Source organism: Pezoporus wallicus, unplaced genomic scaffold, assembly GCF_028554395.1.
Source record: "Pezoporus wallicus isolate ANWC-B61680 ecotype Strahan unplaced genomic scaffold, APGP_CSIRO_Pwel_v1 contig_11009, whole genome shotgun sequence".
NCBI classification, from domain to species: Eukaryota; Metazoa; Chordata; class Aves; order Psittaciformes; family Psittacidae; genus Pezoporus; species Pezoporus wallicus.
The window spans coordinates 1-281,468 of NW_026637281.1; the positions used below are offsets into that span (position 1 = coordinate 1).

Genomic DNA, 281,468 nt, shown 5'->3' on the forward strand with positions numbered 1-281,468 from the left:
ATCCACCCCATTTACCCCATCCACCTCATACCCTATACCCTCTTATACACCCCATACACCCCATACCCCATATACCCCATACCCCCATATACCCCATACCCATACCCCACCCCCATATACCCCATATACCCCACACACCTCATACCCCATACACCCCATACACCCCATCCACCCCATTTACCCCATCCACCCCATATATCCCATATACCTCATCCACCCTATACCCCGTATACCCCATCCACCCCATATACCCCATCCACCCATACCCCATACCCCATACACCCTGTACACCCCATATCCTATACCCCATATACCCCATATACCCCATGCACCCCATGCACCCCATGCACCCCATGCACCCCATCCCCCTCCTCACCTCCCTCCCCCTGCCTCCGGCGCTGCCGTGGTCAGGCACTCATCCATGTGCCCATGGAACAGCCTCAGCACGTGCCCCCCGTCACGTACCCTATGGTCACCATCGGAGGGGGGGGGGTCACGTGATGTCGAGAGGCGTCCACCCATGGTTACATGTGTGTCATGTGTGTTACATGTGTGTGTTACATGTGTGTTACATGGGGTGTCACATGGAGTGTCACGTGTGTTACATGGGTGTCAAGTGTGTTACATGGAGTGTCATGTGTGTTACATGGGTGTCACGTGTGTTACATGGGGTGTCACGTGTGTTACATGGGGTGTCACGTGTGTTATATGGGTGTCACGTGTGTTACGTGGGGTGTCACGCGTGTTACATGGGGTGTCACGTGTGTTACATGGGGTGTCATGTGTGTTACATGGGATGGCACACACGTGTTACATGGGATGTCAAGTGTGTTACATGGGATGTCCTGTGTGTTACACGGGATGTCACACATGTGTTACATAGGATGGCACACACGTGTTACATGGGATGTCATGTGTGTTACATGAGATGTCACACATGTGATACAGGGGGTGGCACACATGTGATACATGGGATGGCACATATGTGTTACATGGGATGGCACACACATGTTAAATGGGATGTCAATTGTGTTACATGGGATGTCACGTGTTTTACACGGGATGTCACACATGTCATACATGGGCTGGCACACATGTACCCTGGCCCACACACACGCCTGTTCTTTGCGTGTCCTTTACACACGTGACCTTTGCGCACACACGTGGTCTTGGCCTGCTCTTTGAGTGGTCTTTACGTGCCCGTTGCGTGTTCCTTGCGTGTCCATTGCATGTTCTTTGTGTGTTCCTTGTGTGTTCTTTGTGTGTTCCTTGCATGTTCCTTGTGTGTTGCTTGCATGTTCTTTGCATGTTGGTTGCATGTTCCTTGCGTGTGTTCTTTGTGTGTTCGTTGCGTGTTCTTTGCACGTTCCTTGCATGTCGGTTGCGTGTTCGTGTGTTCCTTGCGTGTTGGTTGTGTGTTCTTTGTGTGTTCCTTGCGTATTCTTTGTGCGTTCCTTGCATGCCCATTGTGTGTTGGTTGCGTGTTCTTCGCGTGTGTTTGTTGCGTGTTGTGTGTTCCTTGCATGTCCGTTGTGTGTTGGTTGCGTGTTCTTCGTGTGTTTGTTTTGTGTTCTTTGTGTGTTCTTCACGTGTTCGTTGCGTGTTCGTTGCGTGTTCTTTGTGTGTTCCTTGCATGTCCATTGTGTGTTGGTTGCGTGTTCTTCGTGTGTTTGTTTCGTGTTCTTTGCGTGTTCTTCGCGTGTTCTTTGCGTGTTCTTTGCGTGTCGGTTGCGCACTCACCAGGTACCGCTCCGAGGAGACGCTCACCAGGATGAGGTCGTCCCCGACCCGAACCTTCTCCCCTCCGAGCGCTGCTTGGACGCGGGGTGCATCGTCCACCAGCACGGCTCCCCTGCGCCGCCACAGCGGGAAGGTCCCAAACCACCCAAAACCACCCAAAACTGCCCAAAAACGACCCAAAACCGACCCAAAACTGCCCAAAAATGACCCAAACTGACCCAAAACTGCCCAAAAATGACCCAAACTGAACCAAAACTGCCCCAAAACCACCCAAAACTGCCCAAAAACGACCCAAAAATGACCCAAAAATGACCCAAAACCACCCAAAACTGACCCAAGACTGACCCAAAACCACACAAAACAACCCAAAACTGCCCAAAAATGACCCAAACTGAACCAAAACTGCCCAAAACCACCCAAAACCGACCCAAAACGACCCAAAAATGACCCAAAAATGACCCAAAACCACCCAAAACTGACCCAAGACTGACCCAAAACCACCCAAAACCACCCAAAACTGCCCAAAAATGACCCAAAACTGACCCAAAACTGCCCAAAAATGACCCAAAACTGACCCAAAACTGCCAAAAACTGCCAAAAAGTGACCCAAAACCACCCCAAACTGACCCAAAATCACCCAAAACCGACCCAAAACTGCCCAAAACCACCCAAAACCCACCCAAAACCCGCCCAAAACATACCAAAAACACAGAAAACTGCCCAAAAATGACCCAAAACCGTTACAAAACCCTTAATGGAGATTATGAAACAAATACTGCACACAGCCAAAGTGAGAGGCAAGAGAGTGAGCAGAGTACACAGGCCAGGGTGGAGCCCAGCCAGGTTACCCATGCTCATCTTGCTCACCACAACCTCTTAAAGAACAGAAGTTGCTGGGATACAAGCCTCACTTCATCTGAAAAGCAGCAATTTCCAGCCTGCGCTCTGCCAGCAGCATTTATCCAGATCCAATGCCTGCCAGAAACAGCCAGTTTTCTCTGGGATGCTCTCATCTAAATATTAGCCTGGCCCACATGGATTCATATTTGATTAGCTCTCAACAGAAGCAGAAAAATTAGCATGGCAGAGTCCTGAAGCACAACCAAGCCATTAACTTGCCACCAACTCATTGGAATGTGTGTAATGAACCCTCATCAGGTCTCAAATCCCTCTCACAGTAAGCAGTCCTGCAGGCATCATTTGGATAGTTTGGAGAATCAGCACTATCAACTTCCTCTCCTGCTTGACAGACCCAGAATTGTGCAGTACCTCCAGTCCTCCTCCCAGGCAGGAGCCACTGATGGCAGCAACTATGGGCTTTGGAGACTGCTCAATTTTTTCTAGCATCTTCTGTCCTTCCTGAGAGAGCTGAGTCACTTCCTGAGCAGTCTTGCAAGCTTCAATCATGCTGCAGTGAGGCAGAAAGACTGATGAGAATTGGAAAGGCACTGTGAAAACAACAGTAAAATGAGAGTGCTTCAAGGAGTTTGTTCCTTTCTTCCCCACAAAGCTCCAGTGACTGACAGAGAGGCAAGAGCTATTTAGTCCTCCAGCCTTAGATTAACAGACAATACAGGAAGACTACTAAATTCAGTGGTTAAGCCACTGCATGCTGACGCTGGGCTGCGCCTGCAGGCACTGAATGAGTTTCCTTGTGTCAGAGCTTTGAAAGACTTTGGGGAAGAGGAGAAAGGGTCATAGGAAGTCTCAAAGCACTTGCAAGAAAGGGTGGAGGGGGAGAGCCCAGGATCACTTTTTAAAGGAGCAGATGGCCAGGGCTCTGATGCTGCACTCTGCCAATTGGAGGCTCCCTGTGCCAGTTATTCTCATGAAGGTCAGCAGTGCTTGCCAAGCTGGTGTAGTTCAGGAGGCTCCTAGCACTGAGACCCATCAGGCCCTTCTTAAACACAGCCTGTCCTTTTGATCTACTTACACGCACTGCTTCCTTCCCACTACATTATGTATCAAGTCTCTGCCCTGAATAAGGCCAGCCAAAAAGGTTTTAATGGGTGTCTCGCCAATCTCCCTACTTTCCTCAGAGGTTTCTGGCTTTTAATGACTTTAAACAACCATTTTCTCCTGCCCAATGTCAGGACTAGGAGCAATGGTGCTCCAGATCTCAGTGAGAGCACCAACACAGTTTGCCCCACACACTACCAAGGCTACCCAGGCTGAAATGCCTGGGAGGCTGCTCATGCCAAATCCTGCCCAATCAAGGGGCCATGCTGGCAGACTGCCAGGCACTCAAACCCAGCTTAAATGAAGTCCTGAATGTAAATTATCTGCTCTTACTGTGTCCCAGACCAAAGGACAATGCTCACACCAGAGCCAGCATGGGTTTCTTTGGCTGAACCACAAGCATGCAGGAAGGAGTGACCAAGTGTTACAGCTAAACGGGGTTTCATGACTTGCCATGTTCCTCTTTATAGCATCATAGAATGGTTTGGGTTGGAAGGGACCTTAAAGCTCATCCAGTCCCAAGCCTCTGCCACAGGAAGGGACACCTTCCACTAGATCAGGTTGCTCCAAGCCCCATCCAACCTGGCCTTGAACACTGCTGGGGATGGGGCAGCCACAGCACCTCTGGGCAACCTGTGCCAGGGCCTCATCACCCTCACAGGGAACAACTTCTTCCTAAGACCTCATCTCAATCTCCCCTCTGTCAGCTTAAAGCTGTTCCCCCTTGTCCTGTCCCTGCAGGCCCTTATCAAAAGCCCCTCTCCAGCCTTTTTGTCAGCCCCTTTAGGCATTGGAAGCTGCTTTAATGTCTCCCTAGAGCCGTCTCTTCTCCAGGCTGAACAAGCCCAGCTCTCTTGGCCTGTCTCCACAGCAGAGATGCTCCAGCCCTCAGAGCATCTTTGTGACATTCTTCTGGACTTGCTCCAACAGGTCTTAACTTCATTTGAGCAGGTTAGGCATCCTGTGAACGCAGATTTGAGACCTCACTTGTAGTATTGTGCACAGTTCTGGTGTCCTCAACATAAAAAGACATGGAACTGTTGGAACAAGTTCAGAGGAGGACCATGAGGATGATCAGGGGACTGGAGCACCTCCTGTATGAGGACAGGCTGAGAAAGTTGGGGCTTTTCAGCCTGGAAAAGAGAAGGCTGCGTGGAGACCTCATAGCAGCCTTCTATCTGAAGGGCGCCTATAAGGATGCTGGGGAGGGACCCTTCATTAGGGATTGTAGTGGCAGGACAAGGGGTAACGGGATAAAACTTAAACAGGGGAAGTTTAGATTGGATATAAGGAAGAAGTTCTTTACTGTAAGGGTGGCGAGGCACTGGAATGGGCTGCTCAAGGAAACTGTGAATGCTCCATCCCTGGTGGTGTTCAAGGCCAGGTTGGACGAAGCCTTGGGTGACATGGTTTAGTGTGAGGTGCCCCTGCCCATGGCAGAGGAGTTGGAACTTGATGATCTTAAGGTCCTTTCCAAACTCTCACTATTTTATGATTTTGTTTGCAGCCTCTGACTCACCCCTGGGGATACAACCGTGACAAACTGCTTGGCCTTCACAGTGCACCCAACCTGGATGCTGGACTTCAGAGAATGCTCCATCAGTGTAACTTCCAACACCCCAATACTTACGTAATATCTGCTCCAGCAATGAAAGAGCCTGGCTTTGAAGAGATGAGGACAGCACTTTTGACAGCTTCGTTGGCCCAGATCTCATTCATTACCTCATTAAACTCAGAGTTGAGTTGTTTGGAGAGAGTGTTCACCTGAAAACAGCAAATAAGCATTGTAAATAGGAGGACCAGATGATGGTGGAGTTTAGCCTCTGATTAAGTACTGGACTCAATTATTATATCGTCAGAAAACTTGTAAAGAAGACAGACCGACATTAAAAAAACAAAGCCAGTGGTAGCTCTGAGTGGGTCTTCCAAGCCAGTAGCAGCTGCAGTTCTATGGTGTTTCAGTATCTGCCTTTTGGGAAAAAGAAATAAAATGGACTAGACTACCCAGGAATTTGCCCAACAGCCAGTGCATTGCTTGGCACAATTATAACACTTCTGAGGTGCTTAAACTGAGCCTAGATTTGCTATAAAAATTAATTCACCCTGTGTCATAATACAGTGAGAAAAAAATCTTCCAAGATGAACCCTGCAGCAGATCACCAAGTAATCTGCTATTAAAAGTTCCTCCTTAACCTCTCCAACAGTGGGTTTGTGACCTCAAACACAGATTTTATGAGCTGTTTTTTCCTCTATACAACATACACTCTTTAACCATCTTGAATACAAGAACTTAATATGATTTTAATAAAATTTCACACTGGTTAGCTTAGCACACACAAAACATTTCCATGAGGCATTTTCAGACCTCTCATTAAACACTCCATTACTCATCTTCCTATTTCTGCTTTGCTCGTAACATTGAAAGGCTGCAGGTTAGGACAGCTCTTAGACTCAGATTAGACCTTTCAATGTCTTCTCTGTACCACTGCTATTCCTATTATTTCTACTGATATGCCCATCCACCACAGCCAGGTAAAACAGCACCTTTGAATTTGGTGTGTTGAAGCGTACAACAGCAACATCTCCTTTGATGTCATAGCTAACGTGGGTTCTATCTGGAAACAAACAGAAACATGTTATCAGCTTATGCTCAGCGGATTCCAAGAAAGCAAGCTAAATCACATAGGAAAACTTCATACTTACTCTGAAGAGCAGTGGAGGTGGAGATGTTACGGCAAGCATAACCTAAAGAAAAGAAGTTGCAGATATTAAAGGAATTCTCAGTAGTCTCTGCTTAACTCTCCTTTATTAATGCATCTTCCCATCTCCCCTCACCTACTGAGGGCAGCATTTTAGAGAATACAGAGTATGAGCCAGTTCCTTCTCTTACAGCTTGACCTGTGCCACCACCAGAGTTCAGCAGATCGCACACTACTGAAGTGACCTTTACAGCAGAGTCCATGCTGGCAATGCCAGACTGAGAGCAAAGAAAATAATCAAAGCTTTCTTCCCAAAGAGCTGATGAGAGGTAGCAGGTGGCACACAGGGGTGTTCTGCCTTTTGGATGCACGGTTCAACATTTCTTCACATGCTAAACCAGAGACCTTGCTACACTTCGGAGGGTTTCCAGCCTATGAGCTAACTTGTCTGCAAATCAAACACAACTGCTCTAGAATATTTCTGGAAAACCACGCCCTGGTGCCAGGGAATTGTGCCACCCAAAGTATTACCCCACAGAGCTCAGGGTGCACAGCTGGTGAGACACAAGAAGAGCGCACACTATTTATGCTCACCTTCCTCTCTCAACAAGATACTCAATCTGTGTCTATTAATTACACATGGAAGCCCCAAGACAAACTTGTTTCAAAGCACTCAAAATTCAGACCACAGTATGAACAAGGTCTGTCCACAAGAGAAAAGCCACTTTTCTCATAAATCCCAGACCTCCTTTTTGTGCTGAGAAACTGTATTTGGCCTGATGACCTCTCAGTACATGAATGAATCTCAGTTCCATTCAAGCGACCTTGATCTTGACTAAGAGGATCCTCTGACACAGATCCTAGGCTGAATCCCTATCAAAGCTCCGTAAAGTCTGAAATGTAGTAAAAGCATTACTTCTTGAGGACCACATGCACATCTATAAGTGGAATAGTGCCATTTAGCTTGGAGAGGTTTACTGCTTGATGCTGATAAAATATTCAGGAATGAAACATTTCCATTCCCAGCAGCAAGGAGGCAGAAAATCCAGTACAGGGAAAACAAGCTTAAAACCTCAGCCTGCACCTCACCAACAGGTGGTTCCCCCTTCCCACAGCCCTGTCACACAGGCTCAGGGACAGAGTTCTGCTGCACTTTGGCCTTCTTTCCACTTTGTCTCCAGTGCTGGCAGTAGGGATTGACCTTTGTTCTCCATTCCCTGAGCTCAGGATACACTGTGCAACGCTAGGGATGGAAATTCAGCGTCAGTCTGCTCTGGCAAACGGGGCTCTGTGTGCATGTGCATGTCATGTGCCCACCACACCATTTTATAAACAAAGAGTGAACTGGTTTCCACTCCAAAGCTGCTTTAAAGTATTTTTTGATGAGGACAATCTCCAGATTGCCATTGCTGTAGCCAACATTAATTTCCCTGAACTTTTTGAACATGGAAGTCAAGTACTCCTGAAAATAAGCACTGACATTCTTGTCCCACAAAACCAAGCGTGGTTTCTCGGCTGATAAATACTCCCCTGCAGAATATGATGCACTGTTAACAACAGTATTTTAACCCAATAAAAGCCACACAGCCCTACTACCTTGAAAAGGAAGGCAAGGACTGAACTATCTCGCTGAACTCCCTCACTTCACTCCCATATTGCTGCCCATGGCTAGGCACAGCCAGGAGAATCAGATCGAACAACTCTCAGCTGCAAGGCAAGTGACGTTTTCCTTCCTTCCCCTCAGTCAGGCACCTGCTAAGGCTGAGAGCAAGGTACTGATGGGGTAGTAAAAACTATACTGCATGCAAAGCAATGTCAATTCCAAACAAAAAGGGAATGGATTAACTTTTCTCTCTTTCTACCATCTAGCATGCTTTCCTCTTTCATATCAGTTTCCAAACAGACTGCTTCCATGAAAACCTTAAACCTTGAATTCACTTCAAGCAAAACAAAAGATATGAAGTAGGGAAAAAAAAAAACAAAACCAACATCAAGGGCACTACCGAACCAATCTCACTACATTTTAATATGAACTCTTTTGAGGTTCTGCCATCAGAGTAACAGCTGTTTAATACCTGAGTGAGGTTTCTTTAGCCTGACAGTATTTTGTTTTAGAGCCCAGAATACTTGTGGAAAACATCTTCCACATTTAAAACTAAAAGCACAGTTATTTGGTCACAGTCACAGTGCATCTGCTTCAGGCCTGGATTCATTCAGCAGCACAATGGTGACTTGCCAAGATTGGAGCCAGAAAGTCCTCCCTCCAAATGCCAAAGGAAGCAGCAGCAGGCCAGATGTATGCTTCTGCTATTCCACTGACAGTCACTCTAGAATTAAAAGCTTTGAATATTGATTCCATTTTCACTACTTCACTCACTCCAATTAAAAGACCATCTAAACATGGACACCAACACTTCAGACAGATGCTCCTGGGACTTGGCCAGGAACTTGGATGCAGCAGAGAATGGAAACCACCCCTTTTACACATTCCAGCCAGGACCTGTTTCTTCTCACTTTCTCTTTTCCCTGTTATTTCCTCAGCTGCTTCCCTTGGCACTTCCTGCCTTTCCACTCACCCAGATGTGGCATGCCACTTGAAGTGGGAACAGCATCCATGGTTCAGGAGAAAAGCCTTCCTGCAGTCCTGGACCAAGCCAAGTGTCAGCAGAGCAAACCAGCCGAAGCTCAGGATGACTGCCAGTGCTTCCAGCCTGTAACTGCGAGCCGACGGCACTAAGCGTCGAGCTGTGAGATGGGGAACTTTTAACAACCTGAGCTTCCCTATCCCCTGTGGGGACCTGCCAGCACACGGCATGTGGCTCAGCAGGTATAGCCAGCTCTGAGCTCACAGTCTTCTGCCTGCTTGCTGCCTTTTGCATACTCTTTGGCCTGCCTTGGTGAGGTTTGCATCCAGTTTAACACTTTGTTACAGCAGAGCAATGCTGCTAATTAGGGCAAGTACCAGTGTCTTCATCACAGCTCCCAGACTGTTTGTGATGAAGAATTTTGTTAGGTGTAACAAGGACTCCAATCAATAACAGCCTGGAGCTGCCACACTTCATAGAATCCTAGAATCCCAGGTTGGAAGGGACCTCAAGGATCAATTGGTTCAACTTCTCTAGGCAAAGCGTGACCTAGACTAGATGGCCCAGCACCCTGTCCAGCTGAACCTTAACAGTGTCTAACACTGGGGAGTCACCACTTCCCTGGGAGATTATTTCAATAGCTGGTTGTTCTCATGGTGAAAAGTTTTTCCCTTGTGTCCAGTTGGGATACCCCCAGGAGAATCTGTGCCTATCACCTGTGTCTTTTCCATGGGACTCCTTGTAAAAAAGAGTTTCTGTCTTCTTTGTACTGACCCTTTAAACACACTGAAACAGTTCTGCTTGTTAATCTATCGCAGCACTCTGGTCCTGGAGCAGCCAGCTCATGTACAAACTCGCTCCAACACTGCATGTAGGACAGGTACTAAGTTTAAACAAAACTGCCAGGTTTCAAAGCGCAGAAACAAGAACTGGTTCCCAATGGCTCTCAGCCTTGCCCTTCAGCCTTCTTAGGCGTAAACGGTGCCTTACAGCTTTGGAGGCTCTGCAAGAAAGCACTACGACCCAGCACTGCAAACAAGTGGAGTGCCTAAACCCTGCCCAGGTTGGCAGATCACAAAGGAGCATTAGCCAACAGCTGAGATGCCTGTACAGCAAAGTAACGCCAGATCCTGGCACGCATGGAGATGCTGATATGCCTGGAGGCATTCCATCCACACGGAGATCCCGGCTTCCCATAGATACACCTGTATGCCTGGAGGACAGCCCCAGGATCCAGACACCCAAGGACACGGGGACATTCTCCCCCCCAGGGCCATCGGGAACACGCACACATGGAGTCAAGGACGCTCTCTCCCTGGGGATCAGCTCATACACCGAGGATAATCCTGCCTCCCACCAAAGTAGGGTCACAGGGTCCCCCTCCCCAGGGCCATAGATGGATTCCCAAAACGTACCCATGTACAAGGACATGGGAACCATGGCCGGGCACACAAAGACAAGCCTGCCTTGGGGACCGGCATGGAAATATCTCCCCCGTGGGCGCACCCCACACCGCGGTGGGAAGTCGAGACGCGGAAGCACGGACACCCGCCCTGGGGAAACCTTGGAAGGGGATACGGCCATGCCAGGGATCCTCCGGCACGATTCACGGGCCGCGGGGACAACACCCTGGCGTGGGACACAGGCACACACAGGGAGAGCTCCGCGGCGGCAGCGCCCACCTCACACCTGCGGCGGAGACCGGAACGTCCCCCGCCCGTACCTCAGAGACCCGTCCCCGGTAACAGCCCATTTCTTGCAGCCGCCCCCCGCTGCCACAGAGGCCGCACCGGAGGTGACCCCCACCCCATGATACCCTGCCCTGCCCCGCGGCACCCCGCCACAGGCCCGTCCTCACGCGTGCCCCCGCACCGCCGCCCTCACGGAAAAGCACCCCACCCCGACAGACCGCGCCCACTGTCCCACCGCCGCGCCCGTCCCCCCGGCGCGGGAGGCGGCAGCACCGCCGCGGGGCCCCGTCTCACCCGCGGGCGGTGGGCGGCAGGAAGGGCTGTACTTGGCGGCCGCTGTGAAGCGCCCCAGGCTGCCGATAGCACGCACCGCGGCCGCCATCTTTCCTGCGCGCGAGGTCGAATGAGGGAGAGGCCGCTCGGGGGCTTGGCCGCGCCGTCCCCGCCCTGCCCGCGGCTGCCTGAGGAGCTGCCTGCACGCTCCGCCACCGCCGGCTGCCACCTTCCTCTCTTTTCTCCCCTCGTCCCGTGGTCGCGGACGTTTCTGTTATGTATCGAGCGGGAACGGCGGGAGGGAGAGCGCGGGTAGGGGCTGTGGGATGGGTGGGATTCCTCAGGCGGGTGGCTGGTGTGCTGCCCAGAGGGTGGGGCGAGCGCGGGGTCCTTAGTGAGTGGCGGCGCTGCGGGCGGTGGTGGTGGTGTCGGTAGTGCGGGAGGAGGTGAGCGGCTGTGGGGTGTGTGTGGTGTGAAGTGTGTCATGTGTCGGTGTGTGGCATCTTGTAGGGCTCTGTGTCCCCATCCCGGGTGGAGGGGGCCGTAGCTGTGCTATGTGTGAGGGACAGGTGCGTTTGTGTGGTTGTTACTGAGTTTCGGGGTGTCTGGTGGGTGAGTGGGGTGTTCGTGGCTGAGGAGTGGGTGCGTCGTGGGTCTGGGCTGTGCGTGGGGTGGACAGCCTTGGCCAGATCCGTTTGTGTGTGGGGGGCGCTTCGGGGTGCTGGGGAGCAGCTAGCTTCTGAGAGCGCGGGGGACAGCGTGGGGCGGGGGATGGCAGTGGGAGCGCTACGAGGAGAGCGGCTGTGAGGGAATGGGTCTGGTTTGGGAACCTGGAGAGGAGCAGTTCTGTTGGTTGAGCAGAGATTTGGGTTTGGTCAGCCTGGAGAAGAGAAGGCTCTAAGGAGACTTTACAGCAGCTTCCAGTGCCTAAAGGGGCTGACAAGAAAGCTGGAGAGGGGCTTTTGACAAGGGCCTGTAGGGACAGGACAAGGGGGAATGGCTTTAACCTGACAGAGGGGAGACTGAGATGGGATTTTAGGAAGAAGTTCTTCCCTGTGAGGGTGGTGAGGCCCTGGCACAGGCTGCCCAGAGAAGCTGTGGCTGCCCCATCCCTGGCAGTGTTCAAGGCCAGGTTGGATGGGGCTTGGAGTAACCTGGTCTAGTGGAAGGTGTCCCTGCCCGTGGCAGGGGTTGGAACTGGATGAGCTTTAAGGTCCTTTCTAACCCAAACCGTTCTCTGAAAATCTTCAGCCTGGTGTGGGGAAGAAGCCTGGCACATGTGGAGGAAGAGTGCTGTGGCAGAGAACTGATTCAGAGAAGAATGGCAGTGAGAAAGTCTGTTTTCTGGATCTCTGCTGCTGAACTTCAGATAAGGATCTTTTTATAGGGAAAGTTCTGTTTTGGAATGAGCTTTGCGAAAAGGCACCAACTCATTCTGCTTCCCGTGGGGATACACAACAGAAGTTACTGAGGTTAAAAGGAAGGGTAGTGGCATAATGTGCCAAGGAGAGCATGTTAGGAGAGTCACGCTGGCAGCGAGATTAGCTGGGCACTTGGACAATTTTCCAGTAGGGAAGAGGCGGAACAGTTACTGGGAGGGGAATTGAAAACTGTGCCGGCTGCTGTTCATACAGTGCTGGGTCACTGTGGAGGTGACTGTTTATTTACAGGAACATTTGCAGGCCACAGTCGTAAGCCAGGCTCTTTGTGAGTTCAGAAAGTGCAAAAGGAAGTAATTCTCCCTGCTGCTGCCCTCGGAGTGTCTTCTGTTTCTTCACTTTTTAGCTGTGTGTGAAGCAGGCAGATTGTTTGAAACTATTCCGAATAGACCAGATTGGACTAATACCAGCCTTTCTCCAGCCCTCTACATAGCAAAATGAGTTGCATGCTAACTTACACCATCAGGAACCTCCCTGCTTCCTCAGCATGGGCTGCCAGAGGCTGTAAGTATCTTTACATTTATTGAAAGCTTGACTTGGGAGGTCATACAGTTCTGGTTTAAGTGTTGGGTTTGAGACAGATGCTGTATCTGAATCTCTGTTTTGTTGTCATCATAGAGATGACTTTTTTCAAAGTAATTCAATGTTGCCGTATTTGTCAGTTCCCACGTTAGGTGTGGGAGGAACATCATGTTGTAATATGAACTGTCTTAGTTTTGTGAGCAAACTAAGAAATACCTCAGGGGTGTTTAGGTGCAGTTGTCTTACTATGACCTTATCATATGTTTCGAACAGTTCTGACAGAAACTAGAAACGTTTTTAACGTTTCAGGCTTGACAGACCCTATTTTTTTGTTTCTTGTTTTTCAGTTGTTCGATCACTCAGCTGTTCTTTGCCGTTACAAGCCACAGGTAAAGTTAAAGCACTAGGAATCTCAGTGGGTCTGTGTTAGAGGAGATAATTTTTAAAGCTGCCTCCTTTTTCAGGGCCTCATTCTATTTGAATCTCAGAAGTGCAGTGCAGACTGCCTTAAGACTCTGGGAGAACCAGGGGCCAACAAGAAAACTGGGGAGGTGCTTTGGCAAGGACGCGTAGCTGTGGGACAAGGGGGAATGGCTTTAAACTGACAGAGGGGAGATTTAGGTTAGAGGTTAGGCAGAAGTTCTTGGCTGTGAGGGTGGTGAGGCCCTGGCACAGGTTGCCCAGAGAAGCTGTGGCTGCCCCATCCCTGGCAGTGTTCAAGGCATGTTTGGATGGGGCTTGGAGCAACCTGGTCTAGTGGAAGGTGTCCCTGTCCATGGCAGGGAGGGTTGGAACTGGATGAGCTTGAAGGTCACTTCCTACCCAAACCATTCTGTGATTCTGTAAGTAGTCTGCATGCTCCACAAAAGCTGCAAATAAGTAAAATTGCAGGTAAACTGTTGTTTGCAGCAGAATACTCTCAGCCTCTGCGTACCCCTCACTCTCAGCAGCTGTGCCCAGTCCAGAGCTCAGCCCCATCATCACCTGACAGTTTGCTATTTCTAGAACTTAAACTGAGATGCTAAGCTCAGAATGTAAAAACCGTCTGGGCACAAGCAGATCGCTTACCCAGGGGGGAGAAGATTGTCCCTGACAAGGAGAAACTTGTGGAATTAGCTTTGAACTTCAGCAAGACCAGTAAGAGGCTCAGGTTTTGTCAGAGCTACTCAGCACACTCAGTTACAGGGGGTTTTAGCTGTGGCCCTTAGCTAGTGGCTGGGGTGATCCAGCATTCTGGGGTTCACTGGGGTGGAGTTGCTCAGGTGACATGCTGTAAGCTGCATGGGTTTTGGAAATAGGCCTAGACAGTAGCTCCCCATCATCTTCTTGGCTTTACACAAGAGCAGTGTCAGAGTTCCATCCTCACTTGTTTAAGCAAAGTATTTAGCTGCACTTAATTTGCTTTTATGTGTCTCCATCCTTTACCTGCTTGGAAAAGAAACTGCCCCCATGCTGCCATATACGATTGCTAAGATTTGCAGGCCTGATTGCATTAGGACATTCTCATTGAACTCCTTGTTAATCATCACTCCAGAGGAGTTCTGGCACTGGCCTGTTGAGCAACACTTTGTCGTGACATGCTTTACCTTGAACCTGAGGTGCTCGGACATGTTATGGAGAAGTAGCAAGTTACCCACAGCAACTATACACACTACTCTTGTTACTGCTTTCCTCTGAGAGTGAAAGCTAGTTGACGTCTTGAGCTGTGTTTTGATTTCCCTTGAATCATCTCGCCTTCTCACCTTTACCATGCAGCAAGAGCACACACATAGGTAGTTACTATGGAAGGTAGGTTCCTCTTTGCAGTTCTTGCTGCTCCCCAAGCAAGAGATCTTATTCAGACTTTGAATTTGGTCTGCGTCATTTGTACTGTAAGCTGTGCAACATTTTCAGAGGCACTGCTTCGTGCAATATTCTTGTCAGTGGTAGCAGAGACGGGGAGTTAGGTGCCTAGAGAGCAGTACCATTGTCTCAGTGTAGCTGCAGATGAGTCTGCTGATGAGGGATGTACCATCTTCTGATGGGGGATGTTCTTAAATCTTTTTTCACAGATCACATAATTAGCCAGAGACAAGATTACAGCCAGGTAACCTACCTATTCTGCTAATGGCTTATGCACCAAAAGAGACTAATTTCCCTAGTTTTGTAGTACTTTTTACAGGGTCTTAATTTAAGCTTGCTGGTATTCGTGTTAACATTGCTTTTCTCTTACCAGTCCAGCCTAAGAGTAAGAAGACCTTAGCCAAAACTGGTGTGAAGAGTATTGTTGTGGTGGAGGGTGTCCGTATTCCATTTTTGCAGTCTGGCACCACGTAAGTATGAAAATAAGAAGATAAATGCTGACTTGATTAATAGTATATTCTGTGAAAAGAGTTGGTTGACTTGTTCATTTTAATGTAGTTATTATGCCTAAAAGTACTGAGGTGGCAGTAAGTCAGGCTGCTACTGTTATTCCAGCTTAAGCTAATGAAAAAACATGATCTGAAGAAGATTGTCCGTGTGTATGAGTGAGTATTTATGCTGCATGTCTAGAGGAAGCTGTTGGTGAACCTATAGCAGATAAAGCAATGCATTTCACAGAATTGCAGGACATGTGCAGAGCACAGAGCCTGCTGTAGACTCTTCCTAGACTGTTATGCCACCAGATTCATAGCTGAATTAAGACCAGACCTGACTCTTAGGATGGAAAGAGTGTTTATTCTGTTACTGCTGTTTTTCAGTGGTTTTAGTACAGCAATTACCTGGTGGCCTATACACAGAGTCTTCACAATCTGGGGTATGAACTGTTTGATTGCAAGTGCAGTGGAGCATTTCTGGCATGTCACTAGCTCTTTGCTGCTGATGTGTGCTTACTGCAGTGAAGCAGACCTCTGGATTGGTTTCTGACACCCCTAAGTATGTCCTTCTCTAACTTCCAGGTATGCGGATCTTATGCCACATGACCTAGCAAGAGCAGCACTGCAGTAAGTAAATCAAATAGTAGAAGGGCCCAGAAAACTCGTTGGGGTCCCAGTGTTGGTACAGTAGCTTCAACAGATTTGAAAGCCAAGGCTCTAGCTTTATCTCTAAACAATACCATCCAGGCACTTCATTTTTCATGGTCCACCATGACCTTCATAGGTGGCTTAAGCAGTAGGGCTTACAACAGGCTTGTGCTAAAGTGTCTTGTTACAAAGAGGTTGCATTGTTCTCCTATTTGGCAAATTTTAGTTAATTTGAACTCTGTAGTTTTCTGAATACAGAGATCATAGCTACTGTCTGTTGAGGTGTACTTGGGAAAACCAACCTGAAAAAAACCCCCTACCATTTAGAGAAAACTAAATGGCAAAAAGAATAACAAGCAGATTCTATCATCTTGCCTGTCTCTTTCATTCTAGAGTGATTTGACAAAAGCTGTAGGCCATTAGCTGTGTGTTTGGTTGAGGAGCAAGGCAAAGTGCTGTTAAAAAGAATGCTTTACTGGGTGCATGGGAAAGGAGATTTCAAGGCCCAAGGAAAGAGCTGATTTGGTTGACAGTCACTGTGTTAGTCACACGAGAGGGCTGTGCCCTGGATGTTGATGGGGTTTTAGTGTGCTGCAGGAAAAAGGGGAATGACTTTAAACTGACCGAGGGGAGATATATATGAGCTCTTAGGCAGAAGTTCTTGGCTGTGAGGGTGGTGAGGCCCTGGCCCAGGTTGCCCAGAGAAGCTGTGGCTGCCCCATGCCCTGGCAGTGTTCAAGGCCAGGTTGGACTTCAGGGGCTTGGAGCAACCTGGTCTAGCGGAAGGTGTTCCTGCCCATGGCAGGGGGGGTTGGACTAGGTGATCTTTAAGGTCCCTTCCAACCCAAACCATTCTAGGATTCTAGGTTTCGGGTGCCTTTAGTTTCATCTTTCTTTGGTATTTTGTAGTGCATGAAACTACGTTTGAATCCCAGGAGCCTCAAATCGCTGCTGGCAGTGGGATTTGCTGTGCTGGCCTGTTTGTCGAGATCTTCTGTAAAATCATACAATATGTTTTCTAATACTTTTCACATTGCTTATTTTCTGTGCACCTTACTGAAGTTTTAGGTGTTTCTACATCGAAGTTAATTTGCTTTATTATCTCTTAAAGCCCTCTTCCTTTAATTTTGATGTCAGACTACCCCAAATTGGTGAAAATACTAACAATCATTTTAGGGAGGGGCAAGGGTGTAGTGTATTTGTTTTCATTAAATTCTGTAATCATTTGTAGTGATATTATTGCCATGATTACTTACAGTCTGTAGTCAGTTACATTTTTATTAAGTACAGATAAACACAGGATTTCCTTCTGACGTGGCTCCATTGTTGCATTGTTCTCCAGCTGAGCTGCTGGAAAGGGGATGTCTGAGGGCTGCAATGAGTTTATTGCTTACATGGTGCAAATACTGTTTGTTGTAATCTTCTTAGGGGGTTACTGAACCGGACCAGCGTCCCAAGGGATGTTGTGGATTACATTGTTTATGGCACAGTTATCCAGGAGGTGAAAACAAGTAATGTGGCCAGAGAGGTGGGTTATGTGCAGCATTTCCACTGTGAGTCTGATTGCTGCTGCTAGTATGAAGATGAAAAATGCTTGCAAAAAAGAAAATTCCAGTATTATTGTTCATTTAAATGTGATTTGAGACTTGTGCAGCTCTGTCTGTCATATAACTGTGGGATCCTGTCTCTTGCTGAAATCTGCCTTAGGTCAAAATGTATTTTAATGCTTGATTCTTCCCTGAAAGGGAAGGTTTTGTTAAGGACTGTTGGTCACTCAGCTCTTAATTACCAATGAGACTCAAATGCTGCCTTGCCTGAGGTACTTGGGAGGGCCAGAGTGTGCTGTGATAGATTGCTTTACTGTGGTATTTTGGTATTTATTTATTTTACTTGGCTGATCAGATGAGGCTCTTGAGTGATCTGGAAGGGAATAGCTTAGCTGCTCTTCTCTTTGGCAGTCAGAAAACAAAATTCACATATTATACACGCATATTACACTCCGCTGAAGTAATGTTACATGTGATTTTTCTGTAACCTCAAACCTCTGCTGTTGTTCTCTGCAACTGGACAAAACCATGATGTAACCTGGGCTGGAAGGAGGCCGTTGTGAAGCTCTCTAGTTCCATTTTAGCCTTGTATATGCAAATACTTGCTTTGGTCATGTGCCAGTCAGATGAGGCTGCGGTATAATTTTAACTTGGGAACAACTGTTGAACTTTAAACTAGTTGGCCACGTCTCAGCTGAGGCAGGTCTTGCTGGGAGCAGTTCCGCAGTGCGAGGCTGTGCCCTCAGCTGGGTCAAGCAAGACGCTGCATTCTGAACTGTAGGAAATGTTTTCTGTGCTGTGCAAAATGACTCACGGTGCCTTGTACTGAGGGGTCTAAAATCCTTTCACGTGTTGCCTTAAGCAAATAAGGTGAAGCAAAAATGATGTCAAGTAGCTGGAAAACTGGAATTGTGAGGTGTGAAACTGTGATTAGTTTGTCTCTTTATTAGTGGGGGGCAGCATCTGCATAATGCAATTGAGAGCCTGGGCAGCTGCCATCTCCTGTTCCCAGCGTCTGGGAAGGGAATGAGCGGCTGCAGGGACTGGCTGAATGAAACCTCAGTGTGCTTATTTTCAGCTTAGTCTGCAGAGGTGTGTTGCTGGGCAGGAGGTAGCTCTGACCTGTGGACCAAAAGGTGCAGGTTTTAACAGCCAATCTCTGTTGCTCGTAGGCTGCCTTGGGAGCCGGTTTCTCTGACAAAACTCCAGCCCATACAGTCACCATGGCTTGTATTTCTTCAAACCAGGCTATGACCACAGGTATGTTGGCTGGAAGAACAAGCTGTGGGTTTGAGGAGGAGCTCAGCAACTCCTCTATATCCTACATCTAACTTGCAGTGCTTAGGGTGTATAAGTAAGCATCTGAAGAATGCTTTTTTATTCAAAAAACAACATTCTATGAATCAGATGTCTGCTGTAGACCTGCCAACAGCTTGATACCTTTTGCATTCAGCAGTAGTCCCTCCTCAGTGACTGTGATAAGCTTGGGAGGCAAGGGCTGCATCTGGAAGTTCACCTTTCATCTTTGTCTTAGCCTAAACAGAGAAAAATTAATTGAGACCCGGTCTCAAAATGCTGGGTGTACTCTTCTCCCAACTGCTCTGTGTGACAGAGAGAAGTAGAAGCAGAGTTTCAAAAGTAGCACGATTCAGAAAATGCCTGTGCAGCCTGGTCAGTGACTGTGATGCAGAGTTGTATAACCTGGGCAAAGCCAGAGGCTGAAGGAAATAAAACGTAGTATCCAAGGCACTAATGGGTCAGTGTCACTTCTCCCTGCAGCTCTCACAGGCAGCTCTGTCTTGTTCTGCAGGCGTGGGTATGATTGCAGCTGGCCAGTGCGATGTTGTCGTAGCAGGGGGTGTGGAGTTAATGTCAGATGTTCCCATTCGGCACAGTAGGAAGATGAGGAAGACAATGCTGACTCTTAACCGAGCCAAGACCTTGGGCCAAAAGCTTGCCGTGATATCCAAAATTCGCCCTGACTACTTTGCTCCTGAGGTAATGTTTTTTTCAGGCATTAAGATACTCAGCTAAACTGTTTCTCAAGGAGGTGCAAAACAGGTTGGCTTAGGTAATTTATTTAGCCCCAACAGAGAGGATTTAAAAAGGGTAAGGTGGTTGCCTGTGGTTCACCTGTATTGGATCTTTGTCCTGTACTTCGGGTTAAACCTGCAGTTGATTAATGCATCTCATAGCATTCCTGTCTTTGTCTTCTTACATGTTGGTCTTCAGTAGTCCTACCATCTTTCAAAACCTCCTTCCTTCTGCAACTCCTAGACGAACTGTGCTGGGAAACTACAGAAGCAGAAGCTTTTCCCTGTAAATATAAAACTTTTACAGGGGTCCTAAAGGCTCAGAAGACCTTTATTAGATAGAGGTATAGAGGTAACGTGCTTAATATCAGCGAGGAATATCCTTAGTGTATTAATAAAACCCTTTGATTAATGCACCTTAAATATGCCTTTATGAATACTGTTCCTGGCCAAATCTTGCCAGGTACTTCATGTGTTTAGCTCCCATATTTGGGCACGGGAGTCTGATGGTTAATTAATGTCAGGACTCTGCTACAGAGGGAGCCACTCTTTTCTGTCTTAGAGGTCATGAGAGAGGTGAATTACATCATGGTGAAGATGGGAAGGGGAAGCACTTCCCTCCTTACCACAATAAAACTGCTTGTGTCTGGGCTGCCTTTAGCAGGAGCACGGGAAGCAGAGTGTACACACAGCAGAGATCCAAAGTCTGAGTAGATATAAAAACAGGCTTAAATGCATGCAGGGGTTTCTTGTGTGCTACTGGAAGAAACTGAAATCACCTGGTTTTGCTCAAGGAGGTATTTGACAAGGAGTTTTAAGATCTCAGGATGTGGTGTTTCACCTTAGCCCAAAAAGTCTGGTCCCTTCCCACCTGGTATTCTAGGATTCTATGATTAACCAACATTTGAACTCCATTGCCCAGGGATGGGTGTTTATGATGGCTAACTTAATTTTTCTGTTCTGTAGCTTCCAGCTGTGGCAGAGTTCTCCACCAGTGAGACCATGGGGCACTCTGCTGATCGTTTGGCTGCTGCCTTTGCCATATCCCGTTTGGAGCAGGATGAATATGCCCTCCGTTCACACACACTAGCTAAGAAAGCCCAGGATGGAGGGATGCTAGTGGATGTGGTACCCTTCAAAGTGCCAGGTAAAACTGCACATTTCATTGCTAGCATGCACTAATCCAATGAAGTAATACTTTATTTAGAAAAGGAGGGGAAGTACTGGGACCAGATTCATAATGCTCTGTGAATCCAGTATGGATTTTAACTCTCTGCTGTTTCTCCCAGGAAAACTACTGACATAGGAGCATGTTTCTAAACACACGTCTAAATATATAAACATATCCTTACGCATCTAAATTTTGTTGCAGCCACCTCCTATCCATGCTAATAGGGTGATAGAGCGTGGAAGATCAGGGTAGTGGGACCAAGAATCCCCCTGCTCTTCCAGTCAGGAGAGAGAACCCATCTTTATATGCTAAGCTATTAACAACAAATGGAAAACCCAGTAAAATCTTGGTCTGCTGAATCAGGGACGGGGTAGGGAGAGCTGAAACCAACTTCCTACCCAGTTGGTTCAACTTCCTCATATTAGGAAGAAGGTCCTTACTGTGAGGGTGGTGAGGCCCAGGCCCAGGTTGCCCAGAGAAGCTGTGGCTGCCCCATCCCTGGCAGTGTTCAATGCCAGGCTGGACAGGGCTTGGAGCAACCTGGTCTAGCGGAAGGTGTCACTGCTCATTGTAGGGGATTGGAACTGGATGAGCTTTAGGGTCTCTTCCAACCCAAACCTTCTGTGATTCTATCATACCTGCTCATTTGGGGCACTTTTGCACCATAATTAGTTTCCTAGAAAGATCTTACTTTTGTAGACTGTTGGTTATAATCTTTATACTAAAATTAGGAATTTATGGTAATACCATAAATGGATTGATGGAATTTCCTTTTTTTTTCCTTCTCCCAGTTGTCATAAAAAGCAGTTTTCTGAATTCTCCTGCCACAGACTCCCACTGATGTGCAAATTCATGTGTGTTGCTGACTTTCATAGTTGAAATAATGTTTCTTATTTTTCATCAACAGGCAAAGAAACAGTTACCAAAGATAATGGGATCCGTCCTTCCTCATTGGAGCAGATGGGCAAGCTGAAGCCGGCTTTTGTCAAGCCCTATGGAACCGTCACACCTGCCAACTCCTCCTTCCTGGTAATGCATGTTTTCATCACTGTGAGCCTGTGGGGAAAAGTCTCCAGGTTACCATCTGCTTCACACAGGCATGTAGATAAGTTGCTGTAACCTGTGGGAAAGAGTTTTTTCCTTTGGTGAACTTGGATTTTTTGTTTTTAAATGAGTAATGAGTAAACCCCAGAAGGTTTGGTCTGTCTTAACCTGTTTGCTTTCTGTAACTGCTTCATGAGGATTCATTATATTTTTGATGAATCAGTTTTCATGAGATAATTGTTTTTTTTTCAGTCATAGAGTGATTTGAGTTGGAAGAGACCTTAAAGCTCATCCAGTTCCAACCCCCTGTCACAGGCAGGGACACCTTCCACTAGACCAGGTTGCTCCAAGCCCTGTCCAACTTGGCCTTGAACACTGCGAGGGATAGGGCAGCCACAGCTTCTCTGGGCAACCTGTGCCAGGGCCTCACCACCCTCACAGGGAAGAACTTCCTCCTAAGATCTCATCTAAACCTCCCCTCTGTCAGGCTAAAGCCATTCCCCCTTGTCCTATCCTTACAGGTCCCCCTCCATGTTTCTTGTTAGCCAGTTTAGGCACTGGAAGCTGCTCTGAGGTCTCCCCGGATCCTTCTCCATTATGATGAACTCTCTTCCACATATGCTTCTTTTTCTCTCCTTAGCATTTTTAGAGGAAGGGTTTTTTAGGTGCTGAAGTCTAAGGTAGTTGTGATAGACAGGTGAGGCGTTTCTGAGCCCCAGTTCCTGAGACTCGGCAGAAGGTGGTTGCCACTGAAAGTCTCTAGCTGAGGTCTTAAGGTGACTATGTTGTTCCTCTCTGCAGCCCTATCAGATTTCTATGTGTTTAAAAGGCTGTTTCACAGTTTCTGATCAACACTTGAAGAAAGTAACTACTACTGGGGCCCTTTCAGCAGCAATGCTATTTACTCCTTAGTGGTTCTGGGGACTTGCATAAGCCTGGTGAGGCTGCAACCTTGGTGCAGGAGCAGCTGAAATGCTGTTGGTGTGCTCTTGCTGCCAGTCTGTAGGCAGCTGAGGCTCTTATCCCAGAAATTAATTTGGCCACTGCGTGCCAAAGCTGTGATGTTCACTTTTGCAACGTGGTGAGCCTGTGGCTTGTGTCATCCCGGAATTATACTCTGGGTTTGGGATGGAGCCAGGTGAACGGGTGGGTGGGATAACCAGCTTGTCCATAAGACTGGCAAGGGCTTCTAGGCACCTCTGTGTGGGTTTTGACTGTAAGGAAATGCTTCAGCACTGTGTGTGCTAATGTCGTGTTCCATCCACACACCCGTCTATCAGCTCACTTATGCAGACATGGGGGAAGTCCTGGAAGCCCTCGTAACATCAGGTCCTGTCCTGCCAACTGCTCTGCAGGAGGGCTGTCAGGCTGCCTTTGGGTGCAGAGTGTGCTAGTTCTTCAGGCAGAGACCTCACTCTTGTCTGCCTCTTTCAGACGGATGGTGCTTCAGCAGTTCTGCTTATGTCTGAGGAGAAGGCTCTGGCGCTGGGCTACAAACCAAAGGCCTACCTAAGGTAAAAAGCCTGCTCTGCATGGCCTCTGACGTCTGCTCTCGCTTCTGTCTCCTCCTCTTTCTGTTACTAATAGCATTTCTCCTGTGTAGGGACTTCGTGTATGTGTCCCAAGATCCAAAGGACCAGCTGCTACTGGGGTAGGTACTGATGCTCAGAAGCCCTAATAGTCTGTACTAGCCCAGCAGCCTTGACTTGTCATCACGTGTCTTCTTTTGTGAAGTGTCTCATGAGATGTTAATCTTCAGGCTGTCTTGCAGAGATGCCAGAGCTGGTGTGCTAGGTGTGACTTGGGAGGGGGAGGCAGCGAATGTGGGAGAGCAGCTGTGGCAGACATACCCACCCTGGTGTGCTGGGAGGCATCTCAGTGTGGTGTTACTAGCAGTTGTTACTTGGGGTTGTGTTTTGGTTAGACAAGCAGAGAATTGTACCATGGACCTAGGGAACGTAACGTGGGTTGCTGTGGAAAAAGGGGGCGATGATGTGATGAAATGTATTCATGTAAGACTTCTGTTTCTTAACTCCTCTTCAGTCCAACCTACGCTACTCCCAAAGTGCTGGAGAAGGCGGGTCTGACCATGGCTGATATTGATGTCTTTGAATTCCATGAAGCTTTTGCTGTAAGTACTGAGCCTAGAGCACTACCCATCCGATCACTGCTTGCGTCGGGCTGGGTATCGGTCAGCGGGTGCTGAGCAGTTGTATTCTCTTCCCTTGTTATTTCCCTTATCATTATTATTATTGGTGGCAGCAGTGGTGGTTTGTGTTATACCGTAGTTACTGGGCTGCTCTTATCTCAGCCTGTGGGAGTTACATTCTTTCGATTCTCCTCCCCATCCCTCTGGGAGCGGGGGCAGGAAGGAGGAGATGGGTGAGTGAGTGGCTGCGTGGTTCCGAGTTACCAGCTGGGCTTTTAAACCACAACAGTACAGCTGGTACAGCTGGAGCACTAAGGATACCTCCAGCTGTAAAAAGCTGTTCTGTAGACGTCTGCTTTCGTGTTGGTGAAAGCTCTTGATAAGACCGTCACTAAACGTACATAGGTGTAATTCTGCATTCATGTCTGAAGAGAAGTACTGTATATATTTTAAATATATAGCATTTTATGTGGACACAATTGATGCTAAGAGAGGCTTTTGTTGTTTAAAGTCACCAAAGGTATACAGATTCTTCTAAAATAATATATAAGCAAAAATAGTTGTAATTCCCCAGACCCTTGGATGAAAGAAACCACATCACCTGCTAATTGGATTGGGAATCTGTGTTACCATGGAGAGGTGGCTCATTTACTGGATGGCATCTTTCTCTAGCAAAGGTGGAGCTGACATTAACAGGCTGAGCCTGTATTTGGCTGTGTTAGTTTAGTGATCGTAGCAAGTCCTGGGATATCTCACGCTTGGTAAGCGCTGCCCGTAGGTTTTCTTCAGAGCCTGCCCGTTCTTGTTACTGTCACGCTCCCTCTCTTTCAGGGGCAGATCCTGGCTAACCTGAAGGCTATGGATTCAGACTGGTTTGCACAAAACTACATGGGCAGGAAGTCGAAGGTAAGACACAATCGGGACACTTCTATCTTCAGTTTAGTTTAACTTGAGGATTTATTGAGTCCCTTGTTGCAGGAGGGTGTGTGGTGCTGCAGAGCTCAGCTTTTGTAGTGTCCCTTCTTGCTTAGCAAATCCCGATGTGATCAGTTTCTCTGGGAGTGATGGCATTTCCATTGTCAGTGGGAGGTGGAGGTCTAAAGTCATAATAGAAATTATTGGAGATGGGAATTAAAGACAGTGGGAGGGGGCCAGTCCTCCTGCATGCTTTCTGAGAGTCTGGAGTATCTCTGCTGGGCCGCAGGTGAGGTGGCAAAGCCTTTAGCACAGCTTTGTCCTGTCTTCAGGCTCTTGTACATGGCAACAGACACTTTGTAGGGCAGCCTGGGCTGTCGGAGGTTTGGTGGTGTTAGGAGTAGGTCAGGCAGCCTCCATGCAGGCAGGTGATGGTGTGTGTCCTCACAGGTTGGAGCCCCTCCTCTGGAGAAGTTCAATACTTGGGGTGGTTCCCTGTCACTGGGCCATCCTTTCGCTGCCACTGGATGCCGGCTGGTCATGACTGCTGCTCACAGGTTGAAGAAGGAGGGAGGACAGTACGGCCTGGTTGCTGCCTGTGCAGCGGGAGGGCAGGTAATGATGCTTTGGGGTCAGGCACTGTTCCCTCTGGAGAGCTAGCCGCATTTCTGATCCTGGTGGTGCTGTGAAATCCTGTCTTGGCACACCAGGTGGCACTGGGTGTCCTTGACACCCTCTGGCTCTGTTCAGTGGGCTCCCTCTGCCTCATTCCTCTTTAGAGACTCTCCAGCCCAGCTCAGAATCATCAGTTGGGGTTTGTGAATGTCATTCTTCTCACTTTGGGAAGAAAGAACTTAACTAGAAAAATGGGGGTGAGACTCTACCTACAGCTTGTGGGCCTTTGGATGGGAGCCTGGTGCATGCTGCAGTGACTGGTGGCACTTCCACAGGGACCTGGCATAGCTGGTGCTCTGTATCCCGAGGTGCTGGTGTTCCTAGCCTGGCCCTTGGGACGGCCTGATGCATTGGCTGGGCGGTACTCCGGTTCCTTTCCCAGCCTGGAGCAGCTGTGCTGTCCCAAAGCCATCAAACTGCTGTTGGCAGAATCCTTTCAGTGAGCCAGTGCTGGATTTTCATCTCCCCTTTTATGTTAAGGTGTTCAGGAGATGGAATCTCCCATCGTGAGCATGTCTGTGATGGTTAGTCTTTTCTGTGACCATTCCTTGTCTTTCTCTCTCCTTCCAGGGCCATGCGATGTTAGTGGAGCTTTACCCTCAGTAGTGGGACAAGGGGCTGCTGAGTGGGTATTCATCCATCCTGTGCCTGGCAATGCCATTTCAATGCACTAATAAAACATCCTACAATCCTTCTCAGAAAGGGTTTTTGGTGGCCTTTATAAATAAATCCCTTCTAGCTACTCAGCTGGTAATTTTCAACTAATGAATGCACTCTAAGAAATATTCCACTTCCTGGAGAGTAAAAGTTAAGGTAGCTTTTAGCCTCTTGTGGCTCATTGTAACCTCTGTGATTCCTAATGCAGCTCTTCAGTAAGTGTGATTTCTCCCCCTGTGGAGAAGAGGGATGATTCCAAAGCCATGTAGGGAGGATTAAGTTTGGGAATAAGGAGAATGGAAGGTACTGGAGATCGGTGGGCTTAGGTGGAATTAATCTGGGGAGTAACGGCTGTTTTCAGGAATGGGTTCAGGCTGAGTTGGCTGGCCTGGTTTTGAAGGAGGAGGTTTGCTGCGTGATGTCCAGACAGCACTGGAATTAGCAAATCACTTCTGAACAAATGAGTGTTGCTGATGTTAACCACAATAAATCAGGAAATAAAATAGTCTGGCTTTTTAACTTCCTTCCCTCACCTGACACAGGTTGGGGCTGATTTCTGTGGGAGATGTGCTATGAGGTGACCGCTTTCCGAAATGGGAGATAGCGGCTCTGAACTCCGACCCAGTGAATCATAAGAAGAGACGCTTTTGAGCATGTTTTGGTGGCTTGCTTCTCATGATCTCACCCTGCCAGCATCTGACACGGTTGAGATTCAGCAGTGGGGGAGGCACACCCGAGATAAGGGACAGGCGTAACAGTGGGTGGTTCTGGCTTCTTCCTGGCTGGAAATCTCGTGCTGCAGTGGGAATCTTGTACTGGGAGGTGGCTATGGGAGCAAGTGGGAGCTGCGTGGATGGTGGGTAAAGGAGGCAATCAGGAACTGCCTGGTTGAAGTGTGAAGGGGCCTGTTCCCTTCTGTATGTGTCTTTCAAGATAACATAACCCCATGTAGCTGCTTGCTTTGCTGATGTGGACATTAGCCTATCTGCAGCAGTAGGTGCATGGGGGGTGATTGCCCTACTACCAGTCCGGGGCGGGGTGCTGCTGTGGCTGTGCTGGGGAAGTGCTGTGGATGGGGTTGCTTCAGGGAGCCAAGGCTTATGTGCTGTTTGGGCTGGGAGGTGAGCTGATACAGTGTGAAATGTTTCCACAGCTCAGGTGAATGCGTGTTGCTGTGTCCTGGGGCAGCCCAGGCAGCGCTGTGGCCCCATTTGGATGTTGTCTGTTCCAGAGTGGCTCATTTCCACAGTTCTCTTGGAGGATTTAATCCACCTCCGGGGCTGTGCTGTGGCCTGTTGCAGGCGGTGGCTGGGTTCCTGCATGTTCAGTGGGGCAGGGCTGCTGGCCTTCATGCTGTGACTCATCATCGAGGTTCATCCTGCTCCTCCGCCTGCGCTCCCAGTGTCTCTCCTGCCACCTCATCGTGCACCAGGACCCTCGCTGCCGCCACCATCCTCATCATAGGTGAAGCCGCTCTGGTGCGTCCGTCCTGTCTGTGCAGAGAAGGTGCTGGGGCAAATGGGGTGGATTGGCTGCAGAGAGCTGGGAGAGGGGACATGGAGAACACCTTTACAGCGCTCCTTCTCTGGCCCTTGGTACAGATGGAGCCCAGCTCTGCTCTTTTCCAACCAGGCAGGGGTCTGACCCTCTGTTCCCTGTGTTGGGGTGCCCCTCGCAGCCCAGGAGTGCTGCATGCTAGGCAGAACTGGGCTGCTGGGGCATGCAGGTCATGCTGAAGCAGGGTCAGGGCAAAGGTTTCTTTCGCTCTCCGTGTGTTTGGCACTGACCTGGGGTGGAGGTGCGAGGTGGAAGGTGGTGAGGAGGAAGGGGTAAGGAAGGGGAAGGGGCCCTGGCTGGCCTGGGGAAGCTGTGCCTTGCTAGTGTGTCCCCCTTGGGCTCGCAGTGTGAGTGAAAGGGGCAAGCCAGGGCTGATCTCACCTCCTGGGTGTGCCGGGCTCTGCATGCCCATGTGGCATGCGATGGGCTGTGGGGATTTGCCACAGTCCCTCACTGGAACCTGGATGAGCAGCCCCATTCTGCTGTGGGGCATGGAGCAGGTGGCATGGAAGAGGATGGTCACCCTCACCTGCATGCCCCTGGTGGATGCTGCACCACCTGCGGTGGTGCGCAGGGACCATGGGATAGGGTGCTTTGCCATGGTGGGGCACTGCGGGGGTATTTGGCTGGCAGGATTTGGGAGGCAAGTCACAGGCATCCTGTCTGATGAAGCCCTGTTTGCAGGAAGCCTGAGCTCCCCCTGTGCCCTGCCCGCTACCCTGCATGGACACTGGGGTGCAGGATGGGGCTGAGGCATCGCTGGAGGAGTGCCTGATGGCTGAGGTGAGCATGGGCAGGGGCTTGGGGGACAGGAGACACCCCAAAGATACCTGTGGCTGGGGTACCCCCACAGTGGAGGATGGGGGGTCCCCATGGGTGGAGGATGGGGATGCAGGTGCAGCCATCAGCATCAGTGCGGGGATGGGACTGAGGGTCACGTTCAGAGTGGGTAGAGGGGACTGTGGTATGGACACATGTGGAGAAACTTTTGACAAGGGCCTGTAGGGACAGGACAAAGGAGAGTGACCTTAAACTGGCAGTGGGGAGATTGAGATGAGCTCTTAGGCAGAAGTTCTTCCCTATGAGGATGGTGAGACCCTGGCACAGGTTGCCCAGAGAAGCTGTGGCTGCCCCATCCCTGGCAGTGTTCAAGGCCAGGTTGGACAGGGCTTGGAACAGCCTGGTCTAGTGGAAGGTGTCCCTGCCTGTGGCAGGGGTTGGAACTGGATGAGCTTTAAGGTCCTTTCCAACCCAAACCATTCTGTGATTCTATGGAGGAGGTAGCTTGACTCTGTAGTTCCCATGGGGGAGAGGCCAGAGGACGAGGGAACAAGGGAACATCCCAGCTCACCCTGTCCTCCCGCTGCAGGAGTCGGAGGAGAAGCAGCGCCCGGTGGCGCAGTGGACTGTGGCGGAGGCTGGTGCCTGGCTGGCTGCACACAGCGGGGCCAGGGAGCTGGTGGAGCTGGCACATGAGCACGACGTCTCGGGCCGGGTCCTGCTGCGGCTGACGGAGGGGACCCTGCGGCGCATGGGGGTGACCCCGCGGAGCCGGCGCTGGGAGCTGCTGCGGGAGCTGCTGCAACTGCGGCTGGAGCAGGAGGTCGAGGAGCTGCTGAGCATTGTTGGCCGTGAGCATCCCCACTCCATATGTGGGTTGGGGGGGAGCACTGGTTCCCTGGGTGGATGGTGGTCATTGTCACCTCTCCTCAGAGTGAAGACAATGTCGCTGCGGATGTCCTGGAGACTGCAGGAGGAGAGGTGATGCCATGGGAGGACAAAGCAGCAGCTGGGACTGAGCACTTGATGCAGGAGCGGTGCTGGAGGGAACCTTGAGGTGACTGTGTTCCCCCTGGAGAAGACCAAATCTGGCTGGAAGAGGTGGCCACCGGGCCCAGGGTGGCATGAGTTGAAGGGTGGCTGCCAGCTCCCATGGGGTCCTATCGGCTCTGGCATGCTGGGGGCACCCTACCAGCCCCCCCGGATCCTGCTGCAACCATGAGGCAGTCCGGCCCCAGGAGTGACCCTCCAGTCTGTCTGTCTGTCTGTGGTATAGAGCATAGGGGACAAGTTCCCAGGTTGCTGTGTAGGGGAAACCTGTCTCCTCGGTACCCTGGGGCTGGCAGGAGCAGGGCAGCAGTGCCCAGCCCAGAACTGGTCTCAATAAACACTGTCCTGGTAAGTACAGAGGGGTCCCCACTCTGAGGACTTAGAAAAGGTCTGAAAGCCCAAACCCACCCTGCCACAGCCCAGGACAGGGAGGCTGCAGCCTCCTCTGCCCTGGTATTTTCCTGGCCCTGAACTTCTGCACTGGTGCAAAGGGCTGGCTGTGAACTGCAGGGCAGGATCCATCCCCAGGACCCGATTCTCCAGGGAAGAAGACTGGGGCGAGCACTCCTTCCTCCCACACTACCCTGCTGTGGTCTCAGAAGTCTCATGTGGTCCAAGGGTCTGGCTGCATCCTGTGTGGACCCCTGTGGTCTGGCACCCTGGATCCTGGTACTGGCACTATCTATCCTTGCATCCTGTGCTGGAAAACGTGGTGGGAGCTGAGCGAGCAGCCCTGTTGAGCTGAGGGACAGGGCACAGTCTGGTCTCTGCTTATCTTAGTGCAACCCTTAGTGCAGGTTGAAAGTTTACTTTGTTTTTCACCCTGGCTTGTGAAATGGGCATTCTGTTTCCCGGGAATAAAATCCCTTCCTGGAAAGGGCTCAGACAGCCCACAAAATTGAATTGGCTCCTCAGGCTCATGTGTTTTCATACAAAAAGCCTCACTTCTCTCTTCCTGCAGGAACCAGCCACGGGGGGCTTCCAGCGCTCCTGGACCAGTGCCAGTGGGGCTGGAGCATATCCCACCGGGCAGCTGGAGGGATACAGAAAAGCACAGGCTACAGGCTGCCACCAGGGCCTGACCCACGCTTGGCCGAGCCTGGAGCAAGAGACTGCTCGCCTTAGGCAGCCCATAGGAGGGGTCCCACAGGGGCAGAGGAACTCCCTTCTGCTGCAGAGACCTCACCCGTGGGAGCCCATTGGGTGCCCCGAATGGCTGCGGTGCAAAACCAGCACAAAACACATGGAGTGGAAGGAATGCTGGCTAGTTGGGATCTTGGAATGATTTGGGTTGGAAGCTCATCTAAAAGCTCATCCAGTTCCAACCCCCTGCCATGGGCAGGGACACCTTCCACTAGGCCAGGTTCCTCCAGGCCCTGTCCCACCTGGCCTTGAACACTGCCAGGGATGGGGCAGCCACAGCTTCTCTGGGCAACCTGTTGCAGGGCCTCACCACCCTCACAGGGAAGAACTTCTTCCTAAGAGCTCATCTCAATCTCTCCTCTGTCAGTTTAAAGCCATTCCCCCTTGTCCTGTCCCTACAGGCCCTTCTCAAAAGCCCCTGTCCAGATTTCTTGTCGCCCCTTTTAGGCACTGGAAGCTGCTCTAGGGTCCAATTGCTCATGTTCTTCTCCTGGACCACTCTCACTTCAGCCTCCACCCATCCTGTTTTGCTCAGCTCCATCCGTGGCAGCAGCTGCCAAGTTTCACTTTTGTATTATTGTGAAAATGGCCTGATTTCCAGTAAATTGGGATGCTTCTTGCTATCTCCATTGTCAAGAAGGAAAGCATGTGACAAATTCGGGTTGTATAAGGGGAGGACTTTGGACAGGCTGACTCCAGTCTGGAGCTGCTGAGTGTCAGAGGCAGATGGTAGGACCTTGAGGGTTAAGCATTGGGGAGGGGTGGTGGGGTGAGGGGTGGTGAGGGATCAGCATAAAGTAGGGATCTTGTCTGTCTTCTGCTTCATATTTCATGGGTTTTACCATCTCCTGAGAGATGCCAGGGAAGGGAAAAAGGGCATTTAGGGTGAATGGTACCTGCTCTAAGCCTGGGATGCAGGAAACAGCCTTTGCTCGACGGCTTGTTTGAAGAAGCTCAGGGCACCCGTGTGGGCTGCAGGGGTTGAACTGGGAGGGTAGGGAGGAGGCAGGGCGGTGAGTGCAGGAGCCCGTGGGGTAGGAAGAGGGATCCGGGGCTATTCAGGGGTAGACTGATGCCTGCAGGGGAGCAAAGCCTGGCTTCAGGAACTGGCTGCAGGGCTGGATGGGGAGGGACCTGCTACCTGCTCTGGGGCCAGACCCCTTGCAGAGCCCCTTTCCTGCTGCGAGCTGGGAAACGTTCCCGCAGCCAGCGCTGATCTTGCCCACCCCGGACACGACCCAGTCCCACGATGGGCCAGGATGGGTGCGCTCGCCCTGAGCACAGCTTGCCGGGGCCAGGAGCTGGGTCGGCTGCGGAACGGGGCAGGCACCTACATCCTGCTGACATTCGCTTCTCTGCTCTGGAGACAGAGGGCTGGGCTGGGATGCGTCGGGGCCAGAGGAGAGGTGGAAGGCAGCCCTGCGGGCGCTCCTATAGCCTAGGAAGCTGAAACGGATAGTTTGAGGAACATTACTGATGATAACCTTTTCGGTGGCATGCGCTCTGTCAGCTCTAACAGGGGTGCAGAAGCAATGGGTGCTGGGGTGCAGTCCTTGGGCTGGTGGTGTGGGCAGCTTGGGCAGTGGCGCCTGCCTCCTGCCCCGCTCACTGGGGAGTGTGGCAGCACTGGGATAACTAATGTGGGGCAGTTGTGGGACACCCTGCCCTGTTCCCAAAGATAGGGGGAGAATTTTTCCTTCCCCGCCCCATGGAGTGATGGTGAGATTCACCTCTCCCAGCCCCTCCTACAGTCTAAACTTCACCACCCAAAGTGCTCTGGTCCCTGGCACAGCCTCTTAAAGGCACAAGCTCTTCCAGAGCCCGGCTCTCCTGGGACAGGGATGGGGAAAACACTCTTGAGGGGGCTGTTCCCATGAGGCAGAATGCAGGCAGTCCTACTGTAGGTCATGCTGCCAGCCTTACTGCTTCCCTTGTTTGCTTGCAAGGAAGAAAGCAATCCCAAGTTATTCCAGAAATACACTTAATAGTCCTCTTTCTGCACTAACACAAAAGCATGTGCCTTTTCCCTTTTTCTTGAAGTATGAAGCCATGCTGGGACTTCAAAGCCAGGTTAAGTGTTCAAGGCTAGGTTGGATGGGGCTTTGAGCAACCTGGTCTAGTGGAAGGTGTCCCTGCCCATGGCATGGGGTTGGAAACTGGATAAGCTTTAAGGTCCCTTCCAACCCAAACCATTCTAGGATTTGATGTTTTAAAGTGTGCTCACGTGCTGGTTGATGGTCCAGCTCTGCTGGAGTTAATGTCTGCTATTGTAGCTCTGCAATGCTGTTTTGGGCATCTGAGACTAAAATAGTGTTGGTAATGGGCCAACAAGCATGAAGCTGGGAGGGGATAGAGCCAGGATACGTGGCCTGAGTGGACTGAGCCGGACGGCACTGGGCTCAGCAGTCAAAGTTGGGGCAAAAATATGGCCACTGCCATGAAAATAATCAAAAGTACTTTTTGAAATATACTAGCAATAAAAGGAGAGCCAAGGAAAACCTTCGCCCTCTACTGGATGCTGAGGATGTGGAAAAGGCTGAGGTACTTGATACTGCCTTTGCCCCAGTCTTTAAGAGTCACACCAGCCATCTTCAGGTTCATCAAGGCAAAGTGCTGCGTCCTGTGTTTGGGCCACAACAACCCCATGGAACACTACAGGCTTGGGAAAGAGGGGCTGGAAAGCTGCTCGGCAGAAAAGAACCTCAGGGTGCTCACTGGCAGCTACTGAACATGAGCAGCTTGTGCCCAGGCAGCCAAGAAGGCCAACAGCATCCTGGCCTGTATCAGCAAGAGTGTGGCAGCAGGGCCAGGGCAGTGATCGTCCCCCTGTACTCAGCACTCGTGAGGCCGCACCTCAAATCCTGTGTTCAGTTCTGGGCCCCTCACTACAAGAAAGACATTGAGGGGCTGGAGCAGGTCCAGAGAAGGGCAATGGAGCTGGGGAAGGGTCTGGAAGTGCGATGGGGAATGGCTGATGGAACTGGGGGTGTTTAGTCTGGAGAAGAGAAAGCTCAAGGGGCACCTTATTGTTCTCTACAACTGCCTGAAAGGAGGTTGTAGTGAGGTGGGGGTAGATCTCCTCTCCCAAATAACAAGTGACAGGACAAGAGGAAAGAGCCTCAAACCGTGCCATGGGAGGTTTAGATTGAATATTAGGATCAATGTCTTCAGAGAGGGTGGTCAATGGAGGCATTGGAACAGACTGCCAAGGGAAATGGTGGAATCACCGTCACTCAGCAAAAAAAAAAATCAAAGAACGTGTCCAAAAAACGTGTAGATGGAGCCCTCAGGGATATGCTTTAGTGGTGGTCTTGGCAGTCTGGGGGTAATGGTTGGACTTGATGATCTTAAAGATATTTTCCAACCTAGTTGATCCTATGATGCTGTGATTCTCCTCTCCAGAAATCAGGAGTGAGTCCTGTACCTGGGCTGGGACAATCCTAGGCACAAACACAGGCTGGGCAGAGACTGGATTGAGAGCAGCCCTGAGGAGAAGGACTTGGGGGTGTTGGTCAATAAGAAGCTCCCCATGACCCAGCAGTGTGCGTTTGAGCCCAGAAACCAACCGTGACAGCCCAGGAGATCAGGGGTTCCCAGCTGGAAGAAGGATGCAGAAAAGGGAGAAGAGCACTCAGGAGGAAAGTACTTTCCATGATAAGAAGTCCTTTAAGGTAGATGTCTAGCCCTCTGGTGCATTCAGTGCACCAGGTCTGAGGCCTCATCAACACTGCAGGACAACTGTGCTTGACATACTGCAAATCCAGTCCGCTGCAGTGACCCTGACATGGGGACTGGTGAACATCTAGGAGTCGGCAATCGACACCACAGCAGCCCCAGACTGCCCAGGCCTGTGCTGCAGTGCACAGATCCCCCAGCCACAGGATAAGGTCAGCCAGCTTGTTGCAGTAGAGGAGCCTGTGGGCAGTTCCTACTTGGTATCAGTAACTGGGCCACCTGCATGTCCTATCCTTTACCCAGGAGTGAGAGAGCTCTCCTGGGAACATTCTTCCCATCTGACACCGGAATGAGGAATAAAGTTGTTTTCCTGTAAGAAAATCCTCTAATAGCTCAAATGATCAAACTGTGGAGCCCAGTTTATAGAGCAGCTTCCAGTGCCTAAAGGGGCTGACAAGAAAGCTGGAGAGGGGCTTCTGACAAAGACCTGTAGGGACAGGACAAGGGGGAATGGTTTTAACCTGACAGAGGGGAGATTGAGATGAGATCTTAGGCAGAAGTTCTTCCCTGTCAGGGTGGTGAAGCCCTGGCACAGGCTGCCCAGAGAAGCTGTGGCTGCCCCATCCCTGGCAGTGTTCAAGGCCAGGTTGGACTGGGCTTGGAGTAACCTGGTCTAGTGGAAGGTGTCCCTGCCCATGGCAGGGGTTGGAACTGGATGAGCTTTGAGGTCCTTTCCTACCCAAACCATTCCATGATTACATGAATCATGGATAGGCTTGGTTTTCCTTGCTGTGATGTCGTTATGGTGTACAGGCTTTAGAGTCCTATCCTGAGCCACCTTGTGCTGTATGCAGAAGAGCCTCTTAAAGCAGGAGATACTTTGCAAACTGTCCCTGGGCTAATGTACACAATGGGTATGTTGATTTATGTCCCAGTTGAAACCCCAGTGTGGTCCCCACCCCAAAAAGGCCCTGATGTGTCTTTGCTGGCTGGGCTGTCATTACAGGCGAAGGGGGATGCCTCCACTGCTTCCTCGAATGAGTCCTCTGCATTGATGGGTTGCCATCTCTTGACTCTGTTTTTTCTCCTTTAGGATTTTAGGTCTTTCCTTCCCAGTGTTTTTCCTCCTGAATTCTTGAGGTAGTTCCCATCTTCTTCTTAAACCCCAGCCTTGCCTAGCAGGCCTGCTGTGTGATGGTGTGCTGTCTCAGCTGAGCTGGGGAGCTTGGCTCTCTGTGTCCTCTGCAAAGTCAAGTGTCTGACCAAAGAGAATATCTGCTTGAGGTGAGATGAATCAGATCCTATACCCTCTTATAGGAGGCTGGGGCCTCTGACAACACACCTTACAAAGAGACTGTTTTATTCTTCCACAGCCATGGCCTCACAGGAGGACATACTAAAGGATGATGAAAAGGCAAATCTTGCAAAAAAACTACTGGCAGAAGCATGTGAGAAAGAAGGACTGGATGATAAACGATGGCTTCCCCAACTGTCAGAAATACTGGGAGTCAAGTCCAAGGAAGCCCTGAAACATATGCAATATGAAGACTACCTTAAGCTGGAGCCTAAAGTAAAGCACCCCTGGGAAAAAAAGGCTCTCCAAAAGCTCCTGGGAGTAGCAGTCAACAAAGAAGATGCAGAAAAGACTTTTGAGGAGGTGCAGAAGAAGCACTTGGAGACAGCAAAGCAGAGACAAGAAGCAGCCAAGCTACTCGTGAAGGAGCTGAAAGAAATGCACAACAGCCACAGCCACAGCAAGGATGCTATAAAAGCAAAAGAGGAGGCTCTGTGGCAAGCCATTGAGATTCCCAAAGAGTACTGGCCACCACCAGAGAAGTCACCGGTGGGTTTGCTGGAGAACATCCAGAAGCAGCTGGAGCAGCAGGAGTTGATAGTGAGCAAGGCTGAAATTGTCTCTGACATGGAGGTCCTGAGGCGGGCGTCAGGGGGACTGGCCCTGCAGGGCATCTACAAAACCAGCAGCTTTGAGGATGTGCTGGCAAAGCGAGACCAGCTCATCCAAGTTCCGGATGGATTCAGGCTTGCTGGTCCAGAGCAAGGGTCTCTGTTTGAGAGGAAGGAGTTCTCCTCCTCTGCAGCAGAAGCTGCTTTCACCAAGTCCATGGAGAGGCTGGGGTTCAGCATCACCATTTCTGCCAAAGCTGGGTTCTGGGGGTTTAATGTTGGCACTGACATAGATTACAGCAGCTCTTCTCAGTCGGAGGAGACCCACCAGTCCCACTCTGAGCAGAGCTACATTTGCACCACCAAGTACCACTACATCCCTCTGGCCTCCTGCTACTTCCAAAAGCATCAGCTTTGCCTAACAGATGTGGCCCTGCAGGAGCTGAAAGACATCGAGCGTCTTTTGAGCAGTGTTCCAGAAGAAGACAGGTCCAACATGCTGAAAAGCAGGTGTAAGAGCTTCTTCAGCACTTTTGGGTCCCACGTAAACCAGGGTCCCCTCCACTTTGGGGGGATATTCCGATGGAAGGCATCTGTAGCAGGATTCAGAGCTGAGCAGCGGGAAGAGATGAAGCAACAAGTATCTGAATCACTGAATGGCTATGTAAGTGCCACCTACAGCAGCTTCGGTATCAGCATGGGAGTGGATGTGGAAGGTACAAAATACAGCTCACATGCTACTTCTCGGGGAAGAGCTGGAAGGAGAGCCCACACAGGAGTTCAGCATGACGTGACCAACACAGGGGGCCCACCAGAGACAAATTTTCTTCCTCAGTGGAAATTGGGGCTTGTAACTAATAACACGACCTGGTGTGTTATTGACCGAGGCTTTCAATTGATCCCAGTGTGGGATATAATCCTGTCCAATCACAGAAGTGATTTTAAGTCCAGCTATCAAATGAGCAGCAGCCTCAGGGCTGCATACGAAGCATTAACGAATCACAGTGTCAGCATCATGTTTGGAGAGGAACTGGTCAGTGCAGTGGAAGAGGCCAGAGCTTTCATGGAGTGTGTGAAGGCCTGGGAGGTGACAGTAGATGAAGAGAAACTGTCCACGCTGCTAACATTCAAACAGAATCTGTATGAAAAAACCAAAACCCATAATGTCTGGATCAACATATGCCTGTCAGACAAAGGACTGCAGGAGTTCCTTGTGAATACTGTTATGTTTTTCAGGAAGTCACCTCCAGTAAACACCATGTGTATCAAGTCTCTATTGAAGTGCCTCCTGGATCCTTATGTCTATTCTGTCAAGGACTTCCCCAGGTCTTCCTTCATTATGCAATGGATCTTTGATAGGAAGCCCATGCTTCCTGAAACTCTCAGTGTTTCTGAGCTTGAAGATCTCACCGAGACACTGCTGCAAATGAAGGAGTACATCCAGGAAGTCACCTATGCACCAGAAACTGCAGCATCTGCCATTCATGAAGCAAAGGTAAAAGCCACCTTGACTATAAGCTCAACTGTTCATTCCTTACTCCAGGTTCTCCGGGGAAGGGCACAGAAAGACATAGAACTGTTAGTACTTCTAATTATGACCAGCACAGGATACCAGATGGAAGGGAACAATTTTCAGTACCTCCTTGGATGTCCAGAAATTAACTTCATGATAAATGAAATGCAAGAGGGACATAAGGAGTATCTGAGTCTGAAGGAACAAGATGTTTACAGAGCTCAGGCTTTCCTGGTGCTGACAGGTCTAAAGGTAACACCTGAATATAAAGAGGTGTCACCTGAGCAGAAGAATGAGCGTTTAACTTTCATGGAAGATCAAATGAAAAACTTATGGTCCACAGAGGTAAAAACTCTCTTTGAAAAGCACCGTGCACTCAAAGACTGGGAGATGCTGGAAAAGGACTTGGATTCCCTCATCAGTGGGCGCTTGGAGGACACATGTGACGATCTGAAGAAACACAGTATAATCAAAGACATGGAAGACACTTTTCAAAGGACAGAGCCTTCCAGTCAGTCCAAATCCAAATCAGAGAGCAGTGAAACTGAAGCAAATCAAGCCACTACAAATCAAGAATTCCTCCACTTACTTAAGCGCCTTGGACTGGAAAGTTACTATCCAAGGAAGATGGGGACAGAAGACTTCCACATCATATACAAGAAATCTTTACATGACAGCCACCCTAGCAACGACAATGAATTACCATTTTACTTCCTGCAAAAGCTATTAACTGTGGATTATCGGGTGAGGTACCTGACTTGCAGGGATGAGAGCAACCCACGACTTGCACCTATGCCAAAACCCACAGAGCAAGAGCATGAACCCATGGATTCCTTTGATGACTTTTTCACTGATTTGGAGGAAGAAGCCCCTGAATCTGCAACCAAAGACAGTTGTGTGCACCCCATGGACCTCCAGATGGCAATTTTTCATTGCGCTGATGATTTCATGAGACAGTACATTTCAACAAAGCTTGCTTTCTGCCAATTTGCACTACCTCTCCTGGTACCAAACCCGTGCACTTCAAAGATAGAGTTTCCCCTCTGGTCCCTCAGCCAGATAAAGAAGAGCTGGAAAGAGGCTGAGAAGCCAGGAAAGCAGGCCAGAACTAACAGTTACAAAAACAAATTCATTTATCAAGCAGAGACACCCATCGTGTCCTTCATACGGATTGGCAGTTCTCCTTCCTCTTCCAAGTCTCAGATCCTGAATGCTCTGCTGAGCAAACAAAAACATGACACTTTTTTCCACCGGCATTGCAAAGGCAGCACCAAAGACTGTGTGCTGATGAAAGGTGTTGTGGAGATCTCCTGGTACTGTCCCCGGGGCAGTGATGACGACAGCTTTGACTGTTGTGTTGCTTTCTGTAACCTGCACGGAGATGCAAGGGACCACGAAGAACAGCTACGGTTTCTACAGGAGATATCAGCTGTGAACGTGGTTCTTGTAGCCGAGTCTGATCAGAGTGACAAGAAAGGGATGAAAATTTTACGTGACCTGTGGCAGTCCCAGACGCCTTTGGTTTGTCTTTTCACTGAAAAAGAGAGCATTGCCACTGGCCGATCTAGCCAAAACAGAAGAATAGGTATCAAGAACAGAAACGAAGCAGAATTAATGGGCGAGCTGAAAAAAACCATTGGAGAACTTGTGGAAGGGTCTAACACACTTTTCAGCCTCGATTCCTGCCTGGACAAAGCTCACAAGCATGGATTCTTAGTCGATGAAGATACAGATGCATGTGTAACAGCCAAAGAAAAGGCAAAGGCATTGGTGAAGCTTCTGAAGGAAGAGAAGTTGTTTGAGATCAAATCCAAGCTGCTGCCTCTTCAAGGAAAACTGTGGTACATGTGGTGCAAAAAGGACAAAGAACTCACTCGCTTGCAGGAAAAGAGGAACCAGAGCATAGAGCATCATCGGAGCCAAACTGAATTGGAGAAGTCAGCAATAAGAAGAAAACAACTAGAACAAGCATTCCCTCTCAATCAGCTGATGAAATCAGTCCTTGGCTTTCTCCAGTCACAGCCAGCAGATACCAAGAAATACTTTCTGCACTGGATGAAGGTTTTCATGGATGATCTGTCTTCCAACCACCTTGACAAACTGAAGAAAGAATATCACCTGTTATGGTCTCAAATCATGGCAATAACGAAAAGCCATGACAAAACATATCTGAAACCTCAGTTGCTGAAGAATATAGATGACATCTCCAATGAAATCAACTATTCGTCCATTGGCCTTGAGCATATTTTGAGAGAGGTAGGGCAGATTTATGAAGCTCTGGAATCGATGAACTCAAAGGATGAACATTTTGTCAAACTACCTGAAATTGCAGCTGATCTGATGGTTTCAGGGTATCCTGTCGAGCTGATGGATGGTGATGCTTCTTACATACCATTACGATGGGTCAATGCAATCTTTGACAGATTAATTAATAAGCTAGGGGACAAAGAAGTATTTGTTCTCTCAGTGCTTGGCATCCAGAGCACAGGGAAGTCAACCCTGCTGAATGCCATGTTTGGTCTTCAGTTTAATGTCAGTGCAGGGCGATGCACCCGGGGAGCGTTTATGCAGCTAATTAAAGTAGATGAGAAGCTGCAACGAGATCTGGGCTTCAGTTACATGCTAGTTGTTGACACAGAGGGACTTCGTGCCATAGAGATGGCCAATAAACAGTCCCTTAACCATGACAATGAGCTGGCCACCTTTGTCATTGGCATTGGCAACATGACTCTGATCAACATCTTTGGAGAAAATCCGTCAGAAATGCAAGATGTCCTCCAGATTGCCGTCCAGGCTTTTCTGAGGATGAAGCAAGTAAAACTTTCCTCAAGCTGCCTGTTTGTACACCAAAACGTGGGAGAAATAACTGCCAAAGAACAAAACATGGAAGGAAGAAGGCGCCTCCAGGAAAAGCTGGATGAAATGACTGTGATAGCTGCCCAGCAAGAATTCTGTGATGCCTACTGCTTCAGTGACGTCATTTACTTCGATGTGAACACCCATATTCATTACTTTTCTCACCTGTGGGAAGGAAACCCCCCAATGGCACCACCCAACCCCACCTACAGCCAGAACGTCCAGGAATTAAAGAGCAAAATTCTCCAAGCTGCCAAGAAAAGACCACCGGGCAGTATTTTGAGGCTCTCAAGCTTGAAAGTTCGTATTAGTGATCTCTGGAATGCTTTGCTGAATGAAAACTTCATTTTCAGCTTCAAGAACTCAGTGGAGATTGCTGCGTACAAGAAGCTGGAAACTGCATTTGGCCAGTGGAGCTGGCGGATGAGGAGTCACGTCTTAGACTTGCAAATGAAACTGGACAATCAAATTCGGAATGGGGACATGCAGGAGGTCCCCAGAGAAAGCCTTGAAAATGTAGTGCAAAAGACAAGTGATGACATCATGAAAGAGATGGAAAAGTATTTCACTGAGGAGAAAGACCATGAGATACTGGCCCAGTGGAGAGTCATCACAGAACTGAAGCTGAATGAACTAAAGGAATCTCTCCTTCGTGAAACTAGAAAGAAGTGTGAGCATCTGATTGAACTAAAGAAGAACCAGTGTAAACTGGATGAAAAGAAGTCAGAATATGAAAGTGAGCTCTTGGAAAAGAGTAGGGAGATGGCTCTGTCTCTAAAAGGCCAGAGATTAACTGAAAGTGAACTCAGAGACAACTTTGATCGTCTCTGGAATACGTGGGTTGCTGTATTCTCTGCTGCACCCCCTCTGATACAGGTTGATATCGATAGGGAAATAGAAGAAGTCCTTCTAGATCACTTTAAGGAACCTAACTTACTAGCGCGGATAAGGAAATTTCCCCAAACCAAAGCATTTTCTGTTAACCTTGAAAAACACATCGCTAAGAAAAAACGTTGGTTTAACTTTGCTCGGAATTTTGATCATGCTGATATAAGCAACATAGAACACATTACAGATAACATCATAAGGTGTGTGACAAAGAACATTGATAAGAAGGAACAGGAGAAAAGGGATTATAGTCAAAGTTTTATTCATGAAATACTAAATGAAGTACAGAAGGGTATGAGCTCTGTCCCCAGAGATGCAAAATACAGTTTTAATACAGATTATGCAATAGATTTATCTCTGTATCTGTGCAGAATGGCAGCAAAAAGATTTAAAAGCATGCAGGAAACATTTAGAAAAGCAAATGATCCATGCACCTACCTGGTGAACAAGAGAGAAGATTTCTTCAAATATTTCCAGATGTCTTGGCAAGGGGCCACTTCTATCACAGCGTTTGCTGTTTTCCTGTGTGACAAGATTGCCTCGGCTCTTCGCCAGGCAATCTATGAGAGGACAGCTCTTACCATAGCTCAAGACATCAGGTCTAAGATGCCAGATTTCAGTGGCAATAGATCCTCTCTGGAAGTTTGCATACTGAAATACCTGGCAGAAAAAGAAAATTTTGAGTATTTCCAGGAGTATCTTAATTTCTCAGGAGACTTTATGAAGAGTTACATTGAGAGACGTGTTGAGATGTACTGTTTAGATAAGAACAGGAGGCTGGAGAAGTTTTTAGATGACTGCCTTACTCACCTCTATGGAAGCATTCTGTCAGCTGTTTTTCAATCAACCAAGATTGTCAAAGACAGAAGAGACAGAAATGACAAAATCTCTCTTTGGCTGGATGAATTTTGCACGGCACTTAGAGAAGTGCTAATCTTGCCCAGAAGCAACCTGAGGAGCATTGAGCGTCAGGAGATAAATGACATAGACTTCCTGAAAAATGCCATGACAGAAGCATTGGCTTCCATGAAGGACAGTCTCAAGGAAGAGTTTCCTCATTCTGATATGAGCATATTTGAAAAGCAGCCTCACGCAATCTTGGCTGAGCAATTTTCAGGATGCTGGAATAAGTGTCCTTTTTGCGGGGCTGTTTGCACAAACACTATGCCACATCACGATGGAGACCATCAGCTTGTCTTCCATCGTCCTCAAGTTTTGGCAGGTTACAGCTGGTATAAAACAGACAATCTGGTCATTGATATTTGTTCTAGTAGTATTGTGAGTAACAATTCATTCAGGATTGGTGAAAACACATGGATCCCCTACAAGAAATACCGTGATGCAGGACCTCCTTATTCCAATTGGCTAATTCTTCCTGATACATCAACGCAAGCGTACTGGAAATGGTTTGTGTGTCATTTCAGGACAGAGCTTGAAAACTTGCACAATGGGAAATTTCATGGCAAAGGAGAAATCCCTGCCTCATGGCAGAGAATTACAAAGCAGGAAGTGCTTGATGAACTGAACAAGCTTTAGGCCAGGTTGACATCACAGACTGTAGTGATAGGACAAGGCGCATTGGATTCAAACTTACACAGGGGAAGTTCAGGCTGGATATAAGGAAGAAGTTCTTTACTGTGAAGGCAGTGAGGCATTGGAACATGTTGACCAAAGAAATGGTAAATGGTCCACCCCTGGGAGTGTTCAAGACCAGGTTCGACAGAGCCTTGGAGGACATGGTCTACTGTGATGCATCCCTGCCCATGGCAAGGGGTTGAAACTAGATGATCTTATGGTCCTTTCCTACCCAAACCTTTCTAAGATTCTGTAATATGTAGGAAGAACTGCAACCGCTTTGCATTTTAGAAGAGCATAGTATAAGTAATTCCACAAACTATTGTTACAATATACAATATATAAAATACATATGCAGCCTCAAGCTACATGCATGATACCTAATTTTGCTGACAAAGTTGGGTGAAATAAGGCGTGCTACTCCTGCCTCAGAAATCCCCTTGCTTCATGATATTCAGAATCCTCTTCCTTTTTCACCACAGAAATTAACCTCTGCTTTGTCTATCAAAAATGAAAAACATTCCTGCAGCGAGTAATTACATGAACAAGGTTAAGACCGAGTGTCAGGTGAAGAGCAAAGGCAGCATTTGAAAGGACCAATTTTATCAGCTGCTATCAGAATAAAAGTGACACTGACAGAAGTAAGTTTTTCCTGCAGCAAGTGCTTGTCATGCTTAAAGAAAAGGCTGTGGGATCTGAAAGCAGCTCAATATTGGCTGCAAGCTTTGCTGGTTTACTTTTCAGTATTACCACTCCTTTATCGACCTCCTATTGATAAAATGAGCTAGTACTCAGGTTAGTAGCTGTTCTGTTTCTGACATTGTCAAGGCAGTTAACACCACATGTGTATTTAGGTAGTGGTTTAATTAAGTTTTAATCTGGTTAGTTTTAGAAAACTTTTAGTTATTTTAGAAAACTTAAGTTTTAATTTGGTTAGTGGTTTATTAAGCATACTTCATTTGTCAAGATGAGCCATTCTTGGCTGGGCCTGTTGAACTTTCCTCCACCTCTTAGTCACCTGTCCTGGGTTCAGCAGTAGCAGTCATGTTTCTCCTTCTTGGTTAGCTGGTGCAGTGCAGTGTTTTGACTTTCGGCCTGGGAACAGAGCTGACAGCGATGTTTTGGTTTGGCCAAGGACTTTGTGAGCCTCATGCTCTGCCAGGGAGGAGGTGAAGCCGGGAGGAAGCAGAGACAGGACACCTGACCCAAACTGACCAAAGAAGTATTCCATACCACAGCACGTCATGCCCAGGATGTAACTGGGAGTTAGCCGGAAGGGCTGGGAGACTGCAGGGTTGGAGGAGGTATGGGTCGGTGCTTGGTCGGGCTTGGGGGGGGCAAGTTATCGGTCGGCTGGTGGTGAGATGTTGTATTCTCTTCCCTTGTTATTTCCTTTATCATTATTATTATTGGTGGTAGCAGTAGTGATTTGTGTTATACCTTAGTTACTAAACTGTTCTTATCTCAACCCGTGGGAGTTGCATTCTTTTCGATTCTCCTCTCAGTCCCTCCGGGAGTAGGGGGAGGGAAAGAAGGGGGGGAGTGAGTGAACAAGTTACCTGACTGGGTTAAAACCACGACACCACCGCTAAGCAACCGCTCTTCTCTTTGCTTAGCTGCTGAGTGAAAATCTTTGTATAACCAATGTGGAGGATTACGTCTCTTTGCAGCTTCCTCAGCAGCCATCAGCAGTGTGTGACGTTAGTGTTCATGCTGTCAGGACAGGCTGGTGGCAATGGAACCATGATCTGGAGAACACGTAACCAGCCAGGACTGCACCACTGAGTTGGCTGGCAGTTTTTGCTGTGCAGCTCCTGCAAGGCCACTGGAAATCCAAGGACAAGGCCTCCTGGAACATTGGCTAAAGCGGTTATTCACTATAATCCCTTTTACTCTTTGCTAATAAACTAGTTGAGTTAGACTGGACTGATCTCTGCATCCTTTATTTTCAAGTTAGCTGCAGTTGTGTGTGACCTCAGTGTTTGTGCTGTGAAGACAAGGCAGGTGGCGACTGGGCGAAGGTCTGTGTGGATGGTGAATGTCTGCTCCTCAGGGTGAAGGACCTTCTTTAATGTCTCAAGGGATAATAAGAAGGGGAGGAAGCCATAAACAAGAACATTCAGTTAAACAAATCTGACCAACAGCTGGTGTGTTGAATGGCCTTAAACTGATAGAGGGGAGATTGAGATGAGATCTTAGAAAGAAATTGTTCCCTGCGCGGGTGGTGAGGCCCTGGCACAGGTTGCCCAGAGAAGCTGTGGCTGCCCCATCCCTGGCAGTGTTCAAGGTCAGGTTGGACAGGGCTTGGAGCAACCTGGTCTAGTGGAAGAAGATGTCCTGTGGCAGGGGGTTGGAACTGGATGAGCTTGAAGGTCATTTCCTACCCAAACCATGCTATGAGTCTGTGATTCTATGACCTCCTGCCCTAGAGAGCACCTTTGAACTAGCTCTGGCAATTAAGAAGCTGGCAGGGACAAGGGCTCTTATCCTATGTGCTCTTACCAGCAGCATCTAAAGGGGTTTGTAGGTCCCTTCCAACCCAAACCATTTTGTGATTTTAGGATTCTGTGAAGGAGCCTGTGGTGGGAGCCAAGCCTGGTCAGTCACACTAATGGATGAAAGGGAGCCCGAGAAGTTATTTCAGTGAGGTTATCAGAGCAGGTGCTGGTCAGTTGGAAACTAAAGTTAAAAAAGGCAACCAAACCCAAAATGCAGCCCTGACAAAATAGACATGGAGACAATGGCTTGGAAACATGTTGATGCGGGACTCACGGACAACGCAGAGATGATCAATGTGATCAAGCGATTGCCAAATTTTTTACAAAGCCTTAACTCCTTATATACTATTTCTTACATGCACTTACAGTGATTTGGCATATTATGATTGGATACATGTCTTGAAGACCCTTAGTGACTAACATATAATTGGTTAAGCACAGGTGTGAGAACTTGACCTCGAAAGCTTGCCAACAGTCCACAGTTCTCATAACTCAGTGAATTCCAGCTTCTTCTTATCTTGCTTGCTTAAGCTTCTTCGGGCCTCTCATGGCCTTGCTGTATCTTTCAGGATTATTCAGAGTTTATGTACCAGTTATCCTTTCTCCTGTGAGAACACTGCCTCCACAGAAAAAAGCCTCACCAGTGTGAGCGTGTGCTGCAAGGACAAAGCGAGTGGTGAGACCTGCGTGTGTGTGAGTGGATTTGACTCCAGCTCCTGGAGTCACATGGGTGTAGATGCCTCTGGTGTCAGCTGCTGGAGCAAGAGGGGTCTCAGTGCAATGACAGGAGTGAGTGAGGATCTTTATCCTACAGCTTCTGGTGTGGGAATGGCACGTGGCCTGAAAACCAACCACTGGTGTGAATGAGGTGAGTGAAGGGCTGAGCACTGGTGGGTGGAGCAGGACCACAGGTCACAGCCCAAACCGGCTGTGCATGTGAATTCACCAGCAAACTTCAAGCTGGAGTGGCTGGGAGAGTGGCCTTGGCCCAGGCTGTACCCAGGGGTTGCAGTGTTCATGTTGCCACATCACGTGTGCCAAAGCACTCTTTCAGGGCTTCTGTTCTCCCATGCATACTGTGTGTAGCTTGCAAGCTTTCGGCAGTCTTCATCTTTCAGGTGTCTGTGTGCCTGTAACCTCCAGCTTCTTCTCCAGTACAGGGAGGCAGCGCTCTACATGGAGGCCTGTGGGTGTCAGCATCTCTGCCAGTCCACCCTGGCCTGAATCTTCTTTGCAGGGATCACCTGGCATGTCCTTCCCTGTGGACACCGCTGTGGGAAGGAATGCAAGGACACAAGGATGCATGGTTTGTAACTAAGGTTCTCAGGATAACTGACTTGCTCAAAAGGAGTTGATAGGGGAGGCAAAAGACCTGATGATGAGATATGAATGGAAAGCTGTGCAGGAACTGACTGGTGGGGGTCTGTCACAGGGGCCAGAAAATGCAACTGACAGGACTAGGGTGACAGGCTGGAAGGCCAGGATGGGGCTGTAAATGGAGAGGCGGAGATTTTTGTGTACCAACATAGAATCACGGGATGGTTTGTGTTGGAAGGGACATTAAAGCTCATCCAGTACCAAACCCCTGCCACAGGCAGGGACACCTTCCACTAGACCAGGTTGCTCCAAGCCCCGTCCAACCTGGCCTTGAACATGGCATGGGGCAGCCAAAGCTTCCCTGGGCAGCCTGTGCAGGGCCTCACCACCCTTTGCTTTTGCTTTCTTTTCTCCCTTTCCTTGCTCTATTTTTCTTGTTCTTTCCCCCTGTGTGTAACCCCTCCCACCCCCACCCTGTGGCATCCCAAACATGTATTTCTTGTCCCACCTGTCCCTGGAGCTGGTGGGACACGGCCAGACTCCCTGTGGAACCCAGACATTCCCTTCACCCCAGTCCTGCCACCTACGCTCCTCCTGGGGTTCTGCTGATCCTGGCCTCAGCATGTACAGAGTCTGGGATGGTCCCAAGTCCCAGCTGCATTGGGAAGGTCATAGAACCATAGAATCTCAGACTGGCTTGGGTCAAAAGGGACCTTAAAGCTCATCCAGTTCCAACCCTCCCTGCCATGGGCTGGGACACCTTCCACTAGACCATGTTGCTCCAAGCCCAGGCCAACCTGGCCCTTTGAACCACTTTTCTCTTTCTTTAAAAGAAAACAAATTACAGATTCAGAGTCACTGGGGTTGGAAAAGAGCTTTAAGATCATCGAGTCCGACAGTAAACCCCGCACTGCCCGGGCCACCATGCCACTGTTCCCCTCAGCGGATGCTCAGCCACCGGGGGCCGCCCCTGCCCCTTCCCCTTCCCGAAGAGGGTTTCTTTGGAGGCCCCGTGCCTTCTCCCGGCCCGCGGACACGGGGGTGAGCAGCCCGCGGGAAAGCAGGCTGCCCCCCGGGAGAGGAGCCCGCCACGAGCCTGGCTCCTCCTCCTCTCCCTAACCCCTGCGGGCCCTCCCCGCGTCCTTGTTTCTTCTCCCAGGAAGCCGCTTACGGGAGCAGCCCGCAGATCTCAGCCCTCAGCCCGCGCTCCGCTTCCGAGCGCCACGCTCCTCCCGCTCTACAGGCGGCGCCCTCGCGCGGCGGGCGGGGCGCCGTGGCGTCACGGCCACGCCAGGTGGGCCGATGCGGCGGCGAGAGGCGGGCTACGGTGGCCGGCGGGGGTCAGGGCCAGGGCGGGCGTGGAACGGAGGACCGGTACTGGCACCTGGAGCAGGCGTGGGGGCCACCATGGAGTACGTGACCGCAGAGCAGCTGGCCGGCTTCAGCAAGTACAAGGTACGGGTGGGGCGCGGGTGTCGGGGGCCTGGCCGTGGGGCTGGGGGCTCCTCGGGGCCCTGCGCTGTGAGGGGATGTCCAGGCGGGTCCCCCTGGGAATGGCGGCATTTGGGCGGGGGCTGCAGTGGCACCTGGTGCCGGGGTGTGTGTGTGGTGCTGGGCGCTATGGGAGGGGGTGTCGTGGGGCTCGGGGTGCTGTGGGACACGGGAGCTGGGGAGAGGGGAGCTGCCGTGAGCACTTGTGGCTTGCGGGGAGGCGGGGGCGGCCGTAGGTCCTGGCCCCGTGCAGGGGGAGCCTCGGGGCCTGGTTCCGTGGGGGGAGCCAGCGGCAATGGGGTCGGGTCCCGGGTGCATGTGTGTGTTTATTAAAAGGGTGGTTGTATGAAACGTGTCCCCCCCCCACCCAGCCGCTGCCTCACTGTGGGGTGCGGTGAGGTCTGGGGCAGCGTGGTGGGTGCTCGGTTCCATGCAGGACCCCCACCCATCCCTCCCCATGCCCTTTTCCTGGGTGGGCCGTGTAGGGGGGCCCCAGTGCAATGCAGCATGATGAAATGCTTCTTCCCCTTAGCCCCCCCCCCCCCCCCCCCCAGCTCTTTCACGGTTGGGGGGGGCTCGGTGCATTAAGGACCAGTGTGTTGAAGGTGTGACAGTGTGAGACGTGGGACCCTCTCCTTGCTGGCGGGGACAGGGGACTGTCATGTGCTCTGCAGCGAGCCGAGGGGTGTCTGTGTGCAAACTGGGCACCCCCCAGCCTGTTTCCCAGTGGGGACGAGGATGCCACGTGCAGTGCTGCAGGGTACAACGTCCAGCACAGTGCAGTGTGAGCAGGTCTGTGCTTCAGGTGGGCACTCCCAGGCTGTTTGCCGCCTGGGGAGGACAGTCTGTGCCCAGCAGTGGGGACAGCAGAGTGTGGGGCAGTGGCAGTGTGACTTCGTGCCAGCTGTGCTCCCCTAGGCATGTTCCTGGAGTGGGGACACATCTTCATGTCCAAGTACAGCACAACATGACGTTACCAAGTGTGGTGTGAGCACATTCAGTGTGTGTGCCCCCCTCCCTGATCTGACCCTAGGAGTGAGGGGCATCACTGGGCACAGTGAGGGTGTGATTTTGAGTGGTACTGTGGCAGCTTGCTTGTCCTCCCTCCCCTTCCTTGCCCGTCAGCAGTGTGGTCGAGGCAGGCAGTTGTGGCATGTCATTACGCCGTCCTTTGCCAGGTTGCACTGTGGCCACCCCTGCCACAAAGGGGCTGCAGAGGAGGGGACTGTGGGTGCGTGTGGGATCCCATATTTAGCTTGAGACCATGTTGCTTCCTTGCTGTGGCTGCTATGTGTGTGGTCAGACCAACAAAAACATGTCAGATGTTATCCCTGTCTCTTTGCTTGAGCATGCCATGTGTGCAGTCTTTGAAGGAAGGCTCTGTAAGTGCTGATGGACTCTGTCATAGCAGTTTAAATCCCTACGGGCTGATTTGGGCCAAAGTATATGGTATCTTTAACACAGGGGAACATTGTGTTTATGCGGAGGGGAGGGTGTTTGTTGTATTTTTTCTTCTCCCAGACCAACAGTGAAGCTAAAAGGTTTTACCTCATCTTCTCCTTTGTTCTTGTTCTAGGATCCATCGCATTGGGTCATGTTGCAGTCATCCTTCCAGGGTGAATCACAGAGTGTCCTTTAAGCCTGGATAAGTCTGAGACATCTGGGGAGTGAAGCTGAAGCTCCTCCTGGAGCAGTCTGTGGGGGCAGGAGTGGTCAGGGCTTCCTCACAATCTCCTTTGGCAGGCTCATTGCTGATGAGGTGGAGATAAATGGACTTGGTAGAGCGAGTTTGACCAATGTGACAGGTTGCATGAGATTTCTTGTGGAAAGCTGAGCGTATGGGGATTTGTCAGTAAAATCTGTGTTTAGAAAGGCAGTGAAAGATGGCAGTTTTGTGTGGGTGCTAGAAAAAGTTAAGTAAAACACACTCGGGTTTGAGCCAGGCCTTGCAAAGTAACTAATTTTGCTCCTGCGAAGACAATGCTTTTGCTTAAACAGGGAGACTCTTGCACGTTAACCCTATTTCCAGCAGTGCGTAGAGGGGTTTGTGGTGTTGCTGCCTTCCTTCTCAGTACCGGTGTGGTGAGAATGGGGTCCCCACCCTCTACAGATAGTGCTAGCAGTTGAACTTGGGAGGGTGCAGCAACCTTTTCATTTGTTTAGCAGGCACCAAAGACCTGCTCCCAGGTCATGGCCTTTATGAAGGTGCTTCTGATGAAACACTGTTGCACTTAAATCTATGAACAGGACCTTGAATGCAGACCAGGGAGAGGAGAAAGGTCCTGTCTTGCACATGAAGTACAGTGTAGGCAGCACTGGCTGCTTGCTGGCACCAGTTATGCCCTGGTGTTGTGTTTACTGGCCTTGGTTTCGGATGGCATAGGGCTGAAATGTGTAAGGAGGTCTCCGATGCATGGTGGAGCTACCGCTCCAAGCCTGGCACAGCTGAATGGATGGGCAGAGGCCAAGAAAGCTGCATGTGTCCTGAGAGCAGGAGTGCAGTCTTACTGGCACAAGTAGCTTTGTTTGAGAGATTGTGGTTTTACTGAGTCAGCAGGGACTTTGATAAGAGCATGCAGGTTCATGCTTGGTGCTCAAAGAGCATCATTCTATCCTGTGCTGAGGGTTTGTCTTACATGCTCCCCAGGGCAGTGTGAGCACCTGCAGGTTAAAGTGCTTTGCTGGAGATGGCAATAAATATGGAAAAGAGGAGTCAGAGCTGGCATGTCAGACTGCCGTGAGGGCAGTGAAGCCCTGATCGGTCTGTGCAGTGCTGCCCTCCTGTGTGTGTTGTTTGCTTGGGGAGCTTTTTTTTTGTTTGCTATTTTAGCCTTGAGAAAAGGGCTCATCCAGGCCCAAATCTCTAATACTGGGTTGCATATTCCAGCCTTGCTTTAGGCATTGAGGCTTGTCACAGAATCAGCATCTTACAGAGAAGAACAACTTCCTAATATCTCATCTAAATCTCCCCTTTGTCAGTTCAAAGCCATTCCCTCATGTCTTGTCCCTACAGGCCCTTGTCAAAAGTCCCTCTCCAGCTTTCTTGTTGGCCCCTTTAGGCACTGGAAACTGCTCTAAGGTCTCTGTGGAGCCTTCTCCAGGCCTAACAAGTCCATCTCAGTCTGTCTGCTCTGCCCTTTCCTTTCCTGGAAGGTGACTCTAGATCCACCACCACTCTGTTGATGAAAAGCTGATTGACCTTCTGCATACAACTAACAGTTCTTGCCCAGAAAACTTCTGCAACAGTATAAACTGTCATCCCAAATGGACAGAGCAAGAAAGAAGCAAAGTGGGATGTGTATGGATGGCAGTGCAAAGGAACAGAAGAGTAATGTAGCTGTTGCTGAGCTGCTTTCTGTGCCTCATCCCCAAAGTGAGCCTGTGTTTTTAACCTGAGTCGAAGGAGTCAGTGTGTGGCAGCAGCACCAGGTCACCTGAGAAGGTGTCTTGTGTTGTCTAACTTGAATTTGTACTTGGAGCCAACACAGCTGGGAGGCTTTGAGCTTAGGTTGGACCAGCCATAACTGCGATGCATGGTCAGAACCAAACCCTCTGCGGGAAGGCTCCTTCAGTTCCTGCTGCCAACAGCTCTGCAGCCTTTGACTGCCTCAGCCTTTAAGCTGCACCTGGCAGAAGCTTTCCAGCCTTCACACGATAGATTTGGAGAAGAGCAAGCACAGTTGGGGGTACATGGAAGAGGCAGCCAAGGGAAGGAATGTGTCCTCAGAGAGGAGCTAGTGTCCCTGCAGCTGATACAGGAAAAGCAAAATTGCTTCATGCAAGATGATCCACAGCTTTCTCCAGCCCTGGCTGGTTTACTCCCCCTGTTGCTGCCAGGAGTGCATATGGGAAGCGGCAACTCAGGAATCCAGATGGTTTTAGCTTTGCAGTATGCACATATCTCCTGGCTGGGGGAGAGGCAGGTGTACACCGCTCCTGTCACCAGCTGCCTCTGTGCTGCGGGTGGTGGGGTGTAGAGGGAGCCGTCCTTTAGCTGCTCTTGAAGGGATGCTGAAGAGCTCCTCTGCTGAGGAAGCTGCACAGCAGAAAGCACTGTGTTTAATCGTGCGTCTAACACTTCCTCAGTAGGAGATTGTGATTTGGGTGTAGCACATGTACCTCTGGAGACAATTTAAGCAAACCTAAAGTGGGAAGGAAGGGTTTCTCTGCCAAATCACGTACGTCCTTTGTCACTAATGTGTTACAGTCTTGCCTGGCAGCAGCATGGCAAGGCTTCTCCTGAGGAGATGCTGTATGTGGCAGTTGGAGTGCTGGACAAATCCAAGGTGTGTCTGTTCCAGTGCTTCCTCTGGCTTGTCAGGGTGGAGCTCTTGGTATCAAAAATAAAGCTTTTGTTTTGAGGCTGTAGAGCAGGATGCATGTGTTGACCTTCCAAAGAAAAGCAAACCAGACGCTCTGCTGTATTGACTGTCCTCTCCCAAAACCAGATGCTCTGTTAAGTACTGAATGTTTTCTGCCAAGTAAGATGCAGCCAGGCATTGCGATTTCAGAGTGTAAACCTTGCAGTTGGATGCCAGAGGTCGTGATCTGCTTCTTAAAAACCCATCTGCAGATTGCTTTCTGACAGGCTTTTGGGAAACCTTCTATAATTTTATGGGGAGAGGGAAAAATGGGACTATGTGGAACATTTACAGAGGTGTCTGCTCCTGCTTTGTTTTCTCTAGGGGAAAGACATATCCCTTTCTTCCCTCTAGGCTGCCTCCCAGTCCTGTTTTCACAGAGCAACCCAAACAAATTTCCCTTGTGGAAGTTGTCGCTGCCTTTCTCAAGTGTGGTGCCCAGAGCTGGATGCAGTGTGTGAGATGGAGCCTTACCAGTGCAGTGGAGAGGGGGGGGAGGGATGGCTTTGTGTGTCGCATACAGCACAAGTATTACTTCTGCTTGTGCATCTTGATGAGCTGCACGTTGTTTTCTGCAGCACTGTGACTCTTGTGGCTCCCTTTAGTGGGTCGGGAGGCTGCGCTCGCAGCTGCCACGGTGCCAAAAGCTGCTCGACTGCAAGCAAGGGCAGAGTGCTGCAACATTGCTTGTGCTGTTAGTTACAGACAGCTTTGATGGTTTGTCACTGCCTTTTTGTGTCCCAGTCGTGTGCCCTGCATTTTCTGTAGACTTTCCCTGCCCAGTGCTGTATGAGCTGCTTGCAATTCTGCTTTATTCAGCTTTACCCTTTGGTGTCCTGTGCTGTACTAGTGTCTTCTGATGTGATGGAGTCACTGATGACTATTCCTAGGGCATGTCTTGCAGCCAGATGTGTGGTCACTCTATGGCTTTTTCATTCAGCTCATGTAGGAGGAAGGGAAGTACTTGAGTGACTGCTGTGTATGAGGCTGCAGCTGTGTGTGTAAGTGGTCTCTGCTAGTGTGTTTTTGTCACCATGTGAGCTGGGTGGAAGTGCAGGTATGAGCCTCCCTGGTGATGTCGCCTGGACCTTGGGCTTTCCTTAAGGGTATGTGTTATCCTCAGGAGTAACGGTTTGGGGGGAAATGCTGGTAAAGGAGGATGTGAGAATGCTGCTGCTTACATGTGACATGGGAGGGACATGAGAGGGAAGGCAGTGCCACATGTTTGGGCCCAAAGGTGGGACAGGCTGAAGTCTTACCTAAGAAGCTTTGGGAGCAAGTATAAGTTCAGTAAGAGGAAAGCAAATTTGGTCTTGGGAAGTGCCTTTTATAGCAAAACTCCTGCACCCTAAAATCCTTCCATTTCTATGTCCCCTCTCTCCTGAGCAGGAGCTGGTGATGGCAGCCCATGGGTAACACGCAACCAGCAGTGGCGTGGGGAGGCTGGTGGCTCTTGTGAAGAAGTTCTTTGTCCCATTACCTGTGTGGGCAGCAAAATGAAGTCCTCTTGGTGTCTGCTGCCACGTGCCTGCTGGGCTGAGGCTTGGGAGCAGCTAGCAGTGTTCAAGTGCTAGAGAAAGCATCCCTGCTGCTCATCCCAGCTTCTCTCTGCAGCAACATGCACTTTGCTGTGGGTTTGCCTGGCAACCTGGTGTGAGCGGGTTGTGTTCTCTCAGCATGGAGGGGAGTACCTCAGCACATGCCAGCCTTGCTCTCCTACCAAGGTGGCTGGTGTAGAGCTGCCCATAGCAGCACTGCAGCATGGCTGCAGCAGTGAGGGGTAACATCTCTTGCCTTGGCAAAAGACAACCCTTCTCCAGCTGCATGTTCCTGAGGGTGGAAGAGGCATCTGGTATGGAGTGTAGCTGTGTGTTTGAGAACGTGGCAGGCCCTGGGGGGGCTCATACATAGTACCAGGAGGTGCTGGTCTGTTATTCCAAGAAGAGAGGCACTCAGCCTCTGGAAGGTGACATTTCAAGTGACATTTCAAATGCCATTTGTTAGAGCTAATGCTATAAGGAGAGAATAGTATAGGTAATCTTGCAACCCTTTTAGATGGTGGGAGCCTCAGGCATCAAATGGGCCTGTGGTCCATGTGCAGTGTGCTGGACAGATCCTGTCTATAGAAGATATTTCACAGAATCACAGATGGGTTTGGGTTGGAAGGGACGTTGAAGACCATATGTTTCCAACCCCCTGCTACTGGCAGGGACACCTTCCACTAGACGAGTTTGCTCCAAGCCCCTGAGGTCCAACCTGGCCTTGAACACTGCCAGGGATGGGGCAGCCACAGCTTCTCTGGGCAGCCTGTGCCAGGGCTTCACCACCCTGACAGGGAAGAACTTCTGCCTAAGATCTCATCTCAATCTCCCCTCTGTCAGGTTAAAGCCATTCCCCCTTGTCCTGTCCCTACAGGTCTTTGTCAGAAGCCCCTCTCCAGCTTTCTTGTCAGCCCCTTTAGGCACTGGAAGCTGCTCTAAGGTCTCACTGGGCTCCACAGTTTGATCATTTGAGCTATTAGAGGATTTTCTTACAGGAAAACAACTTTATTCCTCATTTCCGGTGTCAGATGGGAAGAATGTTCCCAGGAGAGCTTCTTGCTGCACTCCTGGGTAAAGGATAGGACATGCAGGTGGCCCAGTTACTGATACCAAGTAGGAACTGCCCACAGGCTCCTCTACTGCAACAAGCTGGCTGACCTTATCCTGTGGCTGGGGGATCTGTGCAGCGCAGTGCAGCACAGGCCTGGGCAGTCTGGGGCTGCTGTGGTGTGGATTGCTGACTCCTTGATGTTCACCAGTCCCCATGTCAGGGTCACTGCAGCGGACTGGATTTGCAGTATGTCAAGCACAGTTGTCCTGCAGTGTTGATGAGGCCCTCGCTTGGGAGACCTGGTGCACTGAATGCACCAGAGGGCTAGACATCTACCTTAAAGGACTTCTTATCATGGAAAGTACTTTCCTCCTGAGTGCTCTTCTCCCTTTTCTGCATCCTTCTTCCAGCTGGGAACCCCTGATCTCCTGGGCTGTCATCAGCCTGAGGCAGCACCAGCCCTGCCAGGCATTGCAGATCCATGAGTTGTGTGTGTATCACGCTTTGCAATATCTGTAGCTCCCTTAAGCAAACAGTATGATGCAGAACTGCTGGTGTCCTCTCTGCCCTGAAGAATAGGGTGCTCTTCCCTTCAGACAGCCTCAAGAAATCCTCTTGCCTTCAGACTTCAAGTGCTATGCAGAGCAGGGCTACAGATGGCTGGAAGCTGTCCCTGGCAGGCTTTTAGAGGCTGCTCTAGAAGTACAAGCCCTAAAGAGATCTCTGCAGGGTTTGCCCTGCAGAGCAGCCACCAGTGTGTGCCAGTAGCAGCTCAGACCAGTGGAACAGCCACAAAACAGGTAGTGAGAGCAGCAGAAAGGAAAGGTTTTTGATGCTAGTGGTGTGGATGTGAGGCGTGAGGCTATGGTAATTAAAAGACTGGTCTTCCTCACACCCAGACAAACAGCTTGTCTTCTCCTGCAGGGTCCTTAGCGGGAAAGGTGTGAAGGAGGGGAAGCCTTTGAGCCCTGTTCTTGAGTAACTTAACTCCTTCCCCCGGGGCTCTTCTGATTGCTCTGAGACTGTGTTTGCCTTTAAACAGTGCATGCTTCCCAAGGTGCAGGAAGTCCTCCTAGATTCCATGACCTCTAAGATAAGCAGCTGTAAAAGTCAGAGGTGTTTTTCTTCTCCATTTCTGCAGCTGAATTCAGGGTTTTGAACCTCTGCTTAGCTTAGTGTGGCCCTTGTAGCTCTTGTGGTCTGAAACCTGCCCAGCTGCTGTGGTTGGAGGAAACAGTGCTTGTAGGTTAACTGGAAAGGACCTAGCTCATGAGCCTTGGCTGAGCTTTTGCTCTGTGCTAAAGCAACGAGATGAGGGTTAGTGGTTTATCCTGCGTCCTAAGACACTTCTAACATGTATTGTGAGGTTTTGATGAGTGATGAGCTAGTTCTGCTCCTGGGACCTAGTCTGTGTGTGTCTCTTAGTCTTGAACAGTCCTGCTGCTGCTGCTTGTCCCTTGGGGTGCTGTTTGCTGCTGCCACAGGTCTGGTTCCTGAGTGGTGAGAGTTGATCTATGGGGTATCAAAGATTTTGAACCGTGTTTTGGTGAGAGATCCCCATACTCTGTTTTTAGCCACACAATGACAGTGATTGAAGACCTTTGTGGTTGGGGACCTACTGCTGTTTCAGTCCACAGTGGGTCCTGCAGGGTTTCCTATAAGGAATTTCAAACCTCTGTGGGGTTTTGTGCAAGAAGATGGCTCACCCAGAGACACACAGCTTGGCTATATTGGCTGCCAAACAGCTGGACTATTGGGCCAGGGCTGCCTTGGTTCCAGGTTGGATGGGGCTTGGAGCAGCCTGGTCTAGTGGAAGGTGTCCCTGCCTGTGGCAGGGGGTTGGGACTGGATGAGGTTTAAGGTCCCTTTCAACCCAAACCATTCTAAGATTCTGTGGTTGATGCTCACAGGGTGAGGCTTGTGCTGCTGCAAACCACCTCTCTGCCTTTCCTTCTGGTGAGGGGAGCTGTCTTTGGCTCTGCACTGCTGTTTGTGTGTTTTTTTTTTTACTGCAGTCTCTGCCCTTAAAGGCCTGAATTAGGCAGCCTGTGTGTGTGACGGGTTCAGGTAGTGGATTCCTTGTCCTGTCCTGCAGCACGAGCCCTTCTGGCTCTTCTCTTGCTGTGCAGGTGAAGGATGAGGCTCCTGCTCTGCCCAGCTGACTCTGCAACAGCCCGTAACCCTCTGCATCCCTTATCCCCCTTGAAACAGTGGACTGCTGTCCCCAGCTCGTGGCTGGGGACGTCTGTTAAAACTGGGCGCCTTTCTCTGGGTGTGAGCGCAATGGAAGAGTAGGAAGAAGAGCATGCAGAGGACAGCCAGGTCACAGCTCTTGCCCGGAGTGCTCTCCCAGTGTTGCAAGATGTGCAGAGCAGTCATTTTAAAATAGCATAGGCTGCTCGTCAGGCCACCTTGGGTCTCTTCAGTTGCACTGTAAGTTTACTGTGGTGTTTGTTGGCGCATGTTGCGTCTTGGCTATGAGGAACTCTATCCTAAAAGTCACTCTTTGCTAATTAGCAGCAAGTATTTGGCTATTGGGAGTGTTTGGAAGAGAATCAGAGTACATTGTGGAAATGAAAGTATCCCATAGCGGGCTCAGAAAATGGCCGTGTTATTTGGGTTCTATAATTGGCCTGACTTTGCTGTGCTTCAAGTCTTGCACAAAGCAGGATGTCAGGATTTACAAAGTAACACATCTTTTTTATGCAAATTGTGAATTTCCTCTTTGTGGAGAAGCGGGACAAGGGATGTGGGGAGGCAGAATGTTACGTGTTATAGAGGACATGTGCTTTGGAATAGAATGTTTTATTTGTGCCTTTCACATAGGCTCTGTTGAAACTTGAAGGTAGTCTTCCCCCTCGTTCCCTGCAGTGCTTTGTTTCATCTGTAATCATCTCCTGATGTGTGTGGGCTTGTGTTTTCCTTTGATATAGGTATACTTAAAAGTTCATTTCTTTTTCTAGGCACAGTAACAAGTTCTCTTTTCTTGTGTGTTCTCCTGGTTGGTGGCTTGGCATCAAACCCAGCTCATTCCTGGGTTAGGCCTAGTCCTTCTGGCCTTGTTCTCTGGGGAGCAGACTGGGGCTGCACTCCTGTGAGTGTCTGCAGCTCCCCAGTGGTTCACATGTGAGGGGCAGCCCAGCCTGGAGCCTGCTGCCTTCTGTGCCCCCTTGCCCCGGCTGCACTATCCTGCTCACCCTGGTCATTTGTCTTCTCCTTAGGCACCAGGAGCAGGCTTGCACAACTAGTTTGGTCCCCCTCGTGGGTTCTTCAGCCCTTTTTTTCAAAGTCCAAGCCAACTCTGTCAGCAGTAGGAAAGTCTTTTGGTTGTCACAGTGTTAATTTTAACAGGTTTCCTGTTTGTGCTTTTCTGCTTCTGCCTTTTCTTCCTCCCCAGGATCATTGCTCTGATCCCTCAGTTCCCACTCCAGAGGTTCTTCATTGGCTGATCCCCTTTGAACTGCATCCCTGCCTTGGGCCCCTGAAGGTTCATCTTTCCCACTCCTGTCTTCACCATCTGTGCATCCTTTCTGCAGCTGATCACCTCGAACCGCAGCAGAAGCAGCGGTGACCCATGTTCATGGATATTTAATGCTCCCAAACAGAGAGCGCTCCTGGATGCAGCTGAAATTGGCAGGCTGCTCTCTAAAGCCTGCCATCAACATCAGGTGTTGCTCCATGTTATGTATCCATGGGGAAATAATTCCCCCCCCCTTCCCTCAGCACAATGATGCCTCATCTCTGGCAAGGCCAGTGTTCAAGGCCAGGTTGAACGGGGCTTTGAGCAACCTGGTCTAGTGGAAAGTGTCCCTGCTCACGGCAGGGGATTTGGATCTAGACCTTAAGATCTCTTCCAGCCCAAACCATTCTATGAGTCGGGTGCATGGAGGGCCCAGGTCTGGGTTAGGCTGGGTGGTCATGTGCTGGTGGTTTGCATTCAGGGATGTTTGGTTTATCCCTCTGCAGTAGCTCTTGTAGCTGTGGTCCTGAGGAGCTTTGCTTTCCCTGAAGCTGATTTCTCCTGCCAGAGTGAGGCCATTACAGCAAGTTCCCCAGCCACCACACCAGTGGTCCTAAACACTTCTGCCCCCTGAGCTGTAGTGGAGTATGAGCTTCTCCCCAGTGTTCACCATTGACTTCGCTGGAGGAGTGGTCCCTTTTCTGTGTTTGCAGAAGGCAGGAACAGTCTCCCAGCTGGTGTCAGGGAGAACTGAGGCTCTGAATGTGAAAGCATATTGGCAGGGCAGAAATCAGGTTTTCCCAATGAATTGCACACCCCATGGAGCTTGGGGAGCAGGAAGGAGTTTTCTGCTCATTGTGGTAGTTCCTCCTGGGGAAGAGGGACTCTGACCTTGCCAAAACCTTTGCATGCAATGTTTTGAAGGATCTTTAATTTCTAGATCTCTAAAACCTGCATGGTGAAAACCAGGCAGGAGGAGGGAAGTGATGCTGGTGTTGAAGACACTGTGGGCAGTGTCTGCTTGCTGCTGGGGCAGTCCCTCCTGGCTGTGGGGCAGGCAGACTGGACACTAGTCCTGCTGTTCCCCGCCTGCTGCTCACGGTGGGGGCCAAACCTGTCAGCTCATGTGGTCGTTGCAGGTTTACCACTGCCAACATGCTCTGTTCTTACGTGAGCTGAGAAGTGACCTCAAAGATAAACAGGAATTGAGTTAATAAGTACCATTAATCATGATGTGACTTCTTGTGCATCACCAGAGTGTGGGCATAGTGCAAATGCGGCTTGTTTGTGCTGGCATGGCTCTGCTCGGTTACATTTGCTGGGCTTTGTTGAGTTCACTGCGTCTTGGCTTATCATGAGCTTGATGGGAGAAGGTTCTTAACCTTGTGCCCTCTTGTACTTCAGGAGATGTATAGGAAACAGCCCTATGGACTTGCTGGAGCTGCTCTGCTGAGGCTCCCTCTGCCCTGCTCCTGCTGCCAGTGACAAGCAGTGAGACAGGTTCATGGCCAGCAAGCAGCACAGGCTGCTATGGACCTTGCCAGAGTGCCTGTGAGCAAAATGGGGTGTACAAATCCATCTTTGCTTGCCGTTCCCAGCATGGGTGCCTGTACCACCAGTGCTGTCCTCCCCCAGCCTACCCTGGATGGGTTCAGGTGTCTGACATTGGTGTTCCCAGGGAACCTATGCGACTGTTTTTGCTTTGCTGCTAGCTCAGGGTAACCAGATTACTTAGCAGTGCAACTGTTTTTCTGGACAGGAAGGCTATTAGTAGAATCTGGGCCATAAATCTGTATTTTTTCCTCCTTGGACACATAATTGGATCTTCCAGAAACTGCCTGGTTGCATGATGAATGTTGTTTTTAAGCTGTATGAGCCATTCATGTCTCTAAATCCCATAACAATGCCAGTCAGATGGAGCAAGCAGGGGGCTGAGGGATCCTGTGGCTGTCCTGGCATGGATGAGGTGCAGGGGAGGCTGCGGCTTCATAGTGTGAGAGACAAGATTGCTTCTGCAAAGTTGGCTTTGCTCTTTTCTTGATGGGACCATCTGGGCTGGGTTGGCTTCTTCCTGCAGTTACATGAGAAGTGGTGTCTGCATACACAGGACTATTTTAGAGCAGAGCCTGTTACACGTGCCTGTCTGTTTTGAGGAGGGAGCTCTGGGGAGTATGGAATGCATTCTGTGCACTCACACTTTTCCTTTGACCTTCTCTTCCTGAAAATGAGGGGGAAATCAGAGTCCTGGCTTGAGGTAGTCATGGTAGTGATATAAAAATGACTTAGAGAAGGATAATAGTCACATGCGTGAGTCACTAGACCAACATATAGAGATCCGAAATGGAAAAAGTGATGCTAATTGACAGAGAGGATGAGGTGGGTGAATGACAGAGCTGGTGCTGTGCATGGTGAGCTAAGATAATGCTGTGTTTGTGGCCTTGAGAGTGTTTCGGCAAAGCAACTGCAGCAGCTAAGTGTGATAGCAGCTCTGTGGGTGTAAGAGCCCCAGTCCTCAGCTTGGGGCTCTCTAGGGCTGTTGGGCTCCTTCCACAGCTTTGCTCCAAGGCACAAGCGTGTATGAACAGGCAGGTTGAGACCCTGCATTCCCACTGAAGGAATGTCAGTCTCCATAAGTGTTGGACCTGGAGGGCTGACACAGGAATGAGGAAACTCCATCACTGGTGTGGCATCTCCTGCTCTCTCCACAGTGTGGGACGCAAGGTGAGTGGCCAGAGGAGTGAGTTGTAAGTGAAACACCTCCACAGCTTGCTTTGTTTCCAGCTCTGATCACACAGAGGCCCCACACCCAGAGGAGGTGATGGCCATGCCCACCTGCCCTTGACTGTCTGTCCTCCTTTGCCCACTTCCAACTTCCCCATCTTTGTACTGTCTGTAGGAAAGAAACCAGATGACAAAAAGCAGTTGTGGTGCAGCTGAGCATGGCAGATGTTGCTGAGCTTTGTCACAGAAGATGCCTGGCTGGTCATTGCTATTCTGGCAGGTGGCTCTCCTGGGCAGGCATCCGTGTCCTGGGTGACCAGGAGCACTGTTCCTTAGGGTGGCTGGCAGCCTGGCACCAGCCCCAGCTCATTCCCTTTGGTCTGTTGGTGTCCTCGGAGCTGGCAGAGCACTGAACTGCCTCGCTCAGCAGTGAAGTGTGCCTCCATGAGGAGGGTTGAAGCTGGGGTGGTCGTATCAGCAAACCCCTGCAGAACAGCTGCCCTCTCCCCTGAGAAACGGGTCACTCCAGGTCTTTGAGTTCTGCATGCAGGGTGGGAACGTGTGTGACCATGGGGAAAAGATGCTTACTGACCGTTATCCCCAGCCTTTGGGGGCACAGGGGAAAGCTTCCTGGGGGAAGCTTCCCCAAGGTACCTTGTAAACCAAGCATAGACAATCCAGGGTGCTTCCCCTGCCTTGCTCCAAGCCTTGCATCTGTTTTCTTGTTCCAGGGTGTTTTGGGGATAATGAGATTTAATCAGTCTCCAGTTCTTCTCCTCCCCTAACCAATGCTCAAATCCTATTATCTTGTAAAGCATTTGGAATTCTGTCCGCTGAAATTGCGTTAAGCCAGGATGGAAATTCCTTGTGGCTTAAACCTTGCCTCCATATGGCATCAAGTTGCTGCTGTTTGCTCTGCAGCGACTAGAGGCTTGCTGGCATGGGGATGTAAGTTCTGGGGCTAGCCCTCAGTGAGATGGACTGATCCATCATAGGGAGGACCGGGAAGTGCTGGTAGGGGTACAGGAATGCTTGCCAAGGGTGGGATTCACCCAGTTAGGAGCAAATACTGTAAGCTCTTAGCCAGTGTGCTCAGAGCCCTTAGAGACCCGGTGCACCTTCATCTTGCTGTGTTGTGGATGCAGTGTTGCTTTGTCTTTTCCAACTTTTTTTCCCACCTTTTGAATGGACAGACTGCTTCCAGGGAAAATGGGGTTTCCAGCCAGAGAGAGGAAGAAACTGTGGGTGCAGGGATGGTGGCTGGTTCAAGGCCATGGGGTAGGTGGGACATGGAGCTGCTCTGTGCTGATGGTTTCCTTTTGCCAGCTGCACTCCCCTTATCTCAGAGAGTGCATAGGTTATGTCTATGTGGCAGTGCAGGAGAGGTGGAGGCTTTGATTGCTTTCCGTAACACTGCTCATTACCTTGGGATTAGACTCATGCTGATGCTGAGGAAGTGCGCAACAGTTTTCCCAGCCATGGAGACCCAGGGTGGGTGGGCACCAGTAGCCACCCCACTTGGCACCAAGGAGTTTCATAGCTTATGGAATTCTTCTTGGGATTCTTATCAAAGTGTTACTTGGGGAAGAGGACTTTAGACACAATAATCTTTGCTAGGAAGGGCCTGTGAACTGGAGAGCAGATAAGAGCTTGTGGAGCTCTTGAGAGCCAAATGGTGTCAAAATTTTATCTTTCTAATTGGAAACTGCTTCATGGCTTGTCTAGGGCTTTGATTTTTACTTCTGTTTTTATTTTTCCCACCACATACACACCCTGACCACCTCAAATGATCTAAGAGCAGTGGGATGAGGGGATTTCCCAAGGGCAGGAGCTGCCTCTGCTGAAATCTTTTCTCCTTAACAGAGAGGAGCCCTCTGAGACTTGTCCAGTGTGGGGTACCCATGGGCCTCCTGGTGTTCACCCACCAGTCTTCCTCCTTTGGAAATGTGAACTCCAGCTCCCTGAGCTGGACACAAACGAGGAGGAAGATGCTGATCCGTCACCAGGTCCGTGGGCAGCTGCTTCAGACTGCTCTGCCCTCACTGAATAAAGAATAATGACATGGGTCCTTCCTCCAAATAGTGAAATCTGTCATCCGTTCTGCTGCAGTCACTGTGTTCCTTTGCTGACCCCAGTCTCTGTCCCCACCTCCACCAGTGAGGTGAGAGCTTGGCTGGGAGCCCCGTGTCCCAGCTGTGATGGGATGTGTGGAATTTGGAGGTGCTTGTGGATGTGTGGTGCTGTATATGGTGTTTTGGGGTATCTGCAGGACAAGGGAGGAGGTTGAAGACCTTGCTCATAAATATCTGCTCTGTTTCCATGAGGAGAAAGTCTTTTCCAAGTGACTGGAGATGGGCAAGACAATAAGAGCTGCCATCTCAATGGGGTTAGTCCTTGATTGAAGTGTGCCAGCTCTTGTGCAGGACCTCTGCAGTCAGTGATGGTGTCTGGATCACTCAGAGCTGTCAGCACAGAAATGTGTCTATTAGTACTATTAGTATCCTGTCTGTCAGAGACTAGTCTTCTGTTTTGGGGACCCCACCGAGGGGACTCATCACTGTTCTCCTGCAGCCTTTGGCAAAGAAGGTGCCAGGGTAGCAAAGCTGATGAGCCTGCAGACCAGTGGGGCTATAGGAGCAGCCCCATCTCCCATGGTTGGTGGGGAAGTCTCCCCCGGCCCTTCTGCTATATTTGGATGCTGAGCCGAGGATGTCCCTGGTCCTTCTCATCTTGTGGGACAGGGCTCAAGCAAGAGCACACCAAGATGTCCTTGGTGGGCTGGTCCCATGGTGTGGGTGCTTGGGGCCATGGGACTGTTGCTGCTGCTTCAGCTTGTGAGGATTGCCACCACACCTGGTGTGGGCATTGGAGTGTGGGGCTTTGGTGGGAGTGTGGGCTGCAAAGGAGATTGCATGTCCTTGAGTCCCTTCCAGTGCCTAAGGGGGCTGGCAAGAAAGCTGGAGAGGGGCTTCTGACAGGGGGGAATGGCTTTAACCTGACAGAGGGGAGATTGAGATGAACTCTTAGGCAGAACACTTCCCTGTGAGGGTGGTGAGGCCCTGGCCCAGGTTGCCCAGAGAAGCTGTGGCTGCCCCATCCCTGGCAGTGTTCAAGGCCAGGTTGGATGGGGCTTGGAGCAACCTGGTCTAGTGGAAGATGTCCCTGCTGTGGCAGGGGTTGGAACTGGATGAGCTGTAAGTCCACTTCCCACCCGAACTGTTCCATGGTTCTATGATTCCTGCCTTCCAAAATCTGTTGTGGTGGGCGTGGTACCTGTTCTTCTCATGGGGCTGCTCCATGTGGAGGGGAGGCATTGACTGCTGGCAAGGAATGTGCACCTGAGAGCTGGCCCTGTGGGGTTGTGTCCAGTGTCACTGGAGTGTTGAGTGCTTTTTGGGTTGTTTAGCCCTATCCCTGGTGACGATCTGTCCTTGACCCAAGTGCTCTTGCGGTGCCAAGACTTGGGTAGCAGGTATCCTCATGGAAAGCTCAATGTTCAGGATCTGTTTTCCTGCAAGTGTTGGTGGAGCCCTAACTACTTGTTTTTGTTTTTCCCTTGTCATTCACAGTACAGTGCCGTGGACAGCAACCCTCTGTCTCTGTATGTCATGCATCCCTTCTGGAACACGATAGTGAAGGTGAGACCTCCTCCTCCCCTGAGCGGGACAACAAAACTCCAGTCACCCTCTGTAAAACTGTCAGCTGAAAAGCCCTGCTTTGTTTGTGGTGCAACTAATGACAAAGGATGCTGCTTGCCAGCCTGCCCCGAGCTCACTGCATTGCAGTCTAAAGCTTCTACCTGCCCACTGATATGCCAGATGCAGCTAAGCAGTGCTGTCTAATGCCCAGATGATTGCAACCAAGTCTGCCATGGCCGGGAACAGCACATGGTTCCTATTACATGTTTTAATGAGTTATGTTTTGCTGCTTTCCCGTAGATCTTCCCTACCTGGCTGGCCCCAAATTTGATAACGTTTTCTGGCTTCCTGCTGCTTGTCTTCAACTTCTTCCTCATGGCATACTTCGACCCTGACTTTTATGCTTCTGGTAAGGCTGCATATTCATGTTTGGATGTGAAGCATCCGAGTGCTAAAATCAGTCGCCTCCTCTGCAGTGACCTCTGGTGCTTGTTGATAAGGCCTCTTAATCTGGGCCTTCCCAGAGAGGAGTGCCTGTACCAGATGAGGGACAGAGTTGAGGGGTTGAACTTGCTGGGCTTCATGACAAGGGCTTGTCCAAATGTGAGTATGCTGGGCTGCACTGAAAGAAGTATCGCCAACAGCTCAAGAGAGGGGATTCTCCCCACTCCGCTCTTGTGAAACTGCCCTGCAGTCCTGCTTCCAGCATAAGAAGGATGTGGAGCTGTTGGAGTGAGTCAGGAGGAGGCCATGAAGATGCTCCAAGGGTTGGAGCGCCTCTGCTATGGAGACAGGCTGAGAGAGCTGGGCTTGTTCAGTCTGGAGAAGAGAAGGCTCTGGGGAGACCTTAGAGCAGCTTCCAGTGCCTAAAAGGGCTGACAAGAAAGCTGGAAAGGGCTTTTGACAAGGGCCTGTAGGGACAGGACAAGGGGGAATGGCTTTAACCTGACAGAAGGGAGATTGAGATGGGATCTTAGGAAGAAGTTATTCTCTATGAGGGTGGTGAGGCCCTGGCACAGGTTGCCCAGAGAAGCTGGCAACCCATCCCTGCCCCATCCCTGGCAGTGTTCAAGGCCAGGTTGGATGGGGCTTGGAGCAACCTGGTTTAGTGGAAGGTGTCCCTGCCCATGGCAGGGGGTTGGAACTGGCTGAGCTTTAAGGTCCTCCCAGTCTGTGACAACTTCCCCCTGCTGGGTGAATGTGTGCCTGGTTGGCAGCATGTGTGCGAGGCAGGAGGAAACAGTTGAAATCTTGAGTAGGAATTGGCTCTGCCTACAGAGCAGACAATAACCTAGCACCCTTATTTTTAATCTAACGGTGTAACGTGGGAAAGTCTGCTTCCATGATGTCAGCAGGTGGAGCCTTGTTCTTTGCATCCCAGCTAATTGCTCTCTTGCAAAAACATGCCAACACCACATTCAGACTAACAAAGGCAAAATCCTCTTTCTTGATTTCACTGTTCTGCATGAGGATATACACAGCTTTAAACTTTTTCACAGTATCCATGTTCCTCTGATTGTGAATCCAGAGGTTCATTTGTGTCCCCTTCCTCATGGGACTGAGCCAGGGCAAATACTAATACAACATGATCACTTTGAGTCACTTACCAATAGCTTTCTCTCTCAGTTTCTCTCTCCCTATGCCCCTGCCAGGTTTGGTTTAGGTTGCTCAGAAAAGTCCATCTCATTTTTCTAAAACTGGGCCAATTATCAAAGCACAGTTAAGTGGGAAGAATTTGGGGTTCTTGGGATTGCCTTCATCAGTAGCAGACAAGTACTGTTCTTGGTGAGTCAGGTTCTCAGAAGCTCAGGTGGCCTCAGTGGCTGTCAGCTAATATGTGGACTGTGTTTTGGCCCACAGGCTATGGGAGGAAAAGCAGACAGTAGCTCAGGGTAGGAAGCTCAGTATGAGAATCCGCAGAACTTCAGTCACCCAGAAACTTGAGCTCTGCCAAAAGGCTGGTGAAGCTCGTGCTTTAGGACCTTTTACATACGTGTTATGCATGTCCTGCTTGGAAACAGAACTTTTCATTTTGCTGGTGAGGCCTCCAGAAGCTTCCGCCTTCCTTCCTTGTGAATGGGTTTGTTGACATGATGCCTTCCATTTGCTGCTGGAAAGGCATCATCATGCTGCTCTAAGGAAATAGGAGTTGGCATTTCATGGAACCGCTGCTCCCCTGGGAGACCTCCTCCACGTGTCTTCCTGTGAGGCTGCTGCCAAGAAGCTGTGCTGCTTCCTCCTCTTTTTCAGATGCACCTTTGGGCTCCGTGAGTTGCAGATGACTGAGCTGGCTATCTGCTGAAATGGTAGTGGAGGAGGTGGAGGTGTTATTAAGAAGGAACTCTATCTCAGTTGGCAGGATGCAGTCTGGAGCCTGGGCAGGGAATCCTGAGATGTTTCTGCAGAAGCAGGATGTCTCCACACCTTGGAGAGGCTCTACTTGACGCTCTGTGAGCAAGTAATTGAGGAGAGTCTGATCTGCCCATGCTTCCATGGCATGCATTTGGCTAGCTGCGATTGCCAGTTCTTAAATCCCGTGGCTCTTGGGAGCTGGGGACAGAGCACAAGTATGTTCTGGGAAGCAAAGTCCTTGGTGACCCAATTTCTCATGCTGCCATGTCCTGAAAAGCTAACATCTCAGTTTCACTGTTTGAGTTGTGTAGGTGCCTTGGTGAGCTGTCTTGTCGCGGTGCCTCTTGTGCCAGAATAATCCAATTGAAAGTATGTGCTGAGCTGTCCTGACGTGGGTCTTTGATCTCTGCAGCTCCTGATCACCAGCATGTTCCGAATGGAGTGTGGGTTGTTGTGGGTCTCCTCAACTTCATTGCCTATACTCTGGGTAAGACTATCTAGTTGATTGTGGGGGTTTTGTGTCTGTCATCTGTTCAAGCTGTGGCCGTGTCATCTCCGAGCCTGCTGAGAAATTTTTGATTCTGTGTGTCTGCCACGCACAGATCCAGTTGCTGCTTGGGCTGCTCAAGCAGTTTCTGGAAGCTGCTTTGCAAAGCGGGTAGAAGGAAGTTGTCCCACGGTGAAAAGAGGATGCTGGAACCGACTTCATGGCAAAATGTGAAATTCTGTCTTTAGTCTGCTTTAAATGAATGTGATTTTGTCAGGCTATTGCATCTGTCAGTCTCAGAGAAGGGGGTGGGGAGCACACTCCCCATTAGAGGGTGGAGGTAGTGAGAGCTGCTGTTTGCTGGCTGTGTGCATGTTGTTGGCTGCAAAATGGCCCATTGCTTTGCCTGGGAGTGTTCAGTGAAACTCCCCATTTCTCCTTCTCTTCCCAGATGGTGTTGATGGGAAGCAGGCTCGCCGGACCAACTCCAGCACGCCCCTGGGAGAGCTCTTTGATCATGGCCTGGACAGCTGGGCATGCGTGTACTTTGTTGTGACAGTCTACTCCACCTTTGGACGGGGCTCCACGGGTGTCAGTGTCTTCGTTCTCTACCTCCTCTTATGGGTGGTTTTGTTTTCATTCATCCTCTCTCACTGGGAGAAGTATAACACAGGGATTCTCTTCCTGCCTTGGGGATATGACATCAGCCAGGTGGTAAGTACATGCTGCTGCTCGGATTTGGCAGAAGCTCAGTAAACCTATAGCATCTCTGGGGTGTGAGAGTGACCGCTGAGGTGTGTGAGGGATGTGTGCAGCTCCAAAGTCTTCTGAATTGGTCATTGCAACGCTCTCTGGAGGTGGGCATCCTCAGCCTGTTTCCAGGTCTGTGGAGGAGGAGAGCTTTCCAAGGCTGCTTGCGTGCCTTTGAGCTATAGTTGTGTTAATGATTTGGGGTCTTAGGGTGCTGGTGGCACTAGAGTTTGACTGCTCAAAGCATTAAATCCAAGGAGATTTGTGTCATTCTGTGATTTTGTTCCAAGCAGCTGTTGTAGATAGACTCTGCAAAACATGAGGCTTGAAGAATGGAGTTTCCTCTGCCTTGAGTTATTGGCTTGAGTTTCCTGTTTCTGCTCTCCTGAGATGCATGTTTTGGCCACCTGAATCATTGCTTTAGTTACTTTTCCACATTATACCAGGGTGGGTAAATTCATGTCTAGAAGTTTGGGGTGCCTTTTGGCACTGGCAGGCTGTGTGTCTAATTGTAATGGGGTTAATTGGCATGTTAATCTCCGGGCCAGGAGCAAAGGTTCCTCAGGAGGTGCCTCTCTGTACTGTGGTAACTGGGCAGTCAATATGGAGACTGACTGATGGTGAGGGACCCTTTGGTATGTTGACATGTCTGTATCTTTAAAGACATCTCTGCAGGAAGCTCCTTCTGAATCACTGAATGGTTTTGGTTGGAAGAGACCTTAAAGCTCATCCAGTTCCAAACACCTGCTACAGGCAGGGACACCTTTCACTAGACCATGTTGCTCCAAGCCCCATCCAACCTGGCCTTGAACACTGCCAGGGATGGGGCAGCCACAGCTTCTCTGGGCAACTTGTGCCAGGGCCTCACCACCCTCACAGCCAAGAACTTCTTCCTTATATGCTTCAGATCTCTGTCTGTTGCAGAAAGGCAGGGTGTGGAGGGCTAAGCTCCCCTGCAGTGTGTTTTACTGAGCTTCAGGGCTGCTATTAAAACTGAAATACCCTTGTTAGCTTTTTCCCTGCATTTGCTTCTGCAGATAGATGAGAAAGTTCCCCAAGAAATGCTCCAGGGTCACTGCAACTTGCAGTATAAAACTTCACTCTCATGCTTCAAACATCTCATGAGTTCAAGCTGCATAGAGGCATCTTTGCTTCTGTTGTGAGGAGCAGCTCTTGGTTGTATCCTTCTCAGCAGCTCAGCTGCTACACTTTATTAGACCTGGTTTCATAATATGGGGTGTCTGTGGATTTTTTTATTTCTTTTTCTCTTTCCTGCTGGTGGGGAGAATTGAACATGGTGTTGTGCTGCTTTCCAGTCTTGCCTCTCTGGTTGGTCAAGCCTGCTTGTCCTGTGCTTTCTTTCAGACCATTTCAATTGTCTACATAGTGACAGCCATTGTGGGAGTTGAGGCCTGGTATGCACCTTTCCTGTTTAATTTCTTATATAGAGACCTATTCACTGCAATGATTATTGGTAAGAAACTCCATGTTGAAGCCTGTCTTTTAAACTCCACCTTTTTAATGAAACCCAATGTCTTAATTATATGGTAATGCTGCTGTTCTGTTTGCTGTAATGAAAACTCCTGTAGGCTGTTACTGAAGTGACTAATTAAGGGTGTTCTTGCAGCCTGCCTTTTCCCAGGATTTCAAATTATTGTCTTATGCATAGTTTCTTTAGAGAAGTTAACTCCAGTCTTCCTGGGTCTGCTGTTGACTTAAAACAGCAAGAGAGTGGTGCTCTGTGCTCATGTCTTGGATGTATTTTGTGCCGATCCTGAGGGTATAGGAGCCTGCTGCTGCTCAGGGAATCAGCTCAGGTGCTGTCTGCCTGGGGCTGGGGGTATGTGTGGACAGGCAAAAAATTTGTTCCTTGCTTGGAGTGGTGTGGTGAGCAGGTGAGAGCTGTGGCTGCTGCTTGTACAGGGCGCTGGGAAGCAGCTGGAGCCTAACACTGGCCCCTGGATGCTAAACAGGAGCCTCCTTCGTGCCTGGAACCTGTGAGCGTGTGAAAACATGTCTCCTCCGAATAGCAGTGTTGCCCGGGCACTGGGGCTGTGGGATTTGTGTTGCCCAGGGGAAGCAGGGCTTGTTTGCAGCAAGAGCCATGGGGTTTTGAGTGACAGAAGGCCATGTAGCACCCACTGCAGGTGGCCAGCGGGGACCCCCAGCACTGTTTGCAGAACACTTGCTTTGCTGCTGTGGCTGTGTTTCAGAAGCTAGAGCCCACGTGCTGTGTGGGAGCCTGGGGCTGCTGTTGGGGGGGGGTTCCAGCCATGGAGGTGGGGAAAATCAGTCTGCTGTCTGGGGATCCTGCCTTCCATCTGCCCATCTGAAAATTACATTTAGAAATGTACAATTAAATAAAAGCCCAGCCTTTGTCTCCAGTGGTCAGTCAAAATCGGCTTCTGCAGAGGGGATGGTAATGCAGGGAAGCTTAGCTGGGGAGAGCTGTCCTTGCTTAATGTAGTTTGGCTTATTCAGACATTCTTGCTCAGTTTAATTTTTCTTAGTCTATGTCCCTTTCTTTAGGGGTTAATTGTATCTGCTCAATTTCAAGTTAATATGTGTTGAATTGTTGTGTTAAATCTAATGCTTGCACTTAATCAGGTGGATGCTCTGAGATTTCCTTTGACAACTGTATAACTTAACATGTGAATAATAAATGCACTTTCCCTATAGGGAAACTGGAGCACAATGCCTCCATTGGCTGGGTTTGTGTACTTGGATAGGGGTTGGGTTGTTAAAAGCAGGAATATTTACAGCTCTGTTAAAATACTTAGTGCTAGATAAATACAGAAGGAGCTGATAGACTGTCATGGGTTTTGGTGTTGTGGATGATTTTTCCTATTGAGGTCTAGAGTTTTCAGAGTTATTTTGAGTTTTTGCATCGTTTGTCAAGTTAAACAACAAGAGCTTTTTTTCACAGTGGGAAGTGAAAATGCTTGCTCACAGTGGCAGAAATAGCAAATTGTCTTTATTATGAAGACTGAAAACTCTTTTGTCCACAGCCATGCCACTTGTGGAGTTTGAACTTGCCTCGTGCCTCATTAAATACAGTATTTTAATTAAACTTTGTGACTGTTTAAAACATAATACTGGATTCATTAATGTAACTTTTAAAAATGGAAATGTCTTTAATTTATAGCAGATCCTAAATTGTAATTACAGCTCTTGGACCAGAATTATGAGCACCTACTTTTAAATGTGCCGAGCTATTCTTGGGCCACTTCTGAACTATTTTTGTTGCAAGCACCTTAAGCCAGAGCACAACCCTCTGCCCATTCATGGGGTGCATGTGATGTTCTCCCTCTGTCACAGGGCAGTAACAGCTCTTTCTCTTCCAGCTTGTGCACTCACTGTGACACTGCCGATGAGCCTGTATAACTTCTACAAGTAAGTTCTTCCATCCTCGAGTCTCTTTCCCTGCACTAGCACCTTTGCAAGAGCCCCTAAAGCTTCTTATAACCTGGTTTCCTTAGTAGTTTTCAGGTGAGTGACTTCCGTGGCAAAGTGGCTCCAACACACCAGAAAGGTCCAAGTTTGCAGGGTGGGCTAGCAGCCCGCTCAGCAGGGTCTTGCGGGAGGGTCCCCAGCTTTTGTAGTCTTACCCTATTGGTCACAACACAGAGAGCCAGGCAGCCAAGTGCTTCTGTAGTTCAGGAGGTTTTTGGGATAATGATGCAGGTGTGCATCTTTCTCACCTGACCGTGGTTCTAACTGACACCAGCAGTTTTGCGTAGCTGAATGGCCAGTGAGATTTTACAGCCCTCTGCTGAAGGTGGTACCAGGTATTTCTCAGGTGTGATTTTGATTTCTTTGCTTGTATTTCAGGGCCTATGAAAACAACACCTTGAAGCACCACTCTGTGTATGAAATCATGCTGCCACTGGTATCTCCAGTATTGCTGTTCTTGCTCTGCACCACATGGGTCTTCATGTCCCCAACAGACATCCTTGAGGTCCAGCCCAGGCTCTTCTACTTCATGGTTGGAACAGCCTTTGCTAACATTTCTGTAAGCAGCTTTTGCTTTATGCTCCAGTTTATCCCCTGAGTAGTGTGAAGCCTGCCAGGGTGCTTGGGAGGCAGCTCAAATGTGAGGAGAGGGGGAAGATGCCAAGATTAATTTAACAACTTTTCTATTTTGCCATGATTGGAAGAACAAACAGGAAAACAGTGTTTGGGGTCTGTGAATTTTGTGCTGCAATGCTCACTCTTGAGAAACTAGAGAATTAGTTAAATGGAGCGTGTTTATATACTCCTGCACCCTCTGTGCTGTGAATAACAGACTGCTAATACAAAAGGAGTTGCTAAACTTAAAATGGAAGGGACTAAATGTTTTGTCAGAATCCAGTTTAGCCATATATTGCATCTCTGCTTGCTTGAGACCTTAACAAAAGCACCTGTGCCTGTCACTGTAGCCACGTGACTGAGCAGCTCTGTGCATTTGTGCCCTGAGTCCAGCAGTTCACACTGCTGCATGGCATGAGTTTCTGCTGATTGTGCAGATAATATTGGTGAGGCTTGGTCAGCTCAGGAGAGCTCCCTTTTTCTTTCAAAGATGCCCTCAATGCCTGTTTCCCTGTTACCTCCCTGCCTCACAAGGCTTTGCTCTGGGTCCCCTGCAGGAATTCTAACGCAAAGAAAGATAATTCATGTGAAACTCAGAAACTGCACGGTGGTAGTTGTAAGTGCAGATGGTTGGTACATGTACGTGTGTGACTATCCTCTGCACTGTGGACAGACTCTGGGCTTGCGGAGTTGATACCAGGCGCAAGCTCTGACAGCTTTCTCTTCCTGCAGTGCCAACTGATCGTCTGTCAGATGAGCAGCACACGCTGCCAGCCTCTGAACTGGATGCTGCTGCCCATAGCGGTGGCACTACTCGTGGTGGTGTCCGGGTTTGTGCCCCACAGCGAAACACTTCTCCTCTACGTGTTAACTGCTTTCCTCACCCTGGCGCACATCCACTACGGGGTAGTCGTGGTAGGTGAACTTGGCATATGGGCTTCAGGCTTGGCTGCCACACTTTGGCTGCACACATGGCTTGGGTACTGCTGCTGTTTGGGGCATAGAACACTCTGCTTAAAAATTGGAACATCAGTGGGAATGGCTGTGTCACGCTGTCTGTGACTACATGAGACTCGAGCTGCCTTGCTTGTGAGAGGCTTGTGCAGGCTGTGGGTGGGGGGCTATTTGAAACTAATGCTTGCATCCCTGATGCCATGTTTAACTCCTCCTGGCTGGGGTTGCAGCTTAGTAACGAGCTTGGTTATAAGCAAGTGTAGGATACCCAGACTTGTGGGCAGGGGGAAGGGCTGCTGCAGCAGGTACTCTGTCTGCACATCAGGCAGGAGGGCTTCATTTGGGAGTCTTGGTATAAAAAGTTAAACTGCTGTTGGTGTTACTTTGGTTAATGAGTTTGAGTTGTGACCAGCGTGCCCTGCACTATAGTCACTGGGAGAGCCAAGAAGAAGGGGTGATGTCCCTGCTAGGGGAGGTGGGGGTTCTGTGGCTGCAGTGCCTTGTCCCGTTCTGCAAGGGTTATACTGAGATCCAGGCACCAATTTGCTCCCCTTGTACCGTGCCAGCTCTGCCTGACTTCCTGAGTTTTGATTAAGACAGAATACGACTCAGAGGAGACCGAGTCCTATTAGAAATGCCTTGGGAAGCTGCTGAGGAAGGAGGGCAAGGGACCGTGTCCCCTGTGGAGCTGGCTGCTGCCACCTGTGTGCACTGTTCTTGGGAAGCCCTGTCCCCTGGGAACCCCAGCTCTGACATGGAGCCTCTGGAGTCAATTTTGAACTGTAATTACAGCAAAGAAGTAATAGCCGGCTTGTCTTTCCAATTAGTGTAATGAGGCTTCTATGTGAGAAGGATTTGAATAGCTAAGAAGCTTAAATAAATTTGGTCTTGGAATCATAGCTGGAGATGGGGACTAAGCGGATGGTGTAATCCTCCTGCCCAGGCTTGCCCATCCCCTGCAATGAGCTTCTCAGTGCTCTGCTCTCTTGAGTTTGTGTTCTCCTTGTTCCCCTCCAAATTCCCAAGGGCCCGTTTTTGCAGTTTCTTCTTGCAGGATAAAAGAAACTTTTAAGGGTCTGTGTCTGCTACATAGTCCCAAAGAGCTCTAAATTTGGGAGTAACCATTAGGAATAAACCCTCTGCCCAGCTCACCCTCTAGTATTGCTCAGCACTGCTCACTCTTGGTTGTGCAGTAACTGTTACCTTGCAGTCACAGGTTCTGGAGCTGCTCTGTCCACTTTAACCTCCTGCCTGCATTTCTCTGAATCATTCCTGAAAGCTCATTTCCTGGTGCAGCACTTAGTCATAGAATATAGAATGGTTTTCAGTTGAAAGGGACCTTAAAGATCATACAGTTCCAACCACTGTGCCGTGGGCAAGGACACCTTCCACTAGAGCAGGTTGCTGCAAACTTTGCACAACCTGGCCTTGAACACTGCCAGGGATGAGGCAGCCAGAGCTTCTCTGGGCAACCTGTGCCAGGCCTCACTCACAGGGAAGAACTTCTTAATTACTAGTCTAAATCTACCTCACAGAGCCATGGCTGGCCCCAGCATTGAGCTGGCAGGGGCTGGCTCAGCTCCTGGGCACGGCAGCCTGGCTGGCCCCATAGCTGAAGAGAGAGGCTGCGGTCCCAATCTGCTGCACCCATGGGAGTGTGTAGTGTGGGCAGTGGTTGGGGAAGTGCTCATAGGAAGGTGGCAGGGGCTTTGTAGCCGTATAGGGAACCTGTCTGGTATTCTGGCTGCTTTCCCCCTCATCCATCCAAGCCTTGCTAATCCTGTCCTGTTGTCTGCCTTGTCCCCAGGTGAGCCAGCTGAGCAGGCACTTCAATATACGGCCCTTCTCGCTAAAGAAGCCCACGCCAGATTGACTAGGAGTGGAGGAAGAGAAAATTGGCTTGCGGTCTGCAGAAGTACTGTAAATAACTGCTGCAAATACCTGTAAATACTTCAACCATCACCACAGATCTAAACCTATCTTCTGGACAGATATCAGGGCAAAGTACGCACGGTATCCGGTGCAGCCAGGGCAGAACTGGTACGGGGCAGCCCCTGCTGCTGTTTGAATGTGAGCTTTTGGTTTTGGGTGAAACTGGATGAGGAGGGCATTTATTTCAGGTCACTGTTACTGTATATTAGACCAGCTGAATGTTCCCAGTGAAACCTCAAACTCCAGCTCTTGCTCAAGTAAAGCCAGTTGGCGGTGCAAATGGCTTTACCTGAGCAAGGAGTCTTGACCTGTCACCGTAACCAACATAACAGTTGATTTCTACAAGGTCAGGGAACATCCTGGAGGTCAGGGGCATTCCTGTCTGTCCCTAATCCTGCCTGGCAGCGTTGTCCTGCACTGGTACTTAGGGAGCAGATGTTGACTGCTCTCCCAGTCAGCCTGCCCAGTCTCCTGCCTTCCTGCACTCACTTGTTTGGGCAGATACTTACACCTGTTTGGTTTTTGTTTTAAGAGGGGGAAAAAAAGAACTACACACAAAACTTTCAGTAACATTCTGCTTGGAGGGCTTAGAAAGTCAGGGCTTGATTTCCTGCAAAGGTGGGAAGGTGGCTCCTGCCTCCCCCGCTTGAGTTGCGGCTAGCCTGGGACTGCATCTTGTCCGTGTTTCTGTCTGTCCATGTGTGTTCCCCACCTGGAAACGGAGTCTGGGCTCCAACTGGCAGCTGCAAGTGGCTTTGCACCAGCCTAACACAGAGCTCATCTCCCCCTTCTGCCTCCCAGTAAGAACTTGGTGTTTCGGGCCAGCTCTGCAGGGTGGCTGCATGCTGCCAGGCCTGCACCTCTCGCAGCACATCACCCTTCCCGCCAGCCCTCCAGTGGCCGCAAATCCACCGCTTAAAGAAGCACCTTAACTGCAGCGTCGTGTTGGTCATGTGTGCACTTTCAGGGAGCTCACAGGTGCATGTGTGTGGTGGGATCCTTTCCAAATACCGCTTTATTTTCCAAACCGTTGTCCCCAGCGGCTGCATGTCTCATCCAGGGATGATTTGTTCACTGTCCATTTGTAAAAGACATGTTTGCATTGATTTATTTTTTTAAATTTGGTTTTTTTTTCTTCATGATTGAGTTAAGAGTGGGGTGGTGAAGATTGAATGCTGATTTTCTTTTCTGTTCACTTTATTTAATGAAGACCTGTGCTTGAATGAAGAGTGTAGCTTAAACCCAGGCTCTGGAAAGGCTGCATCCGGAAGCGAACAAGCACAACAGATTGTGCATATGTAATCTACCATGGGAACAAAGTTGCTTATACACTGAAAATTGTGCAGCGTGGCTCCTAGCAGCTTGGTCACGGCATTTTCCTTCTGCAGGTGATGAGTCCTCCTACTTTAGGAAACCTGTAACTATTATTTAATGCTTTTTCTTTGGTAAATTTGAGTCATCATTGTGCAGACTGAGACTTGAAATCCTGCGGTGAGCTCACACGTTCCCCATGTGCATACGGGCTGCTTGGTTGCTATGTGTCCTGTGAGGAGCGAGCTGGTGCGACATGGGAACGTCTGTGTGCTCATGTGTCTGTCTGGCTGCGGCGTGTCTGGAAAGGGTGGCTGTGCTGGGAGAGGGGTCAAATGGTTTTCAGAGTTTATTTAATAAAGCAGCTTACTCCTATATATTTTACTGATGTTGTACAGGAAAAAAGAATCTTAAGTGTACAAATGAATTGGGCTGCGCTTGAATTTTTTACCCTGTTTAATGAAATGTGGTTATGAAGGGAGGTAAATTTAAGTCGTGCTCGCACAATAATTACAGGGAATCTGAAAATGGGGCACAGCGTTGATCTACGGGACATCTTCAGGTAGCAAAACTGTGCTGGCGGCACTGACAAAAAAGTGGAGGTTGGATGATTTGCTTCCTAGTTATGTGTTTGCAGGACCAGGGAGTAATTGGGCCGTTCCCTCAGGCTTTCAGGTGAGCTCTGGGTCCCCATCCTGGAGCTGATGTTGTCCTGTCTCCTTCCACCAGCAGTGCTGGGCCCATAGGACTGGGCCATGACTGATGCTATGAGAGGTTGTATGATCTTAAATCTTAGGATGTCACTTTGTCCCCCTAACACACTGTCTGCTGTCCTACTGACCTGTGAGCTGCTGCCCTTTTGCAGCATGTAATATACCCTAGAAAACCCCTTTGTGAAGATACAAACGTGGAAACAGGGCTTCCTCTTTAAAGTCCTGCAAATACTTGTGCTGTAAGAGAAACTGGAACTGCTTCCTATCTGCACCAGCTTTATCGTTGGAGAGTCCTGGATTATTGGTGCCTTAATTTATTGCACCTTGGAACTAGAAAAACTGTCTGCTTCAGTCAGTGCTGGAAAGTGGGCTGGCTCGCCTCTAGTGCTACCAGGCTTGTGGCAGAGTGAGGAGAGCTCAGACCTGATCTCAGTGCACGTATGACTCTTCCCAGCTCCTGCCGCTGCGAAGCTGGGGGGTTCCGTTTGGGCTATTGGAATTGAAGTGATTCTGCTCCCAGATTTTGGTAGGGGAATGGAAGCAAACAGATTGACCAAACCATCTTACCTGTGGCATGCTGAGAAACAAACTATTCATGAATCAGAATGGTTTTAAGTCTTAAGAATAAATGTATTCCTTGCTGAGAGCATCTGGTGGTTATTGTGCTAGAGTGGAGTGTGCTGGCTAGACTCTGTCATTGCAGTGGGTTGTGCTTCTGGGGATGGGACAGGGTTGTGTGCTTGTTCCTCTGCTCCTGCTCAGTATTTGAGAGCTGATCTGTGTTGTCTCTGCTTCCAGGATAGTGAGTCCTGTTTTCTTTATAACCGTGGACCACCTGGGTTGGTAACAGGACTGTCTTATGCTTTCCTAAATCTATTCTGCACACTTTATCTCAGTACAGAGTTTGACCAGGAGCAAACCTATCCAGGGAGGGGTGAAGTCATTGGAGATGTCAGTCTCCCGGCGGGTCCTTGTGCTGCGGAGAAAGGTGGCCAGTGCCACCAGCTCCTCCTCATCCTCACCATGCTTTGCGCTGAAGCAGAGTTTTGTGGGAAGCTGGGATGCTCCAAGGTGTCAGTGCAGGACTTGCGTAGCTGAGGCAGAGCAGGAATCTTGTTTGCAGCCTTTATCATCTTGATCTTGTTTCCTATCACAGCTCCTGCCTCTGCACCAATCCAGGGACCCAGTGCAGGAACTCACAAGTGGAACTGGAGTGGAGGGTGAGGTGCAGGTTTTGGGACCCCCTCGGGTTTGGGCCATGTAAAAGTGATTTTTACAAGTACAGATGCTGTGGTTGACCTGCAGGCCTACAAACACGCACTGTGTGCTGATGGTTTCAGCTCGGTCCTTCCTCTACTGTGTCTGTGCTCCAGTTACCTCCTTTCTTCAGTGGTTGGTCACTGCGGGGGCTTGGCAGAAGCCTCTCCTTTCATAAACATCAACCACCTGCTAGAGGTGGCTTTCCCAGAGCTCGGGGAGCTCCATGTTGTAAGCATGAGTTTCTCAGGCTCTGCAGACACTCATTTAAGCTCCTTAAATGGAGCTGGCCCAATGTTACCTCCCGGGTGCACTCAAACCTGTAGGTTGAACTTTGGGAGCTGTTCTAATCTCAGTCAGGTCAGTTCTAGCCAGGCCCTTTAAAATGCAGGACAGGGACCATGTCTGCAACTCAGCTGTGGGCCCCAGTATAAGAAGGAGGTGGAGCTGTTGGAGAGAGTCCACTCCAAACAGTCCTGTGATTTGATGATTCTGTGAGCCCTTCAGAGCATCTTCAAGGGCCCGTGTCCATGTGGCTGCTCAGTTTTCCTGGGCAGGGTGTGGAAGCAGTTGGTGATGCTGCCTCGTCCTTCCAGGAGCAAGTTCAGGGGCAGCACCTGGACTTGGTCTTCTGTCACCAACCCCCTGTGCAGTGGGGCTGGAGAGCTGATGCAGCGGCTGCTCTCAGGTTCCCAGCACTGTGAAATGAGTCAGTGAAAGACACCTTGGGGCTTGTGGTGGTTTGGTTCTTCCCCTTCCCCGCTGAACCTTCCCAAGGGGCTGCTTTTGGCAGGAGCCTGGATATTCTGCTGCGTTCCCCACCAGAGCTGAGTGCACTTGGTCCCTCTGGCTGGGGATGTCCCAAAACAGGGATCAGATGAAGCTGCCGTGGGCCTTGGGACCCCGATTGCTGTCCTGGAGCCCTGTCTCTGGGAGTTTAGGTACTGCAGTGGGTTTAAATTCTGGTCTGTTTAATGCTATTGCTGAAGTATTTATTGTGTTTAAACAAAACTATCAAATTCTGTAAAGAATAAAGTTTCCAAAGCCTTTTAATGGAGTTTGTCTTTTTTTTCCCCTTTCTGATGAGCAGGCACCTCAGTACAAGGAGCAGGTTTGGGCAGTGGTGCCAAGGCTGGAGCGGCAGCCCCACTTTACCATGGCAGAGGTGGAAAAGCTCCTGTGTGGGCTCTCCCTGGAATGATGGGGTTTACTCTGGTGCTGAGCTTGGCTGTGGTCACAGTGCTCATTGAGGTGCTGACTGGAGGATAGGGCAGGGGACACAGAGAGGGTGCCATGTTTGGGGGTACAGCATCCTCTTTTTATCTCAAGCACTGCCTTCCCAAAGGTTCTCCCTTCACCTTCAGGCTTCTCCTCTTTGTTTTGCCAATTCTGCTGCTGTTGCTGATCCCTGCATCCCTGTAAGTCATTGTGTACCCTCATAGCGTGCCCGGGGCACTCATGGTGAGGAAGAAGAAGGTAGGGTGAAGCAGGATACAGGGTGTGTGCAGAGGTGGTTTCTTGTGTTGTGGATCGAGCAGTGGGCAGTGTCAGGCTGTGGGTTACGGTTGGTGTGATGCATATGGCTGTTGCAGGGGGATAAGCAGCAGGCCATGGATATGGACAGCGATGGGACAAGGGAGCAGTACCTCCTGCCCTGTTCCTGGTTGCAGAGTGCCAGTTTGGGATCCGGGGAAAGAGATGGCAGCTCTGACCTCTCCAGGGCAGGTATCAGGGCTCCTCAAAGTAGAATCATTGAATCACAGGATGGTCTGGGTTGGAGGGGATCCTAAAGCCCACATAGTTTCACCCCCTCTCTCCACAGCACCCTTAGAGTTGGTGCTGCGTTTCCACAGGTGCTTGGCAGACTTGGGGCTGCGTGGGGATGTGGCTCTTGAGGATGGCCTGAAACACAGGGCTTGGAATGTGGAAATGCTGCATTTCATGGGACTGGGAGTCCCTGGGAATGGGTGTTTTCCCATCAGCAGCGTGACTGCCCTGACAAGCTCTGCCCTGAGAAAGCTTCCTATCGTCACAGCGGGCTCTTAGCATCATTGGCTTTGGGACTAATCAGGGTGATCCCGCCTTATCCCTGCTCCACTATGGCTGGGGGTGCACACAGGGGAATAAGCTGCTCTTGGTGGCTGCTGGCCCTGGGCAGGAGACCACAGGCAACTGATTTAGCCAGGGAGGCTGAGGTCAGGAATTAAGAATGTCCTCTCATGCCCCACACTGACTTTTTCAGGGGGGTGAGTGGAGCCATGCTCCTCCTGGCTCCTCTGGCTTCAGGACGGGACTGTGATGGGACTTGGTCCTTGCTCTGGTGGCCAAGTGACATGGGTTGCTATGGCATGGGAGGGGGTGGGGGGCTGCCTTCTCCCTTCTGAATACACACCTTGGAGCTGGGTGGGGAGAACACGATTGGTTACTACAGGAGCTTCCAGCCCCAGTGCCACCCTCCGTGGTCCCCACTGTGTGCCTGGTGCCCTTCAGGACGGTGCCATCTCGCCTGGGATGTGCTTGCGGTTGGGAAAGCTCTGCCGTCCTCCACCAGTGCACAGGGGCTGTGGTGGTGTTCTTGGGTGCTCTGCACCCTGCATGGCAATGTCCACCCGCTGGCATTTCCACCAAACCCAGCAAGAACTGCTCTATGTGAAGGTGTGTGACGGTGGTGCTGCTGGGGCAGGAACCACGCTCTCCCAACTGAAAGTGGCCGTGAAACGTCTCCAGGAGCTGTTTTGCTCCCCAAGTGAAGGGGTTGCTCTGCACCCTGCAGCTCCATGGGGTGAGGTGGGACATCACAGCAGGCATGGGCTCTGTCCCACTGCAGACCTACCCCAGGATAGAGGGTGACAGACAAGGGAATGCGGGGCTGAAGCTGCCCTGGGAGCAGTGGAGGAGGCTACAGGCTGGTGGCAAAGCCTTGAGCAGAACACGAGAACCCTGCCGCCTGTTCTGGTGCCCTCTGGGCTAAAGCCCAGGTGTGTTTAAGCAATGCCTCATCCTTTATCACTGTCTCACAGCTTCCTCTAAGAGGATTGCTGTGGTAGGTGTAATATACTTAAGGGATTGTTAGTAACAATGGTGTTTTGGCAGCATACCGCGAGCACTGGCTGCTGTCATGGTCCGTTTGGACCTTAGGGCTTTACAGGACAATGTACTCTGTCAAACTTCATTTTATGAGCTTATTAGGAGGGAAAACAAAGGACTCAATCCCGCTTGTACAGCCTAGGTAAATGGAAGAGGTCACTAATTCATCACTTAGGGGAAGAGAGGGAAGAGCTGTACTGCTGTTGGCACCAGAGCTGCTTGCCCACCTGTGTTTGTCCAGCCATGGCCTCCTTGAGCCCTCCCTGCCAGTGCCCAGCACCCAACACTGCAGAGATGTCTCCTCACACACCCCTCTGCTCACCCCCACATATGCACATGACCCTTCCAAAGCAGGGGGGGGAGCTGTCCTTGCAGGCTCCCCAGGGTCTTCTGGCAAGGGCCCTACCGCTCTCAGAGCACCCATAGTGTCTGGGGCCCCAACACAAAAAGGACATGGAGCTGTTGGAGCAAGTCCAGAGGAGGCCATGCAGACACTCCAAGGGCTGGAGCACCTCTGCTATGGAGACAGGCTGAGAGAGCTGGGCTTGTTCAGCCTGGAGAAGAGAAGGTGCCACAGAGACCTTAGAGCAGCTTCCAGTGCCTAAAGGGGCTGACAAGAAAGCTGGAGAGGGGCTTTAGACAAGGGCCTGTTGGGACAGGACAAGGGGGAATGGCTTTAACCTGACAGAGGGGAGAATGAGATGAGATCTTAGGCAGAAGTTGTTCCCTGTGAGGGTGGTGAGGCCCTGGCACAGGTTGCCCAGAGAAGCTGTGGCTGCCCCATCCCTGGCAGTGTTCAAGGCCAGGTTGGATGGGGCTTGGAGCAACCTGGCCCAGTGGAAGGTGTCCCTGCATGTGACAGGGGCTTGGGACTGGATGAGCTTTAAGGTCCCTTCCAACCCAAACCATTCTGTGATTCTATGATTCAATGCTATGGTGATGGAGGTGTGAGGAGCTCAGAGCAGGTGGGACTGTCGTGGGCAGGGTGAGCACAGCATGGTGGGGTGTGGACAGGATGGGGCTGACTTGTGCAGTCATCAAAGCTGTGGTGTTCAGGACATGTTTCCGCAGGATGATACAGTGTGCGCGATGGGGGTGCTGGAATGGCTGTGAGGGATGTGGTCACTGACTTCTGGTTTGGACACAGAGAGAAATTCTAGGAGGGAAAGCACAGGGCCCCGATGTGTGGAAGGGGCCAAGGAAGGTGGAATCCTGAAGGGCTTGCAGGGGGAGAGGGTTAATGCCAGGGAAGTCCGGGAGATGCCCATGCCACAGCTCAAGGGTAGCCCTTTGCTCAGGGCCCCTGTTTGCACCTCAGGGCCCCCCTCTGCCCCCAGCCTGGGGCTCTGAGGAGCCTCCCTACCCCGGGGGTCCTGCTGGGGGACAAACGGAGCCCTGGTGTCCCTCCTCGCCTCCTTTCTCTCCCCTAGGATGGGCAAGAGGAAACTCTCTGGGCAGCTCCCCGTGGTGCAACCAGCAGATGATGGAGAGCAGTGACAGGGACCCTTCCTCTGGGGTCCTGGGGTGGAGGTGGCTTCCTCCCTCCTGCTGTCCTGCCCTGGGGGAAGGCAAGGCCATGCCTGGTCTGCCCCATGTAGCTGAAGGACCAGGCTGCTGCCCAGGGAATGGGACTTGGGGAAAGGCAGCAGGAAAAGAGGCTGTGACTGGGAAGCAGTGGGGCAGGTGGCGGGGAGGAGGAAAAGCAACCAGCGATGAGCCCTTTCCCCCCTAGCAGGAGACCCTGGCAGAGAACGTGGAAGTGAAAGCTGGTTTTTATTGACTGATTAAAACAGTGGTACCCTAAAAACACTCCCAAGATCTCCTCAGTTACTCACTGAAGGGCAGCTTTTCAGCAGCTGAATGTTGAGGTGAGCTGAGAAAGGAGCCCTTCCCTAACACGCATGGCAAGAAAGGCTCCAGCCGCAACACATATCAATCCAAACAGAATGAATTGAGCGTCAAGAGGCCCACAGGGAGCTCACACTGTGCCAGGGAGCCTGGCTCCCTGTGAGCCCCTAGGGATGTTCCAGCCACCACCACCTCTGGGGTGGTAACCCTGGGGAGATGGATGCTTCAGAGAGGGAAGGTCAGTGCCTGCCCTTGCACAGCCTCAGGGCTCTCTGCGGGGCCTTGGTGGCTGCTGGGGTACAATGCCTGGTGTTGCCCATGGTGGGATGGAGCCCTGCACCTGGGGCAGTGAATTGCAGAGCTATGAGTGGAGCAGGGACTGTGGGGGCAGCGGGGACAGGCAGTGGGGATGCTGTGTGCTGTCCCCATGCTGTCCCAGATCCCTGCTTCATCCTTGTCTCTGAATGCTCCTCCAGTGGGCCTTCTGGGAGCAATCCCACAGCTCCAGCTTGCTCTCCCCTCCCCTTTACCCAGGGGGGCACCAGCCATGGTGCCAGTGGGCAAAGGGCTCCAAGACTTGCAGCCCCAGATCCTCGCAGGAACAGCTGGGCACCTCTGCCAGCCCCAGTGTGGGATGCGTGGCCTTGGGATTGATGCCATCCTCCAGCCCCATTCCTCTGGGACTAAAGCTGTGAATGGGACCCACAGAGGAGGAATGCAAAGGAGGAGGCCCAGCAGCAGCAGGGAGGAGATGTCCCCCGAAGCTGTTGAGAGGCCGCAGGGTGGAGGAGGACATGCAGTTGGGGACGGTTGTGCCACAGGGCTGGGAACATGGAGGAGGCTCCCATGCTTCATGCTCCCAGCAGCTTCTTGACCATGTAGCCTGGCATGCTGTAGAGGAAGAGGGCGACCATGACAAGGAGCAACAGGGCCAGCACGATTTTGATGATGAGCCACTTGTAGCGTGTGCAGATGAGGTATTTGATGGACTTGAGTGGGTTCAGGAACCAGATGAAGGATGTGTCTGGGCGGCTGCAGGGGAAACAAACAACTCATCATTAATGCCATTGCCATGGAGAAGGAATGCATGGCCAGCAGTGCAACAGTGGACATAGTAGGCAAGCCTTGGGCATGCCTGCAGAGAGTAAAAGAGCCCAGACAGGAGGATGAGGAGGATGGACAAGGGGAATCAGTACAAGACGTGCCAGGTGGAGTAATACAGGTTTGTGAGGGAGCATGAGGATTCCAGTTGAAGCTGCGATCTGGTGGTGAGGACTGGATGGGAGGAAGAAGTGGTGGGAGATCACAGAAAGGGGATGGAGCCAACAAGAGAGGCAGAGCAGGAACAGAGTAAGGAAAAGCAGCAAGTCAGTGAATGGTAGGCACCAGCAGAGATGGCTCTGCCCATGACCCTCATTCCTACATCCTCCAGTGCAAACCTCCCTCACCTCCCCAGGGCTGGCTCCCACCCCACAGCACCCCACGTCTCCTGGGGAGTGGGGTTTTCCTCTTACTTGGGTTTCTCCAGTGGATCAGGCTCATTTCGGGCCAGCCCAGCGGGGGATTTCTCTGCCTCCTCTGCTGTCAGAAGGTGCAGCTCAGCCTCGACTTTCCCCTGCAGGGAGCAGAAAGTTGTGCTGAGACCTAGGAAATGCACCCCACCTCAGTCCCCAGGGACACAGTGACAGAGGGGACCTGAGGGATGCAAAATGCCTCCGTTTCCCCCATACTTACAGTGACCTCCAGCTCATCATTCTCATCTCTGGCCACAAATGGCCACCAGCCCTTTACCCGCTTCTGCTTGAAGATGGAGATCATGGGCAGCTCCGCCTCGTTGGTCACCATCTCCAGGCTGCACTGTTTCGATGTCTTGGCTCCCCGGGGGAAGCGGTTCAGGTCCAGCTCGATGGCCCCTGGCAGGAGAAAGGGGAGCACAGATGTTGGCACCCACAAAATGTGGAGTCTTGGCTGGAGGTGGGCTGGACAGCATCTTCTCTGGAGAAGAGAAGGCTCCGCGGAGACCTTAGAGCAGCTTCCAGTGCCTAACAGGGCTGACAAGAAAGCTGAAAGGGGGCTTTTGACAAGGGCCTGTAGGGACAGGACAAGGGGGAATGGCTTTAACCTGACAGAGGGGAGATTGAGATGAGATCTGAGGAAGGTGTCCCTGCCCATGGCAGCAGAGACCAGGGCTCTCATCCTGCATGCTCTTACCAGCGTAATCTAAAGGGGTTTGTAGGAAGTTGAGGATGTTGTGGACTTGAGGAACAGAGATGTCCTTCCAGGTTCTGTTCCTGCATAGGCTGTGTCCCACCCCACACTGCTCTTTACTTGTCCAGCCATGGGCTCCTTGCTGGCTGCCCCATTGCCCCAGCTCAGTGGACCCTCACTTACCAAGGAAATCATCGGCTGAGAAGTGATCAGCGTCCCAGACCTGCAGAGTGAGGCGAGCTGGGATCTTGTACTCGGTCTCATCCCAGGAGAACATGGACTCCTTCTTGGAGATGACAATCTTCTCCTCTGCCATCAGATAGTCAAAAGGGAAGATATAGCGCCAGTTGAAGTTGCCTTCACCAGTGAGTGAGTGGTAATGGACATCTGTGTCTTGCTTGTCCTCCTGTTGACCCTTCAGCCACCTGTGGGGCCAGAGGGATAGCAGACATTATAGGAGGGAGGAGTGGGCACAGGACCGTCCTGTCTGTGCAACCAGGATGCCTCCAGGACAGACTGGAAGGACCTAAAAGTGTGAGCAATGGGCTGGTGCTGCTCCAGCATCTCCAAAGGGCAGGATGAGCATAGGGGCAGGAGTTTCGTTTCAGGCTGGTGGGTGACTTATGGGGTGTTTAACAGACTGGTGAAAAATCATGCCATAGTCACCCACCAGCCTGAAATGCTGATCCATTGATATGAGGTCCTGCAAAGAATTTGGCTATGGAGGTGTGGGTCCCCTCATCTGTGTACAGGTAAGTTTTTGAAGTGGCTTTCCCCAGCTGCTGGGTGAGAATGAAGCGGAGATGAGAACTAACCACTGTCTGGCTCCACATGCTGGAATTGAAGGTTGTAGGGCTGAAATGCCAAGTAAGAGCATCAAGGCAAGGTCAAAAAGTGGAAGACAGGCAGGCATGAACAAGCAGCGAGGCCTTGGCCATTAACCCCTGACATAGATGTCAGACATCTTCTTTCCTACCAGGAAAGCATCATCCAAAACCACCTTGTTGGTGTTCCAGACAATAACCTGCAGCTGAGAGCTGGGCAGCGAGGCCAGACACACACAGGGGGTTGTGCAGCCAAGAGGTGGAGAGGCAAGAGCCCAACAAAGAGGACAACAGCAGCATTGGCACTATCTGACCTTGCACCGTAGTCCATGTTGTACCTTCCTTCCTGCCCCAAAACCCCCCTGGGGACCCCAGTGAGCACCAGCACCCATTCCAGGGAAAAGCAGAGGAGGTGACACTGGCATATCAATGCTGTACCTACCCCCGGACAAAAATGTCACTGGATTTCTCGCCAGTGAAGTAGTCATCGTCCTCCAGGATGACCTCATCTGTGTTCCACACTATCACTCTGAGCTCGTATCTGGCAGGAGGAAGGGAGACAAGGAGGTGAGGCACAGGGGAAGGGGCAGGAGGGAATGGGGAAACACTGCCAGTGTGATAGAGGAGATGGATTAAACTCCTAGAATAATAACCAGGCATAACCCTGCTTGAAACAGGCTGTCCACTTGCAACCCTCTCATCAGCTCATAAAACTGTAGAATAGTTTGGGTTGGAAGGGACCTTCAAAGGTCATCTGGTCCAACCCCCCTGCAATGAGCAGGGACATCCTCAATTAGATCAGGTTGCCCAGAACCACACAAGCCTGGCCTTGAGTGTCACCAGTGATGGTGCATCCACCACCACTCTGGGCAACCTGTGCCAGTATCTTACCAGCCTCATTGTAAAAAAAGTGTTTCCTCTCACCAAGCCTGAATCTCCCCTCTTAATTTAAAACCATCACCCCTCATCCTGTCGGAACAGGCCCTGCCAAAAAGTCTCCCCCATCTTTCTTATATGCCCCTTTTAAGAACTGAAAAGCTGCTCTGAGGTCTTCCTAGAGCCTTCTCTTCTCCAGGCTGAACAACCCCAACTCTCATTCTAGGAACATCTCAGCTGCAGCTCATGGGGAAGTCATCTCTCTATGACTTGGGATCTCTGGAAATCCCAGCGTGGTCAAGGGACGCAGGCAGAGGGCTGGGCTGAGCCGTGGAGCAGCAGAGGAGAGGGGGAGAAACAGGGCTCCATCCCCAGCCTCCAGCTTTCCGTGGGGTTGGTTGCCTGGGAGGTTCCTTACTTCTTTGGTTTCCTGGGAGAAATATCAATGGCAGGGCCGGGTGCTGGCATGTCCATGGGGAACATGTCCACCCACATCTCCAGGCGGCCCTGCAAGGTTGGAGAGGTGCAGTCAGCTCCCTTGTCCCCCACAATGTGCAGTCCCTCCCTCCCTTGCCCTTCAACATCAGTCTCGCCATGCCAGATGTGCTGCAGCACTGAACCCTGCCAGATGTTGAGCAGGGCAGCATTCCCCCATGCCATGAGTCCTTTCCCCCTGCCTGCAGAAGTGTCTCATGGCATGGTGTGGTGCTGAGGTGCATAGGATGAAGGGACTTGGGGGCATGAAAAGGATGCAGGCTGGAGCAGGGGAGGCACTGATTTAGTCTGCTATAGTCAACAAGTAAGGGCTGTTGATGCCCAAGCGCCAGTCTTTGCAGGATGCCTCCCCTGCCTCTGCTGCCCACAACAAGGTGGGTTATGGCTGGTCTACTGAGCTGAGCATCTCTGCTCCCTGCTCAGAGGGGCTCTGCAGCATGGGGTGCCTCCACCTCTGCTCTGGATCTTTGAGGACCTGCTCGATGCCTGGCTTGTCAGGGTTCAGCAGCGGACGTGTCTCCACGTGCTCGGGGACCAGCTTGCAGCCTGCCCATGGGATGTCCTCCCAGTGGCGCAGCACAGCCAGGGCCAGGTGCTCATCCGTCTGCTTCTTCTGACCTATGTGGGCAAAGGGAGGGATGAGATGGGCAGAGACACCAGGGACAGAGAGGACCCTGTTCCTCCACCCCTACCTACTCCACAGATGCAGCACTGCCTATCAGCTACTCTTCATTTCCTTCCATACAGTTTGTCCTACAGCTGACACCTCTTAAGTCCTCTCCTTCTCTTCTCTCTTAATTTACAGAAGGTCCAGATCCCCTGATAGTCTACCTTTTCCCAGGCTTAACAAGCTCCACATCCGTCTCCTCCCTTCTGCACCCCTCCTGGCCTGCTTTCATCTTTCTTGGGCACATCTGAGTGTGTTGGGACACAACCACTGTTTGGGGATGTAGTTACATGGAGAACAGATTCCTAAACCCTGGAAAGGACAGAGCGGGCTCTTGTCATTGCTCTTGGGGCATACGCTGCCAGGAGGATGTTTTCAAAGTCAGTGCCATGGACACTTATGATTCTAAGAGCAACCCACTGGTCTGGGTGGTCTATAAGACTCTGTGTAACTGGTCTCATACTGAAAGGTCCATTTAAGGTGGTGGATGGAAAGTGACCACAGTGCTGCTTTGGGGGGTGGGACCACTATTTCTGTCTCCAACCCTGGATGATGAGGGGACAACCCAAACTCCTGCTTCCCTCCACAACCTTCATCCCATGTGGCAGATACCATTTTCATCCTCAATCTCCGTGGGGCCAGTAAAGACCCTGTTGGCAACTTTTACTCTTCCTCCTGGCCCATAGTGCGGCCCATCCACTTTGCCGTCTTTGCATAGCTTGGACAGGATCTGGGAGGGCTTCATGGGGTCACGCCAGGTGTTGTAACCATGTCTGCGAATAGGAGGGCAAGGTCAGTGAAGCAGCAGTGAAATTTGGAGGAAAAAAGCCATTTTCTTCCCCTCTGTCAGCAAAACAAATGCTGCTGCCATGGAGGACCCAGGATTCACAGGGAAAGGATCAGAGGCAGCAAATGTGAAACTTCAGAGCAGACTAAGTACCTCTATGCCACCACTCTATGCTTTGCTAACACCCTTCCACCCCAGCCCCTTTACTCTGAGCACCCCACTTGACTCCTGGTGCTCAGCACTGCTCCTTTGTCCCTGCTGCTATTTCAGCTCTGTCCTCACCCCTCTGCCCATTCCTACCAGTGCTCCTCAGTTCCTTTCTCCATGTCCTGCGCTCCTTACAACCCACTCCACTGCTACCCTGCTGTGCTGGTCACAGATCCTGTCTTAAGGGTGAGGATACAGCACAGACTCCTCTATTAGCAGGCAGTAAAGGAGGGAGATTCCTGCAGGAGGTCTAGGCTTGGCGTGGAAAATGAGGCAGGCATGGGTGCAGGCAGCAGGTTGGGCAGAGAAAGCGTTGCTCGTACATGGAGTAAGTGTGTGAGACTCCACAAGTAGCTCGGTGCTTGCTGTAGTAGCGGTTCTCCAGGTCGATCTTGGTCTCTCCAATGAGGTCGTCAGTCCCCACCAGGTCCCAGTCATACACAGCCACTGTTAGCATGGACTCCATGGGGAAGGTGGCCTCAATGTCAAAGGATCTAGGCCAGGGGAAACAGAAAAGCTCTTGAAGGGTTTGGCTGCTACTCAAGACAGACATATGGGTGAGGTGGGTCTGCTCCAGTCTATGGACAGTGTTTAATTTTCATCTACTGCTGCAGGACATTCAAGATAGGGGCTTTAAATCTCTGTATGGTTTGTTTCACATCCAGCAGCTCTAGACAGAAGGTAGCACAGGTTGGTTGCTTGACCTGAATGTCTTGATAGCCCTGAAACTGAGTTTATGCATCCCTGGAGAGCCAGGCCATACTGTCATGATTCCTAAAGCACACTTAACCTTAATCATAGAATCATAGAAGGGTTTGGGTGAGAAGGAGTCTTAGATCTCATCCAGTTCCAACCACCTCCCACAGGCAGGGACACCTTCCACTAGACCAGGTTGCTCCAAGCCCCTTCCAGCCTGGCCTTGAACACTGCCAGGGATGGGGCAGCTGCAGCTTCTCTGAGCAACCTGTGCCAGGGCCTCAGCAACCTCACAGGGAAGAACTTCTGCCTAAGATCTCATCTCAGTCTCCCCTCTGTCAGGTTAAAGCCATTCCCCCTTGTCCTGTCCCTACAGGCTCTTGCACAAAGTCCCTCTCCATATTTCTTGCATGTTTATCAGATACGTACATCTCTTAAAAACCCTTTACTATACACAGCTGGCTGAAATGAGGATGCCTATGCTGCTTGCAAGGGAAGTTCTGTGTGGTGAGTCCCATCTATTGAGCTCAAGCAGCTGTGTGTATGACAGCTAGGGTGCAGGTCCAAGGACTAGCAAGGTTGGCTCAGGCTTGGCCCACCACTTCCAGGTGCAGACAGGTAACAGGGCTTGGGCAACTCACTTTCCAAAGACAGGGTTCAACTGCTTGGAGATGTAGTTCTCCTTGTCTTTGATGTCCGTCTTCCCCAGCTTGATGGCAATGTAGGGGTCAGCTTTCCCATTGATGTCAGCCGGATGGAGGTCTGTGGCCTGTAGAGAACAGATGAGATATATCAGTGCCACCTGCTATAGTGAGGAGTTCAGGGATGGCTTCATTCTCCATCCTTGAGATCATCTGGCCTTGCCTGGACATAGGCATTCAGCTATGCACTTTGGGTCCCCTAACTAGAGTGTCTTGGTTTAAACTGGGGATAAATCCTGCCTTGTGTTAATACCTGTCCCAGTTTGGGCAGTGGTTTGGGGCTGGCTGTGTCTCCTCAGAGAGACATAACCCCATCTTCACTGGCATCTCTTTCATCAGCAGAAAGAAACAGGCTTCTCTAAACAAATACCCAGAGCAACAACCTGATCAAAATATCAAGAAGGTTGTTCCCTTCCCCTCTTGTTTTCTCCATACTAGGGCCAAGGGCTTCTGGCTTCTCTCCATAAAGGAGATAAGTATCCTCAAACTCTCCAGTCCTGACCTCCATTATGGCACACAACAGCAGATGCCTGTGCTAGGACACATTCAGCCCATCCTGGTAATTTTTGGTGACCAGATTGGTGTCTACTGTTGCAGTGTCAGTCTGGTGGTGATCTACAAGAGAATCATTGCCCCAGTGGACATGGGATGCTGCATTAGATGGAGAATCAGGCTGGTGGGAAATGTAGCCAAAAGTAGGTTCCATTTGTAAAACACCGGAACAAGGTGCAGCCTAAGAGCTTCCAGCAGGACTGAGATCCCTTTCATGTGCCTGGCTACAGTACCTCACACACATGCTTCAGGTGACAAGGATGACTAATATAGGGGTCAGGAAAAGACTTTTCCCAGAGCACGCTCCATATATAAAGAGATGTGCGTTAGCTGAGTCAGATCAATAGCCACACAGCATGTGTTCAAGGAGGTGCTATGCTCTTCCACCAGATGTACTAGACCCTGCTCCCATTGCTCTGCAGCAAAGCATCACAGGTGTTGTGGCTATGGAAGGAACCAGCATCTCACAGTCTGAGCTGATCCAAATTATTCACTTGAGTTAAGCACTAGGACAGACATTCTGGTCCATCCTACACACCAGAAGAGAGGTCTCTGGATCCTGCATGAACTTGAATGCGTCTTACTCCCAGTGCTTGGAGCACACAGCTATTGAGACACCACACAAGTCCCTGTCAATGAGCTGCTTCAGGCCTCATGCTGCATCCTGGGCCCTGATGCACTGAGAGCTAAAACCAACATCCCTACAGCTTTGGGACCATCTCCTGGAACTGAGTGCAGGGTTACGCCTTACCACACCACACTGTTATACTCACCCGCACAACATAGACTCGGACCAGCACATTGATAGGGTCGTTGCTGGGGATCCCCTGGAACATGCCGAAGTTGGGGTCATATCCTGCCTCCTTGGTGATATCATCTGGGAGAGGCATTTTGTAGACACATATGGAGCCCTGGTGCGAGGCAACACACAGCCCGATGAGAGTCCTGTTGCCTAGGGGCTCAGGGTAAGCAGACCCATCCCCACCCACTCTTCCTGAGGACCCAGACAATATCCTTGTTTCTAGCCACATGTTGGAGCAGACAGACCAGACCTGGAAAATTCCTCCACCTCACAAGCACCTCTTCAGGGGTTGCAACCATGAGAAGGGAAATTGGACAGAGGAAAGGAGGCCCGCAGAGGAATCAGGCTAGCAAGGTGCTTGTGGGAACCCAGCAACCAAACTCACTTTGAACCTCCCCACGATCCGCTCCTCTTCTGTTGCATTGTCATCGTTGTCCCCGATCTTCCCACGGAGCAGGTTGAAGGTATGCAGCCAGTCCTCAAAGTTATCAAACTCTGTTTCCAGCTCTTTGTTGAAGACCTGTGATGACAGAAGGTTAAAGGAGGGGAAAGATATGGTATCTGCCCACATCAAAGCAGAGGGAGCTTCTGCTCCCAGTGTCCAATTCTCTAGGAGGTGAAAGGATCTCCAGGGTCATTGGGCTGGATCTTGATGCCAGAAGCATCAAAATAACATACAAGAGGGAAGCTGAGTGGTCCCCTCCTCTGTGCAAGACCCAGGCTTAACATTCTTCTGAACACCAGAATCACAGACTGCGTTAATCCTAATAAACACCATAGGCCAGATGAACCAGACTGTACCAGAGCCCATCCTTGCCCTTTGTCCTGGCTGGGCCTGCCATAGCCAGGCTGGAAAACTCTCCTCTCTAGCCAGGGCACATCCAAGCTGCTCCAAGGATGATCCTGTCCCAGGGCAACCCCTTTTCTGTAAAGCTTGTTATCTCTGACTCCTTCAAACTGTGGAGAGAAGCTGGCAGTCCCTAGGCACATCTCACCAAGGGTTAGGTAACCCATAGATAGCCAAGGTGCCTCATGCAGGGTTGACCCATCCTGCTCTGATTTCCAGGTGGCTGGACTGCCATCCTGCTAGAATTCCAGCCTGGCACTGAGCAGTCAAGGCCTTCTCCTTCCCTGCTGATACACATACCTTCAGTTCATCAATCCTAGGCTTGTTTTTCTTCTCAGGAAGCTCAGGGGCTGACTGTTGCTTCTTTTTCTTATCGTCTTTGGGTGCCTTGGACTTCTCTTTGTTCTTTGCCTGAGCCTTGGAGCCTTTCATGGGAGAGTCATCAAGTTTGATTTCTGAGTCCGAGGGGAAGCAGCAGGGTGGGAGCAGATGGAAATGAGGGTGAGGAGGGGTGGAGGAGACAGGGATGGGGGACTTTGATCAAAGTCCTTCAGACAGGAGGAGCATGAAAGCTGACAGCTGCTACTGCCTGCAACTCCCATCCCAGCCCTTTCCTGTCTTCCCTTGACTCTGGCCACTGCTGCCCAGGTCACAGCATCTCTAGGATGGTCTCTGTGCAGAAGTCATTTGGAGGACTATAAAACAACGACACAGTGCTAGCCTCTGGCTGGCTTGAACAGCAGTGAGAAGACGTGATCCTGCCCACTGCACCTCGTTTTTGCCCTTGTAATGGAGACTTTGCGTGCTGTATGCAGTCTAGAGAATAAAACCCCAGCCTGGGTATCAACTACACTGGGAACAGACTGTCCTGCAAGGTACATTCAAATAAAACGTCTTCCACGCCCTCTACAATCCCTGTCCCTCACTGCCCCTGCCAGCTTTCATGTCTGCTGGGCAATGCAGATGGGGACAGACAGATGACAAATGACTTCATGTGGAAGAGGAAAGGAGGAAGGAAGGAATGGGAGTGCCAAGGGGAAATGGATCCTTCTCAGAATGCAGAAAGAAAACAACAGGGGACAGCAGACACCCCCCAGGAGCCCTGCCATGACAGCAAGCCCAGAAGAGCTGCTCAGAGTAGTCTTCCAACAGAAACCAAGCTCTGTATTAAAATCAGCTCATGGATTTTGTAGTGCCCAGGCATGACAGCAATGTGGGGACAGCAACCCATGGGGACATGGAATGTATGGAGAGTATGGGTGAAAGTCCCCAGGGAAACCCCTCAAAGCCCCACTGGTGGGACTTGCAAGGAGCCTTCAGGATGCAAATAGACAGTCACCCTTGACCAACACATCCCAGCTCACCAGTATTCTTGGCCCACAACACCTGTAGTACAAAACTTGTCTCACCAATTTTAGACATCTGCAGCACCCCATCTGAGCTACAGACCCCTGACTTCCTTCAGTGCATTTCAGGCACAATTCATCTTATTGTAACACAGTATTGACAATGGGTCACAGAACTTTCCCTAAAAGTGTGTATCTTTCTTCACTGCCTGTGCTAGAACAGCAGACAAAGAGGCCTCTATGTGCAGGTAAAAGTAGTCAGAACAGAAGAATCTCAGACCTTCTGTCTGGCTGAATATTCCCATAAAACTGGAGCAAAATAAAAAAACCCAAAGTACTTTAAGCCTTCTGCAAAATGAGGATGGAAAACCCCATGAAGGTGAGTTAGAAGTATCTATTACTTGGTGTGATCAACAGACTTCAGGAGCACAATCTTATAGCTACCACATCTGCTTGGCAAAAGCAATAGGGGATATACAACACACTTTGAGCATCTGCTTTGGCAGAAAAGCAGCAGCAGGCTCTGAAAGGGATGCTGAAGCACCAGAAGGAGCCCTGGTCCTACCTTTCCCTGCCATGCTCCCTCTCTTGTTCGTGACCTGCTTACCCTCTGCCATCTCCATTTCTTCCTTCTCCTCTGCTTCTGCTGCAGCGGCCTCCTGCTGCCGGAGTTGCTGGGGGAGAAACAAAGAGGACAGGGAGTGGGTGCTTGTGCTGGGGTCTCTGTGGTTGCTGGGAATACCTAACTTGGGGTTCAAGGCCAGGTTGGATGGGGCTTGGAGCAAACTGGTCTAGTGGAAGGTGTCCCTGCCAGTGGTAGGGTGTTGGAACTGAATGAGCTTTAAGGTGCCTTCCAACCAAAACCATTCTGTGATTCTATGAATCCTGCTCAGCTCTGCCAATTGTTAAAAATACTCTTGCTGACAGTCAGGCAGGGTTAGCAAGGAAAGTAGCAGAGCCCTAAACCTTTGGAAGCAGCTGGAAATAGGTGAGACCTCAACAGGCAGGGAACAGCATTTTCCCCTTCCCCCCTACAGACATCATCCTCTGCTCTGCACCCACCTCTTTCATAGTCTCAATTGAAGCAAAATACTTGGACCACCAGTCCAACATGCTGTCATCTGGCTCCTCCTCTTCTACTTCCTCTCCTCCCCCTCCTCCTCCTTTCTTCTTCTTTTTCTTTCTCTCTTTCTCTTCCTCAGACTTCAGGGGCAAGGGAAGCGAAGACAGAGAAGAACAGGGATCAGGTGCAAGCAAAATACCTCTTAAACAGCAAAGGTAGTGGGTGAGGCACCTGAGAAGCCAAACCCTCCATGCTGGGTTGCCTCATTAGCACTTTCCCCCTTTACAGCCGCAGACACTAAGGCACAACGCAGCAAAGCAAGATGCCCAAGGCTCCAGAAGGACACAGTGTCAGAGTCCTGATACATCCCCTCCTTTCCATCATCCCTTCCATCCATTCATTTCCCAGGCTACAGCTCCTGAATCTTACATGGTCACAGTCCTCCCTGTGCCCCCCAAGTACCCTGAGTCTACTCAGTGGTGCAATAAACCCTTCTGCAGTGGTATCAGGTTGTGTTGGGAATAACCAGCACCTCTCTCACAGGGTGCTGCCTGTCCCTGGGACAGCTGGGTTGAGAAGTGCTAGCCCAAAAGAGCTTCTCAGTGAACAGGAACCAGGCCACTGCCATATCTGTTAGTGAGATAATGTTGCTCTGTCTGTGCCTTGGGTGAAAGGGTGCTGGCTGCTGCCTGTCTTTTGATGGGTGAGTATGCATGATCCATTGAAAGCTGCACAGAAGGGTTGGATAGGGATTGCAGAGGGTTGGGAGCAGGGATGTGGAGCAGATCCATCACTTACCACATCTACCTTCACCACTGCATCGGAGTTCTGCCGCCCGGGGTGGAAGGGAATAGGGAGAGGGAAAGCCAGTTAGCAGCAGAGCCTCAGCCAAATACAAATACACACTGGCACACACATGTTATGAGTCACAGACAGCTCCCCAAGCATGAAGGAACCAAACACCTTGAATGAAGAGCCCTGGCTGGGAAAGCTCTGCATGCAGGGCAGATGTCCGTGATGATGGACCAAAGCCACCTGCATATGGGAGACATCTCTGTCACTGCTAAGACAGAACAACCAAACCAGAGAGTGAGGGATCGGGTCTGGGAAGACACTTTGGCCTTCAGCATGGCTAACAGCTCTCTGTGCTCTTGGAGCTTTTCTTGTCCACCTAGGAACGCCTGCAAGCTACTGTGGTAGATTTCAAGAAGCATGTGGGCACTGGGGTGCTCCAGACGCACTCATGCGCGCATGTCCTGTTGCATGAAGCTGTGTGAGCACAGGTACCCGATACAGCTGATACAGGGATTCTACATATAGTTGCTTATGTGAAAGGGCCTTCACAGGGTATGTATCTGTACATGTGTGCTTGTGATGCTTTGTATGGGACATGGCCTTTCTGTAAATGCACAGATGTGAGAGGCCATGGGTATTTGGAGCTCACAACATGCCTGTAGGCACACACGGGTTGGGTGTTCACCTTGCTGTAAGGGGCCTCCTGCAAAAAGAAATCTGCTTCTTGTGAGGAAGCTCTGGAGCCCAGGGGTATGAGAAGGGGTTGGAGTTCCTGTTCTGGGCAAGGAAATAGGCACAGGCACATTCAGCGTGGGAACAAAGCCTGATGCCTCTCGGACACATTGACTGTCCAATGCACACTGTGCCAAATTTTCTGGGTAAGCAAGTACAAAAGGTCTAAAGAGCTTTGGCTGCCTCAGACTGACTCTGTGTGCCTGGATCAGCTCGATACTGTGTGCATCTGCTGTGTTCTGTGTGGCTCAGACTAGCTGCAGAGCGGTTGCGCGGTAACACCACACTGACCACCCATGAATGGGCATTTCAAGGAGTTGAACGGGTATTTCAAAGAGCTGATGTAGCCATCTGAATTCTTGAAACTACTGCAGGAGAGGAAAAAGGGAAATCTATGTGAGCCTGAGAGACTGTGCAGTGCTTTGAAAGGGCAGGGTTGCTACAGACAGGGAATTTCTGATGGGTCACTTGTGTCTGCATTGGTCACAGACAGGGACAGGGCTGTGCTCATGGCTGCTCATTCCTCTCTGACTATTTATGAAGGAAAACATAAAGATGTCTAATTTGCACAGCCCAAGACAGTTCTTCTCTGGGCATCAAGCTCCAGGTAATTTCAACCAGGACAGAAAGAGGCAATTTGTAGGACTATGACCCAAGGCCCTTCATTCCAGGCATCAGCCCAACCCCATGTACAGCAGGAGAAGGTGGCCTCTGCTTGGGTGGAATCAGTCAGAGATCAGCAATTCAGTGCGGAAAGAAATGCTAAAGCGCTGCTGACATGCAGATACTCACAGCTTCCAGCTTCACCATTGTCTCCATCTTCTTGATAGGAACCTCAGGTTCCATATTGACAACAATCTCCCCTGTGGGGCGAGAGCGATGGGCCCTGTTGGTCATTGCCAGATAGCCGTTGAGGTGTTTAGCTGGACAGAGGACAGAGAAAGAGAAAGAAGAGAGAAGGAAGTGTAGAGGAGAAACTGAGAGTTTAGGTGAGATCATATAGGACTCATGCAGGAGTGATGTGTGATCAGAGAAGAGCAGCAGTGGAAATAAGCACAGACCCTTACAGCATGACTGAAAAACCCCTTCCATAACAAAGGAAAGCAAATCCTGAGAAAGGATTGGGGTTTTTCCACCTGCACCAGTGTCCAGAGGAGAAGAGACAGAGATGATTGATTGCCCCAAAACTATCAGCTGGTGCAGACACAACCACAGGTCCAGACCTCCGTCTGGAACCCAGGAGGGGCCCTGGCAAACCCTCACAGACCTCCTGTCTCTGTCCATCCAAGGGTGCCTCCACTTCCAGCAAGGATTAGGAGGAGATCAGCAATCCCTGTGGCTCACCAAGGCCTTTGCTGTGCTGGGTGCAGGGAAAGGGGCCTTGCTGTGGATGTGGATGGATGGGGTGGTGGCTGGAATTGAGAGGGTGGTAGCTTTCTAGTCTTTGCTCAAACAGCAGCAGTATGGCAAATTCCCCTCCCAGTCTTGAAGAATATTTGGGGAGTCTAGAGTCATGAAGCTGCGGAGATGTCAGTGGTGAACCAACCTTTCTTGTCTTACACGTTTGCAGTTACTGCAGTGAGACCCACAGATGAAAAAATCAAAGGGATGGCCTAACACCCTGTGGCTTCTCACCCCCTTGACCCAGACCCAGAATCACTGCTTGCTTAACCAACAAGCGTAGTCCTTACAACCCTCTACCCATCTCCTTCCTTTCCATGCACAATGCCCCAGTGACCCATACCAGCCAGGTCCCCCTGGCCCAAGCCTGGTACCTGTCATATTCCAGTGCTGGGCTTTCTTATCTGGTGGGCGGTAGATGAACTTCCGTAGGGAGCTGACAGCATGGGACCCCACCAGGGTGTAACGGCCGAAAGCCCGGCAGTCCACCACGCGGATGTTGAGCGGAGGGTGGAGCAGCTCGTTCTCCGGGAGGTCCTGGGAAGCAAAGGTGTGCTGCTTATCAAGGGATGGCAAGGGGCTGTGGGATGCCTGCTTCGGTGGTTGGAACTAAAACAGGGATCATGCTGGAGGAAGCTAGAGCAGCTCCAGCAAAGCACAGAGTCATCAAATCACAGAATGGTTTGGGTTGGAAGGGATCTTAAAGCTCATCCAGTTCCAACTCCCTGCCACGGGTTGCTCCAAGCCCCATCCAACCTGGCCTTGAACACTGCCAGGTATGGGGCAGCCACAGCTTCTCTGGGCAACCTGTGCCAGGGCCTCAGCAACCTCACAGAGAACAACTTCTGCCTAAGATCTCATCTAAATCTGCCCTTTGCCAGTTTGAAGCCATTCCTTCCTGTTCTATCCCTACAGGTACTTGTCAAAAGCCCCTCTCCAGATTTCTTGTCAGCCTCTTCAGCTACTGGAAGGCTGCTATAAAATCTCCCCGGAGCCTTCTCTTCTCCAGGCTGAACAAGCCCAGCTCTCTCAGCCTGTCTCCATAGCAGAGCTGCTCCAGCCCTTGGAGCAGTTTTGTGGCTCACTCCAACAGCTCCACATCTTTCTTATGTTTGGGCTCCAGAGCTGGATGCAGGACTGCAGAGAGGTACTCATGACAGTGGAGCAGAGGGGGAGAATCCCCTCCCTGGACCTGCTGGTCACACTGCTGGTGATGCAGTCCAGAACACGGTTGATTTCTGGGTTGCAAGCTTGTGAGGCTGCATGCTTTGGAGCCCTCAGAGAAAGGCCACAGCAACTTGGATGGTGCTCTTGTCATCCATTGCTGTAGGGAAACTGAAGCAAGGGGCTAGGACTCATGGTTTCAGATCTAAAAAATCTGGGCTTCAGCTGGGAGCTCAGAGGGAAGAGGAAACACTCACCACTTCAAACCACTTGACCAAAGTGCTGAAGTTGGGGTTTTTCTTGTAGTTCTGGATGAGGGCTGATTGGACTCCCTTCCCAGCACACTCAATGTCCACACGTGGCCGGTCCACCTGGGCCAGGTTCACTCTCTTCAGATCCCTGAGCCCCCAAAACAAGACCTAGGGAAGGAGGAGGAGAATAAAAAACATAAATATGAGATGGAGTGCCTCATGGATGGAGCGAGATAGAGTCAAAGAACTTGGTTCTTTGTATCCACCAGGAGCAGTGCCGCTACAGCTAATGTCACTGCCTGGGCAGCGGTGGACCCCTGAGGTATCTTCTCCTCCACCACGTGGCACAAGGCTGCAGCAGGGTCCCTCTCTGCCACCCCACATCTGATCTATAACAGCCTAAGAATTCCAGCCTGCTGCCCTCAACATTCCCTTTTCTTCCTTTCTTGTCTTTTTCTGGAACTCCTTAACTCAGGACCAGCCCAGCCCTGTACATCCACGGTGGCTCATGATTCAGGACTGGCATCTGGTGCAGCCAGTATGGACAGATCCTTGCAATGCAGACATCTGGTCTTAGTGCCCAGCTAATTATCAGAGCTTCAAAGATTCCTCCTGTCCTTCCAACACCAATGGGTGGGCTCTCCTGCCCCATGCAATGCTGAACATTGACATTTGGTGCTCCAAGGCAATTACCTCCACTCTGTATTTACTCAGCACTGGCCGAATCCCCAGTGGCACTGGCAGGATGGGGCCCCGGTCCATGTCCGTGGGGCCGTCAATCGGGGGCAGGTCTGACTTGCCCCCAGGGCCAATCTGGAAGAGAAGCAGCATGGATTAGGATTTGTTCCTTTGAGCTGGTGCTCAGCTGCCTGGAAGCTGCTTTTTTGGCAGTCCCTGGTCTCGTGCATTGGGTCTGTCCTGTCTCAGAGGGTTCAAAAGCAGCAAAAGGTTGCTGAGCATTCAGCTGACCCCACAGTCCAGGGACTTTGGGAAAAAGTATATATGTGAGTGGAAGGTGCTGGGCAGTGCTGTGCTTCCTCACAGGACAGACCCAGCAGCAAAGCAAACTTAGCCCACCAACATATCCGAGCCCCAGGGCTGTTCCTTTTCTTCCTGCAAGGAATTGCATCTGGCTGGGCTGGGTGCAAACCGATGCAGAAATGGTCCGAGAGCTTAGCCCAGAGCAGGTTTCAGGTCCTGTTTCCAAACCCAGGGCAGATCAAATATCCTGTATGAGCCATTCCCCTCTCACTGGGTTAGTTGCTGTGCTAAACCCTTTTGGCTTTTCTAGGATGTATGAACTCATTGCTCTTTGCAGCAACTAAGATATACATGGATGGGTTAAAGCCCTGTTCCCTTGCAACCCTCCACCCCATCCTTTCCCTCCCTTGGTGTGGCGTGGCCTTGGCAGCAGGTACCTGGAGCAGCTCAAAGGCAGCCAGCAGGTCGCCCGCAGTGGAGTTGCCCCGGTAGATCTGGTAGTACTCCAGCTGCGGGGGGAAGCGTGGGGGGCAGTACTGCTCATCTGACATCTTCACCACCGGCTTGGCAAAGGTGCGGCCCATGAAGTCAGCTTTGCCCTGTGGAGGTGGAGAGAGCACTGGGGTTTGCTGACCTAAGTCATGACCATGAGGTCTCTCCAGTTAGCCCCACAGCTCTCCCCATCGTGGTCAGGACAGGACCAGCCCACTGCACCTGGGACACCAAAGCTCGGTGACTGCTTTCGCTCCTGGCTTCTTCAAACAAGGTGGAGGAGGTGGCTGAGGCTCAGCATGGAGGCCAGGGCTGAGCCACTTTTCTAAAGGAAAAGACTCTTGCAATGTCTCCTTGCCCCCACCCTCGCAAAAGCTCTTGCTTCACACTCCGAAAATAAGATGTCATTGCACTGAATCTGAGATCTAATCAGCAGAGGCTGCTTGTGCCATGGGAGATCTGGGGGGGAAACATCTTCCAAGGGTCAGGAGAAAAGCTGCTTCTCACACCCTCTGCACTACCTGGCTTGCCTCTGAATCACCTAAACCCATAAGCATTTTCCTTTGTTACGATTCCTCTTACCACTGTGTCCTGGTCATAGATTTCAATGACAATTATGGGAGGGTCATCCCGCATCTCGTGAGCTTCTCCATACAGCTCCACATTGTCGAAGACCAGCAGCTGGTCCCAGGTCGGGCAAAGGGTCTCATTGAGAACCTGGAAAAATAAGACAGAATTATTGCTCCAGGCAGGGTCTAAGGCCCCATGCAAAGGCAGCAGACTGAGCGCTGGTTTGAGTTGCCCAGCAGCGCTAACAGGCTGCTGCATGGTTGTTTTAGACTAGTTAGGTATGGGGTATCTCCCAAGGGAAAAATCCCAACAGCAGGCAAGCAGACGTGAATCAGTGCCAATGTCCACCAGGCCTGCTAAAGTTTGGCAGCCCTCAGCCCTGGGAGGGAAGACACAAAAAACACTTCAACATGCTCCAGTTTCTCCTAACCAGACAAGTGAATCCCCCTGCCCCAGGATGTGGGAGAGCTGTGCGCTGAAGTGGGAGGACATGTCGTTGTCGTGAGACAAGCCTAATCCTTGATTTACTGGCAGTCATGAGACCTGTGGCAGGGGAGCAGGATGAAGAGCTGATGGAACATGCAACACCAAAGCCCAGCTCTCCAGGTCAGGAGATGGTGTTTACCTCGGTGCATTGGCTCTGGGAGATGAAGAAGACTCTTGCAAAGGGGTCTGAAAGGCCACTGCTGTCAGCTGCAAATAAACTCCGGGCTTGGTACATGTGGGCTCGCAGCTGGAAAACCTGCTTCTCTGCAAAAGAGAAGGTAAGACAGCTTGATATGCAGTGCTGGAGCCCAGCTGTGGGGCTCAACCTGCAGAGCAAGGTCTCAGGGGCTTGCTTTTTGCTCAGAGCCAGCACTGATGAAGGGTATAGCCTCAAAACATGAGTCCTGAATGGGCACGGGGACTTCCTCAGCATCCTGCTTGGCATGTACAGGATGACAGCTATGAACAGGGTAGGGAAGAGGGTGCATGATTCCCACACCCCAGCTTCCCATGGGGGCAACGGGAGACCTCAGACTGGGACAACTGGAATGATTTCCCCCTTAGCTCCTGGGAGCCCTAGGTCTAAGGAGTGTCTAGCCAGGCTCCCTCTGGCCCTCTCCATATCCTGTCTCCAGACCAATAACCAATACAGGAAGGAAGTTCTTACTGGTGTAAAGGAGGCTGATGGGTGGGAAGGACGGCAGGTTTTGGCCTCTGGCAGTCTTCTTCTCCTCAAATCCACAGGGCAGGCCACTCAAGAAGTCTTTGCGCTGTTTGTTGAGGCCCAGCCACAAGTATATCTCCATCTTGGCCTGAACTGTCCACCCAGCAGGTCCAAATCCCCTCTTCCCAGGTAGCTGGGCACAAAGGACAGAAGAGTTTGCATGGATATAGGGAAGGTTTTAGAGATGGACAGACCACTTTCTGCAGCATTCAGTTTCTTCTGGTGCATTGCTTTTACCACTGTCCCTTCGAAACAGGGACCCAGCCCTCATCATTTTAGATCATGATGCTACCTTGCCTCATGCATTATTTTCTTCCCACCATGCTGGTATCCTCTTTCTAAGCCAGCATCTTCTTTTGTGGCAGCTGGATCAAACACCTCTCCCCCTCCAAACATTTCTCACTTACTGGTGGGTAAGACCAGTGGTTGATACTTCTTAGCATCAGACTTCCACCCCTACCAGTAGAGTAGGGGTCTGTTTTGTCTTGTATACAAAACTGGATACACTGCTCCCTCATCTTCATCTCCCATCCTCCCAGTGTTTCCTTCCTCCACCTCCCTCCTCTTGGCTGCAGTTCCCCTGGGAAAGACAGATTATCACCTTGAGGAAGATGGTCTTCACTTTGGCGCAGTCCTTGCCCATCTCCTCATCCACAATGGAGTAGAGGATATCCTTGGAAGGGACACGGGCGTAGGCAATGCGTTTGTTGTTGCTCATCATCCAGATGAAGACGTCAGGAATAGTGTGCTGGGGCTGTGAAGAGCAGCAAAGAGTTCTGTCAGTGTCTCAGCTCTTTCTGAGCAGTGAGGCATCAGTGTGTCTGGAGACCTTCTGAAGGCAAATTCAAGAGATGCCACAGGAGATGGGTGTACCTATTGCCACATTAGGGACACTGAAATGGTTTTGAGTCTCCCATTGCAGAAGCTTGTCTGCTTTAGAAAAGTTGCTCAGCTAAGCTCAGCAGGGTGAAGCCAAGCAGGAAAGAAACTGGGATTTATACTTGTTCTAGTTGAAAAAAAAAAAACCCACAACATTCTGGATTAGAAGACTAAAGAATTTTCTCCTTTCTTCATTCAGTGGACATGGGAACTGTAGGGCCAGAGTTCTGATTTTCAACTCCAACCAGAGAAACACCACTGATATTTTCTGATGCTTTCCAAAAAATCTGTTTATATTTAGACATTCTAAAATAAGCAGCTGCAATCACAAACTTCCCTCCTAAATCTACAAGGTCATTTTATACCCAGTAAGATTAAAAAGAATTTATAAAACACACTATTATGTAAGAAGTCTGCATGGGAAGTCTGCTTTAAACTCCTTTTAGCTCAATGTACTGCACACACTACATCATTTTAACGCTAAAATGTTAAACTACTAAAATCTCTTCACGTAAAGTCCAGATACCAGAGCCTCTCTGGGAAAGGCTCTGCAATTCCAGAGGAGAATCCCCTCCCCACAGGCCCGTGCCGTGCAGGGGCAGGAACTGGGACAGCACTTGCTAGATGGACACGTTCTGCACATGCAGCCAAAAAGGAAAATTAAAACCAAGCACAGCTCCTCAGAGAGCCCCTTACCGTTACCAAGTGTTTCACAAGCATGAACTAGAGGAAAAGAGGCAAAATCAAATGGAGCTGATCACCAGCAGCATGACCAGCAGGTCGAGGGAGGGGATTCTCCCCCTCTGCTCCACTCTCATGAGTCCCCCCCTGCAGTCCTGCATCCAGCTCTGGGGCCCAAACATAAGAAAAATGTGGAGCTGTTGGAGTGAGTCCAGAGGAGGCCACGAAGATGCTCCAAGGGCTGGAGCACCTCTGCTATAGAGACAGGCTGAGAGAGCTGGGCTTGTTCAGCCTGGAGAAAAGAAGGCTCCGGGGAGATTTTATAGCAGCCTTCCAGTAGCTGAAGAGGCTGACAAGAAAGCTGGAGAGGGGCTTTTGACAAGGGCCTGTAGGGACAGGACAAGGGGGAATGGCTTTAACCTGACAGAGGGGAGATTGAGATGAGATTTTAGGAAGAAGTTGTTCCCTGTGAGGCCCTGGCACAGGTTGCCCAGAGAAGCTGTGGCTGCCCCATCCCTGGCAGGGTTCAAGGCCAGGTTGGACAGGACTTGGAGCAACCTGGTCTAGTGGAAGGTGTCCCTGGCAGGTGGTTGGAACTGGGTGAGCTTTAAGGTCCCTTCCAATCCAAACTGTTCCGTGATTCTATGACAGATTCCCCGTCTGGACAGGTCCCATCACACCTTATAATCTAGTTTATGTTCTGCTGTGATGAGCCAAGGTCAAGGAAGTCCTTGCTGTAACAAAGGATATGTAGTCGAGGCTGGGAGCCTGCCATGGGAATTAAGAGCAGAAGGTGCAACAGCTGCATCTGCCATGAGGGCTGGTATCCTCTCAGTGACTGACCCAATCCTAAACTGTAAAAATAGCAGAGGAAAGGTGTATTTTTCTGAAGGAAGGAAAAAATATTTTGCAGATACAGCATCCCTAAAAATAGCAAAGGAATGGTGTATTTTTTTCTGAAGGAAGAAAATATATTTTGCAGGTAACAGCATCTTTTTGGAAATGCTGTGAGCACCTCTAATATACTGGGCTATTATCTCTTACCTGTGAGCTGGAGTGAAGCAAGAGTATGCTGCAGCAACAAAAATCGGAGGGTTTGAGCTCTGTGAGAGGACAGGGTGTTATCTCACAGCCCTTTGAAGAGCAACTCCCTACCCAGCCAGGGTCAGAAGCAGCTCCCTGCTGCTGCTCTTAATGCTGGGTTGATATGTGCCACCTTCTGATGACCAATCCCCCAGTGAACTTCATGGCTTCCCCACGGCTCAGGCTGCCAGAAATGCGAAAGGCCCCAGCTCTGTTTCCTGGCTGGGAGGAAGGGCTTTTAACTTGGTTTAGCACTAACTTGTTCCAACCCAGCAGTGCACAGGAGGCATGGGGCAGGGTGTAGACTTGAAGTGGCTCCTTACATAAGACCTGTGCTACCGGGGACCTCTCCTGCCCATAGGGTTTGCAGACAGGTCTCCATCCATCCCAGGCTGCTATCACCATGTGCGTACTCAGCTGATCTCTGTATGTGGAGGGACTCACCTCGTCTGCCAAGAACCGGAGTTTCTGCAGGAAGTTTTGCACCAATTTCAGCTTGTCTTTCATGGTGTTCTTCTTCACTTGTGACCTCAGAGTCGTGGCTTGCTGCCCCATGTTCTCCTGCAATTAAAGGGAAGCCCAAGGCTTCATGTGAGAAAGAGCAGAAGGGAGCACAGAGAAGGGAGAAGCACCAGGCATGTCCCCAGCTTTTGGGAAGGGGTGGTGAGGAGGCAGATTCTTTAACCCCACCACATACATCCTGGTGATGGCACTTCTGACACCTGCTTGTTAACCTTGGCATGATGCAGGGAGGTCCCCTAACAGTGCAGGGACATCTGCTATAGGAGAAGACGCAGAGGGCAGGAAGGTGTCACCAGTGCTTAGGGCATTTCGGGGTGCTTCAAGCCTGGACTATCAAGGATAGTGTCTCCCCTTCTGCTTACCCTGCTATAAATCTGCACTTGACCATTCAGGAAAAGGGACATGGAGGTTTTCACGTGTTAAATTCATCACTCTGCAGGATACAGCTGGCTGCTGAAGGCAGTGTCTTTGTCTGTGCCAGCTGAATAAGCTTCCCTGCTCTTTGTACATCTCTTTTGCACATCTAAATGCTTTGCAAGGAGCTGGGTTACCAGGCCCAAACACCTAGGTGTTATCTATCCTTGGAGTAAGTCCCCTCTAAATTCCTCCTTCCTCAGCTGTTTTACAGCAGTGTAGCTCCCACCCTGTGTTCCCATAGTTCTTTCCAAGGCAAAGCAGAGTGTGGTGGAGGGAGGCAGCAGCATAGACCCAAGTGCCAGCTAGGACCTCTGCAGCACCCAAGTGGTCTTGGGCTCCTCTATTCAGAAATAAACCTCAAACTCTCAATCCAGAGGCACTGGAAATCAGCATGCCTATGGACCAGAGCTCCCCACTGCATTGACAAGGTCCAGACCCTGCTCATGAATCCTCCTCCCTGCCTGGCTGACTCCCACTCACCAGCTCCCGCATGCAGGACTTGAGCCTTTCCCGGTCCAGCCTCGTGCGTGAGGAGTGGTGCTGGTCCTTGTCAGCCAACGTCACGAAGTGCCTGGTGGGAAAGGTGGGCATCATGAATCCTGTGGGAGCCTGTGTGCTCTCTGCAAGGAGCTGTGGCTTGATGGGTCTCTGCCAGCAGCAGGGCATGTCACTGGAGGGAAATGCCCTATTTCTCTGCAGCCCGCAATGCAATTGTGGCATATTTGCACCCAATGCTGAGTGTCATGCATGTAAGTGTCCACTGGGTACCAGTCTGTGGAGACCACAAGACTGAGGCTTTCATGGCTGGTTTGGGGTCATTGAGGTGCAGATCTAAGCACCACCTCACCCATCTCCAAGTCAGTAGGCAGAGGATGTGGCATTGTGCCAATGCAATGAAGTACTTGCCCATCATCCAGAGGCTAAGGCTAGGTGAGTTTAATCTCACAACCTTGCCCATAGCCCTGCAGGAAGCAGTGATATGCAGTGTGCCACCTCTGCCCATCTTCTACTCACAAGCACCCACTGCTCAGCTCCTCCAGGACCCCTCGAAGCCGGCGCTCCGGATGCGGCTTCTCTGTCTTGATCATTTCCTGCACGTCGTTCAGCCCTTCCTCCTGCAGCATCAATGGTGGGAGCAGTGAGGGGTGGTGGGACAGTGAGCAAGGTCCCCACTGAGGTCCAACCACACATAGAATAGGCCTGTGGGATGTGCCAGTGGGAAACATCTGGTGCTACCCCAGAACTGCCAGCCTCCGGGCTCAGGTCTGGCACATATTTGGCTGCAGGGACCTGGCTCTGATTCATGGGAATGGCTCCACTGCCCTCCATGTGACCAGTTGGACAAACTCCACACTGCTTTGGCTGGACCTGCCAGGCTCTCTCTTTGCAGATCCTGCTGTGACCCTGAAGATGTGGAGCTGTCAGAAAGGCTCCTTGGGAATTAGCTGAGACTATTAAGGAGTCTTCATCCTGCCACACAAGTGGTTCACCCTCACAGTCCATAGGGACAAAGCCTCCCTGCCCCAGCTCCCTTCAGTGGGGACACATGGGTCTGATCCACAGATAAGCCCCTAGGATTTGGATATTCACTTTATGGAGTATTTAGATCTGTGATACTTTCCCCTTTCTGGCACAAGTCTGCTTGTGGGTCCTTGCACTGTGTGTCCCTGCTTTGTGACATGCTGCAGAGATGCACAGGGAGCCTGGAAGTGCCTCATACCAGCCCCATGTCCCAAGCCATCTCCTTTCCTCACATCCCAGCATGTACTGACCAGCTTGTCTGCAATCTTGTCCATGATGTTGGCATTATACAGTCTGCGGCGCTGGTCCTGCCACCAGCTCTTGATATAGATGCAAGGCTTTTTCTCAAAGTACGGGAGGTGGAAGTAGTTCCTGCAAGAGGAAGCAGAAGTGATGTTCCATGGTGGTAATGCTCCTGGCCAGGAACAGCCCCTGTCCCAGACCTCTTCCAGGGAGACAATGCCATGATGGGAGGTAGGTGTGAGAGAGAGGGAGCTGGGGTGAATTACACCCTGAAGAACAGAGGCTCCATCTCTCCTACACCCTTCCCAATGTGAGACCCAGGGTGGACGGGTGCAGTGCCCCGGGATACCCGAAGGGCTGGAGCACCTCTGCGATGGAGACAGGCTGAGAGAGCTGGGCTTGTTCAGCCTGGAGAAGAGGAGGCTCCAGGGAGACCTTAGAGCAGCTTCCAGTGCCTAAAGGGGCTGACAAGAAACTAGAGAGGGGCTTTTGACAAGGGCCTGTAGGGACAGGACAAGGGGGAATGGCTTTAACCTGACAGAGGGGAGATTGAGATGAGATCTTAGGCAGAAGTTCTTCCCTGTGAAGGTGCTGAGGCCCTGGCCCAGGTTGCCCAGAGAAGCTGTGGCTGCCCCATCTCTCGCAGTGTTCAAGGCCAGGTTGGACAGGGCTTGGAGCAACCTGGTCTAGTGGAAGGTGTCCCTGTCCATGGCAGGGGGCTGGGACTGGATGAGCGTTAAGGTCCCTTCCAGCCCAAACCATTATGTGATTCTGTGATTCCACCTGCTGGTGGGATGGAGAGGTAATAGTCATGGTACAGTTAAAGGAAGGATGAGGCTGAAGAGCAGGTTCATCTTCTTAGATGCCGGAGCACTGTCCAGGAGCTAGGACCCATCTAGTCCAGCCACTGCAGATCCTGCTGCACCTGGGATCACCCTTAGTTAAAACACAGCTTCAGCTCAACCTTCCTAAGCCATCAGGGTTTTACCAGCCAGAAGATGTCAGCAGAGCCCCACAGTTGGTCATGAGGTCCCCAGCACCCTGAGTAAACAGCATGAGAGTCAGAGCACAGTGACAGGCTCCCAAACCATCCATGCTTCTCATCCTTGTTTGACATTCACCTTGATAAGGAGCTGGTAAACAAGTCAGGGAACCCCAGATAGACTTTCATCTGGAGTGCAAATATCTTCAGTTCAGTGGGGTTTGTTTCATTTCCCAATTGAATTAAATCAGGCAGTTCTATTAACATCTATCCACTGGTATAATACAGTTAAAATCCACTTGAAGAACATCACATCAGGTTAATCCAATTAGCTTTCCTTAGTACTAGTCCTTTGTATACAAATCCAGGTTGTGACTGAAGCCCAGCCCAGCCATCCCAAGACGTGTTGATCCTGTTCAGTTTGGGGCATTCTGATCCAACTGCTTGGGGTGGAAAGCACCCACCAGCATCACACTGTCTGGATCTTGCCTGTATTTTAGGGTGACTACAACCTGCCCATCACAAAGTAACTCCTAAAGCAGACCAAAAACTAGCCGTAATTCTATAGGTGAAGAAGAGAAAACAGAAGTGATTTGTCTCCTGACAACCAGCTGTGCATCAACAGACCCAGGGTACGACCTGTTTTGCCAGTTCTGGCTCTTTTAAACACCAGAAAGCAGCTGTAAAGGACAGTAAACAGGACAGGCGGACTGACCAAAAAAGAGATGCTGCAAACAGGGGAGAGTGAGAGGATTTTAAGTCTTTTACCCCAATCTCTTGCCTAACACGTTCTAAAGATCTTTTTTCCAGCACTTTTTGAATCCCCCTTGCTCTGCATGTCCGCTAGACCTTGTCTAGCTTTTAGGATCTCAAGTGACAAAGAAATATACCTTGTTTCAGGACAAATAAGCCTCACTTCTGAAATCTATGCCTTGTCTCTAGATGGACCTTTCCTTTTCTTTGCATGGTACTTATGATGTTTTAATGTTCAGCCTGGAGAAGGGTCTGTGGAGACCTTAGAGCAGCTTCCAGTGCCTAAAGGGGCCAAGAAGAAAGCTGGAGAGGGGCTTTTGACAAGGGCCTGTAGGGACAGGATAAGGGGGAATGGCTTTAAACTGACAGAGGGGAGATTGAGATGAGATCTGAGGCAGAAGTTCTTCCCTGTGAGGGTGGTGAGGCACTGGCACAGGTTGCCCAGAGAAGCTGTGGCTGCCCCATCCCTGGCAGTGTTCAGGGTCAAGTTGGATGAGGCTTGGAGCAACCTGGTCTAGTGGAAGGTGACCCTGCCCGTGGCAGGGGGGTAGTGCTGTGTGGAACTGTATGAACTATAAAAAGTTCCTTCCAATTTAAACCATTCCATAATTCTATTTTATATGTCAGGCAGCTGGAGAGAGCACAGATGCAAAACCCAGACCTCTCCTCCCTGATGTGGAATGATCCTAAGGAAGGATCCATTTATAGACTGGTTTCCTGTATGTATGAAACTTGTATGTATACTGTATGTATGAAACTTGTATGTACAGAAGTGAAACTGATATTGTTTTTTCATTTCCCACCAATGATTTTTTGAATCCAGTGGTTAATGTTGTCCCTATTTGCCATAGGTGAAGAGCACTGAAGGTATTGATAGCCTTGAGTTTTGGGTGCACGTCTGGCCAGGTGGATGAAGGATGTCCTTTGTAGGGTAGCTTGGGAGCTGACTTCAGCCCTTATTGGACATCAGAGAATCCACAGGAATGCTCAGAACTGTAGAGAATGGGATGGGGGTTCAGCTGGCAGACTGTAGTATCTAAGGCAAGGTATCTACATGTGGTATCTAATCTCCCATTACAGGGCATGGAGATCTGGTCCCCATGCTGCTCCCATGTCTGTTAGCTGAATGAATCTAGGTGGGAGCTCCAACACCTGCTGACCATGTCTGATTTGAGAGACACATCTCTGCACAGCAGCACTTCAGTAGCCAGGTGGGCATGCTTACCTGTCTGTGACCAGAGGCTTCATGGGTTGAGATGAAGAAACAGAGACCATCTCTCCATCCTCATCACCTTCATCCTCACTTGAATTCTGGAGCAGCTCAGACTCCTCCTCATTCCCATCCCCGCCCTCTTTCTTCCTCCGTAGGATGGGTTTGCTCATGCCATCCATCTGGTTCCCATAGTTACCTCAAGAAAGAAATGTGAAATTAACTCACAGGACCGTAACTCCAGTCAGGCTCAGTCTCACAGCTTTAATTCAGGTTGGGGACAGGGTGTTTTCTAAACTGAGCACCCTGCTTGTCTAGCATGTGTTGGTATTAAAATGGGGAAGAAACCCTGATCTCAACCGTGGATCCTGCATTCCCCACCAGGCTTGCTTCAAAAGCACCCTCCCAGAAAAACAACCAACCTATTGTGACTTCAAAGTTGATGGGTTTGTCACCAATCTTCCTGTCGATCATGGTAGCTTCCAGGAAGGCTCCAAAGAGAAAGAACTCCTCCATCTTCCCAGTGCAGTTCTGCTGGAGAAATCATGGGGATCAGGGTTGATGTCAGCTGGATGCAGGTCCCCTTGGACAGAGGGGTGCATCGCCTCTGAGCACCCTCATGGGCTCTGTGAAGGCAAGGTGCCACCATTTGGGCTTTCAAGGGAACCATGAGGGTTTTCTCTCTCCCAGCGTGAACCATCTCTAGGGTAATTGCAGGGAGAGTTTAATTAAAAGACTTTAGCCTAACTTTTAAATGTGTTGAGATCAGTCACCCCCTGCATGAGAGAGAGTGGCCAAGGGACATTCAGGAATACAAGACTGAGTTCACTCACAATTGAATTAACCAAGCCACAGTGCACCACTCAGTGCATCCTGGAACACTGTGTTCAGTTTTGGTCCCTGCTGTACAAAAAAGATGTGGATGGGCTGGAGAAGGTCCAGAGAAGGCCACAAAGATGATCCAAGCACTGAGCAGCCATGTGAGGAAAGGCTGAGGGAGCCTGGCTTGCTCAGACTGGAGAAGATAAGGCTCAGGGGAGACCTTATCCCCATGTTCCAGTGTTTAAAGCGTGGCTACAAAGATGGAGACTCCCTTTTTAATAGTGGTCATGTGGAAAAGACAAGGGGTGATCGGCACAAGTTACTGCTGGGGAGACTCTGGCTGGACACGAGGAAAAATTTTCACAGTGTGAAGAACCAGGGGATACTCTCCCAGGGAAGTGATGACTCCCCAGTGCTGGGCATTGTTAAGGTTCAGCTGCACAGGGTGCTGGGATATCCAGGCTAGGTCATGCTTTGCCTAGAAATGTTGGACCAGATGATCCTTGAGGTCCCTTCCAAGATGGAATTCTAGGATTCTGTGATTTGCCTGGATGCTTTTTCAGAACTGGAAGGGCTTTGTTTCCAGGTGGCTTCGTTTCCCTGGAGCTTAATTAAGGCCACTTTACTTCTGAAGGGGAGCTTTCAGAGGATGCACTGCCATCAGATTTTTCCGTTTCTACTTCACACCCTGGGCTCATATGGGTTGACATATGTATCATCCCCGGGGTAGGACGAGCCTAGATCTGGCTGTTTATGCAGAGCACAGACAGCAGCCTTACGGGCTCCACATATCAGGGCTAAAGCTGTGGGGCTTCTCTTATTAGGAAACAACCCTTTGATTTCCCTGATGACTTCTACCTTGCCAGAAAGGCTTGGAAAGTAGATTAGATTCTTGGCTTCTGTTTGAAACCTATCTTCAGGATAGGAGTGAGACAGCTGTCATTAGGAGATTGCTCTCTTTGAGTTGTCTAACTGCCAGCTGGAAAAAGATCTCTATGATGCTTAGCATCCTCCTTCACTTGGATATCCCTTCTAACCAGCACTCCTGAGAGAGGTGAACATGTGAATGATAAAATCTGAAATCCTTGCAAGATTTTATTTCATTGTGCTGAGGAAAACACTAAATGAAATCTTTGGTTAGTGAGACCAAGGATAAAAACCCAAGAAGACTGAGACATAAGACTCACCACTGGGAGCTGTAGGGTTAGGGGTGACTTACGTCAGCAACTGATGTGGCCTGCTCAACTTGCACCTCAGTGGAGCTGTTGATCTCTGGGTTGGTGGTGTCCAAGATCTCCACAGCAAGACTCATCAAAAGCCTGGCCCGGAAGGAGACGCCTTCGCCCAGACCCTCATTCAGCTCTTGATGCTCATCCATCAGGGTGTAGTTTCGAGTGGAACCATACATGTTCACCCATGCAGGACCAAAGGTGGGCAGGAAGCCTGCAGCAGACCAAGCGTGCACGTAGGGAGGGGGGGGAATGTGAGAAGGGTGGAATGTCTTTGCCTCAGGTACAAGCTTACTCATGGACTGGCATCACTTCTCTGGTCTGTGCATGGTGATTCAGGCTGGAATATGCACATGTGTGCATGGAGGTGCATGCTTGCAATCACACATGGTGACAGTTTTGCAGTGATGGGTGCTGTGCAGTACACCAGCCCAAAGACAGAGGCTGACAGAAATGAGTCTCCCATTGGGCAAGTTACCCAATGTGAGAGTCAAGAAAAAAAGAACATGCCATTAAATCCTTTTCTAGAGCTTCTTTGGTTTCATTTTGGTCCTATATGCGCTGGTGTGTTCATGTGTGTGTGAATGGGGGAGCCTGTCACATACTCACCCATTCATGGCAATGAATATTTTGGAAGATCAAATTGTTCTTGGGTGCCTGTTTTCAGCTATTGGACTGGAGACTTGTGACAGGGCTTGGTTTTCAAAGTGTGTATGCCCAGTGACCTCAGAAGACCACTGCAATGAATCAAGGTCTCTCTGGCTGGAAACCAAGAAGCAGCTATCTCAAGGAGTGGGAAAGAAGCTTAGGCTATTTTGCTAACTCTGCAGAAGGGATGACTCTCTACCCTGAAGAAGGTAGCTCAATCTGCTCCCCACCTTAGCTTTACCTTTGTCTCCTTCATTAGAGATCTTCCGCAGATCAATGAAATGAGTACCAATGGCCACGTCATTGACTTTATCTGAGTCTCGGATCTGGATCTTTATCCGTTTGCACAACGGAGGGAACATTTCTGTGAAGATGATTTGCTCATTCCAGAGGGGCTCATAGCTACTTTTTTGTACGGATGTCTTCCCCTGCCAAGTGGGAGGAGATAGATGTTAGAGAGGGGTTTGAGCTCCCAAGCCATCCACCACAATCTGAACTGCTCCTTTGCTAATGACCACTGAAACACACATTCTGCCTTGGGACTCTCTTCTCCAAGGTAATGAGCTCCTTTCCTCAACTGGAGAGTGCTGCAAACCAATCATGGTCTGAACAAGAGAGGGGAAACATAGCAAACAAGGTGGCTTTACCATGCATCACAGCATCTACGAGCTAGGACAACTGAGATAATCTCTGGCCTCCTGTACAATGGCTGGTCCTGCTCATGTTACCTTCCAGGGTCACCCTGGTACCACATGCAGCTTGCTCACCTTCTGCCCTGCAAAAACCACCTGCACATAGGGGTCTACCAAATCCTTGTTCTCCCCAATGAGAGCCTTCTTCACATTGGCCATGATGCTGGTGTTCATACGGGGCAGTCCCTCTGCTCGATAGATCTTGATGTAGAAACGAGCCCACTGCCTCTCTGGAGGGACACCATCTGGGAGGAGTAGGTTCCTGTAACACCAACAGATAGGGTTGGAAACAGCTGCTGGGGCTGGCAGGTTTGTCAGGAGGCTTGCTAATGAGGGAGAAGATGTCCCATTTTGTGAGCACAGGCTCTATGGGAGTGCAAAGATGACCATTTCTGCAACCACACATTTTATTGCTGTCCTGTTTCTGCTCAGCCTTCTGTTTTGGGATGAGGAACGGTGACTTCATGATCAAAATGAACCCCTTCATGAGTATTCTTGAGGTGCCCCTGGGACAATGTGCATTCCATTGAAGGGATACAATAATTATTGTCAGTGGAGTCTAGAGGACAGTTAAACTGAGCCTAATTTGGACGTCTAAAGCAGGCCAGATGAATGGGATGTTAGAAGAGCCTGCTTTCTTTATCAGTGTGCAGGGGGAGCTGGCGTGATTATTTTGGGGAAGAACACAGAACTCCATCAAATTGGTTTTCCTCATATATGTGGCTCTTTTTGGGGGGAAGAAATGAGAGCAATAGGGGATGATGTGAACAAAACGATTTCTAGAGGAATTGCTGGGAAAAACAGGATAATATCACCACTACAGCATGGAATGATGGCCCAAAATAGTTTACGTGGTCCCTCGAGCTACCTGCACCCTGGCAAGTCCACAGAGCTGAGCTGGTATTTTGCCACTAGTCTGGGTTTCTAACTATGTGGCGAGAGACTGACAGGTAGGCTTGAAAACCTGTGGCTGCACTTGGAAATACTTGATTAGTCTGAAATATTTGCGGGATGGAAATAAGTTTTAAATTCTCATGATTTTTCTTCTGTGACCTTTCGGATTCTTTGGGGAGTCAAAAAGCCCTGCCCATCCATGCAGCCTGGGAAACCTCATCCAGACCCCCCTGCTCTGCCCTGTCAGCGGGTTATGAGACCCCATCCTGTCCCATCACCAACAGGAGCATTAGGTAAACACTGGGAACACCGCGTTGGTTGACAGGCTGGTGGTGAGCTCAACAACCAGCAGATGGTCTGACCTGTCAGAAGTAACTGGTCTGTACTTGGTATCATCTGGATTTGCACCAGTAATCTGCCATGTGTTTTCTCACTCTCTGAAAAGCAGCTTACTGGTCCCTCTTGTTTAACTGTACAGGGTAGGTGTACTAGAGAGGATGCTGGCCTGATGTGCTCCTTTAACAATCCAAGGTAAAGAGATGTGAAAAGTCATTCCACAAAAGTCTATGTGAAGCTGGCTGTGGGGATCCTTACCCTTCAATATCATCTTCCTCCGTCTCATTGGCTTTGTGTGGTGTCTTGATGTTGTCCCCTTTCCCTACCACAGCAATGTCACACTTCAGGTAACCTTTCAGCCCAGCGGTGAGATCCTCAGGGTCAGAAAGAATGGCCCATTTGTGGTAGAACTGGTGCTCTGGAAGCAGAGAACAAGACAGTTATTTATCAAATGAGACAGCAATTACTGTAAGGACAGGAAATATCCTTCCCTTAAGTAGGAGCTTCAGATGTGAGGAATTGAGACAGAAACCCTGAGAAATTCATTAGGAATCATAAAATAGTTAGGGTTGAAAAGGACCTTAAGATCATCAAGTTCCAACCCCCCCTCCATGGGCAGGGACACTCACACTAAACCATGTCACCCAAGGCACTGTCCATCCTGGCCTTCAACACCGCCAGGGATGGAGCATTCACAGCCTCCCTGGGCAGGAAGATGGGTTTCATGTTGAAGACAGAAGTAGTGAGATAAACTGTCTGGGGGGGTGGGGTGGTGGTGTGTGTGTGTGTGTGTGTGGTGTGGTGGTGGACTCTCCATCGCTGGAATTTACCATCCCTGGATGTAGGTATTTAAAAGGCATGTAGACATGGTGCTTAGGGACATGTTTTAGTAGTGGACTTGGTAGTTTGTTAATTGTTAGGCTAACGACTGGACTTGATGATCTTTAAGGTATTTACCAACCTAAATGATTCTATGTTTCTATGCCTATAAGGTCTCCGGTGCTTTTTAAATGTTAGAAAGACATCATCCTTCTGCAGAGCAAGGAATCAGACCAGAAGCAACCTTAAGGTCCCCCTCATCATCTGCTGACCCAAGCCCCTCAGGACTCTGGAGGCTTCATTCACATCTTAGCTCTCAGGCTTATTTACAGAAGCAGAATGTTGCAGTAGGTGTGATATAGAACCGAGGTAAAAACCAAAAAACATAGCAGTGATTTTGGAGGTGTATTTTCTGAAGGGGCGTTGTGTCTTGGCCTCCGTCATGCTTCAAGCACCAGGCCCTTGCACGGCAAGCAACATGACAGCAGCTCTAATCAACCTCTTCTCCATTGCACACCAGACATCTTCCTTTCTTGGTTTATGCCAGACACAGAGGGCAAGATCCAGTCCATGATCTTCAGCTATCTGGAAGACTGGTATCTTGCCTAAGCAAGTTTCTTTGGGCTTCGTTCCTCAGAAGGTCAGTGGATAGGGACCAGCACATGCAGAGGGCATCACAGCCTCTGCCTGTAACACCTTATTTCTGTCTGGGATATCCAGCCTCCTCTGGAGGCGTCGAGTGCTTTTTCCTGACCCTAGAGGGAGCCCAGGTGATGTGCTTATGTCTAAGGTACTAACATTAAGTTAGATGAGCATCACACAAGGGAGCTAGCACCTGCCTGGCTACTTGGCAAAGACATTCATTCAATGGTGCAGGACAACACAGGGCAAGCTGTAAACAGCATTTACATACCAGGTTGGGTATAAACAGTTCCAACATCCATCTTGAAGGAGCCTACCAAGGTACCACTGCGCAAAAGGTTTTTTGAGTGGATCACCTGGAAATCAAGATGGGAAAACAAATCAGACTTTTCCCATGCACTGTGAGCCATAAGGCTCTTCCCAGAGGTGTTCAGTGTCATATGGGAAGGGAGCTGATGCATCTTCCTTTGTCCCTGCAGGACCTTGTCTTGCATAAGGACACTAAATGGCCTGGTGGGGTTGACAGCTCTTGCTTAGTGATACTGGAAATACATACTTGTATTGAATACCAAAAAAAAAAAAAAAAAAGGCAAAAAATAAATAATGAAATTTTCCAGCCACTATGGCAACAAACACTGGGACATTTATCTGGAGGATGAGTCTTTAGGATGCTCAAAATCTATGTTCTAATTCCCTTTGTGGGAGAATTCATACAGCCACTCTGTGCCTGGGATTGATATGGATACTGCTAATTAGTGTGCTTTGGTCAGTGAATCTGCAAATCATGTTCATCACCCTCCTCTCTGGCTGTTGGGGGGGCTTGCAGCCTCCGCTTTTCCCTCAGCATCTACAGTACCCAATTTCCACAATAGCTCTGCCTGTATCATGCCCTAGGAAATACTCTGGCAGGCTCAGGAAGGTCTTTCTTCTCCCCAAGCCTAAATACATCCCATGATGAGTTTACTGCTGCCTAGCTCTGAAATACCAGAGATCATCCACAGAGGAAGATGGCAAATGCAGGAGTACAGCCATGTGGGCTCAGCAATGGAGGTCAGCAACTGAAAGAGGGACTGGGGGTCTGCAAGAAGAGGTGAGGCTCGTAGGACCGAACACTTCAACTCCCACTGGGGGTCTCACATTAAATCATCACTGTAAATCCATCCCCAGTGCATATGCAGAATGGGCTGGTTCCTTCCAAAGCCCCATGAAAAGGACAACACAACCATGCTCACTTACGGACAGCTTGATGATCTTGTCGAACATGACATCTGGTGGGACGTGGAAATCGAAGACGAAGTACTGAAAGGGAAAGAGCAGTTATGACAGCAGGACAGCCGGGGCAGGTTCCTTTGGGATTGAAAGGCAGTATTACAGTGCATGCTGCAGCCAGGGAAGCTGTGACTGCCTGGAGAAGCATTATGCAGTACATGCCACAGCAGAGATTCATCTGCATGAGCCCCAACACTGACAGCCTCTGCAGCCTGAGGAGCTAGAAGGAAGCAGTAACTTCGTAGAAAAACTAGCACAGAACAAGGGAGTGTGCACTTGTTAACATTTTTGCAAAATACCAGAGGGCAAAAGCATCATTTCTCTTTCTGCGTTGTTTGGCATTTCATCTTATTCCAACAAGAAATGACAGAGGACAAAAAGAAAACCCAAGTGATGAGAAGTAGCATTTAATAATCATGGCAATGTAGACCCTGAGAAAGGGGCAGGCATGAGCATCACCAGATGACAGACCCACCTCATTGTAGTAAGGGCAATTGGTTGACTCCTTCATGGACGTGTATTTCTTTTCCTCTCCAACCTCCACACAGACCATGGGGTCCATGTTGAGCCCAACAAGCTGCCGGGCCTCGATGATGGTGATGCTGACCTGTGGAGTGGGATTCGTGTACCTTTACCTCCTGAGAGCATCACATGCCGCTCCCTGCCTTCACCCCCCTCTCCTCATCTCTCATTTTTAAGGGATTTGCATTGCAACACTGGAAACTCTGGTGTCTACTGGTCACACCAAAGACATCAGGCTGCTTGGACAAAGCCCAGGCAAGCTGCAAGAGACTGTGGGATGCAGGAGATCCTGAGCATCCCTGTTGCTTCATCCCCAGAACATGGGTGGCTTCACACAAGGTGCAAAGTCATATAGTTTAGCTAAACTGTGAGAGTGGACCTTGGCTGGTGAGACCCCACTGGCTTCACTTACTTCTGCTAGAAGACACTGTAGGCCCCCTCCAACTGAAATATTCTGTTATTTATTCTTTGTGCAGTATTCCCCACTGTTTCCTGGCCCAACCCTCCTACATACATGAAAAGACATGTGCCATTATATTTAAATGAAGTACTCCTCTATGTGGTATATGAAGAATAAACTTCAACAGAATCACCCAGGTGAAGCATTTGCATACATTTACAATGCAGAAATCTGTCATTCACAATTCAATCCACCTTGTGACATTAAATTAATAGTAGGTACTTAGCTAATATCTAAATTCCTTTCTTGCAACATCTAATGAAGGTGTCCCTACCCATGACAGGGGGTTGGAACTATATGAGCTTTAAGGTCCCTTCCAACACAAACTATTCTGTGATTCTATGCTACTACGAAATTTCCTAACTTTAATTAAAAACATAAGGTGTAATTCCATGCAGGTAACAAATCTTTTCAGTTTCCAGCTGCCTTTTTTCTATTATCTCTATGGGTAAATTTGGGGAAATTTCATTTTGGTAACATATTAAGAGGCTTGACTTTCAATCAGATTTCTTTAAAAGATGCTCAGATAGGGTGTGAGAGACAACGTCCTTTCCTCTTAATTCTCAGATGTTCCACAAAATCCGGTTGTCAAAGGAAAGCAGACATAGAGAAGTGAGCCAGGCACATGCCTTGCTCATGAACCAGCTTAGAGCTGCAGATCCTGTTACATGCCAGACATTAGCCATTCCTCATAACGCCAACCTTGTGGTCTTCCTGTTTACAGTGACCAGATAACAACCTCGTGTTCCTTCTGCCTCTTGGCTGAAATTTGTTTTGCACCTTCCCCTCCTCTCTATGATGTTCTTTCTGTTTCCCCCTCCTGTACCAAGCATGATCGCTCCCTGTAAGCCTCTACATTTGGTCTGCAGTGGATGCTGCAAATGATCTGCAATAAATCTCTAACAAAAAATCATTACTTGCAGTGTTCCCAGATGTCCCCAGGAACGTGTTGCTGTGCTGAGAGGTGTGCACATAAAGCTAAATAGCTGCTGGATCAGCATGACTTGGTGAAAAGGAGAAGAAGAATTTATGAATCACACTGGCACCAATTAGTATCATAAAAGGGAGCAGCAAGGATCATCTGAGACTTGGGAAACTAAACATCTGGTTCTTCTAATTCTAGATACAGTGGCAGGAACTGCACAGGACAACAGCAGTCACATACCAGCCTATTTGAGGAAATCCACTAAGCAAGAAACTGCCAGCCAGGGCTCACTGATCTTGAATGCTAAGCAGCATACAGAAAGGTCTTGGGAAGTAAGAGAAATGTGCTGGACACAGCCTGTTTCAATCACAGATTAACATGGAATTTCTGGGCTCCACATGATTGAAAGCAAAACCACTTAATTAATTAATCTTGACTTTATCGTAGAATCACAGAATGGTTTGGGACGGACGGGATCTTCAAGCTCATCCAGTTCCAAACCCCTGCCACGGACAGGGACACCTTCCACTAGACCAGGTTGCTCCAAGCCCCATCCAACCTGGCCTTGAACACTGCCCGGGATGGGGCAGCCACAGCTTCTCTGGGCAACCTGTGCCAGGGCCTCACCACCCTCACAGGGAAGAACTTCTGCCTAAGATCTCATCTCAATCTCCCCTCTGTCAGGTTAAAGCCATTCCCCCTTGTCCTGTCCCTACAGGCCCTTGCCAAAAGCCCCTCTCCAGCTTTCTCGTTGGCTCCTTTAGGCACTGGGAGCTGCTCTAACGTCTCTATGGAGCCCTGTCTTCTCCAGGCTGAACAACCTTGACCATTGCCAGTTCTTGTGCTTTGTGAGCTCAATGTTGAAACTCAGCACAAACTACTTCCCTGCAAAACACCCCCCATCACCTCCTGTGTTGTGACCCTTGTAAGCCAAGGTTGGAGGCACAACATTGTCACCTACCTGGTAATCCATTGGCCTCCCAGCACTCGGCTCCATTTTGATGTCAGGCTTGGACCTTTGGAGGGGCAGAAGAAACCCTCAGTGAAACCAAGATGGACTTGCTGCAAGCTGTGATGTAGCATTTGCAGGGCCACCTCACTGAATCTCCTGCCCTCTTTGAACCTGAGGGACATGAACCTTGGGGCTGTGAAACATCACTGAACATTGGTGCCCTTTGTAGCAGGTCAGGTATTTCCAAACGGTTGCATGGGGCAATGTGATTTCCAACATACCCATCTCAGGGGACACATGTTTGTGACCCCACCTCCTGGCTTGCACAAGCTCACATCCGGACCTCACCTCTTATTTGAGACATTGGTGGTGACAGCTGTAACAGAAGCCAAGGAGATGGTGTCTGGCTCCAGTCCCTGTAGCAGGGCTTTTCGGTCCAGGTCTTCTGCTTCCAAAATGGCAGGTTCATCTGCATAAAGGAGACAAAAGAATGTCTCTTACTGTTTCCACTCAGTGAATAATTAAAGGGAAGAGAACGATAACCAATACATTCTATCAACCTCAACTGATAATAGAAAGAACAATGGTCACCGTGTCAGGTCACAGACAACCTGCTCTAAAAAGGGATTTAAAATGAGGCTTACCTCCTGTGACACATTATTCCATGGGCAGTGTGCCTCTATACAGGTTTGCGGAGGCAGAAAGAAAATGTAAACTACAAACACCTCAGACTTCAAGGGGTGAAAAGAGCATTTGGGCAAGTGTTGCGGTTCTACATACCAGAAGAGTGGTTGCAAAGGCAGCCAACTGTTTGGCTTTGGGGAAGAGAGGTCTGAAAAACAGGAGAAAGGGGTCATTTCCCAAGATGAAAAACTGCTGCAGGGAAAGTCAAGACACCAGATCCCAGCACCTTTGAGACACAGTCTCTTTGTCCACTGGTCTGCATTTCTGTTGGAAGAAGTTGATGGAACTTTCTTGTGTGCAGTCCATGTGCGCGTTGTGCCTGCCCATCCTACCTTTGCTCTGGTCAAGAAATGATCACAAAGCAGCAATGATTTCTTTTTATCTCTGGGGCCAGAAGCACCAGTATAGCTGCTAGGTCACTGGTTTTCTACAGCAGGGTATCACCAAATCCACTCCTACAGCACAGATGCTGCTCCCGTCTCTTTACTAACTAATGCAAGGTCGTAGCTTGCTCCAGCAGACCAGAAATCATTTTTTTTCAGCATAGTCTGGCCTGTCTTTCTACAGCAACATGGGCCTCAGTTGAAGCCAGGGAGATCTAGGGTGGGTGTTAAGAAAAGCTTTCCATCAGGTTGGAGAGACACAGTGCTGCAGGTTGGGTGAGGAAAGGGTGTCCTCAACTCAACTGGAGTTCTTGAGATTGAGTCAGAGCCCCACCAGCTGAGAAGCACCTCAGCAGGTTCAATCCTACCAGGTGCATGTGGGCAGATGTAGTAGCACCCTCCCAGGTTGGTTTTCAGTGGTCTAGTGAGTCTGACCTGAGCAGAACAGGCTCTGTATGGGAGGAAAGCAGCCCATGGCAGAAGAGGGATGCTGGCTTGGCCAATAAGTAGTGGTTGCAAAACATCCACCCCACCTCAACACTAGCTGGCCAGACCAATGGTAGGAATCACAACCAATACAGTTTCAAGGCTGAGAGAAGAGGGTGGTGTGAAGAGAGCAAAGCCCTAGTAAGATGAGAAAATGCCAGAGGTACCTAGGGAAGGTGGAAGAAGGAGTCCCAGAGTTGTGCAGCGCTGACCACACCATGGAGTACAGCAGCTGTGCTGCAACTGTTCCCTGATCCCAAGTAAGTCCTGATCTGTGCAGGCACTTTACTACCTGTCCATGCACACTGTCTCTCCCTGCCTTCTCATTCCAGCTGTTTTCCCCATGGTCTTGCATGGAGCTTTAACCACGAGATGAATACCCAGGCACTGGAGAGAGAGGGAGGCCACCCAGGTTTCGATGCCAATGCCTCCACCTTCATTGGTGTCCCAGGCCAAATTCCCTTTTTCTGTCCTCAAACCAGGCTGAAAAACAGTGGAGTTCACCCAGAAACACTGTCTAAAGCAACAGTTTGTCCTTGCTGCAAACACACATTCCCCTGTTTCTTTGCCACTGAAACCCAATCCTTTGGTCTGAATGGAAACAACAATGAATTTCCAATTGCTGATCCCCTTGTGTGTTTCCAGAAAGGCATCCGGTTTCAGCACCAATGCTGTGCCGAGCCCTGGCCACAAACAACTGAGTACTTCTTCCCATGGTGCTGTTGCACTGTATACCCAGCAAGGAGCAAGGGCTAAATCCTGCTTTGCATCACTGTATCTGCAAATCACCCCTTGAATACAGCCAGAAGCTGCCTGTATGAGTCCCAGGGTTGCCACGGTTGTGATATCACAAGGTGGGTGATAACTGGCCAAGCCTTCAGCAGGAAACTCTTTCCATCAGTTCCTACTTGCCATTTGCTCATGGAGACCATCTCTCCATCTGTCCTTCTGAGCACTTACTGCTCCCTGCCTAATCCCTGAGTTACCAACTGGCTATGCCTGATGTCATTCACTTTCGGGACAGACTTTTTAGCAGGGCCTGTGGTTATAGGACAAGGGATGATGGTTTTAAACTAAAAGAGGGCAGATTCAGCTTAGATATAAGGAAGAAATAATTTATGATGAGGGTAATGAGGCACTGGCACAGGTTTCCCAGATCTGCTGGTAGATGCCCCATTCCTGGCAGTGTTCACCACCAGGTTGGACGAGGCTTGGAGCAACCTGCTCTAGTGGAAGGTGTCCCTGCCTGTGGCAGGGGGGTGGAACTGGATAAGCTTTAAGGCCCCTTCCAATCCCAGCCCTTCTGTGATTCTATGATCTCTCAGGTGCCTTACTGGGATGTGGAGGACAGCCAAAAAGCAGCACTGGAGCAGGGAACAACCTCCTCCCAGAAACAACGTACCTTGTTTCCGATGGTCATCCTTTGATGGACGTGTCTTGCCAAGCTTCATGGCTGAAAAAACTCCTTTCCCGGCTCTGGTAGAAGAGAAGGAAAGAACACTCTTCAATTACTGTATTTTTTCTTGCTGTTTATTAGGAGTCAGGGATGGGAACATGAGGAGCCTTTCACAGCTCAAAAGCAAGTGAGGAAATAATAACTTGAAAGACTAAGCAAGGGCTGCTGCAAACATGCCCCAGGGCAGAGTCAAGTTTGCAGCTAAATGCACTGCCTTGAGTCTTGGGTCTCATTTGTTTTTCTCAGGGAATACCTCAAGCTGGGATAAAACACGAGGCAGGAGCACAGTGTTAGCACTGAACAAACTCTTCCCTGCAACCCATTCCTCCTGTCTCTGCTGCTGGCCCCTGCTGTGCACAGACTTCTCATCTCTCCCAGCTTGCTATTGCTTCCCTGGGCAATTACCTAAAACCATTTGCTAAAAATTAAACCATTCAACCACCTTGCTGTGAGAAATCAATAACCTCTTTATCTAGATCAGCAGCAAACCTGTGCAGATCCTAGGCATTTCCAGCAGCCCACTGCAGCAACATGATTTTTCCCCTTTCAGCACGTTAAACACCAGCGCCAGGTCAGTCTTAGCTCCCCTTCTGATTCTAGGGGAGGGTCAAGTTCACTCGGGGCAGTTTGGGCTGGATTGGCTGATAAAATCATTGTGTGCAAATTGCTTGCCAGTTGCTGTCTAAAAATACCCGTCATTTCAAAGTAAGTTTAAGAAGTACAACTTGTAGCTCCAAATGTTTTAGTGGGGCTTGGACTGCTACTCCAGCCCAGAAATCAGCCTATGCAACCACAAGGCCATTGACAGTCTGGGCTCCAACGTTACTTGGCATTTGTTCCATACACATACAGCAAATACACACAAATAGAGGATTCAGTAAATAACAGGATTTCTGCACTGCAATCTGGGTGATCTCCAATGCAGATCTAGCAAACGGGCAGAGATTGTTAAAGACAGTAAGAGCCTTGCAGGTATTTTCAGGAGACAGTTCCTTGTTATCTGAGGGTAAGTCCATGCTGCTGTTGCAAAGAGCTAGAAGGTTCTGAGTTACCCTGGTGAGAGTTAATGGAGTCTGGAGGTAATGAGGATTTTTAGCTTGAGGATTCAGCTGAAAACGTCAGTAGGAAGAAAATCTCCACAGCATCAGTAAAACTGAAACCAGCGAGAAGAACAAGTCAGACCATGCAATTGCCTTGTTTTAATAGTAAAGAGCAAATAGCAACAGTACAGAGCAAACAGCTGGTGAGAGGCTTGAAGGCAATGGCCTGTGACTGCCCCAAAAGCAGAAGGTGGAAAAGCTGAAAGGGAAACTTTTTTAATTGGAAAATTCCCACTGCCTGAAAACGTTGCTCTTTGCAGAACCTTTGCAGGTTTGATGGAGATGTTCTTGGGACAGCTTGGAAGCAAGAGGGAACCTTTCCTCCAGCCTGGACCTCACCTCCAAGCTGCTGCCAGGGCTCAGCACCATCCCTGGTTGCAGCAGAACTGGTATGCGCTGCCCATAATCCAGGTGTCAGCATTGAAACTGTGGGACCCCCCAGTATCTGCTTTGATCACAGCTGGCTGAGGCCAAAGGGTGAAGTTGTACTGTTTTTTATATCTCTTGAAAAGCAAAGAAGTCCTGGCATTGCAGCCAGCCTGAGGCATGTGTTGTCTTAGATCACAACTGGAAGAATGCAGGCTGCTGGCAGAGTCAGAGCAAATGAGAAGAAAACTGAGGAGAATAGGAGAATAATGTATTCACCAAAGGAGGGGGAATTCAATCGGAGAAGAAGGCCAGCATAAGATACAGGAACTGCTTATAGCTGAGGTTTAATTGGGATTAATGCAATGCTTAGGCCGCAAGGCAGTCTCTCATAGCTGTGATTAATCCATGGGATCCTCAGTGAAAGGGCAGTTGCTCAATGGATAGAGGAGGAAAGATGAGAGCTATGTTTCCATATTTGTTATCCTGCCAGGGAACATCTGTCTCGAGGCGCTAGAGGGGAAGTAACACTTCTAAGCTACTTGCAAACTCATTTTTCTATATGAGTAAATGCTGTAACAATAGCGCAGGCTGTGAAACTCTGCTCTGAGACCGCTCCCCACCACCGAATTTCCTTCCAGCAGACACACAGCCCCTCTGTAAGACAATGCACCTCCAGGGCTGGTTACATTACATTCCCTTCCCTTCTTTCCACTTAATTTATTTGAAATGGAGAAAGAAACATCCCACCAGCCCCAGAGCTGGCACTCTTTGCTTGAAGATGCTTAATAATAAAATCACTATATTTGTCCTGGAAATTTCTGAGGTTCCTTGGGAAGTACAACAAAGCAGAAGAGCAGCAGGATGGTGTGGAAGTTGTGGCTGCTCCATCCCTGGCAGTGTTCAAGGCCAGGCTGGACAGGGCTTGGAGCAACCTGCTCTAGTGGAAGGTGTCCCTGTCCATGACAGGAGGGTGCAACTGGATGAGCTTTAAGGTCCCTCCCGATCTGAACCATTTTGTGATTCTATGGTGGTGGAGCCAGTATGACTGCTGAGAAGACGCTGGCAGTGTTGGTCCTCTACCAGGATCCAAAATAACAAGATCCTTGCGTGGCCACTGAGGATGTAGTTGGTCTGGCTTAGGTCCCTAAAAGTAGTAACGCTGCAGAAAAGGCCCCAGAAATGGGAAATAGCCTCTGGTACATCCACAAGATGAACCTCAGCACTACCTGGTTCAGAAAGCAGAGTCCAGAGGGCACAAGGTCTCTTGGTGGCATAAAATTTCAGGTGCTGCCTCCATGCCCACACCCTGACCACATCTCCCTGCTGCTCGTCGCAGACCCAGTTACAACATCTGGTGCTGCTGCCTTCCTTCACCGCTCCCCTTACTGGTATTATCGCAGTGGACTGGAGCCTAAGGGAGACAAATATCTAGGGATCCATGGAGTTTGGAGGTCACCAAGGAAAATAATAAAAAAAAAAGAAAAAACAAAGGAGAAAAAAAAAAGAAGAAGGGAAAAAAAGAAGGGAGAAAAAAGGAACAAAAGATATGAAGGAAATCATAGAATCACAGAATAGTTTGGGTTAGAAGGGACCTTCAAAGGTCATCTACTCCAACTCCCATGCAATGAGCAGGAACACTTTCCAGTAGATCAGGTTGCCCAGGAAAAAAACCGAAGGAAAAAAAAAACCCAAAAAGTGGATTTTGGTGAATTTTGGCAGCATACTTGGTATGTGATGAGAAGAAGGAAAGAAGTAAGTGATGGATGAGGAGGAAGCCATTCCAGATGCTTTGAAGGCAGATGCTCAGTGGCTCACCCTTGTCTCCCAGACCATTCCCAAGCCCCATCTGTCACCTTTTCCAAGCCAGGTGAGCACCGACACACCCCATACACCTCCTGTTTCCCATCCCTTCACCCACCGGCTGACCAGGACTTGGCTTCCCCCAGGAGGAGATGCTGGAAGAGCTCAGCTGAGACGGGAGAGCAGCCAGAGGCTTGTCTATGGTGGAGCAGCCATCCTGGTGCCTTGGGCAGAGCTGTGCTCGATGTGCGGTTCAGGAGCCAAGCAGGGATGGGGACTCCGGCCAAGCCTCCTGTCCAGTCACAGCAGGGTCTTTGCAGCATTAAGCAAAGGTCGCCAACCCCTCTGCTGCTCCTGCCAGGCATCCGACGGCACAGATGGGAAGCTGGCACTGGTGGAGAGCTGACACCATCTACACATGAATATTACATGAGGAGCCGTGAACCTGAGATGCCGACACAGGTTGTGCAGCAGCACCAAGAGCCCCCCTTTGCCACAGCCTGGGTATAAGGCTGGTTTCCTAAAGAACTGAGACACTGGTGAGGATGCTGCTGCCTGCGTGCTCCCCTCCAAAATGGTGCAAGCTGCTGGACCACTGCAACCCAACGTGGAAGCAGGGTCAAGACTGGGTTCCTGCAAGTTGTGATTTAAGACAACAAATGCTGGCTGCAGTATGGTTGCCAGCCATGTTCTGGGCCACATCACAAGCAGTGTGACCAGCAGATCAAGGGAGGGGATTCTCCCCCTTTGCTCCACTCTGGTGAGACCCTCCCTGCAGTCCTAGGTTCAGCTCTAGCAGCACCAGCATCAGAAGAGCTTGGAGCTGTTGGAGTCCAGAGGAGGCCACAGAGATGTTTGAGGGCTGGAGAGCACCCATCTACTATGGAGACAGGCTGAGAGAGCTGGGCTTGTTCAGCCTGGAGAAGAGAAGGCTCCACAGAGAACTTAGAGCAGCTTCCAGTGCCTAAAGGGGCTGACAAGAAATCTGGAGAGGGGTTGTTGACAAGGGCCTGTAGGGACAGGACAAGAGGGAATGGCTTTAAGCTGCTGACAGAGGGGAGAGTGAGATGAGATCTGAGGCAGAAGTTCTTCCCTGTGAGGGTGCTGAGGCCCTGGCACAGGTTGCCCAGAGAAGCTGTGGCTGCCCCATCCCTGGCAGTGTTCAAGGTCAGGTTGGATGGGGCTTGGAGCAACCTGGTCTAGCGGAAGGTGTCCCTGCCCATGGCAGGGGGCTGGAACTGGATGAACTTTAAGGTCCCTTCCAACCCAAGGCATTATATGATTCTGTGATTCTAATATTGGATTGAGCAGACAAATTATATTGAATTGAGGCACTTGACTTTGTCCTTTAGGGTTCCACCGTGTGGCTCTCCAGGAGGGGAGCTCAGAGGGAATGATGTATTTTGAGACATGGGCAGCAAGATGGAAGCAGTCTCTCTCCTGGCCAGCTTCTAGTTAAAGATACAGTTGCAGGTTGTTTGTTAATTATTCATGGCTTGAAAGACATTTTAATCATTGCTCTTGACTGAGGAGCTGGGAGCAGGGAACATGGTTTCCATGGCTCAATTCTTTGCAGAAGTTATGCCTGTCAGATGGGTGCTGCCTCCATCACCCCTGTGCTAACAAGACTTCCAGTTCTTCCACTTGTAATGGGGACAGACCCCACTGCCAGCCCCATGGGTTCATGCTACCCACACCAGCCTCGAGCTCACCACCAACCCTCAGACACAGTCTGTTTCTTCCCCCTTCCCTGCACAGCCAAACTGGGAATGGGAACCAACAAGGACCAGGCTGTTTGGTGCAGGGAGATCTCTTCCCACCTTTCCTTGAGTCTGCCCCTCCTTGCTGACTCCTTGGAGACATTTTTCCCTCTCCCCATCTCATCTCTGCCTCCTCGCTTTACCCCATTAATTAGGAGGGTCCATTAGGAAGACACAAGCAGAAACTGGTCCTTCAGCTGCAATGCAATCCATACGAGCCAGAAGAGACCTCACTGGCTGGGAAGTGCCCTGCAGTGGTTGCAGGGATCATCCCCTGGGCAGCAGGAGATTACCCAGCACTCACAGGAGTAGAGAGCTGGAGGATGCTGCTGTTGGGAGAGAGCTCAGACACAGCCTGGTCTGACACCAATGCGAGCAGCTGGGGATAAAAGAAAGGCAGGAGCTGAAGAAACTTGTCCACATGGATGATGCGGCAGCCTGACCTGTAGGCACAGGAGCTGTAAAGCTGCTGCTAAGTCCCATTTGCCCTGTGCTGAGGACCTGCACCCAGACCCTCTCCTGCCCTGAGCCCTGAACATGCTGTCCATGACCAAGCTGGGAAACTCTTCCCACAGCCAGGACCTGTCCAAACCTGATGGGAGCCAGACTTCTCTAAGGACCTCAAAGTCCCCTGCCAGTCCTGCCAGGGACTGCTCCAAGCCTTTTACATTGACTTTTGCTGTAGACAAGTATTCCCTCTTAAGCCTAAGGCCACACACCCAAGTTCCTCCAAGGTTGACAAGGCTCAGCTATAGAGAAAGACCAAGCACATCGTATACCAGATCAGCCACAGCATGAGCTAGGAAAGCTGGAAATAAGGAGAAGAAGGAGCAGGGAGAGCAAACCTACTTGTGCTCCTTCGTCTTCTCTTTGCCTTTGCTGGAGCCAGTGGTTGTGCATCAAGGGAAGAAAAGGCAAAAAACCTTCAGTGCACTTCAAGTGCTCCAATCAGACCACAAAACCATAGAGGCTGCTCTTCCCTTTGCAGCTTCCCTGCTCCTCACACATGCTCAAAGCGCCCCATCCGTGGGCTGTGATCATGGGCAACCTTCCTCAGCAGGGCTGGCCCCAAACACCCCTGTCCTACCTACACCTGTAATTTAGGTGGATAGCATTGCTGCATGACCTCTGCTAGGCTAGATGGGCTTAGGAGAACCACAGCTTCCTGCACTAGGAGGTGGAGGTGATGGGCATTCAGTGGATGTGTGTACATGGCCAGTAAAGCAGCTAGAGCTGTGAAGGCATACATGTGGGTGGGTATGTGCACAGGTCTGGGATGCTGTTGGGGCAGGAGATAAGGCTTCTTTTCCTTTTTGGTGGAGGGGGATGGTCTTCCTTATCCTCCCACAAAGGTGTATTCATATCCTCCCTCCAGAGAGGACTACTGAGATGAGCTGGATCAGGGGGTCCTCAAACCTGCCCAGACTGACACTGCATCCTCCTGCCATGACACTGTGCAGGAAACACTGAATGCTCACCTCCCTGTTTCACTCTGCACCCCCCTGCTCTGCTTTATGGCTTTTCCAACCTGTTTTCCTTCTCTCAGGGCTCCTACATTTCTCTCTTTGGGACCTGCCCCCCTGTTTCAGTCAGTCAGTCACTCTTTCTTCTCTGGCTAATCTCCCCCATTGTGCATCAGTAAAGTGGGGAGGAGGAAGCAATTATCAGCTCTATAAAGTGATTAGGAGAGCTGGTTTTGCCCCATGGCCATATCTGTGCTGGGAATGGGGGACAGGAGGGTGGCTTCAGAGTAAGAATCTCCAGCTTCCTGCGCACTGCGTTGCTGGAAAAGCACCCAGAAAAAACAACAACTCCCTAGACACATTGTTGATGTGTTACAGGATGGGTTTTTAGAGAGGTGAAGTCCAGAAGACCAGCTCCAGCACAAGATGGGGAGCAGGTCCCAGCCCTGGGTGGAAAGCTGGGAAAAGCAGGGTTCTCCTGTTCAGCCCAGCATGGGCAGGGATCAATTTGGAGCCTGGGTTTGAAAACAGCCAAGGAAACCCACCCAGAAACTCCTTCTGAAGCAAGTGGTCCTGCTCTCTCCCTGCACGGACACTTGCTCTGAGGCCAAACCATCAGAAATTATTCCCTTGCCAACTGAGCTTGCCACAGGAGAAAAGAAACACCAATGCCAGGAAGCTCAGCTGGTTCATCTGCATTGTAAAAGCTGCCCTGGTGCCCCTGCCCAGTGCTGGGAGAGGATTTAAATCACTCCATCCTTTCTCCTGCAGCTCATGGATGTGGTCCGGGCAACCTACAAAGCCATAGCTCATCCATCACCATCTCACCTGAGCATGCTGCTTTGCTGGGCCCTAATGCTGTAGGGACACAGACCAGCAGCTGCATCTCCCTGAGCACCTCAGTGGTGCAAGACCTTTCCCTGCTATAGCCCAGCTGGGAAACTCTACCTCCCCACCAGCACCCATCCAAACTGCCTTGGGGTGCCACAGTGTCTGATTTCCCCATACCAGGATGGGAGTAACCTCCCTGGGTGGGGAAGGGACAGGATAGTACCTGAGCCTGCATCCTCTCCCTGTTCATTTCACTGGTGTAAATGAAGCCTGGATGAGGGACACAAGAACATACTGTGGTTGCCCTCTTGCTCTGAATGTCTCCCTCCTCCTGCATATCTGCTTTCCTGGCTCCGATGTACAGTGGCTCACGGTGCTGTTGGTCCTGTGCTCTCATAACATCAGTGCTTGGGTGAATGGGGCGATTGCACTACGTGAGAGATCTGGATATCCTGGTCCAAGGGCCTGGTGGAGCAGCTAACACCAGAATACACTTTCTCCCTCCCCTCCTTTACCCTTGCCCCTTCCACAGCAGGCCTCACAGCAAAAGGTGCCTCTCTGGCTGCAGAAAGCCACAGTTTGGGCTCTTGGTGCCTGAAAAAGGCACCACCAGAGAATTCTCATTTTATACCTTCCAGCAACTTGGTGTTAAGCACTCTAGATAGATAGCACAGAGGAACTTGTGGTCCTGCCCTGCAGCTGTTTCAGGGGGATGCAGTAACACAGCTGCAAGGGGCCAGCGGCTGGAGCTTGGCACAAGCAGGGATAGGGGGAGTCGGGATACCTGAATGGTAACACGAGGTGTCTTTTCTCTTTCCCCTTAGCCTTAGCTCTGCAATCACAAAGAGCAATTCATTCAGACATGGTTCATCCTGCTGCAGTGACAAAGACCCTTGCCCACCTTCTCCCCTCAAAACCCCCATCAGCAACATGCACCAAGCAATCAATCAAACCCGATTCACAAGCATGCCAGAGGGAAATCTTGATGCAACAGGACTTCCTAACCCACTGGCATCCAGGGAACTGGGTACAGAGATAGTGACAGTACTGGTGGTGCTGGAATGAGGAGGAAGGAGAGATGGAAGAAAGAACAACTGACAGAAAAAGAGCAGGGCTGGATAAACTGGCACTGGGCTAGCTGATGTTATGTGTAGATGCATGGACAGATAGTATCACAGTAGGATGGATGGATGGATGGATGGTGAGCATTTCAGTGATGGATGGAAAGATAATATCAGTAGGATGTATGGAAAGATGGATGCATAGGATTGTATTGAGATGGATGGATGGATGGATGGATGGATGGATGGATAGACGGATGGTGAGAACTGCAGTGATGGATGGAAAGATAGTATCAATAGGATGCATGGAAAGATGGATGGATGCATAGGATTGCACTGAGATGGATTAATGGACAGATGGACAGATGGTGATGGTGATAACTGCATTGGGATGAAGGGATGGATAGATGAATGGGTGGATAGCTAGGCAGACAGACAAATGTTATCCTCAAAGCTCCTTTGGAAGGCCCCTGACTAGAAGGAAATTTATCCTTGTTGGGCATAGGGGAGAATAGATCAAATACAAAGAAGCCCTGCTCTTTGTGGAGGAGGGGATGGAGTGAATACAAGAAAGCTTCCCAAGAAGAAGAGGGCAGGAAGCAGTTAGGACCCTTCCCTGGGTCCAAATGCCATGCAGGGATTGGTATGCCAACACGCATGTCACATACATGCACACACCATGCCCAAGGGGCCTGAGGGAAGCAGGGATACCATGCCCAGTACCTGGGGTCTTCAGGGTCTTCACTGCTTGGAAGAGACACAGCCAGGAGGATGAATGTGAGCAAGAAACAAACCAACCCAAACAGACATACCCTCCCACAGCCCACGGGGCTAATGGATGCCACCACCCCCTGGGGGGGTCCTGCCAGGCTGAAGCAGGTACTGAGGAGACATTGTCCCACAGCTCTTTGCAATCACCCAGGTCCTGCATGCCAGTGTGTGGACAGCACTCTTCTGCAGGTTCCTTCCACATCTTCTCCACCTACCCCCAGATACTGAGCAGCAGCAATGGAGAACAAACTTACAGGGATGGGTTGGGGCTGGGATCATTGTCCTGGACTCATCCATGCCAGATAAATTTACTTATACAGATCTATTTTTATTGATTTGTATAATAATAATTATACATATCAATAATTTTATTATATATAATATATTATATATAATATTATATGCTACATATATATTCTATAATTATGTACTATAATATATTGTTTATATATATATTATATAACCTTTAGAAGTCCACCAGCCCTAGAGATGGGGTGAACATCACCATTGTCATCTTGTATGGGATATAGCTTTAAAGGGACCTGAGGATCTGCTTCTCCTTTGCAATGTGACATGGAGGAGGCTTGCAGGTATGGCTGGGTCCCATAGAAAGCTCCTGGAGCACAAGGCTTGAATGCTACTGTACAGCTCTTCCTGCCTTGAAGGCTTCAGCTACAGCTTCAGAGCACTCACTGTGTGCTGTCCTCCACTTGCAGAGAAGTGCTGTGATAGAGATGCATGACGCATTGGCTTCACCCAGGCCTGCCTGGACCACATACCCTGCTCTCCTGGTTTAAGATTTGGGAATTAATTTGAATTAATAAAGATTTGGAGCTTAAACCAGCCTGTATCCCAAATTCTGGTAATATTTATGCCTGGACAGTCACATATTTGGGGGATGCGGGGTGACTGGGATGGCCTGAGATAAAGAGCCACCTCCCCATAAAAGCCCAGATCCCATCATTCATGACATTTTGATACCTTGCTACTGACTTGTATCCATCGTTAAACTTAATCCTGAGTGAGGCACCAAAGAGAAAGAGAAAAAACAAAACAAAACAAGTCAAAAACAGTGTCAGGCTTCCTGAAGCAGCCCACCAGCAGCAAGGGAAACATTGACCTGGTGAGTGCAGGGACATCCCTTCGGAGGAGGGCTAGTGGTTTGTCTGAGCCACAGCCCCTCGCCATGGGGTGCTCCAAGATAGCTGATGGATGGTAACTGCAGCTGTGTGCACCCAGCCTATTGTGCTCTCCTCACACTGTCCCCAGGAAAGGCATGGCTGGTGACAGGATCTGCGCTTCTGGCACATGGCACAGAAGCTGTCACCATCCTGGCACAGCCAGCATCATCCATTGCTCCTGCTAGATCTGAAGATCTCCTAGATCAGTTTGAGGTCAACCCAGATTAGAGATGCTAACAGCTTCTCAAGATGCTGGAGGATCAGCTTTGGGACTCACAGTTGCACTCATTGCTTTGAACAGATTTTCACAGCCCTCCTCCTGCTCTTTAGGGTACTCAGGATGATATTTTTTTTCCCATAGCAATTTAATAGTACATTAGAGGGGTTGCAGAAAGGATGGGACAATCTTGACAGGGACTGATATTCTTTGTGAGGTCTTTTCCATTTTCTTTGCTCAGGATGAAAAGGACCCCAAGACTTGCCTGGTTATGCTGATGGGAGGCACTGGTCTGATGTGTGACATCCCTACCATCTGTGCCCAAGTGCCACACCTGAGTTAGCAATTTCAGATCCTCCTTCTCTATTTAGACACAGAGGTTGTGAGCTGTACATGTTGCTCTTCCACCACAACCAGAGGCTGAGTTAGACCCTATGTGGGTAAACATCCTTTGGGAGATTCCTCTCCCCTTTGACTGTAAGGGCAACCTAGGAGGATTGGGATCATAACAAGAGCCTTGCTGAGCTTCCTAGGGCCATGCAGGATGGTGCTGGGATGCACCTCACAGCACTCTCTAGTTTCTATCTCTCTATAGCCACACAGCAGCTCTGGAAAGCTGAGCAGCAATAGTGCCACACAAACGTGTTTGCACCACTGACCAGCACAGGCTGACCAGCAAGGCGCCCAGGCCTGACAGAAGCAGGAGGTCCTGCCTCTCCCATACTCCTGTCATGGGTGTTTTCATCACCAAGTTCAACTTCAGTGCTTGGCAATGACCCCAGCTTTGGAGCAAGTGACCTGCAGGGGTAATTAGTGGCCAGCAGAGGGTCGATTCCCATCAGACATGTCTGGTATCCACTGGGTACTCACAAGAAAAGACACCATCAATAATTCACCATGACCAGATTGCTTTCGGCTGCAGAGCTCTGTCCTGTCCATGAATATTTCAAGGTCAACAGCTATCAGGTGATGCTTCCTGGGATCTCGGTTTCAAGTTGGACAGGAACCGTGACACGGACAGCCCTACCCCACCCAAATTTTGGCAGTCCAGAGGTGTACCTGCTCTCCATGAGCAACCTCTGGAAGTGCCCATCTCTCTTTATGTCCACAGGGGGAATCTAGGGATAAGTCTATATTGGTAAATAGACGGACGAAGGCTCATTCTTTCGCCATGACACAGCTTGTCTCCGTATAGGTGAAATTCCTTCCCTCCCAAACCTGCATACAGGCTACTTGTTGGGTGTAACCTCTGGTCTATCATATCATAAATATGTTCTTGTGCTATCATAAACAATCCCTGAGACAAATCTGTGCCAGGGACCACAATACTGATCTAACAGTTGGGAAGGTGCTACTGCCTATGTCCTGGCCTGCTTCATCTAATGGATTCTGCATAGGGTGAGCAGGCTACTAGCCTGTGAGCCCCAGCTAAATCTGGACTTAACAGATTTGGGCCTCCAAGTTTTGACATTTAAGCTGGATCTAAGGGAGCATTCCCTGAAGATCAAGACTTAGAGCGTGTCTCAGCACTGCAGCATTTCAGGGCCACTATCTGAGCAGGGCTGGTGTGGGTATTTACCTAGAGTGCTGCTCTTCTGCATCGTCTCCAAGGCTAGGGCATTTACAGAGAGAGAGAAAAAAAACTGCTGAGATATGAAGACAGAGGGCTCTTCCATTGTGTCAGTGTTGTAAAAACCAAGATTATTTGCTTCAGCACAGGAAGAACTTCAGAACACACCAACACGGCAAACCACTCCATGCATGTCTATAAACCCACAATCGCCTTGCACTGAGCTGACCCTCCCTCTGCCACTCACACCACTGCCTGCAGGGTCTGTGCACAACCCAGACCAGTTTTCTGTGCCTATTTGGCTGGTCAAGCTCCATGCAAGGGTGGAAGGGACCTGGCCCTCTCCACCCCAACCTCCTTCTTCTCCTCTTCCCTTCTGCTTGTGGTGAATTTGCTTAAAGAGAAAAGATACTTAGGCTGGAAAAAGCTGTGGTGGGTCAGTGCTGTGCCCTGTACCCTGTGCCTGGCAGGTGGTAAGCAGAATTACCAGCTGCTTTCCCCTTGGGAAGTCCTGATGTCACCCCATGCTGGCTCACTGCATTGTTAGCTAGCCTAAAACCCACCAGCTCCCTGCCCAGAAGAAACACATGGCTAATATGACACAAACAACTATCACAGCTTGAAAGCTCAGGTCCCATCCTGCAAACACTTGCACAGCACCTTCAAGGGGACACAAGCACTACTCCAAGGGGCCTGAGAACAAAGCTTGGATGGTTTTAGCAGCACTGGTACAAGGCATTTCTGCTTCCAGCCCTGCTGGAGCTGCCTCCCTGCCTACAGCGGAGCCCGTAGGTGCTGAACAATGGGGTAGGTGCTCCTACACATCACGATTTTGTGCTTGGCAAGCTGCGGGATTGCTCTCAGATAGCAGCTTCAAGCAAAGCACAGGGGTCCTGTTTACATCAGTGACAACAGCCCCATGCTTAGCATCAAGCAGAGATGTTTGTATCTGTGGGAATGCAGACACATGAGAGTCAACACACACAGAGACACCCTGCAAAGGTGGGAAAGAAGATGAAGATGCCTTGAGTCAGGGCGAGGGATTATCCAGGATCTAGCACTAGTCAAGGAGGATGCCCTAACAGGTATAAGAAACTAAAAATAAAAGGAAAGTAAGTCTTTTTGTCCTGAGTCCCTGTGTTCCCAGCGCACAGCCTGCTTTCTGAGACGCTCCTGCACGCTGAGCTGCATTCACAGAGACCAGATTGCTCCTGCGGGGTAGGAGCCAGAGCCCAGCATGGTGTGTCTGCAGTTCAGGCTGTTTCTCCCCAGCCATGTCTCTTTAGCACATTTTCATGTGTGAGACCATCTTGCTGGAGGCTTTTTCAGCTGGGATGCTAATGGCTTTTCTCCTCCTCACATGTACTGGCTTCTTGTCTCCAACTGGCTGCCAGCTTGCCCAGCCACTCAAAATCCATGTGTGAAACACAGAGGCAGCCAATGTGGGGAAAAGTGAGCAGTCAGAACTGCTGGGTTTTAGCTTAGGTAAGGCTTTGTTCTGCTGGTAGCACTGAAGCCCAGTCACCTGCATGGTGGGAACCTGGTGCAGAGATATTGATGTAGCTCTGCAGGAGCTGGATTGAATGCAGTACATGGAACCTTTGCTGATGCAGATGGATCTGGCTCTCCTGGTACTGGCAGTGTGAGGTGAAACACCAGAGCATGATCCCCAACAACTCTAATGAAGATTTGCAGGCTGGGGCAATGTTCTGCTCCATGGGAAGGTGGCAGAGCCACTCCAGACCGTGCTGGTTCTGCTGGGGCTAGAGAGGGTCTTACCTCTGCTAGGAGACCTGCCAAAGCCGTGTGATCTCTGGGCTGACCCATACTGGGGACATCTATATCTGACTCCCAGCGGACTGACTAGGAGGAAAAGGAGAACACTGGGTCCTGAACCTGGGAGTGGGGTGAAAGAAAGGCAGGGCAAGGAAGGAAGACTCCCCAGATCATAGAAAAAGTAATTTGCAAAGACGGGAGTTAAACCAGGTCCCCATGTGTGGGGACAGACTTTTTAGCAGGGCCTGTAGTGACAGGACAAGGGGTGATGGTCTTTAAAAGAGGGGGCATTCAGACTAAATATAAGGAAGAAACGTTTTACACTTGAGGGGGTGAGGCCCTGGCACAGGCTGCCCAAAGAAGTTGTGGCTGCCCCATCCCTGGCAGGGGGGTGGAACTAGATGAGCTTTAAGGTTGCTTACAACACAAATCATTCTGTGATTCTATAGCTGCAGACTGGCTTGGCCCATGAACTTCATGTGACATTCAGGGGAACAGAAAGGGCCATGCCATGTTAACCCACCTTCTCTTGTTCTTTCCCCACCTCCTCCTCTGCCTGCTCCTGAGTCCAGATCTATCTGGACAGGCTTCTGGTCCATTTGGTCTAGGTCACACTTTGCCAAGAAAGGTTGGAGCAGATGATCCTGGAGGTCCTTTCCCACCTGGGATTCTGTGATTCTATGGTTTTTCATTTGGGCAGCAAAAATTAAATGCCTTCTTCAGGCTGAGCAAGCCCAGCTCTCCCAGCCTGAAGCACAGGGGTGTTTTAAGCAGATTATTTCTAGTAAGCCTCCCACAGACTGCTTCCCGCGGGTCTACTGACTGAAGCCTTATTTCTCAGTGTGCTACTTGTCTCTGCTTGAATCATTAGCAGGGAGCTGGGGCCCTTTGGGTACTTTTCCTCATCATGGTGGGAAAATAGCAAAAAAGAGCTTTCCATCTGTGCTTCCTTGCCATGAATCCTGCTGGGACTCTATGGGGAGCAAATGTCCATCCCTTAATGATCTGTTCCTACTTTGAGGGCAGGCTGGCTCCTGCACAGCATGCATTAGCACAGGGCTCTCAGGTCTTTATGTTTTCAGGTAAAGTACACACTGGCAAACAAAACTGTCTCATTCCCTCACCCAATATTTTGTCCAGAAAACAGGAGAATTCACCTTGTGCAAATGTATTCTATGAACTGAAGTAGTTCCTCTGGGCACAGAGGAGTTATGAGAGCAAATATGGTATTTCTCTCCAAGGTGTGTTTCTTCTCCTGAGAGAACAGGGGCTGAGCTTGGCTCCAAATAACTCTGATATAATCCCCACTGGTGGCACAGGTTTCCAACACTTGTCTTGCCAGCATGGCTGGCACCTCTATTAGGCTGCAGGGAGATGTCTGAGAAGTGCTTGGCAAGCCCAGTGCTATTTATATATTCCTAGTTGTTGCTGTTGCTTTTCCCATTTCAAGGTCTGTTTCTTTCTTCCCTTCTGCATCCCTTCAGGAAAGTGAATGAGCTGAATAACAAAACAGTGTCCCCAGTGAACCAGGGAGGAGGTAAACAGCTTTGTGATGGAGAAGACACTGACAGAAGTCCTCTGGGAATCCAGGGAGATCTTCCCACTGCCTTCATTTGGACTCAACCCCCACCCAGGGGGACACAGAGGATGGAAACAGACTGTGAAGACACACAGAGCTACAGGCAAAGGGGCTGCCAAGAAGATTTCAAGTCCAGCTTTTTCCCCAAGGGGTAACAGCTTGGCCCAGGCTGTTCCTCACATGTGCATCCAGCTTGTACTTAAGCATCTCCAGGCAGGGAGCTGACTTCCCTCCCAGTCAGACCTGGAGTTTCTCTCCCTTACTGCTACAACACATCTCACTGCCGCCTTGCAGAAACTTGTTTTCAGAGAATCATTGGGTCACCGAATGGTTTGGTTCCATCTGGTACCAACCCCTTGCCGTGGATACCTCTCTCTGCTACAGGTACACGTCCTTCTTATGTTGGGGGCCCCAGAGCTGGACACAGTACTTGGTATGAACACAGTTTCGGCTCTTCTGTGCCAAAGTTAAGAGCAACTCATTCCAAATCCAGCCCAACCCTCAAAGGCAAGGCAGGAGCTAGACTTGACTTTGAACTTGGCTTCCCTGGTTTGGCCAGGTCCAAATGTATATGTGGCACAGCAGGATGGCCCATCTCAGTCCCTGCGCTGAGAAGTGGTACCCATGGAAAGCTGAAGGTGTTGCACAGCTATGCCTCATCCAATGCATGGAGTGACAGCTCCCACATCTGGGCTTGGCCTGAGAGGCATTTGAGATTTTGGGGGACACCCAGTAATTCAACATCCTTGTGAGAGCTCTTTCTCTTCATCTCCAGGCACCCAAACATCCCAGATGCATCTATAGCCTGGAGTACCCTGCTCACTGGGCATGTGCTACAGCCACGTACCTCTATGCTGCAACATCAAAAGTTCCAGGGCATGCTACCTATCTTTGAAAACGAACTGCCTGTCAGCATCACACCCATGCTAATGCTTCTCAACCAAATACAAGCATTTGGATAGGCAATCCCTAATCTGCCCTTTGGGACTGTCCCAGGGCTGTGGTACCTCCTGACTCTGCCTGGGTAACGCCTGGGTCAGTGCTAGGTAATCAAAACTTTCTCTGAGACTGTCCTAATGATTTACTAAGGTTATGGTCATTTCAGGTGCTTGGCCTGTCCAGTTAATGAGACTTGACAGAGGTGTTTGCTAGCACTGATATGGCCATAAATTCCCATGACAGGCTTCTGCTACTGAAGCTTGAGGGACTTGGTGACAGGCTGTATGGGGAGCCGCTACAAGAAATGAGCTCCTCAGAAGAGCCATATGTAGGAATAATCACCCTCATGTGCTTTCTGCCATCACTGGAGCCACATGAGTTGAGGGGTGACCCCCAAAATGCTCATTCCTTTGGCTGAGCCTCTCTCAGAAGTATTGGGTTGGTCCCTGGGTTTTACCTGAACTTCCCTCTTGCAGCCCCTCCCCAAACTCTTTCTGGCACACAGTGGGGAACAACTCACAGCACCACACTGCAAGAGAAACCACTGCACACAGAAATCAGACTGTCATGCACATCACAAGGAGCTCTTCCCCATGCACTGGTCATGGCTGATCTCTCGTTCTGAGGACAGCTGTGCCTGATGTGTGGTGGGACCTGGAGAAGGAAGAGAGTCCCAACAGGGAGGCAGTACCCCAGATGCAGCCTCACCACAAGGCCTTTTCTCCATCCTGGATCCCAGCACCTCTCTGGAGCATCCTTTCCAAGGATACATTTCCACCTTCTCCATCACTGCTCCCCACCAGCTCTCCTCCATTGAAGAAATGGGAATTCAGGGGCAATGCTTGTGGGACATCCCTAGGGACAGGTCAGGAGCAACACAGCACTGCAAACCTCACTGCCACCAGCACAAATGGGTGCTGACTGGCTCCCTACCTCGTGTTGAGGGATCCCTGGCTAAGGGTGTCCCCCTCTCCCAGAAGTTCATCTTCACTGTGGTAATACATCTCATCCTCTTCCATCCTGTGAGGGTGGTGACACAGGAAACATCAGTCTTTTCCCTCCTTACTGTTCCTAACAGTAGTGGTGGTGACATTAATGACCATGGTCCTTGGGGTTGGCAGAGGTCAGTGAAGGGCAGCAACACAGCCAAGATTGAGATCCGCTTGTGCTCAAAATGACCTGCTGTGGGACAAGACTCCAGTCCAGAGGAGATGGGGAAGCTCCTTGGTACAAAAGCAGCAGCTGAAACCAGTTATAGTGAAATTGTCCACATGCAAACTTCATAGAAACATCAAATCACAAAATGGTTTGGGTTGGAAGGGACCACATAGTTCTAAGCCACTGCTAGGGGCAGGGACACTTTCTACTAGACCAGGTTGCTCCAGCTGACAAAGGGAAAGTTTAGATGAGCTCTTAGGCAGAAGTTCTTCCCTGTGAGGGTGGTGAGGCCCTGGCACAGGTTGCCCAGAGAAGCTGTGGCTGCCCCATCCCTGGCAGTGTTCAAGGCCAGGTTGGATGGGGCTTGGAGCAACCTGGCCTAGTGGAAGGTGTCCCTGCCCGTGGCAGGGGGTTGGAACTGGATGATTTCTATAGTCCCTTCCAACCCCAAACATTCTGTGATTCTAGGATTCTGTGACTTTCACCAAACTGTGAACACCCAGTACCACTCTCCCATCTGCTAAGAGGTGCTGGCCTTGGTGGGGGGAAATGCAGTGCAAGAATCATTGCCACGGTAGGTTTGAGCAGGTGCCACAGTTAGGATATTTTCACCCCTACTAGTCCCTGCTCCCTGTTTATAAACTACTGCATTTACCTCGTCTTTCCAACAGGAAGGATTCTTCACCAGCCATGTACAAACCAGCCTCCAGAAGCCCTTCTGCTCAGCACTGGCTGCATGCCACCAGCACAGCTCTGCAGCCTTCAGCCACGATGCAGCTCTGCACACCTGGGCAGCGATGCTCAGCAAACCACACATCTCCTAAAAACTGCTCTGTCAGGTGAAATGTGTCTGTGCTCATCCTCCAGCTGAGCTGGTCATCATAGACTTACGGTACAGTCCCTGGGGACCCAATACAGAGCCTCAATCCATCCAACTGCCTGCAGGTATCTGCTGCAGGCAATGCATCAGCCACGCAGCATTACTGCATCTTGTGGCACAGGCAGGATGCTGGTCTCCCAACACATAGGGCTGACGGACAGACTGGAACCCACCCCACCAGGACTATGCTGCCCTGCCACCAGCCTTTAAAAATCCTTCAGCATCTTCCCTGTTCAGCAGCATCACGGTTCGCTGAGCTGGGAAACAAAGCTGTGCTTGAAAATTCACAGATTTCAGCCCAATTCACACAGCTAATTGGCTGCTGAGGAGTGATGTGAGTAACTGGAGATAGCTCCCCTCAGTCTCGCACCACAGGGAAAAAGAAAGTTTGCTCTTATATGGCCAATGAAGTGCTAAATCCAGGCAAAAAGCAAGCCCTAGCTAAGCACACTGTTGCAGAAACATGGGGTGGGAATGACGTACTGCTGCAGCAGCGCCTGGGACATAAATGCTATTAAAAAGTAGCCGATTCCCAGTGGTATGTTTGGATTCATACCTCCAGGCTGGGCTCCTGTGTGCATTTGGAAGCACAAGAGCTGTGCACTTTTGAGCCCCCAGCACCATTCAAGCAGTTGAGCTGGAGCCTTCATACATGGGCTGTAGCCATCATACAAGGACTATGATGGTCCCAGGAGAGGGGTGGGTGACCTGAGACCCCAGCTCTGCCTGGGCTGCCTGTACTCCCTACCTGTCCCACTACATCTACCAGTTTATCTCTTTCCACAAGACTTTAGCAAGTTCAGAACTTGGATGGCTCCACTCTTCCAGCTGAAAGAGGCCAATGGGTTCAAGAGCTCCTGGAGCTGAGACTGATAAAGTCACTACCATGGACAACACAACTACATAAACTGTATAAAGCTGCCTAAAAATCTGCCTTAGCAGCCCATGGACCCCATATATTCAGACACAAATTGTTTCATGCTTGCAAAACTCCCCTGTTGCTGACATGCTGGAGGAGCATTTGAGCACAGGGTTCAAAGTGCCAGTGATGTGTTGGGCTGAATCTGGGCCAGCATCACTGGGGCCTAAGTGCCCATCCATGCCTTGGCCTCATGGCTACATATAAGGTGGTAAAGGGGCTGTTCCTCCCAGCAAGTACTGAGCCCAGGGCATCCATAAGTCACAGCTCATGGCAGAACTGGTCCTAGCTTGCACTTCATCCCAATGGACAGCCAGCTGCAGCATCACCAGCCCTGAGCCTTCTCCACCCATCCCAATCACCAGGCTGGGTTTGCAAGTTGTTGCAGCAGCTTTGTGTCAAGAAATGGAAGGATACAGCCCCTGGGCTTGTTTTTATCCAGTGACAGGTCCCATGAGCTTAGAAATATACAAGGGTGATATTAAAGACCCTTAAATAAATGGAAAGCTGGCAACAGCATCCCTTAGAAAAAGTGGAGGTGCTCCCACCTGCCATTGTAGGTTAAAGAGTCCCTCAGATAACTCAAACAGGCACTGCCTTCAGTATGTGATTTCATTTAAGCCTGGTGAGGTACCGAGATCCCAACAGATTGCCATGTAGAGAGCTTTGACAATGTCTCTGAGACACTAAGTGCTTGCCTGTTGAAGGGTTAATGTTGCAAGGGAGGCTCACCCCATGCACAGCATCCCTGCCTTCTCCTCCAGCCCCTGCTGTGTCACCTGCCTTGCCACGGGGTACGCACAGGCATTATCACTGTCACCTTCCACTCCAGAAGCACCCACACTGGTGCTGTTTTGTGACTGACATGCTGTCCTCCCCCCACCCGTGGCTGCAGCTTCACCTCCACCTCCTGCCCTGAAGGGAGCTCAGTCCTGGAGGCACCGTGAGCTCCATCAAGATGCAAGACCTCACACATCTGCACATGTGGGTCTAACACTGCACGCATGGCACTAATCCCACCCAGGATGAGGTGTGACCAACAGAGAGACCCTTAATCTTCTCTGAAGCTGTACTTAATTACATTTGCTCTCCAGCATCTGCCATGTGCTACAAACCTCAGTGCTTACTGGAAGACTCAGCTCTGTGCTAGGCAGGCATAGTGGAGCACCAGGGACTGCAAGCACTGGAGAGTGGACACTTGGAGCCCATCCTCACTTTGAGCTGAGTCTTCTGATGGCCAGGAGACGTGATGCGTCTCAGAGGAGCACTTGGGCAAATCTGCCCCTTCATGACAAACCAAGCCCTCCCCAGCCCCACTGCCATCACACATCTCCAAGTGGTAAGCATCACTTTACCTCCTGAAGCTCCTCTCTGTAGACTGCTGGGTGGATTTTCCTGGAGAGATGTCCAAGCCCTGCCGGTGGCTGGAGAGGAGGCTGTCTGTCTCTAAGGGGTACCTGCCATCCCCCTCTGAGTGGACACTGGGGGTATCCAGGAACTCCTTGTCGTTCCACGCACCCACTGTCCCATCCAGAGCCTGGTACCTGATCTCGATGGATATGCTGGTCTGCAACAGACAAGGAAGACACAGTCAGTACTCGTAGGCAGCATAAGGAGGATGGAAGGTCCTGCAAAATCAGAAAGTCAGGAAGAGCTGTTGCATCAGCTGGCTTTGTATCTGAGCCTTACTGACCCCAAAGAGTCTTCTTTCCTGTGGCATGAAACAGTTGGAAGGCAGGTCTTTGGCTTCAGAAGGTGGTCTGACCCACCTCAGGCACGGTGCTGCAGCCTGCATCCTGCTCAGACACCTGATCCATTTGGAGCTGCTAGTGCATCTCAGACCTCGGTGGTGATGCATCAGATATGAGAGACATGAAAAGCCCCAAACAACAGACAAACCACTCAAGCATCTGAAAGCACCACAAGCAGATGAAGCCATCTTGTGCTGGTGTATTTCGCCTGTGGTGCATCACCTTGTGAAGAATTTGTGCCTTGCTGTTAAGTGCTTGACTGCCGAACCCCACAGATACATGATGCCTTGCTCCTGCCTGGCCCTGTCCCCAGGCATTCTTGGGCAGGTTTAGGTCAGTCCAGGTTTGAGGAGGGGGTCTCCCAGCCTGCCCATGAGCAGACCAGTTGGGAGAAAGATGGACATGGATCTGGCACTGAGTCGGTCCAAGCTTTATCTCAAGCCTCTTCTGTATGCACCAAGTAAGAGTAAGGTCCTCTCCCTCTTCCATGCGGTCATTCCACACTTACACACCGAAGACAGCATCAAGCTGCTGCAGCAAATTCAGGCCTGGAGCTTTTGAACATCTGTCCACCCATAATCATAGAATCATAGAACCATAGAAAGGTTTGGGTTGGAAGGGACCTTATGATCATCCAGTTCCAACCCCTGCCACAGGCAGGGACACCTTCCACTAGACCAGGTTGTTCAAAGCTCTGTGAACACTGCCAGGGATGGAGCAGCCACAGCTTCTCTGGGCAACCTGTGCCAGGGCCTCACCACCCTCACAAGGAACAACTTCTGCCTAAGAGCTCACCTCAGTCTCCCCTCTGTCAGGTTATAGGCATTCTCCCTCGTCCTGTCCTTTGCATTTGATTACAGGAAGATGAAGTTATGTCTGGAAACTGCTTTTATATAAAATCTGTCTCTGGATTTAAAATGCCATCAAATACGTGAGAGTTCATCTTGATGCAAAAGGCTGCTGGCACTACCTTTGCCCTGATATCCAATGTAATTCTAAACACACAGCTTTGGTCAAATCAGCCCAAAAAATCTCTCTCCTAAAAACATATCTATTTTGAAATGCAAACAGCTGCTATAAAGATCAAAGCAAAATCAAAACCCATTCTCCCACCTCCAGCTTCTATGGAGAAATTATAATTTATATTTGATGCAGAGGGAATTGATTTTAGACAGAAGGACAAAACCAAAATGGTAACAAACTGGGAGCAGGAAAATTTATTGCAAAATCTCCCTTTTTTCATCTTTATCCTTAAGAGGAGGGTCAGCATCCTGACTTGCTCCAACTGCAGCTGGTCAAAGAGATGATGAAAAGGCCATACAAGATATGGCCTGGAACAATTCTGTGCATTTAGAAAATGACAGCTAAAGGGTGACTCCAACCCAGCTGGAAACAGAGCTTTGTGGAAGGTTTTGACTGATTTTATTCTTTCTATGGCAAAATACAATTTTGAGTCAAAGAAAGTGATTTGCCACGCTGTGTTGACATCACCAACCTGTTTCAGGTTGTTTATAAAAGCAAATGCAAAGAAGAAACAAAGATCCAGGTCAAAATATTAATTTCTCACATTTTCAACCCCCCTTAATGCTGTTATGAAACAGATGCTCTTGAAACTCATTTTTGAACTATATTTTCATCTCATTTATCTTAATTTATCTCATTTATCTCATTTTTAAACTATATTTTATAGAATACCAGGTTGGAAGGGGACTTCAAAGATCATCTGGTTCAACCTTTAAAAGTTTAAAAGCTCTTTAAAAGAAATGAAAAATTGTAGGCTATAAACGGAAAGATTCTGGTTTGGGCTGAATAAAATCATAACTGGTTTGAAGGGGAATTTGTAGGTGCAAGCTGAAACAAAGAGAAATTCATGCTGGAAACAAAAGTACAAATTTAATAGTAAAGAAAACTAACAAGCAGAACGCTACAATGAAAGGCTGCTGGATTGCTCTGCCACTGGCATTTAAAAATCATTTTTATTTGTCTGAGGGGTTTTTTTGTTCACTGCTTGAGATAATAGTAATGAATTCTGAGACATCCCAGAGCCTCTCTTGCAGGAGGCCACGATCTTAGTATCCCTTCCGGCTTTACAATTCCTGGCTCCTTTAATATCTTTGCTAAGGCAAGTCAATGATGTTACTAGGGATGGCTGGGAGCTGCCAGTGAAGTTTTGCCGTCAGCCCAGAAAAAGACAAACACAGTTTTCAACCCTTCCTTCCACAGAATCATTGAATCACTGAATGGTTTGGGGTGGAAGGGTCCTTAAATTCCATTTGGTTCCAGGCACCCTGCCACAGGCAGGGACACCTTCCTATCCTTTGCATTTGATTACAAGAAGATGAAGTTATGCCTGGAAACTGCTCTCCATGAAGCTGTGGCAGTGAAGATGCGTCTCTACCTACACCCAGAGTGCATCACAGGTTTTAGGGAGCTGAGAGAGGAAAGGTGGGATTGCCAAGAGGGGACATATTGAGATTGCTTAGTTTCAGCCTTCCAGTACCTAAAGGGGCCAACAAGAAAGTTGGAGAGGGGCTTTAGACAAAGGTCTGTAGGGACAGGACAAGGGGGAATGGTTTTAACCTGACAGAGGGGAGATTGAGATGAGATCTGAGGCAGAAGTTCTTCCCTGTGAGGGTGGTGAGGCCCTGGCACAGGTTGCCCAGAGAAGCTGTGGCTGCCCCATCCCTGGCAGTGTTCAAGGCCAGGTTGGACCTCAGGGGCTTGGAGCAACCTGGTCTAGTGGAAGGTGTCCCTGCCTGTGGCAGGGGTTGGAACTGGATGATCATAAGGTCCCTTTCTGCTCAAACCATTCTGTGATTGTACAATTTTCCTACTTCTGGAGGTGATTTTTGCAGCCCTTGCACATTATTTTTCTTTGAGCTTGCTCAATGCAAGTAACATGTTCTTCCAAACAAAATCTTTTTCTTTGTATATCAAAGGAGGAGGCGTGCTGACATCCAGTTATCCCATCTCAGCGGACGGGCAGTGGCTTTCCATACCTCTGCTTCCTCCATATGTCTGATTATTTTTCAGTCCCTCTCTCCTCCTGCAGCAGCCCTCACTGGCTGTGGTCCACTCCTATGCCTACTAATAAAATCTTTCGAGGCTGGGAGAAATTGGGTCACCTCTCCTCAAGGGCCATCCCTGCTGCCCATCAGGAGCTCTTCTGGATTAGGTTTCCACTAATATATTTGTCTATGCAAATTGTCCCAGGTTTTGCCCTCTGGATTATCTCTTCTTCAAGCTCCCTCAGAGCAAATTCATTCTCCCGCTGGAGCAAAGTCTGGCAGCAGGAAGTTCAGTTACCTCTGTGCCTCTGTTGTTGCAATGGTTACTGCATGGGAGAAGAGATCTGAAATCCTGATGGAAGCCCAAAATGCAAGTGTACACCCTCACGTCCTAGCTGCACGTTGAACAGGCGTGGCCTGGGGCTAAGACAATGTCCCAGAAATGCAGGGGAAATACAGGGATGAGGCATTTCGGCTCACAGCTAGCTCAGGAAATGCAGGATTTGTGCCGGAGCATCCATGGGGCTTGCGGCGTGAAGGACATGGGGGGATATTTTGTCTTGTCCAAGGGAGATCTGTGGTCCTGTAAAATCTGCCTTGCCCAGGCTGCCCTGATTTTGAAGCAATAAGCAATAGCCAGTATTTATGTTTTCCAGAGCATGCTGTAGATACCAACTAAAACAACTCCAGCAAAGCTGCCATGACATAGAGGAGATGTAGACACGAGGTCCTCAAAGGAGAGGTGATGAGCACAGATCCAGCACACCAGACATGGGCTTGGAAGGTCATTTCTCCTCCAGGTTCTTCCAAGTTAGAAGCACATGGCTTATGTAGAGGTGAAGGGTAGCAGACCATTTGCTTCGACCTACTATGTGGCTATAGTGCAGCCAAACAGCAAGGTACCAGGCAATGCAGGCACCTCCTCAGTCTTAGGTTAGTTCAGTCTAAAAACCCACATTTTTGACATCAAGAAGTTGAATGTACTTAATTTTTCATTTGATTTTTTTGCAGTGATTTTCATCTCTCCCCCTTGTGACACTGAAGGGTCTTAAAAATATTGGACTTTCTTCCTTTGGAGGATCCCATGGACACTAATCAGGTAACTTCTCCATCTGATAAACCAAGAGAACAGCAGGAGCTATTTTTGCTGGCATTATAGCTTCATCCCAGGTCTGCACCTCTTTCATTTCTTCTTCCTCCTCAGAACAGTTTCTTGTACTTTTATTGGTTTCATTCCCTCTAATCCCACAGGAGAAGTCACCTCTGGTCTGCTCCTAATGAAACCACTCATCTTTTCATTGCTAAGTGCTTGTTGTTAGCACAGAGGGTCACAAGCAATTGCACTTTTTCTTTATGCTGAGTCTAGGAAGCAGCTTATAGAGGAAAAGGGGGGAGGTTGAGGCTTTATTTCTTAATTAAAACACCAGGGTTTTGATACTCAAGAAGATCATATGTAGCTGTATTTCCAAGTATGTTATAAAACTCCATGGGAAGCAGCTCCCATTGATGGGTTACAGGAATGCAGATGGGAATGAGAGAGTTACACAGCAGCTGCTTTGCCTTTGCCTGGTCATCGAGGCTCAGGATGAGGGGTGCAGACACACACCAGCTTGTATTTCTTATCCTGATTTTCCCCAAGGGCTTATAAAGAATGGGACTTCAGATGAGCTGCTGCAAAAGGTATGTCTCATGGGCTACAAGGGCAGAAAAGAAGCAGTGTTGAGGTCAGAGACAAATAGAGCTTTCACTTGCACCCTCAAGACAGTCCTAGCTGCCTTATTCCTTCAGACCAAAAGTAATAGGATGAAGGACAGGATGAGGATTTGGGATTTCAGGAGCATAACACAGACTTCCCTCTTCCCACAGTCAGCAAAAATATGGACACACAGACCAAGCCTGAGGGGCAGCACCAGCTGCTTACTCCTCTTGACCTACCTGAATGGCTGAATTATTGTCATCTATGAGCGTGTCTGTCACCTCTACCTGCCCTTCTTCCACCACCTTTTGCAGAACCATCTGGAAAGTGCCAATGAGCCTACGGAGCAAAGAAGAGAAAAGTCAGGCAAGCTGTGCTGAGCACCCAGATTCTGTTTTTAATGGGAAAGAACTTTGATGGCCAAGTTGCCCAAGCATGTGAGAATGGTTTGCTTCCCATTTGCCTTAAGAGGACGGAGAAGTGACATGGAAGATCAGAGAATGGCCAAGGACTCTGTCAGCTGAGCCAGCGACCCCAGCTCTGTGGAGATGGTGAGCAAAGGAGAAGCAAGGAAGAAAACCATTTCAATGGAACACTGTTGGTATAAGAAGAGAAGGAGACTTTGGGAACCATCTGTCTTGTATTATTGGGATTCAACTAAAGGAACCCAAACTGGCCTTTTCCGTCCTGAATATCTGCAGCTATGCTTGCACTCATGAATTGAACATGGAAAGAACCAGGGCACTGTCCGCAGCTCATCTGCACCAGGACATTATCAGCACAGGACATGACATGGGGAGGTCCCAGGACAACATGATTGGCAGCAAATCACCCCCCCAAGGAGGAGTTATCCTGGGTGTTGTGGTTTAAACCCAGCCACACAGCTCATTCATTCACTCCCCTCCCTTTATGCCCCCCCAGCCCCGGGAGGGATGGGAAGGAGAATCAAAAGAATGCAACTCCCACAGGTTGATAACAACAGTTTAGTAACTAAGGTATAACACAGATCACTACTGCTACCACCAATTATAATAATGATAAAGGAAATAACAAGGGAAGAGAATACAACACCTCAGCACCAGCTGACTGATAACTCGCCCCACTCCTCCTCCAACCCTGCAGTCCCTAGCCCTTCTGGGTAACTCTGTTACCTCCTGGGCATGACATGCTGTGGTATGGAATACCTCTTTGGTCAGTTTGGGTCAAGTGTCCTGTCTCTGTTTCCTCCTGGCTTCCCCTCCTCCCTGGCAGAGCATGAGGCTCACAAAGTCCTTGGCCAGACCAAACATTTGATCAGTAACTAAAAACATCGGTGCTATCAGCACTGTTCCCAGGCTGAAAGTCAAAAACACAGCACTGCACCAGCTACCAAGAAGGAGAAAAATGACTGCTACTGCTGAACCCAAGACACTGGGGTAGGACATCCCCAGAGCACAATGGGTGTGCCTGGTTATATTTACAGAAGGCATTGAGTGATGGTTTAACACATTACTTCCTCCTTCCCAGGCTGCTCCCACACTTGTGCTGGATGCTATTGCTCTGACAGCAGAGCATTCCCATCTTCTCTTCAGTAGAAAAGGAGCTGGTTTCTCCAACCCCACGGCTGCACTGAGCAGCCTGCCTGATCCTATAGAGGAACAGGTGAGGAAGGCTCACATTTGTCCCACCAGACCTGCACGTGCTGACACCTTCCACGGGCTGAAATGGATGCTGAGGGGGTATAACACCTCCCAGCCACCATGGCCATTTCTCCCCTGAGCATCTGATCACCATGTAATCTCCCCCAGGATGAGCAGAATGAAGGCATCTAATTGCTCTTAGTGGCTCTTGCCTGGGTTTGCTGCTGCTCTTGCAGTCAGGGTGTGCAGCACTGTGCATGCTGAAAGCAGCCATGTTTGTTAAATTACAGGTCCAAATAGACACCACAGAGAGCAGAGAGGCCTGACACATCTAATAAAAGTCATTGCTTATTTGCCAGCTCATGGCTTGTCAAGGAGCTGTAGATTTATGTTCTTCATGTTCTGCTGTGGCACCAGAGGGACCATCCCCTGAGAAGACCCAGCTATAAATCAACAAGTGACTCCCGACATGGAAGAAGCCCTGAAATGATGAATATGCCTTACCACATCTGTTTTGCAAAGCATCTCCAATGCCATGATCCCAGATGACAGTGAAGGTATTGCATGGCACACCAGGAATATGCCTGCAGTGTTCTGCTGACTGGGGCCAGCGAGAAAGCTGCTGCTGATTAAACTACTTCCTTGCAAACCTTAAGGCATCGCTTACCGAGATGCTGTTTTATCAAGATGTGATTTTAGAGTGGGAGACAAGAACTCCCTGTGATGGGTGGTGGGATATTGAAGGCTCCTCTGCCTCTGCCCCTGTGTAATCCAAGCACCCAATGTTGTGCCTGTGTCACAGCCTGGAGACCCAAGGTAAAAGCAGGGTCAGCAGATATGCCCTAGGTCAGTCTAAGGAAGGGGTTTATTTTTTCCAGCTCTCAAGACAACCCCTTAGGTTTTGAAGAATCCTCTGAAATGGAAGTGTAAGGTTTGCCCAGCCTTGCTCAACTTCCTGGGGTCTGCACTGGCTTTGGGCATTGATGTGCTGGGTCCTGACTGTGCCAGTCCTCTGTTTTTAATTTCCCCACCCCAAACAGTCTTTCTCTGCACAGGTCTCTGTGCCCCTTTGTGCACACACCTGCATGCTTGGGGATCAGAGGGTACTGATGTAGGCTTTTCCCTGACCAAAGAAATCAGACTGTGCTGTGCAGTTAACCCACTCTGCACCACTCATTTATAATAATAAACTGCCTGAGGAAATTCATAAAGGACCTGAGAAATACAGAAAAATGACCTTACTGTTGCTCATCTGCTTATCTACCTCTACCTGACTTGCAGTAGGGAGGTCCTACTTTCCAACAGACCTCTGACAGGTCCTGCTGGTGATGCTGGTGATGCTTGATGCTCCAGGAGCAAGGGAGAGCCAGGGCAGACCTGTCCCAGTGTGCACTGCTGGATGGGACCCTTCCTTCTCTCTTCAGCTCCCATGTGTTGTGCACGGGTAACTCCTGCATCTCCAAGGTGCTATGCAGGACACTGAACATGACCACCTTTACTTTGTGCACTTCATATTGCTTCATGTACAATACATAATATATCACTGCTGCTCATGGAGACCTGATTCTCCTAGATGGGCTTGCTAGGGAAAAGACTGCCATAACAGCCTGCATTTCAGGTTTGCTAAATAGTGATGCTTGCTGTTTGCAAAAGCTCTCTTGTTTTACAAAGGCTTCCTTAAGGGAAGTCCGTGCTTTCTTTTATTTTTTAGGGGTTTTAGTTGCCGAGAAGCTCACCATAACCCAGCAGTGTGTGCTTGATCTGGAAACCAGACATGTCCTGGGCTGCATCACCAGCAGCATGACCAGCAGGTCGAAGGAGAGGATTCTCCCCCTCTGCTCCACTCTCATGAATGCCCCCCTGCAGTCCTGCATCCAGCTCTGGGGCCCAAACATAAGGATGTGGAGCTGTTGGAGCAAGTCCAGAGGAGGCCACAAAGATGCTTTGAGGGCTGGAGCACCTCTGCTATGGAGACAGCCCGAGAGAGCTGGGCTTGTTCAGCCTGGAGAAGAGAAGGCTCCAGGGAGAACTTAGAGCAGCTTCCAGTGCCTAAAGGGGCCAACAAGAAAGCTGGAGAGGGGGTTTTGACAAGGGATTGTAGGGACAGGACAAGGGGGAATGGCTTTAACCTGACAGAGGGGAGATTGAGATGAGATCTGAGGCAGAAGTTCTGGGCTGTGAGGGTGATGAGGCCCTGGCACAGGCTGCCCGGAGAAGCTGTGGCTGCCCCATCCCTGGCAGTGTTCAAGGCCAGGTTGGACGGGGCTTGGAGCTGGAGGCCCTTCCTGCAGACTGACTCTACAGACATCTCTGTGACCTGCAGGGTCTCTGGGTCAGGTTTACCCAAGAGAAGCCCAGGGGCTGCACAACATCACATCCATCTCCACCACAACTCTCTCCCCATGTATCTGCAGTCCAAAGTGCACACTGCCTGTGAGTCCTCATAATTGCAGGCTGTTGCTGTCACAGGAGCTGGTAAAAGCAGGTACATCAGAGCCAGTCCTAGCCCTGTGACAGTGTCTTCCAGCCACAGTATCTGGATGGTGACAACTGGCAAAGAGCAGATTCTCCCATCTCCTGAGCAGACGGTGAGATGCAGGCCCTTCCACCATCCTCCTAACACGACTTTGCAGCCCTTTCAGCCTGACTTGTGTGCTTCTGAACTCCCCAGCTCAGCTCACAGACCTTGGCCCAGCTCATCTGCCAGTATGTAAATGATCAGGAAGATGGATCTGTGTTAGGCTGGGGATAACACGCTCCTTCCTCAGACCCCTCCCAACACACTGCCCCTGGCAGGCAAGAGCCAAGCAAGAGAGAATGAAATATTCAGGACTTGTCTACACAGCCTTTCATTTCCAAGTGTTTCATAATTCATCAAGTGCCCTGCTCCCTTCCCTGGCATTTCTGCTGATGGAAAGAGAGGGAGATTTTCTGGGTCACTCGTAATTTTATCAGACTGTAGGTACCTCTCTTGTTTCAAACCCAGCTTGGCTGATCTGGTGTTTAGAGCTTGCTCAAAGCCTTGGATCAGGGCAGCCTGGGACTGCTGCATACCCCATGATGTGGCTGGGGGTGACAGTGAACCAGGCCAGGCATGGCCAGGGCTGAAATCCCACTCTGTCTGAGCAAGGGCTCTGAGGTTGAGGGATGCATCTGGCTTTGCTAAGAGCATTCTCCAGCCCATGAAGTCCTGTCCCCCTTCCCTGCCAGCTCAGCCCTTGGATGATGTTTGCTCCCTGGGCAAGTTCTGCTTCTGCAGCGTAGATGAGCTTCTGGCAGGGGGTGGCATTTCCATCCATCCATTCACACATCATCAGATCCTAGGAAGTGATGAAAGAGAAATCACGGCATTTCTGTCTTGGTTTGGTCCCCACTTCCAGACATGTGTTGCAAGGTAGCATGGGGAAAGCAGAGGGATGCCACTGATTTCAACCCATTGCCAGGCTTGCAAGAGCCTGAGAGATTGAAATGAAGGCTCAGCTGCCCAAGGAAGGATCCAATCTGCACTTAAAGACCTAAGAGAGAGCTGGTCTCCTGCTGCTGAACCACTTGGAGTTGTTGGCTCCATCTAAATTAGCTTAGAATTAAGCCTGGGCACTGTCCCTCACACATCTATGCTGGGATGCTGCCTGCCAGCCTACACCAACCCCGATCCATTGCAGGGATGCAGGCGCAGGAGCTGGGCAGCCCCAAAGAGTTTTGGAGAGGAGAGCTTCCCCATGTGGCCATTGCCAACCCAGCTGGGTGCTTGGGACAGAAAAAGACCCTGGTGATGTCTGCATTGGGTACTAGGATAGATGGAGAAAATCAGTCAGACCCAAATCAAAGATATGGAGTTGAAATTAGGATTGTAATCTAATACCTAACTTGAGGGGGGGTTATCATGCTGAACCACCATACAACCCATCCTTGCAGCCTTGCCTGCTCGCCACCCAAACAAACTTTCAATGCTTGTCATTATTCAAAGTGTTTTGGGGGGGGGGGGGGGGGGGGGGGGTGTGTGTGCAGTGCAGAACATAGGGCAGGCAGGGAGTAGCCACTGCATCTCCATGCATCCGCCTGTCAGGACACCTTCCCACCCCCTGGCACTAAGAGCTGCAAACACTGAAGGACTTGGTTACACCCCCCAAACCACAGGAGCATCTCCAAACTCCTGCATCCAGGCTGCAGTGCAGATTACACACTGAGCTGGGAGGGAGAGCAGCTCTCCAAAATGCCTGCCCAGTGTAAAGTCTGCCCTGAATTAATGAGCTTCTGCAATACAAAACAGGCAGCACAGGGACACGATCAATGCCCAGGCTGCCCAAAGAAGGAATCGTGGTAGGTGCTAATCTTTTGGGTTGTCAAGGGGGCTCAGATGACCATGCGGCTCAGCCCTACTCAACTAAAATCTGCTGAGGTGGTGAACCTTGTGGATTTGTCTGATTTGTCAAAGTGATGGCCACAAAATTCCTGCTTCTTGGTCCACAATCAGGCCATATCTTCCTTTCCTTACCAATAAGCCAAACAGAGATGATGATGACTTCAGGGTAGGCAGATCTGCTAAGATTCCATATGAAGATAGGCTGAGGAAGTTGGGGCTGTTCAGCCTGGAGAAGAGAAGGCTGCGTGGAGACCTCATAGCAGCCTTCTAGTATCTGAAGGGGGCCTACAAGGATGCTGGGGAGGGACTCTTCATTAGGGACTGTAGTGACAGGACAAGGGGTAATGGGTTCAAACTTTAACAGAGGTTCGTTCAGGTTAGATAAAAGGAAGAAGTTCTTTACTGTGAGGGTGGCGAGGCACTGGCACAGGTTGCTCAAAGAAGGGGCAAATGCTCCATCCCTGGCAGTGTTCAAAGCCAGGTTGGACAGAGCCTTGGGTGAGATGGTTTAGTGTGAGGTGTTCCTGCCCATGGCAAGAGGGGTTGGAACTAGATGACCTTAAGGACCTTTCCAAACCTAACTATTCTATGATTCTATAACTCCGGCTGCTCCTCTCTAATCAATCCCACCTTTCCAGTTCCTTTGTGAAGCAGTGGGCTCTGTAATTAGACACATTTTCTTTTCAGACTAAGGAAATGCATGACAAGGTCTGGTCCCACAGGGCTGCACTGGCCACCAGCATCCCGGATGATGGATCCCTGCCTGCAGTCACTTCCAAGCATTGCTCACAGGCATAACAGCTCCCAGCAACCGCTCTGTCAAGTTTTCACTGAACTTTCATCTCTTAATCAAAATATTGCATGACAACAAGTCAAACACAGTGCAAGTCTGACTATACCCCAAAATTGCCTCTTTATCAAGAAATCTTATCCCAAATTAGTTACCTGACAGGGCTGACAGGCATTTGCACTATTTCCCTTGTCTTCCAGGGTGAAAAGAAAATGCATTTGTATTTAATGAGAATTTTCGCAAGAGTTTGATGAAAAAAAATGTTAATTCACTGAGGCAACTTTTGCTATCTGGAGGCTGCTGAGCTGGAACAGCTGCGGTGTCCTACATTTCACTCCGCTATCCAAATGATAACAAACCGGTAATAATTGCATACACTTGGGAGTGTAGGCTCTGACTTGTGTAACACACAGGCTTGGTGCAAAGGGGGTAATTAGGAGGGAAGTGATTTAGGAAGCTCTAACTTAAAGAGTCAAATGATTACAGATGAAGCTGCAATTTGGCCAGACAGTGAAAGAGGCTCTTCATTTTCGTCCAAGCTCCGAGGCACTCATCGTGTGAGCCACAGGAGGTAACAGTGTGCATTTATCAGTACTGCACAAACACAGTGGATGTGCAGCTGTTGGAGTGAGTCCAGAGGAGGCCATGAAGACGCTCCAAGGGCTGAAGCACCTCTGCTATGAAGACAGGCTGAGAGAGCTGGGCTTGTTCAGCCTGGAGAAGATTTTAAGGTGAACATAGAGCAGCTCCCAGTGCCCAAAAGGCCCAACAAGAAAGCTGGAGAGGGGCTTTTGACAAGGGCCTGCAGGGATAGGACAAGAAGGAATGGCTTTAACCTGACTGAGATGAGCTCTTAGGCAGAAGTTGTTCCCTGTGAGGGTGGTGAGGCCCTGGCACAGGTTGCCCAGAGAAGCTGTGGCTGCCCCATCCCTGGCAGTGTTCAAGACCAGGTTGGACAGGGCTTGGAGCAACCTGGTCTAGCGGAAGGTGTCCCTGCCTGTGGCAGGGGGTTGGAATTGGATGAGCTTTAAAGTGCCTTCCAGCCCAAATCATTCTATGCTGATTCTGTGATCATTTGCTGACCATGTCCACCTTGAGGTGAGCCAGCCATCCCAGCTGCCTTATCCCCTGCCCATTTACTCTTGCTCTTGGTGAACCAAGATGACTTGCACTGGACTCTGCACAACTCTGCCTCTGCAGCTTCCCTCCTCCCTTTCAGCTCTTTTTCACATGCCAGCCTTGCCTGTAGAACTGGACAAGTTGTGTGACATGGTATTACTCACAGAAAGGCTGATACCTTTGTAGACATCTTGTCTGATTAGCTTGCACCTCTGACAAGGTATGGAAACTTCTACCTTTCCAGCTTCCTGCCCCTGGGGATATCAGTCCTCTCAGGTCATAACCAAGCACACCCTGTGCTTTTATCTTTACCTTCCATGGAAGCTGATGCTAGAAAACCTTAACGAGACTTCTAAACAACCACTTCATTCTAAGCCTACTTTCTACTGTCTTCATTTTCATGTCTTCTGAGTTTTTCTACTGGAATAGATGAGGAATGAACTGTTTCCTCCCCAGTTTAACCTCATGGCTATTTATTATGGCTTCTTTTGAATTGAAGAAGACTGATTTAATTCATAGCTCCTATTTTAAATCTTTTGCCTGTTCTGTTGGATCCATTTTGCTCCTGCACAAAGGAGTCAGACAACCAACAGCTTGTTGCCAAGAAAGCCTAGGACAGCGCTGGTGATCAACTTTCTGTGTGTCCTGCTGAAAGGATTAGTAGAAAAACTTGATTTAATGATGTTTGGATAATTAAGGTTACTGCATAGCTCCCACCTACCAAGGTGTAACTTCACCTTACAGTAGCACAGTTGGACTTCTTGTAATACAGTCTGGGGACTCAAATCATATAGGAAAATGACAAAAATAAACCCTAAATTGTGCTGATGGCACCCCAAATTGTTCCATCAGATCTTTGTCTTTCTGGTGAGGCTAGAAAGGGACCCTAAAAAATCTTGTTTTGGATAGAGACAAAAGCAAACCAAGAATGAGGCCAGCATGGTGTGATTTTATGTCAACATTTTGTCTGGGTTACAAGTGCACTCAGTTTCATTTGAAGAGATTTAATTTCTGCCTTTTAGCAATTCTCTAGACAATAATAACATCTTGATGAGTGCATCTGTAGCATCACTCATCCAGTGGTGAGTGGATGTGACCTCCAGGCATCCCTGGGATTTCCACATTGAGAGGGAAGCAACTGGGGAGAGCTGAACCTCCCGCATCACTGATGATGCTCCAAGGCCTGCAGCTCAAACCTCTGCAGTGTTTAACCAGCCAGGCTGGGCAGCAGCAAGTCTTGCCCAGCTGAAGTCCAAGCACTGTCTCAATGAATCGGGGGCACCTTCTGGTTTGCAAAACGCATCTCTTGCAACCCAAGTTTGCTCTTCAAGCCCTGCTCTGCTCGAGGAGGGCAACCAGACAAGAGGGGAACCTTACTGCACCAGAGTTAGAAACTTTTCCCATGATACTCCTTCTACAGTGATTCTGCAGCAGATTGTTTTCCGAGGGTGAAATGGTGAGCACCCGGGTTTCTGCAAGTTGGAGGCACTTTTGTACAAGACTCAAATTGCACAAAGGCCTCATTTGCTGAAGAAGCTGGAGTACAAAGGACAAAACAAAGCTCTATTTTTATCCTGGAGAGGACAGTGTTGTATTAAAAGTCTTTGGTATTAGTCTCTTTGTCTCTCTGTCAGGTAAGGAGAACCAGCTCCTGCCTTTTCTCTGTGGGTATCAGCTTTCTGCAGGGGGATATTATCTGTGCCCACACCCATACATTGTCCATCAGGAGCTGACCAGTTTGTAATGTGGCTTTCACCCTTTGGCCAGATCAAGTTACTGCTGCTTGCCCCAGAGAGGAAAACAGTGACATAGAGGAAAACAAACCACCCTGAAGCAAAAGCTCTTAGTTTTTGGGCAGTGTTCCTCATCCTTAAGGGATGTGGTCACTGACTGGAATTGTCCATGTTTTATGCAGCAGGCCCAGGAAATGCTTGTCTAGGGTGATCCAGACGGTCAGGAATGGGAGTAGCAGCAAGGAGCAGACCTCCTGCCTCAGGGATGATGCTCTGGGGCCACTGTACCACGCAGCCATCCTCTCTGATGTCTCACCAGCACAGCGTGCTGCCCTGGCTGCTGCCTCCACTTGCTTCTTGCATCTCTGCCCTCTCCTGTCCATATGATCCTCTACCCCACACCACTCATACATGCCCCATAGTGTCTTCTCCTGCTCAGACACACTCAAAATCCACTTCTGGGACCTCACATCTCACACTAGTCTGCTTGCACGTGCCCTCTCCCAAAGCCCTTCACTGTGGGATCATGTTATGCATTTTTATACCCTTTTGGTCCTATACTTGCATGGAGCATTTCCAGTCCGCATCTGCACCAGTAAACTAACCATGGGCAGGATGTGGCGCTGCCCTTCACCCACCTGCACTTGGACAGGTCATCCCTGGGGCGGTTTGGATGGGTCTTGGCTGGAGAAGAGAGTTTCAATCCTGGGGATGCCCTAACTGGTGAGGTGCTAGAGACAGGCTTCTGGGCTGGCGGCACGGCTGGGCTGGTCCTTTTGAGCTGTCCTCATGCATTAATTCCCAGCTTCCATGCTCTACCCCTTTCTTTGGGCACTCAGGTACTGTCCCAGAGCCAAGAGTCATGGAAGCCTGCAGCCCCTCCAAGGAGCCAGCACACAGTCAGCTGCTGTAAGGAGGCTGAAGCACCTGGCCAGGGCTGGCACAGGATTATTTTACGAGCTAATTAGCTGCATGCTGATGGCCACTAAGGTAGGAAACAAAAGCAATTCAATGAGCCACCAGCCACGTCTGTGCTCCTGTCCACTCCATTATTCAGGGTGGACCTGCATCAGATGTCATGCCTTTATCTGGGGCTTTGATAAACAGCACTAATCAGCTGCATGTGAATTATTCACAAAGACCACAGCTCACTTTCCCAAACCCCAACACCAGCACTCTGCTTCTCCCCACACCTCTGCCTCCTCTCCAAGATCATGTCTGTCTGTCCTGCTAAAACTCATTCATGTGCAAGAAGGATGGGCTGTAGCTATAGCACTGGCTTGTGATCTGGGGCTTTAATTATTGTTGGGTTTGTATACCACAGATTCCCTGTGTTCCCTTGAGGGAAGTGCCGAGCTCCAGCTGCCTGGGAGTGAGAGGGGGTCAGGTACATCAGCTGTGCCTTGGTGCTAATATCATGGTGCAGACATTTCTGAGCCAGCAGGGAAATGCTGTGAGTCTGAGCACAAATCCCTGGGTAATCCCTTCATATTTATGACTTGGAGTGGTTTATTCTGCAGGTTGTTTCCTGCCACGGATGCTCACATCTGAAATGTATTCCTTCTTCCATCAGTAAGAAGCTTATAGGGTTGGAATAAGACTCTCCTATCACTGCATCCTTTGGATTCCTGATTGTATTCTGCTTCAGGGAACTTCAGGCTTTTCAGCCCACCCTTCAGACGAAGCCTGGTCTCAGGTCATAGAATCATAAAATCATGGACTCATAGGATCACAGAATGGTTTGGGTTGGAAGGAACGCAAAGATCATCCAGTCTAACCTGCCTGCCATGGGCAGGGACCCCTGCCATTAGACCAGACTGCTCAGAGCCTCATCCAACACAGCCTTGAGTGTTTCCAGGGGTGGTGCAGCCACAGCTTCCTGAGGCAACCTGTGTCAGCGCCTCACCACCCACAGCATAAAATTTTCTTCCTTTGTCTTAATCTCCCCTCTTTTAGTTCAAAACCATCACCCCTTGCCCTGTTGCTACAGACTCTTGTAAAAAGTCTGTCCCCATCTTTCTTACAAGCCCCCTTTAAGGACTGAAGCACAGAGCTTGTCCTCCCCAGACACAGCTGGACCAGTCCTGCTTCAGAACAGAATCTGATCAGCTGCCCAAGGCAGTGATGCAGTATCCAGCACAGCAGTGGAGATTCAGTACCTCCCTGCAGAGGTTTTCTTGAGGTTAGACAAGAGTTTCCTCATGCTGGCATTTACAGATGCTGAAAAATGAACCCCGAAGCATGTCTGTGAAGTGATTGTTCAGCCTGTCCTTCAGCAATTAAGAGACCACCACAGCATGCTCTCGTTGCTGCCCATCTTTGCTTTGTGGGCCACTGGAGCAGCCAAGCCCTGCAGCCCAGCCCAGAAAAGGAGCTGGGATCAGAAGCCCCCTCCAGCAAATGCCAAGGAAGACATCTCCCCTGGCTTTGCCTTGACAACAGTGTGAAGCAGAATCCCAAAACAGCCACCTGTGACTGCAGTTTTAGTGTCCCTGGGGTACCAGGGCTCACCTCAGGTTCCCTTTGAGTATCCAGCTTCTCAAAGGACCTGTGTCTCCTGTTAGATCCAAAGTTGTACCTTCCAGCCCTGTGTTTGTCCAGGACATGTGCATGGCAGCAGGTACTCATGTTTAGGTTATAGAGATGAGCCACCAGTTGCTGGAGAGGGGTCTGGGAGATCCAGGAGCAGTGAGGCATGCACTGACCCAGAGCAACAGGCTTTGGGCACAAGGGACCTGGAGAAGAGAAGGCTCCAGGGAGACCTTAGAGCAGCTTCCAGTGCCTAAAGGGGCCAACAAGAAAGCTGGAGAGGGGCTTTTGACAAGGGCCTGTAGGGACAGGACAAGGGGGAATGGCTTTAATCTGACAGAAGGGAGACTGAGATGAGATCTGAGGCAGAAGTTCTTCCCTGTGAGGGTGGTGAGGCCCTGGCACAGGTTGCCCAGAGAAACTGTGGCTGCCCCATCCCTGGCAGTGTTCAAGGCCAGGCTGGACAAGGCTTGGAGCAACCTGCTCTAGTGGAAGGTGTCCCTGCCTGTGGCAGGGGTTGGAACTGGATGAGCTTTAAGATCCCTTTGCACCCAAACCATCCTGATTAGAGGATTCTATGATTTCAAGGCAAATACACCCCAAACCAGGAGCAGCAGCTGCTGTTCCACCCTGTAATGATGTGAAGCAGGCAAACAAGCTGGATTAAATATTTCTGTTGGTTGTTGCAGGCCAGGGGTAGTTTGTGGCTAATCATCACAAAGGAACCAGCAGCTTCTGATCCACTCATATCAATTTTTAATGAAGTTAGAATAATAGAGAAATCCAAGCACAGCTAAGAGTTCACACAGGGTGGATGAAGAGAGCCAGGCTAATCTGGCAGCCATCCTAGGAGAAGAATAGGAAAGCTTGTACAGGATTCAATGAATAAGCAATTAAAAACTGGAGTGTAATCAATGCCATTCAGGGTAGGTTTAGGAGGAGTTAGAACCTGTCAAAACAAGCCTGGTTTGCTGCTTTGGAATTGGCTTGTTTGGTAAGCGCATGAAAGGAGCAGGTTCTTACAAAATGGTTGAACATGCCTGCTGTCAGTGCCCCACACTAACAGGAGCAGATTAGGGGAGATACTATAAAAACAGGATATGAGCTGCAAGTCACCTTTGAATGATAGTGCCACGGTGAAATTTTGCCATTAAACCCATGACTACTACACCAGTGACTGGGATGTAAAACCAGCTTAGAATCAAATCTTCAAATAATGTGAAGATTGATAGAGCAGTCAACCAGGAGTGAGTGGAGGCAGCAGCCAAGCAGAGCAGTGGGGACCTTGGAATGAAGGTGATCCAAACAGAAAGGGCACTCATATGCCAAAAACACTGCCAAGGAGCAGCATCTGCACCCCAGGCTGGCAGAAAATTGACCTGACTTCCATGAACATAACAGCTCCAGAGAGTGTGGTAGACCAGCAGCCAGCACAGTGAATAAACAACCAATTAATCCATAACTGCAAACGGAGGAGGGGCAGGGGAGAAGAGAGATGTGTTTCATCCTCAGTCTGCAGAGCTGGGGGTATGCAGTGCATGTATCCAGTCTGTGCCTGTACTTTGAAGGGAGGATGTTGAAAGTTGAACGTTAGCAGGATAAAGAGCTGCAAAGACAATTTGAGATGGTAAAAGACACTGTGCAAGATCAATGTGACCCAGCAGTGTGTGCTTGCAGCTCAGAAAGCAGCCATGTGCTGGGCTGCATCACCAACACTGTGACCAGCAGGTCGAGGGAGGGGATTCTACCCCTATATCCCGTTCTTTCCAACCCAAACCATTGTGTGATTCTATGATGAGAGGTGACAAGAACAGCCTTCTCAAAAACAAGACTGAGGGGTGCTCTGAGTATAAATGTGCAAGATCTTTTGAGGGCAGAAATATAAGGTGAGCAATGGGCAGAGATGTTCCTGGTTGCATGTGCTCTAGACACCACTGTGGGAGAGCCCACCTATCTCAGCTCAGACTCCTGGGACAAGAACCACAGCATGTGAGGGTTACTTTGTACTGAGGGGGAACTAAATTGATGGAAGAAGACAGTTCCCATGGGGTGCTGGAATCAGATTCCAGCTTGCTGTACATCTGGCCATCTCTTAGTGGTACAGAATAAAACTAACAGCACTGCTAGTCCATGCTGAAGGTGGGGGTTACAGCACACAAGCATCAGTTGAGCTTGCTGAGATTGTAGCAGAAGGTTAAAGAGATGTAGGCTTCATCCTGGGCAGCTCAAGCCCAGCCAGGACACTTGGACATGACTGATCCCCTGCAGCATCACCAATTGGTGCTCAAAGGAAAGGCTGCTCCTCTGTGGCTGCCCAGACCCTCACCAATCAAAGACAAACTGGGGAAAATATCCAAAGTGATGAAAACAATAACACAGAAGGTCATCGTGGAAGTAGAAGTGGCTTTGCATGCATAGTTCACCAGGGGAAAAAAGGGCACTTAGAACAATTTGGCTGAACTAGCTGGATAATTTGTTTGTGTGGGGTATTTGGGAAGCCATAAGAGACTTTGGTCCCCTTGAAAGTGGAAGCAATTACCTGAGTGTCCATTTTCTCACCCTTTAATCTTTACAACCTGCTGGTGTGTCCTGGCCTTTCCAATTCCCAATTCCATGGAGGAACAGTGACAGTTCTTCATTTCCAGATACAGAATCATCACTTTCTGCTCTCTATTGCACCTTTCAAGTGGATTTACTTTCAGATTTGAAGACAGAGAGAGAAGGGATTGCTTCTCTGTGTGTAGAGCATGCAGTATTGCTGTCTAGAAGGTAAATTTGGTACAGCCTAAAGTGCAATTTGTTAGAGCAAAAGTATCTGTTTCAACTGGCATGTTTTCATTCGCTGTACAAAAAAGATGTGGATGGGCTGGAGAGAGTCCAGGAAGGACCAAAAGGATTATCCAAGCACTGGGCAGCCATGTGAGGAAAGGCTGAGGGAACTGGGCTTCTCCAGCCTAGAGAAAAGAAGGCTCAGGGGAGACCTTATCCCCATGTTCCAGTATTTAGAGGGTGACTACAGGGAAGACAGAGATTCCCTTTTTACAAGGAGTCCCATGGAGAAGACAAGGGGTGATGGGCACAAGTTACTAATGGGGAGATGCCAGTTGGACACAAGAGGGAAATGTTTCACAATGAGAACAACCATCCACTGGAGTAGTCTCCCCAGGGAAGTGGTGGATTTTCCAGCCTTGCACTGGACAGGGTTCTGGGACATGTAGTCTGTGTTTTGCCAAGAGAGGTTGGACCAGACGATCCTTATGGTCCCTTCCAACCTGGGATTTTAGGATTCTGTGATTCTATGACTTCCGCTAAGTAATGAACATATGAAGATTTAAGCCATCATGGATGGAAGGATGTTCTGTCCCTTCATGTCTTCCAGCTGCTGGCTGCACTAAGCCTGTGCAAATCCATGGCAGTATCCAGGCTGCTTGCTCATAGCAGGGGAGTAGAAAATGAAGGAGGCATTGAAGGAGCACCCAGTCAAATCAAAACCACTGCTGTCATGGGTGCAACGTGAAGAGCAGGTTCCAGAAGCCAGAGCTGACACTGGCTGGGGAAGTACGTGGATCTCCTTGTCTCTATCTGTCCCTCTTGGGCTCCCATTGCTCTACTGCTGCCCACAACCCCTGAGCAGTCCTTTCTCACATGGAGCCTGATACAGTTCAGAAAGGATGCAGCTCTCCTATTCCACATTCCCATCACTCCTGAACTTAGTGACCAGCACAGCTCTGCCATCTCAATGCAGATGCCTTTAGGAGGTGGCCTGAACACAACTCCAAGTGACTTGTACTCTGTAAGGCTCCTGTGGCAGAGATGAGATCTCTCACAAGCCCTGGACCCCTCTTCTGCCTGTATCTGCCCCCCATTCCCCACACAACTCACCCACCTGGGCTGGGACCCTCTGGGGGCTCCTTGCCTTTCTCGTCCCAAAGAACAACTTAATAAAACATGTTATCTCAACTCTCCTTATGCTCCTCAGGCCCGTACTTAAAAGCGAGGCAAAGGTAACTAACTTTTTTCTCATTTTGTTTGAAGGGGTTTTATTTTGTTTGGTTTTGTTTTGTTGAGGGGGCAGTGGGAGGGAAGGACACACCATGCTCTCACCTGTTGGTGAAGACTTTGCTGTAGTTGAACACCTGGATCTCCAGGATCTCATTCCCATCAATATTGCTTGCCACTGGCCAGCGGAAAGTCTGTGGAGAAAGGACAAGAGGGAGATGTCAGCCTTGTTTCAGGGAGCTGCTGCAGAGGGGATGAGGATGGAGCTGAGATGGCCATGGAAAGTCTGACTACTGGTTTGCCACAGCAAAAAGGCAGGCAGGACTGTTTGACAGGGGTCTTGCTAAGAATTTGCTTCTGTGCCAAGTGTTTTATAGATGGATAGATAGTATAAATATTGTCTACATGTGTGTGTGTATATATATGTGTATGTCATACACACACATATATAAACCTATATATCCTTGTATTCATATAGCTATATAAATATTTGATATTAATATGAAATATATTTTTATATAATTAAATATCACTTTCATTTGTGGGGCTTTTTGCTTCCCAAGGCAAGAAATCAGTCTGCCAGAATAAACCACCTGAGCTCTCTCACTTTTCCAAGTCACAGGTCTCTTGTGACCTCCCACAGCCAAACACACTGCCCTGCCAAGCTGCTCTTGGTGCATAACAACATGGGAACATGAAGCCCCAGCTGTGAGGCAGCAGGGTTGAGCCCTGCATCACTTACAGGAGTGGCAGGACTGCATTCAGAGTCTTGAAGGGAAAGTGCTTATCCAACAACTTCACAGGAAGAAATTAGTGACTCTTCAAAAATAATGGCAACACTCATTTTTAAGCTATTTTTTCCCACTCTTACACTCTCTGCGGTGAAGCAAATGAAAAAAATCCTGAACTATAAAAGAAAACTAGAAATGTTCCCATGACAGCAGTACCGTTTTGCACATGGTTCAGCCTCACTCCTCATTCTGCTCAGATTTACTCCAGGCTCTCCATCACAGGGATATAACTCAGGCTGGATGACAGATGTTACCAGCAATCACAAGATTAATTACAAGCTGCCTGTTCCCTCCTGCCATCACCATGCCTCTGGCCTGAGAAGTTGTCCTGTCCTCACTGTTCAGGCCTCTGCAATGCATGCAGGTGGAGATTTGTCAGCCTGGTGCTCCTGCCTCCAGCTTCTCCTCTCCACCACAACCTTCTGACGCTGGTGAGGGGGACAGAGTCCACCATGTCACAAGCACAGTACCAGCCCATCAACCTCCCACAATGTTCTGGGTGTTGAACTGGTCCCAGCTATTACCTGCTGTTTCAGCAGGGATAGTTTACTTTGTGGTAAGCTGCACTTCCAGGATCAGGACTTCTGGTTGCTTGTCAGACGGAGACAACAAGCACAAGAGTAAGGAATATGCTTTTTGCCTGGACCCTTCCTGATATGTGGTGTCTACACATCCTGACCACCTCAACAGAGCTTTGATCCGTCTGTCCTGAGCCTTGGAAAGCACAAGACAAACCCATACCCCTCCACTATCTCCACAGAATAAACCATAGTCCAGGCACCATCTCTTTTCTGCTCACACGTCTGACTTGGAGCAGGAGTTTAAAACCATCTGGAAACACTTTGTGAAGCCCCAGCAAAGCTCTGTTCCTATACACAAACAGGTCCTGTTTTGTTTTTGGGTTTTTTCCTTTCTTGGAAATACCATTCTCTGCTTGTCATGTAGGCATGACCCCTCAGTTAGGGGGGGCTGTCAGGAAGCAAAATAGCAAATAGAAGAAATTCTTCACTATGAGGAATTAGGAAGAAGTTGTTCCCTGTGAGGGTGGTGAGGCCCTGGCACAGGTTGGCCAGAGAAGCTGTGGCTGCCCCATCCCTGGCAGTGTTCAAGGCCAAGCTGGACAGGGCTTGGAGCAACCTGGTCTAGTGGAAGGTGTCCCTGCCCATGGTAGGGGATGGAACTGAATGGGCTTTAAGGTTCCTTCCAACCCAAGCCATTCTATGACTCCGTGATTCAATGAAATAAGGTCATTTGAAAGCATGGTGGCCTAGAAAGGCTCCCAGGATCCCCACTGAACAGCTTTGCTGACAGCTTTCTACACTAAGAAGCTCATCCAGGGACGTTCACACCACAGCCCATCCGCTGCTACTACGGCAAACCCCAGGGAGCCAGCAAGTGATGCACAGTGTGGAGGAGCATCCTCCCATCTGCTGTGCTCTGCAATGTGCTGTTATCACCCCAAGAGCACACCTTGCACGTGTGCCTGCACATGTGATTGCACACCTCCAGTTCCAGAGAGACCCACCCGTCTGGAGCCACTCATGCAATTTGGTAAAGCACTTGGAGTTTTGCTTAACATCCTGGGGAATGCAATACAAGGTAGCATTTCCTCTATCAGAAATCATCCTTTCATGGCGTAGTCCCTGATTTGTTGATGCTGGGCTTTGGAAACGGAGGCAGCTCTGCATTCATCTGCAGATCCTCTGAATTTGTTTAAATCTTTCAGGTCAGGTTAGACAAATCTGCATCAGGAATGCAGATGCTCTTGGTTTGGGGCTTAAAAATCAGGGTTGGGAAACCTTCACCTTGATTTAGGTGCTTAGAGGTTACTTACCTAAATCAACACCCCTTGCCTGGGCTGTCATCGCTAGAGAAACTCCTGCATGTCCCAGGTTCTAACAGGGACATGGATTACCTTTGGGAGGGGGTCACACTCTTCTATCCATTCTGGACAGATTACAGATTATCCAGCCTTGATTATATGCTTTAGATGAAAGGAGGGCACTCTGTTGTGGAAGATGACCAATATCCACCCTCGAAAACACTAACAGGACAAGGAATGGGCACACAGACCCTAGGCTGTGTGTGAACTTCTGGACCATGTTCCCCAGCCCATATCCCATGGTCTTCCCAGTCACTATCAGTCTCCTCTTAGTTTTATCCCAGTGTGTGGAAACCCGCTCAAATCACCTTGGAGCACCCAAACATGAGTTTTACAAACTTATTTTCTCCCCCTTCACTTTACAGACATGCTGTCCTGGGCATTAGTGAATTCCTGGGCATTGTTCCCTCCAAGGCTGCTGCCAGCTTCTCTGGCTGTTGTTTGAGTGCTCTGGATAGGTGGGTTGCTGCACCTGGAACACCCAGACCATTCTAGCACCTAGTGGGTGAAGGTCTAGCAGTGCCAAGGCAGCCTGGCTATGAAATGAAAACACAAGTGCTTATCTCTCCAAGTTACAGCCGCCTCAGCAGAAAAAAACCTCAGAGGAACTGGATGATTTGCTCTCCCTCCTAAGACAGGTATTTGCTATTATTATTATCTTTTAAGCCTGGAAAGGATTATTGCAGTCGCCCAGCCTGACCTCTTCAAGAACCCAGAGCACAGATTTTCCTGTTTCACTTGAAGGCTCCTAAATCAAATGCAGACATGCCTCATAGCTCAGCCAGAACATATTTTTAACAGGGACAAAATGGGAAAAAAAGACATCCCAGAATTCAAGCAACAGCATTTAGTTACACCCTCAGATAGTGGCTTCCACCACTGTTTCCCTTCAGCGATAAACACTGGCACTGTTTTTCTGCTTTGAATTTATGAGCTTCAGCTCCCCAGCCCCTGCTGTATTTTCTCCAGCCAAGCTAAGGTGCTACCTGAAATCTTTCATTTGGCTTTTTAGATTTCATTCCTCACTGCCTGTGAAAATGCAGCACGAGAATTGTCCTTGGGCTGAAGCCAGAGCTCCCATTGCAACACAGAGAGGCAAAGCAATGCCCCAGCACTTGCCTAGGCTCTTTCCATGCAAGTTTTCTTTCCCTCAGCACCCTTGCCGGGAGCAGTCCTTCATATAAATGAGGAAATAGAGCAAATGTTTCAGAGCTGGAGTTTTCTTGGTTAATTTATAACCGCCCTTAAGGGCGATTTACTCTCATCAATTCAGAGTGCCTGGGCTGAGGAGAAGCACTGTGAGGGTAATGTGGGCTCCATGGCACAAAGCATGCCATGGAGCAGTTCTGTGTCAGGGGCTGCAGTGCCTGCACCAAGCCCCGTGCCTGACAAAGGAGAGATTTAGATGAGATCTTAGGCAGAAGTTCTTCCCTGTGAGGGTGCTGAGGCCCTGACAGGTTGCCCAGAGAAGCTGTGGCTGCCCCATCCCTGGCAGTGTTCAAGGCCAGGTTGGACGGGGCTTGGAGCAACCTGGTCTAGTGGAAGGTGTCCCTGCCCGTGGCAGGGGGTTGGAACTGGATGAGCTTTGAGGTCCCTTCCAACCCAAAGCACACTGTGATCTTATGATTCCATCAAACTGCTCTTACTTCACATTTTTGTGTGAAAGGTGTGGTGGACACAGGGCTGGGAGAAAAGACAACTGTGATGCACAGAATAAAGAGGTGAGAAGTGGCAACCAGATGGCATTTAATGCCTGATGGAAGCAAAGGAAGGGAAGAACAAGCTCCTGAACTACACTGTTGTGGGAAGTGTGTGTGTTATAGTGGGATGGCTGGAGGAGCCAGCTAGTGCTACCCCATCGTGCTCCCAAAGAAAACTGTTGCTAGGGTAGTTATGCCAGCAGCCCCCATCAGGGCTGGTCCAGCTGTGTGCCAGCTGTAGAAGAGGGTGGAAGGGGGAAGGTGTGCAGCTTGAAGCAGGGTCTCACAGAACCTGCCCCGCTGCAGGTAGCCAAGTTGATAGTAAGGACCTCAGCACAGGAGTCAGCAGCATCCTGAATGCCTGTGGGACACTCTCCCCATTCCCATGAGGAAATGCTGGGAGCACCTGCCCGGGAGCACATTCACCATTGCGACACTGCTCTGGGCTGAGGCTGCTGCCAAAGATGCCCTACTTTCATCACCCTCCTTCCTTCCCCGGCTGGCTGCCCGTTTATTCTCCTTACTGGTTTTGTTGTTAAAAGCCTTTTAAAAAGCCCTGTGAAAGCTAAACAAGCGGTATCTGCTGGGTCAATTTTATCTGTTCTGCTAATGAAGGGAAAAAGAAAAAGATAGAGTCAGAGAAATGCCTTGGCAGAATGCAGCAGCCAGACACTTCCAGTGAAACAGCTTTAAGGGAGTTTGGAAAGGGCATTTTTGCATGCCAAGTCTCCCCTTTTAAAGCCATGTCACCTCTTTCTAAGCCATGTCTCCCCTTTTTAAGCCATGTGTCCCCTCCTATAGTGCCTGGGAGCCTTGGCTGAGTGCTCATCTTGCCTGTCATCCCCCCTGATTGACCATAGCCATTTCCAGATGTCCAGGTCACAGCTGCAGCTCTGGGTCTCCCCTTTCTTGGCAGCACCACCTGAGCTTGTCCTGGTCCCTTAAGCAGAGACTGAATGCAGGCCTGGAGGACCACACAGGACCCCTCCATAGCTCTCTGTGCCCAGCGCCATCACTGGAGTTCCCTTTCCCTCCCTCCTGCACTGGGTGCCTGCAGGAGAGCTGCAGGACAAGCCCCTCCAAGAAGAAACCCTTTGGGGTGCAGGCAGGACACAATGCAGCTATTCCTAATTAAATAAAACACAGCTATGGAATAGCCATTAGCTCACCTTCCCTGGGCTCTGGAGAAGCACAGGCTTTGCATAATTCATTAAGCAATGAATACAAATAACTGCAAAAGAAATAGAGTGAAACTAAACAAATGGAAACCACTGAGGCAGCCCAAATTCAGCCTGGTAGTGGGTCCTCATGAATGCTAAGCGGTGGCAGGGAAAGCTCATGTCCTCATTAGTGATGTCAAAACCCCCTTTGGCTTTACCTGAACCTAAAGTGAGCTTTCTGCTTGTCCCCAGCTCTGAGATGAGGCAGGAAACATCCTCATCATCCTCACCCCTCAGAGAGATGAGAGATCAGTCAACTCAGATTCCCAACCTCTACATGGGGGATGAGACCCCCCCCCCCCATCCAAACCACCCCCCCAGACACAAGGTCACCAGCATACCCCATTTTGAGGGGAAAGCAGCAGAAAATGGGGTCATTTCTGAAGCTTCTGTTTCATAAATAAGTGCAAGGAGCCACCTGAGCACTAGGAGGATGCAGAGGTAACTAGAGAGTAATGTGAAATACCACCTCACCTCTTACCCCACTGGTATTAAATTCATTGCAAAATTCAAGGAGAACTAGGAAGCTGAAGAGGGAGTAAAACCATGTATGCAGAGGGACCACCGGAGGGCATCTTCAGCTGTCTCAAACTTTCAGTGCCCCAAGCAGACCACTTGATACTGCCCCAGCCATCAGGGCTCAGACAGAAGATGGCTCCATGTTGTTCATCACAAGCATTACAGACCATGGGCATCCATCACCTCCCTTTCAGAATAGCCCCTCATATGGGAAGAGCTGGGGAGTACTTGAGGGCTGCAGGGATGCAATAATAACATTTTACTCAACAAAATTCATCATCTGGTCTTGCCATCAATGGTGTGATGACTTGCCTTGTGTGTGCACTCAAAGGGAACTATCTCCTTTCCTGGATAGCCTCATCAGCTCATTACTCCAGGCAGCACAAAACACATTCCCTTGCTCACATCAAGTTTCTTGTCCATGGTCGTCGACATCAGGGCATTGTAGAATCACAGAACGGTTTGGGATGGAAGGGACCTCAAAGCTCACCCAGTTTCCAACCCCTGCCACAGGCAGGGACACCTTCCACTAGACCAGGTTGCTCCAAGCCCCTGAGGTCCAACCTGGCTTTGAACACTGCCAGGGATGGGGCAGCCACAGCTTCTCTGGGCAACCTGTGCCAGGGCCTCACCACCCTCACAGGGAAGAACTTCTGCCTCAGATTTCATTTCAATCCCCCCTCTGTCAGGTTAAAGCCATTCCTCCTTGTCCTGTCCCTATACAGGTCCTTGTCAAAAGCTCCTCTCCAGCTTTCTTGTCAGACTTTTAGGCAGTGGAAGCTGCTCTAAGCTCTCCCTGGAGCCTTCTCTTCTCTGGAATCCTTCAGCAGCAAGAGTTAGCAAGAGATTTAAGAGAGGAAGAGGAAAGAGAGAGGATTGCACCTCTGCCATCTCTTGCTGTGGCTTGTGCTCTGTCCTACATGATAACGAGGATGCATCTACTCCAGCACTCCTGTATCTCCAGCTGTGCAAAAGCAGGGACCAGCATTCAGCCTCCCAGTGTGTGACAGGGCTGCAGCACTGCCGGTACTGCTGTTACAGAGCTCTCAGCAATTTATGAAGAGGAGCAAGCAGCAGCAGCCCCATTTCCACCCGTGTAGGAGGCATGGCCCACTTGGGCTCATTTTGCAGACACGGATGAATTCTCATCAAGCTCTCAGTAGAGCTGGAAAGGTGAACCCAGAAATGCAGTCTTGTTTTCCCCACCAAACTGCAGTGCTGTAGATCTCACTGGCCTGCTTCCTGTGTGTTTTTTTCTGCATCGCTCACTAAATGCTATCAGAACACGTACGCCATTATGTTTTGGGCCAATTGGGTTCAAGTCGCTACTGGCACTACAGCAGGAACTGTTTCTGACCTTAGCACATATTTAGGTAACTGAATGCCTCCTGGAGTGGTTACACACATCTCATCTGCTAGATGCTGTGAAGAACTTGCAGGACCCAAGGATAAAGCCTGACTGATGGGGCAGTCATTCAGGGAATTAGCACTCTTGCTGGCACAGAGAAGATTCAGGAATAGGCTTAACCACGAAAAACCACTTGGATTATTTATGTTAGAGAGGTCCCAAGCCCTGGAGACACTAGAAGAGAATATGCACATTTGTGGGTCAAGACTCTCATACCCACTGTCTTTTAAGCTCTCTAATCCTGACATGCACCAGTGCCCATCCTCTCCTGCACACTGCCTGGGCTCAGAGCTCAGCTGGGATGCTCAAGATCACAGTGCAGCACCAAGCACTCGGAGCAGCCAGCATCTAGTGTACAACCAAGCATAAGACTGCAAGCAGAGCCTCCAGCCTTTCAGCCCCAGCAAGGAAGGATGTCCTCATTCAAATCACAGGGAGTTCTGAGGCACAGGCAGCTCCACCAGTGCACACCTCCGTGGTTGTTATTCAAATCAGTTATTATACTAACAAATTGCTGTGTGCCGATCCGTAGAAATGTGCATCCTGTTAACAACAGCAGCTTGCCCTGGCTGCCTCGGCTTTGTAGGAGTGGGGTTGGAGCTACATCTCCAGCCACCTTCTCTCTGTGCCTCACTGACCCAGTGCAACCCTGGAGCTATCAGAGGCAGATCCTATCCTGCCTTCACCCTGGGCTTCTCCTGCCCCTTACTCCTTCCCAGTTCAGGGGACCCTGACATTAAGCTCTCCCTTACAACCTGGAGCAAGGTCTAACCCATTCCATGGCTGCAGAGGGGCACGGAGAAGCTGAATGTGCTTCTGGCTGTGCAAGCTGGGCACACCACAGGAAAAATCCCCCCATTGAAATGCATTCCATGCTTGGAACCAGGATGAAATTTACTTCCAAAGATGGAAAATGCTTTAGAAAGCAATAAGCAATTTAAAGATCTTAATATTCCCTCAGCCTCTTGTATTCTCCAGCCCCTGGGAATGGGATATCTCCTATAAGAAACACAAAGCAATGAGAGGAAACATCCATTCCCTTTTGAATGCGCACTTCCATTTTGAATGTGACTTCATAGCAGCACCTCTATTCCTTGCTTGTGTGGGTGACTTTATTTCAATCATCTCAGAATATTTTCTTGGTAACTGCTTAAGAAAAGGCTGTGTTTTCAAACCACAGAGAACTTGGGTTGCAGTTCAAACACTAAGGAACCAGAGATTTGAGCCAAGGAGGAGTTTTTTCCCCCTAGGGCAAGGAAAGGGAAAGCCAAGAGCCCAGCAGGGCTTGCCCCATAGAGACAAGTAATTTTTCCTGAAACTTCCATGTGAAGAGCATGGAATTTTTTTAATTAATGAGGAAATGCTGTTTGGCTGTTCCCATGACATGGAACACCCTGCGTCCTCAGCCCCAGCCAGACCACAGCCAAGAGACCCATTTGGTACCTGCCAGGGGAAACCCTAGAGCAGACAATGAAGATGCCAACACACTTCAGCTTAGGGAATGAGGATATTCAGTTGGACAGGGAGTCACAGCAAAGCACACCAGCTGTAGGAGGCAAACCGGGAGGAAAACACAGCTTCTCTTACCTCATCAAACCTGGCCTCATCCTCGCAGTTTTCAAGCACTCTGGTGTAGAAGGAGAGCCCTGGAGAGGGGAAAGGAAAACCAGGTTAGTCCCAGGGGAGCACAGTCTGCAGGCATTGCCTGGGATGGGGAAAAGGTGTTTGTGAAGGTATGAAAGCACCATAGGCACACAAGGGTGTGCATAGGGGGGGCAGCAGGGACACAGAACATGCAGGAGGGTGAAACCAGCTATTAGTGGCACTAAACACCACATTAACCATAAGAAGGTTCTTCTGGAATGTGCTTAATGGGTGTGCTCAAGTCTTGTCCCATCTTTTGCAGCCAGATGAAACAGAGCATGGGGATGGGGATCGCAGCATTTTCTGCAGTGGCTTTTACATGGCTGAACAGGGGCTTCTCAAGCTTTGGAGTGGTGGGATTTAACTGATAGAAGGGAGATTTAGGTGATATATTAGGCAGTAGTTGTTTCCTGTGAGAGTGGTGAGGCCCTGGCACAGGGTACCCAGAGAAGCTGTGGCTGCCCCATCCCTGGCAGTGTTCAAGGCCAGGCTGGACAGGGCTTGGAGCAACCTGGTCTAGTGGAAGGTGTCCGTGCCATGGCAGGGGGCTGGAACTGGATGAGATTTAAGGTCCCTTCCAACCCAAACTATACTGTGCTTCTATGATTCTATGCAGGTCTATACACCCTAGAAGTGTGCTCCAGCCTCAGGGATGAGATTTAGGAATGGCCACACCAAGAAAACCACCACAGCTCCTGCCCAGAGCAGAGGATCTGCATGTTTGAGTTCAGCCACACGGATGTAGCCACACATGGCCACCCTGACAGCTGCATCCCTCCATCGCTGCACCCCCAGATCTGCCTGAGCAATGGAGTCCCAAAAGCCCCCAGTCAGCTGGGAGCAGGGACGGGACACAGGGAGGAGATACTGTGGAGGGGAAGCCCCAGGAGAGCAGCCAAGCATGTGCATTAGTTACTGAAATAATCGGGTTTCCCCAAGGAGCCCCAGCTCGTGGTTGCCCCATGCTTTCACCTGCTCTCAATAGGATCTTACCCACCTCCCCCTGGAATCAATATTTCTAGTTAATATCCACTTCATAACACAGCAGGAGGAAAATGTATAAAAAATGCTAATATTTAATCACAGATTCACATTGAGACTTTCCCTTCCAGCAAAGAAAATTGTCTCCTGGGTAATTAAAAACATCTCTGTGTGCGAGTCTGGTTTGGGCCCAGCACTGCACAGAGAACCTGTGGCTAGGGCGAGCAGATGCCAGGTACCCCTTACTGCTGCATGTCAGCTTCTGCTTTTTCTTACCAAAAAGTGAGATATCCTGATGACACGGCTCTTGGCAGGGAATGCCCCATCCCTGTCTAATTTAACTATTACACAAGGAGAGCTATCATGTTGTCAGACTTCCTGCTGCCTGCAGCAGCCAACCTGGGTAAAGTAAACCCAAAAGGGTTTATCCCAAAACACCCTCCCAGTTCCCCGCCATGAGTCACTTCACCCACAGATACATGAGTTTCTCAGGAGTGTAGGCAGAGCACTGCATTTATCTCATGCAGGTGACTCTGGGTAAGGGTGGAGGAGACCCACATGGGCCATGGGACAGCCATCCACTCTTGCCCCGTGTACATTGGCCACCTCCCAGTGCAAGGGAACCTGGTGCTGGTTCCCTCCTTGCCTTCCATGGGATGGGATGGTAGTTGCAAGTGGAATGCAGCCCAGCCCCTCTTCACCCAAGGCAGGGGACCCAAACGGGGAATGGGACCATTACTCCATCAGGATGGAGCCACGAGGAACAGGGCCAGAAACATTATCAGAGGGCTGGAGCAGCTCTGCTATGGAGACAGGCTGAGAGAGCTGGGCTTGTTCAGCCTGGAGAAGAGAAGGCTCCGCAGAGACATTGGAACAGCTTCCAGTGCCTGAAGGGGATGACAGGAAAGCTGGAGAGGGGCTTTAGACAAGGGCCTGTAGGGACAGGACAAGGGGGAATGGCTTTAACCTGACAGAGGGGAGATTGAGATGAGATCTTAGGCAGAAGTTCTTCCCTGTGAGGGTGGTGAGGCCCTGGCACAGGTTGCCCAGAGAAGCTGTGGCTGCCTCATCCCTGGCAGTGTTCAAGGCCAGGCTGGACGGGGCTTGGAGCAACCTGGTCTAGTGGAAGGTGTCCCTGTCCATGGCAGGGGTTGGAACTGAATGAGCTTTAAGGTCCCTTCCAACCCAAACCATTCTGTGGTTCTATGATGTTCCCTATCATTACCCACCAGTGCTCCTGGAGCAATCCATGAATGATCTCCCTCATTTACACACACTGATTCAGAGAGGAAGCCTCACCAAGAAGCACTTTATAACTCCATCTGTGATCAATTAGCTGACAAGTGCTCTAATTGCATGAGGGCACAAGTCCCCTCCTTCGCAAATACACTGCATTAGGCTGCCCTAAGAGTGAAAACTGCAGCAGGCAAGTGACCCTGCACAAGCTCACGCCCTGCTGGGGGACAGGAGCAGGGCACCTCTAAAATGGGCAGCACTGAAGAAAACCCACCATTTTTCTGCTTTGCTCCTGCAGCCAGCCTGAATGCATGTGCAGAATATCCCAGTTACCCCTGCCTGGCTGAGTTCCACTTGGAGAGCACCGAGGTGGAGAGCTGGAGAGCTGCAACTGCAACTGATCTGGAGCCCCCAAGCTCTGAAGGTATGAGCATCCGCATGGCGTTTGGTGAGCCAAATCCAATGCTTTGGTGGGAAATAAGTCCCTGGTACTCAGGGATGGGAGTGAACTTTGGCCACCCGTTCTGGGACAGATCCCACCTCTCCCTCCACTTCCAGACTAGGAGGTGGAGAGTCTGGCACCTCTCCCTGGTCCAGATCTGGGAGCTCCTCCTCATGCCTCAGTTTCTCTTGTTTGCAAAGTGAGGATATTGCATCTATGCCTCACAGAGGCTGCCCAAAGCGTGGGAATCCCTGGGAGAAGAGGAGCAGCGTTATTCCATCCCACACAGCTGTCAACCTCAGCCCGTTCTCAGGAATGTTTCTATCAAAGTTGTGATTTATTCATCTCCAACCTGAGCTGAAGTGGAGCAGTGTTTCAGAACAGAAATGCACCCTGCTGCCTGTCACACTGGAGTCAAACCCTTTCCTTCATTTCTTTACATGCAATAACAGATGCTTTCGGTTGAATGAACACATACCCACTTGGGGAGCTCTGCCTGAACCCTAGCCTGTGCTGTTGGCAGGTGAGGTGAGAGGGGGAGCCAGCTTGACTAGTGGAGAGCATCCCTCTCTGCAACACTCAGGAACTCCAGTAAAGCCAGGATATTGGGGACTCAATCTGTGGGTTGCTGTGAAGAGCACTCAGAGATGCCAGGCTGGTGGAGGTCACCTCACACCACACCAAAGGGGTCTAAACTTCCCTCTACCGTTGCTGGAGAAAGGCAGAAAACTTCCCCCTGGAGACTGGCACCAAACCCCAACCTTCGACAGTGGGATGCTCTCCCAGGCCTGGCAACAGGGGTCCAAGCCAACATGCCTGGCTAAATCCTGTCCTGTCCCATGACATCCTAACCCATCCCACTGCTCCACATCCTTCTTATGCTGGGGCCCCAGAGCTGGACACAGGACTGCAGAGGGGGTTCTCACCAGTGCGGAGCAGAGGGGGAAAATCTCTTCCCTCAACCTGCTGGTGATGCAGCCCAGGACATGGCTACCATACAGACTGGAGGAGCTCTGCCCCATCCACATGCCAAGTGCCCGGAGTGCTGGGGCACTTCATGGCCACCTCCAGCATGTCCTGGTCAGCAGCAGACCCTGGTCCCGGCTCTGGGGTGTGCTTACACACCCATAAGTACAATTGCACCATGGCTATGTCCTAAATGCCCCAGAAGCAGGGAGCCTTCTTGCAAAAGGCAATGGGATGCAGTGCTGTGCATCCTTAGAGTCGTGTGTTGGGAGCCACCTGAAACCCAGTGCTGAGACCCACCAGTGAGAGTCAGGGGCCAGCCCGGGCATCTGCAGGACTTGGCCTCATCCAAAGCAATCAGCAATCTGGCATGAAGCAATCCTCAAAGCACTACGAAGCACATCAAGAAAAGTCCAAATGCATTTGGGAACTCCTATCTTACTACTGTTACAATTGTTGAAACCCATGGTGTGTGAGAAAGACCACCTACCCATAAACAACACACTCCTTCTGTATCCTTACTGTGTGACTGATAATTCCAGTCCCTTCACCCACAACAAGGTCTTGTCCTGGATTCACATCTCATGTTTGCTGGCACCCCAGGCTCAGGGCTGTCCCACAGCCCAAAACTACGCTGCTACTTGTCAAATAGGTACCCAGGGGATCTGTCTGTGCACTTCCCTGTCCACAGGAAAGCTCTCCCCACTTTTTCCCCTTTTGGGACAAGGAATGTAGACAGGCTCTGGAGCTAAATGTTAGCATAAGATGTTAAAATGCTGTTCCTGTGCAGGAAAGGCTTGCTGCAGCTTTGGACACACACACTGAGTGGCATGAACAGGGCACAACACCAAAACCCCTATTGACCACCATCCCATTTAAGGGAAGGATCCTACCTAACCCACCTCCCTGCTGCCTTCACTGACCCAACCCTGCATGGGATCACATCCTAACCCACCTCTACCACCCTTTAGTAGTAGGATTTTGCTAGCCATGACCTCAGGGTCCAGTCCTGCTGAGTCTGGTCACCAGGAGCCTCCCTGCTAGGACTGAGCTTGCAGAATACAGCAGCATCAAGTGTCCCAGTTGTGACCTCTGCAGTTTCCCAGGACAAGCAGGGGAAGAGACAACCCCACTTGCAGGCTTCTGATACCTGCTGCATTCCCAGCGTGGGACTGAACCGCCTCTGTGCACAGAAAGTGACAGAAGCAAACTACCAGGTAAAAATATTCTATGATTCTATGAACTGCCCCTGGGCTAAACCTGGGAAGCAGTGACAGGGAAGTAAGGGGGCAATTGCACCTTTCCAATGACTCTATGGTCATTAAGGCAGTGCAGGGAAAGCCATTTCAGCCAGTGCTGGATGGTCTGGCTTGGAAGTGATGAAAATACCTGCTCCCCTGCTCTCCCACGACACGTTTGCAGAGAGAAGGGATTGCTGTTCCCAACTCCTGGCATGGATAAACCACCCCACAGCCTCCTCTCCCTGCTGGTGGGCTCCCACTTGCTGGCACCACATAGCAAGCTCACACCAAGCCTGCCCCAAGCCCCCGGGGGCTCAGGAAAGGTTTGGCTGCTACTGAGGGTATGCACCCCAGAGAGTTTTTGCTCCTTTTGCAGCTTCCCTTGGAAAGCTTTGGAGATGGTGTGGATCTGAACCAAAGCTGCAGCATCCTTAGAGGAAATCCAGGCAGATGCTGAGTCCCAGCACAAGGCAAGTTCTCCTCCTGGCCCTTCCAGTGGCACCTTCTTGGTGGCACAGCCTCACCACCAAGCCCCTGATGCTGTGGTGGGAGCTCAGCTCCCTCGGGCCGTGGCAGGGACCTGGCAGGGGTTTGTCACCCTGGGACTTCACCTGCTTTCCCTGGGACGAATCCATCTCCCCAGGGCTGCCCACGGGAAGGGAATGGGGGTTGCAGTGTCCCAGCCCAGGGGCAGGCGGGTTGGGGGGCCCAGGACAGCCGCTCTGCGTGCAGGGTGGGCAGCTCCTGCAGCCGGCAGACTCGCATCCCCCTTCCCAACCCAAGCGCGCCCTCGGTGGGGAAACTGAGGCAGGGAAGTGGCGGCAGAGAGCAGCCCACCCGGGACCCGCGGGACCACCCACTCCCCCCTACCTCGGAAAACCGCTTTGGCGATGCGGTCGGCTTTGCCGCGGAGGCCAGTGACGGTGCGGAGCTGCAGCAGCAGAGCCATGGGGCACGGTGGGGCGCGGAGCGGTGCAGAGAGCGGAGCGGTGCAGAGAGCGGAGCGGTGCAGAGAGCGGAGCGGTGCGGTGCGGTGCGGTGCGGTGCGGTGCGGTGCCGCGCTCCTGGCTGCGCTCCGAGGCGCGGTGCGGTGTGCGGAGCGGTGCCCCCTCCGACGCTGAATTATTCAGCAGAGGCCCCGCCCCCAGCCCTCCCTTCCCTCCTGCCCCTTCCCATCCCTTTCCTCACTTTCCTCTTCCATTCCCTTCCCTCCTTTCGCTGCTGCTCTGAACGAGCTGCCCTCCGGTTGCATAATGTTGTGAGTCGGGAAACGGAGACAGGAAACATCCCCCCCTCAGCACACCCAGGTGGAGCCTTCGGGGTTAGAGTGTGTACCCACTCCCAGCCCTCCAAATATATGGCAGGGGAGGGGAGATAGGGGGATCCTCAGGGAGACCTGACTTCACTCACTACGACCTAGGACCACCAAGGACCAGCCAGCATGGGGGTCCTGTGCTGTAACCAGCGTCTCCTGGGGTTAGGTACAAGAGATGGGTAGGTCATTATCCATGTGCCCTCTGTTGCCAGCCAGCGGGGACAGGAGACAGAGCTAAGATCACCCCACCTGGCCCATGACCATGGCAGCAGGGCCACTACATCACAGCCCTTCAGCCAGACCACAGCCAACTTTGGACAGAGGATGGAACACGTAGTGCTGTGAGATGCAGCAGGGTCCCTGACAGTGCAGGCAGTGTGGGTGTTCTGTGAGGCCAAAGCATCCCAGCCTGGAATGCCATCAGCACCACACTCTGCTGCACATTTATCCAAGCTGGAGAGTGCTCTGCACTGCACATTTGCTGTGTTCTGGGCTGAACCTCAATAGGATCAAGTGGAATTTCCAGATATCAGTGCTAACTTTGCAGTCTGGACTTGTGGACTCCGTTTGGAATAGGTCTTGCCTGGAGGGTTTCACAAGAACACCTTTCCCAGGATCTTAAAGTTGTCCTTTATTTCAAGGAAGATGATGAATGCATGCCTTTGGGAAGAGCACAAGGGTCTTCAAGCCTCGCATTTCTTTTCCTGCTTGGGCACTTCCGGGAAGCATCCACCAGTGTTGAGACACAAACCCAGGAGAGCTTCATCATCATCAGAGAGAGAGAAGCAAGGGTGAAACCTTCACAAATGGATACTAAACCACTGGAAATAAGACAATTGGTTTCTGTTACAGAGCCTGCATTGCTGTAGTCCTGTCCGCAGAGAAGATCATTATGCTTATTCTTAAGAGCATGAGGGTGAAGAACCTTGGGATTAACAGCGTGTGCCGTTTCTCATTAGGTTCATAATTACCTCCTGGCAGCATGGCCTGGAAGGAAGGGTGCTGTTGCACAGACACAGGACATGGCAATGAAGACAGCAGCTTGCTGAGGGCTCAGGTTTGTGGCACGTTTGTGATAACAGTGGGAGGGGAGAATGCAGCCTTGCCCAAGTTGATCCATGACATGCAACTGAGAACTGGTGCCTATGCAAGAGCTCAAGAGGTGCTATCATGCATGACCCAGAGATATGTCTACTATGTCTGATGCTGCTGAAAAGAAAGCATTTTTGGGTCTCTAGTTGGTCTTTCCCAGCTGAGCCATCCAGGCTGGTGCTGCTTTTCATAGTCATTGAATTACAGAATGGTTTGGGTTGGAAGGGACCTTAAAGCTCATCCAGTTCCAACCCCCTGCCATGAGCAGGGACACATTCCAGTAGACCAGGTTGCTCCAAGCTCCATCCAACCTGGCCTTGAACACTGCCAGCGATGGGGCAGCCACAGCTTCTCTGGGCAACCTGTGCCAGGGCCTCACCACCCTCACAGGGGAGAACTTCTGCCTCATATCTTATCTAAATCTGGGGTGGCACATAATAGCCATGTGAAACCCCTCAGTCAACTACTGCTCGTCTGCTCTGATGCAGAAGAAGATGTCCTCGCCTTCATCTCCTACATCTCCATTTCTCAAATTTACTTGATTTGAGAGCAAGCAAATTACGCCAGCATCTCTAGAGGCACCTTCAGAGGAACCCATGCTGTCCTTAAAGCACAAGTACCACAGAAAACACCTTCTGTGTCTTTTGTTCATTTCAAATCTCTTACTCAATATCAGAGAGCAGATAACAAAGTGAAAAAATCCAGTGTAAAGGGTGTTGACTGAATTGTTCACCTCAGAAGGCAGCATCACTTCGAGCTGCACTGTGCAATTGGGTGAGTGGTGCTGGGTGCAAACACCAGCCTGAAGAATCTGGCAAAGACTGTGAATTCTCTTTTCCTGATTTTGTTTTATCCCAGACATGATTTAGCTGTAAAAGCACAGGTGGAGGGTTCCTGGGGAGTGGTAACCTGTAGGTTTACCCCCAGACTTCAAGAGACATGGCAAAGCAAGAAAGAAGAAATCAAGACAGAAGATGATATGCACATCAATCTTTAATACTGTGCATTAAATCTGACCGTAATCTGTCTGCTGTAGCTGCTGAAAGCAGTACAAGAAACTATTGCCCTTTGTCTGCTGGACATGAGCTTCCTCTTAGCATTCCGCAACTCAGCAAAGTTCACTCCTACCTAAGATACCTTCAGAGCTCAATGCTCTTCAGTATGGTGGAAGATCTACACTTGCCCCCCGATGATTTATCCACCCATTATACCTGTAAATTGGATAATGAAGATGAGCAGGAGCAAGATAGGAACCCAGCTGCAATGAAGACAACAAAACACAAGGAGTGTCAAAATGTTCTCTCCAGCTTGAGAGCCAAAGAGGCCTGCCTGTGATTAACAGCGCAAGGTGAGAAAATGCCCTTTATAAACACTAATTTCAGTTTTCCAGTGCCTCTGCAATTTTCACATCGCTGCATGTGAATAAAATTACACACCCACCTCTGAATCACTGATGACTGCTCTTATTTACTATGGGTTTACACCAAAAGCAAGGGGGAAAGGGCTGCTTGCCATGGCAGAATCTGGCCTTAACTAGTCCCTCCGTATACATCACCCACAGCAGTGGTATTCCATTAAAATAAATCCAATTGCACATGCTGAAGCAATAGTCTTATGATGATGCTACAGCGAGTTAAGTCCAAAATTAATGAGATTTTCTCTTCTTAACAGTTTTGCTCATTTTTTTACCCAGCTCTTCTCTTCCCACGCTTGGAAAAAATCACATCAGCCTCCCCGTTTGTCAAACCACTGAAATCTCTCCTATTAATTACAGAAAATTGCTGTCGTTTTCTTTCCCCTCTTTGTTTTTTGTTGCCTGAGAGTTGGACCGAGGTTTCACACCTGGGGGATGATTTTGACTCCTTTCATCAACAATTTTGACCCCTTTCATCAACAGGAATCACTGCGACAGGTTCTGAGTTAGGCTTAAATGCTAATGGTGGGTGATAGTGTATTGTGTAAGTGCATGTTTGTACTTGTATAGAGCTGTATGTTTTCCTGTATAATGTTTCTCTCCTTGTGCCATCCAAGTTGCTGAGTAAAATCCCCAGGAGCACAATAGCCTGAGTGGATCCAGGCTATGGTAACACATTCTGAAGAAGGCAGCTCTCCTTTCAGTAACATACCCACAATAAATAAGCCAAATAACCCACTCCAAATTGTCTTCCAATTCCTAGAAATGGATAACTGAACCATCCCCTTTCCATGTGTCTGCAGACCTGCACAGTGACGATTCTTGAGTCCCTTCCAACAAGAATTTGATGATTTGATAAAATCAGCAATAAAAACCAGTCCTGCACATGGGTCAGGACAATTCCAAGCACAAATTGGGCAGCAACTGGATTGAGAGCAGCCCTGTGGAGAAGGACTTGGGGGTGTTTGTCAATGAGAAGCTCAGCATGACCCAGCAGTGTGCGCTTGAGCCCAGAAACCAACCGTGTCCTGGGCTGCATCACCAGCAGTGTGACCAGCAGGTCGAGGGAGGGGATTCTCCCCCTTGGCTCCACTCTGTTGAGACCCCCCTGGGTAGCCCTGCATCCAGCTCTGGGGCCTCAGTATATAACAAGGATGTCGAGCTGTTGGAGCAAGTTCAGAGGAGGCCACAAAGGTGCTCTGAGGGCTGGAGCACCTCTGCTATGGAGACAGGCTGAGAGAGCTGGGCCTCCTCAGCCTGGAGAAGAGAAGGCTCTGTGGAACCTTAGGGTATCTTCCAGTGCCGACTAGATGAGCTTTAAAGCTGCTTCCAACCCAAATCATTCTGTGGCTACAGGCAGAGTGCACTGGGCACAATGTCCTTTGGGGACCATGAGCTTTAGGGACAGCATGTTGTTAGGGCAGTGGCGCTGGGCATTGGAAAGGGGAAGCAGAGAACAATTACACAGCCCTGGCTGATGGGCTGCTTTCAAGCCTAGAAAATACCGTAATCGGAGAGCTCTTGAGCCAGGACATGCAGTAGCTCTGTACAAGGATAGACAGGATTTCAGTTTTCCAGTGGGTGATTTTGCTAAGAGAAATATCACCTGCCTTTCCCTCCAGGCAGCTTTATTTATTGCTGAAAGCCTGCAGCGCTCAGCTCTAGAGATTCCCATGGTGGGTCCATGTCTACAACATCACTAATGGACAATGTAGTCATCTCCCACCATCAGTCCCAAATCCTGCAAAGCAGGAGCAGCAACCAAACCAGCTTTTCCATCAGTGCCTCAGCATCAGCCTGGAGGGGAGCCCTGGCTGCGTGGTGAAGGAGGAGTTGTGAGGGACATGACAAAAAGGAGCAAAAAAGACCCTTCTGCAATGCCAATGATCGTCAGACCAAGTTCAGGGCCCATGGTCACAGGAGCTGGTGGCAGAACCTCCTTGCCCTGTGGAGCAGGTGCCAGAGCCTTCTCTCCCCGAGGGACAGCAATGTGCATTTCATCATTTCCCATTGGATTCACTTATTTTCTGGCCAGGCTCTTCCTTGTGAAGCCTCTTTGCCCCAACAGAACTGAGCTAGACCCTTAGAGAAGGAATAACAAGGAGATTCTCACGGCAAATAGCCAAATCAAAGCACCTTTCTGGAGCTTCTCTAGCCCTTTTTGTGGGCAGCTGTCAAGTATCACTTACCCCACAGTTCCCCAGAGAGCAGTCACACTAATTTAACCCCACACTGAGGGACCTGAAGTCCCCACTGATGAACCACCCCATGGAGCAGTAGCTGTGCACTGTAGGTGCACGGAGAGCATCCTAGAGACTTATTCATGACTGCTGTAATCAGGGCAAAGGGAGGAGCACAGAAAGGACTGGGAGCAGCCCTTGTCTCCTGCCATCTTTCACCACTCTGTTCACAGACTCCATTTTTGACATCCCAGCTCTTCCCAACCTTGGTTCTGCCAGAGTAAGTCTCCCTCCTTCTGCCATCATTCCCCCCTGCAGTTGAGGCTCTTTCAGTTATAAGAGTTTCAGGGATGCAACTGTCAGAACTGAGGCACTGTGGGATAAAGCTGCTCGCAGCATCATCTGTAATTTTGAGTGCTGCAGTAGGCGGCCCTGCTTGTGTGTATCAGTCTCCAAAAGAAAGGGGAAAAGGCTGTGGAGGTATTTTTTTGTACAGAAGGATAAGTGTGAGCAAGGAAAAGGGGGAATGCTGAACCCGAGGCAAAGTGGTAAACTCTCCTGTGTAAATCAGTGCTTGCAAGGTGTCCTTGTGAGATCTTCTGGACTGGGTGTCCTACCCTGGTGCAACAAGGAGACCTGAACCCTTAGTACCAGCAGGTCCTCTGTCATAGGATCAGGGAGCTGTTAAGTTTGGAAAAGGCATTTAAGATCATTGAGTCCAATCATTAACCCAGCACTGCCAAGCCCACCACTAAACCATGTCCCTAAGCATCACATCTACATGTCCTTTAAACCTCTCCAGGGATGGTGAGTCCACCACAGCCCTGGGCAGCCTGTTCCAGTGCTTGACAGCCCTTCTGGGGAAAAATTTTTTCCTGATATCCAATCTGAACCTCTGCTGGCACAGCTTAAGGCCATTCCCTGGAGTGATGTCTTACCCCTGGAGTGGTGACAAGACCCTCACTCATTTCCAGAGAAGCCGACACTTCTGCTTGGGGTTTTCTGGCAAGGCTGAGCTGGTCAGTGCATCCATGGAGGGTCCAGGCTCTGTTATAGTCCTCGGATCTACAGAAGAGACACGTGGACTATAGCTCCCTGTCATCCTACAAAAGCATCATTTCCAGGCAGATAAAGAAGATGTTGGGGACCCCAAAGCTTTGCTGTCTGAGACAGGAGCTCCAAGCACCCTGATGCAGTGCTTCTCCCAAGAGCAAGCTCCATTTAAAATCCTGAAAAGTTTCTGCCTCTGTGGGTGCTGTTGTAAAGCCATTGCTTCTGCTAATTCCCAGCTTCACCCTGGTCATGGCTGTCTTCTTGCTCCTTCTGTCTTCCCCTTGTTCTCTGCAGATTAATTTCCTTACTGCAATCCTCTCCCCTCAGCCTCTCTTTTGCTTGACTAAATAAGCCCAGCTCTTCCATCCCCTCCTCATGGACAGGACCTCTTTTCCCTCATGGTCCTTTATCTGCAGCTCCTCAGGCTAGGGTAAGTGCAGCAGTGCCAGGTGCTCCATATCACCCCCTGGGCCGTGTTTGAGGTCACAAACGCTATCACCTTGCAGGTCTGGGACCACAGGCACCCTCAGTTCCTTCTCAGTCTTTAGTGCATGGCTTTGCATTTTGCAGATATCCCAAGAGTGCTTCCATAGAATCACAGAACGGTTTGGGTTGGAAAGAACAGAGCAGAGGGGGAGGATCCCCTCCCTCAACCTGCTGGTCATGCTGCTGGTGCTGCAGTCCAGGACACAGTTGGTTCCCTCCCACCAGTGCTCTTGTTCCCCAGCTAGAAGACCTGCAGTTTTCAAAGCACGTAATCTAAGCAGTCAAGCAGGACTGACTTTTGGCAAATCCATTTGGCCTTTTGTATCATTTTCCATTTGCTTTCACATCTTCCCATTTCATCCTCTGAGACAGATTGGAAAGCTGTGCTGATGCTGGGTCACAAGCCCGCAGCGACCCAGACAACCTTCTGACTCCTTTTGAAATGCCAGAGCTGTACTTGTTACTCCACGGCTGTAGCAATGCAGCAGCTCCCAGTGAGTGGAGGATTTGTGTTTATTTATTTAATTTCTATGTATTTATTTATTTATCATGACACAGAGCTTTTCCCATTCTCTTAAATTCAGTGCAATTAGCAAACCCATATTTCCTCATTCCTCCACACTGCAGAGAGGAGCCAGCTTGTAAAGACATATGCTGGGTCTCTGCACGAGGTCTCCTGTGCCTGTAGCAAACTCACTGGGGATCCATCCCAGCAAAACTCCATGGATCCCACCCCTCCCAGCTTCTCCCCTGTCCCAGGGTGGCTGAATCCACATCTCACTGGCAGCAGGAGCCCAGCAGTGCTGGGAGAGCAGGCGGCTGGCAGACCTTTGCCGGGCCAGCACTATAATGTCCTAGCTGGAGGTGGGTGCTGAAAGCCCCTGGATTTCTGTTTTGTTTCTTTTCTTCTGTTTTATTTTTAATTTGAAACACCTCACAGCTCAGATTGAGATGCAAATAGAGAGCAGCCCCTCCAACTCCCGCACCTCCCGGTTCCTCTGACGAGCAAGGATCATTTATAAGGATTATTTTAATAGAATGTGCAGATGTCTGTGTGCAATTGTGTCTTTTTCCATTTTTTTTTCAGGCAACTTCCCAAAGCTGTTCCAGGACAGGTCCCTGGTTGCTCTCCTGGGCAGGAGCAGATCCCACTATTCCAGTTACACAAAACTCCAAAAGCCTAAAATATGCAAACCCTGGGACTTGGTTTGCATTTCAGGGGATTTCTGAATCCCCTGCGTCAGGAGGGGAGAGGGCAGGGGTTCTTGAGGAGGGGTGCAGGCCATGGTGCCAGGGTGGGTGCAGACAGAGCGTGCTGGTGTGGGTGCAGTGCTGAGGGCTGGCTGCATGCAGGCAGTGGGTGCAGGCGATGTTCAAGAGTGGGGGGTGCAGGGGATCTTAGGGTGCCAGAAGGGTGCATCAGGTTCAGTGGATGGGTTCTGGGCTCCTCCTCCTCCTCACCTCCGTTGCCTGGTGATGGTGTTTGTGATGGTTCTGAGGGCAGCTGTAGCACAGGGACGTTCCATATCTCCAGCACAGCTGGCAGCAGGTAAGGGCTGAGCATGGCCAGACTGGCACCCTGGGGCCCTCCACCCTGCCCCATGCACCCTGTACCCTTCCTATTACAATACAACTTTTAACCCAGGCTGCAGGCTGCAGACACTGCAGACACTCCATCTCTTGACTGCTCTGCCCTTGTAACCCCATGTCTGTGTGTTTCCTCAGGTGGTTTTAGATAGGTCAGGAGTTGTCTTTTGTATCGGTGACTGTAGAGGGACAGAGCAGAGCATTTTCTCGCCCCTTCATGCATATGACGTGAGAACAGTAACGCATGCAGCCTTTGGAGAGGCTTTTCCTGTGCAACGAGAGACCCCAAATGTCTCTCATCCAGATGAGCTGTGATGTGTTTCAGCTCATCCTCCCTCTGCCCTCTCAGCTGAAGCACTTTCCTCAGCTCCTTGCCAACATTGATAATAACTTCTTAACATTGATGATAACTTCTTAATGCAAATTGTGGACAAACCAACTAGAAGAGGAGCGCTGCTGGATCTAGTACTCACCAACAAGGAGGGTCTGGTTGAAGCGGTGATGGTCAATGGCAGCCTTGGCTGCAGTGACCATGGGATGGTGGAGTTTAGGATCCTGTGTGGGAGGAATAGAATACCTAGCAAGGCCACAATTCTGGATTTCCAAAGGGCCAACTTTGGCCTCTTCAATCAATTGCTAAGGGTAGTCTCATGGGAAAGGGTGGTAAAGGGGCTCAAGACAGTTGGTCAGCATTCAAGGACCACTTCTTCCAAGCTCAGGATCAGAGTATCCCAATGGATAGGAAGTCAAGTAGGGGAGCCAGGTGACCAGCATGGTTAAACAAGGAACTGCTGGGCAAACTCATGCGGAAAAAGAGAATCTATGGATTGTGGAAGGAGGGGCTGGCCACTTGGGAGGAATGTAGGAGATGCAGTGTTAGAGAATGTAGGGAGGCAATTAGGACAGCTAAGGCCTCCTTGGAACTTAATCTTGCAAGAAGTCGGGTTAAGGACAATAGAAAGGGCTTCTTCAAATACATAGCGGATAAAACTAACACAAGAGGCAATATAGGCCCACTGCTGAATGAGATGGGTGCCCTGGAGACAGAGGATATAAAGAAGGCAGAAGTGCTGAATACCTTCTTTGCCTCTGTCTTTACTCCTGCAGACTCTCCCTGGGGGACCCAGATTCCTATAGCCCCAGAAAGAGTCAGGATAAAAGAGGAGTTTGCTTTGGTGGGTGAGGATTGGGTTAGGGATCAGTTAAGCAATCGGGACATCTATAAATCGATGGGTCCGGATGGAATACATCCATGGGTGCTGAGGGAGCTGGCGGAGGTCATTGCTGAGCCACTCTCCATCATCTTTGGTAAGTCGTGAGAAACAGGAGAGGTGCCTGAGGATTGGAGGATGGCAAATTCACACCCGTCTATAAGAAGGGCAAGAAGGAGGACCTGGGTAATTATAGACCAGTCAGCCTTACCTCCATCCCTGGAAAGGTGATGGAACAACTTATTCTTGACACCATCTCTAGACATATCAAGGATGAGGGGGTCATTAAGAGCAGCCAACATGGTTTTACCAAGGGGAAGTCATGTTTGACCAACCTTATAGCCTTCTATGAGGAAGTAACTAGGTGGCTGGATGATGGTAGAGCGCTAGATGTGGTTTTTGTTGATTTCAGTAAGGCATTTGATACTGTCTCCCACAGCATCCTCATAGATAAGCTAAGGAAGTGTGGGCTTGATGATGAGGTAGTGAGGTGGATCAAGAACTGGTTGAAAGGAAGATGGCAGGGAGTTGTGGTCAATGGGGCAGAATCTAGCTGGAGGTCTGTGACTAGTGGAGTCCCTCAGGGGTCAGTGCTGGGACCGGTGCTGTTTAATATTTTCATCAATGACCTGGATGAGGGAACTGAGTGTACCCTCAGCAAGTTCGCTGATGATACTAAACTGGGAGGAGTGGCTGACACACCAGAGGGCTGTGCTGCCATTCAGTGAGACCTGGACAGGCTGGAGAGTTGGGCAGGGAGAAACTTGATGAAATTCAACAAGGGCAAGTGTAGAGTCTTGCATCTGGGGAAGAACAACCCCATGTACCAGTACAGGTTGGGGGCTGACCTGCTGGACAGTAGCGAAGGGGAAAGGGACCTGGGGGTCCTGGTGGACAGGAGGATGACCATGAGCCAGCAATGTGCCCTTGTGGCCAAGAAGGCCAATGGCATCCTAGGGTGCATTACAAAGGGTGTGGTTAGTAGATCAAGAGAGGTTCTCCTCCCCCTCTACTCTGCCTTGGTGAGGCCGCACCTGGATTACTGTGTCCAGTTCTGGGCCCCTCAGTTCAGGAAGGACAGGGAATTGCTTGAAAGAGTCCAGTGCAGAGCCACAAAGATGATTATGGGAATGGAACATGTCCCTTATGAGGAGAGGCTGAGGAAGCTGGGTCTCTTTAGCTTGGAGAAGAGGAGACTGAGGGGTGACCTCATCAATGTTTACCAATATGTAAAGGGTGAGTGTCAGGATGATGGAGCTAGGTTTTTTTCAGTGATGTCCAGTGACAGGACAAGGGGCAATGGGTGTAAACTGGAGCATAGGAGGTTCCATGTGAACATCAGGAAAAATTTCTTTACTGTGAGAGTGACAGATCACTGGAACAGGTTGCCCAGGGGGGTTGTGGAGTCTCCTACACTGAAGATATTCAAGGCCTGCCTGGACAAGTTCCTGTGTGATGTACTCTAGGTTACCCTGCTCTTGCAGGGGGGGTGGACTAGATGATCTTTTGAGGTCCCTTCCAACCCTTCGGATTCTGTGATCATCGCATACTTTCTCTGCCCTTCTCTTGTTTTCTTTTACGTCTCCTTTTTGTTTCATGTAAGCAAAGACTCGTGCTGCAGCCAGGGCTGCTCCTGACTGCCAGGCAATGCCCTTGCCCGGGGCGGCCCTTGCCCTGAGTGGACAAACCTGTCCCAGCAGCTTTCCCCTGATATAAAGCCAGCCTGGGTGCTAAAGCTGGATGTGCTCTGCACCCAGGAGGTGCACCCATGGGCTCCTTGCTGATGGGGTTACGTTGTGGCTTGCCTCCATCCCTCTTGCTGCTGCACTCCAAGCTGCTGGAGTACATTTCTCCCTTACAGGCAGAGCTATGCTTGTAGGAGTTACACAGTTTAATGTTTATATGTGTATTTACGTATCTATATACTTATATATAGATATTATTTTTCCTCTGGTGCCTGAGGGCATCATTTTCAGCCATCCAGCACTTTGGGATTGGATTTCCGTCTGAAGCACTCTCATCACTTTAACCACTGGCAGCTTTGCTGCCAGATCTCACACACCTTCTCTCTTTTTCAGCTGCTCTGGCAAATGGCAAACTGCAGCCACACTGTGGGGAGGAACACCAAAATGCCCTGAGCTGTGGGGCCTGATGCATGGGTGCTGGGGTCCACTCTGCCTGACTGCATGGGTGCTTGCACCCTTAAATCACATCTCACATTTTTGGCACGTGTATGGATTGACACAAGTATTCCCTGCAATGTGGAGTGTGGCAAGCAGCAGGGCACTGTGGATGGATTTTTAGCAAAGAATGGCCACGTGCCCAAGTCAGCAAGTGCCTACATGGAGTTCAACATGAACCGAGGATGACAGAGGACGTGGGTAAGGAAGCAAGAGTAACGGTGCAAGCAAGATAAGAAGAAACTGGAATGTGCTAAGATACAAAATAGTGAACTGTTAGCAAGTTTTAAAGGTTAAGTTCCCATACGCTTGTTTGACCAATTGTATACTAGTTGCTGTGTGCTACAAGTATATATATCCAATTATAATGCAGCAAGCTATTGTAAGCAGATGCAGACTATAGTATAAAAAGGATAGATGCTTTGTAATAAATGGCTTTGGTCTGATCACGTTGATCTTTGACTGAGTCCATTTTCTGTGGCAAATGCACCCAACGTGGGGCACCCCCTATATTTTCATCTTGAAATTGAAGAAATTAAAGCACGTGAAACCAAAGAAAGTGGAACGCAGTGCCGCAGGGATGTCAGCTGGATTTGATCCAGCTGGACCAGGATCGGGAGGTAGAGGCCTCAGAGCTAAACACCTCGGAACGGAACCTTGTGAGCCCAGAAGAGACTGCGCAGTGCAAATAAGGTTAGCAGTCGATAGGTCTGGAAGAGGATTAGGGTAGGTAACCAGTGAAGCAAAGAAGAAACAGCCATCCTTAAGCTCTTCCAGCATATCCTCTCAGCGAGAGGGATAAAGTATGACGATAACCTGTTAAAAAGACTATTGCTCTGGAGTAAAGAAAAAGAGCTGATCCAGTGGATTAATGAAGCTTTTGAGCTTGGGACTTGGAGAAAAAATTGGGGCACGCCTCTGGGTTGAAGTTACCTGTGGGTCTGAAGAGGCGGAGTCTCTCGCTGCCCTCTGGCGACTGCTGAAAGAGACTCTAGCCACAATGAAGACTGAAAAACAGGTGGCAAAATCCGCTTTTACAGCTTCCTCTGACTCGCCTTCACAACAGCAGGGGTCAGCACCTACATTAGATTCATCGCCCGGCGCTGCAGCTATGGTAGTGAAGCCTGTTTCAGGCATAAAACATTCTGTCCAAAAGCCTGCGCGCTGTAAGGTACGAATGTTTGAGGATCCTGTGCCTTTCCCCAATCCTGTGCCGACAGCGCCTTTATCGGCGGCAGCCCCAGCTGATACTCGGGAGCCTGTAGGAGCTAACGAGCAACCGAAAGGACCTGGTGTAAACCCTTTTCGCGCTGCTACTGCCCTGGAACTCAATCTCCAAGACTTTTTGCCAGGGTAGGAGTCTCCTGAGGAGAACAGTGAAACTCCGAATAGATGCCCACCTTTGCCACCTACACCACCACTTGCATCGCTCCCACCGGAGCCGCAAAATGAACAGGACTGGGGACAATGGACAAAATTTTTAGATACAAAATTGCAGGACCTGTGAGACTGTTTGGACAAACTGGGGGAGAAGGAGAGGGAGCAAGCCCCTGAAAAAAAACCAGAAAAACCAGGCACGATCAATCCCTTTGATGCGTCATTGCCACCGACTTCAACACTTTCTAATCAAGCTAATCCTAGTGCCATGAGACAGAGAGGTTGCATTCAAGATGCAATCATAGATGGTACTATCTTACTGATAGATGTTCCCATTGCATTTCCTGTTATCATAAATGCTCAGGGACAGCCCGTCTGGATTCCTATAGACTGGAAAACTATGAAAGGACTTAAGGGAGCAATTACTCAGTATAGGTTGTCTTCCTCATATAAGCAACACATGTTATCTGCTTTATTTTCTAGTACTGTTTTAACTCCAAATGATTGTCTGAGAGTGACTGAAGTCTTATTAACTCCTTCGCAGCTCTTACATTTCAAAAGTGGGTTTGAGGAGCTTGCTGCGAGAGCTGTGGATGAGAATTCAGATCATAATCCTAATGACCCTTTGCATGGTATCTCATCTGAAATGTTTTTGGGAAAGGGACAGTTTCACCCTGATACAGTACAGGGTCATATGAAAATTGAGGTTTTACAGCAAGCACAGCAATTAGCTTTAGCTGCTCTGAAAGCTGTGCTGGAAGCAGGAAAACCTAATCCTTCGTGTACATCAATAAAACAGGGAGTTACTGAGCCATATATGCAATTTATTGATGGATCAGCAGAGGCTATTGAAAAGAATATTGATTTGGCATCTAGTGCTGAAGAATCTGTACTTATGTCTCTGGCTATGGAAAATGCTAACCCCACTTGTAAGCGTATTTTGGAGGCTTTGCCAAAATCTGCTGGTCTTCAGGAAATGATGGGTGCCTGTTCTAAGGTGGGCACAGCAGAGGAAAAGGATGGATACATGGCTACTGCCTTTGTCGCTGCTGTTAAACCCCTTCTACAGCAAGGTCGAGGTGATCGTGGGGGTACTAGAGGTACGAGATGTTATAATTGTGGATGGATGGGACATTTTAAAAAGCAATGTACTGCAAAGAAAACTATTCCCATGATCATCCCCCCCTCCCCCCGAGTGGTGTTACGGGTTTTGCAGACAAATGTACTAGATGTGACAAATTTGGCCGCAAGGCAGTTGAATGTCATTCAAAGTTTAAAAAAGATGGAACCCCGTTGGGAAACTTGAATGTGAGCATGACACCACTCCGTGCGACGGCACAAAATCAGGGTGTCTGGACTGTGTCCCCTCTGCCACTGCAGGGAGTGCTGGAATGGACGTGGCAACAGCGATAGATTTTACTGTAACTTATACCTCTGTTCATTTCATTCCATCTAAATTAAATGGGCCCCTTGGTCATGAGTTTTGTGCTTTGCTACTAGGACGTTCATCATCATCAAGGAAAGGAGTCTTTGTATTACCCAGTGTAATTGACGCCGACTATACTGAAAATATTGGGATCATGGTGCAAACGCATGCTCTCCCAGTCAATATCCCCGAAAATTCAAAAATAGCTCAATTAATACCATTTGAGGCAAAAGTCCCTCAGGTAGGACAGAAAATTAGAGGAAATCATGGCTGGGGTTCCACGGGAATACCACAAATTTTATTTGCTTTAGACATAGCAAAGCACAAACCCAAAGACCAGATCTCTATAAGGGGTTGTAATAATCAAACAATTAAGTTGTCTATGTTGATTGATATGGGGACTGATGTCACTATTATACCATATCATCAATGGCCAAAGACCTGGCCTTTGGAAATAGCTACAGTGGGAGTTGTTGGAATAGGGGGAATGCAATCAACTCATCAGTAAAGAACTGGTGGATGTGTTCCTGTCTGATGGGAGTCATACCATAGACCATATGTTATGTCTTCTCCTATTTCATTGCTCGGACGAGATGCTCTCAGTCAAATGGGGATGAAACTGACCACAAAAATTTTTAGTGGCAGCCATTGAGGTACAGCCAACCTATAAGTTGCAATGGCTTACTGAAACACCTGTATGGGTTGATCGGTGGCCGCTGACAAAAGAAAAGCTGTCCCATATTCACCAATTGATCACTGAACAGTTAGAAGCAGGCCATGTTGTGCCATCCACTAGTCCATGGAATACTCCCATATTTACCATTCCTAAGAAAAATGGAAAATGGAGGTTGTTGCATGACCTCAGAGCTATCAATGCGGTTATGAAAGACATGGGCACTTTACAACCTGGCTTGCCTGGTCCTTCAATGCTACCTCAGGGTTGGGATTTAATAATAATTGATTTAAAGGATTGTTTTTTCACAACTCCTCTACATCCAAGCGATTGTGAAAAGTTTGCTTTCTCTGTCCCAGCCATTAACAAGGGAGAACCTGCTAAGAGATATGAATGGGTTGTTTTACCTCAAGGTATGAAAAAGTCTCCTGTTACTTGTCAGCTTTATGTTGCCTGGGCATTACAACCAATCTGACAAAACTGCAAAAATATGTAATCTATCACTGTATGGATGATATTCTAATTGCAGGCAAAGATTTAAACAAGGACCATCTGCTCTGCCTGCTACAATCAGAATTAGCGAAAGCAGGTCTGAAAATTGCACCGGAGAAGGTGCAACATGAAGCCCCTTGGAAGTATCTGGGGTGGATCATTTCCAGAACTGAAATTAGGCCCCAAAAGGTTAAAATTACCACACAGATAAAAACTTTGTCTGACATGCAGAAATTGATGAGTGATACTCAATGGATCCACCCTTTGTGTGGAATCACAAATGATGATTTGACTGATCCTATACCCCTTTTAAAGGGCGAGTCAAAGGCAGAACAAAAAAGAGTTCTATCAAGAGCCCAGTATGATGCCTTAGATCACATCATGACAAAAATCACCAACTCTTACACTTCTCAGTGCAATCCAGATTTACAGGTAATTCTGTTTATTGCCAATAGTGAGCATCATCCATTTAGTCTACTAGCACAGTGGGATCTTCAAAAGACTGATCCTTTATGCATTTTGGAGTGGATTTTCTCACCTTATCGATTACGCAAAACTGTAACTACTCGGCTAGAAGTATGTGCTCTTTTAATTGTACGAGGTCGTTCATGTTGTCAGGAAATTATGTGCTGCGATCCATCACAAATTTGTCTGCCACTGACTAGGGTATAGTTGGACTGGGCACAACAATCTAGCTCTGCTTTCCAGTATGCTCTCTAGATTATGTTGGTCCTCTTAATACACATTTTCCACCTCATAAGATGTTTACAATGTTAAAGAATAATCAGTTTGAAGACGTTACTTTTTATTCTAGTAAACCCTTGTAGGATTAACTGTTTTTACAGATGCAAGCAAAATTAATCACACAGCCGGATATGTTTGGCAAACAGATGATGGTTAGAAAGAGCAGAAAATACTTGGTCATTTAGAATCATAGAATCATAGGATTGTTAGGGTTGGAAAGGACCTTAAGATCATCTAGTTCCAACCCCGCTGCCATGGGCAGGGACACCTTATGCTAAATTATATCACCCAAGGCCTTGTCCAACCTGGTCTTGAACACTGCCAGGGATGGAGCATTCACAACCTCCCTGGGCAACCCATTCCAGTGCCTGAACACCCTAACAGGAAAGAATTTCCTTCTTATATCCAATCTAAACTTCCCCTGTTTAAGTTTTAACCCGTTACCCCTTGTCCTATCACTACAGTCCCTAATAAAGAGTCCCTCCCCAGCATCCATATAGGCCCCCTTCAGATAGTGGAAGGCTGCTATGAGGTCTCCCACGCAGCCTTCCCTTCTCCAGGCTGAACAGCCCCTACTTTCTCAGCCTGTCTTCATACGGGAGGTGCTCCAGTCCCCTAATCATCCTCGTGGCCCTCCTCTGGACTTGTTCCAACAGTTCCATGTCGTTTTTATGTTGAGGACACCAGAACTGCACACAATACTCCAAGTGAGGTCTCACGAGAGCAGAGTAGAGGGGCAGGATCACCTCCTTCGACCTGCTGGTCACGCTCCTTTTGATGCAGCCCAGGATACGGTTGGCTTTCCGGGCTGCAAGCACACACTGCTGGCTCATGTTCATTTTCTCATCGAGCAACACCCCCAAGTCCTTCTCCGCAGGGCTGCTCTGAATCTCTTCTCTGCCCAACCTGTAGCTGTGCCTGGGATTGCCCCAACCCAGGTGTAGGACCTTGCACTTGGCAAAAGACACTGGTGGGTGCCGGCTTGGTGGGTGAAACCCTGGAAAGAGTCAGCACCGCCCAAGGAGAGCCTGAATACCCCCTTGTCAGTGATTGAGTGAATTGACTGAATCAACTTTGTTTAATTTGTCCAACCTGCAGGTCTTGTGAGCCGTGGGTATTGCATGAGTGTTTAGAGTGTAATCAACAGTTACGGGTCAGACCACCTCCTGTGCAGAGTCCTTGTGAACTGTGTGTGCACCAAGCGCTTACGCAGGCTCACGAATTGGCTCATATATTATTTGTTACAGGACATGAACCAAGGCTTACGCCTAGATATTTAGAAGGGGAATTCGAGTTGCAAAGACAGGCTTTGAAGTTCAGAACATCAATAGCTATTCTAAAGTTTGAATGTTCAAAGCCTCTATTGGTGCCATATATATGGCAGATTTCTCCTGAGCACTGTCAGAAGCGAGTTGCTTGGAAGCACAAGAACAAACATGAGTGTAAATAGATTGCTCTTCTTATCAATAATCATGCTTGTATTTAAGATAGCCGATGCTGCTTTTGAGGCCAACGCTTATATAGATCTGTTAGAAAAGGTAGTGAATTATACGAAAGTAAAAAATTGTTGGGTGTGTGGAAATGTAGAGCAATTTAATACACCGCTATTAGGAATCCTTTTAAGTAATTGAATGAGTCTTAACCCTTATAGCCTTTTGAACACATTATATCAGCGTAGACAAGCCACTGAAAATATGGAAGGAGCGATCTTTAGGTGGGAACTAGTTAACAACTCAATTCCATATATTAACTATTTGATGGATGGGATCAATACGGGTCAAATCAATATGTCATCAGGAAATTGGTCAGCTGTGATATTAAAAATAGGTCATCCCACTGGTGTTGATTCCAAGGGAAAATATACCAATGGAACTGGATCACAGCAGTGGGCTGATTACCTATGGGGTCGTGCTACGACTACCGTACTGCTTGCAGTTGATGTCTGTTGCAATCTCCCAGAAGGATATTGGTGGCTCTGTGGGGATCGGAAAGCTAGAAAACAACTGCCAGGAAATTGGAGAGGACAATGTACTATGGGAATGCTAGCCCCCCCACTAAAACTGTATAATCATAGTGATTTTCACGGCATAGTATGAGGTCTATGGGGATCTAACCGAAAGAAAAGAAGTGTCAACAGCCCACTTGTAACTTATGGTACTGGCTACCACAGTTCTGGGAGGGCCTTAATACCTACTTTGGGAGTAGCACAACTGGAAAGAGCAATAGCTAACATATCAGGAGAAATGGAGCTTATTGCCAATCGGACTGCAGAAGCTCTTCTTGACCTACAAAAGGAGATAGATTCATTAAAACAGATAGTGTTTCAGAATAGAAGAGCTCTAGATATTTTGACGGCCGAATCCGGTGGTGTATGTACTTTGCTTAATGAGTCATGTTGTAGCTATATAGACCAATCAGGGAAGGTATTGCGGAGTGTAGCCGAAATATGGAAGCATGCTAAAATCCTACACATAGTGTACCAGGGTGAGCAAGCTTTTTGCTGGTGGATGGGGACTGCAAGGTTGGCTGGTTTCTTTAGTAAAAGGTGGACTAGTGGTGTTTATTGTCATTCTGACAATTTTGGTTTTGCTGCTGTGTATTTTACAATGTATTCAACGTATGACAATGGATGCTATGAAGCGTGTTTGGCTTGCGCAACAAGAAAAAGGGGGAGATGTGGATGGATTTTTAGCAAAGAATGGCCACGTGCCCAAGTCAGCAAGGGCCTACATGGAGTTCAACGTGAACTGAGGATGAAGGAGGACGTGGGTAAGGAAGCAAGAGTAATGGTGCAAGCAAGATAAGAAGAAACTGGAATGTGCTAAGATACAAAATAGTGAACTGTTAGCAAGTTTTAAAGGTTAAGTTCCCATACGCTTATTTGACCAGTTGTATACTAGTTGCTGTGTGCTACAAGTATATGTATCCAATTATAATACAGCAAACTATTGTAAGCAGATGCAGACTATAGTATAAAAAGGATAGATGCTTTGTAATAAATGGGTTTGGTCTGATCACATTGATCTCTGACTGAGTCCATTTTCTGCAGCAGGGCACGTATATTCAATGTCTTTGTTTACTGCTGGAGTTTGGCTTTGTGGCCTATTGATAGCAGCAGAGGTGAACAGCGTTGCTGTCACCACCTGCACATCTTTCCCTCTGTGTTTCATGAGGCTTAGATGAGAGAAATCCTCATTATTTGGCTGTTAAATCAGAGATCTCAGCAAAGGGAACGGGCTGGCATGGCTCTCTCATCCTGTAAACTGGTGAACAAGGGTGTCTTCAGTCAAAAGCAGATGTAAGGTATATAAATATGCTGAGGATTAGGATTAGCTTTGGCAAGATGTGGCCTCTTAGATCTGGCCACCGATGGTATTATTGTGTCAGTGTCTATGGCAAGCAAAATCCATTTAACAGAGAGATCATGATTAGCAGCCTTATCTTGTGGAAAATCGTAAATGAGCAAACCCCTGGTATGGAATCTTGCTCAAATATGAGAAAGGTTGCAGTGTGCAAATCCTCATTCCTGGTTTAAGCTACACCATGGGAACTGGGCAGTGTAAGGTAAAAAACCCACCTATAGTGGACTTCCTCAGGAAAGCTGGAGGGGGTTTGGTGCTGTGTTTGCACTAGAATCATAGAATCACAGAATGACTGGGGTTGGAAGGGACCTTAAAGCTCATCCAGCTCCAACTCCCTGCCATAGGCAGGGACACCTTCCACTAGACCAGGTTGTTCCAAGCCCCATCCAGCCTGGCCTTGAACACTGCCAGGGATGGGGCAGCCACAGCTTCTCTGGGCAACCTGTGCCAGGGCCTCAGCACCCTCACAGGGAACAACTTCTGCCTCAGATCTCATCTCAATCTCCCCTCTGCCAGGTTAAAGTCATTCCCCCTTGTCCTATCCCTTGGGGTCGGGGGCACAAGGCACAGGACTCTGAGCCCTGAGGTCTCATTGAACAGGGGATGCACTAACTAGTTTGTCCTTGATTTTTGTCTTCAGTTATCTCCATTTTTCAGCAGATCTATTTTCTCTGCCCTGGCAGCAAGGGGAAAGGGCTGTATTTCCTTCTTTTTCCCTTAAAGATTCTTTTTCTTCTCCCAGCTTTTGCAGAATGATACAGCTCTGCACCTGAGCCAAGGCCTCCCGCACCAGCTGCAATGCTGGTTTCAGGTTATAGGCAGAGCATCTCAGACTGCAGCAGAATTAACTCCAGTATGCCTTGGGTGAGCTTGCCTGGCTGAGCAGCAGTTTCCACTGGCTCCCGTGAAACACAGCAGTGCCTCGGCACATTGTGCTGTGTAGGAAAGCCAATTGCTTGCAGCCATTGTGAGAAGCTGAAGGAAGAATAATGACATATTTCCACATTCTGGGAACGCACTGGGAGTCCTACAAGCTTTCAGGGGTGGCTGAAGTGGAAAATGCATCTTATTGTTTTACCACTCCTTATTAGGGATAAATGGATTTTTAGCACTGAATATGCAAACAACTAAGGAACTTCCATTTGTGGGGCAGGTGAAGAGGTAGGAACAGGTCTGTGCAGCCCTCCCCAGCTCTCCGGCCAGCCAGTGCCATGTCCTGGTGAATTCCCAGCCCAGCACCATGTGGGAGCGTGACCAGCAGGTCGAAGGAGGTGATCCTGCCCCTCTACTCTGCTCTTGTGAGACCTCACCTGGAGTATTGTGTGCAGTTCTGGTGTCCTCAACATAAAAAGGACATGGAACTGTTGGAACAAGTCCAGAGGAGGCCATGGGGATGATCAGGGGACTGGAGCACCTCCCGTATGAAGATAGGCTGAGGAAGTTGGGGCTGTTCAGCCTGGAGAAGAGAAGGCTGCGTGGAGACCTCATAGCAGGCTTCCAGTATCTGAAGGGGGGCCTATAAGGATGCTGGAGAGGGACTCTTCATTAGAGACTGTAGTGACAGAACAAGGGGTAATGGGTTAAAATTTAAACAGGGGAAGTTAATTTGGATATAAGGAGGAAATTCTTTCCTGTTAGGGTGGTGAGGCACTGGAATGGGTTGCCCAGGGAGGTTGTGAATGCTCCATCCCTGGCAGTGTTCAAGGCCAGGTTGGACGAAGCCTTGGGTGATATGGTTTAGTGTGAGGTGTCCCTGCCCATGGCAGGGGGGTTGGAACTAGATGGTCTTAAGGTCCTTTCCAACCCTAACGATTCTATGATTGTATGTTTTAGAAAGGGGCACCTGTGGGGCTATTCCCTCCTTGAAGGGAGCTCCTGATTTCTTTATGGGAGCATTGTGCAGCATCTGGGACTGTTCCCAGGAGAGTACGGTCCCATCTTGGTCCCCCAAGATGCTCTGCAACATCTCCCCATCTAGCCTTGAACCCTCTGCAAGCTGCCAGGGAGGAATGAGCTGAGTTTGGTACTACGTCCTCAGCCCAAAACCCCACGTTTCTGGGGACATGAGGCCATCAGGAGACATCTGGCCAGAATGGATGCTGACCTTTCCTGGATGCTGGGGGCTGTGTGCTTGGAACAGAGGGATCCCATTCATTCTCACTCTTTCTAATGGTTTTCTCCCAGGAGAGGGACCAGCTGCTCCCCTTTCCTATTCCTCAATGCACAGCCAGACAAGGATGTGGTGAACTCTGCTCTACCAGTAGCAGTCCCCTGCGTGGGGCACCTCTAAAATGCAGGGAATGGGGCTTAAAAAGGAAAATGAAAACATTTCCTGGGTCATGAAGGCAGTGTTCTGTCCATCACGATAATCCCTTGAGCAGCAGTTTATCCTCAGATGCAATGCTGGGCATCAAGTTGGGGTTTTGCTGAAGTGAATCATGGACTGCCAGGTTGGAAGAGACCTCAAGGATCATCTGGCCCTCATCTGACCTAAACTTCCCCTGTTTAAGTTTTATCCCGTTACCCCTTGTCCTATCACTACAGTCCCTAATGAAGAGTCCCTCTCCAGCATCCTTATAGACCCCCTTCAGATACTGGAACGCTGCTCTGAGGTCTCCATGCAGCCTTCTCTTCTCCAGGCTGAACAGCCCCAACTTCTCAGCCTGTCTTCATAAGGCAGGAAGCTGTGAATGCTCCATCCCTGGCAGTGTTCAGGTTGGACAGTCTTGGGTGACATAGTCTAGTGTGAGGTGTTCCTGCCCATAGTGGGAGGTTTGGAACTGAATGATCCTAAGGTGCTTTCCAACCCTCACTATTCTATGATTCTATGATTCTGCTTCATGCACAGAGCAAGGCTTGCTTGTTGTGCCTGAGGCCCATGCACAGGCAGCAGCCAAGTCTGCCCCTTCCGGACCCCCTGTCTCAAGGGCTGGTGTAACAGAGGGCACAGCACAGAGGGAGGCTCTTGAATGCAGCATAGCTGCAGACAGAGGCCTGCCCTGAGATAGCTCCACACTTGAGCATCCGGCTGCAGGAGTCCCTGCTGCAGGCGCCATGCTTGTCCCATGCCTCAGCCTGTGTCTTGCTCACACCTTACGATGCAATAAAAACACCTTACAAGTAACACAAGCCAAGCTGCCAAATTAACACAGATTAAGCACAGATGCTGCTTGTTAATTTGCCTGAGGGTCTGAGGCAGGGCATTTTAGGAGCGTGATTGTGACTGCATTTCTGCACGGTTAGAGCAGGGAGGGGATTGCCACATGCTTTGCAAAAGTAACCGCTGCAGCACCCTGGTGTGAACAAGACATGGGGCACCGAACTCATCTGAAATTCCCAGCTGTTTGCCTTGATCTGCAGCTGGCCCAGCAGCACTGTGATTTTTACTGGGACAGGAGGGGGACGCTGTACATCCATCCCTTCTTTGTGCTGCCTGTGAAGGAAAAGGAGAGATACCCACATCCACTTGCCATGTGAGTACCAATGTCACTGTGGATAGTCCCTGGGATGTGGTGGCACCCAGTTCCCAGGGCTAGTGGGACTAAACCAGAGAGGTCCTGGGGAGAGCCAGCCCTGCACTGATGCTCCTATTCTTCACCCAAACCTTCCTTCCTAACAAAAATGTGAGCAGAAGAAACCAGATTAACCTGAAAGGAAAGAATAGGTGGGCAGAGTGCCAATCTTTGAGGCTTTTTTCTCAGTTTAGAAATCCCAGTTGTTTTGTGTTGGTTTGGGTTCTTTTTTAAGCAAGCAACCTCCTGGCTGTGTGTTTGTTATTCATTTCAAAGCCCTCACAAAGCTCTTTAGCAACAAAACATGTGAGCTGGCCAAAGGTGAGTCCCCTGGGCTGCCCACTGACCACCCAAGCCATCACAAATAAGAGAGGTCTCCAAGTCACTAGGGCCATGAATTGATGGGGTAATCCCAACCCCATCCCATAGCTGCCTCCTGTCTCCCCGTAGCTGGGCATAGGCAGTGCTGGGGTTCCTCTCCTCCAAGCTGAGAGATCCAGTCCTCTGCTGACTATGTGCCTCCACAATACGGGGCCCTGGAGAGGGGAGGAGGTCATAGAAACTGAAAGACAAAAAGAAGACATTACTGAGCAAAGCTCCTCGGTATTCCTTATCCCTCCTGGATCTCCATTTATGTTCCTCGTGGAAGAGCTGTGGTGGCTATGAGCAGCCCCAAAACACCTCACTGAGAGAGTCATAGGGCATCTTCTCTTCCTGGGGATGTCAGGGTGGGTGCTGCAGAGGTTGGACCATGCAGAGGAGCTTGTCAGCATCTCTGGGGCGCAGGGGTGGACAGAAGTAGGCAGAGCACTGCTGAAATGTGGATTAGGGAGCTGGATATTTTTCACCACGCAGTGGAGATAGAAATAAACTGAAACAGAGGAAGCTCAGGTTAGATAAAAGGAAGAAGTTCTTTACTGTGAGGGTGGTGAGACACTGGAACAGGTTGCAAAAATAAGTGGTAAATGTTCCATCCCTGGCAGTGCTCACAGCCAGATCTGATAGACCCTTGGGTGACATGTTCTAGTGTGAGGTGTCCCTGCCCATGGCAAAGGGTTGGAACTGGATGATTTTCAGGTCCTTTCCAACCCAAACCATTCTGTGATTCTATGAAATAGTCATAAATAATTTTTATCAAGAATAAAGGGAAAGGAAGCTTTGTGGGGATGTGGAGTAGTGCAGACCCAGCCCAAATTCAGGGAACAACAGGGCCAAACTCGTGCAGAAAGACTTTTCATCTCCCCAGTGGGCAAACTCAACTGAGACTGTCTAAGTTCACAGACATGGGCACAGCCCAGCATCATGTCCCACCACCCTTTTGGGTGGACACCCATGGCACTGACAGCCCCCCCTGCCCTGCTCAACTCCAGAGGAGCTGAATGTATTGCTCTCCACTGGCGTCCCAAATTCCCTCTTGCCTTGAGCTCTGAGCACCATAATGCCCCCCTGGGATGGTTACCCTGGACCTGAAATGTGCTGAAAAAGCACCTGCGATGCTGCCAGCCCGGGACCGAGAGTTCAGCTGGGGTGAGAAGCAGCTGGACCCAGCGCCATCACAAATCCGTGGGTGCCCTCTAGTGCTGTTTTCCTGTGGCTCAACAGGAGTGTAAAATGTGACGAAAAAAAACCCCACAAACCCTTCTGTCGTCTTCAGAGGTCTCCAGGTCAAATATTTCCCTTGTATCTGGCTGGGTCTGCCTGTGTTGTAGCTTGTGCCGTCACTGCTCCTGTCAGCCGTGCACCTCGAAATTCAAGGTGCATCCTCCAGTTTCTTACATGTCTACATCTTCTAGATGGTCTCATCTCTGCTACCTGCCGTAAGGTAGCTGTAGACAATAACAAGATCCCCCTTTGCCTTTTTCTCTCAAGGCTGGACAACCCAGCTCTCTTCCTGTCTTTCTACATAGAATCACAGAATGGTTTGGGTTGAAAGGGACCTTAAAGCTCATCCAGTTCCAACCCCTGCCATGAGCAGGGACACCTTCCACTAGACCAGGTTGCTCCAAGCCCCGTCCAACCTGGCCTTGAACACTGCCAGGGATGGGGCAGCCACAGCTCCTCTGGGCAGCCTGTCAGTGCACTGCAGACACCAACCAGGGCAGCTGATGATGCCTCTGCCTCTCTGGCTGCTGTCCTGCTTGCACAGCCCAGGAGGTGGCTGGATCCCCCTTGCTACAAGATGTGAAGTGATGGTGGTGCTGCCAGCACAGCAGTGAGGTTGGCTATGGGCAGGTCTGGAAACCTGTGAATGTGCAAAACTTTGTGTGTGGAGCTCTGTGAAGCTGTTTAAAAGAGAGGTTCATTGATGGGGATGGAGCACTTCATTTAAGATGTGTGCTGTGGCTGTTCAGGCTGGCTTGTGGTTTCTTATCACGCCTCCACTGCCCATCTAATACAAACAGGAGAGTGGGAGGCTGTCCTTCACACAGGCCAGGTTTCATGGGAAGGCAGAGTAATGTGTAGGATGAGGATAGATGAAAGTGGATGAAATAAAACAGATGGTGTCGGGGCCATGAGCGCATCCCCCTTACAGGAATTTAGCTGACAGAGACCAAGGCCAGCCTTGGTGCTGATATGAGCAAAGCTGAAGGTGATGCCGATACCTCCTTTCGTTTGGGATCTGCTTTTAATCACCAGCCCCTGCTTTTGCAGCTGTGCCACAGCTGGCTCAGCGCCCAGTCTTGGACCTCCTCCACTCCAACATGGACCAGGCTTTGAGCTTGATCCCAGATGTACCTCACTGCCAGGTGGCTTGGGGCTGCCCTGGCCACAATCTCCAGACCTGCTCCTGACCCTGACTGGCTGCTATGTACCCCTGCTCCTTGCTGCTGAGGAGCTTGTTCTTCCCGACCCATGTCAACAGAAGTGATTTGACTTTGACCAGCCCCTGGGGGACAGGCAATGTGACCCCAAAGCAGCACAAGTGGTGCTGGTGTTTAAAACAATCTGTATTTTTTCTCTATCCCTTCAAACACTTACCCATCCCTGTGGTCCCTCCTCGTGCAGATACGTGACTGAACCCATGTGGGTAATGTCAATAAGCAGAGCTGTTTGTACATTAGTATTTGTGGCCTGGAGGTTGGGGGTGTTTGCAAACAGGAGAGCACAGCTTGGCCTTGCAGCATCAGTTCTGAATGCGGCATAGGCAAAATCCCCCAATTCTGCCTTTGTTTTCCTTGTGTTTAACAATAAGCAATACCTGTGCTAATGCAATGGGTGACATCAAGGCTTTGGGTGATGTGCAGAGCTCAGGAATATTAGAATCCTTGAATCCTATAATCCCAGGTTGGAAGGGACTTCAAAGGTTATCTGGTCCAACCTTTCTCGGCAAAGCACGACCTAGATTAGATGCTCCAGCAGTATGTCCAGCTGAATCTTAAGTGTTCAATATTGGGGAATCCAACTTCTTTTAGTGGGACAACGCTGCAAGCTCACCTGCTTCTGCAGCTCTACCGGGGTGAGCAGTGCTCGGCTGTGGGTACCACAGTGCCCTCAAGCACACCCATAGGACGGAGCACTCCCTGCACCTCTGCATCTGTAACTATCCTTGGTGTTCTGCTGCTCCCCAGCCCACTGCTCAGGGCAAAGACCCACTGGCATTTGAGGAGAGTGTCACCTCTGAATGTATGGACCTACCAGACCTTCCCCTCAGGGAAGAGAATCAGCACCGAGGAAAGACAGAACCGAAACACCTATTTCGAGTACCTAGCCTAAGCAGTGGCATCCAGTGTACCCCCGGTGGAAACCTTGTTTTCCAGCTGGGAGAGAAATAACACGAAAACAAAGGAGAGAGAACTTGCTGTCTCAGTGTCATGAATGAGTTTAGTGTTACCTAAAGAATCATCATCAAAGTTATTAGCAAAAGTAGTTTTAATATGAATTTCTAAATTGTGGCCTAACAAAGTCCGATAGCAAGGTTCACTCTATTACTTACTATGTGGATGGAACGTACAGAGGAAAATCCGGTTAGAATCGAGCTATAATGATTTACACAGAGACCAGAAATGCAAAAGGGTAGGGAAGACCCTCTCACTGATCATGAGGTTCAGAGTAGATCCCCTTGCTTTAGGTACAGCTAAATCCAATCTTAGTCCCAGCCTAGGTCAATGGTTTGTGTCTCATGGAACAAATAAAAGGAAATCCTCCAATTGAGTTGCAAGGTTCAAAGTGGACCCCTTTTGCTTTCTAAATTCCTGATAGAGTTTGGGTAAAGCTAAAGCCAGTCTTGGTCCCAGACTCGATCAACGGTTTGTGTCTACAGGGTTACATGTATAATCAGTTAGGGTCGCCTAAAGGATCACTGTCGAAGGTATTGGTGAAAGGTGATCTTGATATAATGTTGTAAAAGTACCAATTCACCACAGATGGGATTTTTACACTTTTGACCTAACAGCAGTCTACGGTTCTAAGATGGATCACAAGATCCAGCAGCTGTCTAAGGTTATTCATAATTTAAGATGGATCACAAAATTTAGTCAAGGTCCATCACTGACTAATTTAACACAAGGTGAGACAATAGCGTTTACTACAGTCACAACAGTGACTTAATTACAGATCTGAGGTGACAACATTCATGCTGTAGTTGCTATAGAGTATCTGAATCAAGTTACTCACACATGCACACAAACGCAAAGAGGTACGTATGTATATGTGTGTGTATATATGTATGCATGTATAAAAGTATACCCGCTGAACATTCCACTTGAGTGCAGTGAAATATTCACATCAAATGTCTTGCCATATCTCAAGGGGCAAGGAGGAGAGGGGAGTCTTCAGCTCAGGCTCCACCATCAGCTTTTGGTGACAGTCCTCCAGACTTCGCACAATTGAAATAGCTGCTCAGAGGGAAATGCTGTCACAGCCCGCTGAATCCCAGGGGAGCTCAAAGGGCCTTTCTCAGGACTACTCTTTGTATGGTCACAAGATGATTTACTTTAGTCATCCGTAAATTTCCGCCCTGGCCACAATCCAAGCTGGTACTTACTGGAATTTTCAAAATTCCAGTAACTGTGGTACCATTCCTCTCAGGCTACAACCAAGGTGAGGAATGTTCCAGGGCTGTCAGGGGGTGACTGATTATCCCTGCTTTCACTTCCCACCTTGGCCAGGCAACAGGCATCCCTCGTACAGTCAGTGCCTCCTGCCTTAACCATGCACGAGTGCCTGGTACGGACAAGGGATGCTTCACTGCCAAACTCACAACACAAAGGACGTGACCTGCCTGGATTTCCTGAGGTCATACAGCTGCCAAGAGGAGGTGGGAGGAAGAAATGCACCACCACACTTCAGCTTTGTGTGCTATGGGGACCAGCCAGGATGCTCTTTATCCACGGCCTATAAGGAGAGGGGGCAGCTGCCCACCACAGACCTCCTCTTGTGATTTGGGATGAGCAATGGGCTGAGGAGAGATTGAGGATAAACAAAGGATTAGCTCAGTTTGATGTGGTCACTGTCAGGCAGGCAAAATGTCCCTGCTCAGCTCTTGGCTGTGCGTGCTGGTGCATCCCCGGGGTGGAAGGGCAGCTCTGCCTTGGTCAAGGCTCTGCTTGCAGCAGTGGGAGGTCACCCAGGATCCTCTTACCTGGAATACCAGTTGCAATGGTGGGGAAGAAGACCACATGGACTTCAGAGTAGTCACCAGTGACCTCAGACAGGGTCTCAGCCTGCAGACTGCATCCATCGTAATGAAGACTAGGTTGCAGTAGTACAATGTCCCAGTGCAAGCAAGGGGCAGTGCACAGCCTTATCCCTGCTTAATTTATTTGAGCAGATGCATTTTCTCCTGTGATTTTGAATGTGGGTGGCATGGCAGGGCATGGACAGTCTGTCACTGATGCTGACAACCAGAGTTCTGCCCTCATGTGCCACCCATCCATAAGGGCATGTGGTGCCTTTGCGCCACTAGCCACTTTGCAAACTGTGCTCACATTGGAGAGACAACTGCTTACCTCTGAAAAGCATTTCTCTGAGTGTCAGCCTGTGTCCTTTACCCATAGGGCCGGAGAAAGGGTCTTGACCCCCTTCTGAACCATTACGAGTGGAGCTCCATCTCCCACCTTATCTCAGAGCCGCTGAGAGGGAGGGCAGAGGCAGGAACTCCAGCCACATCCCTGGGTGCTTTCCTGCTCATCAGGTTCATAACCAGACTCCTGTCTGATTCCATACCTGATTCAAAACACAAAAGTACCCCAGCAATGAGGGGCTCTTTGTAGCAGCTATTTTGGAAACCCAGAGACAGGGGTTTTTTTTAATAGCTTTTTATTTACCTTTCCCCCCACTCACTGACATCTGAAGTGAAATAACCCTTTTAAACTTATCTCCTCATCACTCCCCAGCCAGCACATTTCATGCACTTAGAGCAAGCTGATGGGAACTAACTACTGCAGCACTTCAAAAGCCTGGGTTTAACTCACCAAGGAAAGTCCTCATGTATTTTAGTGCATTACTAAAATCACTTTATACTCCTGCCAGGTCATCATTCACGGTGAGACAGAGTTGTGCTTGCTTTGTAGGGCTTGTTCCTTGGCCAAGAACAACCAGGCAGCATTTACGGTGTGGGGAGAGGATGTGTGCAGCAGCCACAAAGAAGAAAGTCACTTTGAGCCAGTGGTGCAAAGGCCAAACAGTAAGAGACATCTGTTTATTTGAACTGCAAGACAAAATTCATGAAGGGCATCGCTTCCACCAAATTTCATTTGCCTCTTTGGAAAGGCCTTGCATGTTGCCTCTGACATGGCTGCTGAGGTGTCCCTTGTCTGAGTGCTGCATCATACATTGGACCCCTGAATTAAAGAGGCAGTTTGAGATCTTTAGTGCGGAAGGTCAGGCTGTGTGGAGATCAGCCACTCGCATGGGTCACCCCTGCCAGGCCCAGGGTCTGACTCTGAGATTGCTTTTATGCACCCAGAGCGATGCTGCAGGGGTGGGACCTGAGCATTTGCCCACCTGCCTGTGCTGCACAATAGAGCTTGGGTATCTCAGCCCTCACTCCCCTCCCAGGAGCTCTCCGGTGGATTTGAGGGGGGTTGCTGGGTTCATGGAGCTCCTTTGCCTCTTCTCCTGGGCTAATAGCTCCTACCCGAGGTAGATGAGCCCAAATCTTCCTTCACTGATGGCTCTGGACCACAGCCAACCCAGAGTCTAATATTTTAAATGCCAAGTGAGGACTTTTTTACCTTTTCATTGCCATTTCACATTCATGTGAGTCCCTTTTGCAGCTCCTCACTATCAGTCTGAGCCCCTCACCACCAACCCCGCTCCCTGCAGACGTTGGAGTTGCTCCACAGCCTTGTCCTTGAAGCTCCCTGCAGCTCCCCTGCACATCGAAGCCAGTGCTGCAAATAGATCTCTCCTGTTTTCTTTGCTCTGGCCAAGACTTCCAAGACAGACTCATCCATCCAGCCACCCCAGCATGTACAGAAACCCCTTCTCTTTACTTCACGCCCAGTATGGTCCAAGCACCAAACCCTACAAGGTGGCTCCCATCATGGGGAAACCTCTCCCTCTTCCCCTGGTCCATTAAACACGGTGGGAGCACACAGGGGTTATCAAACCCCGTCCTCAGAAGAGGACTCATTTGCCACCAGGTCTCCTGGCAGGGCTGCCTGGCAGGGAGCTGGCAGCGGAGAGGATCTTACCATAAACACCCAATGTGGGGGTTATTTTTAGCCTGGGACATGTTTTGTCACTGCCTGGCACATCCTCGAACAGTGCGTGGCAAGAGTGATCTGCAGGCAGGGAAAAGAGGGTGGCCTGAATACACCCTGTGGGGTGTGAGTACAGGAAAGCAGATGAAAACAGATGCAAAAGAATCTCATTGTGAAGAAACCTTCCTGAGAACATCACAGTGGGTTTGCAAGCTTTAAACCATGCTGGAAATTATTGAATCCTGTGTAATGGAGGCAAGGAACACCTCAATGACTTTCCTGGCTCCTTCTCCCTCCAATTCCCTGGCACACCAGTGAAGGCACTAAGAATACCTTGGTTTTTCCAGGACATATTTCAAACAGCCAGTTCTGTTGACCCTGTTTCAGTAGCCCTTTAATGCAAAGACAAATGGAAATGTTTTCAGCATATTTTGACAGGGCCCTGTAGGGAGAGGACAAGGGGGAATGGCTTTAACCTGAGGGTTAAAGGGGAGACTGAGATGAGATCTGAGGCAGAAGTTGTTCCCTGTGATGGTGCTGAGGCCCTGGCACAGGTTGCCCAGAGAAGCTGTGGCTGCCCCATCCCTGGCAGTGTTCAAGGCCACGCTGGGCAGGGCTTGGAGCAACCTGGTCTAGTGGAAGCTGTCCCTGCCTGCAGCAGGGGTTGGAACTGGATGAGTTTTGAGGCCCCTTCCCACCCAAATCATTCTATGATTATGCAGCAAATGGGTTGGCCCCAGCAGTGCATGATATGCCAGGGTGACAACCATAGGGAAATGAGGAATAACATGATCCTGAAAAAGCACATATATTTTTGGCTATTTAGAGCTGTAAAATTCTTCTAAGGATACGAAGCAAATTAAAGCCACCGCAAGGTTTTACCCTTAAAGCCTCTCTCAGGGTTCCTGCACTTTTCATGTACTCATCGGGGCTTTGATGATCACGCACCTTTGCTCTGTAGCCCTGACATCTCACAGGCAGTGTTGGAGCAAGAATGAGACCAGGCTGCTGGACTGATGCTGCTGGTGGAAGCAGCCTCCCTCACCCGCCAACAATTCCATGCCTTGTTTCCAAAGCAGAAGACATCTGTCTTGCAGCAGGGTGTCTGTCCTGCCGCTGGGGCCAAACTGTCCTGCTGGGCGGGGGACTTCTTCCCTTTGATTCTTCCTTTAGAGGGCACCAGCAGCCTGCAAACCGTGCTGCATGGTCAGCGTGGTCAGGTGGAAGGCGAGCTACGGGACCCCGAGTCCTTAGGGCTGGTTTCTGAGCTGGCTGCTTGCATAGACACTGAATTTACCTTGCATCTCCACTCAGCTCTTGCCCCTTGCTGGCACCACGGTGCTGTGGGGCAGCAGCGGTGCTTTGCTCAGTGCTGCCTTGGTGCAGGGACATGCCATGGATGTGTGGGCAAGGAAGGGGACAGCTGCTTCTCCTGCCTCAGTTTCCTGTATCCCCTTCCTTGTTCATTTGGACTGCGCAACCAGGGACTTTCCTGGGTGTGCAGGAAGCCTGAGGCAATAGATCCCATGGGGACAATGACAGCTTGTATGGGACCTACGCTCAGGCATCCCTCCTGCGCCTGGCCTGGGGCCAGGGTCGGTTACAAGGGAAGAACAAGGTAGTAACAATGGAGTGCTTGGGGCGTAGAGACAAGCTCCAGTTTGCAAAACCCAGCTGCATTTTCCAGCTGCTTTGGCTCCCAGCCCTCTGAGATGGTGTTGGTGTCTGCAGGGAGCAGGTGCCTGCAGAGAAGGGAAAGCAAAAAACTCCACTGAAGGACAGGGACCCCCAAGGGGCTGTGACTGCCTGGGACTGTGATGGCTCAGCTGTGTCTGGGATTAAAAACCACCTCCCAGGCAAGGCTCTTGGATGTCCCTGGCACAGTGGGAGGTAGTTTTCCTTTGCAGAGGCACAGCCCTGACAACCCGGCCATGATGGGGAGGAAGCATAGAAGGAAAAGCAGCCAGGTTAGAAATAAAGGAATCATAGAATCTTAGAAACCCAGCTTGGTAGGGACTTAAAGGATTGTATAGTCCAACATTCCTAGGCAAAACATGACTGAGACCATGTCCAGTTGTATCTTAGGTGTCCAGTGTTGAGGAGTCCAATGCTTCCCTGAGGACATTATTCCGGTGAATGGTTGTTCTCATGGTGAAAAGTTTTTGTCTTGTGTCCAGTCAGAATCTCCCCAGGAGCAACTTGTGCCCATCACCCCTCTTCTTTTCCATGGGACTCCTTGTCAAAGGGGAGTCTCCCTCTTTTTTCTATCCACCCTTTAAATACTGGAACAAGGGGATAAGGTCTCCCCTGAGCCTTCTCGTCTCCAGGCTGAGCAAGCTCAGCTCTCTCAGCCTTTCCTCACACAGCTGCCCAGTGCTTGGATCATCTTTGTGGCCTTCTCTGAACCCTCTCCAGCCCATCCACATCTTTTGTATACAGTGAGGACCAAAACTGGAGGCAGTATTCCTGGTGTGTCCTGACAAGCTCTGACCAGAGTGGGAGCATCCTCTCTGCAGGGAAAGCCTGGGGCAGGATATGAAGATAGCCTTGAAACAGCCTGAGATAGCTGAAGTTCATGGGGGCAAATGTGTTCAAACAAACCCCCTTCATCGGCCCTTTCATGTTGAGCTCCCCTGGAAAATTCCATTGGGCTGACACTGACCAATCTCCTCAGGAAGTGTTGGTGTGGTGGGTTACATGTACACCGCATTAGAGACACAAGAAACCTGCTGGGGGGTGTCCTGTGAGGAGGAGCTGGTGGACTGTGATAGCATGGAGGTGGAGGTGCTGGGAGCAGGTCCCCTATCCCAGTATGCTCCATAGAGAAGCCAGGCATAGCCCCAGGGACCTGGCCTGGACACCAGCAACAGTTCACTGAACCTGAGGTACTGAGAGAACAAACCAAAACATGTAGCGCTCCAGGGACCAGAGTTTTCCAGAAGAAATTTACTTTGCTGGAAAAGCTCCAACCATCAAAAGGACGATGTAGGGATAAAATCCAAAGTGTCAGGGAGGACTATATAAGGCGGTGCGTGGATGGTACAATGTCATTAGTCATTAAAACATGCTAGGGAGCCCTGAGGTGCTCTGCTACAGCAGAAATCTGAGGGCAATTGCCTCCAAGGCAACGCTGGTGTTGCTGGGAGCACACTGTGATTTCCAGGGCCCGGGGCTGGTGGACCACCGCTGGGTTGAGGAGGAGGAACATGGTCACAGTCACAGCATTTGTAGGGAAGAGGCGCATGCTGACAGGGACAGTGCAAGTGTCACTGACAAACCTTGTATCCAGAGAGTGAAATCCTCGTTAAAATTAAGGGACAAGCCAAGCATCCTCCTGCAGCCCTAGGGAAGGGGACACCATCTCCTTCATGCTGTGGGTGGAGGTGCTCCTCTACCCTGAGTGAGGTTGTATGTCAGGGTGCAGCATGGCTTGTGGCTGTGGTTTGAGGATCATAGGGTTAATACCATTGTTCCTGGGTGCTGCTCCTCCGGGCAGCATTGACCACGTTGGAGGGTGGCTGCTGTTGAGCAGCGAAAGGTGAGGAGTGCTCATCTCAGCTCAGACATCTCTGGATGCCAGCATGGGGACATGGCACTGAGATCTGTGTGCTGCTGGGCTGGCTGCACTGGCTCCTCTCATGCTCCCTTTGACGTGTCTGTAATACCCAGGGGCTGGAGAAGCAATGTGCCTGGACATGCCCAGACATCTTCTTACGTATCAGTGTCCTTTCCATCTCTAAAAATGGCCCTAGTCGGTGTAGATCGGCTCTGGGTGAGCCAGAAGGTGGATTTCTCCCACTAGTTCAGGCCCAAGCTCTAGGGTGGATCTAGCCCATGGTGAGGACCATTTCCTATTTCTCTCCTTCACGTGGCCCTGAGCCTGCAGACCTCACACTCCTCTGAGCTGCCTCTTTTCTGGGTAGAAGAGGTCCTTCCTCCCCTCCAAGCTACTGCACTGGCCAAGCAGTGCCACCTAACACAGCTTTCATTTCCTTTGGCCATGCTTTACAGAGCACTCTCAAACACAGCTGGAAGCAGCGTCCTCCTTTGACATTCCCAAATGCATGGTTGGAAGCAATATCCTCCTTGAACATCCTCAGAGACATGGTTGGAAGTGATGTCCTCCTTTGTTTACTCTTGCCTTCCTGGGAAGCCCTAATATGAGTTTTGCCTTCAAGCCCAAGCATCTCTCCAAAACTGTAACATATTCCTGCCTTTCACACAAGCGTGGGGAAAAAGCAAAGGTGGAAAGGGAAGGAAAACCCTTAACTGTCCACCTTATTCCCTTCATTCCTTCAATCACAGGCAGCCCAGAGAGGTGGTAGGTGCCTCATCCTTGGAAACAATGTCTCTGAGCAGCCTGATATAGTTAAAGATGCCCCTGCCCGTGACAGCGGGTTGGAACTAGATGACCTTTAAATGTCCCTTTCCACCCAAACCATTCTGTGATCCACCACAGCAGAGATGCCAGGGATAACTGCCATGGTTGTTTACTGCACTCTTCCCACACGCCAGCATGTCCCATTAATTAAGTCAAGCTCAGAGCTTTGCAAGTGCATGTTGATTTTGTCCAGACCCAGCTTAGCTCCGAGCAAACCTTCTCCTCCTCTTCTGCCTCTGGAAAACCAGTTCTCCCTCTGAACATCCCTTCCCTTGACCACCACTCCCCTCTGACCATCCTTCCCCACCTTGTCTGCTTCCAGATCCTGGCTCAGACTCCTCAAGAACATGGGGTCCCCTGAGCCCCTGGCCTGAGCATCACCTGGCCCAGCCACCAACAGCCACACCACTTAGCTGAGTAAAGGTTAACTTGGGTTGGCACCCACCCTGACAGCTCCAGCTCCTGTCCTGCCATGTTATTCCAGCTATATAAGCAGTCAGAGAGATGTTTATGGGAACAATCTGATGCTCTTTACCACCTTAGACAACTTCCTGAGGTCTTCCTGAGCAAGTGACATTGGCTTTTTCCCACCTTTCTGTGTTCAGATTGGAGCTTGTTTGTTGAGATGTGTTTTACCATATATGCACCCACCAGCAGCACGAAGCATGCTCCGTGTTAGGCAGGGCTGTTAGATAGATACTCACATAAAACAGATGATCCATAATAACAAAGTGTTTGCTTTCTGACTCCCAACATGAAAAAAAAAAACCCTCTGTGCCTCCCACCCCCAGTTCCATGCACAATCCAGTTCTACAAAGGCAAAGCAGAGCCCTTCCCATGTGCTTGGTGCCGGGTTATCTGCATAAGCAATCAAGGTAGGCGAGCGTGAGCTGCCTGCTGGAGACCTCCATCCTGCTGTTATGGGAACACGGACGGTCGTGTCTCCTTTATTGTCTGCTCCGTGGGTAATGACTGCAGAGGCGGCCCGGGCAGAGGCTGGCTTGATCATTTTATAGCCCTCCTGAAATGCAAAGCGCTCATCTGAAATGATCCATGGCAGACGCGTGGCGAGACTGTCCCCAGCTTGCTCTGTGCCGGGGATGCTGCAGGAATAAATAAGAAGGGGGGATGCTCCACTCCAGTCCTCTAGCCCGGGAGGGCTGGTTCTGTTTGCCAAGGGGGAGATTTCTGCTTGGGAGGAGGCAGAGAGCTGTGTGTCATCAGGGCCAGCACCCCAAAGTCCTGCCTGCAGGAAGGGGTCTTCTGCAGATCCTGGAGAAACCCCTTGAGACAGGAGCCTGTTCAGTGGGTGCAAGGCAATGGGATGCATCCTGCATCTCCTCAGGGGACCCTCAGGGCTGTTGCTGCCTCTGCAAAGGGGGACCCTGCTGATCTGGAGCTCCCCAGCACATAGAAGGGGACCCAAAGCCGAGCAAGTTGGGGTTGTTCAGCCTGGAGAAGAGAAGGCTCCAAGGAGACCTTAGAGCAGTTTCCAGTGCCTAAAGGGGATGACAAGAAAGCTGGAGAGGGGCTTTTGACAAGGGCCTGTAGGGACAGGACAAGAGGGAATGGCTTTAACCTGACAGAGGGGAGAGTGAGATGAGATCTTAGGCAGGAGTTCCTCCCTGTGAGGGTGGTGAGGCCCTGGCACAGGGTGCTCAGAGAAGCTGTGGCTGCCCCATCCCTGGCAGTGTTCAAGGCCAGGTTGGATTGGGCTTGGAGCAACCTGGTCTAGCAGAAGGTGTCCCTGCCTGTGGCAGAGGGTTGGAACTGGATGAGCTTTAAGGGCCCTTCCAACCCAAATCATTCTGTGGTTCTGTGATTTCAGACCCCTGCTGAGGATGCAGCAAAGCAGGGAGATGTGTGATCCAGCTGGGGGGTGACTGTGTAGGAAATGTCTGTGCTTGTGACTGTGCATGGCACAGCAGAGTTGCCCTCTGCTAGAGAAACCTGATTCCCAGGTGAGGAAAGTCTCATTGCTAAGAGCCAGGGGAGACTCCTTGCTGCTGGGAAAGGGCTGCAAAAATCAGTGAGTAAAGTGGCATTGCTCAGTGTGAGTGGGTCTGCACTGGGTGTTTTCCTCTCTCCCTTCATCCAGAAGAAGCTCAATCTCAGGATGTTCTAAGCAAACTTTTTCCAAAGGAAATCTGCCCTTCAGGGCAGGAATCCCCCAAGGCAGGAGGGATGGGGGCTGGTGATGCTCTCACCCATGGCAGGGGATTCTGTTGGGACCCTCAGAGGCAAAGCGGAAGGCACAGTCATGCCATGCTTGTGATGCTCCTCACTGACTTACCACTGGCCACTGCAGTGGTAATGTTAGCAGTGCTGTTGAATGGAAAAAGGCACAGAGCCTGCCACGGCTCGGGTGTTTACATAGCTCCAAATGTCAAGTGGCGAAGGCAAAAAGAGCAGAGAGGGATGTTCAAACACATTAAAACACAAGCTAATTAGCATGGGCTCTCAGGCAGTGTGGCTGTGACAGGGTGTGTGGGGCGGCTGGCAAGGGGGGGAACCTGCCTGGTGCCTGTCCCAGGAGGTTTCAGCGTCACTGAGCTTGGTTTTCCCCACAGCCCACGGGTCACCAGCCGGGCATGTGGCTCTGCCTGGCACAAGCATCTCAGCCCTGAATAAACAACTTCATCTGGGCTCTCTCTCAGGCCAGATGGGTTTCAGAAGGATGGGGCGGTGATGCTGTTGGACTGTCAGGGTGATGGGATGCTGCAGATCCCAAGGGCAGCACCTGATAGGGATGCAGGAATGAGGCATCTCCCCCAGAACTCTGCAGAGATACCCCCCGTGAGCTCCCATCGCAGCAGCTCTGCCTGGCATACAGCCCCGCCTGGCATACAGCCCCAGAGTCCCAAATCAAAATCAATATCCAGAAAGCAAAAAAACTCTCCAAAACCCACCCCTCACTGCCCCCCACACATGGGGACACAGCTCTCCTCCCAGTTTTTTCAGTTTTCTTTGAACTTTTTAATGCCTCTGAGAGCTCTTCCCTCTTAAAACATTTGTTCCAGGAGCTTGGAAAGTTGAGCTGAGAGATTTGTGCAGCGCGCCATGCATAGAAGTTTAATTAAACATGTGAAAGTCAAACACACTTGGCGTAATTCAGACTGACAGTGTATCTAAATACATTTAGTTCCTGGATTTTAATTAATTCCTCCAGAGCAGTTCTCTGATTCCTTAACAGCAACTCAGAATCTCTCCTTTTTACTTCTCTTCTGTTCCTTGGGCCAGGGGAGCATGTTTCCTGCACAGATACCCACATTTGTATGATTTCACTTATTTTATGTTGCAGAGAAGTGATGGATGCTCACGACGTCAGGAGAAAACTTGGATGGGTCCCAGCAAGAGACTCTCTCTGATTATAGGAACAGCGAGGTCGCTCATTTTTCTGCCTTTCAAGAGAAACAATTATTAATTTTTATTAGATCATAAATATTCCAGAAATGATCTATCAGCACTGAAAGTCCCTGCAGGAATTCTACAAAGTACTCAGGTGCTCCTGAGATGAGGGCGAGGGAGACATCTCAGTGCCATTTGCTTTGGTCCATGACTGGAGTGGAATGAAGGTCTCCAGCCCTGAAGCGAGTGTCCCCAGATGCTCCTCTCTTGCCTCTGAAAGCAAATACGTGGTATTAAGTTAAATAGCAGTATTAAGTGTAACACATTTCTTCCCCCTTGCATGTGCCCTGCTTTTCTCTAATCAGTGTAATCCCTGTAATTACAGTTAGGGCATTAAAAACTGGTGATGAGAATTGCTAGGCCCTTGTCAGGACTTCTTGGGCTCCAGGACAAGCTTGTGCCCAGCTGTCCCAGGGTTCTGCCAGGGTTTGGGCAGAGGCGTCCTCTTTTCCAGCATCTTCCAGTTGCTTGCTGAGTCTGGGGCTTGTTTTGGGAACCACCATGTCTTGGCTATGGGCTCACAGTGACCATCTGTCTCGCACCCCCCTCCATGCCATCTGTCCTGTGGAGGGGAAATAATTAAATGAGGCAGTTCATTAATATGTCCTTGATGAGAGAGAAGACAAACCTCTTCCCTAACAGGGACATGTAAGTATATAGCAGCACTGGGAGTGGCACAGTTTTCTGTCTAAGGCTTACACAGCCCTGTGAGTGCAGATGTATAGCTACAGTTAAGGGAACTCTGGGGCTATATTTTTATCATCCTTTTATACCTTTTATACCTCTTAGTACCATCCTTTGACCTTTTTCCTCATTTCCAGCTGCCTCCCTTTGTCTTCCAAACTCCCCCCCCCCCCATTTGGGGCCGCCCCTGTGCATCATTACTTTTGGGTTTTGTCTGCAGGTGATGCAAGGTGCAAACCATGCAGGAGGCCAATTGTGGTGAGCAATTCAGGAGCCCAAATATAATGGGGTGAGGTTTTTTGGCAAGCAAACTCCAGTGCAGCTGTTTGACTGTCACAGGAGGGCCTGGAGGAAGCTCTGCTGGAAAGAACAGAGTTGCCCTGGGGTGGGAAGCATGAAAGGCAAGCTACAGCTGAAAACCAAGGTCAAGATTGAATTGGGATGATGAAGCCGAGGGGGGGTGTGGCTGAAAAGAAAGCAAAATTCAGGAGCAGTTGTCAAATAAATGGATGGTTTTCTCAGTTTTGTCTGTAAGAAGCAGCTTTGGCAGCCCTTCTCACAGAGCTGGAAAAGCTACAAAGCAAGAAAACAAGAAAAAAAGAAAGAGGGGGAGGCAAGAGGGAAGATGTGATAAGAGATGAGTCTTCAGCATGATTCATTTGTATTTCGAGTCAAAATAAGAGAGAAAATCACAGTAAATCCTTTCTGGGTCCTGCAGATGTTTGGGGAAGCCACATGGAGTTGAGGTCAGGGTGGCCAAGTCCCCCCCTTCAGTATGATTTGGCAGAAGACAATCTTCTGCATCAGTTCAGTGCCAGTTCCCAGCTCCTCACACATGCCATGGCCACAACAGAGCAACTTTCCTCCTCTGCAGCTGCCCTGGGCCTCAGGAACTCGTGGTGGGTCTGTCTGCAGAAACCCAACCTCCAGCATCTTCATGAGTAGCTGCAGTCAGGAAGGGGATTTACCCTCAAAGGGAGTTTTGCAGTTTTGCATGGAAATCCAAAGAATTTTAAGAGTCCAAAGTCTTTAGGAGAGCAGTCAGGGAAGTTCTTTAGGACCAAGCTCCTGCGCATCGAAGCAGGATGGCATCCTCATCTCTGGAACTGCCTTCAACCCTGGAAATATAACATACAACACTCATATAATGATATCTAAAATGTCTGCACCCTGTCCAGCCCTGAAGAAGCTTGGGCCACAGTTAAGGGGTTTAAATGTGGTGCCCAGGCCAGGAATCAGCAGATGGGTGGTGAGGAGAGGATACAGGGAGCTGAGCATGAAGCGTGCTGTGGGTACCAGAAGTGCTGCACTGGGTAGGGGACTGGATCCTAATACCTTCTTCCACCCTGTGCAGCATGCAGGTGTCCAGAGTGGTCCATACCCTGATGGGGATCAGGAGAGGCACCTACCGAGCTGAACCTGTCAGAGCCCCATCAGTGCTTCATCCTTGAGGAAGACTTCATGAAGGTTTCCTAAATGAATGTGAAGGCTTCATCTGAATGCCCAGGGTGCAGGAGTAGCCCTGTCCCCTCAGAAAGGACATCCTGGGAAGCTCTGATTGTATTCTTACCTTCATCTTTGCTTGTTCCAACTTTAGTCTCCAGCTCTTTCAACCTCCCTTTGCCTGGTTCATTAAAAAGCCTCCACTACCAGTTGCTTTCCCCAGAAGATGTCATTATTGGGTCTGGATTCCCCAACATAAAGAGGACGTGGAGCTGTTGGAGCAAATCCAGAGAAGGCCATGCAGACACACCAAGGGCTGGAGCACCTCTGCCATGGAGACAGGCTGAGAGAGCTGGGCTTGTTCAGCCTGGAGAAGAGAAGGCTCCTTAAGGGGAGACCTTAGAGCAGCTGCCAGTGCCTAAAGGGGCTGACAAAAAAAGCTGGAGAGGGGCTTTTGACAAGGGCCTGTAGGGACAGGACAAGGGGGAATGGTTTTAACCTGACAGAGGGGAGATTGAGATGAGCTCTTAGGCAGAAGTTCTTCCCTGTGAGGGTGCTGAGGCCCTGGCCCAGGTTGCCCAGAGAAGCTGTGGCTGCCCCATCCCTGGCAGTGTTCAAGGCCAGGTTGGACGGGGCTTGGAGCAACCTGGTCTAGTGGAAGGTGTCCCTGCCTGTGGCAGAGGCTTGGGACTGGATGAGCTTTAAGGTCCCTTCCAACCCAAACCATTCTGTGATTCTATGATTCTATACTGTGACAAGTTTTCACCCTCACCTTTATTTTGATGATTGAAAAAGCCTGAGCACACTGCGGGAAGGACTTTGAAGAATGTCCTGCAAAAGACAGATCTGGCAGATCTGTCCTTTGGGGATCTGGCAGATCCCAACTCTGTGTCTTCATTCTCCTTTTCAGACTGGGACCCTGTTGGGTACAGAAGTGATGCCCACACCCCCATCCACCCCCTGACCATACACTCCTCACGCCACCAGCCTCAGCAAAGGTATTGCTACAAGGGGCAAAAAGGAAAAATAACTATTTCTATTTCTACTTTAAACCCTGCATTGCTCGATCGTCCCCAAAGTGATCTGCCACTGCTCTGCAGCATCGTCTCAGCTGGGCCATTATTCTCCCATCCATCATTGTGTCAGAGGCAAAAGCTTTCAGGAAGGATTTAAGGTTGGCTCTGGATGTGGTGAGGGGAATACTGAGCTGTTCATTAACCTTGCTGCAGGAACATGTGCTTTCCATCCCTGTGGGCAGATAACGCAATAGTATTTCTGAAGTCTCAACATGTGTAGTTTCTCTTTTAAGAAAATACAAACATTATTCTCTGCACGTATAGACTGTTAGCATCACGTCATCTCGTTCAGGTACATGAGATATGGTTAAGATGAATGTTCTAAAAAGGCGTTTAATCCGTAAAGTGTGCAAAATGGTTAAAAAGGGAAAGAACAAAGGAAGCCACAGCTGAATGCTGTGGGTATCTGTCATTTCAGACACAACGTGTAGACAGGTTAGTACCCAACTTTCCTGGTTGCTAAGCTGTCTGCATTGAAGATGCTACTTTCTGTGGTCAGCGGAAAACAACCCCTCCATGGGAAGCTCAAAGTGATTTTCAGACCATCCTCCAAGGCTCCTGCACGTCTCTCCATTGGCAGGACAGATGTGTTCCCAGGCAGTAGGTGTCTTGAACAAGCTGTGCTCACTGACAGTGTCACCTTGCATGACCTGAGCAAAGCTCAGTGATACCCAGGAGCCTCCACAAGCCTTGTGTCTTCTGAGGCAGAGATGTGCTGCTCTTCCCCAAGAGCCAGGCTCCTGGTGCAGCATCTCCAGCTGGACCTGATGCCACAGGGGGAACAGATTTTGTGTTTAGCTCCCTGTCTAGTCCTTCGAAGCTGCTGTGGACAGCCTGGGGTTGGAAAGGATGTGGCCAGCTCCTCACCTTCCTGCACTGGTCCTTGGCTAACACAGTAAAACTCCCTGTTTTACCTTTTCCTCCAACTTTCATAGCAGTCTACCCCATTGAAAGGCATAAGAAAATCCAAACCAGAGGATGCTACACGTACTCTGGCTTAATGTATTTCCCTGTTCACAGAATAACTTTGGGTTTGACTCCTCAGTTCAGCCACCAAACCAAATTATCCCTTATTTACCCTGCTCTGTTCAGCGTCACTCTTGTTAACATCCTTCTTTCAACTATGACAGCTTCAGCACTAGTGAGTTTCCAAGGGCAATGGATTAAATGTGAGTAAAATAAGCCATTTGTTTTCCTCATGCCTGCTGCTTGTGAGAGGTAACTAGTGAACAAGGGCTGCAGATCACACTTACCCTCAATACAAATCAGTTTGAGCACTTGCACAATGCAGAGTTAAAAGGGAGCATCCATCCCATCTCACTGGGCCAGACCCAGAGATAAAAATCCATTTAAATGGGATCACTGTGCTTCTGCTGGATTTGGAGGAGATTAACGAGCAGGAAGGCAGCTTTGTTTTGAAATAAGAAGCTCTGCTCATGGGAACTAGAGAAATTGGAACATTTACCCACTTAAAGAGCTGGAGCCCGACAACACAACAGGGCTGAGGATGGACACAAAATGCCTTTGCAGCCTCCATGGATGATGGGGTGGCTCACTCACAGGGTGAAGGGAAAACTGGTGTTTGATCCTTTTCCATAGTTTGGGATAAGTAGGTTTAAGAAGGGGATGGCAGCGGCAGGGTCACCCTGCTGCCACCCTGGAGCCCATGAAGCTTTGTAGAGGCACATGGCATTAAAACCCCATCCCCAGGGGAGCTCTGTTCAATGGGATACTTCACCATGTAGGGATGGTGTCACCAGGCTGATAGCATCCTTGACTGCATTCTCTATGGCCCTGCCTGTGCTCCAGCTCTGCTTGAGCCTAACACCAGGTCCTCGGGTGAGACCATTCTCCCCACCCCTGCTCCTCTGTCCTCACACTGATGTCGTGGGGCCCCTGCTTGCTCTGGGGTCCCGGCATTTCCATTGACATCCCAGCCTCACACCCTGCTGTTCCTGACCCCCTGAGTGCTGACTGTGCTTGCTTCTTGGCTCTGTGTTGCCTCATCCAGCATCAGTCCTTTTGCTTTTACCAGCAGGCTGCCTGCCCACTTGTGCCCAGAATTTGGTCTCCACCACCCTTGGGAGAAAGCAAAGCCGCTTCATCCGTGGTGCTTCATGGTGGCTGGGGTACCCAGCACCCATCTAGGATAGGGAGAACTTCCGTCCTAGAGGTTTCTGCTGCCCCATGCCATTAGTTTGGTCTCTTTGGCTTCCCTGCTCGGTGTTACCATGGTTACCCAATTCCTTTTTTCATTAGGAGACATAAACTCTGATAGTTTGTCTCATCACTGCCACCTCCTTGAGCTTTCTGGGCTCTTTCGCGGGCCGGTTAGAAGGATGGAGTGAACTTCAGCTGGGACAAGGTTGGCAGTGGGCCATTCCCAGACCAATCAAGATCAGGTCTGGCAGACCATGGACAGACCCAGAGGCTGTTGATGAGCTTGAAAGATGGTGTTAACTGTCTGTGCATTGTCTGGGGAAGAAATTCTTCACTATGAGCATGGCGAGGCCCTGGCACAGGTTGCCCAGAGAAGCTGTGGCTGCCCCATCCCTGGCAGTGTTCAAGGCCAGGTTGGAAGGGGCTTGGAGCAACCTGGTCTAGTGGAAGGTGTCCCTGCCTGTGGCAGGGGGCTGGAACTGGATGAGCTTTAAGGTCCCTTCTAACCCAAACCATTCTGTGATTCTATGATTTGATGATTCAGTGATTGATGATTCTATGAAAGTGGATGCTGTGACCTGGATTTTCTTTCTGCAATTAGGACTCATTAACTTGTGTCTGGGGTAAGGAGCATCCTTACCCAACAGAAGTAAGGCTGTCCTAGTCAAAAGCCTCCCCAAAGGCATAAGCTATCCCCAATGCCTCCATCTCCTAATTCAGCTGCATCTTTTCTCTGCCCTGTCCACCCTCACAAACAGTGAGTGAGGAAAAAAGACTTGTTTTTAGCAAACCTAAACAGATTTCACTCCCCTCCCTGCATCCATTTCCTCCATGGGAGGCCGTAGCCCAGACTGATGGATGAGCCAGTACGTCTGTTGGCTTATTTCCAGAAAGTGCTTGGAAAGGACAGAAGAGGAATTCTGTCAGTACCTGCCTAAAAACATCCTCGCTGGCTGGGACCAGTGTCTGAAGAGAAGCCCCTTCCAGATGTATGTCCAAAAGTGGCATCTGCACTTGCTCTTGGTGCCTGGCTCCTGTTGCAGCCCAGGAGTAACCCAGCTCACCCTGAGCTTGAGCAGCTGCATTGCTCTGGGCTTGGCCCCAAAGTCCAGACAAAGGCAGAGGTCTCCCTTAAAACCCTCTAGCACGACATGGATGCCTCTGATGACCATGCGGATCTCTTCTTGTTATGATCCCTGACATCCCAGCCTCACTCAAATAACGAAGCATCTGCTGAGGGAAACAGCTCCAGCCTGGCTAACAGATGGACAGATGCTCCTCCCAGCTTTGTGCCAAGCACCCTTCTGAAAGGCTGCGTGTGGAAAGCACCAGTAGCCTGAGTGATACATTGTGAGTGCTATACTTGGAGGAATTCATTTCTCTGGGGAGCTGGATAGATAATGACTGCCCTTTTAGTGTGTTACTTGGACATGTTGGCGCTCCCCAGTCTCCCTGGCCCTGGCTTAGCTTGCCTGCGTTCTCTCAGTCATCAAACACATTTGGGCAGTGAAATTTCCAAGAAAATGTCGTAAACTGGTCCTTAGAGACTCCATTTCATGCCGTGTCAGAGATGAAAGGTAAGAGGAGCTGGGTCACACGAGAACACCCTGCACTTACGGACACTGCTCACAACATGACTCAGCCTGTCCTCAGCAGAAGACAATGCTAGGCAGAACCAGTTGATGGGAAAAGGCTCACCAGTCTCTCCCATGCAGATGTGGGGGTCCGGATACACACTCCACCCCAATACAAACACCCTCTGCCATGTGGGCTCCAGGGCAGCAACAGCAGCAGGGACCTGGGTGATGCTCTCCAGGCACCAGCATGGGAGCCACTGGCAGAGATATCACCAGGTTTAAAGACAACATATTCTCAGGGGCTGGACGAGGTGAGCAATGTCAATTCTGCCATGCAAGCCTGGAGTAGCGTAAGAAAAATCATTGGAAGCAATGACAGGAACTGAGCATCAGTTGTTCACGCAAGTGCCCAGCCTGGGCTTCTTCAAGTCTCCACAACCCAGGAAGGAGAACACTCTCTTGCTTTTCTCCGTCTCAAAAAAGGCTGGAATGATATAATTTCATACAACACTTGCTCTCTTCTGTTTTGCTGCTCCTCCATGCGTGAAAGGAAGCGAGGTATCTCCTAATTAAATTGTTGTTGGGGAAATGTATGAGCCACTGAGGAGTGTAAAAGAATAAAATAAAATAGATTGCAGCTTCCCCGAGATGTTTTCATTCTGGAGGATGAAGCTGTGCAGGGCTCTTGTTTTTTCCATCCAGTTTTACTAAAGAAATAATTAAACTTCCCTTTTTGTCGAAGCAGGACTCCAGAAGGCAGCAGAGTAAAGACATTAAGTCTGCCTGTTCAACACGGAGTGTAGAAACTGATGCTGCTTCTCACAGAAGGGACACATGAAAAGAGAAGCAAAAGGGAAGAAAAAAGGAAGTAAGTACAAATACTTGCTTCACAGTTCAGCTTCCTCAGCCAACTCAGTTCTGCCAGGCAGGAATTACCAGCTCAGCATATCTGGCTAGGTGCTTGGGAGAGCTGGGGCATCCCATCAGGGCAGGGAATCCTTTCCTTGCTCCAGCTCCCAGGAGTTTTATCACCTGGCAAGGGCTGTCTTTGGCTGCTGTAGTTTCCATCTCTTTGGGGGGGGAGCTTTTGATGAAGAACGAGATGGAGGGATTGGGTCATATACTCAAGGGCCCTGTGATAGCCAATGCCTTCTCATCTCATCATCCCATCTCATCCTATGCATCCCATGCCATGCCATACCATGCTATGCCATACCATGCTATGCCATGCAGTCCTGCCCCGTGTCATCTCTAGAACATGAACTAACTCAGGCTTTAGAACCCTATTTATTGACTCTTTGTTCCAGAACCACTTTGAATGAGGAAAACAGTCTCTGTGAAACGATCTGATGGGAGTTGTGAAACAAGAACTCCTTCAACACCCAGCACCACAGACTGGTGCAGACCTTTTCTTGCTGAATGAGTAAATATGTTCCAGATGGGAAGAAAATCCTTTTCAGGACATTTGCATTAAAAATGTAGGTACAACTTGTGGCTTAGGGAGGTCTCAGATGACCTTTGATCCCCAAAGCTGGACAGCTGTACTCAATGTAATGATGACAGAACAGCCAATAGATGGTGTGGGAACAAGGTCCATGTGGGCCAGCTCTGTGGTCCCAGCACATCAGCCGATGTCCAAGAACTGTGCATAATGTTATTTGTCTGGTGCTTTTACGCACCCTAAACTGAACTGTGTTTCAAGGAACCAGAAATAGAGGAAGCGTTAGATAACACCCTGGTCTTAGGTAAAGGATGTGGAGCTGTTGGAGCAAGTCCAGAGGAGGCCATGTAGACACTCCAAGGGCTGGAGCACCTCTGCCATGGAGACAGGCTGAGAGAGCTGGGCTTGTTCAGCCTGGAGAAGACAAGGCTCCTTAAGGGGAGACCTTAGAGCAGCTCCAGTGCCTAAAGGGGCTGACAAAAAAAGTTGGAGAGGGGCTTTTGACAAGGGCCTGTAGGGACAGGACAAGGGGGAATGGCTTTAACCTGACAGAGGGGAGACTGGGATGAGATCTGAGGCAGAAGTTCTTCCCTGTGAGGGTGGTGAGGCCCTGGCACAGGTTGCCCAGAGAAGCTGTGGCTGCCCCATCCCTGGCAGTGTTCAAGGCCAGGTTGGATGGGGCTTTGAGCAACCTGGTCTAGTGGAAGGTGTCCCTGCCCGTGGCAGGGGGTTGGAACTGGATAAGCTTTAAGGTCCCTTCCAACCCAAACCATTCTGTAATTCAATGATTCTATGATATTTTTCCAGAGCAATCACTGCTGAAATTAGAGAGAACAGATTTTGTCAAGATGAGCCTTGCTGTGGGCTGAGAAAGGCCATTCTGAGGTTATGAATCTATTCTAATTCACCGGCTTAGTTTACTTATTCGCTGTGTGTCTCTGTTCAGTCTTGTGCCGTATCTTGGACAATTTGCCTCCTCACCCCTGGTGCTCAGCAGCATGCTTTTATTGGGAGCACTCCTATCTCAATCCCTTTATCTCTTGCAGTTGCCTTTCTTTTCCTGATGTCAGTACTTTGGTCCTGACAAATAATCTGACAGATGGATGTCCCGGTGTTATCCGGAATGGTTGGACTTTCAACCTGGGGAGAAGATAACAGGCTTCAAACACAACAAGGAAGTGCTTCTGCACATTGTGTCTGACATTAATTGGTGTCAAAGATGTCAAAAATATACGTGCATTCAAACCAGATCCAGACTCACTCGTGGAAGACAGGTTCTCTGTGGTCAGTCATTATACGTGCAAAGCCCGGCTCAGGAAATCCTTTTGGCATCTGACCAGAGAGACTCGATGATCCTTACCAGTCCCATCCAACTCGAGATACTCTGTGACTCTATGTGTCCCAGACGTCTGCTAATGGTCATGCTTGGAGGCAGCATCCAGGGCAGGAGGATGCCCCTCCAGCTGATTTTGCATTTCTGATGAGGCATAAGGCATCAGCCTCCCCAAAAAGTCTCAGAACTCATCAACCAGACTTGAGCCTCTGGCTCTCAAAGGGTGCTGGCAAACTGCTACAACTGCTTCCCTCACCAAACGAGGTAGAGAATGACTTGAATGACCCAAAATGGGTTTTTCAACAGCTCCACAGAGGCAGGAGAGGCAGGCAGCATAGTTCAAGTTGTATAAACATGACCCCTTCTCACTGCCTGCCAGATATTTTGGTTCCTGTCCTCCCGGGGATTAATCTGTTTGTTTCCATTGTCCACTGAAGAATCAGGTTGTGCAATGTCTCTTGTTATTATGGTTTCAAAACGTCTCTGCTTCAGATCCCTTAATCCACTTGCCACCACGAGCTTCAATTACGTGTCTTAGGCAGATGTCCCTCACCATTCCTGCCAGAGCATTTATTAAACTGCTACTGCTGTTAATGGTGAGCATTTTGGCTCTCTTCCCCAGTGTCCTGGAGACACAACAGCCTCGTGTTGCTGTTCAATCTCCAAGAGCGGCTCTGTCCAGGGCAGCTCTGATTTGGGACTTTGAAGTGTTTACCTTGGCCCTGCCACCAGCATCCATGCTGGGTGCTGCAGTGGATGCAGAGTGTCTTTATCTTAGGTAATATGCACGTGTCCAGTGTGTGTGTCAAGTGGGTACAAGCACTTTGTAGATGCCTTTGCTAATGGAAACCCCAATGTCCATTGCTCTGCAGCATACACAGGAATTCACCCAACTGCTGCTGTGCTGCGGCCATCCTCACCAAGGTTCATGAGAGCTGTCGGTGGACCTGAAGCAGCAATGCTGGAAGGTTTTTCTGTCTGTTTACAGCAGACACTTTTGCTCTGTGGTAATAGCATCCCAGCATGGTGTCTGGGAAAAGCTGATGCTTCCCAAGATGCTTCCTCACCCTTCCTGCTTCCCTCCTTATTCCATCCCCTCCAGGACATGTCATGGCTGTTAGCCCTTGGGGCAGCAGCTGTGCTACATTTCTGAGAACAGAAGGATCCTGAGAGGACATCTCCATCACAGCAATCTGTGGACAGTGCCACCTTGTCTTCTGTGTCCCCCTCCAGATGGGAGACATGCTGAAGGTGAGGCTAGGTGACACGGCATGGGAGGGAGAGGTTAAGCGATGTGACATGGGATGGTGAGGTTAAGCACTGGAGGGACAATCTCAGACACGTGAAACTCTGTGATAGATGGAGAGCAGGTGAAGGCTTCATCCCATCATAGGGTGAGGACGGTGAGCACACATCTCTGAAATGACATGTGAAGACCTGATCCCAATTCAGAGCAGGGCTGTCCTCTCCCAGCCCCACCAGCCCCAGCCCTGCTAATTCTTCCACTGCTCCAGCATCAAGCACAGGTGATGCAGGTGAGGGGAGGCCGGTGCATGCCCTGTGGGCTCCACGTTACACAATGCTGTAGTTTTCCAGGGAGACCAAAGCTGATTTTGGCTGCCTGTCCATTGCTGCAGCCGCTGAGCATCCTGCTCCAGGAACTCTGGATATGGAGCTCAGGACTGAAGCTTAAACTATCCTGCCTATGTAATTGAATTAAGCTCCTTAATAAAGCCAGTTGTTATTTCCTTGATTCCCTACAGACTCTCTAATGCTATTACCTCAACATAACACTATTTAAATAGCTTATTATCGATTGGTTTGCAAAGCAAACTTGCTTCTTACTGTGGCACTGGGCACTTGGGAGACCAAATCAAACAGAAGTGGACAACACTGCTTAGTGTGCAAGAATGCAAAGATGCAATCAAGGTTAAACTCAAAGGCAGACAGAGGCGGGTGGCTGAGCCGCCACCAGGGTGTCCATGTGGTTGATGAGGCAGACTTGAAGCATCTACTCCAGGCCAGGATCTTCTGCTCTCCAAATTGTTTCAGTTTGGTTTGAATCCAGGCTCTGGATCTTGGCTGTATCCAATGCCTGAGAAAAGGCAGCAGTTGGATGTAGTTCCTCCCTCCCCTGTCTTGTGGCTCTTTTCAAGAAACAAAGGGGTACACACAGCTGAGCAGCTTCAAGACTGTGCCCAACAGCCTCTGCATCCTCATGGTTGGCAGGGTATCTCTGGGTAGAAGCATAGAATCACAGACTGGTTTGGGTTGGAAGGGACCTTAAAGCTCATCCAGTTCCAACCCCCTGCCACAGGCAGGGACACCTTCCACTAGACCAGGTTGCTCCAAGCCCCATCCAGCCTGGCCTTGAACACTGCCAGGGATGGGGCAGCCACAGCTTCTCTGGGCAACCTGTGCCAGGGCCTCACCACCCTCACAGGGAAGAACTTCTTCCTCAGATCTCATCTCACTCTCCCCTCTGTCAGGTTAAAGCCATTCCCCCTTGTCCTGTCCCTACAGGCCCTTGTCAAAAGTCCCCTCCAGATTTCTTGTCATCCCCTTCAGGCACTGGAAACTGTTCCAAGGTCTCTGCGGAGTCTCCTCCAGGCTGAACAAGCCCAGCTCTCTCAGCCTGTCTCCATAGCAGAGGTGCTCCAGCCCCTGGAGCATCTTCCTGCCTCAGAGGCTGTTCTTTGGCTCAGACTCCAAAGCCCCTTGCTCCATGTGGGACAGCTTCTTCTGTCAGGACAGTGGCCCAGGGCAGGATCAAATGGACCTTCCTTCCTGCTCCACACTGCCCTGCTCAGTCCTGGACCCTCCCACTGCTCTCCGTGGCCCCAGAACCCATCTGCTACCTTCTCCTCAGCATGTTTTCAAGCTCCACCATCCATCCTACCTAGTCCGCACCTACTCCATAGCCACAACTGCTTGGACAAAGCTAACTGCAGGGAAGATAGAGTGAGGTTTGGATGTTCTGTTGGCCCCAAAAGCCTGGGAGCTGCCGGTGTAATTAACCTCAAAAAGCAGTGTCTGGAGGACACCTGGAGACTGGCCCCAAAAGACACAATCTATGTGCCTTCATGGGTGGCTTTGACCTGCTTTGGAGGAAGAAGAAGGGTGCTTCTAAGAACTGATTCATCTCATGCAAGAGAGAGAAACTCCTCCTGGAAGGGCTATTTCCCTATGTGCAACAGAAGCATAAGGTGCTTCACCTCCAGGCAGGCACCGCGACTGTCAGACATCACAGAGTTGGGCAACGCCAGTGGTGCCCCAGAGCAATTCATTTACTTCTCATCTCACTGATCTGAGCTGTATATTGGATCAGGAGGAAAGATGTTCCTTTCACTTTCAGGTAATAGTTTTACCCTGAAGGACTGCTCGTCTGGGGAGCTTGGTGCCTGTGCTTTCCAGATGACTTGGCACTCACTTGCAGAATGGGGCCATGAAAAAGCTGGAGCTATGACACAGAGGAGCCTTCAACACATTTGTATAAAGGAAATGTCCATCCAGATTTGCTCACATTACCCCTTCCTGAATTACAGAAGCGGCTCTGCTGACTTGCATTGCCCATTGTAGGTTAGAATGCTGCTACACCGTGCATGGTTATCATGCTTCTCATCACATGTGTGGTGAATTAAGCTTCTGCAGCAAAGAAGCACACCAGCACATCCCACAGCAGCAAGCACCATGCTGGTGGCTTTTGCCTTCATGAGACCCAGAACCAGAAAAGACAGAATGTCAACTGCTCCCAGGTCTTTGCCCCCAACTTGCATGTTGTCAGAAATCAGGAACTCAGGCTGCCCCAGGGGTTGAAGTGTTGACAAGATAGAATGAGTCTGGGTTGGAAGGGACCTTAAAGTTCATCCAGTTCCAACCCCCTGCCACAGGAAGGGACACCTTCTGCTAGACCAGGTTGCTCCAAGCCCTGTCCAACCTGGCCTTGAACACTGCCAGGGATGGGGCAGCCACAGCTTCTCTGGGCAACCTGTGCCAGGGCCTCACCACCCTCACAGCCAAGAACTTCTGCCTAATGTTTAATCTAAATCTCCCCTCTGTCAGAATTACCCATTTCTCTTACTCAGAATGCTGGGGTGGCAGCTGGCAAAGGAGGGAGTCCAGGAGATGACGTCTCTGTTAACTTGTGATTGTTATCAGGTATTGTTTTTGGTGACTGACCAAGTATTAAGCACTAATAATATAACCATGGCAATAGGATGGTAAATGTTGATGGAGGACTGACGTAAAATTGAGTGATTTGAGCAGTCTATAAGAACTCAGTATCCCCCAGAGTAAAGCAAATACAGCTCAGAAATAGCTTAGCGGTCTCCAGGTCCAGAAAGACCTTATCTGGGGGCAGTTCCTGGGAGCTGCCGTGGACAGGGGGTGATTTGTACCAGTGCATCCTGTTCCCATTTCACTCTTCTGAATGAAAAGGGCTGATGATACCCCTAGAATGCACTGGTAGTGCTTGAGCTGGGCTCACCTCTGCCTTGATCAGGGCTGGGGTTTGCTCATAGCCATGGTTTGCTCATGCCAGATCCATGCTGACAGACCATGGTCTGTAGCAAACAGCTTTGGCTCCAGTGGTAGAAAAGCAAAGTTAATGAGCATCATCCCTTGCCATCTGCCAAACTACTCCTTTTCCTCATGCAATGGTTTTGGGACAGTTTTGGACTGACCTGGCAGAGGCACCAGCACTTCCATGGTCCCAGCTACAGCAATAGGTGGAATAAACCCAAGTCTCTTTTCTGCTGTCCAACAACAGCAGCTGGTGGCAGGACCCTCCAGACCCAAGGAGATGGTTTAAAGTTGAAGAAACAACTTGAAGTGCACCTGACCCTGACCTTTGAATATTTCTATTTCTGCTTCTTTTAATGGCTCTTGGTTCTCATAGCTTTTTCAGCCTTCCTGGAGTGGTTCTGCACCACCACAGGGGTTCTTTATTTTCCCCTTGCAGCCAAACAGGGAGCACTTACGCTATAAATTGACCCAAATTGATCAGAAAAGGTCAGAAATACTATCTTTGCTAGAATCTCATTTATCCAAAGATTTAGATTCTGCAAGAAGAAAAATGAGATTTTTAGAGGAAAGCAGAGTTTAAAAATAAGCTCTTTGATTGCTTCAAAGGAAAAAAAAAAAAGAAAAGAAAAAGAAAAATCAATTCCTCATCATTCTTGAGAGCAGCCAAGAACTGACACAAAGCAGAGGTGCCAATTAGAGACACTGAGAAAGGGAGTGATGTGCTTTGCCATGAGGCACAGCATGGAAAGATGAAGGACTGGAGTGTCTTTTACCCAGTGTGGAAAGTTGAGGGCAAAACAGCCAAAGAATGTTTTATGCCTCAATTCCCTTGCATTCAAACCTGTTGACCCTCTCCTCATCCTGCCTTCGCCCACCTGCTCTCACATTCCCCTTCTGCTGATGAAAAAGGGTTGTGCAGGAGGCAGGAGGAGCCCAGGATCAGGGCAGAGTTCCTCAGTCCCCCCACTCCCAAACCTGAACCAAAAAAGGGTTTATTTGTACCTGTCTGCTTCAGAAGTACTTGTGTTAAATAGTAGTGAATGAGGAAAGCAACTTCAGCACTAGCTGAGGTCCCATCCTGCCTCCTCCAACTGCATGCAACTGTCTGGGAGAGGTGGGACAGTGACATTTCAGGCCACCCTGGGGCCCAAACCCAGAGATGTAGGATCCTATGTAGCTGTAATGCTCAGCAGAAGCATCGCTTCCCTGACATGAATTACTCTCCAAAGCCACACCAGGGAACTGAGGCACTTGGACTTTGGCTGTTTACCTCTTTCCATCTCTCCTGCAACTGTCTTGTAACCAGACCTAGGGTGTGTTTGCCTTTTCACTCTGCCAACTCATTAGGCTGCCACCCAAAATCTTCCTTCCCCTTTGCAAAACCTTACCCAATGACATTGTGGTGTCATTATCTGCAGAGCTTATCCAAACAGCCAAACCTTGCCTTGCAGGTCCTGGCTAGTCATCACTGTTGGATGCTGCAGTCATCCTGCTGAGCTGGACTCGGCTGTTTAAAAGCACTAATTGCATTTGGGGGGCACCTGTTCAGCAATCTCTGCTTTCCATCAAACACCTGGCTGGTCTAATAAGCCTCTGCCACACAAACAAAGCTCCTGGTCCTCGGCTTGCTAGCAGATGCTTAAAACATAGCCCTTGCATCCTTTCTGATCCTGGTGTCAGGGATGCTCAGAGGCAGAAAGAACAAGTGTGTGGCCACTTCTCACACCTTCCTTTGTCTCCATGGCTTTATCTGACAGCTCTTAGACGGAAGGGGAAGATGGGATATTGTTCTTAAAACTGTCTGTAGGAAGGAGAGAAGGTTGTGGGAAGGAACAACAGAGGGATGCAGGAAATTTGTTCCATGTGAGACACAGGCAGCACAGCATCCCATCTCCCTGTCTTCTGCCATGTTCTCTGAGTAGGAATGGGGTGAGCTCCTGGGCTGGCTTTTTTGGGGTCGAGATCTGTGGAGGATTCTTTCTCCATGAAACTCCTTTGCCACCTCTCCATACATTCTCTGCTTCACAGGCAGCTCTGGGCAGCAGGAGAGAATGTTCAAGGTGGTCCAAACCCTGCTTTGAGCTTCAGGGACAAGACTTTTCTACAGCAGAAATCAACCAAGGATGGCAAAGAAAGACTGTTATTTTCTTTTTGTTATTTGCCTATAATCCAGCTGTTACCACTAAGATGATAGGATGAGGGGCAAGGAGTGTTATTCTGATTTATTTATTTATTTATTCATTTATGAATATCTCAGATTCCCTCGAGAAAGCTGCTACCTCAAACCTAGTATGAATCATAGAATCATTGAATTACAGAATGGTTTGGGTTGGAAGGGACCTTAAAGCTCATCCAGTTCCAACCCCTGCCACAGGCAGGGACACCTTCCACTAGACCAGGTTGCTCCAAGCCCCATCCAACCTGGCTTTGAACACTGCCAGGGATGGGGCAGCCACAGCTTCTCTGGGCACCCTGTGCCAGGGCCTCACCAACCTCACAGGGAAGAACTTCTGCCTAAGATCTCATCTCAATCTCCCCTCTGTCAGGTTAAAGCCATTCCCCCTTGTCCTGTCCCTACAGGCCCTTGTCAAAAGCCCCTCTCCAGCTTTCTTGTCAGCCCCTTTAGGCACTGGAATCTGCTCTAAGGTTTCCCTGGAGCCTTCTCTTCTCCAGGCTGAAAAAGGCCACCTCTTGGGCTGGAGAAGGTTGTTAGAAGTAGGCTGGATTCCATGGCTGAGGGATGGCATTGCCCAGGCTTCGAGGGCAGCTGAACCACTTTGCACAGGCAGAAACACAGCTTAGTGCTCCGCTCAGCAGCTCACACAGCCCGTGGCTCCAGCAAAGCCAGCACCAGCTCTTGATGATAAATGAGGAAGCACGATCCTACTAAATAGGGTCAGAAAGATAACGCGCAGCCAGGGGGACCGGCGGTGAGCAGACACAGACATACAAATTTAAGCATTACAAGGATAAATACCAGTGCTGCCACAGTCTTGTTTGGAAAGAGATTATTTTCTATCCAGGCTCACTGAGAAGGAGTCGCAGAAGGAGTGAAGGGAACTCCGAGGTGATGCCAGTTCACAGCTCTGAAGCTCACTTGCAGCAGTGGAGCCATGCAAGTTGCTGTTTGAATGAGGATCAAAAGTTTCAGCCACTTCCTTGCATTAATAAAGATGAAAATATCTTGTCTGAAGTACTCCTGAGGGCTAGAAACAGAGTCCTGGGTACCCCATCTCCATCAGCTGACAAACGCTTATCAGGCAGAACAGACATGGGGTTGGCAACAGTCCTTCAAGGAGGGGGTGAGCCAGCAGATGAGCTGCAAAAGCAGCAAAAGCATTCAAAGCAGAAGACTGGGCTGAATTTCTTCCCATGTCCCTGTGCTGCCTGATCAGATTTTCTACTACTCTCCTCCTCACCTGCAAATTGAACGTGCTGGTCGCACTCAGCAGGGTCCACAGGAGGAGGTGCATCCTGGAGAGATGGTCGATGCCTCAAGCCTGTCAGTGTTTAATATGCATTTGGTCAATTCCTTTAACAACATGCTTTAACTTTTGAAGGGGTCACAAGCTGGAGTACATGATCCTTGTAGGCCCCCTCCAATGGAAAATAGTATATTATCCTATCTATCCTATCCTATCCTATCCTATCCTATCCTATCCTATCCTATCCTATCCTATCTTATCCTATCCTGTCCTATCCTATCCTATCCTATCCTATCCATCTCCTGTCCTGTCCCATCCTATCCTCTCCTGTTCTATCCTGTCCTGTCCCATCCTATCCCATCCCATCCCATCCTATCCTATCCTATCCTATCCTATCCTATCCTATCCTATCCTATCCTATCCTACCCTATCCTATCCTGTCCTATCTTATCCTACCCTATCCTATCCTATCCTATCCTATCCTATCCTGTCCTGTCCTGTCCTGTCCTGTCCTGTCCTGTCCTGTCCTGTCCTATTCTACCCTATCCTATCCTATCCTATCCAGTTCTATCCTATCCTGTCCAGTCTTATTCTATCCTATCCTGTCCTGTCCTATCCTGTCCTACCCTATCCTATCTTATCCTGTCCTATTTTACCCTATCCTCTCCTCTCCTCTCCCCTCTCCTCTCCTCTCCTTTCCTGTCCTATTTTACCCTATCCTATCCTGTCCTCTCCTACACTGTCCTGTCCTATCCTATCCTATCGAGGATGATCAGGGGACTGGAGCACCTCCCGTATGAACAGCCTGGAGAAGAGAAGGCTGCGTGGAGACCCCATAGCAGCCTTCCAGTATCTGAAGGGGGCCTATAGGGATGCTGGGGAGGGACTCTTCATTAGGGACTGTAGTGACAGAACAAGGGGTAATGGGTTAAAACTTAAACAGGGGAAGTTTAGATTGGATATAAGGAGGAAATTCTTTCCTGTAAGGGTGGTGAGGCACTGGAATGGGTTGCCCAGGGAGGTTGTGAATGCTCCATCCCTGGCAGTGTTCAAGGCCAGGTTGGACAAGGCCTTGGGTGATATGGTTTAGTGTGAGGTGTCCCTGCCCGTGGCTGGGGGGCTGGAACTAGATGATCTTAAGGTCCTTTCCAACCCTAAGGATTCTATGATTCTATGTTTCTATGATTCTTTGCACAGTGCAGAAACCCAGGTGCTTTTCAATGCCAAGTTGCCATTAGTGGGACAATAGGATCAAGATAACCCAGATAATGGGGAAAATAAACACTTCAGCTTGGAGGGCACAATGCTAAGGAACTCGAGTGCCTCTGTGGGGACCCAGCTAAGTCCTGGGGTTTTCTTAGCCCTGAATCAGCCCTGGAAGCCCTCATGGAGATCCAGGTTTGCATGCTGGGGAAGCTGGTTCATCCTTGACCAAAACACAGCTCAAACCCATTTTCTATCCCTAAACAAAGACAAACTCTGGCCCCTGTTGCGACACCCAGGGCAGCACATTGGGAGCACCCATGTCCACGGGGGAGCGCATCCATGCCAGGGCTGCCTGTAGGGATTCTTGTTCCCAGGCAGGGGCCCTGCCAGCTCATCCCTGGCCAGGGATGCTCACAGACCATCAGTGTCCTGTTTCGATGGCCGTGACCCTCTTTGTCCCCCACAGCCAGTGAGACAAGCGGCAGCAGCTGGATAAGCCCCTGTGTACAGGGTCCGATGCAGGATTGTGTAGGTGATAAAACCAAAAGCTTTGAGCACAGCTCTGCCTCCGCTCCTTCCTTTTGGGGCTGTCCAGGGGAAAATCTCATAAGGACTGAGGAAAAAAAACAGGTTTTCATAGCCATGTAGCTGCTCTAGGTCGGCAACATCCCTGTCCTCACCCTGGTTCCCCCTGCTCCTATATTTGATAGTGGAGGCAAGAGTCAGCTTACTCTAGAGCAGGGTTTGTCCACTCTCAGCTGGATTTTGGCCATTGTATCCATCCCTGCTGGGAGCTGGGATGCCTGGCATCACTGTTCCAGCCTCACAGGGCTCACCATGGGGTGAGGTTTGGTGCTCAGCCACAGGGCAAGATGAGTGCTGCCCTGGGATGTACCAGCTGCCCCATCCCTGCATTTCACCCTCTTTCAGATGAGGATTCAGGTCCCCAGGCTCTATATCCAGCACCAAACTGCAGTCTAATTCCATGTAGCTCTGAAATTCAGGCAGTACCTCACCACCATGGGCTTTGCTCCTGTCTGACCCCAGCCCCTTCTGCTGTGGGGAAAACCTCTTGGTCTCACCCCGAGCCCCTGCTCCAGCACAGGGATGTAGCAGGGATGCAGCTTTTGTCCTTGGCCAGCCCTGACCTGGTCGCAGGGCAGACACAGAGGAGGCAGAGGAGTGTGTGAGGGTGGCAGGATGAAGCCCAGATTTGTCCATGCAGGAGGCTGGAGCTGGGCAAGCATCACAAGCATCACAAGCACAGTCCCTGGCATGGTCCTCTGCTGGGTGAGCCACAATCCACTTCTGAGGGCTGGCAATGAGCTGACTGCTCTGTGAGCTCTTATGTGCTGTCTCCAGTGAGGGTGGGAGACAGCAGTGACCCTTTTTACCTCTCAGAGCAGGTACCTTCCCCAGCAGTGCCTGTCTCCAGCCCTTGCTGCCCTTCCTGGCTGTCCCTGCCCTGCAACGCTGGGTAGAAGGGGTACCATCCCTTCTGCAAGAGCATCATTTCTGGGACCGTCCTCTTTATAGCAAGCTTCTTGCTGAAAAGGGGAAGGAGAACCAGAGCAATGATCTCAGCAGGGACAAGCAGGGCTGTGGTGCTCTCCCTGTCTTCAGAGCTGCCAGTTCCTGCTTAGCTCTGCCCTGCTGCCGGAGGTCACAGCGGGATGCTCTGGCAGGGTTGCAAGCCCCTCTGAACCCACCCTGCCTTGCAGGGACAGGGGGAGGCATCACCTCCTCCCCTCCAGCCCCAGCTGAGCCTCCAACACCATCCCTGGGACCACAATGGGGAGATGGGGACTCAGCCATGGCTCCAGCAGAGCGGTTCAGCTGAGGACACCTTGGCCTCACCATCACAGTCCCTGGAGGTCTGATTCCTCCGTGCCACCAGCTCTGCTTCCCTCCCATCCCACTGAAAGCTCCTATCTGTTGCTCGCCCAACCCTACCAGCTTCTTTTATTTAAAGCCCAAGTCTCCCTTTTCTTTTCCATGCTGGGAATCCTGATCTTCAAGACAAAAAGGCTGGGCACACTGTGATGCATCAGCAGAGGCACCAGGTACATCGTGCTCCCAGCCCTGGCACATGTCAGCATGAGGGCAAAGCCGGGGCCAGCAGTGTTTTTTGGCCTCAGTGCTGCAGCGGAATTGTTTAATACCTGCCACGCCATGGGCTTTGGATGCTGCATTCAGTAGCTGTGCCCAATGAATTATTTATTTCCTGCCCAGCATTTTTATTCCTCCTTCCAAGCCCCTGCTGGAAGCAGGGTTCAGGGAGAATGGATGCTGGCAGATGGCAAGCGTAAAAGACAGAAAGAAAACAACCCAGAAAGCATGACATGTTTGGATTTTAAATAAAAGTCACAAGCAGATCTTGATGGTGACGTCTTCAACAGTGCTGAAAACCACAGCAAAAGACCAAACTTCTCCAAGAATGAATGATGCAGCCTCGCAAATGCCGCTGCTTCCTGGTTCCAGCACTGGGTGCCCTTCTCTGGGCATCCTTGTGGAAGTCAGAGTCTCCCATCCTGTGTCTCTGGTGTCCCAGGAGCTGGCTGACCCCATTCCCGGCATGACAATCCTTTGGTTATCATGCAAAAGCCTCCCCTTAAATGGGGAGACATCGTCATCATTGGGCCCGGAGGAGACAAGACATGAGCTGTGCCTACTCACGCACTGTCAGTGATTGCTCCCGCTCCTCGGGTGAGCTGGGGCTCCTGCAGGCAACACTGATCCTCAACTGCGTTATTAAGGATTGAGTCATCAGGCGTGAGGACAAGGGGGCCCAAACTCGTTGTCCGGGCAACCATGATTCTGGCGTTTCCTTCATTTCAGATGCTTTTCCTTTTTTTCCCCTCTGTTTTGCATCACTGGTGATTTGTGAATGGAGTCACTCGGGATGGCGCGGGCTGGGATGACAGCATCGCCTCCCACACGGCAAAGCCCTCTGACAAATGTCTGCGGGTCTGGGGATCTTCCAGTCTGCCCACTCCCTGCAGGGCAAGCCACTTACTCAAATGGGGTAATTCCAGGTTGGATTTACCATGTCTGTGAGTGAGGATGAGCTGGGCCTTTCCCCCTTTCCCTGCTCGAGATGACCAGCAGTAGTAGAGGGCCCTGGTCTCCCACCAGGAAGCTGCTGGGGGATTTGGGAAGGGAGAAGCACCATGCTGCATCCTCCTACCTCCCGCACACCAAGCAGTGAGGGATGCTCTGCTGCACTGCTCCCCTATTTCCCCGATGTCAAAAGGGCTCTGTTCCAGGACAGTAACAGAGGGGGCTGCCAGGGGCTGCCACTGCCCTACACAAGCCCCAACTTCTCAGGCTCTGGGGTCTTTGCAGAGGGCACAGAACATGTCGCTGGTGGGATTAAAGATGTGGATTTGAATCCTGTGGCTGCTTCTCACCTTTTTGGGTAAAGGGGAAGAACAGGAGGAGGATCCCAAGTCTCCCTACCTTGGATTTTTGGTATTGGGGGGGGTTAGGCAGGGAAAGAGCTGGGTCTCAGGGCTCCTTTGTACCCCCATGACGCCCTTGTTGATAATGCCTGCCCCAAAACACAGGGCCCTAAAAGCTGCCAGATAGAATGAACCACCTGGGATGGAGGGATCTGTCTTTGTTCTACATGTGGAGGTATCCTGGCCTCCCTCTCCTCTGCAGGTAGGTCTGGGAAGGGCTGGGGGGCTGAGTAGTGCAGAGCTCCTACCCAAGAGAGTAGATGTCCCTAGCAGGTCAGAGCTTCCACTGCAAATGCCCCCAGTGTCCCAGTGCTGGCAGCCTGCACTGGGAGGACTGGCCAGGATCTTCCCAACGTTTGGCATGGCCCACAGGGCCACTATGTCACACTGGTTCCTGGCCCAGGACAGGACTTCCAGAATCCTCATGTCAAATCTCAGCTCACACTGCTGCAAACTGCAGTCAAGCTGCTCTGGGCTACAGGAGGCCAAATCTCAGGCTCTGGGTGCTGTTTCCAAGCCAGCTGTGCACACACAGGGATGCAAGGCTGTGGGGAACCTCTGCCTCCTCCCAAGTCCAAACCAGTGTTCCCTGAGTACATCTGGCTCCAAGACAGCTCCTGCCCAGGCTCTGGCTTGCCATGTTCCTGTCACCAGCTTCCTATCCTGTTTTCCCTCCAGGATTCTCTGATGGCTTGTAAGGGAGCTGTGTCTGATGGTGGGATGTCTGCTCACATCCCAGAGGAGAAGCCACATCACACAGGCTTCTCACCAAGCTCCTTGGGGCAGAGAGCCCTATGAGGCTGCCCAGGCTGTCCTGCTCTTGTTGGGAAAGTCACCCTGAAAGTCAATCTCCATGATCCCGCAGAGACCATTGTGGCCGCGATGCCCCAGGGAGCCAACACTGCAGCTGGAGATGCTGTAAATCAGGGGGAGGAGGCTTTAGCTGTCACCACTCTGAGGCGTGGAGGGTATTTTTAGCAGCTTTCCTCTGCAGACTTGTGGTGGCATTGCCCAGGGTGCCTGCACCACGCTCGTCCCTCCCAGGGATGGCGGGGCTTGGAGCTGGATGCATTCGAGCATGCACTGTGTGCCATGGGGCTGAACGGGACATTGGGGACTGTCATGATGGTGACAGGGGACACTGGAAAATATTTAGGAGAGGGCCCTGCTCCAGAAGGACCTTCTGTTTTCTGTGTAATCCCAGCAAAGATGCTGGGCTTGTTATCACCCAGCCCAGGGACACTCATGCAGAGTCCTGAGAGCTCCTTGGGACTGAGAGCCAATGTAAGCTTTCACTGTATGACTCTTCTGCAGAGACTCCAAAGACAAGAAATCAGGATCCTGTCTCTAGCAGCAGCCCTGAGCAGGTGCTTGGAAAAGATTAAAGAGCCCAGTGCAAGCCAAATGAAACTTTAACTCCAGTCACACACTCCTCATCCCCTGAAAATGGCCAAGCCTGCCCATGGTCTTCATGTCACAGCACTGCCGACCCCTTCTGACTGTGACAAATGTCCCATACTGATATTCTGCAGCACCTCCTGCTGAGCACATGCCCTTGATGCTGCTGTTCCCCATGTCCTTCATCCCTGGTGGTAAACCATCCATGGGGACCGACTGCTAACACAGAGGGGAGCTGGTCTGTGAAGCTTGGAGCTGCTGGCTTTGCTGTCCCCAGGTGCCTGGAAATCATGATAGCAAGCTGGGACATGCTGAAGAAGGTGTAGATGATCACCAGTTTCACCAGCAAAGTGGCCAGCCATCTGCAAGAGCAAGGGTGGATGTCATCCCTGGCTCACAGACAAAGGGACAGTGACAACGGCACCAGAGCGGTCCCCATTTCTGTTCCCGGCACTGCCATCGATCATCTGCACAACTCTGGAAGAGATTAAGAGCATCAGCCTTCCCCTCTACTGACCACAACCCAGCTCTGAGGGCCTTGTAAATAGAAAGCATTAATATTTGATGGGTCCCATCAGCTATTTTGCTCTCAAGGTGGCAGATGGGCTGGACAGAGCCTTGAGCGACATGGTTTAGTGTGAGGTGTCCCTGCCCATGGCAGGGGGTTGGAACTAAGGTCCTTTCCAACCCTAACTATTCTATGATTCTATGAGTCCATGACAGCAGACCCCTGGGTCTACCCAGTCTTCATCTGCATGGTGCAGGGGCATCAGAGGGGCCAGTGCCATGCCTCTGCATGCCAGAAACCAGTCCCTTCAACACAAAAAGCACCAGCTCAACTCATACAGACCTGCCATCTACCCCATCCATCCAGGTGGGATGCAGCAAGAGTGATGTGATGGGGTGCAGAACCACCAGCCTGGCCACAGACCTCTCCTCCCTGCCCCACGGAGCACGAGGCCAGAGCTGCTGTGTCCTGTGATGGTGGCTATCCAAGAAGATGGGTCTGGGAAAACCCTGCCGTATCTGCCTCTGTCGGCAAATAGTTTCACCTAAATTGGTCATGGGGCTCGGTTTCAGGGGAAGCCAAGCACGCCGCCGCGCAGCGATGCCATTTTGGCAGAAACGTGGGCTTTTTTGTGCATTAGGCTGTTCCCCTTAAAATAGCTATTTGGAGTTTATGCCTCAGATCCTTTTCATTGGAACAATAAGGAATGAAAAGGAGGGCAATTGAGCTGGAGTTTTAAGTCCGTTGGTGCATCACCAGCATTACCAGCTTGTATCAGAGGAGGGAGGTGGAGGGGCTTGGGACTTCAATCAGCATCCGCCTGGCAAAGTCAATGGTCGGCATCATCCTGGTAAGGGTGCTCTTCTGCCAGCCAAAGCATCGCCTGGTCCTGATCATCCAAAGCTGGCCAGATGTGGTTTCCATCCGTCAAATGTGCTGCATGAGCCCTGAAAGTGGTTCTGGAGGAGTCTGTATTCTAATCCCTGCTAGCTCTCATCTGCTGGATGCACAGCAAAGGGAGCTGCCTGCAACATAAAGGGAGATTGAGATGAGGTCTGAGGCAGAAGTTCTTGGCTGTGAGGGTGGTGAGGCCCTGGCACAGGTTGCCCAGAGAAGCTGTGGCTGCCCCATCCCTGGCAGTGTTCAAGGCCAGGTTGGACGGGGCTTGGAACAACCTGGTCAAGTGGAAGGTGTCCCTGCCTGTGGGAGGGCGTTGGAACTGGGTGAGCTTTAAGGTCCCTCTCACAGATGTTGTTGTTGCTTGGTCCCTTCCCCTTCTGCAGCCACAAGCCTGCCCCAGACCTCTAACCCTGCCCAGGACCTAGCGCAGGTGCTCACGTGGATCCATGTGATCATTGCCTGCAAGAGCAGGTTATTTTATCCACGAGGATGAACAAAAAGGGAGAGGAAACCTCCAGACTCTGAGGGGAAATAGCTTCTTTGCAATAAAGCTGGTTCCCTGGTCCCCAGACACCTAAACCCTCCCAAGAGTAACTGGCATCTCTCACAGTAGGTCCATGAATGATCACAGCACTGCCAGGCTGCCTCACCAGCAGCGAGAAACCCATGAGCATCCTGCTCATGGACAGGATGTTTACTATGTGCTGGGAGCAGCCTTTATGTGATTACTTGTGTAATTAGAGAGGAAAACACAAAATTACAGCATAAGCGTTGCGGGCGTGCTAAGAAAATGTGGATTAGTAAAGCCGGTAATGAAATACCCAGGGAGGGCGGGCGGGAGAATGGTCCCCTCATCTCCCACACACTGCTTGGGAAAGCATCGTGCTGCCAGTGCTATAATCCTGTTATTCCTGAGCCAGGGTCTGGCCACCATATGCTTTGTGCCGACACAGCCCTGCCTGCACTGCTGCTGGCTCCTGAGCCCTGTGGAGTCATAGAATCACAGAATGATTTGAATTGGAAGGGACCTTAAAGCTCATCCAGTTCCAACCCCTGCCACAGGCAGGGACACCTTCCACTAGACCAGGTTGCTTCAAGCCCCATCCAACCTGGCCTTCTGTCCTTATGTCTGTCTGCACCAGCTTTGCAAAGGGGGGACCCCCAAGGACTGTCTGGAAGGGATGGAAGCCAGGCAGCCAGGATGCACACACACACACACACACACACCCAGCCAAACAGCATCCTGCTCCACCCCTGCAGCTGCACCCCGATTTTGGCTGATGTGCAAAATGCTGCCTGGTCCCTACTTAGGTCCTCACCACCATCATGAGGCTGGGATGAAGTCTGAGCCCATCAGGGCTTGTTAGAGCTGGCGCAGCCCATCCCCATCCCCTCTGGGCTCCTCTCTGCTGGTCTCAGAGGGGTTTGTAACCATGGGCACAGTGCACAGCGCCGGGTGAGGAGCTGGGCTGGCATGGCAGCCCTGCGAAGGGCAGAGCTGCCTGCACTGGCTCTGCAGGGGACCACTCAGGGTCCCCATTGTCACCGTGACCCCCGAGCTGCAGTGTGCGTGCCTGTCGGGTTGGGTTGTGCGCGTTGCCCAGGGAAGTGGTGCTTTCGGGAACACGCTGTTCTCTGCCTCCCCTCGCTTGTCAGAGTTTATTTTTGCTCTCCGGTAGAAATTGGATTTTCTCTGATTTCATTCCTCTGCTGTCATATCAGGCGCTTATGGCTTTCATGCCTCTCACCGCTCCCCGATGCTTTTCTGTTCTTGCTTCAAACAACTCTCGGTGCAACACCTGAGAGCTTGGTCGTCTCCATGTCTTTTATTCCCCTGCACTCACTGCCAGGGCCAGTGCAGATGCTCTCAGATCCCACACCATTTCACCAGTGCCTTTGCAGGGGTCCAAAAAGCATGACCTGCAACCGCAGTCAGGAGGAATGGGAATTGCTTTAATGTGGTGAAGACACAGTGCCAAGGTGACATGAGCCTGGTTTCCAAATGTAAAAGATATGTCTGCAAATAGGAAGGGACTATCCAGTGTCCTGGTGGCCAGCAGAAAAGTCTCGAAATGCAGTAAGGGAGGTGAAAGACAAGGAAAATCATTCTAGAAAGAAGAGCTGGTCTGGACCATCCAAGGTCAGTGAAGGGAGATTTTCTAGGGCAGATTAACAAAGATGTGCCAGGTTGTGCACAGGACAAGCAGAAGGTTTTGCATAGGGACAGGAGATCCCAGTTTTGCACCCACAGACCACACAGACCCCTTGGAAGCAGATCCCAAGCCATGTGGGCTGCTGATGTGTTGAGACCTGAGAGCAGCTCACAAGCCAATGGAAGTTCAGCTGAGCATGGACTGAGCCTTGTTCCCTGCCCTCTGTCTGCCCCTTCCTTGCTCAAGGGCTTGTGGCATTACCTCTGGGCTTGAGCAGTTGCTTGGGTCACCCTCCTGCAGCCATAGCTTGGGCTACCACCATCTTCCATGCTCTGGTTACCACCAGTGGTGTTACAGTGGGCTGTGCTACCTCCTGAGGACCTGCCCTGATCTTCTCAGCATGGTTTGCAGGTCCACTAACCAGTCACACCAGCACCCAGCTACAGACTGACTTTGCAGACACAACCCTCATACAAGGGACTGTCCCCCTGAGCAGCCGCTCACTCCACTCTCCTCAATGCCACCACTGGGTTGGGTTTGTTCACGGATGTCCCACGTGGACAGACTCAATGCACCCATCCCACTGCCTGGTGCTCCTCATCAATGTATTTCCTGGGAAAGACCAATCCTGCTGGCCGTGCCTTGAGCTTGGCAACTCCTCAGCATGGTAACCTCCACACCCAGCATCCCCACTGAAGTTTCTGTCCCCCCACCAGTTGCAAGTCCAGGAATTCCTAAGTTCAACAAGATAAACTTGTGCCTTGATGAACTAAGGTCAACTGCTCTTTGAAAATGCCCTTTGAGCAGAAAGAAAGCATGAACAACCTCTCCTGATGTTATGGACTCAAGTCAGTCATCCAAATGTAGGTGGCCAGATCCACTTGAGGTACTCAAAGGACCCGGAAGGGTGCCCAAGACATCCCCATGGGCCAGCCCATATGGTAAAAGATCCATAGGAGATCCACGGCTTTCCAGGCTGGCAGATGGGACCTGAGAGCACCACAAATGGCACTAGGCACCTACTCACGGACATCTGGGTCACAACCTGGGGTCATTAAATACCTACTTTTGGTCTGAAAACACTCTCTTGAGCTGTCCAGCTCCCAGTTCAGATGCAGGCACAATGTTTTGGGAAACTACAAGTGCCTTCATCTTCAGGTGCTCAAAGCCAGACAGCAGAAAAAGCAGACCAACTCTTTGAGAAACAGGTCATAGAATCATAGATTGGTCCTCCTGAGACATCTTCAGGTAGGCTCTGCTAAGCCCATGCACCTCCAGCTCATCTTGGCCTTGCTCAGAGCTACACAGCCCACAGACCCAGAGCAAAGCCACAGAGATGAGCGCGTCTCTCATCCCATTTTTGCCTGGCATCGGAGTCTGCATTTTAACTCCGTGCTTTGCTCCTCTGGCTTCCTGGAAAACAACCTCCAGTTGTACTCTGTGATTCCTGCCACATCCCTGAATAATCCCTCACTTCTTCATTTTTTCCCCCTTTTTTAAAAGTAAAAAAAACCCAATAGTTACATATCCTCTTGGCAGACTCTGGCTCCCGGCTTCAGGCCACAGCAGGACAAGTCGATAATAGATTTCGATTCCATGTTTCCCTGGATGCCCATGACTCACTTGCAATGCTTCTTGCCCTTTTACTGCTCAGAATACAAATGGCACAAGTGCCCCAGGTGCCACAGGAGCCTGTGTCTGGTTTTTGGCTGGACTTACCCACCTTGTGCAAGAGGTGTGGAGTAATTCTCTTCCCAGCCCAGCAACCCTCGCCTTCTCTCTCTCTTTCCCAGGGTTTTTTAGTGCAAGCCTTGGCTGCCTAAGTGAGGATGAAACACTGCCAACTGCATGGACCAATGCCTAGTTTCGGGCGGGTTGGTAGAGAGATGAATCGGGGCTTTGCCCTTCATACTGTGCACAGTTAAATACCCGGTGTAGTCTGATGCCAGCACCGGATGGCATGAGCCACGGTGGTCAGGGCCTGCTGCGTTCCCAGCAGAGCCTCTCACGTAGCCAGGGTGGGAGAAGGGACGTGATCTGGGTCACAGCATCCCATGGAGGAGCCATCTGGATTACAGGAAGGGGTTGGATCTGTAACTATGGTCCTGGGACACAGCCTCCAAAGCTGGATGCAAGGCTGTGGGTGGCCTGTCTGGTGCAGACAGAGACAGCAGTGGGACAGCCCTCATCTGGAAGGAAGAAAACTGGGATTTCGTTAGAGCAGCTCCATCTTTTCATCCTCTCTAACAGCTGTGGGGAGACAGTGGTCGCAAAGGCCAAACCATGGCTAAGGACTGGCTGAGCCTAGAAGAGGTGATGCTTACTGGCTCCAGGGCTGGAGATGCTGATGTCCAGAGGATACCTCCTGTGACACTGGTTTCTCCCCTGCTTCCCCCCCAAGTTCCTGCTCCCAGCAGTTGCCCTCACCATGTGTGGCTCCAGAGAACAAGAGATCCTACACCCTCTGGCAGCCTGGGCGTACTCTGCTCTCACGAAAGAGTCCTTTTAGGAAAGCCCAAAAGGCTCCCTAAGCAATGATCCCAGGGCAGGGTCTGAGATCCAGCTCTGGGGAATGGGTGATTTCAGCTCATCCCCTGGGTCTGCTGCCTCCCCAGGGGAGTTCCTTGGGCAGATGTGGGGAGGGAGAAGAGGACTTCTGCCCTTTGAAACCACTCCCTGGGCTTTCCTCCTTCACAAGGGCTCTCCGGGGACCATTGCACTCCCTTTCCTCCCAGGATATCCCTCTTCCCTGCAGTACATCCACCACTCAGGTGTTCCCATGAGCAGAAGGTTTCACCTCTCCACCAGCAGGACCCATCCCAGCCCTGTCAGCACCCATTCAATGTGCTTTCCTCCAGAAGGCCCCTTACAAAAGTCATCCAGGACCTGACACAACCTGCCAGGGTGAGGGGCTTGGCTGAGAAAACTCTGGGAAACGAGCTGAAATCTCAGGCTGTTGTACCAACAAACAAAACAATTTGATGGGATCAAACCCCTCAGCTCTGCAAGCAGCATGATGCACTTCACTGCTGGATTTTAGGGGAAGAGGATGCAGGCTGCTCTTCTGCACTCCCCTGGTGATGGTGGAGCAGGGTGGGCTTTGCTCTTATAACTGCTCTCCCTTGTGTCTCCTAGAAGGTCAAAGAGATTTTGCTGGTGGGATCTCTGCTTCCCCAGAGATAACCAGTGTGGGCTTGGATGTAAAAAGTAACCAGAATCACCCCATTGCTATTGCACTGCCCCATGTTGCAACCCCCTTTGATTCTTTTCTAGCCTGTACCCTCATTGCTCTCTTATAAAGGAGCAGTAGAGTGACCAGGATGCTGTTCTTCTCACGCTGTGGCCAGGGAAGAGCTAGAGGAGATCTCACTTGGCTCATAGGTGGTAAGAGTTTGTAAGGTCTCAGAGTAACAACAGAGGGCTCCTTACATCTTTCCAGCCAGCAGTGGTCAGCAAATGCCAGCCGGGGATGCAGGAGGGATCCCATATGCCATTCACTGCTTATATCCTTCTCATCCATAACCCAGCCCTTTCCCAAAGCTCAGAGATCATTCCTTGGCGGAGCCGGGCTCCCAGCAGGTGCTGAAAGCCTGTGCACTGTGCGCTTGGCAGAGGAAGGGAGGTTGGCAGCAGCTCGCAGCTCTGCTCGACCGCAGCCAGCCTGTTGTTATTGCAGCTTGCTGTGCTTTACGTAAGCCTGGCACGGTCCTGGAGAAATCTTCCTGGCATGGGGAGGCAGTGGGGAAGGAGAAGGGCTTGCATGCATGAGGGCAGACCCCAAATACCCCAAGGTTGCTGAATCTCACCTATTTTGAGGTACTGCTGCTCTTAGAGGTCCCGGATGCTGCTCTGGATGTATGTGCAGCTCTGGGGTGACGTTGCAAGCACAGGGCAAAGGGGCACAGCGACTACCCCCAACCCAAGCAGGCACAAAGGGTGGCAAACCGTTGGAGCTGAGTTCCAGCAGCAGAGTATAACCACAGCCAAACCACAGCAATGCCTCCAGCTCACCCACCCTTGGAAGTGACCAGTTCCATCCCACCAAGCACAGGGTACCCCAGATCTCATCTCACTCTCCCCTCTGTCAGGTTAAAGCCATTCCCCCTTGTCCTGTCCCTACAGGCCCTTGTCAAAAGCCCCTCTCCAGCTTTCTTGTCAGCCCCTTTAGGCACTGGAAGCTGCTCTAAGGTCTCCCTGGAGCCTTTTCTCAGCTCTCTCAGCCTGTCTCCATAGCAGAGGTGCTCCAGCCCTCGAAACATCGTTGTGGCCTCCTCTGGACTCACTCCAACAGCTCCACATCCTTCTTATGTTGGGGCCCCAGAGCTGGATGCAGGACTGCAGGGGGGGTTCTCACCAGAGCAGAAATTTCATGAGCAGAATTGATGCCATTCTGGCTATGCTGAGGTGAGCTGCATGGGGGGAGTCTGGACCCTGTGCCCATGTTGGCTGCATGCACAGGGACCACAGTGCAGACACATGGTGTGTGCATAGGCATGGGCAGCCTCATGCTGAGCACCAGCTTCTCCCAAGTCCCAGCGGTGCGAAACAAGAAGCACCCCTGAGGGACACCGGTCTGCAAGAGGTACCCAATCTGTGCCAGTCAATTCTCCTGTGTCCTTTTCTGGTTGTGCACATGGCACAGAGATGAACCAGGCTTGGGCTTTCACACTGAAGAATCCAGACATGGTGTTTTGGTCCCCAAAACCGCACGGTGGTTTGACCTGGGAAGCTTCAACTATGACGCAAAGGCGAAAACAAGCCACCCCTACGCCAGGGTTATCAGCCGCTTGCAAGGCTCTTCCTCGGCAGGTTTCTGAGCGCAGGGTTGTTGCCTTTGTCACTTAAAATTAGAACAAATGCTGGGGTTTTGTTGTTTTGACTGCATCGCTCTATATTTACATTGCTTTGGGTTTATTAGCATTCTTGGTTCCGTCGTTTTGTGACAGCAAAAGTATGTGCTTCAAATGAATCACAGCATGCGTTTGGGAAAGTTTTCTGGTGGCTTCCAGTTTTCTGTCGGTTTGATCTTGTGTCTCGGCCCGTCAGAGTGCGTGCTCTTAAAAAAGCACTCACAAAAGTGAATTCCTCTGCTCGCCGGCCCTGCCAGAGCACGGGACGTGAAAACGCTCCAGATCAGCTCTGACAAATCCTCCCTCCCTCTGTTTTAAGCTGAATAACTTAGGTTTGCTTGTTCTACTTAAGTAACGACAGTCTTGTCATTTCTCTAGCCAGCTAAATACTTTATATCTATTTGAAGTCCAGCAACTTGTCTCCCTCCATCATCTAGAGCGAGATATCAGCAACTCAGAGGGAGGTTCATCTCACCCCGCTCTAAACACTGTGCAGAGGATGTGCTGAGTCACTGAGCTCCTTCTGATGGACGTGGCTTTGGGAGCTTTCCAAAAGGGCAATAACCTCCTGGAGAAGGGAAGATCTAAGTAGCTGCAAGTAGGGTCTGCTTTTCCCAGCGTAGTTTGATCCAGAGCACAGCATCTGTTGGAGTCTCCTTGCTCCTGAAGGACCTGGGCTGGGAAGGTCCACAATGCCCAGAGGGTTGGGGTCAGCAGAGCAGCTCCATGATTTATCAGCAGGGCTCATAAAAGAATGCTGAAGCATGCAAGCTTGTGCCAGGGAAAAGGTTCTGGCTGTCAAACTATTAAAAGAAGTTTATTACATCTTTGTGTTCCTCCCCAGTGTGGTCACCTCAGCCCAGGGTGGGATCATGCAGCCTTGACAAGACCCTCTTCCCACAAGTGCGTTGATGCAGAAGCCAGATCAGCATTGCTGGGGTCTATGGGGTGGATTTGCCCTATAACATCCTGCAAGCAGAGCTCTGCATTGCATCCAGGCCAGCTCTGCTCTCTCTTCCCTGGGAAACAGCCTGAGGAGGGCTCAAATCCCATGTGCTTTGGCACAGGACCTATCCAGGAGTGGGCAGTGATGGGGACTGGCAGCATCCTGCAAAGGAATTCCTAGCAGGGACCCAGGGCTCTCTTTGGGGAGATTTGCTACATGTGACCATGGAGGATTTGACATCCCTTCTGATAGACCTGCTGCTTGTTCCCATCCCTCTGCCCCCTGAGGTTTCACCCCTGCTAGACGAGGTCAACCCTTCCCTGATGACAGTCTCTAGCTTACCAAAGATCCCAAGGCACAGACTGTTTGCATGGCAAGGAGCTGCAAGCATTTGACTTGTCTCCCTGGCTCCTGCCACATCTCTGGGAACCATGAGACCCTGGGAAGGACCTAAGCAAAGCCCTGGGTCTGAAGAACATCTGGGATGAACCCACTTCCCCAAGATTTCCACCACAGTGTGATGGATATTTAGGTGTGTGCTTTGGGGCATCCACAAACTCCTGATGCTGGAAGTGTCCAGACAGGTAGAGGGCTGTTCTGCTCCTGTCCTAATCTGGAGCTGTCCCTGCTCTGCATGAACAGAGACAAAACCCTGGTCCAGATGGGTTCTTGACCCCACCCAGCACTGCTCTCCGGAAGCTTTTTCTTTTCTTTTACTTCTCTGTGTCCATCATTAGGCTTCAGGTTAACAGGTTCTGATGTCAGCTGAGGAAGCTGCAGCCACCAGTCCCAGGCTCCTCTCAGCAGATGAGGATGGTTGATCTGGGGGAGCATCATGCCTGCTACTTTGGGGTCTGTTACCAAAACCTTGCTGCTTGATTTGTTTTGATCTGTGTGTTATTCCCAGGACTTGGAAAGAAGAAATCCAGGCCCCAAATTACCCAGACTGATGCTTCCCTCCGTGGGTGCCGAGATCCGCTGGCCACAGCCCAAGGGCTGGCAATCTCTGCCGGCCTCCATCCCTCCAGGCAGAGAGCTCTGAGCTCCCCAAAACCACCGTGGGCTCAGTGCTGGGGCGCTGCTGCTTGCCAGGGCCCAGGGCAAAGCTGGGCTGAATGGGAAAAGCAAAATACATCCCTAGAAATGAGACAAAACCCCAAGCCTGCTCCTCTTGCTGAGCCCGGGATCAGACCTCTGTGTTCCTGATGGGTGAATAACTTACAGCAAGACGATGTATTTATAGCATCTAGCTCATGAGTTTTTAATTAAAATTCCATTTTCTTTTGCTCCAGATGGCACGAACAACCATTTTGGTGTTTTTGTTGGGTTTTTAAGGGATCACGCGGCTCTTGGCGGGCTGGGTGTGTTTGGGGGGTGTGGGGAGGGCGTTTTGGGGAGGGGTTCCTCGTATCCTGCACAGCACATTGGCTGCTTTTATGGATTTGCTGGGGTGAAGGTGGCTCGCTCCCCCCTCACCTCTGCAGACAAGTGTCAGGTCCTCAGGGATCGCATCCATGCAGCCGCCGCGGCAGGGAAAGCAGCTCTCAGGGCAGGAACGGCTTCACGTCAGGAAAAATCAGATCAGGAAACCAAACCATTTACCGGAGCTAAATCGAGCTGGCTGGAGAGGCTGATGATGCATTAGGGAGCAGCAATGCCAGTGAGGCTGGGATGGATGTGTGCTGCCGGCACGTGCTGCTGCCCCGCGGCGCAGGGCACCCCACCAAATCCACCATGATGCTCAGCTGGGATGCAGGCAGAGATTTGCATGGCTGCTTTCCAGCCTAATGCTGCCCTGGAGAACACTCGGGACACACCGTGCACCCACCAGTGCCTGTAGCACCCAATCATACAATCACAGAATGGTTTGGGCTGGAGGGAACCTTAAGGATCATCCAGTTCCAACCCCCCTGCCATGGGCAGGTTCACAATGATCCCTGAAGCAGCCTCCTGGGGTCTATCAAACCCCTTTTCCATACCTGGGGATGTCCCAGAGGGACTTTCTCTGGAAAACATCTGCCAAAATAATGAGCTGGTGGAGGAAAAGTTCTCTTCCTGGAGCTGGTGCTGCCCCACCAAACCCAGCAGCACAGAGATGTGGTGGGAGGAGAAGACCCATTTCAGGTCCTTACTTTGGGTGTCCTGCCTGCAGGAGCCCTTCCTGTAGCACCCACCAGACCTGTGATGGTTTGGGTCAATAGTGACCAGGGCAGGTAATGCTGAGCATGCAGGGGGGGCAGTATCCCAGAGCTCTGAGCCCCAGAGCCAAGTCCTGTCTTGGCTCCTGCTCTCCAAGGCCCTGCCAGATGCAAAGGGAGAGCTCAGCACCACCGGTACGGGAGAAGCCCCAGCCCAAACCAGGTTAGGAAGCACCAAGAGGACTTAGCATCTAGTTCCTGCTGTCCTACTCCTTTCTGTATGAAATGAGATGTATCACGGAAACCTTCCAGCTCAGTGGCCCTATAAAGATATCTAAGCTCTGTGTATTCTTTTTCAGCAAACACACATGGTCATACAACGTGGAGTATGGTGCTGCCACAGCTCCTGGGACCTTCCTGTGAAGCTCAGCAGCAGGAATGGGCAAAGATCCAGCAGAAGCTCTGCAAACAATGGAGTGAGGCTGTACAGCCTGTACCTCTCTTTGGGAATAAAGCAGCGTGCACTGGATGACGTGTAGGAGTCTGAATCCAACGTCCTCTGCAGGATGTTCCATGCTTATGTCAGTCGTCACAGCACCCAAGAAAGCAAGCAAAGGAAAGCCAAGAAAGGCAGACCCAAGGTCTGTGTTAGGCATGGGCATGCAGGAGGGGTGGACCAGGGCAGACTGCAGGATCTATCAATCTCAGCACTCAGAGAGCAGGATCAGTTTGTCGCAAGGGCCCGGATCCACCACTCCAGTTGTGCTGTCATTTCCTGAGTTCACGTCAGAACTGCTGATGGGAGATGTACAAAGAACCAGCCCCCTCTGGCCTGGGGTTTCAGAGGACCTTTGGTTATTGCTCTGCCTGGAAAACCCTTCCCATCACAAGCCATCCCATCCCAACACTTCCCAACACATCTCACCCCATTCCATCCCATCCCATCCCAAAGGCCATGCTCTCTCAGTCTGCCCAGCCTGTGGTTCACAGAGGGAGGCAGCTCATGGGAGGTTCTCTGCACCTCCAGCTGCAGGAGAGGCAGGGAGGCACCCAGGTTGCCCAGTATGAACTGTCCCATCAGCGCCAGTCCCACAAAGGAGACCCAGGGGTGCAAGGGCTGCCAGAGCCCATGGTCCCTTCTCTGAGCTGCTGTGGAAGAACAAGGGGGACCTGCAGGAATGGGGTGCCCTGGGAGACCCAGGCCAAGCAGCCACCACCCCAATGTCTTTTCCACTGGCCATTCCTCAAAACCAACTTCTTTCCCTGAGTCTCACTTGCTGATCACCTGTCCCAGCCCCATTGCCCGTCTCCTGGGATGGGAGCTGGTCCAGAGGTGTTGCTCTGCTTTCCTCCTGAGACATGAGATCAGGGAACCCCTCCCAGCTCCCAAAACCATCCCTCACATCAGTGGTGTATAGCAAATGCCCTGCCCAAGGGCGGTGGCAGGGGTGGCTGGACCAGGACAATGCAGTCTGCAGGAGTGTTGGCAGCCCACCTCTTCCTGCAGGACTCAGTGTCTGGCTGTCAGGGCAGAAATGCATTAGGATCCTGCGAAGACAAAATAAAGAGTCCTTTGGGAGTGACTCGGCAGCGCAGCCGGAAGAGACACAGCACAGTTTGCTTTTTAGGAGGTCTTTTTAGTTTCTTTTTTTTTCTCTTTCATTTTATTTTTGGCAGCTGCAATGGCAGCAGGGAGGGAGTAAATGGGCTTGCTCGAGCCCGGATGCATTTGTGGCTTTCAAGAGGCAGAAGTGGCCAGAGCTTGAGAGTCTCTGCGCTGCAGAGGGCATGAGTCACAACCAGGCAGTGGGGCTGGGGAGGGAAGGGAGAGGCAGGGATGGAGGAGCAGGGTGAAGGGATGGACGAACAGGGATGGACTAGCAGACATGCCGGGATGGAGGAGCAGGTTGCAAGGATACAGCAGCATGGATGCACAGTTGGAGTGGTAGAACACTGGGATGGGGTGGCAGAGCTGGAGGAGCTGGTTGTTGGGATGAAGGAACAGGGAGATTGAAGGGAAAAGCAAGGTTGGAGGAGCTGGGTGGTGGGATGCAGGAGCAGGATGCTGGGATGGAAGAGCATGGATAGAGTAGAAGACATGCTGGGATAGAGGTGCAGGGAGCTGGGATGGAGAAACAGGATGCAAGGATGGATCAGCATGAATGCAGAGTATGAGGGGCAGGACACTGAGGTGGAGTAGCGGGGTTGGAGGAGCAGGGTGCTGGGATGGAGAAGCAGGGAGGATGAATGGAGGAGCGGCTGCCAGGGTAACCCAAAGACCCACCACATTAACCCTCATCTTCTGATGCCAGAAATGAAGATACCTGCTCACACACCACTTGTCCTCACTCCAGGCAGAGAGTCAGGCAGAGTCCATTTCTGTTTCCCTTCCTCATGCCCCTTTTAATACCATCCTCTTCCTCTCAGTGGTATCTGGAGTGGCCGGGGTGGGGGGGGGAGTAGCACCCACTGACCTGGGGAAGCAAACAGCACCTTTCCCTGCTCAGGGGTTGCTCTCCTTTTCCATTTTCCCTCGAAGCAGAGAGTTCAGCCCCTTTCGAGAGCCAGTCCTCACCCACCCAAGATCTCTCATCTCACGTCTGGCAGCAGAAAGGTGCTTCAACTCCCTGCCTGCACTTGGCAGCAGGCTTGAACCCCTCTGCCCACCAGCAGACACTGGGGTGGGATGCAGTTTGCCCTGCCTGTGCCTCCTGGGTGAGCCCCAGAGCAGCCTGGGTGACACAGAGCCACAGAGTCTTTTGCAAGAGGCCAGTGAGCTGAGGTCCACCGTCTGGGGCTTAATAAGGCCCCCGAGCTCAGCACTGCTACCTCTAAGGGAGGTCCCAGAGCAGAAAGAAGCTGCCAGCAGCTCAGAGCCATGACCAGGGATGCTCCTGGGGCTTGTCTGAGGGGCTCAGCAGGGAGTGGGGAGCGTTTTAGGGAGTAAAGAGGTGGATGTTCCCCAGAAGGAGAGGTCTCCTCTGCCTTTTTCCTGGCTCCAGGGGCTGCGGTGGTGGGCGATGCAGCAGCTGCCACCAACAGCTTGTGTTGCATTCTGTTTGCTCACGCCTTGCAGCTCCGGCTGGCGAAGAGAACAGCTTGTATGGGGAAGCAGCAGCACCCTGCCAGACACAGCACCCTGTGAGCCACAGCACCCCACTAGCTACAGCACCCTGCAAGCCACAGCACCCCATAAGCTGCAGCTCCCCATAAGCTGCAGCACTGCTGAAGCCGCAGCACCCCTGAGCCACAGCACTGGTGAGCAGACACAAAACCCCTGTAAATTATCGCTCCAGCTCCGATTTCCTGATGCAAAGAGCAATCGGAGGATGATGTGGTTCTCTTGGCACCATCTTAACTCTCCCATAGGCTGGCAGTGGGGTGCAGCAGACACCCGGAGCCTGGGAGAGGCTTTCACCATGCCCAGAGTGACAGCGGTGCCAGCACATCCCCACCACGCTGCAGAAATCTTCCTCAACCTGCAAGCCAACTTTATCCAAAGTAATTTTGCTGTTTTTCTGGATGAGGAACCACCCTGCCTTTGGCACAACCTGCTGAGTAAGTGCATGGATGTATGGAGGAACCACAGATCTGGGGAGCGTGCTGCTGGGGGAAAACAAATCACATCCTTGCCTCCTATGTGATCAGGATTTCAGCTCTTTTCACTCTTCACCTCCTGGGAAATTGCTGCTTTTCCCTCTTTTTTGCTTTCACTGGGTGCAAAACAGACACAAGTCATCTTCTGGCTGAGCTCAGCATGCTTTTGCCCTGTAGGCAAGCATGCCCTGACCAGGCTGGCTCCGCGCCCTGCTCTTCTGCCCCCCTGCCCTTTCTCACTTCCACAACTTGGAAACCAAACAGAAATGCTCCCCAAGGGGGAGAAGAACAGGGCTGGGAGCCCAGGAGGGCAACTGTCGCCTCCTGGCACGGGGGAAGGTCCCCTGGGAAGCTGCCACTGAGAGTTAGTGTGACCATGGAGCGTCCTCCCTCCCCGTGCCCTGCGTCAGAGCTGTGCCACGCAGTAATTCCCATCCCCGCCAGCCCCCTCGGTACTGTCACCATTGGGGCAGGATTTGTGTCCCAGCCTCCTGCATGTGGGCAGAGCGGGGGGGCAGGACCCTGGGGTCCCTGCAGTGGTGTGGGGGACTGGAGGGACCCGGGCATCCTGTTGCAGTGACACATGTCCCAGCATGCCGGCAGCCCACTTGAGGTGCCAGCACATGTGCAAAGAACAATTGTCCCTCGTTTCAGGTGTCAGCAGCTGGTGAAATGTGTCCTGGGGCCACACGGGCAGGCCGGGATCACTCCCTTTTCCAGGATCTGATCCTGCTTCCACCCAGGACTGTCGTATTTACAGTATTTCTCCTGGAGATCTCCTGTGTTTTGCATGGTGGATGCAAGGGATGGAGCAGAGGATGGAGACACAAAGCTAACATCAGTGCTGGGGCACCCCAGGGTGCCAGAGATACTCCTGGCCACAGGGACAGCCCCAATGCTACTGCATTGGGTAGTTCAACCTCCATCCCCTGCACAAAGCATGTAAGGATCCACATGAACACGCATGAGCGTCTGTGCAGATGAAGAGTCTGTGAGGCTGTTGTGCAACATGGGAGCGCAGGAGTATGTATGGAGGGACATGTGCATGTGTATTATACGTGTGTTTGTATATGCATACATATGACTGTGTGTATATGTGCACCTAGATGTGTGTGAGTGTACAAGTACAGGCAAGGGAGTGCGTATGCACATGGGAGTGTGTGTATATGTGCATATGCGTGTCAGTGTGCGTGCAAGAGTGGCTGAAGGGTTTCACACGGGAGTGTGCATGAGTGTGAACATGTGTAGATATGCACCTCCATGTGCATATGCATCTGAGTATGTGTGCACGTATGTGTGTGCAAGTATAGGTGAAGGGGTGCACATAGGCGTCTGTGCGTGCATGAGTGTGCATGTCCATGTGCATGGAGGGGTGTGTGTGTGCATAAATGTGAACATGTGTATGTGTGCGCCTCTGTGTGTACATGTATAAGAGTACAAGTGCATGAATGTGTGTGCAAGTGTGGCTGAGGGGGTGCACATGGGTGTGCCTGTGTGTGCATGAGTATTTGTGTGTATGTGAGTGAATATACACAGGAGTGTCTGTGTTCATGCAACCATGCACATGTGTGTGCCTCTCCGTGCATACACATGTACAAGCATGTACACACGGGTGTACAGGGGTGCCTGAGTGTCAGTGGGTGCACACCTTGCATAGGGCATGCTGGTGCCACTGGATACTGGTACCAGTACTGGTGTGGGTACAAATGCCAGTACCAGCGTGCGGGCGGGTTGCAGGTCTCAGTACCGGTGCTGGTGTGGGTGCCGGGTTGTGCCACTGTCTGTGCAGGTGTCACTGCCGGTACCTGTGCAAGTGCAGGTACGAGCACCAGTGCCAGTGCCAGTACAGGTGCAGGTGCGGTGGGGTGTGGTCTTCAGGGTCGGTGTCAGTACCGGTGCTGGTGGAGATGCAGGTGCCAGTGTCTGTGCGGGTGTTGATGCCGATACCGGTACAGGCGCCAGTACCGGTGCTGGGCAGGTGCCGGCGTTGGTGCAGCTGCAGAGTGTATCAGTACCGGTGCGGGTGCCAGTACCTGAGCGGGGAGCTGCCGGTCCCGGTGCCGATGCAGGGCGCTGCGGGTGCCTGTGCGGGGCGGTCCCGGTGCGGGTACCGGTGCGGGTGGGGTGCGGGGCGGTGGTGCTGAAGGACAGCTCCGCCCCCCCCTCCGCCCCTCCCGCCCCCCGCTCCTCCGCCGCTCCGCGCCGGGCCGGGCCGGGCCGGTCCCTCTGCCGCTGCCGCCGCCGCCGCCGCCGCCGCCATGCCCCAGCCGGCCCCGCCGCCCGCCGCCGCCGCCGCCGCAGCATGAAGCGGCAGAACGTGCGGACGCTGGCGCTCATCGTGTGCACCTTCACGTACCTGCTGGTGGGCGCCGCCGTCTTCGACGCTCTGGAGTCGGAGGAGGAGACGGCGGAGCGGCGGCGGCTGGAGGCCAAGAGCCAGGAGCTCAAGAGCAAGTACAACCTGAGCGCCGAGAGCTACCGCGAACTCGAGTGGGTCGTCCTCAAGCTCAAGCCGCACAAGGCCGGCGTCCAGTGGAAATTCGCCGGCTCCTTCTACTTCGCCATCACCGTCATCACCACTATAGGTACAGTCTTCCCGGTGTTCCTGCCAGTCCCGGATACCCTCCTCCGCCTCCCGGCTGCGGGACGCCGGCTCGGGTCACCCCCCACCACCACTCTCTCCTCGGTGCAAACCTTCCCCGAACCCCCTGCCGTGCCCGTGGTATCGGGGTGACCCAACCGCTCTGCTTCTCCACTACAGGGACCCCCCCCCAGCCCGTTTCCGTGGTATCAGGGTGACCCGACTCCGTGGTTCCTCCGCTACCTGGACCTCCCCCCCCGCCCGTCCCCATAGTATCGCGGAGACCCGCCTGACCGGATACTCTGCTACCGGGACGCACGCTGCCCCGCCCGTCCCCGTAGTATCGCGGCGACCCTCCCTCCAAGCCCCCGGTATCCCTCGGAAAGCCCCTTCAGCACGCTCCCCAGAACACCCCCATCCCCGCAGCGGCAGGCGCATCCACCTCTGCTACCACGAAATCCTCGCTCGACCTCCGCCCGTCCCCCCGGTACCGGGGCGACTCTCCCGAAGGGGAGACTCTCTACCACCGGAAAATCCCAGCCCGGATCCTCCCGAAATCTCCCTTTCCCGTAGCGTCAGGGCTACCCGATCTGCCCCTAGCTCCGCTGCCCTGGGAACCCCCCGCCCAGACCTCCGCCCATCCCCACGGTATCGGATCTACTCGCTAGTCCCGCTTCCCAGCCTTGGAGCCCTCACCGGACACTCCCTTTCGCGCCCATCCCCGAGGCATCGGGGATCCTTCCTGCCCACCCTCTCCCACCTCCTCGTCCTAGGGGAACAGCAACGTGCCCATCCCCGTGGTCTCTGGTGTCCCCGCTCTCTAGGCACCCCTATCCGGGCAGCCTCTGGGCTCCTCACCGTCACATTCCCCCGCCCCCCCCCCCCCCCCCCCCCCCCCTCACGGACCGGGGGCCCGTCACCCCCACTCCCTCAGTCCACTCCAGCTTAGGGGGACGGTCTAAGCTAGGACCTGCGGGGTCCAGCCCTGCGGGGGGCAACGAATGCTGGGGGGGTGGGGGGGTGGGTGGGGTGTCCCACCAGGGCTGTGGGACGGAGGAGGAGGAGAGAGGTCCCCTGAGGACAGGGGTCCCTCGTAGCCCATCTCCTGCCCCTCCTGGGGGATGGATCCCTAGACCGGGGGACCCGGTGCCCCCTTGCTTGCACAGATTCACTGCCCTAACAAGGGAAATATCAGCGTTGCACCCCTATGCTCAGAGTGCTCCTCCTGACTCAACCTGGGCATGCTCAGGTCGTCAGGAATCAGGGTCCCTGAAGAGATGCTGCTGGAGACTGCTGGGGACTGCTGGGGGGGGGGGTAGACGTCCCCCAATTTGGGAGAGGGGCTGAAGGAGCTTGGGGGGCTGCAGGGTCCCCCAGGGCCCAGACCAGTTGGATTGCCAGCTCATCTGTCCTTGGGTGCCCTCGATGGGGACCTGCCATCCCCTGGTCCCCAGACTGGTTGGCTGTTGGTTCCCGAGGCTCAGGCACGGGTGTCTGGGTGTTGGTTCCCGGGGCTGACACACGGGTGTCGGGGTGGCCGTGGCTGAGTGGCGGCAGGGTCTGGCCCTTCCCTGCTGGCTGGAGCAGCTGGGAAAGGCTCTGGAAGTGAAGCCAAGCAGCTTATGTTTGACGTGCGAGGGAGGAGGAGCGGGCAAGGGGGTGCGCGGGGGGCTGGGGCGAGGAGCGAGCGGGAAGCGAGCAGCGTCTCGCTAGCCCACACAAAGGATGCTGCAGTGACGGAGGAAGGAGACAAAGCCGGGCCGGTGGGCACGGTCCTGAGACTGTAGCTCAGCACCGGGCTGCGGGCAGGCGAGGGGGCTCTGCCATGCCTCCCCTGGACACCCCCTGCCCTCCCCTACCTGCAGCTGCCCGGACCCCGAAGGAATGGAGGAGAGGTGGCTGAGCCCTGATGCAGGCGTTACACCCCAGCAAAGCATCCTGCCGCCTGCAGAGGGGGTTAAAACCCTGATCCCTTCATTTGGGGTGTGTTGTGGGATTTCAGGGGCCGCTCTGGGGTTGGGGTGATGACACCCAGGCCCCTAAAACGTGTCTGGCCACAGCAGAGCGGGAGGGGGATGCAGGGGGAATGTCCCCAGACTGTGCTCTATTGCTCTGCTGGCATTAAGCACTTCTCTCCCAGCAGCTTCAGCTTTTCCGGGATGTCCAAGAGTCCATAGGGAAGGGGCACAGACATAACTAGGTACAGCCATGGCGGTTGATCAAAGTCTGAGGAGTCAGAAGGCAGGTGGCCTGTGGTAATCGAGCTCGAGTGTACCAGCAGCAAGAGCAAAATCATCAAAAGCCACTGCTGTCAGGGAAGACAGGAAAGAAAATTCCATTATTTCCATGAAATGGGATTTTCCAGTCGGGAGGAGGCATTCTCCCAGGAAATCACCCACCAGTCCCTCTGTAAAGCTCCTGTTGCAGTTGGGGATGGTGAAGAGTCAAGCTCCCATGGCACTCCGGAGGCAATCGGGATATCAGGTCAAGATCTCCATGCCAGGGCCAGCTTTAAAATGGGAAGAGGGGAAAGCTGGGAGGGCAACAGGTCCCACTCGGAAAGTTTTTCCTACATTTCAGGGCTTTTTGAGCTTTTTTCCTTTATCTGGGAAAGGAGCCAAGAGGCAGCTGCTCTGAAGGTCTCCCACAGTCCCCACTCCCTCCACAAGGCTGCCCTGCACCCTGCTAGTAGGGTGCAGCCCCACCAGTGCCTGGAGACCCCCAAAACCCCCCAGAGGGGGACCAAGGACTGGAATGTTTAGGTTTGCTGTCACCCACTCCGCAAAGCCGGGGGGCAAAGGGAGCCGCAGGGCTTGCAGGGACTGCGCTCACCTCTCCTCACAGCAGAGCTGGTCCCCAGGGTCCCCTTGTGGGATGTCAGCATCAGCAGGATGTGTCCCCTGTCACCTCCATCCCTGTCCCCACACCACAGGCCTCCGTGCTCCAGGGCTGGCTGTGATGGCTCTCTCTGGATCACTCCCAAAAGACACATCCTCCCCCTCCTTCCTCCCCGGCTCGCTGTGTGCAGAGGCAAGCGGCCATCTGGGCCGGGGCAGGTGGCAATGCCACCATGGTGTCACCATCTGTCACAGCCCTCCTCCTGCCCCACTTGTTTATCAACGGAGCAGGGGCCCTGGGGTGAGACCAGGTCCTCTGTGACCCTCTTCGGTATGGGCTGTCCCTGTCTGTCACCCCATCTCCCCCATCTTGGGCTGCCCCCTACGGTGGCAGTAGGCCTGACCTCACTCCATCACATTCATACAGGAAGCCCTTACCCTTCCAGCACCAATGGGAAGGGAAGGACCTCAATTCTCTGGCTTTGGGAGATGCAGCAGAGGGAAATGTCTCAGGGAAGGCATGGGAACCACTGGAACGAGGAGGAGGTTGAAGCAGTCTGGGGGCTGCAGTGGGGCTGGTTGGAGGGAGCCCACTCCCTCTGGGCCCTCGGGACATTTCTGTTCCCATCCTGTACTAGCCATGCCTGCTAAAAGAGATAGCAGTAGAAATTAGTGCTGGCACATTTGATAGGTTTCAGAGTTAACGTGCCGGAGGGAAAAACTGTCCCACTGTGTTCCAGGGTTGGGATATCTCTCCCTTCAGCCCAGTGCCCCACGGGACGTGATGCCCAGTGTGTGACCCCAGTCCCATTACAGGCAGTGGAAAGGGACAGGCAGCTTCTTACCCCTTCCAACCCTGTGGCTCCTTGGTCACTGGGGCGAGGTGGTCCTTTGAGTGCTCCAGCCATGCTGCAGGGGCTGGCAGAGAGCAGCACTGGGCAGCTGGGATCGCTTTCCTTCCCCTCCAGTTAACCATCAGGCCAGCCCTCGCCTGTGGTATGCTGGTATTGCTCATTAGGGTGTTCACTCTGAAACCTAATGAGGGTATACACCCTTCTGCCATTGACTCTTATTGCAGGGAGCACCAAGAGGGTGAATGGGGAGATGGAATGTATGCAGAGACCAGAGTCATCCCTGAGCCCTTCCCAGCAGCGATGTGTGTTTTAGGGGTGCAGCCCACTGCCCCAGCAGCCTTCCTTGCCGGGGCTCAGTGCCTTTGCCAAGGGGGCAGAGCCTCTTCCCAGGGTGGCTCCAGCAAACCTGTGATGTGACAGCATGGGGTGTCCTCTCCCATGGGATTCTGCCCATGGACCCTCTGAACGGGGTGCTTGGCCCTGCTGGCCGGATCACTGCCCCTTTGCGAGCATCCCTCCCTCCCTCCCATCCCCCTCTCCTGCCCAGGCTATAAATTCCATGCTCCTCTCCATCCCGAAGCGATAACAGTAATTAATACCCGCTCCCTCCCTGCCCCCCTGCCTGGCCTCTCCCAGCTGATGCCTCATTAAACTCGCCAGTAAAGCCTGACTCAGAGCAAGGCATAAACACCACACGCAGGGCAGAGATGCTCCAAGGCGAGGGGGGCGTCAGCCAGGACGGGGCCAAAAATACTCAATTTCTTTGGGTTTGGGTTTTTTTTCCCCCTGGTTTCCAAGCCCCAGGTCTGGCTGCTTCGTCTCGGTGCTGCCAAGTCTAGTGCCAAGAGGACAGACGAGCTGGAGGCTGCGGGAGAGCCCTGCTCTGCTGGGGTGTGATTTATGGGCCGGCTTAAATATTTATCAGGCGGCTCTCAGGCTGAAGTGACTGAGGCGCGGGATTTATAGCGGGCACCACCACCTTGGATAAATCACAGCAGGAGGGTTAATTGAAGGAGCAAGAGTGGAGCGTGCTGCAGCAGGGAGGGGGTCTGCCTGCTGAGAGGGGAGAAGGAGAGTGGCCATGGGTGCACGGTGCTGAGCACTGGTGCATGATGATGGTGCACGGTGCTGGGCACTGGTGCACAGCACTGGGCACTGGTGCATGGCGCTGCTGCACATTTCTGGGTGCCTGTGAATGGTGCTGGGCACCGGTGCATGGTGCTGGGTGCCATTGCACACCCCTCCACACCTTGCTCTTACCCAAACAAAGCTGGGCACCAGGAGGAAGGAGCCACATCCTGCTTTTCACACTGGAGACCCTGGGTGAAGGCAGCCAGCAGGGCTGGTGTCAGCCACCCCTCTGCCAGCCTTCAGCCCTGCCCTGCGGGGGCCTGAGCCAAAAGATGGGTGTAAATAACCCGTTTTCTGTAAAGGAGGAGCAGCACACGGCATCCGCCTGCTCCCGGGGATGCCGAAGCTTCAGATCTGTGTCGTCCCAAAGGGCGGCCCCCAGCAAAAGAAAAAACAACAGGACCAGTCTCCCAGATAAGGGTGTCCAGCAGCATCCAGCCATGCCCATCACCGGGCATATCGCGCCTTGCCTGCCAGCGCGGAGGATACCCGTGTCCTCCCGCAGGGCCCCTAAGGTCAGAGGGGGACCCCCCTTTTGCAGGAGGAGGGGAGGGATGGAGCGGGGAGGGAGAGGGGGCCGGGAAGGGGCCTGGCGAAGCCCCAGGACAGAGGGAAAAATTGCCAGTTTCGGCGCAAACAGGCACTTGGCCGGCGCCGGGATTTTCCATGACACCATCCTGCCCCCCCCCCCCCCCCCCGCCCACAGGCAGCAGGGCTGGGGGGGACCAGCGCTGGGTGCACCCCCAAATAGTCCTGCTCTGCAGCCTCCCCCGGCAGGAGGGCAGCGAGAGGGGATGTGGGGCTGCCCCCCGGCACCCCCACTGTGGTGAGAGCAGGGATAGGGGGGCTGTCAGACACAGCTGCACCCCAAATGTATAGGATAAATTTGAGGAAAGGGGTCACAGTGATTTGGGAACAGGGGGGTGGCAGGGGTCAGATGCTGCTGCAGAGGATGGGAGGGGGTAATGGAGAGCTACCCCAATTCTCTGTTCTGGGGAGAGCCCAAAGTCTGCCCCCCATTCCTCTCACCCGGAGGAGGGGTGAAAGAGTGCAGGAGAGATGAGTGCAGGGTAGGAAGAGGTTTGTGGGTGAGTGGGTGGATGGATGGATGGATGGATGGATGGATGGATGGATGGATGGATGGAGGGATGGATGGTCATAGAATCACAGAATCCCAGGTTGGAAGGGACCACAAGGATCATCTGGTCCAACCTTTCCTGGACAAATGTGACCTAGAGTAGATGTCCCAGCACCCTGTCCAGCTGAATCTTAACAGTGTCCAACACTGGGGAGTCACCACTTCCCTGGGGAGATTATTCCAGTGGCTGGTTGGTGAAAAATTTTCTTCCTGTGAACTGTTGGAATCTCCCCAGCAGTAACTTGTGCCCATCACCCCTTGTCTTTTCCATGTAACTCCTTGTAAAAAGGGAGTCTCTGTCTTCTTTGTAGCCACCCTTTAAACACTGGAACATGGGGATAAGGTCTCCCCTGAGCCTTCTCTTCTCCAGGCTGAACAAGCCCAGCTCTATCAGCCTTCCCTCACACAGCTGCCCAGTGCTTGGATCATCTTTGTGGCCCTTCTCTGGACCTTCTCCAGCCCATCCACATCTTTTGTGTACCATAGGGATCAAAAATGGACACAGTATTCCCAGTGTGGCCTGACAAGCACAGAGCAGAGTGGGACAATAACATCTTTATCTTTGTTGGTGATGCCTTTGTTGATGCTCCCCAGCAACCTGTTGGCTTACTTTGCTGCAGGATGGATGGATGGATGGACGGATAGATGAATGGACGGATAGATGGATGGATGGATTGATGGATGGATTGATGGATGGATGGATGGATGGATGGATGGATGGATGGATGGATGGACGGATGGACGGATGGATGGCAGGCAAGGTGAGAGGATGTCAGGCTGGTTGCCTCTTCAGCTGCTCTAGTGAAGGCACAGCGAGGACAGTCCCTGCTGTAGGTCCAAGTCACAGCTGGGACAGGGACAGCCTGGGTGCTCTGTGTCCCAGGGCTCACTCCATCTGCATCACTCAAGTTTAGCCCAGCCCCAGGGACCTGCTGCCTATGTTCCATCCCTCTGTTCCAGCTGCCGCTCGCCCTGCCTGGCCGGGAGGTGTCCTCGGGCAGGATGAGGCCCTTCCTGGTTTGGGATGGAAGCATTGCCAGGCACGGGTGTCCCCATGCAGCACACCCTGTGCCATGCCCCTTCATGCTGCAGTTTGTTTGCTTAGGGCAGGCTGCTGCTGCCACATGGCTTTTTCCCAGCCGCAATCTGCCTGTTGTTTGCATCTCCCAGGCAGTGCCAAGGGTACCCCATGTGCTGGCTGCATCACTGGGTACCCATCCCTGGACACTGATGATGTGGCAGGGCTGGGCACAGCCTGGGTGGCTCTTGGCTGCGGGTGCTGAAGAGAGCTTGCACCATTTGTACCTCAGTTAAGCTTGCGTCGCCCAAGAGAAATGAGTTCCCATTATACACTGAGCGGGATGCTAGTCCTTACTGGGGTGGTGGGATGCAGGTCTGGATGCACAGCTGACATGAGGAAGATAAGGATGGCACACTGCACCCCAAGGGATACCCACCCAAAGCCTCCTTCCTCCTTCTCCGTGACAGTCGGGAGAATAAGGTGCCTGGAGCTCTAGTCCCAATCCCCTGCCATGGGCAGGAACACCTTTCACTAGACCAAGTTGCTCAAAGGTTTCATGGTTGTGTGAAACCAGCCTTAGAAGGACCAGAGTTGGGTTCATCCCAGGCTGGGACAGAAACTGGGGCAGCTCCAAAGCACTGGAGCCCCCCAGAGTGGTCAATACCTCTGTAGACAACCCCAGCCCCCATCAGGCAGGATACTTGAACCATCCCTACTGAACCTCATCGCTTCTGCAGCCTCACAGCCCAGCAGTGCTGAGTGAAAGCTGCAACAGGTCAGAAACCATGGTGAAGGGCTCTAGCATTCCTCTGCAGGGGCCAGGCTGCTGCAGTGGCAAAAGGCAGCAGCTGCACTGGGTAAGGGAGGGGAACACCAGCCTCATATACCCCCCAGCAGACACCCAGGCTATGGAATCCACCCTGCTCCCTGCACGGACCTCGGAGGAGGAACACCATGATGGCTCTGGCAGCAGGATGCAGGGCTCCTGGAGATGTCCTGGTGTGGACCATGGCTCATGGCCACCATCCCTCGCTCCCGGCCAGCGCCTGCTTTCCTGCAGTGATGTGTAAAGCAGGGAGCTGTTTTCCTGGCTGCTTCATCCCCCAAAACCTCGGCCCAGCTCTGGGTCCCTGTTGTCAGCTGGGGTGCTCTGTGCCCTGCCCTGGCTCCCTGCACCCAGTGTCCCTCACGGTGTCCTGTCTCCCTACCTTCCCAACCCTTTGCACCCTCCATCCTTGTCGCACCTCCATTCTGCAAAGTCCTCCCCTCCTCCCATCCCCATCCCCAGCAGCTGCCCACTAATCCCGGCCATCCATCGCTCCCGACAGCCTGGGATTTGCTCCAGGCCAGGGCCCTGCTGAGACCTGCACCTGCTCCCTGCAGCCCTAAAAAGGAGAGGAACCGGCCGCGTTCCGCAGGGACGTGTCATATTTTCTCTCCGGGGACACACGCTGTGCTCCCTGCCTGCTGACAGCACCCTGAGACGGAGCACCCTGACCATGTTCTCCCATGGCAGCATCCCATGGGACACCCATCTGAGGAGCACCCACTGGCAGGGTGGTTTGGGGTGAAGGAGATGGAGAGGAGATGCTGAACCCCTTTCGGAGGGAGGGCAGGAGCACAGCAGGAGCCTCACTGAGACTGTCAGGGAGCTTGGCCAGGGTGGGAAGTGCCACAGTGCCAGTGCATGCCAATGTGTGCTCCTTGAACCTGGCAACTGCAGGACTTTGCCACATCTCAGGAGCTGAGCACTCTCCAGTGTGGCTCCTTGCCACACTGGATGAAACCACAGGTGCAAGAGAGCTTTGGGGGTTCACCCTTTCCATTGCCTTCCTGGGGTCTCCCTCTCCCTCCCAGCTGGATTTCATATCCCAGTGACCTTTCCCCTGTCCTCAGACGTGCTGGAGATCAGGCAGCGCTCGCTAAAGCCGGGAAAGGGGAGGGGGGGTGACAGATTGACGGATGCTTGGACGCTCTGCGAGAGCTCATAAACTCCTTTCCCTGGGGAAACGGGGCTAAATATAGCTGCGGGAGGCTGCGCTGGTGCGGGCAGGCAGGAGCAGGCAGGAGGATGCTCATCAAGGCTGTTGGCAGGGATGGGGGCTGCGGGCACTGCTGGAGGCTTCTGTCCTTAAACTCATCCTCGACCAGCTGATGCGTGAAGAATTGGGTGTCTGGGAAGGGGACAGAGGCATCTGACAGGAGATGGAAGGCAGGGGTGGGCAGATGGGTAGGTGAGAATTCTGAGCCTGCCCTGAGAGCAGTAGGATGTGACCCTGGATTAATGCACCCAGTGGCCACCCAGGTGGCATGGCATTGCCTCAGTTTCCTTTCTGCTGCTGGGGGAGGAGCACCACAAGCAGCAGACCCCCCTTTTCCATCAGTGAGGGAAGGAGCAGGATGGTACCTGGCACTGCAGGGAGCAGTGATGCTTTCCAGCAATGCCCCATCCCTGGCAGTGTTCAAGGCCAGGTTGGACGGGGCTTGGAGCAACCTGGTCTAGTGGAAGGTGTCCCTGCCCATGGCAGGGGGTTGGAACTGAATGAGCTTTAAGGTCCCTTCCAACCCAAACCATTTTATGACCCTATGATGCTGTCTAGCTCCCCGAGCCACAGCCCAAGTCAGCAGTGCTGACAGAGGTAGAAGATCATGCCAGCTCCCTGGATGCAGCTTGAATGGAGACCTAATGATCCTTGGTTTTGCCTGGCTCTGGGCTGGCTTTATCCTTGGTGTGCCAACAGTGATGGCGACTTTGACGTATGCTGCCTGCCTCTGCCCATCCAGGATTAAACAGAGCCAGAGCAGAACAAACTCCCATGAGCTTGGGGTCTGCTGCAGCGTTGCACGGCCATGGGTGGTGGTTTACTTGCTAAGGCAGGCCTTGGAGAAGTGGGTGCTGCAGTGGATGTGCTTGTGCTGGCACCCCCAGCCCTGTCCCAAACACACTCATGGTCCAAGGGGAGCATTTCTGAGCCCCCTGGGGTCTGAGTGGTCAATGAGCTGGGTTGCAGACCCCAGCCCCCAGCACTGCTCCTGCCTGCCCCTGCCCATTGCCCCTGCTCCTGCTCCTGCCTCTGCTCCTGCCTCCTCCTGCCTACCGCTGGACACCAGTCCAATGGCTTGGGGTGTTGAGGGTGAAGCTCTCAGTAGCCTTTGCCCTGGTGCTCATCCATGGTGTGGGGTGCTGGAGGGTGGAAAAGGGGAGAGGAAGGAGAAGGGGAAGGCAAAGAGAAAAAATGGGAAAGGGAAAATGAAAGAGAAAGGAAAAGGAAAAGTAAAAGGAGGAAAAAAAAAAACAGAAAGAGTGAAAAAAAAATATAAAGGAAAAGGGAGAGAAAAAAGGGGAGAAAGGGAAAGGGCAAGGAAAAAAAGAGGAAGATAAAGGGGGTGGGAAAGGAAAAAAAAAGGAAAGAAAAAAAAAAGGAGGGAAAGGCAAAAAGGAGGAGATGGAAATGAGGAGAAGGAAAAGCAGAAAGAAGAAAAGGGAAGGGAAAAAAGAGAAAGGGAGTGGGAAACTAAAAAGGGGAAAGGAAAAGGGAAAAGGAGAAACAAAGGAAAAAGAAAAAGGAGAAAGGGAAGAATCAGGAAAAGGGGAAGTGGAGCAGCCAGTGCCCAGCAGCGAGGGCCCCTCTGCAGCCCACAGCACGGCTCCCCTAATCGCAGTCTCAGCTGCCTGGGATCCACCAGGAACAACCAGCGCAGAGGCAGGACAGGTCCCTTCTGCCAGGGCTTGTGCACAGAGAGCTGAACTGAAACCCCAAAGGGACCCCAGGACTGGGTGTGGATGCTCCCCTGGCTGCCATAGCAGGCCTGGATGGCAGGCAGTGGGTCATGGGGACATGGGGATGGGGGTCAGAGGAGAGTCAGCTGCCCTTGTCTCTTTGGGTCCTCAAAAATCCCTATTCTCCCCCTCTCTTGCGCCTTTCCAGCTGCTCTGATCCAAGCATCCCCAGCAGCCCCCATCCTACACCAGAGATTCATCACCTCATCCACCACCCTCCGACAGACCCCCAGTTCCTTTCCCCACGAGCCCAGGGCTTTCCCCCTTCTCTAGCTCCCTCCTCTTCATTTTCATTTAGAGACTCCATTAGCCTGCAGAGCCGTCTGTGGTCACTCCTTGTGCCTGGGGATGAGGACAGCACCGGTCAGTGTTGGTGGAAGTGGTTTGAAGCTCTACACCCCCTAAAACCCCCCACAGACCACCAAGCTGATCCCACTCTGTGGCTTTGCTCCCCAGGTTATGGCCATGCAGCCCCCAGCACGGACGGGGGGAAGGTCTTCTGCATGGTCTATGCCCTACTGGGGATCCCCCTCACCCTGGTCATGTTCCAGAGCTTGGGCGAGAGGATCAACACCTTTGTCAAGTACCTCCTCCACCGCATCAAGAAGTGCCTTGGCATGAGGCGGGTGGAGGTCTCCATGGCCAACATGGTCACCATCGGGTTCTTCTCCTGCATCAGCACCCTCTGCATTGGGGCGGCTGCCTTCTCCTACTACGAGCACTGGAGCTTCTTCCATGCCTACTACTACTGCTTCATCACCCTCACCACCATCGGCTTCGGGGACTACGTGGCCCTGCAGAAGGACGAAGCCCTCCAGAACAAGCCGCAGTATGTGGCCTTCAGCTTCGTCTACATCCTGACGGGGCTGACAGTCATCGGGGCTTTCCTCAACCTGGTGGTGCTGCGCTTCATGACCATGAACGCTGAGGATGAGAAGCGGGATGCAGAGCACCGGGCACTGCTCACCCGCAACGGGCAAGCCAGCAGCATCCACACCACAGACACCGCCTCGGCCGTGCCGGTGGCGGCAGGGGGTGGCGGGAGCAGCGGTGGCGGCTTCCGGAACGTCTACGCCGAGGTTCTCCACTTCCAATCCATGTGCTCATGCCTGTGGTACAAGAGCCGGGAGAAGCTGCAGTACTCCATCCCTATGATCATCCCCAGGGATCTCTCCACCTCGGACACCTGTGTGGAGCAGAGCCATTCCTCTCCTGGCCGCTGTCCGGAGACCCCCTCCAATAGATGTTTCTGCAACGCCCGCCGGTCGGCCATCAGCTCCGTCTCCACCGGGCTCCACAGCCTGGCGGCATTCCAGGGGCTCATGAAGCGCCGCAGCTCCGTGTAGCTCCTCTCCATCCCCACCCGTGTCCCCCAGACCTCTCCCCTTGGCTCTGTGGCCAAAGACCTCTCTTGGTCATGGCAGGAGGAAACCACCGCAGGTCTGGCAGTGGGACCCCCAGGGAGCTGTGGGCCATGGTCCTCTGGCTTGGGAGGGATGCAGGAGCAGCGGCAAGGCTGCCTGGTTCTCTAGGAAGCAGGAAGAAGGGAGCTGCTGGTTTTATTTTATTTTAATTTAAATTAATTTTATTATTTTATTTTGCAAAACCACTCCTCAAAAATGTGAAACTTGGAGAGCTGGAGAGTGCTTTAACTTGATGGGGTGGGGAGTACGCCTGCACCTCCCTCCATGACGAACTTTGTGCAAATGGCTGGGGACCCTCATAGCCCCAGCACAGCCCCAGGGCAGCCCAAGTGTGCAACAGCGACGGCCGTGAGCCAGACACATGGTCCTGTGTGCACCAGAGGCCTCATGAGACACAGACTGAGGAGGACATGGGGCTCTCAGCACCAACCGCAAGCAGCAGTGTGGTCCCATCCCCTCCATCCTCTGCCTCCTCCAGCCGTGGGCAGCGAGGGGATGCCACAGCGAAGGCAAGCACGCATCAGAGGGCAAATCAGGCTAAGAGGGGCTTAGACGGAGCTCTCTCGATCCCTGCACACATCAGCCTGCCCCTGCGGCTGAGTAAAACAAGCCGTGAGTCACGTAGGCTGCCGAAAACGCCTGCCTCCACTCAGTGGGCAGCCCCTCGAGAGCTCTGTGGGGTTATTTCAATCCTTTCCAGACTGGCAAACCCAGGATTTTCCCAGTGGAAAGGAAGCAGGAAGCACGGATCCATCACCAAGGAGGCAGGAAGGCAATGTCAGTGTGGTCCCTGGGACCCCCATCTCCATCCTCCACTGTGGCAGCTCTGGAGCCGGAGCTGTTACCTTTGGGGAGATTTCCTGGGGGACAACTTGAGGCATTATAAGGGTTTTTCACCATTCTTCTCCTTCACACCCCTGGGTTGCTCCAGTCCCCTTTCAACCTGTCCCCCATCACACCCCAACACCCAGAGCCCAGAGCAGGGGATGATCTCAATGCTTTACCCAGCAGAGACATCCCAGGGTCACCCCAACACAGCAAGAGGGGAGCAAAATCCTCTTTCCTTATCCCCCTACATGCACGGGGCAGCCCCCAGCCCCATGGGGAGCATCCCCATCACGCCTAGGACTGTGCCCAGCCCCCTGCCAGCATCCAAAGCACAGGCTGTCCCCCCCAGCAGTGGAGACACTGGGGGACACCCTGACATGCACTGGCCCCTCTTTGAGCACCCGGAGTGCCAGGGGGACTCTGGGGACAGCCAAGGCACCCAGCCCCCCTGTTTCTTTTCTCACCTTTTAACAGAAGAAAACCAATGTATTTCTAATACTTGACGACTTGTACATACTGTTAGATACCAGAGAGGATATTTATTACAAATGATGCTATCATCATATCTATAGAAGTCTATAAATATCTATTGGAAAGAGGGTTTTGGGGGAAAACTTGTTGATGACTCTGGAGAATTTCTTTTCGCTCTCTGCATCCTTCTCATCCTAGGGCACCCATGGGGAACCACACTCCCCCTGGCAAGGTTTCTCTGGTTCTTATGCCAAAGTATATTTGTACCGCTGAGTTACCTTCCATAGAGAGAAATAAAGGCTGGTTCAAACCTCGGCATTGCCTCGACTTCTTCCCTTTAGTAGATGGGGTTCCAGTCCCATGGGACCTCCCTGCTTCAGCTCTGTGCCCCGTTGCCCTTGCTCTGCAGGGACTGGGAAGTATGAGCATTTCTTTGGAATAAGCTTCTACCCCTCTCCTGGCTTTTCCAATGGATAAGGGAGAGGAAGGAAGGAGAGGCTCAGCTCTGAGCTCTGCAGCATCCTTTAGTGAGTTCAGTGGGAGAAGGGTCTCCCTTCTGTATAGGCTGAGCTCAGGGCTTCCTGACCTCTTCCATCCTACCATCACCCACAGACGTAAGGCTGGAGTGGACCCTGTTGCAGCTTTTCCCATGGGAGCTCCTCCAAACCCAGCAGAGCTATAAACCTCCTGCTCTTACCAGCAGCAGCATCTCCTCAGCCATCGCTCACTCCGGCTGGAGACCTCCCTCTGCTCCACGCAACAGCCAAGAAGCATCCGAGATTTGTTGTGTGAGCCAGGGGGGGGACAGGGGTGAGCCCCGTGCCTTGGGGTGTGTGGGAAAACTGAGGCACAGACAGGAAACACACAAATTGGAGAGCTGGGGGCATCTTGAACCATGTTGGGCATCTGGCTCCAAACCTCCAAGGGGGTTTGTGCAGCGGTGAGTGCCAGGATGCACCAGGATGGATGGGGCCATCTCATGGCTGAGACTGTCAGCACAGCTTTGGGCTGCTCTCCTGCCTTTAAGTGGATAAACCCATCTCCCTCCAAAGCCAGGCATGAGCTACCGGCTAATCTAATAACGCTAAGCCTGCAAAGAGCAGATCTGTCTCGGCAGCAGCTGATGGAGAGAATGGATCATCTGAGCAGCAGCTTTCAGCCTGCACGAGGGTGCATCCATGGGGCTGCGGGAGGGTTGGGGACTGGGGGCTTCCCTGGCATTTGGTCCCTCTGTTATCCTTCTCTCCATCCTCCTCTGCCTCCAATGCTTCCCATCAGGAAGTCAGGATGCTGAGCCAGCCAGAGCTTTGGCCTGGTCCAGTTCAGCCATCCCCAGGGTGTAACTGTTACCCCAGGCTCCCATCCCCCTGCATGCAGCCACCATGCCCAGCACATGCCAGAGCAGCAGGGGACATGGACCTGCTGGGAGACTGCTGGTAACACACGGCTGGGAGCCATGGAGACAGCAGAGGGACATAGAAAGAATGGAGAAGTGGTCAGAGAGAGGAACCTCATGCAGTTCAGTGCGGAGAAGTGCAAAGTCCTGCCCCAGGGAGGAACAACCACATGCAGCAGTGTCCACCCACCTCAGAAGAAGAGGAGCTAGGGGGGCTCGTGAACACCAGGTTGACCCTGAGCCAACAACACGCTCTTGCTGCAAGGAAGGTTGAGAGTAATACAGGCTTCATTAGGCAAAGCATTGCCAACAGGTCAAGGGAGGGGACCCTTCCCCTCTGCTCATCACTGGAGAGGCCACTCCAGGAGGGCTGGATCCTGTTCTGGGCTCCCCTGTCCATGAGAGACGTGGACATACTGGAGGGAGTCCCAGCGAAGGGCAGTCCAGTTCACCATGTAGATGTAGATGGTGGGCTGGAGCATCTCTCCTAGAAGGAAAGGCTGAGAGAGCTGGAGAGCAAAGAAAGCTCAAGATTTCACCATCGCTATGAACACCTGATGGGCAAGAGGATGGTGGTGCTCACTGACAGGACAAAATGCTCGGCCACCTCAAAATGGTCCACTTTGGGGAAACAGAGCGTCCCCAGAAACCATAGGGATCTGCAGGGGCTGGTCCTCTCCAGCCAGATCAGGGCAGCACAGGAAGGTCCCTGTGATGTACAGGGTACTGGGTGGGAGCTGGGACACCCCATGGCAGGGGACCAAGAGGTGCCCCCTTTGGAGGAACCCATGGCAGGTCCCAAGAGGTTTAGGAGCACCGGAGCCATCCACCCCTCTGCCTCATCCTGGGCGATCTTTATTCCTTCTCAAAGCATTTAAATTCTCCTTGTCAGCCATAGACCAAATATTTACAGTCCACTGGAGGGACTTAGAATCCCTCTCCAGTATTAAGCAGAGCTCAGCTGTGGGGGAAGCTCAGCCCCAGGCAGTTGAGACTCATCCTGTCTCTCCTCAAAGCCTTGAGGAAAAGGAGGAGAAGGGGTGGGGAATGAAGGCTTCTATCCTGGCTGAAAAGGTGCCAAGTACACTGTGGGAAGCAGGTAGAGAATGGGGAAGGGGGGGGGGGGGGGGTGTGTGTGTAAAAAGCAGAAGCAATGAAAACTCACACAGCTCTGCTTTCTAAAGCCCTTTTCAGTAATCTTTTTAAACTCATTTTAAAAAAGCCTCATAAATGTTTGTTTTCACTTCCCAGCTCATTAAACCCAGCAAAAAGAAACCACCGGGGATGGGAGAAACTATATTTTCATTATCCTGAGCTTCTCCCTACCCCATACACAAGTGTCCTCACCATCTCTATTGCAGTGCACCAAGGGCCTTCTGATGCTGAAGGTACTGATGCAAAGAAATCACTCTACAGTACACACTGTACAGTAAAGCACAAACCTTTATTGGCGGCGGGAGCACGTGAGGGTTCAAACCTCCATAGACACGTCCAAAGAACAGCAAATCTTAGGGGGTCTTTTATACCTACTTTTCATCTTGAGATACTTGCATCTGTTCATACAGTTCAGTAAGTTATATAACCTGTGGTTTTCTTATCCTATCGTGCACTTAGGTTAGGGCTACAGCGACAGTCTGTGAGTTAGTATTAGTCAGGATTCTTACCTTTTAGCTTAGTATTATTGATTAATTGCTAATACCTGCAAGCTACGTGCTTGGTTCTTTGTTCAAATTGTTATCATATTTTGCCATTAGAGATGTCCCTGCTTATAAGCAACTTACAGAAGTAGATGCAAGGCTGCCTACATACCTGAGTTCTAACTTACTGTATATCATGCGCTTCCAGGAGGGCAGGTCCCTACTTGCAGACAAGTTTCTATTAAGCAGGTGCAGTTGTGGTTTTAAGTGTTGAGTCACACTCATGCTAAATAGCAAAGTTATGTCAGCTAAAGCCTAATGGCTTGGTCACGATATCCTGGGACAGCTGGGGGACTTGGGACCAAATTTGGGTCTGAATTCAGGGAGAAGACATGGGAAAAGTGCTGGGGAGGAGCACTGTGCCTGGATGGGTGCAGCCACGGGATGGGGACCACCAGTGGCACCAGCCTGGGGACCCTGTGCTGACGCTGGGGACACTGAGATGACCCAAGACGCAGAGGCAACCTGCTGTAGCCAGTGGCATCTCCATGAGCAGCATTACGGTGTCCTCTGTGACATGATGCATCATTCTCTGTGGCACAGGGATTGAGTGCACCCTCAGTAAGTTTGCTGATGACACTGAGTTTTGTGGTGTGGTCACACTGGAGGGAAGGGATGGGATCCAGAGCGACCTGAACAGGCTGGAGACATGGGCTGGTGAAAGCCTTGGAGAGTTCAACAAGGCCAAGGGAAAGGTCCTGCACATGGGTTGGGACAGTCCCAGGCACAAACATGGCCTGGGGAGACTGGATTGAGAGCAGCACAGAGGAGAAGGCTTTAGGGGTGTTGGTCAATGAGAAGCTCCCCACGACCCAGCAGTGTGTGCTTGAGCCCAGAAACCAACCGTGTCCTGGGCTGCATCACCAGCAGTGTGACCAGCAGGTCGAGGGAGGGGATTCTCCCCCTCTGCTCTGCTCTGGTGAGACACACACCCCCCCACCCCCCCCCCCCCCATAAGAAAGAAGTAGAGCTGATGGACTGCCTGAAGGGGCCAAAAAGAAATCTGGAGAGGGGGGTTTGACAAGGAACAAGGGGAATGGCAAGGGACAGAGGGGAGGTTGAGTTGAGCTCTTAAGAAGAAGCTCTTCCCTGTGAAGGTGGTGAGGGCCTGGCACAGGTTACCCAGAGAAGCTACAGCTGCCCCATCCCTGGTGGTGTTCAAAGCCAGGATGCACAGGGCTGGCAAGCTCAGGAAATGGGAGTGGAGCCCAGGAGACGGAGGAATTAAACACTATTAATGAGGGGATGGGCCTCATGGCCTCATTAATTCCATGGGACTGGGCAGCTTCTGAGTGATTTGGAGGCTCAGATGATGCATGTGCACTGACCTGCAGGGGTACATGCTTGTGGGCAGGACATGTCACCATCCCCATCACGCCAGCTTGTCCACACTCTTTCTGGTCCCAGTGGGACTGGGTGCCTCCAATGTTCTGTCTGTCCCCTCTGGGGACCCCACAGACCTCGGATAGACGCACAAGCGTGTTTGTGCGCGGCTGGCATTGGCATGGAAGAGTGGGCACATGTTGTGCATTGTGCAGGGGACTTTGCAAGTCAGTGGCTCTGTCACCACTCACCCATGTGTCCTTGGAACAATCACCCATCCTGCGGCTGGAAGAGGGGGACCAGCACAGGGAACAACATGGGACCAACACAGCTGGCCCGTCCTCCCTGCCCAGTCTGTAGTGTCCTCATGGGTGACACCAGTGGGTTTCTGCCAGGGGGGAATCCTGATGTGCTTGAGATACTGCAGGTATGTGGGGTCACTAGCGGTGCAGGAGGCAGATCTACAGCCTGAACATCAGCGGGGGACAGTGGCTGCTGGGTGTCCTGTGGAGTTTGGGGGCACTGCTCTGCTCCCACCCTGTTCCAAGAGGAGTCACTAGAACCAGCACTCACCTCCCATTACATCCCACCCCAGGGCTGTATTTTGGTCCCCCCTCAGCAAGGGCAGGAGGCGATGCCCACCCCTACCCTGCCCATCTGTGGCCCCCCAGCCGTGGGAAGGGTTAACTTGGATTGGCGAAGGCAGCCTTGGCGGAGGCCCTTGGAGTGGGTTTTTTCTCCCCCGAGGCCTCCCACGGGTCACGGCTGCTGGGGCTGACGTGGGATGGAAAAATAATTTATCTCCGTCTGGCGGGGAGGCACGGGGGGGACGGGCGGCAGCAGAACCCACTGCCGGGGGTAGAGGGGCCCCTGGAACCCCTCAGCTGGGTCAGTGGGAGATGGGGCTCACGGGGGGATGGTGGGATCCTGACCCCGGCGAACCCAGGTCCCAGGATGGGGAATCTGAGGCACGGAATTTCCATGGGGCTGGGGGGGGGGGGGGGGGGGGGGGGGAATTGCGCCCCAGAAACAAGCCCCAGGGAGATGAAGGAGGAGGTTGGAGGTCGGGGGGGTAGCCCTTGGAGCTGCAAGGGACCTGAAACCCTAGGATGCCCCCGAGACAGTACCCCCCAGCCCTATAAACGATTAGGTCCGGGCATGGTTTGGTCGAGGCAGGGTTCAACCAGTGCACGTTTAGACCCGGCTCACCGGCTCCATCAACACCCTGGCGGCCAAGTGAGTCCTCCCGGCGGCTGGGGGAAACCCGCACCGCGGGGCTGGGGTCCTGCAGCGGCCTCGGACCCCACCTTGGGCCCTGGGCTGGGCCCACCTCTCTGCTCGGGGTCCTCCCGGGCCTCAGGGCACCCGCAGGCCCTGCGCTCCCCCGCGGCTTGGAGCCCGGTCTGCAGGCCTCCGGTCCTCTCCTTCCATCGCAGAGTTTGTCCCCGCCGGGCTCCGGGGGTGTCACCTGTGCTCGGGCCCCCTCGTGTGACCCTGGAGACAGGGTTCCCCGGCCCACCTCCCCGCCGTATCTCAGCCCCACGCAGGGACTGGGGAGGCCCCCGGGTCTAACTAGG

The 281,468-nt window shown here is 50.8% G+C and overlaps 8 protein-coding genes across 20 annotated transcripts in view; 6 read left to right on the forward strand and 2 right to left on the reverse strand.

Annotated features, from left to right (window-relative positions):
• Positions 1–2,886: 2,886 nt before the first annotated feature.
• Positions 2,887–11,067, reverse strand: LOC130596734 (trifunctional enzyme subunit alpha, mitochondrial-like). The gene is made up of 5 exons (XM_057404656.1): positions 10,969–11,067; positions 6,403–6,444; positions 6,244–6,314; positions 5,330–5,463; positions 2,887–3,148 (listed from the first exon to the last, which is right to left on the reverse strand). Exons 1-5 carry the CDS (start codon positions 11,054–11,056, stop codon positions 2,902–2,904), a joined length of 582 nt encoding a protein of 193 aa, XP_057260639.1. The 5' UTR covers positions 11,057–11,067; the 3' UTR covers positions 2,887–2,901.
• A 1,523-nt stretch (positions 11,068–12,590) lies between these two features.
• On the forward strand, positions 12,591–26,588 carry HADHB (hydroxyacyl-CoA dehydrogenase trifunctional multienzyme complex subunit beta). Its single transcript, XM_057404653.1, has 15 exons — positions 12,591–12,890; positions 13,256–13,297; positions 15,124–15,220; positions 15,827–15,871; positions 17,321–17,420; positions 18,612–18,699; positions 19,250–19,437; positions 20,439–20,619; positions 21,551–21,672; positions 23,122–23,201; positions 23,291–23,338; positions 23,731–23,818; positions 24,668–24,742; positions 25,202–25,366; positions 25,997–26,588. The coding sequence occupies exons 1-15, from the start codon at positions 12,824–12,826 to the stop codon at positions 26,030–26,032; spliced, it is 1,422 nt and encodes a 473-aa protein (XP_057260636.1). The 5' UTR covers positions 12,591–12,823; the 3' UTR covers positions 26,033–26,588.
• A 612-nt stretch (positions 26,589–27,200) lies between these two features.
• LOC130596735 (sterile alpha motif domain-containing protein 12-like) lies at positions 27,201–29,675 on the forward strand. Of its 3 annotated transcripts, none has more exons than XM_057404657.1 (4): positions 27,201–27,561; positions 28,325–28,423; positions 29,010–29,271; positions 29,354–29,675. In XM_057404657.1, the coding sequence occupies exons 2-4, from the start codon at positions 28,364–28,366 to the stop codon at positions 29,356–29,358; spliced, it is 327 nt and encodes a 108-aa protein (XP_057260640.1). In that variant the 5' UTR covers positions 27,201–27,561; positions 28,325–28,363; the 3' UTR covers positions 29,359–29,675. The 3 variants fall into 3 exon arrangements, with proteins under 3 accessions (XP_057260640.1, XP_057260641.1, XP_057260642.1); XM_057404658.1 differs by having other exon boundaries at positions 29,013–29,271; XM_057404659.1 differs by lacking the exon at positions 27,201–27,561 and having other exon boundaries at positions 28,290–28,423; positions 29,013–29,271.
• Positions 29,676–35,069: 5,394 nt separating this feature from the next.
• Positions 35,070–44,037, forward strand: LOC130596730 (interferon-induced very large GTPase 1-like). The gene is made up of 2 exons (XM_057404640.1): positions 35,070–35,572; positions 35,662–44,037. Exon 2 carries the CDS (start codon positions 35,664–35,666, stop codon positions 42,984–42,986), a length of 7,323 nt encoding a protein of 2,440 aa, XP_057260623.1. The 5' UTR covers positions 35,070–35,572; positions 35,662–35,663; the 3' UTR covers positions 42,987–44,037.
• A 4,008-nt stretch (positions 44,038–48,045) lies between these two features.
• On the forward strand, positions 48,046–76,093 carry SELENOI (selenoprotein I). 2 transcript variants are annotated; one of them, XM_057404655.1, is made up of 10 exons: positions 48,046–48,295; positions 65,035–65,103; positions 65,404–65,512; positions 67,868–67,942; positions 68,394–68,656; positions 70,058–70,166; positions 72,037–72,085; positions 72,524–72,704; positions 73,493–73,675; positions 75,522–75,587. In XM_057404655.1, exons 1-10 carry the CDS (start codon positions 48,143–48,145, stop codon positions 75,585–75,587), a joined length of 1,257 nt encoding a protein of 418 aa, XP_057260638.1. In that variant the 5' UTR covers positions 48,046–48,142. The 2 variants fall into 2 exon arrangements, with proteins under 2 accessions (XP_057260638.1, XP_057260637.1); XM_057404654.1 differs by having other exon boundaries at positions 48,087–48,295; positions 75,522–76,093.
• An 8,024-nt stretch (positions 76,094–84,117) lies between these two features.
• Positions 84,118–182,056, reverse strand: OTOF (otoferlin). Of its 10 annotated transcripts, none has more exons than XM_057404652.1 (46): positions 181,921–182,056; positions 176,128–176,186; positions 167,126–167,214; positions 151,108–151,207; positions 145,769–145,980; positions 124,986–125,059; positions 122,379–122,499; positions 122,040–122,094; positions 119,647–119,778; positions 119,139–119,201; positions 118,174–118,258; positions 116,700–116,859; positions 115,287–115,473; positions 114,761–114,947; positions 113,862–114,085; positions 112,243–112,351; positions 111,836–112,019; positions 108,884–109,004; positions 108,126–108,226; positions 107,592–107,682; positions 106,617–106,733; positions 104,131–104,283; positions 103,473–103,662; positions 102,945–103,069; positions 102,332–102,466; positions 101,695–101,856; positions 100,970–101,089; positions 100,283–100,444; positions 99,236–99,398; positions 98,253–98,323; positions 96,732–96,761; positions 95,933–96,073; positions 95,478–95,544; positions 93,825–93,949; positions 93,063–93,197; positions 92,649–92,786; positions 91,264–91,391; positions 90,250–90,420; positions 89,545–89,705; positions 88,741–88,883; positions 88,189–88,277; positions 87,337–87,435; positions 86,254–86,495; positions 85,597–85,775; positions 85,377–85,477; positions 84,118–84,894 (listed from the first exon to the last, which is right to left on the reverse strand). In XM_057404652.1, the coding sequence occupies exons 1-46, from the start codon at positions 181,997–181,999 to the stop codon at positions 84,714–84,716; spliced, it is 5,961 nt and encodes a 1,986-aa protein (XP_057260635.1). In that variant the 5' UTR covers positions 182,000–182,056; the 3' UTR covers positions 84,118–84,713. The 10 variants fall into 10 exon arrangements, with proteins under 10 accessions (XP_057260635.1, XP_057260631.1, XP_057260629.1 ...); XM_057404648.1 differs by having other exon boundaries at positions 93,825–93,979; XM_057404646.1 differs by having other exon boundaries at positions 98,253–98,383.
• A 79,569-nt stretch (positions 182,057–261,625) lies between these two features.
• KCNK3 (potassium two pore domain channel subfamily K member 3) lies at positions 261,626–275,793 on the forward strand. Its single transcript, XM_057404660.1, has 2 exons — positions 261,626–261,994; positions 273,209–275,793. The coding sequence occupies exons 1-2, from the start codon at positions 261,712–261,714 to the stop codon at positions 274,096–274,098; spliced, it is 1,173 nt and encodes a 390-aa protein (XP_057260643.1). The 5' UTR covers positions 261,626–261,711; the 3' UTR covers positions 274,099–275,793.
• A 4,465-nt stretch (positions 275,794–280,258) lies between these two features.
• The window catches only part of SLC35F6 (solute carrier family 35 member F6), a 5,366-nt gene continuing 4,156 nt past the window's right edge, over positions 280,259–281,468 (forward strand). The window contains exons 1-2 of the mRNA XM_057404662.1: positions 280,259–280,318; positions 281,090–281,127. Coding sequence (XP_057260645.1) covers positions 280,259–280,318; positions 281,090–281,127 — 98 coding nt within the window. The remainder of the gene's footprint in view (positions 280,319–281,089; positions 281,128–281,468) is intronic.

Bases quoted from the DNA above. Each gene is read 5' to 3' on its own strand.
- OTOF (XM_057404642.1), bottom strand. From the start codon at position 181,999: ATGGCTCTGCTGCTGCAGCTCCGCACCGTCACTGGCCTCCGCGGCAAA. The intron at 103,070-103,472 runs GTAAGAACTTCC...TCTCTTTTGCAG, and splicing joins CATCAGCCTCCTTTACACCA to AGAAGCAGGTTTTCCAGCTG. The intron at 91,392-92,648 runs GTGAGTATAACA...TGTTCTCTACAG, and splicing joins TCCGAGTCTATGTTGTGCGG to GCCACAGACCTCCATCCGGC.
- LOC130596735 (XM_057404657.1), top strand. From the start codon at position 28,364: ATGGACACTGGGGTGCAGGATGGGGCTGAGGCATCGCTGGAGGAGTGC. The intron at 28,424-29,009 runs GTGAGCATGGGC...CTCCCGCTGCAG, and splicing joins AGGAGTGCCTGATGGCTGAG to GAGTCGGAGGAGAAGCAGCG.
- SELENOI (XM_057404655.1), top strand. From the start codon at position 48,143: ATGCGGCGGCGAGAGGCGGGCTACGGTGGCCGGCGGGGGTCAGGGCCA. The intron at 68,657-70,057 runs GTAAGTACATGC...GCTTTCTTTCAG, and splicing joins GATATGACATCAGCCAGGTG to ACCATTTCAATTGTCTACAT. The intron at 72,705-73,492 runs GTAAGCAGCTTT...CTCTTCCTGCAG, and splicing joins CAGCCTTTGCTAACATTTCT to TGCCAACTGATCGTCTGTCA.
- KCNK3 (XM_057404660.1), top strand. From the start codon at position 261,712: ATGAAGCGGCAGAACGTGCGGACGCTGGCGCTCATCGTGTGCACCTTC. The intron at 261,995-273,208 runs GTACAGTCTTCC...TTTGCTCCCCAG, and splicing joins CACCGTCATCACCACTATAG to GTTATGGCCATGCAGCCCCC.
- LOC130596730 (XM_057404640.1), top strand. From the start codon at position 35,664: ATGGCCTCACAGGAGGACATACTAAAGGATGATGAAAAGGCAAATCTT.
- LOC130596734 (XM_057404656.1), bottom strand. From the start codon at position 11,056: ATGGCGGCCGCGGTGCGTGCTATCGGCAGCCTGGGGCGCTTCACAGCG. The intron at 5,464-6,243 runs GTGCTGTTTTAC...TGCTGTTTTCAG, and splicing joins TCAACACACCAAATTCAAAG to GTGAACACTCTCTCCAAACA. The intron at 3,149-5,329 runs GTAAGTATTGGG...GCCTCACTGCAG, and splicing joins ATTGCTGGAGCAGATATTAC to CATGATTGAAGCTTGCAAGA.
- HADHB (XM_057404653.1), top strand. From the start codon at position 12,824: ATGAGTTGCATGCTAACTTACACCATCAGGAACCTCCCTGCTTCCTCA. The intron at 20,620-21,550 runs GTAAAACTGCAC...TTTCATCAACAG, and splicing joins GGTACCCTTCAAAGTGCCAG to GCAAAGAAACAGTTACCAAA. The intron at 24,743-25,201 runs GTAAGACACAAT...GTGTCCTCACAG, and splicing joins ACATGGGCAGGAAGTCGAAG to GTTGGAGCCCCTCCTCTGGA.